The 288,358-nt window shown below is 49.3% G+C and overlaps 1 protein-coding gene and 1 pseudogene across 2 annotated transcripts; both read right to left on the bottom strand.

The window, feature by feature from the left end:
* Nucleotides 1-85,757: 85,757 nt before the first annotated feature.
* LRFN5 (leucine rich repeat and fibronectin type III domain containing 5) lies at nt 85,758-253,035 on the bottom strand. Of its 2 annotated transcripts, XM_074998502.1 has the most exons (5): nt 252,361-253,035; nt 97,849-99,256; nt 96,368-97,080; nt 89,095-89,148; nt 85,758-86,155 (listed from the first exon to the last, which is right to left on the bottom strand). In XM_074998502.1, the coding sequence occupies exons 2-4, from the start codon at nt 99,234-99,236 to the stop codon at nt 89,135-89,137; spliced, it is 2,115 nt and encodes a 704-aa protein (XP_074854603.1). In that variant the 5' UTR covers nt 99,237-99,256; nt 252,361-253,035; the 3' UTR covers nt 85,758-86,155; nt 89,095-89,134. The 2 variants fall into 2 exon arrangements, with proteins under 2 accessions (XP_074854603.1, XP_074854602.1); XM_074998501.1 differs by lacking the exons at nt 85,758-86,155; nt 89,095-89,148 and having other exon boundaries at nt 95,517-97,080.
* On the bottom strand, nt 184,701-185,345 carry LOC142014532 (ras-related protein Rab-10 pseudogene; annotated as a pseudogene).
* Nucleotides 253,036-288,358: the final 35,323 nt, after the last annotated feature.

The following is a 288,358-nucleotide window of genomic DNA, read 5'->3' as shown; positions in this document are numbered from 1 at the left end:
GGGCTACACGTTACATTGGGGTTACAAGCACCCTATTGACCTTTTGGAGTCTGTGAAATGGCATCTAGCAATCAGTTGCCAACCTAGCTTAGCCATTGGGTGCTCTGGTCCCATAATGGGAGCAGGTTACAATACACCCCAGGAAGATGTGATTGATGGCAGATCACCGGGCTGGGGGATGGATAGATGGTGTGTAGCAGATCACTGCCAGCACAAGGCCCAATACACTTGCTGGACTCTGAGTCAAGGTGGTGGGGGGAGGGGGGCCCAGGTGTGGGGTACACTGCATACCCTCAGAGGCACACATGTCCCCTTCCCGCAGGTGGTGCGTGCGCTCAATGCCCCGCTGCTGCAGAGGGTCATCCAAGTTGGGGACCTGGAAGCGGCTGTCACGGGATTTGCCACCATGGTGTTCCCTAACTGCTTCAGGGCCCTCGATGGGACCCACATCCCCATCCATTCCCCAGACCTCAGTGGTGGGCGCTATGTCAACAGGAAGGGATACCACTCCATGGTCCTGCAGGCCGTGGTGCACAGCCATGTCTGCTTCCAGGGTGCATGTGTGGGCTGGCCCAGCTGTACCCATGGCACTTGCATGTTCCGCAATTCGGGACTATGCCGCCAGCTGGAAGCAGGGACCTACATGCCTCAGAGGGAGATCCCTTCGGGGGACACCACCGTACCCCTCTGCCTCGTGGAAGATGTGGCCTACCCCCTCCAGCCCTGGCTTATGTGCCCCTACTCAGGCCACCTCAATGCCAGCCAGGAGCGCTACAACACCTGACTGAACCACGCTCGCCAAGTGGTCGAGCGGGCCTTCGGGTGCCTGAAGGGCCAGTGGTGTTGCCTCCTGGCCCACCGGGACATGGGCCTCCCAAACTTCCCCCAGGTTGTGGGTGCCGGCTGCACGCTCCACAACCTGGTGGAAAGCAAGGGGGAGGCCTTCGTGTAGGGCTGGGTGCTGGAGGCTGGAACAGCCTACCCCCAGCTGGCTGCTGCCCCGAGCCGCCAGGCCCACCAGGACAGGGTCGGGGTCTGGGTCCAGGAGACCCTGCAGGAGTACTTTGCCCAGGGGGCCTAGTAAACACCACCCAGGACATCCCTGTTGAGTCCCCTGCACACTGCTCCTAGCACCTGCACTGAAAGCACATGGGACACAGGGTTTTTGAAAAATAAAACTGCTTCATTTTTTAAATAACCAAAAGCCTCGCCTCTGTGCATATAAAACTAATAACAAACAGCATCATGGAAAATAACGATATATGGAGGGGACAACTATAATAACTATATACAGTGGGGGATAACTATAACTATATGCAGTGGGGGACAAGTATAATACACTCATCCCTCGTTAAACAAGTACTTAACTTACGAGTACTCGCTTAAATGAGGGACACATTTACTTACCGTAGTTCACTCTAAGAGTTAACCTCCCCGCAGATATGAGGCTAATCCCCTCCCCCTGGTTCCAACCTGCACTGGTTCCAACACCTCCAACCGCCAGCCCCGCAGCCCCTATCTGCAGAAGCCTGACCCCCAACTTCCAACTGCCTGCAGCAACCTGACCCCCCACCCCCGTGTCAGCCTGACTCCCTGTTGCCCTGCAGTGCCTACCCACGGCAGCCTCACCTGCCCCCCGGCCCCGCAGCAGCCTGACTCCCATCCTCTGGAAGCCCCATGGCAGCCTGACCCCCATCCCCAGCCGCCGGCTCTGAAGACCGGCCCTGCAACATTCTTAATGCCCCCGATCCCCACCATCCCCACAGACTGACCACACAGCAGCCTGAGCCCCGCCTCCCCCCGCTGGACCACACACCCAGCCTTCAGCAACCTGAACCCCCACCCACCCACCTCACAGACCCAACCAGCCACTTGGCTTTAACCCTCCTTCCCACTCATGGCCCTAAACTGCCCCCAGCCTTTAAACTCCCTCCTCCCCCAACCCCAGGTTCAGTCACCTTCCAAAAGCAGCGCCACCTGCTGCCCCTCCTTCACAGGATCTAGGAACCAATCAGAGACTTTTACAGGTATTCTAATGAGAATTGTGTGTCCTCCTTACGGGTTTTCACCTAAGAGCACAAATTAGGGAATCAATTGTGCTCGTAGAGTGAGGGAGGAGTGTAACTATATACAAGGGGACAACTATATACACGGGGGAGATATGGACAGGCCAGACACTGGCCCATATTTCTGGGGTGGGGGTGGACGGGCAAACCCCTGCCATGTCCAGGTGGCCGGTCCCCCCCTCAGCCGAGGTTCCCAGCAAGGCCATCTGGGGGCAGGGAGGACAGGGAGGTACAGCCAGGCCAGGTCCTCAACCTGGTCCTCAGCCCCAGTGAGCTCCTGCCCTGCGGAGCTGGTGGGTGGGGCAGCAGATGGGGTGTCAGGCGGGGCAGTGGGTGGGCAGCAGGAGGACATCACGTGGGTGGCAGGTGGGGCATCAGGTGAGGCAGCAGGCGGGACATCAGTCAGGGCGGCAGGGAGAGCAGCACGGAGGACAATGGGGGGTGGGGGCAGCCAGGCCACCAGCTCCTCGAAGGTGGAGACCACCCAGTTAAAGGTGGCCATAAAATCCCACCAGACCCCCAGGCGCCAGGCGGCCTCCCACTCCTCAAAGTGGAACCTCCGCTCCATGATGTCCCCCTGGTGCTGGAGGGCAGTGGCCACCTCGGGGTCGTGAGTGGTGCGCCTCTGGCCCCAGCAGGGGTGGGCCCATCCCAGCGCTGGTGATGCCCCCAGGTGGTGATGGTGTGGGGGTCTCCGAGGGCTGTCCGGGACCATGGATGGTGCGGCTGAGGAAACAGGGAAAGGGGGGAGGGAGGCCGTGAGTACCGAGCCCTGACCCGTGGCCCACACCCCCATGGGTATCTGCTCCCCATCCCTGTCCCCCATCGGTGCGTGCAGTGTCCCTGTGGGTGGCCCCTTCCAGTGGTCTGCCCCCTCCCACCTCCCACTGGGGATGGGGCACGGCACTGTCCATGGCTGGAGGTGCTGAGGGGCACTGGTGGCCATGGCACCATCCCTGGGCCATAGTCTGCCCAGGCCCTGGCAGGCTGGGGACTTCTGGGGATGTGGGGGGCTCCCGGTCATGTGGTGCCCCCGCCCCATGCCCTGGGAGTGTGTGCCCTGTGGGGTACGTACCCGACAGTCCACTGCCATGGTCAGGGGAGGCCTCTCTGGCAGATGCCCAGCCGGAGCTTCAGGAGAAGATGTCCAGAGCGAGCTCCCCCTCCTCACTGGACCACTCTGTGTCTGGGGTGGAGGGTCCCATCTCTGTCTCTGGGGGTGCAGGGCTGGGCTCCGGACCTCACTCTGGCTCCGAGGCCGGCTGGGGCTCCTCAGCCGTGGTGTCAAGGGTGGCTGGGGGTGGGGGAGGTGTCCCAAGGGCCCAGGATAGCCCTGAGCTCCCAGTAATAGGGGCAAGTGGTGTGGGCAGCCGCAGACCGGCTGGCTGAGTCCCAGGCCCGGGTGTAACCCTGCCACAACTCCTTGACCTTACTTCTGACGTGGTCAGGAGTGCAGACAGGGTGACCCCAGGCAGCCAGGCCCTGGGCCAGCCAGGTGAATGCTTCTGCGTTCCGCTGCTTGCTCCCCATGATATGCAGCACCTCCTCCTCCCCCCAGAGCATCAGCAGGTCACGAAGCTCAGAGTCAGTCCAGGAGGGGCCCCACTTCCTGCCCTGCTGGCTGGAGGCCTGGGAGCCCTGGGATGGCCCAGGGTGGATCTGTGGGGGCGCTCGGGGGGGCTGGCTTGGTGCCATGATGTCCTGATGGGCCATGCAGCGGTGCCTCGTGGCACGGCTGCTGCCTTCACGGTCTCAGCTTCCTGCTACGGGGTTTCCGGGTCCGTGCGGCTTTAAGAATTGCTGGGTGCAGAGATCACGGATCCCCGCAGGGGCTGGACAGCACTTCTCCACCTAACATCTGATTGCCGCCACGGAGGACCCCACTATTTCAAAGTAGCAGGACACGGAACGTCTGCACTCGTCCTACGTCGATGTTAGACGTCAATGCTGGGTGCTGTTCCCATCTTCTGATAGGAACAGCGATTTCAACGTCTCGCAGTCTAACTTCAATTTCAACCTCAAAGTAGCATGTGCCGTGTGTAGATGCAGTGCGCGCTATTTCGAAGTTGGGCTTGCCACTTCGACATTGCATTCTAGTGTAGACACGCCTGGTATGTAAAAGAGTCCATATAATGACCCAGGTAATTGGCGTCCTGGTTCAAACCACGTGTTAATGTGTCAAATTTGAATATAAAAGAAAGCTCGGCACTCTCTCTTTGCAGCTGATTCTTAAAGTGCCTTAAATATTGAGTCTGTTCTGGTGTGGCTCTGATCTGAAGAAGTGGGTCCGTCCCACGAAAGCTCATCACCGAATAGATTATTTTGTTAGTTTTTAAAGTGTTACTGGACTGTTTTTTTGTTTTGCCAGTACATAGACTAACACAGCTATCTGTCTGTTACTGCCCTGGTGACTGTACCCCAGGAAAGCGTCTGCGGTCAGAGTGCCTCACTGCTGAATGGGAATCACAGGCCTTGACTGCAATCCCGTACAGCTACGCACATGCCACCAGCACACTCCTTCCTTTGGGTGTCATAGAATCGTAGACTCAGAGGACTGAAACATCCTCTCTAGTTCTTCTAGTCCAGTCTGCTGCACTGAAGCAGGACTAGGTGTCCTCTGGGTCATACCTGACCAGTGTTTGTCTAACCCGTTCTTGAAAACCTCCGGTGATGGAGCTCTCAGCAGGACCCAGTGTCATTTTTCCAGTGAGTATATACTCAGATAGTCACAGGGTTTTTTGGGGTTTGTTTTTTTTTTCCTAATGTCTAACCTAAACCTCCCTTGCTGCAATTTATGCCCTTGCTTCTTGCCCTATCCTCAGTGGATGAGGAGCTCAATGTGTTACTGTCCTTGTTATAAGACATTTTCATGTAGGTGAAGACTATGTTGTCCCTGGGACCAAGAAACCCATATTTTCATTTCCTCACAGCTCATGGTTTTGGAAATTTTATGCATTTGTGCTGCTTTCCCCTGGGCTTTCAGCAATTTCTTCACCACTTCCCCAAAGTCCTGTGACCGGAACTGGACATATTACTTCAGCTAAGGTTTCATTTATGCTGAGTGGAGTGGAAGAAATACTTGTGACTTGTTTACAACACCCTTGCTAATACATCTGTGTTTGATGTTCACTCTTCTGCAACAGGATTCCCTTGCTGACTAATACTTAATTTGTGATCTTCTATAACCCCTCAGGCGTCTTTGCAATACTCTTTCTGGGGCAGTCATTTCCCATTTTGTTTTGTGCAACTGATGGTTGTTCTTAAGAATAGTGCTTTACATTTGCCCTTGTTGAATTTAGCCAATTTCAGACCATTTCTCAGTTTTTCAAGATCATTTTGAATTCTAACCCTGCCTTCCAAAGCTCCTGCAAACTTCCCCAGCCTGGTGTCATCCACAAGCTTTGAGAGTGTCCTCTCTGTGCTATTTCACATGCCGTTTATGAAAACATGGATGTGAGTAAACAGTGTGCCCTTGTAGCCAAGAAGGTTAACTGTACATTGGGATGCATTAGGAGGAGCATTTCAAGCAGATCTAGAGAAGTGGTTGTTCCCCTCTATTCGGCACTGGTGAGGCCATATCTGGAATATTGTCTCCAGTTTTGGGTCCACTGGTATAAAAAGGAGGTGGGTGTACTGGAGCAGGTTCAGTGGAGGGCAACAAAAATGATTTAGGGACTGGAATACATAGCCTATGAGAAGAGGCTGAGGGATTTGGGCTCATTTAGTTTACAGAAGAGAAGACTGAGGGGTGATTTAATAGCAGTCTTCAACTTCCTGAATGGGAGCTTCAAAGAGGATGGAGAGAAACTGTTCTCAGTGGTGACAGATGGCAGAACAAGGAGCAATGGTCTGAAGCTACAGAAGGAGAGGTGTAGGTTGGATATTAGGAAAAACTACTTCACCAGGCGGGTGGTGAAGCACTGGAATGCGTTGCCTAGAGAGGTGGTGGATTCTCCATCCCTCGAGGTTTTTAAGTCTTGGCTTGACAAGGTCCTGGCTGGGATGACTTAGTTGGGGTTGATCCTGCTTGAAGCAGGGGGCTGGACTAGATGACCTCCTGAGGGTACCTTCCAGTCCTGGGATTCTATGAATCTATGACACTGAATAGGATTGGCCCCAGGACAGAGCTCTGCAGGCCCCTGCTAGATTTACCCTTCCAGCTGGACTGTGAGCCATCGACAGGTAGTGTCTAACTACAATGGCCAGGGTTCCACTGCAAGGTAGAAGAGGCTGTGACGCTCTCACTGCCAATGCACGACTCCAGCTCTTTGAAGTGGGGGAAGAGCTGCAGCAGAGCAGGAAGTGATGCTCGGGTGAGTGACGCATGGGGCTGCTCACTCCTCAGGTGTCCGTTCCAAATCCAGGCTGACACTGGAAAGCTGCCTCCTGCTCTCTCCCAGCTGGTCTGTGGCTTGTGCGAGAAGGGGCAAGATCAGAGCTCTTCGCAGGTTACCAGCTACCTTAGGGGAGCTCCCGTCGAGGACACCCACCTTCTCTTAGCATTTTTCCCACCAAAGCTCATGACTGAATACATTTGTTAGTCTCTAAGGTGCCAGAGGCCTGATCGTTATTTGTGAAGCTGCGGAATAACATGGCTCCCGTCTGAGACATGATTAAGACTAGAGAGCCTGGCCTCGGTAAAAGGGATATAAGTCTCTTTCCCTAGAGAGGGGGATGCAACTTTCTCTCAAGTAACATATCAGCAGTTTAAAAAGCCCATGAAGCTAAACTAACAGGGATTTCTTCATCCTGAACTGAACCATTCAGCCATGAACATGGCCCAGAGGACACAGAAGACGGCGTCCCCTGGAGCACTGACCTATTGGACAAAGCCATTGGGGACCTAACAAACAGAGAGTCTCCATTTGTGCCCTTCATCTTATTGGAGCAAGGACCCAAGTGAGCTGCTCTCTTTGGTGGGTTCTGGACAGGCCAGCTAATAAAGGAGACTGGACTTGAGCAAATCAGGCGGCAGAAAGGTGGTCTCCTGCTAGAGTAGGTGCAGGTTTCCACCCTGGTTGGCTTTTAACTCGCTCTGCTCTTAGCCCTGTTGTTTGATGGCAGTTGCTCAAGGCTCTTGTTGATATATGATAAAATCAGGCCTCGTGTGGAGAAAGGGATCAGGGAAGCACCATTTACTCCATCGTACAAATCGTCAGTGCTGGATTAGCGGGGTGAATTAAAGGCCAGCTCAGCCCCAAGAAACAGACGGGAGTCAGGAGCTCCTAGGTGAGGCTGTCTGGAGGCTGTAATGAAGGTCACACCAACTAATTCCTCAGGCCTGAGAAAGCTGGAAGAGGTGAGAGCATGGCTGGGCCCACGTTACAGGGCCTGTGTGGGTGTAAGTGGGTGGAGTCAGTGGGGGGCTCAGCTCACCTGTGGGCTCACCTTCCAACCACTGAAGCCACTGCTGGTGCTCAGAGACAGGGAGATCCTGCAGGGGCTCTCGTGGGCACTGCTCAGACACGCGGGACGTGTGAGGTGTTTTCTTCATGGAGGCATCTCCCCGGAGAGCTCTCCCCCACGGGGCATTTCCTGGAGTCACAGGAGCAGGTGATCTCTGCTGATGTGGTTAAAGAGCTCTCCTCCATGCCTGTGAATTGTCTAGCATGGGACTTGTGAGACAAGCACAGGCTGGTCAGAGCTCTGCAACCACTCTGCCCCACCAGTCTCCTGCCCATCCTGAGCCCCTGGGCCAGGAGAGGGAGGACACGGTGCCAGTCCCATGGGGAGAGAGGTGCTATGCCACCACTGCCCAGGCCATGCAGAAGTGCTTCTCTCCTGCTGCGGTGGGCCCCCAACCAGGGCTAGGATGTGAAGCCATCCGGCCACATAGCCTCACCCAGCTGCCTCAGGACTTCTGAGTGGAGCTTTCCAGGCAGCACTGCAGCCAGTACTACGGCGTAGCGACGGGGCAGGGATGGGGCTTGCGGGCTGCTGAGGGTGGCTGTTGCTGTGATGAAACCAGCTGATCCCCTGAGTGCTGTGTGTCATGGCACGCTGCTGGGCACGGCGGCATGGCAGAGCTGAGCTGGAGGGGAGGTTCTCTGGCCAGGCGCTGTGAGTCATTAGCCGCACGCAGTCATCAGGGAGCAAGGCCACACCTGTGCTTTCGTCTGGCCATCTCTAACTCACTGGGTCTAATTTAACCTTTCTATACCTCAGTTTACCCCTTATAAAACAGATACAGTGCTGGCTCAGCGCAGCCTTCTGGTGGAAGGCAGCAGAGGAGAGCTCAGTCCTGCCGTGCTGGTGAATTCATTTCCTGTACGCAAACTTCCTCAGAAGACTTCTTTGCATTAGTCATCAGGTAATAAATACATTGTCTTTCATACTCAGCCCTAAAGCTTTCCAAAGTAGGTTGGCTTGTTTTATTGTGTAAGGTTTTCTATTGTAGCACCTAACTTAATATGCTGTAGTTCACTGCCAAAATTCAAATATATTTAAATGGCAATGCTGTTATTTTTAGCCCCTGCAAGACAGAAAATGACTGCAGCATTTTGTTGACACTCTTAGTTAAATATATTATTGTTTAATGGACTCAAGCCTGAAATAATTCACACAGTGTAATAATGCAAGTGTTTTAATCAAAGACCATAAATCTTTTTATGTAAGCAGCTCATTCATAGTACACATTTCAGCGGAGCGCTCCATGCTGAAATAAATCTGACCCCACCCCTGACCTAGCAGCATCTCATCCGGTCTTGCCTAAGGCCCTGGCGATTGGACAATCAGCGACGGCCCGCTGCTCAGACGCACGGACAGAATGATCTCATAGCCATGGATCCAGGAAGTTTAGGGCTACCGTGAACTCCCTCCTCCTCTTCCTCCTCCTCTGTGAAGCTCAGGACTCTATCACAGGACACCGTCTGTGCAAAGTGACCTGGATGAAAGGGGGAGGGATGAATGTAAGAATTGTTTTTATTTGAGTCTAAGCATAAATAAAACCAAAAATAATTTGCATTTGAATTAATAATGCATTAAAATATTGGATTGGGTGTCCTTCCCCTGGCTATGTCATTAGTCATCCAAAGTTCTTCTGGGATGGTGAAAACACACGAGGGTATCAGGGTTCACAGTTCTGTGGCTGGCTGCCAGTCAGGGACCGAGTCGCAGCAAAGTAGCAGCAGAGTCATGATTTTTTTTGTCTTATTGCAGTACCAAGTGGGTGGACCCTATGGTGCTGGGTGCTGTACAGCTCCACGGAAGAAGAGTTGTCTCCTCACCTGCAAAGCTTGCATCACAAAGGGAGAAAGGAAGCACAGTTATCTGCATTCCCAGGGAGATGCTAAACAACTCCCAAAGGTGCAGCCAAGCCCTGTGCTCAAACCATACAGACTTAGCACCTCCCTGCCACTTCAGGCATTCACCTCCAACGTTCAGGCTTTTCTGGCCTTGCCCAGCCCCTGCTCAGTGCCTGTAGGTGCCTAAATTCTCTATGTGTCCACCAGTGCAGCCCCACGCTGCCCATGTGCACATAGCTGCCTGTTCTCACTCCACCTGTGCTGGGTGCGCCAGGACAAGCTCACCGCCAGGGCCCAGTCGGAGTCCATCCAAGCCCAGTCACTCTTCCTTCCTCACTGGCCCTTGAGCTGGAGAGCAGGTGCTGGGCCCCAGCTGAGACGTGCTTCCTTTGTGCGCCGCGGGACACTATGGGTGAGGCTAAATGCTCATACTGCTGCTGCTACCCTCAGCTGGCCCGTCCTCATTCAGCTCATGCAGGGGGCTCCAGCACATAGATGGCTGCTTGACCAGTGACTCACCATGTCTTTGAGGAGGTCCAGCTGTGGACACAGCCCTCCAGGCCTAGAGAGTAGAAGGGCCATAAACCTCCAGTGTGGAGGATGAGAGATATGTACAAAGCAGGCAGGCAGGCAGGCTGCAGCGAGTGGCAAGGTATGGAAACACCCGACGGAGCTGAGCAGGGAAGGGGTTTGTACCATCACAAAGCCCAAGCAGCAGCAACAGCCAATAGGGTGTTGAGACGTGCACAGCAAGGTGCATTGAAGAGGAGGTGGGGGCCTGTAGCCCCCTTAAAGTTTGAGCCCCTCTGGATTTCCTACTTGAGACCTTCTTGAGATGCATGTCCTGGCTCTGTGCTGCTCCCAGCTTTGCTTTGGGGCACGTACATTTATAGTTATGTTCAAAACCCACATGTCTACAGGTCAGGACCCAAGCAGCACCAGGTACATAGGCTGGTATCTGGCCTAATTTCAGTGACATAATTTATGATATTCTGGATTCATTTCTTCTAACGACTGGGAGGACTCGACCTTTGCCATTTTAAGGTTAGTGGTAATTAGAGATGTGTGAAATGCTTGACAAATGTCCACATGAGAAGTGCTCACTTTCAGGTTCAGTGAGTTTGTGAGACGAAATCTCATGGACACATACTATGGAGGTAAAATAAAGTGAAGAGAATGACACAGGCATTCCCACATGTATATTGTCTGCGGAATAGCCTTTTGTGCCTTCAGTGATAAGGAAGTGGATGAAGATAAAATAGAGCTGGCCTTGCTCAGGCTAGACTTTGCACTAGGAGCAATGAATTACAGAGGCTAGAGCTGAGCATGACAGACAGGTACTCTAGCACATGACGCTTCTGGGAGCAAGCTACTTTGTCTTCTAAACAAGCGTCCCTGCAGAAATAACCTGCCAGAGTCGTGTTCTGTGTCACTGCCATTCTGCTGGGTTCACCGTCCCCTCGGATCAGCACTGGCTTAGCCGACTACTGGCTGCCGTAGCCCAGGTGTCACGCCACGCGACGTAGCTATTTGCACTTTGTATATGCACAGGGCTATCCCCTACACAGCTGCAGAGAACTGCCCCAGCGGTCGGTTAACTTGACTTTTGAATAGCCTGTGTTCCAGCATCCAGCCAGTCTGTGATATGGAAGTGCTCGCTGACATCAGTCGTGGGGAAACCTGCTGCATTCTGACATACAGTGGGGGCTAACAGCTGGTCAATGCTGACTTTTTAGTACAAGCTGCTGTCTGTCTCACAGGAGGGTCAGCTTTAGCTGAGTTAATGATTTCTAGGGTGTCATTCTCCTTCCCTGATTGCCCTGAGACAGGGTCTGTGTTCCCCTCAGAAGTCACCTTTTCTCTTGTACCTACAGCTTTCCCATTACTCTTTTTGTTCTCTTTTCTGCTGTGCCAACTGTCTCCGGTGATGACATGATGGTCACTCAGCATGTCCCAGACCTGCAATGCTCATCTGTTTTCTTTCTTCCCTGGCCTTGCATGTGAGAAGGGAGAGGAGATGCCCAGATGCTGTGAGTTTACCAGAGAATGCCTCACACCAATGCCCCATTGGAATCAGCCCTCTTCCTGCTCGGCACCTCAGTCCTGCTCTCATCAGCAGAGGGGTGGGCCTGGCTTAGCGCTGAGCTGCCGAGCCTACTTGGGCAACGTAGTGCCAGCTGTGTTGCCCGCTCTCCCCTCCTTCTCTCCAGGCTATGGCGTGTTCAAGGGCCATGCCAGGCAATCTTGGTACCACCGAGACAAGCCCTGAGACCCCTGACTTCACCAGCCCAGAGCTAAGCCCATGCTCAAGGGGTGGGCCAGACATTCCTGTCTGCTCTGGCATGCCCAAGGGAGAAAGAGCCCAGAACTGGGGCAAATAAAAGTGTTTTAGCCAAACATGGTGGCTGCCATTCTGGCCAGCCTGGGTATAGAACTGAAGTGTGCAGCCTGGGCTACACAAGCAGCCTGTGCCCTTGGTCTGTGGAGCAGATTCACTTCTCTCTCCTGGGCCCCAAGAGAGGCACATAATGCCCTGCGCAGGGCGTCGGGAAAGGCACTTTCGCAATACACCTTCCTGCTCCTCGGTGCAGTGCAGTCTGCAGTATCGTTAAAGCAGTCGTCATTTCACTCACTGCTGGACACAGTCCGTTGTCTCGGCCGTGATTAGTTATTTGGGGGCTCATTGAAGCTTAGCATTGCCTGATGTGTCCCATTGCTCCAAGAAGCTATATCAGCGCCAAACCTGACACTAAAAAGCCTAAATGCACTGCTCCTAAACACGCTCTGACCTGCAAACAAATGTGTTCTGCCATTGTGTGACAGGACTGGGCTTCTGGGCACAGCTAGAGAAATCGATCCAGGGAGACTTTGCTTAAATCTGGGCCACTTGCAGCCCTGGGCTGGGATTTCCTTCTCCATAAGGCAAAACCAACCAGCTACAACAGCACCTCTGCCAGCCCCACTGCCCAGCCTGAAGCCACACAAGCAAACCCACAGACTTCTCAGCTGCTCTACCAGCCCAGACCAGCAACCCCCAACTTAAGGTGAGAGACTTAAGCCTATTTTGCCAAACACCACCCAGATTCTTCTGGACCCCAAAGGGCCCAGCTCCAGACCCCGATGTATATATATACTTGAATCTTATCCAAACAACATTCTCACCAGTTCTTTAGATCTAAATGGCTAAGGAGTTATTAATAAAAAGAAAGAAAAGGGGAGAGGAATTGTTAAAACAGTACTTTACTGATGCAGCCAGAGATTTTATTTGCTGATTCTTGAAAGTCTCTGAAAGTCCATTTCAGTTTAAATAGATTCAGTTATCAAAGCATTGTAGATCTGGCCCACTGGGGTCCACATGCTGGGGCATGGACCCTTGGAGGCCAAAAGACAAAGGACTCGAGACGGACACTGCTAAGCCCACACTGTTGTTCTCCTGTGGGGTTGTGTCCTGTGCTCTTTTTTGTTCAGGGACAAAGCCCTTTCTTCTTCCCGTAGTCCCTTGAGGTCTGCCTTCATTGGACTCAGGTGGGCTGTGGTGGCAACCTGCCATTAGCTGAATCCCAGGAGACAGTCTCACATTGCTGAGATGCACCGGTTCCTTTGTTTCAGTTCAGGTCAATTGACCATTGGGCTCCACCCCACTGACACATCCCGAGCATCTGGAATGTGGGTTTGGTGTTTGAGCACTTGGGTTCCTCCCATTGTTTAGCCCAGTGCCCTGGCTGGGGCTGAGTTCACACCTCCTGTTGTGAAGCTTAGCACTGAAACATTTTCTAACACAGCTACAGAGCTAAACTCCGTAACTACCTACATACATGACACCGACATGTGAGTAGCACACACAGATTCAGGGCATTATCCACTTTCCTTGGACTCCTCACACAGCACCTCTAGCACATTACATGGGGCTGATAGCCACAATGGGCATTAAAATGGCTTCCAGACACAATGTAAAAATCCAGTCATGTGACACACTGTCCTGTCATGATATTCAGGAATTTCTGAAACCAGTCTTTTTTAAGACTTTTCTAGGGATCTATTTTAAATGCATGCTGCATCCTGAAAGCCAGGGCCTTGGGCATCCTTTACTGAAGCGCTTCTGTACAAGACAACCCAACACTGTCTGATGACAGCATCCTATGAAAAACCGCATCACTGAAATTTCTGTGAAAATGTATTCACCAAGGAGAGCACTTCATTTAGCATCACAATAACAGAAGTAAATTCCTCAATATTGGTAAACTTGGTTGAGAGGCTAGTTCCATTTAATCACTTCATTCAGAGTAATGAAACTGTAATGCACAAACACATACACACACACACACTCACACACACACACACACCAATTCAGCTTTTTATTGCTTGCTAGCTTATTTGGGAATGAAAGAAAGTTCTTCACATCTGCAGGCACAGGAAAAAAAAGGTAGTATTCTAACCAATATTATTCTGACAGGAATGCATCAAAGGGGCCGAGCTCCAAGGCACATTGCCAGCCTTGCCAGGTGTGCAGCATGGAGCTGACAGGCATGGAATGCTGATGGGCTCTTTCTTACCAGCATGATCTGCTGCAGCTCAGTTTTAGCTAAAACTTGTCAAAAATTACGCAAGATGCTCCCAACAGTAGCAGCAAATTACTTCCATCTAGGTGTGTGTTCAGCACAGCTACCAGCCAGACAAAGAGCAACACAGTGCCTCAAACATTTCTCTTTTTACGCAGCATTGTTATAACCTTCCCTTTTCATAAAAAAAAAAAAAAGGAAAGCAAACCCAATACTTTAGTACATGCCGAATTTCTGATCCCTCAGTTGATGAGTCACAGCCACTGCCACAGTGTATGAAAGGACAGTCTTTATGCCTTCAGAGCCAATCATTTGCAGGAGGAGTCTTTGGGAAGCTAATATCAGCTGTCAGAGTTCACTGCTTGTTCCCCTGGGTTGGACTCTGCTGGCCTGTGTCATTCACACGGAGATGAAAGTGAGTCACGTGCATATTCCCTGGGTTGCAGGCATAGCACACTCATCATTCATCAGTGGCTGGGCAAGGTTGTGGGCCCATGCAGCAAAGTGTGCTGTCTCACTTGGCCTGTCTTGCTTAGAACTGCATAGTGCCAGCAAAACTCTGCCGGCTCCAACAGGGCAGATGTTTTCAGAGAGCTACACTCAATGACTCTAAGACCTCTTGCACAGTAACCGCTCCTTTAGTCTCCATCATTGTTATGTGTATTTGGGACAACCTACAGACATCACTTGCATGCCCTTGAGAAGCACCACCAATGCTGGCTCTGCAGGATCTTGAGGATCAAATGGGAAGACAGATGCATCAGCATGAGTGTTCTGGAAGAGGAAAGACCACCAGTATCGACGCAATGATCATGCAGACGCAACTCCACCAGACTGGTCACATTATCTGGATGCCAGACCATCACCTCCCAGAGCAGGCCCTGTTCTCTCAGCTGAAAGAAGGGAACAATAACCAGGGAAGACAATGGAAGTGATATAAGGACTTGCTGAGAATTTAAAGAATTTAAAGAGAATTTAAAGAAATGAAATATTGAAATTGACACTTGGGAGACACTTGCCCAGGATCACTCAAAATGGAGAGAAGTATTATTCAGTGGTCCCCTGCATTTTGAACTTGTCCACTGACAAGCTGAGGACAAGAGGCTCAGGAGGAAGGCGAGACTGGCTTCCAGTAATGTCCAGCAGCCTCCTGCTATACCTGGTAGCATCTGTCCTCCCTGTAATAGAATCTGTGGTTCATGAATAGGCCTTATCAGCCACATGAGGATCCAAAACTCCCACAGATGATCATACTCAGCATCAATTGATTGCCAACATATTTGAGATTATGTTATCCACTGTGGATTACTTTGCATTTGTCAACATTGAAATTGATCTGTCATTTTGTTGTCCTTTCACCTAGTTTTGTGAGATCTTTTTGAAGCTCTTCACCATCTGCTTTGGACTTCAGTATCTTGAGCAATTTATTACCATCTTCAGATTTTGCCAGCACTGTCTACCACTCTCTCCAGATCATTTATGAATGTGTTGAATAGGATTGGCTCCAGTACAGACTCTTTTTTTCCTATATTTTAATTAGTTACAGATCCATAAGAGGATCTTCCCTCTGGTCCCATCACAGCTAATTTTCCTTAATATTCTTTGGTGAGAGACACTATCAAAACTTTCTGGAAATCTAAGTAAACTATATCCACTGTACGCCCCCTTGTTCACATGCTTGTTGACTCCTTCAAAGAAGTCCAGTAGATTGGTGAGGTGTGATTCCTTTTACAGGAGTGTTACCTTTTCACCAACAAATTATGTTCATCTATGTGTCTGACAATTCTGTTCTTTGCTATAGTTTGAACAAATGTGTCCAGTACTGAAGTTAAAATTACTGAACTGTAATTGCCAGAATCATTTTTAAAATTTGGTATCACATTAGCCGTCCTCTAGTCATTTGGTAAAAAAGGATGATTTAAGGATAGATTACAAATCAAATTTCGTAGTTTGTCAATTTCACATTTGCGTTCTTTCAGAACTCTTGGGTGAATGCCATCTGGTCCTGTTAAGCTATTAATGTTTACTTTATCAATTTGTTCCAAAGCCTTTTCTAATGATACCTCAGTCTGGGACAGTTCCTCAGATTTGTAACTTAAAAAGAATGGGTCAGGTTTGGGAATCTCCCTTAGATCTTCAGCTGTGAAGGTGGATGCAAAGAATTCAGTTCGTTTCTCTTCAATGACCTCATCATCCATAATTATGTAGCAGGCTTTCTGCTTCTGATATACTTCAAATTTGCTATTACATTTTTAGTTTTTGCCTAGCTTTTCTTTATATTCATTTTTGCTGTCCTAGTAATACTTTCACACTTCATTTGAAAGTGTTTATGCTATTTTCATTTGTCTCACTTTGATTGAAATTCCATTTTATAAATGATACCTTTTTATCTCTCACTGCTTCTTTTAATACAATAAAGCAGTCCAGTAGCACTTTAAAGACTAACAAAATAATTTATTAGGTGATGAGTGCCTTAAATATTGACAAATGCACCTTAAATATTGAGTCTTTTCTGGTGTGGCTCTGATCTGAAGAAGCGGATCTGTCCCATGAAAGCTCATCACCTAATAAAGTACTTTGTTAGTCTTTAAAGTGCTCCTGGACTGCATTTTTGTATTGATAGTATATAGACTAGCACGGCTTTCTCTCTGCTTCTTTTAATGGTTGTTAAGCCATGGTGGCACCTTTTCATTGTCCTGCTGTGATTTTTTTTTTTTTTATTTAGGGTGTACGTTCAACTTGAGCTGCTATTATGGTGTCTTTCAAAAGTTTCCGTGCACCTTGCTGTGCTTTTACTTTTGTCACTGTACCTTTTAATTTCTGTTTAACTAATGCCATTTTTGTGTTGCTCCCCTTTCTGAAATTCTGATATATTTTGTACCCTGGTACCACTGTGTCCCATTCATTATCCTCATTCCACCAAGTTTCTGTGATGCCTATTATGTCACTATCCTCATTCAATATGAAGCAGTGTAGCTCACCCATCTTATTATTTAGACTTCTAGCATTTGTATATATGCACTTTAAGGACTTGTCTCTATTTATCTGTCTGCCATTCCACGATGTGATTGAATGGGACTCCATTTCATTTGACTATTTCTTGTCTGACCTTCCCCATGTTTTATCGTCTTCCATCTGCGCCTCTTTACTAGGACATAAAGAATTTCTGTTAGTAAACCTTCCCCCAAGAGATGTCTCTGTCTAATGAATGTCTTCCTCCACACCCATTGGCTTTTCCGCAGCCCTTACTTTAAAAACTGCTCAATGACCTTTTTTCACATGAAGGGCCAACAATTTGTTTCCATGTTGGTTTAGGTGGAGTCCATCCTTTCTGTATAGTCTCCTCCTTCCCCAAAAGTTTCCCCAGTCCTTAATAAATCTAAACCCCTCTGCCTTACACTATCATCTCATCCACACATTTGGACTGTGCAGTACTGCCTGCCTATCTGGCCCTTCACGTGGACGGGTTCCTAATATTGTAGTTTGGTCATCAGTTAGTGTGAGAGAAACTCAGAAAGTGGGTGGAAGAAAATCACAAGGGAAGGAGGTTCTGAATTATAAAATGGTTCAGTAAGACAACATCATGCTGAGCTCTGAGGGATGTGTTCCTAACATATTTTTCCTTCCCGTTGTCCTGATGATTCTTACTACTCTTTTTATTTATCCTTTGACAATTTCTATTGGCAAATTTTCAGTTACTTTCTAGCTCTATTTTTAAACTATGTGCATATACGTCTGTTCTGTGTGTGTACGCCCACCAACGTGGTCAATATAGTCTGGGTTGCTTTCATTGTTCATAGATCTGTACATTTTTAGGGAAGCAGAAACCTCTGCAATGATCAGATCTGGTCCACTGTATAACACAGGCCATAGGACTTCCCTGAATTAATTCTTGTTTGAACTATTGCAGATCTTTTGGACAAATATTCTGTCATCACTTAAAATTTGCAAGAGATGGGAAAATCTACCACACTCCACAGCAAATTATTCCAATAGTTAATTATCCTCACAGTTAACATTTTCTGCCTTATTGCTAGATTGGATTTCTCTAGTTTCAGCTTTCAGCTACTGGGTCTTGTTATGCCTTTCTCTGCTAGATTAAAGAACCATCTTCCACCAGAAATCACTTTCCCATTTAGATGCTTGTAGCCTGCAATCAAGTCACCACTTAACCTTCTCTTGAATGAAGAGCGAGTTTCTTATGCCTCTCACTTTAAGATCATTTTTTTCAGACCTCCACTTACCCTTGCAGTTTTTTTCTGACCCCTCTCCAATCTGCCAACATCCTTCCTGACTTGAGGACATGACACCTGGGCAAAGTGCCAGGAAGGGGTGAAACAGCTCTCTGCTCCTCCTTGCGATTCCTCCTTTGTGCGAGATCTCAGGGCAACATTTGTTTTTTTGGATGCTGGCGTCTTCTTCCTCTGCTGCAGTATCCCCCATGCAGCTTGGCCATCTGGGCCCTGTCTGCTCTCGCCTACATCACACCCTAGTGCACAGCAGTATTTCAGAGCAGTCAGCCAAGGGCTCCAGGCCAAACCATCCCTGAGATGGGGGCTTTTTGCTGCCTCACTCTTCTCCGTGTTCTGACTCCCCTGGCCTGTGACCTGGCCCTTGTGGCTGATGCTGAAGCCATAAATAGCCAGTACTGGCCCCAGCCTCTCCTCCCCTACCATGGCCTGTCTTCCCCCCCTGGGCGGTTCTGTGAGCATTGTGACGGCCTGGCTATGCTGAGGGTCTCTGTGCTAGGGTTGGTGGGAATTCCTGGGGTACACAGCTGGCATTCAGCCTGCTGACGACAATGCCAATGCCATGCATCTGTAACCCTTCCCCTTTACTGATAAAGCAGAAAGATGCTGGCGCACCGTGAATTTCTGGGCTTGCACAATGTGGCATCAATTCCTCTGGAAATGTTTCCTTCTCTTCATAAGTGTGTGTGTGTGTGTGTGTGTGCGCGTGTGCGTGTGAACATGCATGCACGTCTGTGTGTGTGTGTGTGTGTGTGTGCACGCTGGGCTGTATGTCACATGGATGAAATAGCATCTTGGAAGTCAGCATCTCTCAGTTCTTGCTGTTGGGTGCTGGTTTGACGTGTGAGGTTATGCTACCTGACTCGCCAGGGCTCAGCATGGACTCAGCCTGAGTGTTTCAGGAGCTTCTCTGCATGTACAGCCCCACCGGAGCATGCGGTGAAGCCATGCCCAATGCCGACAGGCTAGCTTCTCTCGTTAGGGTAGGTACTCTGCCTCCCCGAGTGGCGGTCACTGAGTCAACAGGAGACGCTTTTATGTTGACGTAAAACTTTCTACACCAGGCACTAGGCCAGTGCACTTGTGTCTCTCAGTCTGTGTCTGCACTAGCGATCTGTCAACAGAAGCTGCTGTTGGAAGAGATCTTCCGACAAAACTTCTGTCATGAGCCTGCAGCCAGACGGCAAAGTACATCTGCTCTGTCAACGTGCTCCATCAACAGAGACTGGCCGGACTGCATGGCTGGTCTCTCGACAGTGGCCGACTGGAAGCACAGAAGACAGGGCTGCCCAGTGACCCAGAAGCCCTGTCTGTTGACAGAGGGGCCCCTGGAGTGTCCACACATTATTTTTGTCGACTGATTCTGTCAAGAAAGGCATCCTGCCTCGTGAGGGCGGGGCAGAAGGCTTATGGCAAAAGTGCCGCATTCTATCGATACGCTGTCAACAACACATTTTTAGTGTAGATGCTCTGTGGGTTTTGTCGACAAAATGGAGGTTTTGTCCAAAATACCCTCTAGTGTAGACATAGCCTCAGAGCCTGGGTTTTTCACCTATCTGACCAGTGTCATTATACAGATGTACGCCTGTTGTGCAGACCAAGCCTAGGGAAGCAGCAAGCATTTCAGAAAGGGTACTGCAGTCTGATGGGAAATTTTTAACTAGTTATTACAGAAAACACTCCAAAAGAACCCAATCTAGCCATCATGGGGCAGGAAATGTACCCCGAGAAGTCCGAGGGAGCAGAAAGTGGCAAGCGCTGCTCAGATGGACGTGCAGGTGTCATGTGAATGTGAAGTTTTAGAGCATTGGCAGCATGTCAGTTTAGAGAACATGTCTGTTCCGTGCATGCTTTGGCCGGGCATCTGGCCTCCTAGCAAAGAAAACTGACTTGCTGAGAAGCCAATTCCTTTCTGGGTAAGATAAAGGGGATCAAATACTAGTGAAGGGGATGAATCTGAAAAAGTGAGTCTTACCCATAGAAACTCACCATCCAATAAATTTAAATGTTAATCTTTAAAGTGCTACAGGACTGCTTGTTTCATTTTTGTAAGTGAAGATGAGTTAGCAACTCAAAATATCCAGTTTAAATCTTTCCCTCACTGAAATGCCAAAAGGAACAAATGTCTGATTCTATTGCACAGCCTGTCCCCTTTGAAGGCTGTAGCTAAGACACTGAAGTCTGAGTCCTTGCACTTTGCTGTACTTATCTACTGTACACCTGCCTTGTGGACCTGATCATGTTCCTGTTTCCACCAAGGATTTGCAGGAGAGGTGGTTGTAAAATAGGAGTCCCTGCTGAGTAACTGCAGGGAACTGGTGGTGTTGGTCCCTCTTGGCAACACAGAGTGGGAGCAGGGGCTGTTCTGTAGCTATTGCATTGTGCCTGATCTCTGAATGAATCACTCTCTTTTGCTGCCACTGTTTAATTTTGCAAGATCAAATCATTAATCCAGCTATTCGGAAGAAAGGAGCTGCTCTACTGTAAGGATACATGCAGGAGAGAAGTTGTGTTCTAGGCCGGTAACACAGGGAACAATAATTATTGCCCTAAAGGAGCAGACGCACAGCAGGAAGCCAAGCAGGACTTTCCTTTCAGAAAGTCAGGCATGCTGCCTCCACACTTCTGAAAGACTAAGACTTGACAGTCTCCATGTCCAAAAACATGCAACCAAGTCCAGGGAGCAGCAGGGAGTGTTCTGCATTGCCAGCTTCGGGATAATTGGCTCTGTGTTTTCAATATTTACTCGGGATCATCCAGTGAAAGATAAAATACCTCAGGAGAACGTTCCCCTTGGCTCTACAGAACCCTAAGTCCTATAGGGAGTCCCAGGAAGCAAATCTACAAGAGAGAGACTTCCCTATGTGTGCAGTTTATTCAGCATTCTGTGTAACAGGAAACCAACAGGTCTGTATTACTAGAAATTACCTTGATGCAGGTAGATCAGACCCCTGGTTCCAGTCTCCACAGTGCATGGATGATGTTAATTGGCGGGCTTGCAGGACGGGGAGGAGAGGAACATGATACTGTTGGTTAGTGCTTTTGAAGTTCTTACAAGGAAAAAGAAACATTCGGATTAGCAATCGACCCAGTGAAAGAAAAGATAAAAATCCATCTGAAGAATATTTTTGGAGGGCATAAATTATTACTCTGCCTGCTAGAATTGTATCATTAGTAATGAGGTAGCAACTTTTTAAAACAATAAGCCAGGTGTGGAGTGAGTGAGCATGAGAACACAAAGCTCCTTACAGTCGGCTTTTCACACGCCAGGGCTGAGTTTTCTTGTATCTATAACTAATTGTTGGACTAATTACATATTTTGTCTGGGCTTTAAATCGTTTCAACATAATGCATGAATAGTCTTGACAAACCCCCTTTTGTCTCCACTCATTCAAAGACAATATTTTCTGCAAACCAGCTTATTTGTTATGAAGTTAAGCTACACAGGTGCATGCATGAAGGAAGGAGGTTCCCATTAGGCTTTGGTTTATAACCTAGGTTTGGCATTAGCTTTTCTTTATACATTCACCCTTGTTTTACAGCTACAATCCTGGTAAGAAACCAGCATAGGCTATTAGTGTTATCCAAACAATCAGCTGTAAATTGTACTGTATTGCTCAATGTGTCCTCGAAGTGATGATAAACAGAGTTATAAACACAGAGTTTATGAGCAATGAAATAGCTTTAATCAAAAATACCGCAGGAGTCTCTCTAGTTACCTTTAATTTTTTCCAGAGAGCAGATGGATCAAAGACCAGTGGTCAGCTACCTGACAGGGACCATTTTAGGTTTATAAACCAAGATGTCAGCTCTGAATTGTCCTTGGACATTTCTTGCAATGAAAAACAAGCAATGTCCAAAATAATCAGTAATCACCAGCTTCTCAGTTCAAAAGAACCCTCCTTTCCCAGACCATGACGTACGTGTCTGTGCCCGATATCATAATTTAAGGAAAGGAGCAGCTGGTCTGACTGTGCTCACCTGTATCGGAGTTGTGAGCATATGGCACCTCATACAGCAAAATTTATTTCTTACATTGGTACACGGCAGAGAAACAAAGCCTATCGAGAACAGCGAGTTCAACAGTGTGATGATCTTGCCTCATTAACTTAATTGGAAATCGGTCTGTGCCCCCAGTGGCATGCTGTCTGTCTGTGCAATGTATACATTGCATGTCCAACCCAATGCATATTGTCTAACTGGATCCAGCCCATGGAAGGGTGCTGGCTGGCCCCTGGAGACCAAAGCACCATCCGCCACACATTGCACTCTCACAGGCATTGTATGCGCAAGGTCGCACCGCACGGAGGATGCCATTTTGTAGGATACACTTCTTGCAAGCCAGAAAGTTATTGAATGATTACTAAAAATGTCACGACCGGGCCACTGGTGCCTTCTCGGCCATAAAATGTCACATCACTTTATGGTATAGATAAGCTTCAGTGGAGAAGAATGGGCTGGTGCTGATAAGAATGCATTGGTGTATTAAAATAAACTGATAATCCCTTTGCAGGGATCATATAATTAAATAAACTGATAATCCCTTTGCAGGGATCATATAATTTTAAAGTGCCTAATGTAGATTATATGGTGTAATTGCGTCTTTGTTCAAGAAGCTCAATAATTTAATAGCTGTCTAGAAAATGCTCAGGGGACCCACAGATGGGTTCTAATATGAAAGGATAGGCAGGACAGACTGATAACTGGGAGCATGGCTGTACAACCTGTGTGTTGTCAGTTACACAAACTATGTAGTACAAAATTAAATCCCACGCCACTCTGAACCTTTTTAGAACCAAAATGGGTTTGAAAGGTGGGACACAGGGGTTTGTGACTTTCACCCCAGCTCCAGGGAAAGATTATATTAAATAAAAGCTTTGTTTTCAGTTACTCTGCAGTCAAGAAGATGGCACTGAGAACATTCACAGAATCCAACTCACATGTCCAGTCGGAAGGAGTGAGAGAGAAAAGGTTGTTTCTGCTACAGGGGATGAGTACTAGCTAGCCATCAGCCCTCTGAAATAGTGCTGCCAGGTGTCTCACCTGAACACGTGCAAACTGCTTTTCCTTTTGCCTATAACCAATACTCTTTTTGTGCCTGTACTTGCTGGTACTGACTACTGACGCCTCCGCAGCCCCAGCGCTGAGATTGCCTCTTGGGGTGGGGGAGCAGACAGGAAAGACGGCAAGCCAGCTAAGGAGCGGCTCCTCTTTCTCCACAAAAAATGCACTGCCTGTAACTCTTCCTTTTCTCTTTCACCCAGAGATTTTGTACTAGATGTAAAGTTGAAATAAAATGGTGGTTACTGTGAGACCAAATAATGTGAAGAGCGACAAGAAGGCTTTCTAGAGGCACGTTAATAAAAAGAGGGGTATCAGGGAGGGTGTGGGGCCATTACTGGATGAAGGAGGTAACCTGGTGACAGATGATGTGGGAAAGGCTGCAGTACTCAATGTTTTTTTTTTGTCTCATTCTTCACGGACAAGTTCAGCTCCCAGACTACAGCACTAGGCAATGCACTGTGGGAAGGAGGTGGGCAGCCCTCGTTGGGGAAAGAACAGGTTAAGGGCTATTTGGAAAAGCTAGGTGCACATAAATCCATGGATCCAGATTTAATGCATCCAAGGATGCTGAGGGAATTGGCAGATGTCATTGCAGAGACATCTGTTACTATCTCTGAAAACTCTTGGACATATGAGCTGCGTCTACACGTGCACGCTACTTCGAAGTAGCGGCACCAACTTCGAAATAGTGCCCGTCGCGTCTACACGCGTCGGGCGCTATTTCAAAGTTAACTTCGACGTTAGGCGGCGAGACATCGAAGTCGCTAACCTCATGAGGAGATAGGAATAGCGCCCTACTTCGACGTTCAACGTCGAAGTAGGGACCGTGTAGACGATCCGCGTCCCGCAACGTCGAAATTACTGGGTCCTCCATGGCGGCCATCAGCTGGGGGGTTGAGAGATGCTCTCTTTCCAGCCCCTGCGGGGTTCTATGGTCACCGTGGGCAGCAGCCCTTAGCCCAGGGCTTCTGGCTGCTTCTGCAGCAGCTGGGGATCTATGCTGCAGGCATGGGGTCTGCAACCAGTTGTCGGCTCTGTGGATCTTGTGTTGTTTAGTGCAACTGTGTCTGGGAGGGGCCCTTTAAGGGAGCGGCTGGCTGTTGAGTCCGCCCTGTGACCCTGTCTGCAGCTGTGCCTGGCATCCCTATTTCGATGTGTGCTACTTTGACGTGTAGACGTTCCCTTGCTGCGCCTATTTCGATGTTGGGCTGAGCAACGTCGAAGTTGAACATCGACGTTGCCGGCCCTGGAGGATGTGTAGACGTTATTCATCGAAATAGACTATTTCGATGTTGGCTGCATGTGTAGACGTAGCCATGGAGAGATCCCAGATGACTGGAAAAAAGGCAGATGTAGTGCCCACCTGTTTTTAAACAGGAAAGAAGGACAATCCAGGGAACTATACACTGGTCAGCCTCACCTCGGTCCCTGGCAAAATCATGAAGGGGATCCTCAAGGAATCCATTTTGAAACAGTTGGAAGAGTGAAAAGTGATCAAGAGGAGTCAACATGGATTTACCAAGGTCCTGGCTGGGATGACTTGGTTGGGGTTGGTCCTGCTTGAAGCCGGGGGCTGGACTAGATGACCCCCTGAGGTCCCTTCCAGCCCTAGGATTCTATGATTCTAAGTCGTACCTGACCAATCTGATCAGCTTCTCTGATGACATAACTGGCTCTGTGGACATGGAGATGTCAGTGGGTGTGATGTGCCTTGACTTTAGCAAAGCTTTTGATAAAGTCTCCTACAACATTCTTGCCCATAAGTTAAGGAAGTACGGATTGGATACATGGACTGTAAGATGGATGGAAAACTGGTTTGATCATAGAATCATAGAACACTAGGACTGGAAGGGACCTCGAGAGGCCATTGAGTCCAGCCCCCTGCCCCAATGGCAGGACCAAGTACTGTCTAAACCATCCCTGACAGACATCTATCTAACCTGTTCTTAAATATCTCCAGAGATGGAGATTCCACAATCTCCCTTGGCAATTTATTCCACTGTTTGACCACCCTGACAGTTAGGAGCTTTTTCCTAATGTCCAACCTAAACTTCCCTTGCTACAGTTTAAGCCCATTGCTTCTTGTTCTATCTTCAGAGGCCAAGAACAAGTTTTCTCCTTCCTCCTTATGACACCGTTTTAGATACCTGAACACCACTATCATGCCATCCCTCAATCTTCTTTTTAACAAACTAAACAAGCCCAATTCTTTCAGCCTTTCTTCATAGGTCACATTCTCTAGACCTTTAATCATTCTTGTTGCTCTTTTCTGGACCCTCTCTAATTTCTCCACATCTTTCTTGAACTGCAGTGCCCAGAACTAGACACAATACTCCAGCTGAGGCCTAACCAGCGCAGAGTAGAACAGAAGAATGACTTCTCATGTCTGGTTCACAACACAGATGTTCACGTTCACAATGTTAATGCATCCCAGAATCATGTTTGCTTTTTTTGCAACGGCATACACTTTTGACTCATATTTAGCTTGTGGTGCACTGTAACCCCTAGATCCCTTTCTGCTGTAGTCATTCCTAGTCATTCCTGGATGGTCAGGCTCAATGGGTAGCGGTCAATGGTTCAGTGTCTAGTTGGCAGTTGGTTTCAAGTGGAGTGCCCCAAGGATCAGTTCTAGGGCCAGTACTGTTCAATATCTTTATTAACGACCTGGATGAGAGGATGGATTGCACCCTCAGCAAATTTATGAATGACACTAAGCTAGGGGGACAGATAGATATGCTGAAGTGTAGATATAGGGCCCAGAGTGACCTAGACAAATTGGAGGATTGGGCCAAAAGAAATCTGATGAGGTTCAACAAGGAGAAGTTCAGAGTCCTGCACTTGGGACAGGAGGATCCCAGCATTGTCACAGGCTGGGGCCGACTGGTTAAGTAGCAGTGCAACAGAAAAACACCTGGGTATTACAGTAGATGAGAGGCTATATATGAGTCAACAGTGTGCCCTTGGAGCCAAGAAGGCTGACGGGTGCATTAGGAGAAACATTTCCAGTAGATCTAGAACAGTTATTACTCCCATCCATTCAGCACTGGTGAGGCCACATCTGGAGTACTACATCCAGTTCCGGGTCCCCCAGTATAGACGGTATGTGGATGTCTTGGAACAGGTTCAGCAGAGGGGAATTAAAATGATTAAGGGGCTGGAGTACATGGCCAACAAGGAGAGGATGAGGAATGTGGGGTTATTAGTTTGCAGAAGAGAAGACTGAGGGGCAATTTAATAGCAACCTTCAACTTCCTGAAAGGGGTTTGTAAAGACGATGGAGAGAGACAGTTCTCAGTGGTGACAAATGGCAGAACAAGGAGCAATGGTATGAAATTACAGAGGGAGAGGTGTAGGTCGGATGTTAGGAAAACTATTCCACCAGGAGGGTGGTGAAGCACTTGTTAGCCGGGGGCCGGGTAATGTGAGGTGAGGTACTCCCCTGGGTCCTAAACAACCCAGTTTTTTACTGTTAGAGCAGGGACCTGCTAGCACTCTTTCCTATGGCCAGGCTGTAGTAACCAAACGGTTAAAGTTCTTTTTGTTGTGCCAGCTGTGTTGCAGTGACAAAAGGGTTAACAGCAGTCAGTCTCAGATCTTAACTAGTTACAAGTTTATTTAAGCTACAGTTATAAGCGTGCGGTTACAAAAGGCTATTGTTTACTTCTTATATGCTAGCAAAGTACAGGTGTTAACAAGTTACGTTACAATCCAATACAAAGATGTCTGTTACCATCTAACACAATGATATCTTGATACAACGACGTCTAGTTACAGAGCTCTAATTCTTTAGCTGTGCACAAAAAAAACGGAGACCTAGCATGGGTATATCTTACCCTCTCTGCGTCTCTCGATACCAGCGTAGCCAAGCCGGATCGGTCACTCAAATCCGCGGAAAGACAAATACGAGGTTGGGCGTCCCCAGTTGTGGACCTCGGGAGGCAATCACCTGACCCGACCAGCAGGTAGTTGGTGGAATGCACTCAAAGTTAGAGTTCTGCTGGGCCCACCTTTTATACCCCTTTTTGGGTTACGTATTCTCTTTCTTATCTAAGGTGCCAGATCACACTGGTCTGTCTTTTGTGACGCCAGTTTGTTACAAGGGCATTTCTTACTTAATTTGCACTTGTAAGACAGGAGATAAGCAATTTGGGAGTACAGGACATTCTTTTTGTGTGGGCGGAGATTTCCACATCTGGGATAGCTGTGCGGTCATCAAATTCATCAATGCCAGCTGGGGTGATTTCTGAGGGTCCCCCCGCTCTCTTTTGTTGACAGTTTGGCCTGTTAGCCTTCTAGCTGTACTTTCTGCTTCTCAGGGTCACGATGAGCTAGCACGTCTGGGCCTCAATGAGGGCATCAAAGACTGTGCTGTCAGCAGCCGTTTCCGTGCCCTGTGTGCTCCTTAGTCGTGGGGGGGGCAGCGAGCAAGCTGGCTTGTAAGGGGGAGACTTTGTCTGGCTACAGCACTGGAATGCGTTATCGAGAGAGGTGGTGGAATCTCCATCCCTAGAGGGTTTTATGTCCCGGCTTGATATGGTTCTGGCTGGGATGATTTAGTTGGGGTTGATCCTGCTTTATGCAGGGTGCTGGACTAGATGACCTCCTAATGTCCCTTCCAGACCTAGGATACTATGGATACCTTCATATTCCATAAAGTGCAGAAAATCAAATGGGCTTTGGGGTAAAGGAAGAGTTAGAAAAACAAACAAACCATTTTTCTATCTCACAGTGATAACTCCCCAAAAGCTTGGGGATGGGGGAGAGCGGAGAAGTGCTCATTCCTCCTGCTTTCTCCCAAACTTCTACATTCTCCCTGTTTCTTTTGCTTCAAGCAAATGTTTTTCCTTTGTTTCTTGCCTGTAGCAGACACTTTGGGGCATCACTCTGTGATCAGTAGTGGCTGGGTTAGCACCTAGGGACTCCAACCATTTTGATAGGCATTGTCCTCACACAACATAGTCTATTTTCCAGAAAACTCATGGTCTAGGACTGTGAGCCAGATGGACGAGGTGAGTAAGATAAGGGAAGAGGAGGGGCAGGAGGCTGAACTCTGTGTAAACTAGGTATACCCCACCCAAAACACGTTCTTCTGGTAAAGAAAGAGTCATCAGGATAGCACCCTACTGAGGTATTGTGTCTGATTCTACAGAGGCATGGCTCTCTCCACAGCAGCAGCAATGGGAGAAGGCTGGGTTTGTTTTCATACCTGGGCTTGCACCTGCTTCCTGCTCTGCCTCATTCACACACCTGGAACCAAGCGAGCCCGTCTGTGTTTCTCAATTTGAACTTTAACCAAGGAACTTGAGGGGGCTGAGAATCGTCCTTCTTCCCCACCCTGCTTTCAGCTGCAGAAATTTCTTTATCTCTTCCACTCTTCAGCAGGGGACACATCTTTACCCAATCCTTAGGGCTCAAGGTGTGACCCTGCTAATTTAAACTCCGCCCCCCTTACCCAATTCCTAGGGCTCACGTGTAATTCCCTGTAGCCATGCAGGATCTGTGCCACTGAAAAAGCCTTACACAGTAACATTCTTGTTTACAACTACCAAGAAAGCAGAATCCATGCTACGCACACAGCATCATTCTCACCAGTCCTGATAAGCAGGCAGACTTCCCCTCTTGCGACAGGCAAAGTCAATCTCTGGATGCTGATTGCTGCACCTCAGGGTCTTGGGAGTCCTGTGGGAGGTGGTGAGTCCTCCTAAAGGTGTTCCTTCTTCCATCCTTCCTCCCTTCCTTTCCTGCTTGACATTCTTTCATTGCCTTTCTGCTTTTTTCCTTCTTGGACCCCAGTGTAAGTAGTGAAACTTGAGTCTTACTTAGCTATAACCTGACCAACTATTTTAGTATAATTTTACTATCCAACCATAACATACTGTAACAGAATTACCTAATCAGTCATAACCCACCATCTTAACTGACTTACACCTAGAAAAATTAATTATACAGCAGACAGGAGCAATTACAAACCAGACAGAGATAATACAGAAAACAGTAGCAAAATGAAGACAATTATCATAGAATGGCAATTCCGCAACCTCAACTATTGATAAGTATAACAGGACGGGGTTTCTGGGCACAGCTAATTAAATCAGTCCAGGGTATCTTTGCTAAAACTGTGCCACTTACAGCCCCAGGCTGGGATTTCCTTCTCACTAAGGCAAATCCAACCAGCCACAACAGCACCTCTGCCTGTCCCACTGGCCAGCCAGAAGCCACACAAGCAAATCCATAGACTTCTTAGCTGCTCTACCAGCCCAGACCAACAACCTCCAAATGCAGGTGAGAGGCTCTTAAGCCTATTTCACCAAACACCACAAACACCAAACACCACACAGATTCTTCCAGACTCCAAAGGGCCCAGCCACAGACCCCGGTCAATATATACCTGGATCTTACCCAAACAACATGCTCACAAATTCATTAAATCTAGTATCTAAAGATGTATTAGTAAAAAAGAAAGAACAGGGTTGGTGAGAAGGATGGTTAGAGCAATACTTGACATGCATCAGTCAGAACTACTGGTGCAGCCAGCAATATCATTTGCTGATTCTCGAGAATCTCTGAAAGTCCACTTCAGGTTACATCGATTCAGTCATTGGAGTGTTGTAGCTCTGGCTCACTGGGGTCCACATGCTGGACATGGACCCGTTGAGACCACAAGACAAAAGATTCAAGATGGACACTGCTAAGTCCACATCATCCCTCTCAGGGATGGGCCCCCAGTCCAGACAGGCTTAACTCCTGAGGACTGAAGAACAAAAGAAAGTACCTGCCAGGGCCCATCTTACAGCTTTTCATATACAGAGGGAAAATTCCATTCTTCTCCATAGGCCTTGGCTTAGTGCCTGGCCAGGTGGGTCTCTCTGCTGAGTTCCTATTCACTGCAGTCCCAGTAGGTGGGTGGGTCACAAAATGGGTGTTGGCTGTCTGGGCCTTTGCTCAGTCTATTGTCCTGGCTGGGGTGGAGCCCCACCTCCCATTGTGAACCTCAGCACAGAAACATTTCTCACACAGCTGCAGAGCTAAAATCTATAACTTTACCTACATACCAGGCACAGACACACAAGTAGTATATGTAGATTCAGGGCATCATTAGCTTTCATTTGACACCGCACGTGGCACCCCAGCACAATATTTGTGGCCAGTAGCCACACTGGGCATACAGAGTGGAGAATTTTACTAATGTAAAGTCTCAGAACTCCCCTGAAATGCAATAAATGGGCCTAGCTAGGCCTTAGCAGGTGGCAGCGTGGAGCTGGGTAAGTACTGAGCAAAGATCTGGGGATCATTTGTTTTGGCTTGCATGTCTCTGGGGTAATCATGTTGCAAGTTGACTCAAGGTAACAGAAATGGTGCGGGTATTCCATAATAGAACACAAATGGAGACAATTCAATCCAAACTGTGCTATGCACAGTGCAATGATTCAAATCAAAAGCGTGTGACAGACTGTCCAATCTTTTATCAGACAGGGAGCCGTGTTAGTCTGTAGCTTTGAGACCAACAAGAAGTCCTGTGGCATCTTTTCGACTAACTGATATTTTGGAGCATAAACTTTTGTGGGCAAAGACCCAGTTCATCAGAGGCGTGAGTGGGGGGGTGGTTTCAGAGGGGTATTTAAAGAGTGGGGTCCTAGTAAGAGGGAGGGCCAGAGCTGACAAGGTCTATTCAGCAAGGTGGAAAAGGCCCAGTATCCACAGTACTTATCAAAAGAGGAAAAAAACAAGTCAGATCAGACAGGGGGATATGACCCATTGTCAGAGTCTAATGGGGAGCTATTAACACCCAGGGCAAAGAAGCTGCTTTTGTAAGGTGCGAACCACTGCCAGTCTCTGTTTAATACATGGATAATGGAGTTAAATTTGCAAAAAAATTGAAGCTCAGAGATTTCTCTCTCCATTTGATTTCTGAAATTCCTTTGCTTCAGGACTGCCACCCTTAAATCTGCTATTGAGTGTCCAGGGAGATTGAAGTGTTCCCCCAAGGGCTTCTGTACATTACCGTTCCTGATGTCTGATTTATGTCCATTTATTCTTTTATGTAGAGACTTTCCAGTTTGGCCAATGTAAATTGCAGTGGGGCACTGCTGGCACATGATAGCATATATTATATTAGTAGATGTGCAGGTAAAGGAGAGAGATGGGAATGGCTCACTTCTCTGCCATGGGTGTTAATATCCCCCCATTAGACTCTGACAAAGTCTCACATCCCCCTGTCTGATCTGACTTGTTTTTTCCTCTTTTGATAAGTACTGTTGATACTGGGCCATTTCCACCTTGCTGAATAGACCTTGTCGGCTCTGGCCCTCCTTCTTACTGGGACCCCACTCTTTAAATACCCCTCTGAAACCACCACCCCACACTCATGCATCTGATGAAGTGGGTCTTTGCCCACAAAAGCTTATGCTCCAAAAATATCTGTTAGTCTATAAGGTGCCACAGGACTTCTTGTTGTTCAATCTTTTGTTTGCTTTCACCCTGTGTTGTACCGATTTCATGGAGGAGACCTGCATTTCTCACACTGGCTAGAGGGGAGGTGCAGTGGGGTACACGGTTTTTCTAGGACAGGTCACAAAACTTCCATCCTTACTTCTGTGATGCCTTCAGAGCTGGGTGGCTGGAGAGTGACAGCTCTGAAGGCAACTCCCCACCTGCAGTAGAACAGGAGTAAGGGAGGCAATACCATACCTTGCCTTCCTTACTCCTTCACTTCTGCCTGCAGGGCTGGGTGGCCAGAGAGTGGCAGCTGCTGACTGAGGGTTAACTTCTTCAGGCAGCAGCAGACACGTAAGGGGTGGTAACACCATACTATGATATCCTGTGCTGCTGCTGCCAGGGGCTCTGCCATCAAAGCTGGGCTCCAGCCCCTGCTCTCCAGCTTCTGAGCTCTGAAGGCAGCACTGTTACCAGCAGCAATGCAGATGTTAGGGGTCCTGTACTGCAACCCCCCAACAACAGAGGTCAGCAACCAAAAGAACAAGAAGAGCCTTTTTTTTTCAAATTTAGTAAAAAACTCAATAATTCAAGAGCCCCAATTCACGTGAATACGAGATGGTCCTTAATAAATAGCATCAAACCATACAGTTGTGACCCCTATTTTAAGAACAACACACACATATGTCCCACAATAAACTGCACATATTAAAAGGGGAGATAAGTTACTTATTGTTGAGATTTTAGATATTCACTGAAATATTTTTTCTAACTTTGTAATTATCGTGTCGGGAGCCACAAAGAAGTTCTTAAAGAGCCACATGTGGCTCCAGAGCTGCAGGTTGAAGACTCCTGTCCTACAATAACCTCATGAGCTTCTCACAACTCCGTTTTGCATCAGCACTCTTGCAGGTACAACACCATGACATTTCAGGCTTAAATAGCTGACATCATGGCATTTATTATTTTTACAATCCTGTGACTATGAAATTGACCCAAATGGACCTTGAACTTGGTAGGCCCTAGTAACAAGCTAATAAACAGGCTACTTTTAAAGTACTGATGGTTGTCTCCTCTATTGTGGTACTACTTCGGAATTCATTGTGAACACAATTGCTTTCCATACAACAAACTACACGTTCCATCAGAAGCAGAGATGATTTTCCTGCAGCACGTCACAGGGTATTTTTACTGTGCTTTAATGGACCCTTCTCTGAGCTCAGCAGCACAGAAACTTTGTAGGCACAGCTAGAATAGAGATGTTATTCCACTGGACTAGCTTATATTTTACCTGCTGCACAAAAAAACAGTTCCCTCAAGTGCTGCAGGAACCAGTACAATGTGCTCATTAAAGGAAAAAGAAATGAGAAGACTCCTCAGTGCTTTTACCAGCCACTGCAAACTGAGCCCTACTTTGGGAATGTTCTATTTTCAGGCAACTATTTTTTTTAACTTGAATTTTCCCTTTGCGGCAGCACATCTAACTCTTGCATATTTCACCTGTTCCAATTATTGCTGTTCCAGAGACATTATCAGCAAGAATATCAGCCTATGCACATTTTTCTCTGCCAACAGTCGTGCCCTGGGTTACTGCTGCATGTGTATGTGACTAGATCATAACATGTCCATCCTCACGTGTTTTTAGATATATAAATTGCTTTCTAGCTCCCATGTCATATGCCTCATGGCAAGAATGTCTGACACTTCCTTGACAGCAACTCCTCTTTTCCACAGTTCTGACTGAATTGTGGGAACAGCACCGCCAGCGACAACACTCGGGACAGACACCCTGGTGAAAACACACGTGTGGAACCAGCACAATGGCCGAGCAGGCCTGTGAAGGCGACAGTTAACCCTCGCACTGGTTGACCCCTCCTTCCCCCCAAACAAACAAGATAACAACGTCTTCTAATTGCAGCCTCTCGTGAACCTGAGTGAGGCACACTGAGTCCCAGGAAAGGGTCCATAGGACACGGAGACTGGGGCCAAGGAACTCCAGGGTGTTCATTACATGGGGTTTCCTGCATGGCCTCCTTTCAGGTTTAAGGGACAGGACCCATCAATTGCATGGTGAGGACGGGGAATAACTCTGCAGCTTTGCTTTAGTACAGGAGTACCTTCGCCGGCCTGCCCTGCTGTGCCCTCTACCTCCGGCTTCCAGCTCATGTGAGAGAAGCAGCCCTGCAGCGCTCAGCAGGCAAGGTGTGAAGGAGGTAGCAATGAGCTGGGGAGGGACAAGGCCACAGGAACAGACATGAACTTGTCGACAGCTGTGCTGGCAAAGTGATGGGTGTTGGCTGGTGTTGGTTTATAGATCACATTAGAAGAGTTGTTTGGGACAGGTCACCACAATGGCCGTACCGGGAGAGGTGAGCTGGAGAGCCATTCAGAGGCACAGCTGGGCATGCAACTGAAATGCTTCTCAGATGGGCTGTATCTACTGAGGGACAACCTATCCTAAGGGCTCAATTCACGAGGAGCAATTGAGTCTGAGGCTGGGCCTAGACTGCAGGGAACTTTCAGCAAAAGACACACAAATTGTGCACCACAATGTTGCACACGGTTCATCAGGAGAGGATTTTCTGACATTTGGCCCATCCACACAGGGTGAAATGTTGGGAAAACCCCGCTGTCGAGACATCCCTTCTCTCGCGGAACGAGGTGTGCAGGGCTGTTGACAGAACTCTCCTGACTGGCCGATCTCTTCCAAGAGATCTGCAGTCTGGCTGAGGGCTCTGTCAACAAACCTGCTGTCAACAGCTCGTTGTACTTGCTCTCCACAAGTCACTCTTAGTGCTGCTTTGTAGCAGTGATGCACCAGGATATCTGGAAGCTAATATTTTAACTGTATTTTTACATTTCCTACCCTTGGCTTGTGCTATGTGTATATTACAACTTTTCTCCCAAATGCTGTATTTTGAACAATTTTAAGCATTTCACCAGGTGTACAGAAACTCTTTCCTTAAGCTCTCTATGAGATAAGTTAAGATTACTTTTAATATTTTAAAATTCGAGTTCAGTGTAAGGAAACGTGTTACCCTTACTGCATGAGTAAAGGACAGTACAGCAGGTGGTCGCCGTGCCGGAGGACAAAGGGTTATACCCAGCGCTGGGAGAGTGGGGAGTCTGCAGGAAGGCACTTGGCTAGGGAGGGCGCAACTGGGGCTGTATAACTCGCGGCTGGAGCAGAGGACACTTGCTGCAGCTGTGAGGCAGGAGGGACCCGGGGCAGGGAAGTGACAGAGCAGAGCTGGTGAAAGGCAGGCAGAGCGCTGGGCCCCCTGGCCTCACCCCAGCTCCAGCTGCAGAGCAAGACAAGGCCGAAGGCGGCAGCCAGGAGAGCAGAAGGCAGCACGGTCCACAGCCCTTGCCAGTGACGAGTGGCCACTTTGGACGCAGTGTGTCCTTGGCACAAGGGGCTAAATTAATGCTTGCCACAGCCCCCACCCTGGCAACTCCCGCTCCCGCCAGGCACCTGTCCAGGGTCAGGCACACGCGACAGGCACTCGCCCCCTGGCCAGGCAACCGAACCCCCATCCCCATCCCCATCCCCACCCGCACCCCCACCCCATAGTGCGGGGGACTCACCAGGGCTCCCACTGGAAGTGTGCTTCACGAACTGCCCACGACACCCAGCCGAGCCCCCAGCCGCCCCGAGCCAACTTCACCCCCCCGCTGTGTCCCTGAGTCGTGTTCCCCACCCTCCCCGAGCTGACCTCAACCTCCTCCCGTGTCCCCCAGCCGCCCCGAGCCGACCTCACCCCCCCAGCCGTGTTCCCTACCCTCCCCGAGCTGACCTCAACCCCCTCTCGTGTCCCCCAGCCGCCCCGAGCCGACCTCACCCCCCAGCCGTGTTCCCTACCCTCCCCGAGCTGACCTCAACCCCCTCCCGTGTCCCCCAGCTGCCCTGAGCTGACCTCACCCCCCCAGCCATGTTCCCCAGTCGTATCCCCCACCCTCCCCGAGCTGACCTCAACCTCCTCCCGTGTCCCCCACCCTCCCCGAGCTGACCTCAACCTCCTCTCGTGTCCCCCAGCCGCCCCGAGCCGACCTCACCCCCCCAGCCATGTTCCCCTCCCGTGTCCCCCACCCTCCCCGAGCTGACCTCATCCCCCAGTCGTGTCCCCCACCCTCCCCGAGCTGACCTCAACCTCCTCCCGTGTCCCCCAGCCGCCCCGAGCCGACCTCACCCCCCCAGCCGTGTTCCCTACCCTCCCCAAGCTGACCTCAACCCCCTCTCGTGTCCCCCAGCCGCCCCGAGCCGACCTCACCCCCCAGCCATGTTCCCCAGTCGTGTCCCCCACCCTCCCCAAGCTGACCTCAACCTCCTCCCGTGTCCCCCAGCCGCCCCGAGCCGACCTCACCCCCCCAGCCGTGTTCCCTACCCTCCCCGAGCTGACCTCAACCCCCTCTCGTGTCCCCCAGCCGCCCCGAGCCGACCTCACCCCCCAGCCATGTCCCCCACCCACCCTGAGCCGACCTCACCCCCAGCCGTGTCCCCCACCCACCCCAAGCCAACCTCACCCCCCAGCCGTGTCCCCCACCCTCCCAGAGCTGATCTCACCCCCAGCCGTGTCTCCCACCCACCCAGAGCCAACCTCAACCCCCAGCCACGTCCCCCAGCTGTCCCAAGCCAACCTCACCCCCCAGCCATGTTACCCACCCACCCCGAACTGCCCTCACCCCCCAGCCATGTCCCCCAGCCACCCTGAGCCAACCTCACCCCCCAGCCGTGTCCCCCACCCTCCCAGAGCTGATCTCACCCCCAGCCATGCCCCCCAGCCACCCAGAGCTGATCTCACCCCCAGCCATGCCCCCCAGCCACCCAGAGCCAATCTCAGCCCCAGCCATGTCCCCAGCTGCCCTGAGCCAACCTCAGCCCCCAGCTGTGTCCCCCACCCACCCAGAGCCAATCTCAGCCCCCAGCCGTGTCACCCACCTGCCCAGAGCCGACCTCAGCCCCCAGCCATGTCACCCACCCGCCCAGAGCCAGCTGCGCTGCCCAGCTGACCCATGTGAGTTGTCCTGGCCCCAAGCCAGGTGCAGGAGAAGCTGCTGCCACGCGCTTTTCCTGTCAATTGGCAGGGTGCATGTGCGGAGCAGGAGGAGGGGTGCCCCACACGTGTGGCTCTTTGGGACACACACCACTGGACACTGCTGGGCTAGGTGATGACTGAGGCAAGGGGGTGTCGGGATTGGGGTTCCCTAGGAGGGCAGGGCCCAGAAGGAGGGAGCACAGCCATGGGACAGTACCCTGAGGGAAGGGCACCGCCATCTGGGAAGGACGCAGGTCCTGACCGAAGCTGGTGGCGAAAAGAAGGCAGGTACCAGTGGGTGAGACACGGGCCAGGAGGCGCGTGAGCCTGGACTGCGCTAATTCCCGAGTGACCAGGAGGAGGCACTGCAGTGGTGAGCCGTGCCCGTTACAGGCAGCAGTTCTGTACGTAGCTGGCCCTGACTGAGAGGTCACTGTCCGTCCACCCGTCCGAATTCGCTAAGGGGGCCTCAGATTCCAGACCCCGAGAAGGGGACGAGGAGGTGGGGCCATGTGCCCTTTCTGCAAGTGAGGGGCCTGGTTTAAGTTCCCCTTCTCAGCGTTCAGGGCCACGTGAGACTCCCTTTAGAGCTGGTTGGGTGATGCTGGAGCTGAAGTGAGGTGCTAAGGGACAGCACCTCTGCCCAGCAACGTCAGCAGTGCTGTTCCTTCACAAAGATCTGGCAGCTGGGTGCATCCTCCGGAGACCAAGTGGCACGAGCCCCAGCGCAGCAGCCGGTAGTCGTAGAAGGCGGCAGTGGCCTGGGAGGGTGGAGGAAGAATGGCCCAGCAAAGCTCAGCAGTGGAGTGAACAACCGCGCATCAGAGGCAGCCGCCGTGACACCGAGTGAGTGTGAGCACCGGGAGCCCGCACTGGGAGCAGCAGCGAGGACGTTGCTCACCATTTCTTTCATTCCCCGCTCTGCGAGGGGGAAACTCACGCGAATGTACTTGTCGCCTGAGTCTCTGCAGGTAGAGGACAGCAGTGGGGAGCGGGGGCAGAGCAGGGACGGGGAGTGGCGTGTTAGAGGGACATTTGGCCAACTTTCTCACCACAGGGGGAGAGCAGAGGCCAAGGGCACAGACTGGGGGCTCGGGGGCAGGAGCTGTGTTCGGGGATATGCGCTGTCCCCAGATTACGCAAGGTTCAGTTCCCCAGGTGAAAACGTTTTCTGTGCTGTGCGCAGACTCAGCTGAGTGCGTGCGGCAGGGGCAAGGAAGCTCTGCCTCTCCGAGGCTCGCCAGGCCGTGGGGGAGGGTGCTTCATTTTCCCAGGTTGCTGGGCTGGTTCCATGTTACATGGTTAGGATGGATGTGTACCAGGACTGGGAGGGAGCACGTTGCGGAGAGTGGCTGCTGCTCCCGGAATTCAGGCTGCAGGGCTTTCCAAGGGGCCAGGAGGGAGATGCATGGTGTGCTACTGCACTGGCCTTCCCTCCTTTGGAGGTGGCAGACGGGTCTGGCCTGCGGCAGCTCAGCAAACATGGTTCTGTGTTAGAGCAGCACTTGGCCCAGTGAGGTTCTGGTTCATGACAACAGCTCCTGGGTGGGATGGTAACAAATCACCTTCATCTTCATCTCCAGGCACGTAACTGAGGCAGCAGCACCTGCCTGTGTGTGCGGAGAGCCTGACAGGGCAGCTGGGTAATGCTTCCCGGCCCATCTCAAGGGGGTGTAAGACTGACCGCTAGTGGTGCCTATGTAAGAGCTCCATGGTGGGAGAGGGATGTGGGGTGGGCCCTGGGGTATCACTCCCTGCAGCCGAAGTCTAGCAGTACTAGCATAAACCAAGCTGTACATTGCCTGTTATCCCTGCCCCAGCACGCACTGGTTTGTTGCAATGCCAAATGATGTTCCCACTGGAAAAGGTGGGGCTGGAGGTACCTCTGGAGGAAGCCCAGTTCATCTCGCTGCACCGAGGAAGGAACCAATAAAAGCAGACCATCCCTGACAAGTGCTTGTCCAAGTCTGGAAGGACCAAGGTCTGCAGGCCCGTGACACTTGATGTTGTCACAGCACCACCAGGAGGCCACAAAGAATCCCAGATAAGGTACACTGTGGAGATAAGCAGCTGCAGGAAGTACTGATCACAGCATCTAAAGAGACAGCACCCTGCCACTCTCTGACTGGTCCATGCGCGCTGTTTAACCCTGCCAGAGGCCCAGGAAGTTGTCTGCTCAACCACACAAACTTCTGGCTTGCAGCGACACCAGCAGTCACCCAGCTTGCAGATATCCAGCCCAGCCTGTCTCCTATCAACTCCTGTTTATTGTCCTGACTCTAGCAATTGTTCCAATCCTTGCTTGCTGCCTGGTGACTCTCCTCTTGCCCGCCCAGCTGTGACTACTAGGCAAGGCTACCTATGCCCTGGTAAGTTACAAGCCTGTTCTTAAACGCCTCCCAGGATGGAGATTCCACAAGCTCCCTTGGAAGTCTGTTCCCGAGTTCAGCTGCTCTGAGGGTTAGAAGCTTTCGCTAAGGGTAAGACAGGATGCTTCTGGGAAACCCAAGAGGGTCAATTCAGGGTGAATTTCTTAGAAGTAGAAGTAGAAATAAATAGAAATAGAAATAAGCCTTTGTTTTGTTGGAGTACAGACTAACACGGCTACCTCTCTGTTACTGTTCTTAGAAATAGGGCTATGCACAGTCCAAGACTATAGGTCCTCTCCTTGAAGGCACCAAACCAGTCACAAAGCGCACTTTTCACCACACTGGTTAGCAAGAAGTCACACAAGTCATTCCCTCAGATAGTCCATCTCCCTGTGCCCCAACCAGCACCACGCCTTGTACAAATGAAAGGTTATGAAAACTGATCTCACTAAATCAAAACAGGTTCTTCTGATCCCAAAGGACCATCCACTTTCCCAGATTAATTTGTAGCTCAGATTTTACCCAAAGGAGCATACTGTCAGCCAGTCTTTGAGAAGCTAAAGTCTACGCGGTTATTAATGAAAGATAGAAAGGGTGAGAGTTAAAGCTGTCAAAGCAATTCATACACACAAGTGCACAGTCCTTGGTGCAGGTTTATGGCAGAGGTAGCATGATCGTCTGCCTTAAATCAAGTCTGTGGAATACATCCTCTTTTAAGATGGGCTGTCCCTCAGTCCTTTCAGACTTCAGTTCATAGCAGAGATTTTTCAGAGGTGAGAAGCTGGACTGAAGACAAATGGAGGAATTGCTGGGGCCCTTTCTATAACATCAGCCATGTGGAGGGATTCCCATTGTTCTTGCTGTGTGACCGTATATCCCTAGATGGATTCCGTCACATGAGCAGTGACCTGTCCATGCCTGGCTCAGTGCATTGTAGGTAGGAGACATCACTCCCATGCTGATCTGAACATTCACAGAAAAACTCATCAGATGTGGATTGGCACCACCTGAGGTGCATTATCGGCTAAGTACTGCTACACTCTTGACTAACAGTCTTCTCACAATACAGCGGCCAAGCCTCATGTTGCTGCCTTCCAGAAGCCAGCATCTGACATACAAGTACGCAGCCAAAATCCATCATTTCAAATGCAACGATGGTACGTGCATATGAACAGTATAAAGAGAATGAGCAAATCATCAGATTTTCCTGGACACCTTACTTGGCCCCCCTTGTGCAAGATTTGGTGCACACATAGAACAGTAGTTGCAGCAATGGTTTGTGTGTTCATATCAGAATCCAATAATGTTCCACTAATATTTAACCAAAATTCTTTGCAGATAATGCAACCCTGGTCCCCTTTTCCTCGGCTTTTCCTTCCTGGGCGAGCTGTGCCCCTCTGCTTCACGATTCTGGACACCAGGTTCACCCCACTGTGTACTGCCAGTGAAGTCACAGTTCAGCTGATGTATTAGTACTGCTGCCAGTTTTCTGACTATTCTCCATGCTTCTTGCATTGGTGCATGGTGCAAGCAGATTCTCCTACCGTTCTCCTTTTGCTACCCACCCCCTCTGAAGACAGTCTCACTCAGATGCTCTTCCCCTTCTTGCTCAGGCAGACCCTCCCTCTTCCCAGCAACCTTCCCTTCCCAAGCAATGGTACACTCCACTGGGGGGCAGACCCAGGGGCTACTGCTGAGCCCAGCATTGGCCATGCAGCATGGGAGAGACCAGGGCTTGCTAGGTCTGCACATGGGCTTTGTCTGCCCAGAAACACAGTGTCCCGGCCCTTGAGTACCACATGCTACCCTGAGGGGCCCAGCTGTCCTCTCCAGCTCAGCCCATGGCACCGCTTCATGGCCTCTGAGGGATTTGTGGTGCGGTCCCTTGGCAAGTGCCCTGCAGTGATCCTGCCTGGAGGGGGGACAGACTCAGTCACAGCTGCAGGTCTACACACCCACACTTGGTCTATGAGAAACCTTGTAGTGCCCTCCCCTGCTGGGGTGCTCTGGGGACATCGAGCTGCTGAGGAGACTTCAGCGCCATCCAGTAATGACCAGTGCACACTCCCTTCAAAGGATGGGAGCCACCACCACAACACCTGGGTGCTCCCTTCCTGACCAGTAGCTGCAGCAGCTGGCTCCCACCCCGCTCAGCCTGTGGCAGCCTGACCAGAGCCAATACAATACAACACAACACGAAGCTTGTGGCTGTCATGCAGTGGAAGGTTCAGTCCCTGCAAAGCTGTCACACGGTGACCAAAGCCCTCCTGCTAACAGCTGCCTGGCCCACGAAGCCCAGGTCACTGTCAGTTGCACAGGAGCTCAGGTGTGTGCTGAGCAGGGGGTTCTGTACATCAGAGCCTTCAGGAGGGCCCCTAACTCACTTCATCATACACACCTTTGTGGTGGGTGACTGTGAATGGTCCCATTCCAGCCCGCAGCCACTCCACAATGAATGCAGATCCCATGTTTCCGGGCAGCTCGCTGTCTCTCTGCAGACTGCAGGAGCCAGTGCCTGACGAGGGCTTTGGACGTGTGCTACACAGGGGTTGAGCAGCTGATTAGGCATTGCAGGCAGAGGGAATCGGCAGTGCTACAGACTACTTTGTGCAGAATCACACCCTTATCCATCTGAATCGCTGCAGAAGGTGAGTTTTTGGTGAGGCAGAGAGAACATGGAGCACAGCGGGTAACACTTAGCTATGTTATATACAATCACAGACTGACAGAATTATAGGGCTGGAAGGGACCTCAGGAGGTCATCTAATGTATGCACAGGATAGGGCCGTGGTCTTAGAGGTGACATCATTTCCATCTGTTTTGAGAGGCAATAACCTCAAACGCCTCCTTCCTGTGTGCTGCTTTGCTCTGTGTCTGCACAGGACTACAGACAATGCCCATGTAAGTGCATGTACTTCAAGACCAGGAGGAACCATTCTGATCAGATCCCCAGCCTGACATGGGCCCCAGAATTTCCACCTGCACATTCTTCATCAAAGCCATAATGTCTCAGCTACTGATGAGAGGAGAATAGCGCCGGTGACTGGGGAGCTAGCCTGGTCAAACTCAATCTGCAGCTCAAATTTCAGATTGTACAACTCACTCTGCTGCTCCGTGTCTCAGTTTCCTGCCTGTGGAAGGATGATGTGTGTAAGTGCAAGATTCTGAGGTGGTGGGGACCATGGAGTAGATCATGAGATGCTGAACTACATGCCCAGACTAGCCAAAGCTTGGGTGGGTTTCTCATGCTGGAGTAACGCCACATTTCCAGCTGGAGCCAGTGACCTGAGAGGTGGCCCCTGACCCGGGGGAAGCAGAAAGCAGGATGGGGAGCTGTGATAGGAACCAGACTGTTTCTCCGTCTACAAATATATTAGAAGCCAGAGGAAGACCAAGGATTCAATGTGGGGGTGGAAATAATAGCAGAAAATGAGGAAATGGCAGAGGTGCTTAATGACTTCTTTGTTCTAGTTTTCACCAAGAAGGTTGTTGGTGACTGGGCATCTGAGATAGTGAATGTCAGTGAAAATAGGGTAGAATTATAGGCTAAAATAAGAGAAGTACAAGTTAAAGTTACTTGGACAAATTAGATGTCGTTAACTCACCAGGGCCTGATGAAATGCGTCCTAGAGTACTCAAGGCGCTGACTGAGGAGATATCTGAGACATTAGCATTGTCTTGGAAAAGTCATGGAAGACAGGAGAGATTCCACAAGACTGGTAAAGGTCAAATGTGTAGATATGATACAGTATCTGTGTTTTGATTGTGTTGCTAATGAAGTCTTGATTTTGAAAAGGAACCTTGTGGCATTTCTGCTGTGATGGGCAACGCACATATTAAGAAAGAAAACTGAAATTGAACATGAAGTAAAATTGGCATAATTAAGGAGGTTCAGGAGTTAACCTGTGGTTTCCTGGACCACTGCTTTGGGATCAAACATCTCAACTCCTAACGACTCTAAAGTGTACAAGGTGTTATGTCTTTTCCCCACCCTACCAGCTAGTTTAAAGTCTAATCAGATTTTCACATTGGATCTTGCCTAGAGAATTATATGGAGAATTTTCTACTTCTGTAGCCATGAAAGAATAACTTCTCTGGGGTAGGAATATGAAGACCACTGGTCAGAACTGGGGACCAGGGAAGGTTAGAGTGCTACTATAATAATTCCTCACTTTGTTTTGATATAGTCAAGGCCTCTGACTGCCAGATGCTTGGACTGAAGGATAGTGGATGAGTCATTCAGTAATTTCCCTGCTTCATTCATTCCCTCAAAACAGCTGACAGTTTTCACTGTCAGAAGACCAGGTGGTGAGCTAAATGGGCCCTTGATCTCAGCTAGCATGGCCATCCTTGTGTTCTTAACACCTCTATGACAACAAGTATTATACCTATGCTTGGCAATACCAAATACCAAGGGAACACCATATAGATTGAGTTACCAAAGAATCATACTTTGCTGCTCCTTGTCATGGGTCTTGTAATAGTGTTGAGATGCCTAAAACATTAGGGGAGAAATCACCATTAGAAGCTGCACAGTGGGAAGTGTCAAAAGGATGAACTCAAAGAAGAATGTGATTAAACAGTCACACGTGACAAAAGGGACTTCAATTGTGCAAAGTGCACCCTAGTCTGGCTGTGCTATGTAAGTTGCAAAAAACTGAATGCTCCACACCTATCTCAGTGCCTGACACCCCACTGGCTAATCTAGGCATCTATGTGTGTGGATCTAGCAGGGAGGATGGGAAAGAAGGTTTCAGATCAAATTGCAGACTTAAGGCAAAAGGAGCTGAATGTCCCCTTTTGCCTACAGAGAGTGGGTGTTTTATGTAACATTGAGGTATTCCTGAGCTAAGTACTGAATCCTGAGTTTACAAAACAGGCTTTTCAGACCCCTCGTACTGTGTGCATTACTGCTGGAAACTAGCAGGTAAACTGTCAGGATGTTAAGAGATGAAGTCATTTCCAATCTGCAAGCTGATGATTGCATAGGAATCAGCAATCATGATCTGCTTACATTCAATCCTGGCAAACAGAGGCCAATCCCAACTCGTAGAATACCTATCTGGGGCTTCAACAGCACCAGTGTCCCACAGCTTAGGAGCATTATGGCAAAACTTACTGGGAGTGAAAATGTAGACAAATATAAACGAAAATAGGAAATGTTCAAAAGGCCATGATTCTCCCATAAGGAAGAGAGAGGGTAACTGTAGCTAAAAGCCCATTCTGCTGTGGTGATGAAGTGAAGGATCAACTAAAAAGAATACTAAGTGGTATATAACAAACTGGAGAAGGGAACTAGGTTAAATATACATTAAAAAGATGTTAAATGTACATTTAACTAGGTTAAATATACAATTACAAGCATAAACCATCTGCCTGCATTCAGATCAAGGCTGTATGCCTTGCTTGAAGCTATGTTTTAGTCAAACAAATTATTGGACTCAATGTGGCGGCAAGCGGGTTTTTTTGACCTGGTGTAACAGGTGGTCAGACTAAGTGGTCTGATGGTCCCTTCTGGATTTAAGAATACAGTATAAACCTGAAGGTCTCTAACATGTGTTTTGAATGGACCCTTAAAGTCCGTGGGAATTCTACTATTTCTGCAGTGGGAGAAATGTCTGCAGCTTGGAGTGGTTTTCAGATGGTGGCGCAAAGCCAAAAGCTATTCAGCGAATCAGCCAGTGCTATCAAGTCTGGTTTAAGAGACGTTTTCTGTGGATCCTTGCACTTTCACTGGCAGTTACTGGTGTCAGCGCTCTGGGGGAATTCGAGAACTTTAAAGGTGCCGTGTGACTTCTGCAGTCTCTAACGTGTTCGACTCTTTGATAATCTGCAAGAAGCAGTTTCTAGCATCTAAGGGAGTAGGAAGCCACTTTACTGTTTTAGGGGCTGGTGGAGAGATACTGATTTGTGTAATTTACAAGTAGACAGGGTACCGGTCTTGCTGCTCTGGTGCTAAATTCAGACAGTGCTTCAGGAGCGTGCAGGTGACATGGAACATGTTGCTCTTTAATATCTGCAGTTCATATCTCATAAAGCTCAAGTCTGACAATGCTGCAGGTCTTAGTGTTACTTCCCCACATCCCCACCCCCACGAATAATTCTGAATTACAGATGGTAGCAGTCTCAAGATGTACTGGCTCCCATATAAAAGGCCTCAGAACAGGTAAGTGGAGTTTGAAGCTGGCACATAAAATCCATGCATATATGCATCTGTTTTCTGATCAAAAGTTAGTGCATATTCATGGACAGTCCCACAGCATCTACTCTGAGCACTTTAATTTCTCTAGTGAAAATACTTCTAGGACAGCCACCGCTAGACAGTAGAACCTTTATTATGAATATGTCAGAGGTGGACATTGTTCACAATTCTGAGATATTTGTAACTTTAGCCACGTCTACACTAGGGGAAAGCTCTGAAATGGCCATGCTAATGACCAAATAGAAGAATATTAATATGAATACTCAGTGCCTCATTAGCATGCTGCCAGCCACAGCAAAAGTGCCATGTTTCACTCATGTGAGGCTTGTCTACACTGGGTCCTTTTCGAAAGGACCCGGTAAACGATGAAATCCCCTTATTCCTATCAGCTGATAAGAATAAGGAGATATCGACATTGTCAGGGTCCTTTAGAAAAGGACCCCCATGTAGACGAGCCATGCATGAGCAAAATGCGGCACTTTTGAAGTGCCATGGCCAGCAGCATGCTAATGAGGTGCTGAATATTCATTTCAGCTCCTCGTTAGTATTCTCCAATTTGGCCATTAGGATGGCCATTTCAAAGTTTTCCCCTAGTGTAGACATAGCCTCTGAAAACACATTAGTGTCTGAAAAGTTTACAACTCAACATTGACTCATTGCAGCTTTTGAAGTTTTCCTATGAAGAAGGAAAATGCTGTTTTCTCTTTTGTTAGGAATATAACACACAACTGCAGTTTCTTTGCAAGGGAGGGTGGTGGTGGTGTTTGGTTTTGGTTAGTCTGCACGCTGGTTGCACACTCCCAAATGAGATGTGGTTGACTGGTCAGTTTACAACTCTCACATTTGTTCATAACTGAAATTCTACTAGTAACAGAGAGGAAGCTGTGCTGGTCTATACACTATCAAAACAAAAAGCAGTCAAGTAGCACTTTAAAGACTAGCAAAATGGCTTATTAGGTGAGCTTTCGTGGAACAGACCCACTTCTTCAGACCATAGCCAGACCAGAACAGACTCAATATTTAAGGCACAGAGAACCAAAAACAGTAAGCAAGGAGGACAAATCAGAAAAAGATAATCAAGGTGAGCAAATCAGAGAGTGGAGGGGTGGGGGGGAAGGTCAAGAATTCGACTGAGCCAAGTATGCAGACAAGTCCCTATAGTGACTCAGAAAGTTCCCATCACGATTTAAACCATGTGTTAATGTGCCGAATTTGAATATAAAAGCCAGCTCGGCTGTTTCCCTTTCCAAAAAGGTGAGATAATTCCTTTTCAGTAACACACATACCTTTAGATCATTGACAGAATGCCCCATTCCATTAAAATGTTGACTAACTGGTTTGTGGATTTGGAGTGTTTTGATGTCTGTTTTGTGCCCATTAACCCTTTGTCTAAGGGAGTTAGAAGTCTGTCCAATATACAAAGCATCTGGGCATTGTCGGCACATGATGGCATATATGATCTAAAGGTATCTGTCAATGATCTAAAGATATGTGTGTTACTGAAAAGGAATTATCTCACCTTTTTGGAAAGGGAAACAGCCGAGCTGGCTTTTATATTCAAATTCGGCACATTAACACATGGTTTAAATCGTGATGAGAACTTTCTGAGTCACTATAGGGACTTGTCTGCATACTTGGCTCAGTCGAATTCTTGACCTTCCCCCCCACCCCTCCACTCTCTGATTTGCTCACCTTGATTATCTTTTTCTGATTTGTCCTCCTTGCTTACTGTTTTTGGTTCTCTGTGCCTTAAATATTGAGTCTGTTCTGGTCTGGCTATGGTCTGAAGAAGTGGGTCTGTCCCACGAAAGCTCACCTAATAAACTATTTTGCTAGTCTTTAAAGTGCTACTTGACTGCTTTTTGTTTTGAAATTCTACTGTGCTCTCTAAGCACTAACACAGAAATAGCAAATATCAAAATGAAATCTCACACAGGGCCTGGGCCAGGGAACGGTTTAGTCACTTTCCTCATCTATGGTTTTACTGTTTTATTCAGTGAATAGTCCTTCAAATGGCCCTTCCACATTCACAGTCCGTCTTAGCCATTTCATAGTTTTGACATTTTAAAAATCAGGTCTTCCATGACTTCAGCTTTTTAACCTTGAACTTTCAGTGTTGTAGTTGTACAGGTCCTGACCCAAAAAGAAGTTGGTGGGGGGAGGCAAAGATTATGGGAGGAGGGGTTGTGATACTGCTGCTTTTACTTCTGTGCTGCATCCTGCAGAATGAACGGTGAACAAAAAATCAAGACTCTGGTATTCAAATAGGAGAGGCAGACCCCACAGGGAATGGGTAGATGGTGTAGTAGATTGGTGGGAGCTAATCTACAGAAACTAAGCCACTCCACACTGGACAGCGAAAGATGGAAGGAAATAGTGAGAGAGGCATCAGACACCAACAGGCGCTGAGCCCACGGTTATTGATGATGATGATGATGATGATGCATCCTGCAGAGCTGGGCCCTCAGTCACCAGCCGCCAGTCCTTAGCCTCCCAGATCTGAAGGCAGCAGCACAGAAGTAGGGGTGGCAATATTGCCCTCTCCCTAAATAACATAGTGACCCCTCTACAAGTCCCTTTTGGGTTAGGACCACACATTTGCAAAAAGCTGGCCTCCCCAGGGAAACCCTTACAGCACAAGGTGTTACGTTTTCTGATTGAAATCTTATCCAAGGACGTACACCAGAGATTTTTAAGAGAGCACCCTACTCCTCCTGTGGAGCAAGCTGGCATCAAGAACCTTGTGACATATGTGGTTTGATTATTTTAACAATTTTACTCCAACCTTTTCTTTCTTTTCTTAAAAATCCTTTAGATTTTAGCTTCTAAAGGATTGGCCCAGCAAGCTCCTTTGGGTAAGATTTGAAGGATACATTGACCTGGGGATGTGGCTGCTCCTTTGGGACTGGAAGAACCTGTTCAGATTTGGTGAGATTGTTTTTCATAACCTCTCATCTGTGTAAGGAAGGGGCTGGTTGTGGCATAATGGAAGCTGGAGTGTGCAAGCAAATTGCTTGTGTGAGCTCTTGCTGTTCAGTGGCAACAGAAGTGCTCTGTGTCACTGGTTTGATGCCTTATAGTAGAACACCCTCAGTCTTGGGCTGTCAGTAGCCCTGTTTTAAGCAATTTGTCCTGGTTTGGCCCTCTCAGCTGTGCCCAGAAAAAACCTCCTATATTACAGTTTGCTCTAACCTTTACATAATGCAGAACCAATTTCATATCATTTAAATAATGAATGGCCTCGTACAAGGAAGGGGGAGAGATCAAAGCCAGGGTGCTGGCAAGTTAATGCTTCTGGGCAGAAAGCCATAAGATTCATCTCTGTGTCTGTCCATTCTGATGCTGCCCCACCTGGAGAGGTTGTTTTAAAAACAGTAGTGATGACTGGCCCTGTGCAAGACTATTACAGCATTGCACTGTTTGAATGCCGAATAGAATTCATGCTTCCATAATGTCTGCAGAGCTAAACAGGCACAGCTCTGCAAAGCTGTCAGCTTTCTGAATTTGCTAGACAAGCAGCCAAGATTTAATGGGCCAGATTCATGAGTAGATGTGCTATGTTTTCCATGAGAAATACTCGGCTTCACTCACCCCGGCCTCATGAGGAGCCCCGGGTGCAGGACTGGTCACCCATTAAAGGGAGAAAATACAGAACTGGAAAGGAGTCAGAGAGGAACAATGAGCAAAGTCTATAACCTGGACAAACTCCCCTGGGCAGAGATTGAACAGAGTGGGATCATTTCCTTTAGAAAGGAGATGAATGGAAGAGAACATGCTAAAAGTATATGAAATCATGGACGATAAAGAGGAGCACTAAGGGAGTTGATTCTTTCTGTCTGATAAGGAAAACTGGTCACTTTTTCATTCAGAGCAGGTTCCCCATCAGAAAACTCTGTTTCAAAAAATAAACAAACAATTTGTTATGTAACTGAGACAACTTTGCAAATGTTTTTGAAGGAAGAATTGGAGAACACATTTCAAACAGTCCCCAAATATCCCATTTTTTTCAATTTTTATGACCAAAAGTTGGATGGTATTTTTTGAAATTTGCCTTTATTAAGGTCACAACCAAAATGTCCAGAAATATTTGAAAAAAATTCAATATTTTGGTTTTTCTTCCCGACTTTGTATGAATCCTCCCTCCCACCCAGAAAACAAAAAACAAAAAAAAAATCTCCGTTTCCCCTGCTGGCAGTACTCAGAGGAACACAAGGGGCAAAGGCATTTGATGATATTACATGGTGGAAAATTCAGAAGCAATGAGCAGATTTTTTCCCCACATAATGCATAATTAGGCTGCTCCACAGGCTGCTGCAAGGTGTCTGTACAGGCCGTGGACGGGCATTGTCCAAGCTACCATTAACTAGCACAGGTTTTGAGAAAGGACATCTCAGTCCCTTAGCCAGGCCCTGCCCATTAGCAGCCCGGATGGAAGTCTGCGGGCAGCTTACCCCTCTCCTGCTGCTGGAGGATTTCACATCTCCCTTTGCAGCAACGGGAACTAGTTACTGTCGGACTAGTCTAGCAGGATCTCGGCTCTGATCCCTCCACTGCGACAGTCCCCATGTTCCGACCTGGCCACTGAGCCTGGGGCGGCGTCTGCTTTGCATGAGGCTCATTTCTGCTTCCTGTCTCAGGAGGGACACAACACCTGCAGGTTGCCCCGACTCCGCTAGCCCGGGACTCCCCCAGCTGGGCTGGTGGCCGCGTGCTCATTGGAGCAGGAGGTTGCGCTGCTGGACCGCTTACATTTTCAGCTACTCCTCCACCCAGTGCTGGGACGCAGGTAACCCAGCACCGACTGCCTGCCTCTGTGGCCCCTCTCCTGCAGAGATGAGTGACCTGCTCCTGCACGGCCAGCCATGATACATGAGGGGTCACTCATGCAGACTCCTGCCAGGCTCTGGGCCTCAGCTGTCACTGGGCTCGTGTTCTCTCACGAGAACTTAGTGCACAAATAATACTGATGCAGCTGGCCTGGACCAAAGCTCAGCTCATCCAGCTCATCCAACTACCTCTGGCTGCAGAGGGCATTTCCCTGGGCTGCAGGAGAGCAGGGCTCAAGTCCTTCTTCAAGACACAGTAACAGAGAGGAAGCCGTACTAGTCTACATACTATCAAAACAAAAAACAGTCAAGTAGCGCTTTAAAGACTAGCAAAATAGGTTACTAGGTGAGCTTTCGTGGGACAGACCCACTTCTTCAGACCATAGCCAGACCAGAACAGACTCAATATTTAAGGCACAGAGAACCAAAAACAGTAATCAAGGACGACAAATCAGAAAAAAAAAATTAAAAAAAATTCTGATTTGTCCTCCTTGATTACTGTGGATAAGTGTAAGGGAATGCACATTGGAAAAAATAACCCCAACTATACTTACAATATGATGGGGGCTAATTTAGATATAACAAATCAGGAAAGAGATCTTGGAGTTATCATGGATAGTTCCTTGAAAACACCCATGCAGTGTGCAGAGGCAGTCAAAAAGGCAAATAGGTGTTAGGCATTATTAAAAAGGGATAGAAAATAAGACAAGGAATATCTTACTGCCCCTATATAAATCTATGGTACGCCCACATCTTGAATACTGTGTACAGATGTGGTCACCTCACCTAGAAAAAAAGATATCCTGGAGCTGGAAAAGGTTCAGAAAAGGGCAACTAAAATGATTAGGGGCTTGGAACAGGTCCCGTATGAGGAGAGGCTAAAAAGATTGGGACTTTTCAGTTTAGAAAAGAGGAGACCAAGGGGGGATGTAATAAAGGTATATAAAATTATGACAAGTGTGGAGAGGGTGAATAAGAAGTTATTTACTTGTGCCCATAATACAAGAACTAGACACCAAATGAAATTTATGGATATCACATTTAAAACTAATAAAAGAAAGTTCTTCTTCACTCAGTGCATAGTTAACCAGTGGAACTCCTTGCCAGAGGAGACTGTGAAGACTAGGACTATAACAGAATTTAAGAAAGAGCTGGATAAATTTGTGGAGGTTAGGTCCATAAAAGGGTATTAGCCAAGGGTAGGAATGGTGTCCCTGGCCTCAGATTGTCAGAGGATGGAGATGGATGGCAGGAGACAAATTGCTTGATCATTGTCTTTGGTCCACCCCCTCTGGGGCACCTGGCAGTGGCCACTGTCGGCAGACAGGCTACTGGGCTGGAAGAACCTTTGGTCTGATCCAGCATGGCCGTTCTTAACATGGATTCACCAAGGGCAAGTCGTGCTTGACCAATCTGATTAGCTTCTATGATGAGGTAACTGGCTCTGTGGACATGGGGAAGCCAATGGATGTGTTATACCTTGAATTCAACAAAACTTTTGAGACAGTCCCCCACAACAGTCTTGCCCATAACTTAAGGAAGTATGGATTGGATACATGGACTGTAATGTGGATAGAAAGCTGGCTTGATGGTTGGGTCCAACAGGTAGCAGTCAATGGCTCGATGCCTGGCTGTCAGTTGATTTCAAGTGGAGTACCCCAAGGATGAGTTCTAGGGATGGTGTTGTTCAACATCTTTATTAATGACCTGGATGAAGGGATGGATTGCACCCTCAGCAAATTTCTGGATGACGCTAAACTAGGTGGAACAGGAAGATATATTGGAGTGCAGGGATAGGGTCCAGAGTGATCTAAATAAATTGAAGGATTGGGCCAAAAGACATCTGATGAGATCCAACAAGGACAAGTGCAGGACTCTGCACTTGGAACAGAAGAATCCCAAGCACAGTTACAGGCTGGGGACCAACTGGGTAAGTAGCAGTGCAGCAGAACAGGACCTGGGGATTACAGTGGACGAGAGAATGGATATGAGTCAACAGTGTGCCCTTGTAGCCAAGAAGGCTAATGGCATACTGGGGTGCATTAGGAGGAGCATGTTAGCAGCTCTAGAGAAAGCCTTCCTTGCCACCATGGATGTAGAGGCTCTGTACACTAATATTCCACACAAAGACGGACTACAAGCGATCAGGAACACCATCCCTGACGTCAACACAGCCAGTCTGGTGTCTGACCTCTGTAACTTTGTTCTCACCCACGACTATTTCTGATTTGGGGACAATTTATACCTCCAGATTAGTGGAACTGCTATGGGCACCCACATGGCCCCACCATATGCTAATGTATTTATGGCTTACCTGGAACAATGACTCCTCAGCTCTCGTCCCCTATTACCCCTCCTCTACTTACGATACATTGATGACATCTTTATGATTTGGACCCATCGTACAGAGGCTCTAGAGGAATTCCACAGAGACTTTAAAAATCTGCACCCCACTATCAACTTATGCCTCTACTACTCCAAGCAAGAGATACATTTCCTGGACACTACAGTACAAATCAAGGATGGCCTGATCAGTACCACACTGTATTGGAAACCCACTGATCACTATTCTTGCCTACACCCTTCTAGCTTCCATCCTGCACACACAACTAGATCCATTGTTTACAGTCAAGCCCTTAGGTACAACTGCATTTCCTCTGACCCTATTGACAGAGACCAAGCACTACAAGATCTTTACCAAATATTCATAAACCTGAATTACCCACCAGGAGAAATACAAAAAACAATCGACAGGGCCAGAAAAATACCCAGAGACCAGCTACTCCAAGATCGGCCCAAAAAGCCAAGAACAAAACACCACTGGTCATCACCTACAGCCCCCAACTCAAACCGCTGCAATGCATTATTAAAGACCTGCAACCTATCCTCAATCAGGATGTCACACTCCAGAAGGCCCTAGGTGACATGCCTGTTCTCTCCTACAGGCAACCTCCCAACCTTATGAGGATTCTTACCAACAGCCACAGTCTGTACCTCAGAAACACCAGTCCTGGAACTTTTCCTTGCAACAAAGCCCTCTGCCAGCTTTGTCCACATATCTTTTCTGGAGATACCATCACTGGACCTAACCAGCTTATTCACAGAATCATGGGCACATTCTCATGTTCCTCATCTAACGTCATATATGCCATCATGTGGCAACAATGCCCACATGCTTTGTATATTGGACAAACTTCAAACTCTCTTGAACAAAGAGTTAATGTGCACAAAACTGACATAAAAACACTCCTGATCCACAAATTTGTTAGCTGGCATTTTAATGGAGTGGGCCATTTTGTTAATGACTTAAGAGTTTGCGTGTTACTGAAGATGAATTTTCACAACTCTCTTGAAAGAAAGGCTGCTGAACTTTCTTTTATATTCAATTTTGACACATTAACACGTGGTTTGAACTGGGATGGGAATTTTCTGGGTCACTATCGGGGCTCGTTTGCATACTTGGCTTAATCTAATTCTTACCTCCCCCGACGCCCTTCTGCCCCTCTACTCTCTGGTTTGCTCACCTTGATAATTTTTTTTCTGATTTGTCCTCCTTGATTACTGTTTTTGGTTCTCTGTGCCTTAAATATTGAGTCTGTTCTGGTCTGGCTATGGTCTGAAGAAGTGGGTCTGTCCCACGAAAGCTCACCTAATAAATTATTTTGTTAGATTTTGAAGTGCTACTTGACTGCTTTTTTGTTTTGATCTAGAGAAGTTATTATTCCCCTATGCTCAGCTCTGTTGAGGCCACATCTGGATTATTGCACTCAGATCTGCCTCCCCTCCACCACCACTACAGAAGAGCCGTGGATGCACTGGAGTGGGTCCAGTGGAGGGCAATGAAAATGATTTTGCGGCTGGAGCACATGACCTATGAGGAGAAGCTGAGGGATTTGGACTTATTAAGTTTGCAGAAGAGAAGAGTGAGGGGCAATTTGAGAGCAGCCTTCAACTTCCTGAAAGGGGGCTCTAAAGAAGCTGTTCTTTAAATCCTGGCTTGACAAAGTCCTGGCTGGGATGATTTAGCTGGGGTTGATCCTGCTTTAGGATGGGGTCTGGTCTCAAGGACCTCCTGAGGTACCTTCCAACCTTTGGCTTCTATGACAGGTGCTCAGGGAAGTGTTAGAAAAGCTGCTTGCTGGTGGCACTTTCGAACACAGGAAGGGGCAGCACTGGGTTTTCAGGTAGCAAGTAGCAGCCATGGAGAGCGATAATCACTCGAGGTTGAAGATGACTCCAGGGAAGTAGAATCCTGAGTCCAAGGGGCTGAAGTGTTGTTTGGAAGAAGAACTGGCATGGAATACACCCTTTGTTGCTTGCGAACAAGTTATACAGAAAACTTTTAGACATTTTTTTTTTAAATTTCTAGGTTTAGTGACATAAAAATCTCTCTCCCGTCCCCACCACCATTCAGTGTTGTTTGCCAGTGAATGCAACAGAGTGAACTAGAGAGGATGTTTTTTGCACTTTCAGTTTTTTATATTTTTCTCATCATGTTTCCTTTTCCAGCTTAGTAATTTGTCAAAAGTTGTGGAAATTTAAAAAACGAAAAACAAAAAAAACAAAAAACAAAACAAACAAAAAGAAATCCCTAGAGTAACAGGAAGAAAAATGGAGAGAGAAAAATAGCTTAAAGTAGGTGTGCTGGAAGCTGAATTTAGAGAAATTCAGACTGGAAATAAGGAATAGTTTTTAACCAGGAGAGTCATTTACCACTGGAACAATTTTCCCAGGGTTTCGGTGGATTCTCCATCACTGATGACTTTTAAATCAAGACCGGCAGTTGTTTGTAAAAAGTTACTCTCAGAGCAATTTGAGGGTAGTTCTCTGCTGTAGGTGATACAGCAGGGCCAACTGTATGAGCATTCAGTCCCATCAGGCCTTGGGATCTGAGAATCTGTATTTCAGACCCTTCAACAGGTAAATGACTTTTTTTTTTTTGACCAGTCCTAGTAGTGACAGTTCTAGTAGTGACCGTGGTTGGAGGCTGTTTCTCTGCAGAGGGGTTGATTACAAGCCAGGACTGGGCTCTCCCAGGCCTCAGCTCAAGCCCAGCAGCTACACAGTGTAAATCTCTGGAACCAGCAGAATGAGAGGAGGTGTGGAGTTTGCACTCTTGTTGTGTCTTGCAATGGGACAAGCCTTTTGTGTCAGGAAGGCTCAGGGCACTAAACACACACTGCAGGAAGCTAGTGACTGCTCCCAAAGGACTCTGTAAACCAGCTGCATAAAGAGCCCCCGGGGCATTACAAGTACCATTACTGGCCACCTGTATGAAAGGATCACCTGGCCTATCCACTTGTTCCTCCTGAGCATTCAGCTGCCAGCGGTTTCACTGCATAGCTGTGTCTCGCATCTTGGAGGGCATGGTTAGAATTCAGAGCAAAACCAACAAGTTGGAGAGTCGGTTTGAAATCAACAAGGTAAAGTTCAGTGAAGACGAATGCAAACTACTTCAGTACGGGAGGGAAAAACAATTGCCCGATCCCTTCTCACCTGATATTGCTAAGATTCTGCTCAGTGTGCATTTCGGTCAGCTTGGAGCAGTTGGTTTTGTCATTTTTGTTTCTAGATTTCAAGCTCTTCAGGGGAAAGCTAGTCTGCACATGAGCACAAAACACGGATTCCCTCTAGCAGGAGCGTTCTCACTACCAGGCAGCAGTGAATTCTGTTGGTGTTAAGTGTGGGAGAAAGTTCATTTATTTGTGGTTCAGCCCAAGCCGGTCAGGATCCCTTTTGCAGGTCATGAATTGCAACTGGCTGACTAGGGAAGAGACAGTATTTTCTTGCTCCATCAGCTCTTCAATCAGTAACAGCCCTTATATGCTTTCATCTGAGTAAGCTGACACCCAGCCTAGAGCACCTCCTATCAATATGAAGAGAGGGGAATAAGCCTTGTAATGCTGAATATTCCCCACCCGTCACAATTACTGCATCATCTCTGCTAAATGTCTATGTGCTAAAAAGCAGAATTGTAAAGATTCCTCTTTTAGTCACCATCGTATTATTAATTATTTGCATCTGATAATCTTTTGCAGTGAACTGCAGCACTATAAATATGTTGTATTTTAACAAGGCTGATGTGTATTATTAGTCTTTTCCAGTATAGAAGGTAAATAGAGTACACAATTATCCCTTTCTCTCCAATCTCCAGACAGCATTAAATGAACAACTAGAATACAAGCTAGACTAGCCACTTGAGACATGAGGTATATTTCACAGAGTACGGCAAGCTGTTAATTGCAAATAAAATAGCTTTGTTAACGTTTTCAGTGAGCTGAATTTAAAAATCCCTGTGACACAGGAAGTAAAGGAGGATGAGTAACAGAGTTTATCAGTAACAGAGAGTAAGCTGTGCTAGTCTATACACTATCAAATCAAAAAGCAGTCAAGTAGCACTTTAAAGACTAGCAAAATAATTTATTAGGTGAGCTTTCGTGGGACAGACCCACTTCTTCAGACGATATCCAGACCAGAACGCTCTGGTCTGGATATGGTCTGAAGAAGTGGGTCTGTCCCACGAAAGCTCACCTAATAAATTTCATTTGCCCTTTTGTTGCCCAATCACTCATTTTGCTGAGATCTTTTTGAAGTTCTTCACAGTTTTGACTACCTTGAAAAGTTTAGTGTCATCTGCAAACTTTGCCACCTCACTGCTTACCCCTTTCTCCAGATCATTGACGAATAAGTTGAACAAGATTGGTTCCAGGACTGACCCTTGGGGAACGCCACTAGTCACCCCCTTCCATTGTGAAAATTTAGCATTTATTCCTACCCTTTGTTTCCTGTCTTTTAACGAGTTCCCAATCCATGAAAGGATCTTTCCTCCTATCCCATGACCACCTGATTTACATAAGAGCCTTTGGTGAGGGACCGTGTCAAAGGCTTTCTGGAAATCTAAGTATACTATGTCTACTGGATCCCCCCATCTGCATGCTTGTTAACCCCTTCAAAGAACTCTAATAGATTAGTAAGACACGACTTCCCTTTACAGAAACCATGTTGACTTTTGCTCAACAAATCATGTTCTTCTACGTGTCTGACAATTTTATTCTTTACTATTGTTTCTACTAATTTGCCCGGTACTGACGTTAGACTTACTGGTCTATAATTGCCAGGGTCTCCTTTAGAGCCCTTTTTAAATATAGGTGTTATATTAGCTGTCTTCCAATCATTGGGTACCAAAGCTGATTTAAAGGATAGGTTACAAACCACCGTTAATACTTCCACAATTTCACATTTGAGTTCTTTCAGAACTCTTGGGTGAATACCGTCCAGTCCCGGAGACTTGTGCCTGTTTAGCTTATCAGTTAGTTCCAAAAGCTCCTCTAATTATACTTCAATCTGGGACAGTTCCTCAGATTTGTCACCCATAAAGGACGGCTCAGCTGTGGGAATCTCTCTAACTTCCTGAGCCGTGAAGACTGAAGCAAAGAAATCATTTAGTTTTTCCGCAATGGCATTATCTTCCTTGATTGCGCATTTCATGTCTCTATCATCCAGGGGCCCCACTGCTTTTTTAGCAGGCTTTCTGATTCTAATGTACTTAAAAAACATTTTACTATTGTTTTTTGAATTTACGGCTAACTGTTCCTCAAAATGTTTTTTGGCTTTTCTTATTACATTTTTACATTTAAATTGGCAGTGTTTATGTTCCTTTCTATTTTGATCACTGGGATTTGACTTCCACTTTTTAAAAGATGCCTTTTTATCTCTCACTGCCTCTTTTATAAAACAAAAAGCAGTCAAGTAGCACTTTAAAGACTAGCAAAATAGTTTATTAGGTGAGCTTTCGTGGGACAGACCCACTTCTTCAACCTCTTTTACATGGTTGTTAAGCCATGGTGGCTCTTTTTTAGGTCTCTTACTGTGTTTTTTAATGTGGGGTATACGCTTAAGTTGGGCCTCTAATATGGTATCTTTTAATAGTTTCCATGCAGCTTGCAGGGATTTCACTCTAGTTACTTTACCTTTTAATTTCTGCTTAACTAACCTCCTCATTTTTGTGTAATTCCCCTTTTTGAAAGTGAGAGAGAAGACAGAGTGGTGATAAAAGCCAAGCTACTTGTAAGACACTAGTAAGGCTGAACTATAGACCAGTACCCAGAAAAATCGTGGAGGGGATCCTCAAGAAGTCCATTTAGAAGCACTTGAAAGAGGGGAAAGTGATCAGGAGTAGTCAATATGTGACTACTAGTGACTGGAACAAAAACCCTGCAAGCTGCATGGAAGCTTCTCAAAGACACTGTAATATAGGCCCAACTTAAATGTATACCCCAAATTCAAAAACATACTAAGAGACTGAAAAAAGAGCCACCATGGGTTAACACCCGTGTAAAATGATCAGTGAGAGATAAAAAAGCATCTTTCAAAAAGTGGAAGGCAAATCCTAGTGAGGTAAATAGACAGGAATATAAACACTACCAATTAGTAGGCATCCTTCAGTCTGCATAGACTATGGAACGCGCCCTTTATAGTTTCAAATGAGGACTTCATTTACAGTGTCTACTGTGACTATGAAGACCCACATGACAGTGACAGTCCTTGCTGCATCTCTTGCAGATGTGGTGGGTGTCTGGCAAGTCCTTATTGTGCTTTCTGTGCACTCGCTTCTCCTCTGCTAGCTGTCTGATCCTCATCTCGCCCTTCTGAAGGCCCTTGTGTAACCCCTGCCTCTATCTGCTGTGGTCATCTGCTAGTTCTTCCCGGTTGTCCAGCTCAATGTCTACTTCTCTGAGGTCTCTCTTGCAGACATCTTTGTAGCGCAACTGGGGGTGTTCTGGGAGGTCTTTTGCCAGAGGCTAGCTCACCATACAGGATGTCTTTTGGAATCCTTCCATCATTCATCCTGTGGACGTGGCCAAGCCAGCAGAGTCGACGCTGCCTGAGGAGGGTGTGCATGGTTGGGATTCCAGCTTTCTTGAGAACGGCGGTGTTGGTCACTCTGTCCTTCCATGATATTCCAAGGATGCGCCTGAGGCAGCGCAAATGGAAGACGTTCAGCCTCTTTTCCTGGTGGGCATACAGGATCCAAGTCTCGCTGCCATCAAGGAGGGTGCTGAGGATGCAGGCTGTGTAGATTTGCATTTTGGTGTGAGTGTACAGCTTGTTGTTATTCCACACTCTCTTGCTGAGTCTGGACAGAGTTGTGGCTGCTTTTCCGATCCTCCTGTTTAGCTCAATGTCCAATGACAGGGTGTCAGTGATGGTGGACCCGAGGTAAACGAACTCGTGGATGACCTCTAACATATAGTTGTCAGTGCTGATTGATGGGGATTCAGCAACATCCTGACTGAGTACGTTTGTCTTCTTTAGGCTAATGGTAAGCCCAAAGTCCTTGCACACTTTGGAGAACTGATCCAGCAGTTTTTGAAGTTGGTCTTTTGTGTGAGACACTACAGCAGCATCGTCTGTGAACAGCATGTCTCTGATGAGGACTTCCCGCACCTTAGACTTAGCTTTCAGCCTTGCAAGATTAAACACTTTCCCATCAGATCTTGTGTGCAGCAAGATGCCCTCTGTTGAAGATCCAAAGGCATGCTTCAGGAGGAGTGCAAAGAAGATCCCGAGCAATGTCGGAGCAAGCACACATCCTTGTTTGACACCGCTCCTGATTCTGAAAGCATCCTATAATGTGCCGTCATATTGGATGGTTCCTGTCATGTCTTCGTGGAATGACTGGATCATCTTGAGTAACCGTGGAGGACAGCCTATCTTGTGGAGCAGTTTGAACAGACCATCCCTGCTGACCAAGTCAAAGGCCTTGGTCAGGTCAATGAAGGCTATGTAGAGTGGCTTCCTCTGCTCCCTGCACTTCTCCTGCAGCTGCCTTAGAGAGAAGACCAAGTCAACGGTAGACCTCTCTGCGCAGAATCCACAGTGCATTTCAGGTGTGTCTGAGTTTGTGTTGTGCAGAGAGGAGCAGTTTGCAAGGTGTGAACTGGGGGAGTTCCCTGCCAGGTGAGCCTTCAAGGGCTGATTAGCCTGGAGGCAAGGCTTTGAGCCAGGCCTAACCAGCTAGCAGCTCTCTCTATAAGAAGGGAGCTTTCAGCGAACACTGTGAGCAGCGAACAGGGGCAGCAGCTAACAGGGAAGGGAGTTTGCGTCTGGGAGTTCGCCGAGGGAGGAGCCCCATGTTTGTTGTCCTTTTCAGGTATGGTGTTCCACCTGTGCCCTGCAAGGCAGCACTATCAAGAAAAGGAGTCTCTGAAGAGAAGAGCCTGAAGAGCGATGGGGAAAGGTGGACCTGGGGGCACTGAGAGCAGCTGGGGGGAGAGGGGCCAGTGCAGTGAGGAGGGCAGACATGGGAGCAGATGGGGGTAGTGGGTTGGGGAGGGTCCTATGGTGATGGTAGCTGGGGGGGGTGCAAAAGGTGGGGAGGAGGGTCCCAGGGATATGAGGTCATTGCTCCACAGGGAGCTATGGTGACTCATGGTGACAGGGAGGTATGAAGTAGTGGGATCCTTAACCACATTCTCCACACCCCACTGCCTTGTGGGTTATCCTGGGAAGGAGCAAGGCTAAGGGAGTAAACCCTGACAGAAAATCCGGAGTGGAGTCCGAAGGCGGTTCGGTGTCAACTTCTGGCACTGTCCCGGCAACTCCTGCAGCTGAGCTGGTACCAGATGTGGAGGTTACCCTCTCCTTTGGACTATATCAGTAAAGCCGAGAGGGGGACACTGGTGTCTGGGCAGCCCAGAGTCTCCATAATAAGTGCCCAGGCTCACACCCAGAGAGGTACTGTGGCATCGCTGAACAGCGTTGCATCAACACGGGAGGCAACAGATACCGGTTATAAGCTCTTGCTCGATTGGCATTGAGAATGAGCGCCAGGGGTTGCCTTTGATGGTGGGAGAGATCCTTGCATCTCACTGGACAGTCACCACCCACCTCAAGCTGAGCAGCCTCCAGCCAATAGGGTATTGTCCCACCACAGTTCACCTGCCTCGCTGGGTACGTGAGGCTTAAGGTTCCTGAACCTGACAAGTGACTGAAATTTGGGCACCAGGCAAACCAATAAGAAAATTAACAAGAAATGAGAAACATCAACAATTTAAGCTTGCTTGCTGGAATGTGCGGACCATGCTGACTGGCTTGACTGAAGATCTTCAGGCCATCAGTGACACCCAAAAGACCGCTGTCATCAACGAGGAACTGAAGAGGCTCCGAGTTGATATCGCTGCACTTCAAGGGACGCGACTCGCAGATTTGGGATCTCTAAAGGAAAAGGACTACACCTTTTTCTGGCAGGGTAAAGCCCAAGAAGAACCCAGCGAGCATGGTGTTGGCTTTGCTGTCAGAAACACTCCTCTACAAATGGTGGAATTAGTCATGGGCGGATCAGAAAGACTTCTTCGGATCACGCTTCAAACTAGCGCCGGTCCCGTCCACCTGATCAGCGCTTATGCTCCAACCCTGTACACCACACCAGAAGTAGAAGACAAGTTCTATTATGTGCTCAGTGCTGCTGTAGCGCAAATACTTGCTCGTGAACAACCGTACATCTTGGGTGACTTCAGTGCAAGAGTTGGAGCTGATTGGGCCTCATGGCCTTCCTGCTTAGGACACTTCGGTGTGGGAAAAATGAATGACAACGGACAGCGTCTCCTTGAACTGTGCACGTACCACAATCTGTGCATCACAAACACATTCTTCCAAATGAAGCCACAGCACAGAGTGTCATGGAGACACCCACGCTCAAAGCACTGGCATCAACTAGACGTGGTCATCACTAGGCGTAATAACCTCAAAAACGTCCTTCTGACATGCAGCTATCATAAACTCTACCAAATTAAGTGTAAAACTATAATAAGGAAAGCCAAAAAAGATTTTGAGGAACAGCAAGCCAAAAGCTCAAAAAGTAATACCAAAATGTTTTTTAAATACATTAGAAAAAGGCAGCCCGCTAAAAAACAATGGGTCCCCTAGATGGTACAAATACAAAAGGAGCAATCAAGGACGATAAAGCCATTGCAGAGAGACTAAATGATTTCTTTGCTTCAGTCTTCATGGCTGAGGATGTTGGGGAGATTCCGAGACCTGCACTGGTTTTTGTGGGAAATGCAACTGAGGAACTGTCCTGAACTGAATTGTCATTGGAGAAGGTTTTGGACCAAATAGACAAAGTTAACAAATCACCGGGACTGGCTGGCATTCATTCAACGGTTCTGCAAGAACTCAAATGGGAAATTGAAGAGCTATTAACACTAGTTTGTAACCTGTCCTTTGGATCAGCTTCCGTACCAAATGACTGGAAGAGCTGATGTGACACCAATATTTAAAAAGGGATCTAGAGGTGACCCTGGCAATTGCAGACCGGTAAGTCTAATGTCAATTCTTGGCAAATTAGTTGAAACAATAGTAAAGAATAAAGTTGTCAGGCACGTCGAAGAACATGATTCGATGGGCCAGAGTCAGCGTGGTTGCTGCAGGGGGAAATCACGTCTCACCGATCTGTTAGAGTTCTCTGAAGGGGTTAACAAACATGCAGACGGGGGAGATCCAGTGGATATGCATAAATGGCAAATTTTACGAGTGGAGAGGGGAAACTAGTGGTGTCCCCCAGGGGTCAGTTCTAGGACCAGCCCTGCTCAATGTGTTCATTCATTTGCTCATTTGTTCACCAATCCTAGGGGAGACGCCTAGGCTGTACCTCTACAGCATACCAGACAGTGAGTAGCAGTCTCCTTCCAGACACTCACCTCTGACTCTAGGTCTCGCTGTAGTATCTCTTTGGGGTGCAGGGAGGTCTTCCAGCGGCAGGTCTTAGGGAGGCAGCTCCCTTGTCTGGACATGCCACAGACTCACATGAAAACCAGTGTGAGGATGGCTCCTGCACCTCTCAAAAGCTCCATCAGCCCAGGCTCTTCAGCGGCTTTGTGGGTGAGCAGCCCTTGCTGTGTGCAGCCGGGGAGCTCAATGGCTAGTCTGAATTCCCTGCCTGCACCTAAGTGGGGTCCTGCAGCAAGTGGCAGGCCTCACAGGTGCACCAGCATGGAGCTAATTGCTCCAGAGGAGCTGAGTGGGAACCTCTCCCTCCACAGAGAAGGTGGGACCCTAAGAACACGCATCACCAGTAACTCCTGACAGATTCCCTTCCCCAGCACGCTCCTTTCACACATGTATCCCCAAAGGCAGTCATGTGAACGAAAGCCAGAAGGGCTCCAGCCTTTGGTAGGCAGCGGTGAGCGATGGGCATACGCACCACCCCTGAAGTCATAGAATCATAGAACACGAGGACTGGAAGGGACCTCGAGAGGCCATCGAGTCCAGCCCTCTGCCCCAATGGCAGGACCAAGTACTGTCTAGACCATCCCTGACAGACATCTATCTAACCTGCTCTTAAATATCTCCAGCGATGGAGATTCCACAACCTCCCTAGGCAATTTATTCCACTGTTTGACCACCCTGACAGCTAGGAACTTTTTCCTAATGTCCAACCTCAACCTCCCTTGCTGCAGTGTAAGCCCCTTGCTTCCTGTTCTATCCTCAGAGGCCAAAGTCACAGACTCGTGTGCTGGAAAATACCTGTGAATGTCTGAACTGAGAGAGACGGACAAACGGGTTATGCTGGACCAATTGAACATCACGTTTACACTCTAGGAAGCCTGTCAGATGTCTTGTTTCCCAAGTAACCACTTCTATGCCTCATTACCCCCACTACCGTGCAAGTCTCAGCCGTTGGCAATGTGCAACTGTCGTCAGCCTCCAACCTGTGCCCTGTGGTGCTTAGCTCAGGATCTGAAGCTCCATGAGTTAAAAGCCAGCTGGCTGTCAGCTAAGGGTGCAGAGGAGACTCGTTCATTCTCTGCGAAAGTGGTCTAGGTAGCACTCTATGAGTGAGTGAACCTCACCCCTACAGGGATGGGTCACAGCATTGCTGGTTTTTTCATTATCCTTTGATCTCAGTGCTGGGATGTTACAGATGAGCTGAGCTTGGCTGTATCAGTGATGCAAAACCCTGATGGTTTTGGTGAGTGCCATGTGGTGAAGGGCTGGACCTAGCAAAGAGCAGACCAGCACCCGGGTGTGACATGGGACTGTAGGAGGCTGTGGAGACAGAGCAGGGCAGAGGAGGCCTAGCAGGTTTGGCTGGTGTTGCTGGACGCTGTGGGATTCAGGAAGCTGAGAGACAACAGGCACACATAAGGTGCTTCTTGCTCAGGGCCAGTGGTAGCCAGGCTCCTCCTGACCCTGGGTAGACTGGGAGTGGCCTGCAGGGGTGTCGCATGGCCTCCTGTGGCTGAATACATGGTGGAAGGTGATGAGAGGCTCTTTTAGCTTCTCTGCCAATTAGCAGGAACTGCACTTCGTTACATGCCAAGCTGAGGCTAGGCACACAGTTGAAAGTAGGGTCCCTGCACCTGAGCAGGCCAGGCACCAGAGCTGGCAGGGTTCTCCTGCATCCGAGAGAACAAGGGTTGCAGGACCCACAGGAGTGCCCTCCGACAGCACGGGAACATCTGCACTGCCCCACAAACGGGACCAAGGTACAGTTCTTGGTGGGCTTGTTACCATCCAGTTCTGCCTTTTGGTGCTGCCTGGCTTCTGAGCATCAGAGCGTCAGGTGGCACTGGCCTGAGTGAGGAGCCCTGGCTCTGGTGGCCTGGGCTAATCGAGCTGATGCACCAGGTCACTGGAGGAAGACCACAGCCACCATGGAGACAGGTGCCATGGATGTACAGGCTCTCTATACCAACATCCCACACAAAGATGGGATAAATGCTGTCCGGAACAGTATCCCTGATGATGCTACAGCACGTCTGGTGGCTGAGCTCTGTAACTTTATCCTAATACACAACTACTTCAGATTTGGCGATGATATATACCTTCAAATCAGCAGCACAGCTATGGGTACGCGCATGGCCCCTCAATATGCCAATATTTTCATGGCTAACCTGGAACAGCGCTTCCTTAGCTCTCATCCACTAACACCCCGTCTCTACTTATGCTACATCTTCCTCATCTGGACCCATGGGAAGGAGACTCTGGAGCAATTCCACCGGGACTTCAACAACTTTCACCTCAACATCAAACTCAGCCTGGAACAGTCCACACAGGAGATCCACTTCCTGGACACCACGGTGCTCATACACGATGGCCACATCAATACCACCCTGTACCATAAACCCACTGACCGCTACGCCTACCTTCATGCCTCCAGCTTCCATCCCAGACACACCACACGATCTATTGTCTACAGCCAAGCACTAAGATATAACCGCATTTGCTCCAACCCCTCCGACAGAGATAAACACCTACAGGATCCTACCAAGCGTTCCTGAAACTGCAATACCCACCTGAGGAAGTGAAAAAACAGATCAACAGAGCCAGACGTGTGCCGCGAAGCCTCTTACTACAGGACAAGCCCAAAAGAGAAATCAACAGAACACCACTAGCCATCACCTACAGTCCTCAGCTAAAACCTCTACAGCGCATCATCAGGGATTTACAACCCATCCTGAACAATGATCCCCCACTTTCACAGGCCTTGGGAGGCAGACCAGTCCTTGCCCACAGACAACCTGCCAACCTGAAGCAAATCCTAACCAGCGACTATACACTGCACCACAGTCACTCTAACTCAGGGACCCATCCATGCAGCAAACCTCGTTGCCAGCTCTGCCCACATATCTGCACCAGCAGCACCATTACAGGACCTAACCAGATCAGCCACACCATCGTGGGCTCATTCAGCTGCACATCTACCAATATAATTTATGCCATCATAGAATCATAGAATCATAGAATGCTAGGACTGGAAGGGACCTCAAGAGGCCATCGAGTCCAGCCCTCTGCCCTCATGGCAGGACCAAGCACTTTCTAGACCATCCCTGAAAGCCATCTGTCTAACCTCTTCTTAAATATCTCCAGTGATGGAGATTCTACCACCTTCCTTGGCAATTCGTTCCAGTGTTTGATCACCCTGACAGTTAGGAACTTTTTCCTAATGTCCAACCTGAACCTCCCCTGCTGCAATTTAAGTCCATTGCCTCTTGTTCTATCCTCAGAGGCAAGGAAGAACAAGTTCCCTCCCTCTGCCTTATGATACCCTTTTAGATACCTGAAAACTGCTATCATGTCACCTGTCAATCTTCTCTTTTCCAAACTAAACAAGCCCAATTCTTTCAGCCTTTCTTTATAGGTCATGTTCTCTAGACCTTTGATCATTCTCGTTGCTCTCCTCTGGACCCTCTCCAATTTCTCCACATCCTTCCTGAACTGTGGTGCCCAGAACTGGACACAATACTCCAGCTGAGGCCTAACCAGCGCAGAGTAGAGCGGGAGAATGACGTCTCATGTCTTGTTCACAACACACCTGTTAATGCATCCTAGAGTCATGTTTGCTTTTTTTGCAACAGCATCACACTGTTGACTCATATTTAGCTTGTGGTCCACTATAACCCCCAGATCCCTTTCTGCTGTACTCATTCCTAGGCAGTCCTTTCCCATTGTGTATGTGTGACACTGATTGTTCCTTCCTAAGTGGAGCACTTTGCATTTGTCTTTATTAAACTTCATCCTGTTTACCTCAGCCCATTTCCCCAGTTTATCCAGATCCTTTTGAATTATGACCCTATCCTCCAAAGCAGTTGCAACCCCTCCCAGCTTGGTATCATCTGCAAACTTAATAAGTGTACTTTCTATGTCAATATCTAAATCGTTAATGAAGATATTGAACAGAACCAGTCCTAAAACAGACCCCTGCAGAACCCCACTAGTTATACTTTTGCAGCAGGATTGAAAACCATTAATAACTACTCTCTGGGTACGGTTATCCAGCCAGTTGTTCACCCACCTTATAGTAGCCCCGTCTAAGTTGCATTTGTGTAGTTCATTGATAAGTTTTTTATGTGAGACCATGTCAAATGCTTTACTGAAGTTTAGGTATATCACATCCACCGCTTCTCCCTTATCCACAAGGCTCGTTATTCTATCAAAGAAAGCTATTAGATTGGTTTGACATGATCTGTTTTTAACAAACCCAGGCTGGCTGTTCCCTATCACCTTACCACCTTCCAAATGCTTGCAGATGATTTCTTTAATTATCTCCTCCATTATCTTTCCTGGCACAGAAGTTAAGCTGACTGGCCTGTAGTTTCCCGGGTTATGCTTGTTCCCCTTTTTATAAATGGGTACTATATTTGCCCTTTTCCAGTCTTCTGGAATCTCTCCCGTCTCCCACGATTTTCCAAAAATGATTGCCAAAGGCTCAGATACCTCTTCTATCAGCTCCTTGAGGATTCTAGGATGCATTTCATCAGGCCCTGGTGATTTGCAGACATCATGTGCCAGCAATGCCCCTTTCCTATATACATCAGACAAACTGGACAGTCTCTACGTAAAAGAATAAACACACACAAATCAGATATCAGAAACGGCAATATACAAAAACCCATAGGAGAGCACTTCAATCTGCCAGGCCACACAGTAGCAGACTTAAAAGTATCTATCCTACAGCAAAGAAATTTCAGGGCCAGACTCCAAAGACAAATTTCTGAGCTACAATTCATGTGCAAATTCGACGCCCTCAGCTCAGGCTTAAAGAAAGATTGCTAACGGCTGGCTAAATACAAAAGCAGCTTCCCCTCCCTTGGTGTTCACACCTCCAGATCAACTGCTGGTAGTAAGCCTCACCCTTGCTGACTGAGCTAACCTTGTTATCCCCATCCTTGCTCTGGCTTATTTACACCTGGCCCTGCAGATTTCCAAGACCAGCATCTGATGAAGTGAGTCTGTGGTCACGAAAGCTCATGCTCAAAACTTTTCTGTTAGTCTATAAGGTGCCACAGGACCCTTCGTTGCTGTTACATGGTCATCTTTATAACCTTTCTATGTGGAGGGCAACTCCCTCCTTTACAGCACGTACTCAATGGATGACCAACGGATCAGGTTACCAGGTGTGGCATTCTGTCATTGTCCACATGGTTAGACAGCACTTCTCAGTCAATTTGGATTAGAAATCTGAGTCTCTGTTCCTTTCTTCAGCCCATATCCCCTGACTGGGAGGTGACCACACCTTCCATTGTGTATCCCAGCACTGAAACCTTTCTAATACAGCTATAGAGCCAATATCTTTAACTTCACATGCAAACATGGCACAGGCATACAAGCAGCATAAACAGACTCAGTGAATCACCAGCTTTCATTACACATCTCACCTGGCTCGCTTTGCATGAGATTTGGTGGTACAGTGGCTTTCATGTTCAATTTAAAAATCCAGTAACGTCACACCTGTGTTCCAACAACGGCCAATGCCAGGTGCCCCAGAGGGAGTGAACAGAACAGGTTACTACTGAGTGATCGCAAACAGCACTTAGGGACACCATGCCTGCCCATCCTGGCTAACAGGCATTGGTGGACCTGTTCTCGTTAATTTATCTAACTCTTTTCTGAACCCTGCTAAAATCTTGGTTTTCCCAACATCCTGTGGCAAGGAGTGCCACAGATTGGCTGTACATTTTGTGAAGAAATACCTCCTTTGGTGTCTTTTAAACCTGCTGCCTACTAAATTCATTTGATGACCCCTGCTTATTATGTAATGGAAATGAGTAAATAGCTATTCTGTATTCACTTTTTCTACACCAGTCATGATTTTATAGACCTCTACCATATCTCCCCGTAGCTGTCTCTTTTCCAGTTCAAAAGCCCCAGTCTTCTTAATCTTAATGGCAGCCATTCCAAATGCCTAATTCTTTTTGTTGCCCTTCTCTGAACTTTTTTTTTTAAGGTGAAGCAGCAACATCTGCACACAGTATTCAACATATGGACATACCATAGGTATATAGAGAGGCAATATGATCTTTTTTGTCTTAGGCTGCATCTACACTAGCAAGATCTTTTGAAATATTCTTTGAAAGAAGGGACTTTTTCGAAATACCCAGCGGAGCGACGACACACAAAAAGCGTTCTTTTGAAATTAAATCAAAGAATCCGGCATTCCTTTCGAAAGCGCACTTCTGCTCCCATTTCAGGAACAGCACCTTTTTTTGAAAGCTTTTTTCAAAAGAAAATGCGCATAGACACTCGGAAGGTCCTTTTTTTCGAAAGATCAGTCCTCACGGCACTGGTTTTTTGATCCCTGGTCTGTTCTTTGGAAAGAGCGGGGGAAGTGGGATGCTGTCTTTTGGGAGCACTTTTCTGAGTGTGGACACTCTCTTTCAGAAGAAGTTCTTTTGGAAGAGCAACTCCAGAAGGACTTCCTTTGAAAGATCACTGCAGTGTAGATGTAGCCTTATTCTCCATCCCTTCTTTGATGACTCCAACATTCTGTTGGCTGTTTTGACTGCTCCTGCAGATTGAGTGGCTGTTTTCCGAGAACTATCCACAATGATACCGAGAGCTCTCTCTAATGGTAACAGCTAACTTAGTCCCCAGCATTTTATGTCTGTGGTTGGATTTGTGGTTCCCCATAAGCATGACTTTGTGTTTATCAACAGGAAATATCCTGCTCTCCTCCCTTTGGCTGGAAATACCCCCTCCTGTGATTCCTGTCGCCCCAGGGGTTAGTTACCTTTGATATGCAAAGTGCTTTCAGCTCCAGTCACCCACTTCTGTCCCCTGTAGCACCTGTGCTCACAGCTGCATCCCTGACATACTCAGCACCAGTACTGTGCAGTCCTCTTGCATACCCTCCTCAGAGTCACTGACTTCCCAGCAAACTGGCTTTGCCCACAAGGAAGCCACCCTGGCATCTTTTAATAAAATTAATTACAAAGGCACAAACTCTTTGTCATGTTACCTTGGGCCATCATCCCTTCTGACCCTGTTCCATGTGAATGTCTGCATGCCCTACCTGCCTGGAGCTATGCTAATCCTGTGTCTCCCTTGGCTTTCACATGAAGAGGCATGGAGACCTTGCTCCAGCACCCACAACCCAGTACTGGTACCCTGGTCTGGTGGCAGTAGGGTAACCAGGCCCCTGGTCTGGGTGCCAACAGCCTAGCACAAAAACGGAACCTTTGCATATTAACATATCAGCTAAGAAAATGTTTTATCAGCTAAGAAAATTTTCTGCCACATTATAGGGGCTCTTTTCACACTTGTCTTAATCTAATCCTTGACTCCCCCGCTCCCTGCCCCTCTACTCTCTGCTTTGCTCCCCTTGATAATTTTTTTCTGATTTGGTAACCTTGATTACTGTTTTTGGTTCTCTGTGCCTTAAATATTGAGTCTGTTCTGGTCTGGCTATGGTCTGAAGAAGTGGGTCTGTCCCACGAAAGCTCATCACCTAATAAACTATTTTGTTAGTCTTTAAAGTGCTACTTGACTGCTTTTTTGTTTTGATAGTGTATAGACTAGCACAGCTATCTCTCTGTTACATATCAGCTAAGGTGTTAATACCCAGCAGTGGTTTAAGCTGCTGACCTTTGGGAAAGGTACATGCCAGGAGACAATATCCTTTCTGATGGTATTTGTCCTTCCAGGCTGCTACAGATCAGGCAGGAGAGACAGATTCAATTCAATTTATTTGAAAATTCAATTGGGTTTTCTGGCTATAAAGGTCAGACAATTTTTAGGGATGAGTACTCCTAAATAATGAAGACAAATATAAGACCACTTAATGGGGAACAGGCATGTAAGAGCTGTATAATTACTGTCGTTGCAAGACAGTGTCAAAGATGTAGCACCATACCTTGTGTTACCTGAAATAGCTCCGGAAGATGACACCATTTCTCATACAATTGGTACCGAAGCGGCAGAGTCATTAATGTACAATAAACTCTCTGTGCCAGGGAGGTGGAACGAACGTGCTGATTCTTTCTTATCAGATAAATCTTGAATTCTCTTGTTTGTGGACACCAGCACCTGTGTATTTAATAAGGTCGGATCTACAGGAGCTTCCTTCTCTGAACCTGATTTTGACATTCATCACGCAGTCGTATGGGACAAAGCAGGGCTGACCCCAATTAATTAAACTTATGGAATAAATGTTCTGGAGAGTTTAGGGCAAATCAGGAAGGGTGTTTGGAGGATAGAGAGGTTAAAAAACGGAGGTAAAGAGCACTCAGAGGTACTTTCCTTTCTGCTGTCTCTGGAAACTCAACATGTCTGTCCATGTGGAGGCTGGTATCTGACTCAGTAGAGTTCCGGCAGCTGTGAGACATGCCAAGCCCTGGCCCCACACGCTGCAGAAAGCACACCTGGGTAATGCAGAATGTGCTAAAGCCATCGCAGCACCATTTAAATGATTAAAGGTCTTGAAAACGTGACCTGCCAGGAAACATTAAAAATTGGGTTTGTTTAATCTGGAGAAGAGGAGCCTGTGAGGGACATGATCATAATCCATAATTACATGAAAGGCTGTTATGAAGAGAAGGTGTGATAAATTGTTTTCCTTATTCACTAAGGACAAGACAGAAAGTGATGAACTTAAGTTACAGCAAGAACTATTTAGGTTCAACATTAGGAAAATCTTGCTAACTGTCCGGATAGTTAAACACAGGAGCAAATTACCTCTTCATGGGTTGTGGGTTCTCCATCACTGGAGGTTTTCAAGAGCAGGTTAGACAGGGATGAGCTACAGAACATTTAGTTCTGCCTCAGTGCAGGCGAGTGCACTAGATGACCTGCCAAGGTCCCTCCCAGTCCGACACTCTATGAGTCTCTCCCAGTGCAGAGACTGTGCAGGAAAGTCATGTCCCAAGGCGTGTGAGCACTTGATGTGCAGCTTGGAAAGTAGCATCCACCTTCTCCAAACAGGCTGCCCATGGCCTAGAGGAACCAGCACAACTTGGAGGCCATAGGTCCTGTGAGGCCTGTTCCCAGGTCTCCTTCTGAAAGGGGTTCACCCTTTGCAGTCATTATATAGTCATGCCTCTCTGTGAGGCAAAGGTTCATTATGAGTGCAGTGGGCCATAGCACTAGAGTCTCTGGCACTCCCCTCTCCAGCAGAGCAAAAGTGAGTGAGAAAATCCTGCAAGCCCTGGCTGTGGGGACGTCTCTGTGAGAACAGCCAGCTCCTAGACTACCTGCCCGGCACCAAGGCAGAGTGTCAAGGGCCAGGAGAGGAGCAGGTCAGGGTCAGGGTCAGGGTCAGGGTCAGGGTTAGCACAGTGCAGGTGGCCTGTGTTTGCTGGGAATGAAGGCTCGCTTTCCCCTGTCTGTGAGGGCACCATTCAATACACCTGCCTCTAGTGCCAAAGGAAATTGGCCAGAACATCATGTGGCTCCAGCCCACGGACCATACGAACCATGACGATTGCTGCAGCTGAGTACTGTGATCCAGTGTGATCCCTCAGCATTCACACTAAACTGCCTGAGGCTCGGCTCCAGCACACCATGCACATAGTGTCTGATCAGCTTTAATCGCCTCCACCCAGATGGCTCCTGGTCCTGTCACACAGCCCCCTCCTCAGGTTTGAAGAGCTCCCCAGACATCTCGCTTTCAAAATCATGTCCATGCAAATGCAGGGACGCTGCTGCATGAAGACCTGCAGAACCTGCCCAAGAGAGAACCCCACCGCCCTCTCTGGAACCACTCCATACACTCACCTTCAAGGCAGAGGCCACAGGAACCATTTCAGCTACTCCAAACAAGTAGCCCCTCACTGACCCTTCTGGAGAACCACCAGGTGGTGACCGATGTGGGAGAGACAAGTGCACACTGCATCTCATCAGGGCAGCTCCCAGGAGATGTGGACAAACCTTCTCTTAGCTGTCAAATCTAGGTACAAATGTGTCATCATTGCTACCTCCCTAGGTCATCCAAAAGAAGAAATGCTGCACCAGGACATCGGGGAGGCCTCCCGGGAAGTGGCTGCAATTACACTGTTGGAAATGTGATTTGAAAGGCAGCCCTAGGGATGTTCCCTCCCTGAGACAGGCAGTGGTCACTTTAGATCAGGAGTAGAAGGGTAGTAATCTGAGCTCCCAGTCCCCTCCTGGTGAAGTGAGAGCCTCTGGAGGTGGATTGTAAGCTGTGTAATACTTTGTGTCTCTGCTGGGGAATGTGCCATTCCCTGAGCACAATAACTTTGAAAAGAATGCCAAGAGCACTGTGCTGGATGCAGATAGACTTTTGATAACTTGTCCATCAGAATCTTTTTGTCCCGGATGTAACTCTGACCACAGCTTCTTCAGGCTGCTGTTGCATAGGCTGCATCTCCCTGTTTTCACCTGTGATATTACTGGATTTTTACAATAAATATGAAACCATTTCTGTAGGCACTGTATTGAGTTTGCATCAAATCTCATGCCAAGTAGGCCAAGTGAGGTGTCTAAAGAAAGCTGGTGATTCACTGAATCTGTTCATGCTACTTGTATATTTGTGCCGTGTGTGTATGTAAAGTTATAGCTATTGGCTCTATGGCTAACAAAACAAAGCAGCAGTGATGTAGAACTTTAAGGACTAACAGAATGATTTATTAGGTGGTGAGCTTTCGTGGGACAGACCCACTTCTTCAAATCAATAGTATTTCCAGTCCAGACCCAAATATATAGCACAGAGGTCCAAAACAGTTGCAATAAAAACTGACAAATCAAATACATGAATTGAAGGAGCAGGGTGAGGTGTGGGGCATATTAAGTGTCTTGCCTGTGATTATTATGAACATGAGAGGAAGGGAAGCAAGCCTTGTAATGCATGAGATAATTGTTGTCTTTGTTCATACCAAGTGTTAATGTATCAAATTTGAATATGAAGCCCAGTTCACAAATCTCCATATGTAATCTGTTTTTAAGGTCTCTTTGCTGTAGGACACATATTCTCAGGTCTTTAACAGAATGGCCCACTCCATTGAAGTGTTCACTGACCATCTTATGTGTACTGAGATTCCTAATGTGTGCTCTGTGTCCATTCACTCTTGCCCATTGTGTCCAATGTACACTGCAGAGGGGCATTGCTGGCACATAATGTCATATATAATGTTGATCGAGGTACATGAGTATGAGCTCCTGATCTAGTAATTAACGTGGTTAGGTCCAGTGTAAACATGTGAACGAAGTTGGCAATGGGGTTTGTTGCAAGGAAAAGTTCCAGGATTAGTATTATTCTGGTGTAGCCTGTGGGTGATAGAGAGAATCTTCATTAGGTTAGGAGGTTGTCTATAGCAGAGAACAGGCCTGTCACCTTGGGCCTTCTGCAATGTAACATAATGATCTAGAATAGGTTGTAGGTTTTTAATTATTAGAAATGTTTCAGTGCTGGGATACACAATGGAAGGTGTGGTCACCTCCCATTCAGGGGACATGGGCTGAACAAAGGAACAGAGACGCAGACTTTGAATCCACATCTCATGAGAATAGACCGGGACGTGTTGTCTAACCATGTGGCCAATGGCAGAATGCTCCAACAGGTAACCTGATCAGGTGGTCCTCCATTGAGTAGGTGCTGAGGAAGAGAGAGCTTCCCTCCACACGGCAAGCCTATAAGGATGACCCTGGAACTGGCCATCTTTGTCTTTCAGTCCTCATGTTCTAAGCCTGCCTGGGCTGGGGATCCATCCCTCAGAGGATGGATTTTCAGATACTCTGAAGAATAGTAGCTTGTACCATAGGTTGAAGCCTGCATCAGTAGCTTTGACTGACAGAGATAATTTAACCACTTTAACAATTTTTCTCTCTCACCATCTTCTTTCTTTCTTAAGAAGCCTCTAGAGTGTAGCACGTAAAGGATTGGCACACTGTGGTTTTGGGTAAGGTCTAAGTATACATTGACCTGGGAATGTGGCTGGTCCCTCTGGGAGCTGAAAGCATCTATGTGGATGTAGTGAAATAGCGTTTCATAACCTCTCACCTGCATAGGAGGGGTTGCTGATCTGGACATTAGGCGCAGCGGGAGGATCTGTGAATTTGCTTGTGTAACTTCTGGATGGCCAGAGGGGCTGGCAGAAGAACTTTTGTGGATGGTTTGGTTTGCTTTATTGAGAAGGAAAGTCCAGTCTGGGGTATAAGTGTCCTGGTTTTAAGCAATTTGCCAAGCGTGAGTTCTCTCAGTTGTGACCCCTGCCACAAACATCACATCCCCATACTTTGGTTTACCACCCCATGTTCCATTCCTTGTCACAGTAAGGCGGCTCGTGTGTCTCAATGACCCAGAAAGCAATGCCAGCTGGATCTACAGCTACTGGAAGGGTCGCCCAAACTGGACATGTCAAAAGGTAGAGACCAGAAAAATTTGGATCACCTCTTCCTGAGGTGAAAGAGGTTGGCTAAGGGTTAACAACCCTATCCTTAAAAAAACAAAAGATACAGAAACGTCTACAAGGAAACCTAGAACTACACAACTCTTGGAAGGAGCTGGCAATACCCATGGATGTATGAAGTGTGGTAGGGAAAGCCAGAAGGAAGTAGCCCATCAGATGACTCTTCTGTCACCCAGGACAACCTCCTGGTTTGGTACATGGAATATTGGGAACCTGTATCGAGCATGGAAGACAGCACAGAGTGCCCTGGAGATGAAACAGCACAAGTTTGCAGTTTTGGGCTAGTGTGAGACAAGATGGACATAATCTGGGGAGCTACAGCTGGAAACCCTCGTCTGCTTAGGACATGACTCCCCTTCCACCTTTTCAGCCATGACGGAGCTGTAGCCTGCCCCCCGCCCCCACCCCACACACGTCTTTGGATGCCAGTCTCTGTGACGGTATTCCCATACTTCCCCTGGCACTGGCTGTCCCGCTCCTGCCTGCAGTCTGGGTGCTGGGAGCGAGCTGCTCTGTGATCAGTGAGCGATGGGTCTGCGCAGTACTCGGATCATCTTCCCGGGGCACTGGCGTGTCATGCTGAGCGTGTGCGCACATGGGCTGTGGCGAGAGGCCTGGCCTCCAGACAGGCGGGCGAGGGCCATGGGAGACAGGGAGGCCAGGGGACTGCACATTTGCAGCCAGACCAACAGCCGTACAAACAAGGGTCCAGCGCACCAGCGGGTGGCCCCGACAATCCTTTAAAGTCCCACAGAGGCAGATGTTGTGCCTGTCAGGACCCACAAAATGAGCCTGCATCCATCAAGGCAGGGGACTGTGCTTGGCTCAAGGCCATGGTGCACAGGAGAGAGTGGAGGCCTCGCTCTGCCCCCTCGGGACTCGCCTGGGCCAGGATGAATGGAAGGCTGACTTGGCTGCCCCCCAGAACCCTTCCCCACAGGCAGAAGGGTCAACTCCCCCAGTGCCAGGCCACCCACGACTCGCCCTGCCTGTCATTAATTACGCCTGGCCTAGCGTGAGCATCACAGCTCCTTCCCTGCCTCAAATCCAAACACACAGCCCAATACTGGGCCTCCCCTGGGGAGCTCGCTGCTCAGGCTCACGCAGGAAATGTCCCGGGCAGGTGCCCAGCAGGGGCCCAGCAGGAAGTCAGAGCGCCAGCCACGCTGGGTGTGAGTAGTGCAGTGACCAAAATCTGCACACACGCAAACATGGAGGCCCCCTCGACCTTCTGGCACATGTGTGTGCACGCACACATGCACACGTGCACACACACACACTCACACACAGCCCCCTTCCCACAGGTTCTCCTCCTGCATCCCCTACGCGCGCACACACACACACACACACACACACAGAGCCCCCTTCCCACAGGTTCTCCTCCTGCATCCCCTATGCACACACACACACACACACACACACACAGAGCCCCCTTCCCACAGGTTCTCCTGCTGCATCCCCTATGCACATGCACACACACAGCCCACCCAGTCCCTCAGGTGCACTCTCACCCACACCTGTTTCATTGCAAGGGGGAGGATGAGCAGCCTGTGGCACTTGTGCCTCTAGAGGGATCCCTCACACCCAGGGCCTGACCTTTGGCTCCTGCTTCCCCAGACGGTGCTGCCTGGGAGCCATGAGCTACTGACAGCTCAGCCCCTCCACCCTCCAACCCTCCCACTTCTCCTGCAGGGCTGGATTTGTATAAAATGGTCTGTCCTCCCTTTCCCTTCCTCACACCCCCAACCCCTCCCCTTTGCTCAGTGCCCAGAACCCCCTTGAATCCACCAAGCTACTCCCAACCTCAGCTAAGACCCTGCTTTTCCCAGGCCACCCTCGCTCCTTTCCTGGCAGCAGGAATCAGCTTGGAACCTGCAGGCCTTGCAGACTTCAGGCTGGCCTCGGCTACTGAGTCCAGGCAGCTTCCCAGCACACAGGGCTCCTCCTTTGGCTGTGCGTGATGTGCACCCACGTTGCAGAGCCTGACACGCTGAGCTGTATGTGCCCTGAGGCGGCAAGGGGCACCGGTGCTATGGAGCACCGGGGAGGGGAGGCTGAGCTGAGGAGAGAGTGGCTGGCTTGAGGGGCAGCCCAGTGTCTAGGTTACTCCATTCTCTGGCAACCCAGTCAGAGAGCTGTGAGGCGGGGTGGATGGGGAGCATGCATGGGGAGGGGATTGCAGGAGGAAGGTGCCCACTGTTCCCCTGGGGGATCCTGGGGTGTGTAACCTCAGTAATAATTCACCAGAACCAGGTGGTATTCACCCAAGAGTTGTGAAGGAATTCCAGTGTGACATTGCGCATCACTCAGTGTGGGTTGTAGCCTATCATTTAAATCAGCTTCTGTACCAAATGACTGGAGGGTAGCTAATATGACACCAGTTTTTAAAAGGGACTCCAGAGGTGATCCTGGCAATCACAGGCTGGTAACCCTGACTTCAGTACTGGGTAAACTGGTTGAAACTATAGTAAAGAGCCATATTGTTGGACACACAGATGAACATTATTTGTTGTGGAAGAGTAACCAGTGTTTGTGTAAAAGAAAACCTTGTTTTCCTCATCTACTTGAATTCTCTGAGGGGATCCACAAGCTTGTGAGCAAGGAAAGGGAAAGTCCAGTGCATGTAGTGTACTTAAATTTCCACAAAGCCTGTGTCACTGTCTTTCATCAAAGGCTCTTAGGCAAAATAAGTGGTCATGGGAAATGATGGAAGGTCCTCTCAGTGCTTGATAACTGGTTAAAAGATATAAACAAAGAGTAGGAATATTGGTCAGTTGTCAGAATGGAGAGAGGTAACTAGTGGTGTGCCCCAGGAAGTCTGTTCATGGACCATTCCTACTGAACATATTCATAAATTATCTGGAAAAAGGGGTAATCAGTGAAGTGGCAAAAAGGGTGGATGATATATAATTGTCCCAGATAGTTAAGGTCCAGGCAGACTTCAAAGAATTATGAAGGATCTCTTAAAACTTAGTAACTTGGCAACAAAATGGCCGATGAAATGCAAAGATGAAAAATACAAAGTAAAGCACATTTGGAAACGTAATCCCAAACATGCCTATAAAATTATGGGGTCTAATTTAACTTTTGCCACTAAAGAAAGAGACTTTGGTGTCATTGAAGATTGCTCTCTGAAAACATCCACTCACTGTGCACCACCATGCAAAAGAGCAAAAGGAATGTTGGGAGTCATTAATAAAGAAGTAGACAATAAAATAGGAAATATGTATTATCTCTATATGAATCCATGGTAGGCCCACATCCTAAATAGCATACACAAATGTGGACACCTCATCTAAAAAGAGCTGTATTAGGACTGGAAAAAAATCAGAACTGGGCTTGTCACAACACTGGGTGTTCTCTGCTGTACCTGGTCCTTAGGGCAGCTGCTTTGGCCCGGGCTGAGACAGGTTTCCTGTGCACTGCCCCTAAATTCTGGGCATCACTGCTCTTTGGGTGCCACACGCTGGGTCTGCTCCCCAGTGTGAATGCTCATTGGGGCAGGGGCTGCTCTTTGGGTGCCACACGCTGGGTCTGCTCCCCAGTGTGAATGCTCATTGGGGCAGGGGCTGCTCTTTGGGTGCCACACGCTGGGTCTGCTCCCCAGTGTGAATGCTCATTGGGGCAGGGGCTGCTCTTTGGGTGCCACATGCTGGGTCTGCTCCCCAGTGTGAATGCTCATTGGGACAGGGGCTGCTCTTTGGGTACCACACGCTGGGTCTGCTCCCCAGTGTGAATGCTCATTGGGGCAGGGGCTGCTCTTTGGGTGCCACACGCTGGGTCTGCTCCCCAGTGTGAATGCTCATTGGGGCAGGGGCTGCTCTTTGGGTGCCACACGCTGGGTCTGCTCCCCAGTGTGAATGCTCATTGGGGCAGGGGCTGCTCTTTGGGTGCCACACGCTGGGTCTGCTCCCCAGTGTGAATGCTCATTGGGGCAGGGGCTGCTCTTTGGGTGCCACACGCTGGGTCTGCTCCCCAGTGTGAATGCTCATTGGGGCAGGGGCTGCTCTTTGGGTACCACATGCTGGGTCTGCTCCCCAGTGTGAATGCTCATTGGGGCAGGGGCTGCTCTTTGGGTGCCACATGCTGGGTCTGCTCCCCAGTGTGAATGCTCATTGGGGCACGGGCTGCTCTTTGGGTGCCACACGCTGGGTCTGCTCCCCAGTGTGAATGCTCATTGGGGCAGGGGCTGCTCTTTGGGTGCCACACGCTGGGTCTGCTCCCCAGTGTGAATGCTCATTGGGGCAGGGGCTGCTCTTTGGGTACCACATGTTGGGTCTGCTCCCCAGTGTGAATGCTCATTGGGACAGGGGCTGCTCTTTACATGTCTTTTGTAGGTTGTCGAGGTCGCCACTGCCTTCTGCTGCGCATGACAACTGCACTATGCTGACTTGTCACAGAGCAGCCAAAAAGGGAAGGGCTGGGTCCTGGTGTGTGATCACTAACTCCCCTTCGTGTCCCCCTGCTGTCTTACCAATGATCTCCACTTGTCTTCTGGCCTCCTGGCAGCTCTCAGTGGACGTGCCTTCATTTTTCCTTGCTGAGGAAAGATTTGTGAGTTTCTGGCCTCAGTAAGTTTTGCTGGCTTTGCAAGCATAATGACCAGGTCCATGGAATGGAACTGGTTTCACCCTGCCACTCACCACAGAACCCAGCCAAGCATGCAATCAGCCAAGGACACAACTGAAGCCTGGCTCTGTGCCTGGGCAAAGTGCCCAGGGTGTGAGATCAGGGGCTGGTATTGAAAGTTGGTGACTGCTTGTGGGTCGGTAGCCTGACCAGAGCGGGTGGGTGAATTCACCATTGGTAGTAAGCTCAGCCCCAGGGAAGGATCATCATCTCCTGCTGAATGCAGGCCTGGTTCTTTGCTCCCAACAAGTGATCGGATGCACTATGTTTGCCAACAAATATGGCACTTAACTATTAAAATCATCAGACCTGTGGTTATTCCCCCTGCCTACTTCTTCACGTAGGAACCAACGACACAGCAAAGAATGACCTTGAGCAGATCACTGCAGATTATGTAACTCTGAGAAGGAAGATCAAAGAATATGGAGTACAAGCGGTATTCTCATCCATCCTCCCTGTTGCAGGAAGGGGTCCAGGTACAGATCGTTGAATCATGGAAGTAAATGCATTGGTGCACAGGTGGTGTTGGAGAAAGGGATTTGGTTTCTTTGACCACGGGATTCTGTTTTGAGAACAAGGATTGCTAGGAAGTGATGGGATCCACCTAATGAAGAGAGGAAAGAGCACCTTTGCAGGCAGACTTGCAAACCTTGTGAGGAGGGCTTTAAACTAGGTTTGTTGCGGGAGGGTGACACAAGCCCTGAGGTGAGTAAGGAAGGGAGAAGGTACAAAAAAGTACCACTCATTCAAAAGGAGAAAGTAGGCCAATCAGCTTGTTATCTGAGGTGTTTGTACATGAATGCAAGATGCCTGGGAAACAAAGAGGAGGCATTAGAGGCCCTGGCACAGTCAAAGAACTGTGAGGTGATTGGAATAATGGAGATGAGGTGGGATGACTCACATATTTGGAGCACAGCATGGAAGGGTATAAACTGTTCAGGAAGGACAGGCAGGGGAGAAAAGGAGGAGGAGTTGTGATTTATGTGAGAGAGCCGTGTGATAGTTCAGAGCTCCAGTTTAGGGAGGGAAAAGAGACAGTTGAGTGTCTTTGGGTTAAGCTTAGAAGCGGAAGCAACAGAGGCGACATCGTGTTTGGTGTCTGCTATAGGCCACCAGATCAGGGAGATGAGGTAGATGAGAATTTCTTCAGACAACTAAGAGAGGCTTCCAAATTACAGGTGCTGGTTCTCAGGGGAGACTTTAACCACCCGGACATCTGTTGGGAGACCAATACAGCAGCCACAGACAATCCAGAAAGTTTTTGGAGAATGTTGGGGATAACTTCCTGATACAAGTGCTGAAGGAACCAACCAGGGGCTGTGCACGGTTTGGTCTGCTGCTCACAAACAGGGAAGAACTAGTAGGAGAAATAAAAGTGGGTGGCAACCTGGGCTGCAGTGACCACGAGATGGTAGATTTCAGGATTCTCGCAAAAGGAAGAAAGGTGAACAGTAAAATACAGACCCTTGATTTCAGAAGAGCAGACGTCGACTCCCTGACAGAACTGATGGGCAGGATACCCTGGGAAGCTAGTATGAAGGGAAAAGGAATTCAGGAGAATTGGCAGCATTTTAAAGAAGTCCTATGGAGGGTACAGGAACAAACCATTCCAATGAACAGTAAGAAAAGCAAATATGGTAGGCAACCAGCTTGGCTTACAAGGGAAATCGTTGGCAAGCTTAAACTGAAAAAGGATGCATATAAGAAGTGGAAGCTTAGCCAGATGACTAAGGAGAAGTATAAATATATGGATGGAGAATGCTGGAGGGAGTGGGGACATAATCAGGAAAGTGAAAGAACAATTGGAACTGCAGCTGGCAAGGAATGTGAAGCGTAACAAGAAGGGTTACTACAGGTATGCTAGCAACAAGAGGGTTATCAGGGAGGGTGTAGGGCCATTACTGGATGAGGGAGGTAACCTGGTGACAGATGATATGAGAAAGGCTGAAGTACTCCATGATTTTTTTTGCCTCAGTCTTCACGGAGAAGGTCAGCTCCATGACTACAGCACTAGGCAATGCACTATGGGAAGAAGGTGGGCAGCCCTTGGTGGGAAAAGAATGAATTAAGAGCTATTTAGAAAAACTAGATGCACACAAATCCATGGGTCTGGATTTAATGCATCCAAGGATACCGAGGGAACTGGCTGATGTCATTGCAGAGACTTCCATTATTATCTTTGAAAACTCGTGGAGATATGGAGAGGTCCCAGATGATTGGATAAAAGGCAAATGTAATGCCCATCTTTAAAGAAGGAAAGACTGGTCAGCCTCACCTCTGTCCCCGGAAAAATCATGGAGGGGATCCTCAAGGAATCCATTTTGGGGGACTTAGAAGCGGGGAAAGTGATCAAGAGTAGTCAGCATGAATTTATCAAGGGCAAGTTGTGCCTGACCAATCTGATTAGCTTCTGTGATGAGGTAGCTGGCTCTGTGGACATGGGGAAGTCAATGGATGTGATGTGCCTTGACTTCTGAAGAGCTTTTGATACAGTCTCCCACAACATTATTGTCCATAAGTTAAGGAAGTATGGACTGGGTACATGCACTGGAAGAGGGATAGAAAACTGGCTTGACAGATGGGCCCAACAGGCAGTGCTAAATGGCTCAGTGTCTGGCTCGTAGTCAGTTTCAAATGGAGTGCCCCAAGGATCAGTTTTAGGGCCAGTACTGTTCAGTAGCTTTATTAATGACCTAGGTGAAGGGATGGATTGCACCCTCAGCAAATTTGCAGAGGACATTAAGCTAGGCGGTCAGGTAGGTACATTGGAGGGTAGGGATGGGGTCCAGAGTGACTTAAACAAATTGGAGGATTGGGCCAAAAGAAATTTGATGTGGTTCAACAAGGAGCAGTTCAGAATCCGGCACTTGGGATGGAAGACTCCCAAGTACTGCTACAGGCTGGGGACCAACTGGCTAAGTAGAAGTGCAGCAGAAAAGGACCTGGGGATTACAATGAATGAGAGGCTGGATACGAGTCAACAGGGTGCCCTTGTAGCCAAGCTGGGTAATGGCATATTGGGGTGCATTAGGAGGAATATTTCCAACAAATCTAGAGAAGTTATAATACCTCTCTACTCGGCTCTGGTGAGTCCTCATCTGAAGTATTTCATCCAGTTCTGGGTGCCCCCCGTATAGAAAGGATGTAGATGCATCGGAGAGGGTTCAGCGGAGGGCAACCAAAATGATTAGGGGTCTGGAGCACATGACTTATGAGGAGAGGCTGAGAGACATGGACTTCTTTAGTTTTCAGCAGAGAAGACTGAGGGGCAATTTGATAGCACTCTTCAACTTTCTGAAAGGGGGCTTTAAAGGGGACAGAGAGAGATTGTTCTCAGTGGTGACAGATGGCAGAACAAGGAGCAATGGTCTGAAATTATGGAGGGAGAGGTGTAGGTTGGATATTAGGAAAAACTATTTCCCCAGGAGGGTGGTGAAGCACTGGAATGTGTTACCTAGAGAGGGGATGGATTCTCCATCCCTAATGGTTTTTAAGCCCCGGCTTGACACAGTCCTGTCTAGGATGATTCAGTTGGGGCTGATCCTGCTTGAAGCAGGGGGCTGGACTAGATGACCGCCTGAGATCCCTTCTAACCCCGGAATTCTATGCTTCTATGATTCCATGAAAATCCACGATTGTGCAGTTGTTCTGCGGTGATAGGAGGAGGCAGTCCTAAATCTGAATCAAGGTCCCAGTGTGTGGTTGTGCTTTGAGCCCATTTTAACCAGCAGCTGCCCCTAGCCACCAGCACACCAGCCAAATTGCTCTGTAGTATTTGCCCTCAGAATGAATCTCCAAGAAGTGCTGTAAGTTTCTCCTTGCAAATCCTGATTCCTGATTCCTGCAAAGCCTCTGCTGCGGAAGAAAGACTGCTAACTAACGTGAAGATTGCAAGTGAGACGTACCTTGACAATTAATTAAACGGCTGTGAAAAAGAATCAGCAAGTGAAAAGAACTGCTTCTGTGTGCACAGCAGCTTGAAATTGGAGCCCTGGAACAAGATAGTACCATGATATTACTGTGAAATGAAACACTGAGTAGGCCTGTGCCTTCCGGTCTGGGAGTTAGGGTTCTGGCTGAGCAGAGCTTTCAGCAGCAGCATGGGCTTGGAGGTTGACACAGAATTTCAGAGGGAGGAAATCCACATCTGAGCCACTGTCTAGAGATTGTGGGGTTTGGCTCAGAGAGTCACTTCTTATTTAGTGATGCATTGTCTTGGAGGTCTGATGGCACATGTCTCTTTGGAGAAAGGCCCTGTGCCTTGCAGCTCATGTATCAATGCTTCAGGCCTCCAGTAAGGAAGGCAGTGACATGTAGGTGCCAGTTTCTATGTTACACAGGCAAAATACTTTTGTTGGAAAAATTCCCCATATCCCTTCCCGAGACTATGGGGATATTCCCGGGCTGAGCGGTGTCAGGCCCTCCCTGGGACTCCCAAGGAATGGGGATGTGCCCACATGCCAATCCAGGTACCTCACAGCATGGGCCATTCACTGGCCACACACCTGAAAAGCGCGGGCTTAGTTCCTGACCCGAACTGTGATCATCCTTGGCTTCTCTAAATTCCTCTTAAAGTGTGTCTTGGAAGTGGTATTTTCTGCTGCTGTGTCTGAGAGGCCAGCTCTTTACCCACTTGCTCCTTGGGGCAGGGGCTGCACTGTTGATATGTAACCAGGCCTGACCTGCACATGCCCCCGAGGCACCAGTGCAACCCAAAGAGAAACAATACTAGTTACTCTGAGCTGTGAACTAGCTGCATTCACGAGCTGTCAGCTTTCCCGTGACTTGTGCAAACATCGGCAGGGTGTTGTCTGTCAGGCGGCTTGAGAGTCAGGCAGAGAAAGACACGCACCAAACTGAAACCCACTGTGGGCCCAGCAGTCTGCACCACCAGAGGTTCAGTGTCTCAGAAAGCTGCAACAAAGCTGCCGGCCTCCCAGGGGGGAACACAGGAATCCTGCGCTCTCGCCCAGCTCCCTCCGTGCTGCTGTGGCTCCTTGCGGGAGGTTCTGGAGCTGGCTGTAGAATGGGACTCACAAACCACAAGCGCACTGGGGGGGTCGTTAGTTAAGCCTTTGTCTGGCATGACCAACATGTCATAGGCACAGCATGGGCATAAGCGCGGCGGCCAGAGGTCTCCATTGGCTGAGCAGTAACCCACAGGACAGACCAGGCCAAGACAGTGGTCTGACTCCCGGTGCCCAGGCTGCCGCTCTTCCCACATTGCTCCTGCACTGTCGAGGGGATGCAGCCCATGTCCTGAAGCGTGTGCCAAGGCAGGGGAGCCAGACTCCAGGAGCCCCCTGGGCTGGGACAACAGCTGGAAAACGCCTGACACCCAGAGCACAACAAACATGCTCTTGTACAGCGTCTGCCTGAGCCCAGAAGTGGGGGGCGGGTAGTTCCGTGGTCTGAGCATTGCCGCTAAATCCAGGGGTGCGAGGTCAGCCCTGGGGGGGCCATTTAGGGATCTCAGGCATCTAGATAACTACATACAAGGGGAGGGTGCTTGGCCCTGCCAAGAGTGCAGGCGACTGGGCTCGATGACCTCCCGAGGTCTCTCCCAGCTCTGTGAGGCGTGTCTGTGTAGAAGCAGGGTTGCTGTGGGCCCAGGTGGGGAGCAGGGGAAGGAGTCCCCCTCAGTGAAGTGATTCCATGGGCATGAGCACAGTGTAAAGGTGGGCAGCTGCTGTGGGGAGAGGGCGATGCCCTCCGGAGCTGGGCCCAGCCCTGCCAGTGCCTCTGTGAGTGCTGGCTGCTCCGCTGTCGTGCTGCGCAGCTGCCCCGGCCAGCCCCACAGACAGGACCCTAAGGGGGGAGCGAATGACTCGGTGCTCGTGAAGTGCTCCCGGGGCAGGAATGGCCTCACAGCCCTGTGCTATGCTCTGAGCGCCTGCCCTGCCTGTATAAATCAGCCAGCGTGCCAACTGCCATAGTAAAGTGTTTATTTGTCACGGTGAGATAAGTACTGAGTGTTTTACAGTCTGTGACGTCACCACGGGCACCATTTAACATGAGTTCACATGGGAGCTGCTGCCACCACATGGTTTATTATTTATGTTAAAAACCTCTGGAAGGCCAGAAAAGAGATCTCTAGCGCCCGCTGCCGTGCGGGGTGGGGAACTGGGAAAGCAGGTTATCTGGTGGAGCCAGATTCCATGGCCGGCGGTGGAGGCTGTCCATGTCGAATGAGTTTCTGCTGGGGTGAGAGCTGGTTCCACGTTGCTCTTCAGTGAGTGGAAAACATGTTGGGTTTGGTTGTGTGAGAACATCAATGGCAGCAGTTTCTGGAGGTGGCAGAGGGCAGGTGTTCGCCAGCTCAGTCCCCCCAGCTGTGAAAAGAACCAGAGCAAAGACAGTAAGAAAACAGGGCATATGCCTTAGCCAGCTAGTTAATCACATGCCCTATAAATGCAGGGCCAACAAGCCATTACCACAGAGCTTTCGGAACAAGCAGAGTCTAAACAGCATCACAAGCTGGCCCCATGCACGCAACGTCCTGGAACTGCAGTGCAAAGGGAAGACAGCTCTGCACATCAGATCTGAAAAGCCAAGTCACAGTGAGCCTGCTTGCCATCAGCCAGCCTTAGCTGGGCAGTGCCTCCCAGCACAAGGAGGGCTTGGAAAGAATCACACCTGTACTATAAGAGGGTGTCTGTTTGCAAACTCAGCTGCCAACACAAAGCAAGGGGATCCGCGAGACTAACAAAGAAAAGCCAATTCTTGGAAAAAAAATATCCCCCAAACTGCCGAGCAACTTGAATAAGTTATTTAACTAACCGCTCGTATTCAACAAGGGAGAACTGAAAGGCGGAAGCCGCAGCGTGGTGGAACCAACTGCAGTGCAACTAAGAGCATAAAGTGCATTGCTCTGCAATCTGTCCTTTGTCTGCAAATTCCAGGGCTGTTCCTTGTCTCACTCGTGCCTGTCACAGACTAGAGTCTGTGGTGGTAAGTTCACCTTTCATGCACCTTACCGGGGTTGTACAGAACCACCCTCGTCCCCTCTCGCACACGCACACGCACACGCACACACAAACGCACACTGCCACTAGCGAGCCTGTTGCGGCCCCTTCCCTCATGAGGGCTGCCTGAGTGACAAAGGATGGCTGTACAGTTGTGTGCAGTTGGAAGTTTACTCCCCTGACCAGCACATACCCTCCCTGGCTCCTCCTTGGCCTGCTGCCCCACACGCTCTGCAGCATGCTCGGAACAGCCGCTGTTTTCCGGAGAGCTTCTGGCTCACTCAGCCAGCGCCCCGTTGGGTGGGGACGGGTGGAACTCTTCAGGCACTACTCTAATGTCTGCCATTTGCAAATCCCCTGCTGCGTGTGGGGCAGTTTAATGGGGCCTAAGGTGTGCAATCCTAGCTAGCGAGGTCCTCACGGCTTTTGCGCCCTCGGGCACACCACTCCAGGCCTGGCTCTCCCGGTGGGGGGACTGGTGGCATCAGGCTGACGTGCAGCTGTGCTGCCGAGGCCAGTGGAGATAAGACACAGAGACAAGATGCCCCAGAAACAGCTCTCCGTTGTCTCCCCCCAGAGCTGCACCTGCGCGAGCTGGTGAGGGGGGCCCTACAGGAGGCAATGGGTGTGAATAGGTGAGGGGGGCCCTGGGTAGGTGATGGGTGTTAATGGGTGAGGAGGGGCCCTGGGGAGGCAATGGGTGTGAATGGGTGAGGGGGGTCCTAGGGAGGTAATGGGTGTGAATGGGTGAGGGGGGCCCTGGGTAGGTGATGGGTGTGAATGGGTGAGGAGGGGCCCTGGGGAGGCAATGGGTGTGAATGGGTGAGGGGGGTCCTAGGGAGGTAATGGATGTGAATGGGTGAGGGGGGCCCTGGGTAGGTGATGGGTGTGAATGGGTGAGGGGGGTCCTAGGGAGGTAATGGATGTGAATGGGTGAGGGGGGCCCTGGGTAGGTGATGGGTGTGAATGGGTGAGGGGGGTCCTAGGGAGGTAATGGGTGTGAATGGGTGAGGAGGGGCCCTGGGGGAGGCAATGGGTTTGAATGGGTGAAGGGGGCCCTGGGGAGGCAATGGGTATGAATGGGTGAGGGGGCCCTGGGGGAGGTAATGGGGGAGAACCCCAGGCCGTTTAGATCTTGGTGGACATGTCCTGGAGTGTGCTGGGGACAGAAGGGCCAGGGACAATGCCTCGCCTCCGATAAGAACTTGGAGGTGGGGATTTGCCAATCCCTCCTGTTTGCAGCACGTCACAGGTGACATTTCCATGGCGGTATCATTATAGCCACTGTTCATGTGCCTCACCCGGGATCTTGTGATCCCAAAGGACAGGCCCGTTGGGTCAGCCCTCATCACACACATGAAAGGGAAAGGTGGCCCAGCCCTTGGGCAACCAACCCGCCAGTGTGACCCATAGGGATGAGTGTGCAGGGGGCGGGGGTGGGGACAGGAGCCCATACAAGACAATCCCTGACTGTCAGGACTGCCCCTATCACACTAGGACAGCTTGTCATCCCCTCCTGCCCTGAGAGGTCAGTCTCAGGCCCACAACCATGGTGCACGTGAGAAAGGCACCAGCTCCCAAAAAGGGAGCTCTCTATGGGCAGGGAAGACAAGCGGCTGTTGTGAGTGACAAGGGGGTGTGTCCCCCGTAACTCCCAGGCGCCGCTGCTGCTCCGGCGCTGGCGGGGGCTTGTGCAGGTGCAGTCTGGCTCCGTGCGCCTGTGAGCAAGTGAATGGACACATGGAGATTAAGTGGTATTTTCCAGGCAGCTGGACTCTGAAAGCACACGAGGGCACAGCCAGGCAGCTGTGATATCTGGGCCCTAAGTGCTGGGGGCTTTATCAGGAACCAGGCTGTCCTGAGAGTGAAAACATCAGACAGGGAGCTCTTAAAACTCTCCTAATGCCGCGTGGCCGGTCGCTGTGCACCCTGCCAGCAGGCTTTTCTTGGTTCAAGTAGAGAGGCCGTGCTCCTGGCTGGAGTCAGTGCGTGTGCAGGGTAGTCTCTGCAGAAAAAGTCTTCTTGTCCTTATGACAGTGTCCTTGGCACCTGAGTGTTGGCAGCTGGCCAGCATCATCATCCAGTGTCAGAGTGTCAGGTGAGCAGGGTTTGGATTTGGACTGTGTCCGCTGAGGTAGTGTCACTCAGGACTATTCCTTATCAGGGACACACGTGTGTGTGCATAGGTCCTTCTGTAACCAGAAAGTCTGGCATGGCCCTTCCACACTGGGAGCAATGGCGGATTTGGATCCCCCGTGCTGTACTGTAAAATAATAAATAGGCAGCCAATCCAAATGGGTACTTACCACGTTGCTTTACTCTGACAGCCGAAATCTAATGGCTGATTTATCTTCCCACCCCTGTATGGAAAAAAAAAGAAGAGGGGTTTCACTCAGATGGTGTCCCAGGGTGCCAGGCTTCAGAAAACAAAGCCAAGCTAGACTGCAGTGAGCACGAGACATGGTAGTTTGTTGTGCCTGCAGGATCTGAAGTGGCACTTACATTGTGACCGACTGGATGGAGATGGGTAAGAGCTCACCAGGCTGGGCAAGAAAGGGGAACAATATTTTGTCTCTTTAAAGCAGGGCAATGTGAGGCCTTCTGCAGGAGAAACGACTTCCCCACAGCATATGCCAGCACTGGTCTGGAACGCAAGCAAGTACCATGTGACAGGGAGTGCACCGGAGCAGACCCCAGGCATTTGTTAACACAGGAAATGGAATGGGTTTTGTGGTGGTTTCATTCTTACACTAATAACCACTCTTTGTAGAGCCCACAGCTGGGTTCTACCTGTCAGTGTGCCTGGCACAAAGGAAGAAAATTGTCCCTGGAGAAAGTTTCCTAAACAGTTTGATGATACACAGCAAAGCCTGACACAACTCAGAAAAGACAACAGATTCCTTTACGTCAATACAGGCAACCGGACAACGATGCAACCGGCAGCTCATCACAGAGCTGGCATATGGGGCTGCCTGACTCATCCACAGTTTCTGTAGCAAACTCTTTAGTATAAAAGATACTGCACTGGTCACACCTAGTGGTACCTCAGAAGGCCTGGAGGCACCTATTTACCAATGGAGAGAGAGTTGTAGTAAGTAGGACAGTTCCAACTGGTTGGTTTGCTTTGTAACCAAAAGCTTGTCCTGCCTTAACTCAGCCACAAATAATTAACCCGTCTGTTGCACTGCCTGGGGCAAGTAATTTTTTGGACAAAGGGGTTCAAATAATTTATATCATGTTCACCATGGTAACCGTAGAGGAGGAGAGTCCACAACAGAGCCAGTAAATCTGAGACAGATTGAGTGAGGCTGCAAACAGTTGTAATTCTACTGAGCAGCCACTTCTAGAGTCGACATTTGCTTTTAATAAAGATGAGGCAATGAGAAATAATAACAGTGACAGGCACTAATACTGTATTATGGGAACGCCCTGGCTATAAACTCTCCATCTGCTGCTTTGTGCATTAATTAATTAGGGGAAAGGAAAACAGTTTCTTGCTCCTCTCCATTACGCATGTTGCTGCAATTGCACCAGTGCTGCTGGTGAAACAGACAGGGAGTTCCACTTTGATTTTGCAATGCTAGGAGCACCAGTAAAATGCAGCACAGTGTTTGCTATAGGCAAAAGCAAGCATAAGCACAATATTCTGGGTCAGATCCTCAGCTTGTGTAAACAGGAGTAGTTCCACTGAGATGCGATTTACACCATTTGAGGAGCTGATCTGTAACATAGTTTTCCAGCTTTGGAAACGTTATTGCCTAAATAATGGATAATCTGAACATATATATATATATATTTGCTGGTTCTTGAAACACTTCCTTGGGAAATAAAGCCACGTTTCCTTTGGCAGCACAGCAAAACCTCCTTATGGCATTGCAAACCCAGAATACGTCCAAAGGCCTTGCACTTCCCAGCTGGTTCAGCAGATTGTTACAGATCTTCACTTCTGGAAACATGCATTCTTCACCAATCAAAAGACAAGACCCCAGTTTTGTTTTCTAGCCTCATACACAATAACACAAAGAAGTGTAGAGGAGCACTCTGTGAGCTGGGCTACCCGGGGCTCCATTTTCTGCTCAGTTTAGAGGGGTCTATGGCCCCTGTGTGCCTGGCGCTCTACAGGGCGGTATAATGCAGCCTCAAATAAGCTGCTTGGAGTTAACGGGCTGGCGCAGTGTCTATGATTTTTGTAGTATGTGTTTCTAAGACACACTCTCCTGGCAGGGGTGGACAATGGTCAATTTACTGGAAAATCTAGATTTGGCTGATTTTTATGAGTTAGCCTAAATTACGTGAGGTTGGCAATAATCGCAGTCAGTAACTGAGATCCCACTTTGACTGCCCATCTAGGCAGCCCCTTGTGAAAGTGGATTTCTCCCTAAAAGGGTGCATGACACTCATCAGGCGCCTGGCCACAGTCAGAGAGGTGTTTCTGAACTCTAAAAACAATCTCACCTGGGCACTGGGGACAGACTAGGCAGCACAACATCAGGGAACAGAATCCGCCATGATCCCGACAAGGCGGGCTGCCTTAGGACCAGTACTTAATTATGGGATGCTTCTAGGAACCATCGAGATGCTGAATTTTCTCTGGCCCCCCTTGATACTAAACACCTAGTGGCTTCTGGCCTCTGTTGTCCCCTCTGTACAGTTCTGCACATGGACTCTGCTGTGCTGGTGGGCTCATGTTTCTATTTTGGGCGGTCCCTGAGAGGTGTGGCAGAGAGACGGAATTTGGACTCAAAGACAACGTGGAACTGAGCAGCAGGACAACCTGCTGATAGGTGGGACTCGGTCTTTCCCCAGAGGACCTGAAGCTGGGACTGTTGTTCTGGATGACTGTTCTATTGTTGCTCTTTTGCACAGTACTCTGAAAGAAATGGCACATTTTTAAGCATATAAAATCACAATGGTACAGAGCTGAACTGTTCCGTCTTCGGTACAGAGCAGGGAACGCCCCAAAGCACAGTCAGAATGGTGTACACAGAGCGGCTAACATTGCAAATGCTCCCCATGCAGCCCTGTTTCTGCATCCATCCCATTATGGCAAATCTTTTGTGTTACTTTCAGAAGGGTTGGGAGAGAGGAAGCCCATGGCAGCAATTTTTTGCTCCATCAGCCCACTTGGGAATCCTTTTCCCCCTCTGGTGATCATAAGAGAAGATTCCCCCTCTCTGAGATGAGTAATCAGCTTGCATGGCCCCTTTTGAGCAGGATCTTTATTCTACAGGACACACCTACCTGCTGCAATTTGGTGCAGAAAGTCACCTGAACAATCACTCACATGGTCTTGGTGGGTGAAAACCACGCAGACAGCCAGCACGGGAGTTCAGTGCCACTGACTTCCACTTTCTGCCCCAGCAGTTAGTGGTGCCTGTTTTGTACGTTGGCCTCACTACACGGGTGGATTTCACTAGCCCTTTCTCACCATCTCTGCTGTGCTTCAGGGTGGGAAAAAATCCCGTGGCTCTTACTGAATATGTGTCAGTAAGTTTTGTTCTTCTGGATAGTTAATACATTTGTCCTCCCACACTCTGCTCCCAGGCAATTGGCCCATCTGCCTTTGCCAAATAGGAAGAACACAGGTTCCCCTCTGCTTGGCGCGTGGCACACTTTGGAGGCGTCAAGCCCACAGGAAACCTGAATACAGTGTGTAGGATAGAAATTTTTGAGGCAGGCTATGGTATTCTGCTAAAGATTCCCCTATTTGAATCCTGCAGTCTGGAGTAGACCTATAACCCTGTAGTTCAGAAACCCAGTTAGCATGGGTGTAAGGTTACCCCTTCTTGGCCCCCCTTCATCTCACTAACAAGACTCAAGGAATGTCATACCAGCTCAGACAGGGCCTTGGAGTTTGGAGGGAGGGATAATTGTCCCAGCAACCATGTTCCAAGGAGAGGTTGGAGAACCAAGATATAGCACCATCCAATTTGCTGTCCCAGGCTGGTACTCAAAACAAATGTGTTATTGCTCTATGCTGTTACTGTCTCTTTTGCTTCAATCTTCTAGATAACGCACCCCTGGATATGCCCATGTGAAGGCATCATTACACCTGTAGACACATCATTAATCCAATTAGATACACAGATGTCATTAAATGTCTGCTTTTTTAAGTAACTTGTTAAGGAAAACCACTTGTACTAGAGATAAGGTGTTCTGTAAGCTATGGGTGGGGACACCATGTAACCTCTTTAGATTAGTGGCTTATTGTGCTCTTTTCATCTTGCTGCTAGACCCTAGCCTGGCTTGCATAAAACCCATCCCATAGTTTCCCCCGTCCCCCGCCCATCAGCATCCTATATAATCAATTGTATTCTATTGTCTGGCAGCGTTCACGGAGTCTTGATGGGTGAAGTGACACTCCACCAGCGCTGTGTGTAATAAACCCCCCTGCTTGCCTCACACACGGTGCCCAGACTTTGTTCCAAGACAGCAGAAAGCCCTGCTGCACATTTATTACCATGGAGAGGTGCACATGTTCTGCCCCATGCATGCACACTGCACATGTTGCTGATGAAGGGAGAAAGAGCCCTGTTAATAACCTTCTCTGAAAGCCAGTCTAAGTGCTCCAGTGCTACCAGTGTAGAATTAAATCAAACAGTGCCAGCTGGTCCCTGTAAGCCTCTTATGTAAATGCACAGTGGCTGGAGTTCACAGAGCTGACTCTTTAGTGTTGTAAAAAGCACCCCACACGAAGCTGTGACTATCTTGGCACTTCACAACACATTAGACACACATTAGTTCCAATTTCAGACAACACAGTAGTTTGTTACTTTACAACTGCACCCGATTACAATGGTCAGCTTGGAAGCAAACCCTGCAAAGCTAGCCTCTTACCCAGGCGCTGGGCCAGCACCCTGCCTCCACTGCTTCTCATGCCCTCAGCACAGACCACACAGTTGTCTTCTTACCCACATCTGACAACATCGTCCCTTGCAGATTGTGGGAAACTAGACAAATGTGTGTCCACCCTTCGTGACACAGCACCTGAGCAGCTACAGATGTGTGCCCCCACCAAAACAGACCAGAGTGCAGGGGTAATGAACACTGTCATTTTGGGCTTAACTTTCCCTGTGAGTCTCCACGAGCGGCATGGGGGAAAATGGGCCTTCAAATCAGGCTTTTCTCTTCCAGCACAGACTGAAAACCTGGTCTATCTTCTATTAGGCTCTGATGGGGCCCCTCTGAGCCCCCCTCGCCAGCCATCTCCAGCAATGGCAGGAAGGAAGCTGCAGGGGGAGCCTGACCACAGTGATGCAGAACAAGGCTGGCTCGTGACAGGCAACTGGGAGTTATTTGGATTCAAGCCTCAAATACCGTTACTGGAGCCCTCAGAGACCTACTCCCACTCAGGAAAATGGCCTGCAAACTTCACTCCCATACAGTGTGTGACTGGCTGTGCCAAAGTGAGGCTAAAATTATTGATTTGCATTGCACAGCTTGCCACAAATGTTGTGCATTAGATGATTTCTCATTTAGACGTGGAGAGCAGACAAGCTGAGGTGAAGTGACGTGAGGAACCTCGGGGTTAATGGACATGAGCCAGCAACAGCAATACTTGTTTTGCTCACGAAAATGACTATTTCACCAGCTATTCATCCATTGCTGTGTGTTTCTGTATTTGCGCAATGGGCTGGAATGGCTCTGTCAGGAGATCTATCCCACCGCTCCTTCACAGCAGCGGTCTTCTCCCTAAGTGCATCAGTGAAAAAAGGGATCCAAATCCCAAGGCACTAGAATCTGGTAACAGGTGCACCTATGGCTGGGACTGACTTCCATGCCCCTTACTGTGCCCAGGCACTGGAGAAATCTCCAAACAGTACATGAACTTCCAGAAATCACTATGAAAAAAGAAGCACCAGGGCTGGGAAAGGATTGTCATAAAATAAAATAAAATAAAATAAAATACATTTCCCGGAAGACGCTCCACCTGTTTACTCCCTGTTCACAGCCTCAGAGATTTACCTCATCATGAAACCGGAAGTGCTTTCCTTGTAGCCACCACTCACGTTCATGCTGTGTACTCACATCCGCTCTGAGACACGGGGCCGGTTCTGGGGACTGTCCCGCCAGAGCTACGACTGCCCTTGCATGAGATGCAGCAGGTTTGTTGCAACACACAGCCATGGAGGACTCCAGCACCGGGGCCAGGACGGAGCGCTGCTGTTCTGCAGCGTAGCAGGGTTTGGCTGGGGTACTAAGGCAAAGCGCCATCCTGAGAGGCCCTTGCTGCTAAGGGGAAAAAGACTGGGCAGGTCTCCTGCTAGCGAGGGCAGCTGCAAATGTCTAAGACCGAGGCACCCGCCCTTGCACCCATAACTCCCCACTGCAAGTACCATCTGGTTTTCCTGATTAGGGACAGCTGCTCTGGGCCTGGGGTTGTTGTTTAGTCTGAAATTAACACACCAGGCCTCAAACTCTCCTATCACATGTGACACAGCTACACTCAGAGGTACAGCCCAGTCATAGGTTGAGCCTCTGTTGCCCTCCCCTACAACAAGCATCAAAACCCTGAATGCAAAGACACTGCATGGGATTCCAGCTCTGATCCAGGTCACCTGCTGGCGAACTGGCAGAGTCACTGGCTGTGGTGGAGCAACTCCCATCTCCATCAGCTGAGGGTCTGGCTTGTATCTTCATTCCCACACACTAACATGGACACTAATCACACCAGCCTGCTTAAGTGCTCTGAGGCCTCTCTGCTTTCCCCAGCCCTCCAAGAGCCAGCTGCAGGACCTGTCAGCGTCAGTGAATACCTCGGGCACCTACACTGGGAGTGCTGCTTAAAAGGGCACTTATTTTAACACTGGCTGGGTAACTTACTGAGTATTTTATTTTACACAACATAACAACACAGAGTTGTTGCTTCTGTACAGCATTTGCCTAAGAACAAAGGCAACACCATTGTCACTGAAAAGACACATACAGTCTGATCCTTTTAGAAACAGTATTTTACTGATTGAGCCATAAGTTCTCTTTTGTTAGCTTGGAGGAAACAGCATTTCCTTGAGAAAAGGCTTTTTCCATGAAACTCTCTTTTGCTTTCTGCTACGGCAGAACCAGGAAGCCAGTCCTAGAGCAGGGGAAGGCACTGGTGCTGTTTCATGCTTTTCCCTTTAATCGTTTACCTTTGAATGTTGCCTTCGGTTGTTATATTAAATAAAATAAAATAAACGTAACAAAACCTGTGTTCCCTGGGCCGCTCACACACAACCCTGAATGGACAAGCCGGACCTCAGTGAGCCAGGCATAGAACTCCAAACCCCATCTCCCAGGAGGGAGTTCTCAGACACGGCTTGCTGTGCTGTGTCTCAGGGCAATCAGCTGGACTACGTTTTAAAAAGCAGGGTCACACAGTGCTTTCCAATATCCACTCAGAACTTGAGAAAGTTGCTTTTCCACTATCCACACCAGAATTGTCTGACTGAGTTAGCATCCCATTCATAGACATGCTCCTTTTAGACCATAATCCACCCGTGTTCTGGGAGGAACCATAACAATGGTATTCCATCAGTGCTCCGTTCAGGGAGTACCTGCGCTTTGCTCTGGATGTGTCAGCTGGCAAAGTGAGAAACTTACTTGGCTTTGATTGTGCTCGTTTGTAGGTGAGGGGACCTTTGAGGGAGACAGGGGCACGACTGTCTAACTGCAGCGCAGTCGAGTTATTTCGGTTAGTGTTCTGGGACTCGAGATTTGTGACAGCTTCACTCTGTGCCTCGCTGCCTGGCTTTGGCCCAGGCTTTCTCTTCTGCTTTTGGGAGGCAGAAGTGCTGGAAGTCCACGTGGGAGGCAGAGCAGAGGTAGTGGTAGTGGAGTCCTGGCTCGAGCAAGTGTCTGATGACTGTGTCACACTGTCACTGGGAAGTCTGGAGCACTGGACACTTTCCTCGTGCCCAACAGCCTGTTTGGACATGGACTGGGGCACTGCCCCACTGCAGCCTTGCATCTGGGCCCCGTTTGTCTGGGAATAAACATTGCTGACCTTGGTGGCCTTGTGCTGCCCGTTGTTGTTGCACACCTTGTAGCGAATCATGAGGATGATGATGAAAACTAGCACGGAGGCCACTATGATCCCACCAATAATGATAATCATGGTGCCACCCAGGAACTGGGACTGCATGAAATGGCAACGGACATAATCCTGCTCGGTAGTGAACTGGATGCACCCAACAACCCTGGTGGCAGTGAGGGAGGTGATGCCATCGTCATAGATTGCCAAGACGCACAGGTCGTAGACAGTCCCGGCGGCCAGGTTGTTGACCAAGAAGGTTTTGCTCGTGGGAGGTATCATTCTAGGAGACAAGGGAGCCAGGGTTATTAGATGACACTCACAATCCTCTCCCCTCCCCATGTGCTCAGATCGCCAGCCAAGGCCATCGCCCCCGAGAACAGTGCTGGTGGTGCTAGCACACCACACCTGTGCAGCTTCAAGTGACTCAGGCCAATTCTAATGGCTCTGAGCCAGTGCTGAACGTGGCCCTGCAGTAGCAGTGCCTGCACTTCCCACTGGCAAGCCTGCTAATTGCATTGCTCAGCAGCGCAGAGATGCCTGGCAGAGCCGCTGTAAAGACAAAGAAATAGTTTATGACAAATTGGTCTTGAAAGGTGTGACTGTTACATTGCCTGGTTTCAAAGCAAACCCACTTAGCACGTAGAGCACCTCAGCGTGTGTGGCACCAGGCTGAGGGCAGCCTTCGCAGAACAATTATGGACATCTCTCTCCCATGTGTTCCAAAACCCAGGTGGGTGTCGGAGCCATTTAACTCATCTAACTCTACAATCCTCCTTCTAATCATCTTACCCCAGGGGATAAAGGTCAGATTAGATTATCCAAAAATAACACCATTCCAAGTAGTTTTCCTATTTGTTAGATGAAAATTGCTTTAGTCTTTCACAAGCCCTGCACCATATGCTTCCAAGGGCAGTATTCTGATAAGGCTAAGTGACATTGTAACCACTCCTCAGTAATGGACGACAATGAAACAGTGCATTAATAAATCAATAGGAAAAACTTGATGGAGAGCTAAGTGCAGGTACAGATGTGGTTGCCTCTGTCTTACCTGTAAACAAGTGAGTCATCATAAGTACCATTGTACTGGATTTGGAACATACGTATCCCAGGGATATTTCTTTGAAAATTAAATTTGAGTAGTGCAGTGGATGATGTTGTTTCTGCTACTACAACTTTCTTATCTTGGCTGACTTTCGTATCCCCATTGTTACTACTTGCATTTGACCCGGACTTGGTGGATGTTGAGATGTCCGAGGAGCCAGGGTCAGGCTCATGAATGTGGTTTGTACTGTTGAGCAAATGGGGAAGTTTGATTATGTGAAGATCCACCGTTTGTGTGGCTTCTCCTGCAGGGTTCGATGCAATACAGGTGAAGGAGCCAGTATCCTTCACAGTTGTTATAAGTATGTCTAGTGTTCCATTGTCATATACCAGCGACCTTGTTGCATTTGAAATAAGCTTGCCCTCTGGTGAAATCCAATGAATGGCTGGCTCTGGATCACCCCGGGCTTTACATCTCAGAGTGGCCCGTTGACCCTCCAGGACTCTCAACTCATGGGTATGTCTAGTAATGAGAGGGGGTTCACACAGGAACTCTTCCTCTGGAATTGACCAAAAATACCGACCAGATAACAATGGAGGAGAAGCACAAGTCTCTAGGTCATCTTCTCTGGAGAGACGCCGCAGCCACAGGAGCTCGCAGTTGCAATGCAAAGGGTTTCCACCAAAGCTCAAGGCGAAAGTAGAGGGGCTGATGATTCCTGAGGTTGCTAGTACCTGAGCTCGCTGGAAGAGAGGGTCAGGTGGCAGCTTCTGCAATTTATTTGATGTGACATCCAGCCTGGTCATCTTGTGGAGATGGGAGAAAGTCCCCTTCGGGATGTGGTCAATCATATTGTGATCTAAGCTGAGTGTGTGCAAGCTCACCATCTTCTCCACGGCATCCCAAGGGATAGTTTCTAGATTGTTATAGGACAAATCTAGTTCCTCCAGAGCTAAAACATCGTCAAATGCTGTGGAAGAAATTAAGGTAAGCTGGTTGTTATTAAGTATCAAATGGTGCAGGTTGGAAAGCCCACTGAACATGTCATTGGTGATCTTAGTCAATCTGTTGCTGTTCAAATGCAAAGCTCGCAAATTGCGCAAATCAGCAAATGCATGAGGGGTAATAAAACTGATTGTATTCCTGGAGAGTGTCAGGTCTACAAGACTGCTCATATTGGCAAAATCTTTCCTTTTGATGTTGGTAACAAAATTGTCCGCCAGTCGCAGTTCTACAGTCCTCCTGTCAATGTTTGGGGGAACAAATAAAAGCCCTTTCTTGGCACAAAGGGTTGCAAGATTTGGAGACAAAATCTGACAGACACAGCGCTTAGGGCAGATCTGGGCTCTCACTGCTAAGGCAATGAACAGCAGATACAAAAGCAGTTTTTCCATTGTAGATCAGGTGTCAGAGCCTGCAAGAAAGTGCAAAGTACATTGTTAATATTCGCCACGTGAACACAACTCATGCAATCAAGAGTCAAGAAATGAAGGCTGATCTTGATGCTGTTCTTGTATAGTTAGTGTTTGTGCTTTGGAATAGCGGCTGTCTATCAACACAGGACTGACCACTGGCTAGCGCAACAAGGCCCCAGTCTCAGGAGGGACCTTTGATGCTACCACAGGGAAGATGATGACAGAAAGAAGAGAAGGTCACACTGGGCTGCAAAGAACCCCAGTAGAATACAGTGAATGCATTATAAGAGCAATGGGCATTTGTAATCCCTGAATGCACTTTCTAATGGTGGCGGGTGTCATGTTTACCCATCAGCAGACTGATACAGTGTTATTCTATGGCTTATGTGCCACAGTTCAATCTTTTTGATTGAATAACAGAGGCAAAGAATTATGCGTAAAACCAGATCCTCTCAGCACAACTCATTCTTGGACCCGCACCAGAACTAATGCCACTGAGTGACCTGTCCAGAGTAGATGCTGTCAACCCATCATTACTACATGTCTTTGTGACACTGCTAAGTAGTCTTCTGGTGGAAATGGAGTCCTGCACCTGCTTGTGCAGGCCCTGCAGCTGTTTGGCCACTCTCCCTAAAAAGCACAAAATAAACACAGAGGTCTCCCTGGCACCTGAGCTCTCAGTGTTATTACAGAGTAAACTCAAAGGAGTTCATTTACCTTTCATAAGCTGTAACCCATTGTGCTGGTGGAGTGGTAGATAAATAGGGATCCCAATCATAGAATCATAGAACACTAGGACTGGAAGGGACCTCAAGAGGTCATTGAGTCCAGCCCCCTGCCCCAATGGCAGGACCAAGTACTGTCTAGACCATCCCAGATAGACATTTATCTAATCTGTTCTTAAATATCTCCAGAGATGGAGATTCCACAACCTCCCTTGGCAATTTATTCCACTGTTTGACCACCCTGACAGTTAGGAACTTTTTCCTAATGTCCAACCTAAACCTCCCTTGCTGCAGTTTAAACCCATAGCTTCTTGTTCTATCCTCAGAGGGCAAGAAGAACAAGTTTTCTCCCTCCTCCTTATGACACCCTTTTAGATACTTGAAAACCGCTATCATGTCCCCCCTTAATCTTCTTTATTCCAACCTAAACAAGCCCAGTTCTTTCAGCCTTTCTTTATAGGTCATGTTCTCTAGACCTTTGATCATTCTTGGTGCTCTTTTCTGGACCCTTTCCAATTTCTCCACATCTTTCTTGAAATGCGGTACCCAGAACTGGAAACAATACTCCAGCTGAGGCCTAACCAGCGCAGAGTAGAGTGGAAGAATGACTTCTAAAGTCTTGTTCACAACACACCTGTTAATGCATACCAGAATTGTGTTTCCTTTTTTTTTCCAGCAGCATCACACTGTTGACTCATATTTAACTTGTTGTCCACTATAACCCCTAGATCCCTTTCTGCCATAGTCCTTCCTAGACTGTTGCTTCCCATTCTGTATATGTGAAAATGATTGTTCCTTCCTAAGTGGAGCACTTTGTACTTGTCTTTATTAAGCTTCATCCTGTCTACTTCAGACCATTTCTCCAATTTGTCCAGATCCTTTTGAATTTTGACCCTATCTTCCAAAGCAGTTGCAACCCCTCCTAGCTTGGTATCATCTGCAAACTTAATAAGTGTACTGTCTATGCCAATATCTAAATCGTTGATGAAGATATTGAACAGAACTGGTCCCAATACAGACCCCTGCGGAACCCCACCTGTTATACCTTTCCAGCAGGATTGAGAACCATTAATAACTACTCTCTGAGTACGGTTATCCAGCCAGTTTTGCACCCACCTTATAGTAGCCCCATCTAAGTTGTATTTGCCTAGTTTATTGATAAGAATATCATGTGAGACTGTATCAAATGCCTTACTAAAATGTAGGTATACCATATCCACTGCTTTTCCCTCATCCACAAGGCTCATTATCCTATCAAAGAAAGCTATTAGATTGGTTTGGCATGATTTGTTCTTTGCAAATTTATGCTGGCTGTTCCCTGTCACCTTACCACCTTCCAAGTGTTTGCAGATGATTTCCTTAATTACTCGCTACATTATCTTTCCTGGCACAGAAGTTAAACTGACTGGTCTGTAGCGTCCTGCGTTGTTTTTATTCCCCTTTTTATAGATGGGCATTATATTTGCCCTTTTACGGTCTTCTGGAATCTCTCCTGTCTCCCATGATTTTCCAAAGGTGATAACTAATGGATCGGATACCTCCTCCACCAGCTCCTTCAGCATTCTAGGATGCATTTTATCAGGCCCTGGTGACTTGCAGACATCTAACTTTCCTAAATGATTTTTAACTTGCTCTTTTTTTATTTTGTCTTCTAAACCTACCCCTTTCCCACTAGGATTCACTATGTTGGGCATTCCTTCTTCAGACTTCTCAGTGAAGACCGAAACAAAGAAGTCATTGAGCATCTCTGCCATTTCCAAGTTTCCCATTACTGTTTCTCCCTCCTCACTGACCAATGGGCGTACCCTATCCTTGGTCTTCCTCTTGCTTCTAATGTGTTTATAAAAAGTCTTCTTGTTTCCCGTTATGCCTGTAGCTAGTTTGAGTTCATTTTGTGTCTTTGCCTTTCTAATCTTGCCCCTGCATTCCTGTGTTGCTTGCCTATATTCAGCCTTTGTAATTTGTCCTAGTTTCCATTTTTTATATGATTCCTTTTTTATTCTGAGATCATGCAAGATCTCCTGGTTAAGCCAAGGCAGTCTTTTGCCATATTTTCTACCTTTCCTATGCAGAGGAATAGCTTGCTTTTGGGCCCTTAATAATGTCCCTTTGAAAAGCTGCCAACTCTCCTCCATTGTTTTTCCCCTCAGTCTTGCTTTCCATGGGATCTTACCTACCAGCAATCTGAGTTTATCAAAATATGCCTTCCTGAAATCCATTATCTCTATTTTGCTCTTCTCCCTCCTACCCTTCCTTAAAATTGTAAACTGTGTGATTTCATGATCACTCTCACCCAAGCTGCCTTCCACTTTCAGATTGTCAATCATTTCTTCCCTATTGTTAAAATCAGATCTAGGACAGCTTCCCCCCAGTAGGTTTTTCAACCTTCTGAAGTAAAGAGTTGTCTCCAATTCAGTCCAAAAACTTGTTGGATAGTCTGTGTGTCGCTGTGTTAGTTTCCCAACATATATCTGGATAGCTGAAGTCCCCCATCACCACCAAATCCTGGGCCCTGGATAATTTTGTTGTTTAAAAAAATCCTCTTCAACCTCTTCCATCTGGGTAGGTGTCCTGTAGTAGACTCCTAGCAGGACATCACCCTTGTTTTTTACCCCTTTTAGCTTAATCCAGAGGCTCTCAACACATCCATTTCCTATGTCCATCTCCACCTCAATCCATGTGTGCACATTTTTAATATACAAGGCAACACCTCCTCCCTTTTTTCCGTCTGTCCTTGCTGAGCAAACTGTACCCATCCATACCAACATTCCAATCATGTGTATTATACCACCAAGTTTCCGTGATGCCTACAATGTCATAGCTATATTTACTTATTAGCACTTCCAATTCTTCCTGCTTATTACCTATACTTCTTGCATTTGTATATACAAATCTAAGATATTGATTTGATCTTGCCTCCCAGTTTTGCCCTGACCCTCCTTTTTCTCTGCCATTATAGCCCGTGCTCCCTCCAATTTCTGACCCATCTCCCAGGTTTCCATTTTCTCTACTTACCTGTGGCTTTGTTCCCCTGTCCCTGTCGAACCTAGTTCAAAGCCCTCCTAACTAGGTTAGCCAGTCTGTGTTAATCATATTTTGGATTATCACTTTCTCCAGCTACCTGGGAAGCAACACTGTCTCTCTGCCCTCCCACTGGACAATTCTGCCATTATATTTACACTCTGAATCTTATCTTACAAGTGGCAGGAGATGAGCTCTTCTATGTTTGCAAATGAAGAGCATAACAATGCCTGCACCAGCCAGACAAGTTGACTAGTGGTGACATGCCTGAAAACTCCACCTGCAACTGGTGGCCAAGTTCTAAACGGGCACTTGAAATAAAAGTCACAGTTACAGAGCAGCAAACTCAACCTGGTGACAAACAATAGCAGAGCTATGTGTATGCATCTCATTCCACCAGCAAGTGACACTGTAAGAAGTAGAGCAACGAAGGGTCCTGTGGCACCTTATAGACTAACAGAAAAGTTTAGAGCATGAGTTTTCGTGAGTTAACTCACTTCTTCAGATGCTGGTCCTGGAAATCTGCAAGGCCAGGTATAAATAGGCCAGAGTAAGGCTGGGGATAACGAGGTTAGCTGTTACACTGTAAGAAGTGTGAGTTCTACACAATTAGGCTGTGGTCCTCCCAAGACATACCTCCACATTTTGGATGCAGAAAGGTGCTGAGCAGTTGATAGTAATGAGAGCTCCAGGTGCTCAGGATGCATAAGCCTCCCCCTCTCATGAAATGCTGTGACATCTGCACACATCAGAGTTACACAACCACTTCACCAGTCCCATAAATGCATGAAACATAAAAACAGTATGTGCTGAATTGCCATAAACACACAAAGACTTGGGGGCGGGGGGGCAAGCAATTTCATTGGACTGTCTTCTACTGGGGAAAGAGGTAAAATCTGATCCAGTAACAGGTAGCACCAAACCCACTTTGTCTGGTTAATATCCTGTAACTGATACAGACCCAAAACAACTGTGTACACAAACATAACTTGATGTTTCTCAGCTGTCCCAGGCTCAGAGTTTGTTAGTGATTTTAGGCAAGTCCTGGGAACCTTGCATTGGGAACAGTGTCTATGCTGCTATCTTCTGGTCTGCCGACCAATTGGGAAATGAACTGAAGTAAGAGTCTGGAAGATGTCAAGACAATTTGTGACAATATCAAGACCCTAAGTACTTTTGCACAGAAGCACTGAAAACCTGCAATTCCTGCTGAAGCTAATGGAAGCTGGAACTGTCCCCAGTCTCTGCCTCAGGCCACCAAGTGCCTTGGACAAACTAAAGCTTAAAAAATTAACTTGCCCCTGAGGGGGTGGGAGGAGATTCTTAGTGCTGATGACCATCTCCAACACATGACTTCCAGCAGAGTATTTGTTTTACCAGAAGCTGGGAATGGGTGATAGGGGAGGGATGACTTGATTGTCTGTTCTGTTCACTCCCTCTGGGGCACATGGCATTGGCCCTTGTCAGACAGCAGGAAACAGAGCTAGATGGACTTTTGGTCTGACCCAGAATGGCCATTCTTACCGTTCTTATTTCTAACAAATAGTCCATGCACCAAACTACAGGCAGAACCTCTCTAATATGGAACTCTGTCACCCAGAAAACTCCATAATCTGGCATGATTTTAGTTAGCCAGACACCCACGTATCATGGGTTTGGCCAAGTTTCCTGAGATCCAATAAAGTTTAACAGACTCCAGTCCCGGATCTCAGTGTTATTTAGCTGTAAATTACCCCAAATGTCTTCTAAGATCCCAGCGAGCAGTGGAAGTGCTGGCACTGTGCTAGACAATATTGACCTTCAGTCATCCATTAAATTCTCCTGTCTGGCACCGGCAGGTCCAGTTGGTGCTGGACAAGAGAAGTTCAACCTGTATTCCTTTATGAGCTTGAATTAAAAAAATAGTTCTTAGTTAACACAAGCTGTTGTTATATCACTCCTTAGCCAGATAGTATCTACGTATCTAGTCAGTGCCAAGGCTTCTCCCTCTAGCAAATTCCTTTCAGACAGGATATAGTTTTAAACAGAGAAGACATATCACCTGGGACTAGAAAATGGCCCTTCATCACCAAATCAAATGCTCAGCTGATGGCTCTCCTGTAATATATGCTCAGGAGAATCTGAATTTATTTGGCAAGTGGAATGGGACATAAAAACAAATTTATTTTTTACAGCCAGCACAGTGTATAATTTTTTTTCTCCATAGAATCCAATGCCGTACCAATTTATACTGGGCTCCTTCAAAGACAACAGGCCATTCTTGGACTATAAATGCGCCAATTCAATTACTTCCCTTTTCTGTTACCCTTAAACTCATGGGAACTATACTGTTCCTGTCAGAAATTATAAAAATTTAGAATAAAACCCTTTCTAGCTCCACAGAGAACCGGTTTTTTCATTAATTTTGACAGCAAGCTAACTTCCTGGGTGATGTTTAAATACATTCATAGGATTAAGTTTCAGGCTTTTTGTGTCAGTAATATATGTTGGAAAGAATGTACCCCTGCAAATGGAATCAGTGCAATGGGATTTCAGATACTGAATGGGGAATAAATGAGCACCACAGAAATGACCTTTCTACACAACAATTTGGAAGTTTAATTCATGGTGATGCTTGTTTGCACCTCTTCAGTACATAGCATATTATTTACTATGCTGCTTGATTTAGTGTCTGTAAATCTTGATCAGTGTTCTCCTCTGATCCTGTTTTGTTGAGGCCTATAGACATTACAACACATACATTTTTCCAACTAACATGCACTAGGGAGCTTTTTTTCCAGACTGTCTCCTAAATATTCTCCTAATGGTTCATGCAGCTAAGCTTGCTATTATTTATAAAATACTGCAATGACTACAATGTGCTGAGCATGAAGAGATACCCAGCACACACTGCAAAGGCACATGCAGCAGGGGCTCACTGCACAGACACACCCAGCAGGGGCTCACTGCACAGACACACCCAGCAGGGGCACTCTGCACAAACACACCCAGCAGGGGCTCACTGCACAGACACACCCAGGAGGGGCGCTCTGCACAGACACACCCAGCAGGTGCGCTCTGCACAGACACACCCAGGAGGGGCGCTCTGCACAGACACACCCAGCAGGTGCGCTCTGCACAGACACACCCAGCAGGTGCGCTCTGCACAGACACACCCAGCAGGGGCACTCTGCACAGACACACCCAGCAGGGGCTCACTGCACAGACACACCCAGCAGGTGCGCTCTGCACAGACACATCCAGGAGGGGCTCACTGCACAGACACACCCAGCAGGGGCACTCTGCACAAACACACCCAGCAGGGGCTCACTGCACAGACACACCCAGGAGGGGCGCTCTGCACAGACACACCCAGCAGGTGCGCTCTGCACAGACACACCCAGGAGGGGCGCTCTGCACAGACACACCCAGCAGGTGCGCTCTGCACAGACACACCCAGCAGGGGCACTCTGCACAGACACACCCAGCAGGGGCTCACTGCACAGACACACCCAGCAGGTGCGCTCTGCACAGACACATCCAGGAGGGGCTCACTGCACAGACACACCCAGCAGGGGCACTCTGCACAAACACACCCAGCAGGTGCGCTCTGCACAGACACACCCAGGAGGGGCTCACTGCGCAAACACACCCAGCAGGTGCGCTCTGCACAGACACATCCAGGAGGGGCACATTGCAGAGACACACCCAGGGTCACACTGAACTGACACTTCCAGGGTCACCTTTTCTCTGCTTCAAAGGCTCAACGCTAAAGTGGTTCTCAAAAGAAGGAGGAGCGCCAGGTGCTGGTGGGCTGCCGGTCCCAGGCCCAGAGCAGCATGCTGAAGAAGAGCTGCATTGGCGGACTGCAGTAGAATGGAGTTACATCCTGATACGGGGCCTGAAGCCCACAGGTGGGTTTTATGCAGCACAGTGGTCAGCCCATGCCTGCAACTGCCACTAGCCCTAGTCACAGCCATTTCCATTTGGCAGGAAATTCAGTGTAGGTGCCAAACAAAGCAAGTGAAACAAAGTGTCTATGCTGTGGAATTCCCAGGGATCAGAGAACCCCTTTCCTGGCAAGCTCCTGCTGTCCCCACACAGGCGAAGGCTACATGGGAGCTGCAGCTGGCAGCTGGGATGTATCTGCACTCGCTCTGACCACACTAGCATGCTCAAGCAGAACCTCACCTCAGCAGAACGTGGGGTTAGCTGCCCACCTCCTCATACCCAGATGGATCATTCGGGCGAAGGGGTTATCCCCTCCCATTACTCACGCTGCTGTGCTGGGCTGCTAGATTTAATACAGCACCCAGAGCAACACCTGTGCAGGTGAGTAGCCTGGAGCTGCTTCCAGTGGGGTGTGGAGACACAGTCTTGGGCTAGACTGGAGGGACAATCTGTATCGCATCCATTGGGGCTGCTGTTCCATACAGGGAATGGGCTGTGCTAAATCGTTCTGACGCTTTTGGGTAACACTTCCCACTGACAAGCTGTGAAGCTAAGAGACCCTCTGTCTCCTTATACCTTCAGATATGCCCCCGCTTGCCCCCAGCCATGGCCAAGCAGCCCAAAGGCCAGCAGAGGGGAGGGGAACACAAACCCCACCCTGGAGGTGACAGCACTACCCATCAGCACCCACAAGCCGGGGTCTCAGGCCTTCTCTCATCAGCTGTGACTTGCGGGCCAATGTCAAAGATGGCTGCCTCGTTCTCGGCAGTGGTTTGCCAATGGGCTATTTCGTCAGGCTCTAATGTATTCTGTCATTTCTCTTCCTTTCCCAGCCCGTTCCCATGACCCTTCTGTCCTCCTGCATTCAGAGTGTGACCTGTGCTCCTCAGGAGTCAGCACACCCCCTTTTCCTGTGCTACCTGCAAATTTTCTTGCTGATGATTTCACATGTTTTCTGGGTCATTAATTAATCTGTTAAATGCCTTAGGGCTGAAAGCCAGGCTCTGTGGACTCTCACTGGAAACACATCCACTCAGTGCTGGTTACTTGGTTACAACTGCATATTGAAACCTGTCTGTTAGCCAGACTTCACAATTACCTTTAACAACCCGACTTGTAACATCATAAAAATGTCAAGTTAATTTAACAGGATCTATTTGTCACAATCATTTGTTAATTACCTTCATTAGTTTATGACTGAGTCCTATATCAACTGCTGCCATATTTTGCCCAAGATCCATGTCAGGCACAACATTGGCTCCCTTCCCTACTACTCCAAGTCTTACTGAAAATTAACACTATTGGCCCAGCAAAACCATCAAAGATTTTCATAATTTTTGCATGCAAATAATCTGGAATGCTGCTTTAAAAAGGCATAACATTAGTAAATTCTTTTGACCATGCTCCTGTGCTACCAGTGGAATGGAAATAATGTTATCACCATACAATGAGATTGCATCACTTTTTCCCCCACAAAATGCAGACCAGTAATATTTATTAGATACAATTTTTCTGCACTGATAATTCTACTGTTTCTGTCTTATCATGATTCAGTGCCAGTGCTAGGAGTTCTTTGGTTTCAAATATATTTTTCAAACTTCCTTATTAACACTTCTGGCAGTAGATTTCTCCTTGTATCCCTTTGCTTCCCTCATCAAACTTCTACCGTCTAGCTGCTGATTTATAATCATTATCATAACTATCTTCCCTTTCCCTCTGAGGCTAAATCTATACTATAGTTTCTATTTTGGGATATTGTGTGGAGTTTTGTTACCGATACAATAAGAATTAGGGAGAAGCTCAAAATAAGCACTTATTTGAAACTCCAGGCTAGTGTAGCTTGCAACAGGTTCAAATTAAGATGCCTCAGAATTACGTAACTTATTTTGAGCTAGGGCTCAAGTGTAGCCTTAGCCCGAAAGAAGGGTTCTTAGTCTTCTTCCTTACTTGTGGGGCTGTGGCTTTTGAGGCATCTAATAACTTGTTCTTAAATTATTCCTAAATACCATTCCTATTTTGCTGATTAAATTCTTGCTCACAACTGATGTGGTTCATGATTGTCTTCAGCTTTGTGAAATTGGCCCAAATAAAGCACCACATACATGTATCACTGATCTGTACGTTATTGTTTTTACATACTCCAAATGTGACCCCGTCATGAATATTTTTACCTAAGTTACAATTAATTTTCAGTTCTGTCACTAGTTCCTCTTTACAAATGAAGACAAGGTCTAACATAGAACTTCTCCATAGTGATTCCAACACCTTCGGAGTCAGGAAATACTCAGCTATATTGTTTAGACATACCAGGCGTATTTTGCCCTGGCAGCATGAGAGTGCCGGTATACGTCACTGAAACAGAAGTCCCCGTTGACCACACCAGGTTCCACCCATATATTTTAGAGAGGCATGTAAGGAGCCAGCCACCCTGGTCCTGAGTCTGGCTTGGGGGTCTGTAGAAGATACCAATTAATACCCCTGTGACGGATCCCCCATGCTTGATGGAAAACTCTTTATGAATATAAATACACATACCTTAGAGCTGCTTTGTACAAAATGTGTCCTGTAACCTTTTGTTTTTAATAGCTGATTCTGCTAATTCCACTTTTGGGGATGTTTCATTTTTGCAGTTGAAATTATAAGTATTGTCTCCATATTTGTGTTCCAAATGTTTGTCTTTGAGGAGACCTACAGGGTGACCATATCCATACTTTCCAGCATATCAACCTCTCCCCCAGTTTAGTGTCATCCACAAATTTGCTGTGGTTGCAATCCATCTCCTCATGCAGGTCATTAATAAAGAAGTTGAATAAAACCATACCCAGAAACGACCCTCGGGTTACTCTGTTTGTTACTAGACACAGGCACAGAACCATGATCACTACCTATCGAGCCTGACAATTTAGCCAGATTTCTATCCACCTACCAGTTCATTTATCTGATCCACACTTCTTTAACTTGATAGCAAGTATACTGTGGAAAACTGTATCAAAAGTTTTGCTAAAGTGGAGGTATATCACACCCACTGCCTTCCCCTCATCCACAGAGACCATTACCTCTTCACAGAAGGTAGACAGGTCACCGTGTTGACTATTCCTGATCACTTTCATCTCCTATGAGTGCTTCAAAATGGAAAGTTGCAATGAAACCTCTAGTACTGCACAAAACAGCCACGTAGTAACTTACTCCCCTCCCTATAAAGATGGATTAAGTCTCCTCTCTGCTCCAGGAATGGTCCAGCCATGTACCACTGCATCCCCTGGATACACCACAGCAGCAGGGTCTAGCCCCCCAGTGTCCACTGGGAAACAACACAGAAGGAGTTTCAGTTTCTTAGTGCAGTACAAGGACCACACATAGCCAGTGCCTGGCCTTTTGCCTGTGATATAACCCTGATGTCTAACACCTGAGCTCTCCAGAACTGGGCCAGGGTCAGGTTCTGGAGCTGGGGCTGAAACAGAATCACATCTCTTAGGACTGAGCCCACAGGGAGCGGCACCACAAGCACTGAGCAGTTTGCAGTACCTTCACTTGTCCATCAAAGGACCAGCATGAGAAGTCAGATGTCTGGGCTCTGACACTGGACTCTCTTCACACTGAAAGGGCTGCTGAAGAACTCAGACTCCCATGGGCTCCCCCCGGCAGCTCTGAGCTTGGTGAGTTACTGTACCAGTAGGATTCAGAGTGACTGCCTTAGAACTAGTCTATGCTGTGATATAAATGTGAGCAAAGCTTGAAAGAAACTGAGGGCTTATAACCAGTCCATGCTAGTGTTTTACCAACTGCAGGTCTTGCAAAGATTTACAGACATGAACAGCTGATGAATAATAGAAGATATTTTATTAACAGAAACATCAAAGCCATTTATAACTAAGGCTCTTTTGCTCTGTCCAACTAAAATGCATCTCTCTGCCAGTCAACCTCACAGTCAGAAACCTGTGACTTGCTTGCTCTGGCTACGTCATCATCCCTTGGCTGGAGGCAGGGAAGGCAAAGCCCCCAGCTTGTTGAAAGAAAGCTGAGGCTTTTCTAATAGGAATGTCTTGTACTGATGGTGCACAGGAGGCATTTCAAACAGTGTCTGAAACCACAGATCGAATGAGCAATGGGGGAGTAAAGGCGTGATCACGATTCAGAGTCGAATCTTCTGTACCAAAAACGAAATGAGGTGGCCCAGCTCCCCAGCTGAGGCAGCTGCAAACTGTGACACATGCTCTCCAGTTTGTTTCTCTCCTCATTGCTTCCGAGCCGCCCCATGCCCTCATTCTGACAGATAACTCATGGACGCGGGATCACTGCCAAAGCACAGGAACCATTTCAGAAAACAGCTCATCGGTCAAAGCAACTCATAGCATTACCCTGTCATAAAGAGGTATCGGTAAACAGCTTTTGCTAAGGGAAGGAGACACATTGCTCGTATTTACCCTCATGTTGGAAGTCACACAAACGTCTTGAGAGACTCAATTTCATGAACTGACATTGGTGATTCCACCAAGTGGCCTTGCAAATACAATGGATTTCTTTTTTTTTTTTTTCAAATCAGCTTCACTGAGACATCTGATATTTTAAGCCATTCAGTCAGTGCATTGAAAACTGAACTATGGACACATTTGCACCACCTCCTAAAATGATCCTCCTCAGACAGGAATGATCACAAGAAACCAGCAATCACTGGTTCATTTTTTCAGTAGCTGGATGTAGGCGTTTCAAGCATCCAGGCAGCGATGGGGGCTCTCTCTCCTGCCATGTTTGCAGCATATTAATGAAGGTTGTCAAATGATTAAAAGCCAAATGCAATTAACCACAAGATTAATCACACTTGTAATCACACTGTTAAACAACAATAGAATGCCAATATCATTTATCATACATATTTTGGATGGTTTGCTATATTTTAAAACATACTGATTTCAATTACAGCATAGAACACAATGCGTACAGAGCATCTTTTAAAAATATTGCGCAGTGACAAATCATATAACAAAAATCATATCGAGTGAGCACTGTATGCCTTGTCTTCTGGGTTGGAACAAAAATCAATATATTTCAACATGCAGAATTGATGTATGTACAGGCTGCAAACTTGTTAGAAGTTTGCAGCCTGTACGTGCACCCATCACTGAGAGTGTCTGGTAATGTTGTCATTATGTGAGGACAGCTGGGATTCCTTTTAACCTTGCACTTATTAACACTGAATTTCATCTGCCTTTCTGTTGTCCAGACATCCCATTTTGCGGGTTCCCTTTGGGACTCTTCACGCTCAGTTTTGGACTGAGCTATGTCAAGACATGCGCATAGTGTAAAAAAAAAGGGCCTCCCATCCTTCACCTCCTGTTCCAGATCATCTGTGAATATTGTCAGCCCCAGGTCAGACCCTGAGGGCTTCTGCTATTCACCCCATTTGACTGTGAAAACTGAACACTGATTCCAATATTTTGTATCCAATCATTTAATGAGTTACTGATCCACGAAAGGACCTTCTCTCTTATACCACAGCAGCTTGCTTTGTCTAAGTGCCTTCGGGAAGGATCTTGTCAGAGGCTTTCTGAAAGCCCAACTACACTATAGTCACTGAACTCCCCTTGGCCACATGATTTTTGACACCCTCAAACCATTCCAATAGATTGGTAAGGCATAAGTTCCCTTTAAAGATGTGTATTGATTCTTCCCCAACATACTGTGTTTAGCGATGCATCTGATAATTCTGTTCTTTACTGTTGTTTCAGTGAACTCGCCAGGTACTGAAGTTAGGCTTACCAGCCCATGATTGCTCAACCACCTCTTGAGCTTTAACAAAATGGCTATATGTTACCTATCCTCCAGTCATCTGGTACAGAAGCTGATTTAAAGGCTAGGCTACATATCACAGCTAATAGCTCTGCAATCTCATACTGGCGTTCCTTCAGAACTCTTGGGCGAATGCCATCTGGTCCTGGTGTCTTGTTGTCCTTCAGTTTATCAGTGTGTTCTACAACCTCCCCTAATAACACCTCCATCTGCAGCAGTTGCTCGGATTTGTAACCTACAAGGAATGGCTGAGGTTTGGGAATGTCCCTCCCATGATCTGCAGTGAACCTTTAAGCAAACAGTGCAGTGAGCTTCTCTGCAATGCTGTTGTCTTCCTGGGTTCTCTTTCAGCATCTCCAGAGTCCAGTGACCCCACTGACAGTTTGCCAGGCTTCCTGCTTCTGATGGGCATTTGTTATTTCATTTTATGTTATTTTATTTGCTGTTAGTTGTTGTATTTTTCCCTAGCTAGCTGCCCCTCAATTCCCTCATGGCCTGCCCAATTATACTTTTGCATCCATCATTTCAGTGCCTACGCTCCTTCCTATTTTCCTCATTTTTCAGCTGATTGTCCACCACAACCCCCTGATCCTTTTCACAGTTAATGCTCCCTAGGGTAGACGCCCTCGTTATCTAAGTAGGACCCATATTCTTTGTACTAAGTGCATACATTGCAATCTACCCATATTTAAAAATATATTGTTTCTGGTGCCCAGTTTACCACATAATGATCCAGATTGCCAATGACCTGCCCTCTTCATTATTTACCACTGCTTCAATGTTCTTGTTGGCTGCGAATTTCGTCAGGGGCGATTTCATGTTTTCTTTGAGGTCACTGATAAATGGCACAGGGAAAAAGCCTGGGACCTGTCAGCGAAGAACCTGCACCATGACACACCTCTTACTTTTGGGCTATGTTTTGAGATGGTCCAGTTAACCAGTTTTTATCCATTTAATGTGCACCATGTTATATAGTATTTTAGGGCATTTTGAATACAAATCCCTTGCAGTACCAAGCCCAGTGCCTAGCAGATAACTACATCTGTTACAGGCACACTATAACTTTTGTCAACCAAACTGTAATCTCATCAGAAAGAGATATCAGGTTAGTTGCACAGGATCCATTTTCCCGAAAGCTATCGATTGATACTGGATATATTATCCTCTGCTCATTTTTGTTCAGGCCTATAGAGACACACAGGTTTGTAGGATTGGATGAGACCTGAAGAGTTCCAGTCCTTGTACTCGTGGCAGGGCTAAATACAGTTTGGAGACTCATGAAAGGTGCATGTCTAGCTTGCTCTTAAAAGTATACAGTAATGGACATTCCACAGCTCCTTAATCAGCTCACGCCAGTGCTTCACTCCACTGACTGTTAGGATTTTTTTCCTAATATCTACCTTAAACTGTCTTTGCTGCAATTTAAGTACATTGCTTCCTGTCCTATTCTGACAAGCTAAGGGAAAGATTTTTCCTTCCTCTGTGTAACAACTTTTTATGTACTTGGAAAGTGTTATCATGCCTCCTCTCAGTCTTCTCTCCAGATTAAACAAACCCAGTTCTTTCAATCTTCCCTCATAGGTCACATTTCCTAGACCTAGAAACACCTTTGCTGCTCTTCTCTGGACTTTCTGTAGTTTGTCCACTTTTTTTTCCCTGAAATGTGGCACCCAGCACTGGACACAATACGCCAGTTGAGGCCTGATCAGCGCAGAGTGGAAGAATGACTTCTCATGTCGTGTTTACAACACTTCTGTTAATGCACCCCAGAATCAGGTGTGCTTTTGTGCAATGCCAGCACACTGCTCGCACATGTTTAGCTTGTGGTCCACTAGATACTGATCTACACTTCTCCTTCCTAGGCAGTCATTTCCCATTTTGTGTGCAACTGATTGTTCCTTCCTAACTGGAATATTTTGCATTTACTTTGCTGAATTTTATCCAATTTACCTCAGACCATTTCTCCAGTTTGCCCAGATCATTTTGAATTATAACCCCATCACCCAAAGCACTTGCAACCCCTCCCAGCTTGGTATCACCCACAAACTTTATAAGCTTCCTCTCTATGTCATTATCTAAATTGTTGTGTTGAGCAAAACCCAACCCAGAACCGATCCCCTTGAGGCCCCACTCAATACAATCTTTCAGTTTGAGTGTGAACCTCTGATAACTACTCTCTGGGAATCATTTTACAACCTGTTATGCAACAATCTTATATTAGCTCCATCCAGGCAGTGCTTCCCTAATTTGTTTATGAGGTTGTAACAGAGGTGCTAGAACGATTTGTATAGTGGAGGTGCTGAAAGCAAACACTAAACCCCACATAAAATGGAAACCACTACAAGTTACAGAACCCTCCCCCACATCATGCTTAGTTCCAGCACCTATGGGTGGACATGACAGACAGTACCAATGGTCTTACTAAAAATGAGAAGTCCTCTGGCACCTTACAGACTAACAGATTTATTGGAGCATAAGCTTTTGTGGGTAAAGACCCACTTCCTCACATGCATCTGATGAGGTGGGTCTTTGCCCACATAAGTGTATACTCCAATAAGTCTGTTAGTCTGTAAGGTGCCGTGGGAGTTTTCATTGTTATTGTGGATACAGACTAACACAGATAACCCTCTGATAAAAGTCTTACTAAAATCAAGATATACTGAATCTACTGCTTCCCCATAATCAGCAAGATTTATTATGCTTTGAAAGAAGCCTTTCAGGTTGGTCTGACCCAATTTGTTCCTAACAAATTCATGTGAATGGTACTTGCCCCCATATTACCTTGTAGATGATGTATGCAAACTGATTGCTTAATTATTTGCTCCATTATCTTTCTGGGCAGTGAAGCTGATTGGTCTGTATGCAGTTCCTCGGGTTGTCCTCCTTTCCCTTTTTATGGATTGGTACTATATTTGCCCTTTTCCAGTCCTCTGATAGCTCTCTCATCTTCCATAGCTTTTTGAAGATAATCACTTTCTCAGTCTGTTCTTTTATTCTAGAACATATTTCACCACACCCTGGTGACTTGAAGACACCTACCTTTTCTAAGTATTTTTAATTGTTCTGCCTCTGTCTTAGCCTCTGAGCCTACCATAGTTTTACTGTGATTCTCTATGTTAGACATCCTGTTGCTTTTAGGTGAAAACTAAAACAAAACAAAAAAATCATTTAGCACTTGCCATTTCCACATTTTCTGATAATGTTTTTCTCCCCCCACTAATTAATCCTGGACTATCAGCAGCTCATCATTCTTGATCAGGATAGATATGAGGCTTCTGGTTCTGTGCCGCTGATGTGCATCCCATTCTTTAAAACGCTAGGGTGAAAGTTAGATGGATCTGCTAATGGAAGAAAGGGCACTAGGATATGTCCTTATAGGAAACAGCCCCAAGCCCAATGAAGGAAATCTTCATTGTGAGAGTAAACATTCATCTTCCAAGTCCAGCATGGCAGAATATCCAGATTCTTAAGAGAAGAACAGCCCTTCATATTCTTCCTTCTTAGTATCAGAGAGGTAGCCGTGTTAGTCTGTATCTTCAAGAACAACAAGAAGTCCTGTGGCACCTTATAGACTAACAGATATTTTGGAGGATAAGCTTTCATGGGCAAAGACCTGCTTCATCTGTTGTATCTGACGAAGCGGTCTTTGCCCATGAAAGCTTATGCTCCAAAATATCTGTTAGTCTATAAGGTGCCACAGGACTTCTTGTGCTTCCCTCTTAGTGTTCACTGAAGGTGCTTGCTTCACTGATAGCAATGGGAAATGGGCTGGGCCATCATTCTGTACCTGACCCCATCAACAGACCATCATCATGTCCCTAAACCACCAGCACGTTTCAAACTCCATTCATTTGCTGATTTGTCTGGTAACACTGGTACAAAGTAGTTTACTCAGTCCAGCAGGAATAACGCATTTCATGCTGTGGACATATTTCATAATAATTGTCCTGAGATGAGCTCTTCATTTGTCTTACTGGCTAGCAACAAGAGAGGTCTCTACTAGCAAGATTACATGTAGAAGAGAGTAGGGATGGTTGAAAAATGTCACTCATAGCACCACAAAAAAGGGGTGTTTTTTTCACATTTTCCAGTGCAAATGTTTTAATTGTGCACAGAAAAAATGAAAGTGCAATCTGGTTGTGTTTTCAAAATTCTGTTTCTAAAAGAGGGGAAAAGGTAAGGGGACCTGAAAAATGGAACATTTCAAATGAAATCAAAATTTTGTTTAAATAAATAAAAGATAATTTCAGCTGGAAACAACTTTCTGACAGAGTTGCTCTTTTCCCCTCCGATTTACCATATTCTTGTTATCCATGGAAATGTCCTTGTCTTAAACCTGCTAATTTTGTGGCCAAAACAATTGCTTGTGGCAGTGAGTTCCACAGATTGATCTCTGCTGGGGTTCTCCAGCTGGACAGCAGGAGGACATTTGGGGAGGTGGAATATACATATACAAGCTGGAACTTGGCCATGGCATCAGGCTTAGCAGCCTACTCTTGTGGGACATGACACAGGGCTCCTGTGACTTTTAGTGATCTGTTCCTCAGTTTTGTCTTCGCTGAAGGGTGATGCCCCCCGTGGCACCGTGAGTCGACTGTCACTCAGACAGACAAGTCCCACCCCGGCAGAGTCCAGGGGTCCTTGGCGATCTCCTGCCCTGGCTGTGACTCTGCATTCCCACGTGTAGGTGACCACACACCAAAGAATCTGGCGGGGAGGACAGCTGCCTGCAGTCAGAAAGTCTGCTCTTTCACTGTACTTTGCTGCTGTTCTGGTTCGATGTGCTCTGGCTCGGTCTTACCATTAAATGCTGGGCTTGTTATCAGGTTTTTATCACTAAAAAGAAGCAGCGAGGTGTTAGAGACTGAGTGAATGCCATCAACTCAGCTAGCTCTGTCACACACGTGTACACCACAGGTCGAGGGGTTGGTGCATGCTCACAGCCACACAGTGGAGACCGAGGGGATCTGCCGCCTCTATACTGCTCTAATGAAAATTCCTGCCAAATTCCCTCTCCAATGTAATGGTGGCTGAGAAAGAAGTCAGAGCGTCAGATGTCTTTGGCACTGATGAGGATAAGCCATGGCTCTGCTGCGGCTCAGACCAAAGGGCTCCCTAAAAGCAGTGTGCTATCAACAGGAATGACGAGTGGCTGCCCTAATAACAGACTGAGGGGATAGGAGCAGATAATGAAATTGAAATTATGGTCTGGAGTTAATGTAGTGAGCAGGGGACTGAAATATCACACCGCACAGCGAAGTAATGCACTTCTCTGCTGCAGGTACCTCACCTGCAGGCTGAGTCTCTCTCCCCTCCCTGTGCTTCTCTGCTGCAGGTACCTCACCTGCAGGCTGCATCTTTCTCCCCTCCCTCTTCCCCCCGCAAATCTTTTATTACAACAAACCCATTTCCTGGCACTTGATGCAGCAGCAGCTGATGAGTCTGGGTTGGGAACTTTAAACACACTCATGTTGTGCATTGCCACAAAGAGAACCAATGGGAAAGAAGTTAGAAGCCATTCTGGAGAATTAATTGCCTTCCTGACAGTGGACATTTCAGGTAGCTTGTGGGATTCCACTGGAGGCCCACTGCACAACCCAGTGTTCAGTGCCAGTGAAACACAACCACCTCAGGCAGCTGCTGCTCTCCCGCCCAGTTCAGATAGTCTGTGAGCTCAAAGGGTCAGTCAGAAAGCTGCTGGCCACATGGCCAGCTCCCCAGTCCTCCAGCACAGTCATGAGGTTCAAGCTCTTTACAAACAGGTTGAAGTGAATAAAAGGCCAAACTGGGTGGTGGGCAGGGGAGGGACTTTCTCTCAGGTTCTTGGAGGAGGAGTCTGCAGAAGCAGGAGGGTTTCCAGCTGCAGAACTGATGAACCACATTCTGCTGTAGGCTGGCGTGTCCATGTGACTGCTGTGAATCTGTGCACTGGCCCTGCTTCCCTGGAAGGGGCCCTGGTGGCCCTGGTTCCCTGGCCCTGGTGGGGATGAATCTGTACGTCCAGGTGCTCCTACACTGTTAGCTGCCTCAGGATTTCCCCATGCCCACCCCTTAGAGAGAACCCCCATGGCATGGGGGCTGTGAAGAGTTAATTCAGGCTGACAGCTGGGGGTGGAGGGTGTATGTTTCAATAAGCCCAGCCCAGGACTCAATCCACACTCTGCATGTCTGGCCCCACACAGGTTCCTCAGCAGGGTGAGGGGAAAGGGAAAGGGAATGGTGCCAGAGAGGCAGGAGACACGCCCCACTTCCCCAACCCAGCCCAAGCTGTGGTAAGATCAGTGTGTGTTGGGCAACCTGGGGAACACAGTGTAGCTTGAAGGGCCACATCTACTGGTGTACTTCTGTAGCCAGACAAAGTCTCCCCCTTACAAGCCAGCTTGCTCGCTGCCCCCTCCCCCCACTGAGGATCCTCACAAGCACACAGGGCACGGAAATGGCTGCTGACAGCACAGTCTTTGATGCCTGTCATTGAGGCCCAGACGTGCTAGCTCATCGTGACCCTGAGAAACAGAAAACACAGACAAAAGGCTAGCAGGCCAAACTGTCAACAAGGGGGGGGAACCTCAGGAAATTACCCCAGCTGGCATTGATGGATTTGATGACCACACAGCCATCCCAGAAGAGGAAGTCCCCGCCCACACAAAAGAATGTCCTGTACTCCCAAATTGCTTATCTCCTGTCTTACAAGTGCAAATTAAGTAAGAAATGCCCTTGTAACAAACTGGCGTCACAAAAGACAGAGCAGTACGATCTGGCACCTTAGATAAGAAAGAGAATACGAAACCAAAAGGTGTATAAAAGGTGGGCCCAGCAGAACTCTAACTTTGAGTGCATTCCCACCAACTACCTGCTGGTCGGGTCAGGTGATTGCCTCCCGAGGTCCGCAACTGGGGACGCCCAACCTCGTATTCGTCTTTCCGTGGAATTGAGTGACTGATCCGGCTTGGCTACACTGGTATTGAGAGATGCAGAGAGGGTAAGATATAGCCATGCAAGGTTTCCTTTCTTTTTGTCCACAGTTAAAGAATTAGAGCTCTGTAACTAGATGTCGTTGTATCAAGATATCATTGTGTTAGATGGTAACAGATATCTTTGTATTGGATTGTAACGTAACCTGTTAACACCTGTACTTTGCTAGCATATAAGAAGTAGACAATAGCCTTTTGTAACCACATGCTTATAACTGTAGCTTAATAAACTTGTAACCAGTTAAGATCTAAGCCTGACTGCTGTTACTCTTTGTCACTGTAACACAGCCGGCACAATAAAAAGAACTTTAACCGTTTGGTTACCACAGCCTGGCCATAGGTGAGAGTGCTAGGAGCTCCCTGCTCTAACAGTAAAAAACTGGGTTGTTTAGGACCCAGGGGAATACCTCACCGCACATTACCCGGCCACCGGCTAACAACTTCATATGCTTTGTGCAGCTCCACAGATGGAAAGTGACAGCACTTGCTGCTCAAGTGGTCAGTGAAAGCGGGTGCAGGTGCTGCTAGGACAGGGCAGTCAGGTCACCTTGGGGAGTCTGTTCCAAAGTCCGTCCCTGACGCCTTGACAGGCATGTCCCTTGTAAACCCACACAAGGTGTGCTCCTTCTGTAGCTGCTAGAATGCTCTGGAGATCAGTGGCCTTTGGAGACTTCACGGCGATAGCTCTGCTGCACAGCCTGGCCATGAAATACAGCTCTGCAACAAGAGGGACAGAGCTTGGATAACTCATTCCAGCTGCACAGGACAAAGACCAATAGGGGCCACAGTACAGGGGCATGTTGCAGGCAGCTCTGCAGTTCTGATCCCATCTGAGCCAGGAGAACACGAGAGTGCAAGGAGGTGGAACACCTTGCAGAAATCCACCGCAAATGGCAAAGGTGGCTCCTGCAGCCCACTCACCCAATAGGGTATAAATTCTACTGACCAGGGAGGTGCACCTTCAAAGCCTGCTTGGGACTATGCAGTTATGATGGTGACAGACCTTGCACTTCGTTAGCACTGTTGACAAGCAGATCAGAAAGTGGTGCTGTGGCACTAATTGAATTAACTTGCACAGCACACTCATGGAGTTACTTTAGGTGAAGTATTATTACCATCTTACAGATGTGCAATGGAAACAAATAGATTCAGCAACTAGCCGAGGTCACCCAGGTCACCAGCAGAGCTGGGGACAGAATTCAGTCCTGGGCCTGCTGACCCCATGCTTCCTATTCCTTAGACAAAGTTGACTCCCACCTGTCGTGGCCCATTCTGCGCTGACCGGGAACGAGATCCTCAAACCATGTTTAAGCTGGTTCCCTAAACAAGGGTCTTTTGCAAGGGACCTTTAATGTTACCATTACTTCACTTGGGCAACCTAAAGCTTCAGTTCAGCACCCCACTAACCAGGACTGAATTTCATGAAAGTCAGTGTTATTTAAGCACGTGGGTTTTTGTGCTGGGCCAAGCTGATTTTTGACAGGCAGGATATTTGGGGGAGGAACTATGGCTTGATACATTTCCAAACAACAACAACAACGACGACTTTCAGCAGTTAAAACTGGAACCAGGACATAAGCTGACAGAGCTCCACTGGTATCTGCAGCACCATGCTGATTCACACCACACCAGAATCTGGCCTGAGCTGTACAAAGGGATTTGAGAGACATAACTAGAACTTTCAAATCAGTACCAGGTCCTCAGCATGGAAGCTATGGAAGATATCTCCATATTCAAGGGCCTATGAGAATGGAGAGGTGTAGGGAACAAGTGTGGATGGCACTTTGGTGCAACTTGTAAAAAAAAACAAAACAAAATCTTACCCACAAGAGTTCTCCAACCATGCAAGGAAGATATGAGAGTCTTGTTTGAGATTCAATACTCAGAAGAAGAAAAGGAATAAACTCTCAGTAACCGGTGAACAACAGGAAAGCATTTTGACTTCCCAGAGGCAAGACATGAAACATCACTCTAAGATAGGATTGCCCTTTGAAGTCCAGGGGAACAGATAAATTAGTGATGGTTTGCATTGGCACTATTGACACTGCATTGTGGGGTATCTTGCAGATAGCAGATGACGTCAGGGAACTCAGAAACATACTGAAGAGGAAGAATGTCCAAACAGTCTTCTCTGAGGTCCTATCTGTCCCATGAGCAAAGGGAGGCCGAAGGCAGAAGATGTTGAATGTGAACTTTTGGCTCAGAAACTGGTGGAGGGTGGGGCTTTTGATTTTGTGGTACTTTGGTCCACTTTATGTAGGCAGAGGGAGATGGATAGTTTGGATGGCCTCCACCTCAATAAGAAAGGGACTAATCACCAAAGGGACAGGGTAGTTATGGTAGTCAGGAGTGCGTTAAACTAACAGCAAAAGGGAATGTAAAAAGAGGACAAATATAAGCACTGGGGAAATTTGAGATATTGAGAAAAAAACTAATCTAGAAACAAAAGGAGATGAACAGAACAAATTTGTGAATTGTCCCCACACCTCTGGTAGGAACTCAGGTGGCAAAACAATCTGAAGTGTAATTGTTGATTAATTAGCATAAATTCAGTCCAGTTCCTAGGACTGGAACCTGGTGGCATGAGTCACAATATTGGAATGTTGAACTCAAGAGTTGTGTTCCAGCTAGGAAACACTGAATGGGCAAAGGGGGAGGAACGGCACCCTATGCAAAAAAGGCAATTTCTGTTTTTGAGCCACTGATAACTCAAAAGAAAATGATCCTGCAAGCAGCTTATGAGCATTGTCCTGACAGATGCAGCCTGAGATAGGTGTTACTCAGTGTCTGCTACAGACACCCAGCTCACACTAGAGAGAAGTGGGAGTGCCTGATAATGTACTATTTGTATGTGAGCTTTTGGACTTAAATCTGCATGACATCTCCTGAGGTCTCAGGCTGCCCATACTTAAGCAACACTGCCATTTCTAAACATGCCAGATGACAAATTCCTAACTCAGGGTGGGTTGCTGGCAACATGGAGAAGTTCAATAGTAAACTTCCTTCTACCAGCTGAAGAGGAACTGATTACAGAACTAACAGATCATGTTAGTTTGGCTCCACGGGATCATACCCTGATTACATTTATACTGGGCAAGCAAAATAAAGGCCAGACCAGTCGCATACATCTGGGCTGGGTCCACATGGAATGGTACTGCCAGCAGCTTCATGCTAATGATTAGCCTTGCAATTGCAAGTGGCCACTCATTAGCATAATTTTATGGTTAATTAGCATAGCTGTGCGAGATCTCGCTTCCGGCAGAAGCTGCTACTGGCAGTATACAGACTGTGCAGATGTACCATTGCCAGCAAAAAAGCCCTCTGTCGGCAGGCATGAGGGGCTGATGACAGAGGGGGCTTTTGCCAGCAGAGGCACATCTACACGGCCTGTTTGCTGCAAGATCTCACGCAGCTATGCTAATTAGTAGTGCAATTATGCTAATGAACGGCGATGTGCACTTGGGAGACTGCTTATTAGCATGAAGCTGCAGGCAATACCCCTCCATGCAGACCCAGCCCTGGTGTCTTAGCAGTGTCAGTTTCATAATGATGAAAACTAGCAGAAGACAAATCAGCAGAGGGGAAGAATTTAAAGTGAACTATCATTGGGAATAACATAGGAATATCTAACTAGATGTCTACAGAGCCCCACCTTCATAACCGAGGAAGAAGGCTGTGCTGGTTTAGAAAGCAAAATATTTAAGATGGGAAGCGAAGGCAGCCTTGGGGGGAAAAATACATCAACTTATTTTGTATGACAAACAGAAGAACGGGAAGTTGATAATAATAATAATATAAATCAGAAGTTAAGGATTGTAGAAGATTGATAAGAGAGGCCGAGGGACACAAAGAGAAATTTATGGCCAGAAGTCTTAAGGTTAATATACAAAATATTTTTAAACTGATTATGGAGAAAACGCTGACAGTAATATTGGCATGTTATGAGGTGGAGAAGGTGAAACAGTTGGCAGTAGCGCAGTAACACAGACACGTTCAATACATAGGGCTGCTGGGCGGTTGGGGATAAAACAGGTGACATGGTCTCATCACATGTTGATGCTGGATGACTCGAGGTCCCGTATTTTAAGGGACAGTCCTGCATTTCAGGCCTTCCCGCATGTGTCCCATTATTTTTAAATGAGCCAATTGTCCCATGGTTCCTGTCTCTCCCTTCTCATCAGTACGGGTGGATCCTGCTGCTGGCTGGATCCTTGCTCACTAGCTGCCCAGCCAGCTGCTGGCAGGACAAGGGGGACTGGTGGCTGACAAGGACGAGTGCACCAGGCTAGTGGTTGGTCAAAGCTTCTGGTCCATCAGTGCAGTCCCCGGTGTATTCACAGGCTCCCTGGTGCTCTGGCTGCAGGCTGAGGTGGCTGGTTGTTGCAGGCAGGTCACGGCTGGGTACATGTCCCTTTACATGCTTCCCTCTCTCTGTCCTCTCCCCACTGTGCCTGTTCATTCCCTCATTACCCCTGGCTGGGAGTGTCCAGTTCCCTGCGCTGTGCAGAGAACCAGCTCCTTGTTGCATCATTCACCCCACCCGTAGCCTGGCTGGGAGCTTCTTCCTTCCCCACTGTCTCTGGCCAGGCTGGCACCCAGGGAACTCTCCAGGCTCTCTGGCCTGGTGTGCTGGCCTGGGGGAGCCAGGCCGTGCATGTGCCAAAGCCCTGCACAGCGTTGGCCTGGGGAAGCACCTCTGCCCTACAGCTCAGCTCTGGAATGGTGGGGAGGAAGCTATTTCCATCCTGTTTGTCCCCAGGCAGGGGTGCTTAGCACCCTCTTCCACACCGCCCCCACTCAAGGTCCTGATCCCCGGGAGTGAAGGGCTGCCCTGTCTCCTTAGCCTCCTCCTGTCCTGAAACACCTCTCTGACTGGGCTCGCTGAGTCCCCTGCAGTCAGGGTCCCTGGGCCCGGTGCTAAATGTATCCATAGGACTTAACCCCTTCCTGCCTGAACTGTAGGCTGGGGCCCAGGAGGTGGCTGGGTTATGTCAGAGGCCAGCAGTGGCCTGGGAAAGTTAGCTGCCTTTCTACAGTGTGTAGGCAGTAGGGGCCAGCTGCATCCAGACACAGGAGAGTAAAGGGAGAGAAGAGATGACTTCTGTAACAACACAGGTCAGGTCATCTCTGCCCCCACTACCATCCCCCTGCACCTGGAAGCAGCACCCATCACTTCCCTCCTGCACAGTACTGATAGGCTGCTGCTTGCCACCTTCTGGTGTGAACCCCAACAGAAACCGGGGGGGTCTGTGTCTCTGCATGCCCTCACTTGTTGCCTTGAGACTACTCGGCACCAGTACCTTGACCACTCCCTGGGCAATACTTAAAGACGAGAAGTAAACAGAAAGAGTCCAGCTACGCAGGATTTCTTTTTAGCACTGGCTCCTTCAACTTGATGTTAATTTGAACATTTGTACTGCATAATTCTCATTGATTCCAACTGAGCTTGCTTGAATACAAGTAATTTTACCAGGTGTTCCATATTCAGTATCGGGAAATGTGGTCACCCTGGGATGGTAATAGTCTTTTTCTTCCATTCCACTGGTATCTCTGGGGGGTGTGTGTTATACAGATGTTACTACAACCCAACATTTTAAAATAAGAAGGTAATTTGCTTCCGAGAGTTTTAGTAGAGTTTGCAGAGAAGCTTATTAGACTGTTCATGTTGATAGTAAGTTTGAACACTTGCGTAATTCCAAAAGACCTAATGTTAGATCAATATTTAAAAACAGTAAATGCGATAACAAAAGTAATTTATAGGCTGTCAACCTGACATAGATCATGGACAAGATAAGGGAATGGTGATAAGGGACTCAATTAATAATGGACAAAAGGAAGATAATCTAATTACAACAAATCAAACTCAATATCTTCCTTTATGAGACTTAAAGTTTGGGTGAGAATGTTAATGATGTTGATATATCACTTAGATATCTGTCAGGCATTTCACATGGTGCCACATGTTGATTAAAAAGATAGAACAACATAAAATGACTAGGGCACACATTTAATAGACAAAAACTGACAAACTCAAAGGTCTCAAAGCTTAGCTGTAAATGAGGAGTCTGCAGGGAACAGGCTGATTTCTGGTGGGTTCCATGGAGTTCAGTTCTTGGCCCTATGCTATTTCACCTCTTTGTCAATGACTTGGAAGAAGGCATAAAATAGTCAGTGATCAAATTTACAGATTGTCTTAAAACCCAGAGGCAGTGCTAAATAATGAAAAGGGCAGATTGTTAATACAAAGTGATCTGACCCTCTTAATGAATGGGATATAAGCAAACAATTTCTCTTTTAATATAAACAAAGAATATGGGCCATGGTATTAAAGATTATTGTACATATCTATTTGGCACGGGTGCAACTGCTGCCAGCAGAATACTGCATCCTGTTCTGCTGCCTACAGTTCAAGAAGGACATTGATAAATTGGAAAGGGTTCAGAAAAGAAGAAAGAGAATGATCAAGGATTAGAAAAAATGCTTCGTAAGACTGAAAGAGAATAATGTATTAAGCTTAACAAGAGAAGGTTAAGGGGTTACTTGATTACATGCTATAATTGCATACATAGAGAACAATCCATCTGAAGAATATCAACAGTTCAAAGGCTGGAAGTTGAAGCTAGTAAATTCAAATTGAAAATAAGGCACGTTTTTTAATGGAGAGAGTAATTGAGCAATAGAACTATTCAGCAAAGTTTGTGGAGGACTCTCCATCACAAACAATTTTATGCCGAGATAAGATGTCCTTCTGGAAGCTCTGCTCTAGGGATTAATTTGGAGAATTTCTCTGGCCTGGTATGATATTGAATTCTGATGTGAACATACAAAATTTTGTTGTAATATGTTCATGTAAGTGTCCACACAAACCCAGGACCTCAGTGTAGGTGCCTCTACAGCTTGAGCTAAAGGCCAGCTCACTTGACAGGCTCCATCTCCAACATGCTTCCACTCAAGGAGAACAGTGGAATTTCCTCCATGTGGGCAAGGGTTTAAGAGGACCTTGAGAGCTCCTCCGTCTTTGACTTCAGTCCAGCTCATCACTTCAGGAGCAACTCTGCCATGAACTGAGCCTGGAAGGGTTTCTGGTCTGTCCAAACCCAGGATATACTCCAGAGACTTTTAAGAGAGCACCCCAGTCCACCACTTCTGCACACCTGCACCAAGACCTTTATGACTGATGTATGTAATTTGATTGCTTTAACAATTTCTCTTTCGTTTCTTCCTTCCTTCCTTCCTTTCTTTCTTATTAAAAAACGTTTAAGCTGTTCCTGCACTTGCATTCCCCTTTCGAAATAGGCATGCAAATGAAGGAACTCAAAATGCAAATGAGCTGCTGATTTACATACCTGGTGCCTCATTTGCACAATCACTTTTTCAAAATAGCTTCTTTTGAAAGAAAGCAGTCTACATGCACACTCCTTTGAAAGTAAACCTCATGTTCAAAAGAACCCTTCTTCCTGAAACAAAATAGGAAGAAGGGTTCTTTTGAAGATGGGGTTTGCTTTTGAAAGAGCCCTGTTTATAGTTCCTTCTTTCTTTCTTTCTTTCGAAAAAAGCTCTTTCAAAAAGAGATTATGCGAATGAGGTGCCAGATATGTAAATCTGGGCCTCATTTGCATTTTTGATTTCCTTCATTTGCATGCCTCTTTCAAAAGAGGAATGCAAGTGTAGACACAGCTTTAGATGTTAGATTCTAAAGGATTGACACAGCTGCTCTTTTGGGTAAAATCTGAGGTACACATTGACCTGGGAATGTGGCTGGTCCTTTGGGATGGCAATAATCTGTGTGGATTTGGTGAGACTGGTTTACATAACTGCTCATCTGTGGAAGGAGGGGACTGGTTGTGGCACAAGAGGAGCTGGAGTGTCTGAGGGAATTACTGGTGTGACTTCTTCCTCACCAGTGTGGCAACAGAAGTACTCTGTGTGACTGGTTTGGGGTTTGGTGCCTTACAGTGGAGGAACCCCACTCTTGGGCTGTCAGTAGCTCTGTTTTAAGCAACTTGCCCTGCTTTGGCCCTCTCAGCAGTGCCCAAGAAAAACCTCACAAATTACTCACAGTTATAAAAAGAGCCCTAAAGGTTCCCCCATTTGTCTTTGTTCCAGCTCATCACTTCTGTAGACTCTTTGATATGAATTGAGCCTGGACAAACTGATGACCCATCCTGATAAAAGATGATTTCCAGTGACTTATAAAACAGCAGATTATTTGATTGCTGCTACAAGCCCACACCAAGAACTTTGCACTGGTGTATGTAATGTAATGTCTTTAATGATTTTACTCTCAATCTTCTTTCTTTCTTTCTTTCTTTCTTTCTTTCTTTCTTTCTCTTCTATTCATAATCCTTTAGATTTTAGCTTCTAAAGAATTGGCACGGCTGCTCTCTGTAGTAAGATCTGAGGTAGAAGTTGACCTGGGGATGTGGCAGATCCTTTGGGACTGGAAGACCTGTGTGGATTTGGTGAGACTGGTTTACAAAACTCTCATCGGTGTAAGGAGGGGACTGGTTGTGGCACAAGGGAAGTTTGAGTGCGCAAGGATATCACCCACAAAAGCTTATGCTCCAAAATATCTGTTAGTCTATAAAGTGTCCCAGGACTTCTTGTTTTTGAGGCTATTACTTGTGTGACTTCTCGCTGACCAGTTTGGCAACATAAATGCTCTGTGTGATGGGTTTGGTGCCTTATAGTCTTGGGCTATAAGTAGCCCTGTCTCTAAGCAATTCACCCTGAGTTGACCCCCCCCCCCCGCCACCTGCAATGTCCCCAGAAAACCTCTCACATACACCTGGGCTTTGCAGATCAGACTAGTTGATCACAACAGTTCCTTGTGACCTTGGGATCCCTGAATCAGTGAGACCCAGCTGATTCTCATATTTTATTAGCAGTACAGTAACACATATTAATATTAATATCTACTAATCTCAAACAGATTGACAGAACCAGATGTGTACCCAGAGCCATCTGCTACAAGACAGACCAACAAAGAAAACAACAGAACTCCACTGGCCATCACATACAGCCCTCAGCTAAATCGTCTCCAGAGCATCATCAGTGATCTACAACCCATCCTGGACAATGATCCTTCACTCTCACAGACCTTGGGAGGCAAGTCTGTCCTCGCTTACAGACCGCCACATTGAAACAAATTCTCACCAGCAACTATACACCACAGCACAGTAACTCTAACTCAGGAACCAATCCCTGCAACAACCTTCGGTGCCAACTCTGCCTACACGTCTACAGTGACACCATCACAGGACGTAACCACATCAACCATACCATCAGGGGCTCATTCACCTGCACATTTACTTACATAAGTTATGCCAGCACGTGCCAGCAATGCCCCTTTGACATATTCATTGGCCAGACCAGACATTCTCTACATAAAAGAATAAATGGCCACAAATCAAGTATCAAGATAACATACAAAAATCTGTAGGAGAACACTTCAGTCTCCCTGGACACTCAGTGACAGATTTAAAAATACATATCCTGCAACAACAACAGCAACAACAACAACAAAACAGACTCCAAAGAGAAACTGTAGAGCTACAATTTATTTTTAAGTTTGACACTACCCATTTTGGACTGAACAAAGACTGGGAATGGCTGGCCAACTATGAAAGCAGTTTCTCCTCTCTTGGTGTTCACACTTCCACAACAGCTGCTGGAAGTGTGCCAGATCCTCACTGACTGAATTGACCTCGTCTCCTCTGGCCTTCCTCTTGACTGGTACTCCCTTCTTGTCATGTGCCTGTATATTTATACCTGCCTCTGGAATTTCCACTCCATGCATCTGATGAAGTGGTTCTTTACCCATGACACCTTATCCTCCAATAAATATGTTAGTTTATAAGGTGCCACAGGACTTCTCGCTGTTGTTACTAATATATGTGAAGACAATATATCTGTGGGTCTTTAACACTAATGTGAAGAGTGTGCTCTTCTATGTTTGCAAGATCTGGAATACTAAAGGGTCTTCAAATCACAAGCTGTAGACATTCATAACCAGATGCCTGAGGTACATCCTTCATATCAAATGGCAAGACTTTGTCACAAATGAGGAGCTTTAGAACAGAGCATGACAAGAACCTCTTGACATTCAAAGCAAGAGAAGAAAGCACATTATGCCAGTGTTCCAGCAGCTGAACTGGCTTCCAGTATGTTTCCAGGCACAATTTAAGGTATTGGTCATGACTTACAAAGCCCTAAATGGGTTGGGTCCATGGTATTTAAAGAACTGTCTTTTCCCATATGAACCTGCCCGGGGACTGAGGTCAGCTGGGGATGCTCTGCTCACCGTTCCCCCACTGATGGAGATTAACGTCAACATGGAGCGGGACCTTCTCTGCCTTTGCTCCCAGGCTGTGGAATTCTCATCCCTGGGATATTCGCCTCGTGCCAACATTAACGTTGCTTCAGAGCCAGATTACAGACACCCTTTTTATTCAGGCTTTTATTGGTGTTAGAGTTTGTGTGTATGATCCTTCTTTTGAGATGTTTTATTTCCTTTTGGAGTTTTGCATTTTAATTTTTTTATATGCTTATATTTTTTAAAAAAATTGTAAGACACCTCAAATATTTTAAATAGAGAGGAGGGGTAAGAATATTTTAAATAAAATAAATACATAAATAAATAATAAAAAGAAAACAGGGATGGCTAGGCCATCCTCAGAACAGCCATCATCCAGCATAGTCCATCAAGCTCTCACATGGAACCCACAAGGAAAACACGAAATAGGAACACCTCGGACAATGTGGAGAAAATCTACTGATATTGTAGCCATAGCAACTGGGGTATTCCTGGAGTCAGCTAGAAGTTTTGTCTCAAGACAGAGTGGAGTGGAAGAGACTTGTAGATGACCGATGCTCCACACAGAGAACAAGGGTTTAAAGTCAAGTTCAGTCAACATGTATTAGTACGCACCCCTGAGTGGCCATAAGAAGCTCAAGGACTGACGTTTGAAAAGTGATACATATTAATCTCATTCTCATGGACATTTGGTATGATGAGGCTTGTCCATTGTTTTTGCAGTACACATCTTTGGCACAGGTATGGTTATCTTGATGTTTTATTTATACCCACTTCTGAACTCACAGCATTCCATACTGGACTATGAGCCTGTGTATTGGTATTACGTACGCTTTGTGCATGAAAGGGCGGATCTTCCAATAGTGTCTGTCAGGTTCTTTGTGCCCACTATACTGCAGAGTTTACTAAATGCTTCATTTGAATTGGAAATAATTATACCTATGATTTGAGTACGCATAAGAACTGGTGTTCAGCTGCAGTAAGACATTCTTTTTTTTTTAAATCCATGCAAAATATGATGTGTGCTTTCATCACTACAATGTATGCTGTTGAGATCAACTATTTCTCTGGATTTTTAACACAGAGATATGAACAGAACAAAGCTCAAGCCAACCTTAACAGAATTAAAATGTTACAAAAGATAAAATTCTCATGCTGCAGGGCATCCCTGTTTGTGCATGCCCTGTATCAGAGCTGCAGATTGCACAGCTGATCAGGTGCATTGTGGGGGGTGAGATCCTGTGGTAAATAATGACGTATAAGCCATTGCTGGAGGCAGGATAATGAGGCAGTCTGTCTAATGGGCTGTTCCAATGCAGCAATTCTCATATAACTACAACGTTACTGCCACAAATGATACACTTTCAAAACAAAACTAAAACAAGTGCATATGAATGCAGCCTGTAAGACAGAAATTTCTGCCCATATCTAGATCTCAACATGCTAACGATTCATTAAACACTAGCTAGAAACAGAAGAGTAAACATCAACGAGGCTTGCAACAAAGTATATGCACTGCTGCAGACTGACAATGGACTGTTAGCTGCTTCCTGGCACCGAATGGTACATTACCCACCTCAGAAAGATACACCACAAAGCAATTCCAGTCCCAGAGATCTCACAGTCTGTCAACTGCACGAGGGAGACTGTAAAAGCCATCCAGAGAGAAGCCGCTTACAGCGGTTCGTATGACGGCCTGTTACATCAGGCTAGAACATTACAGAATGGCACACAGTGAGGGCTGAAACCCGTATGGACAAAGCACTGGGGCACAGCTGGAAATTTGAGTGGGTGCTCAATTCTCACTGAAGGAATGAGATTTCCCCACAGTTAAGTGCTTTGCTGACCTGGGCTCTGAGGCCTGCACTGAGCACCAGGCATGGCCCAGCAGACAGCGTACCAGCCGGGATAGCAGCTGTGCAGAGAGACAGGTCTGACATGTTTGTTCAGCAGGGAACCCCTCTGTGCATGGGCAGATACACAGCAGACCATTCAGACCTTGGCCTCTGCAGGGACTGCCAGCCACACAGCCCTCTAGTGCCATGTGAAATGGGTCTGTGGCATGGAAACAGACCGAAGCCACTGATGGACTCCACACAGACAGACACACCCACACCCTTCGCTGGTAATAGCTGGCTTGTCAGGGCAGACCGGTGACCTGGGAGTCATCTGCCTCCCAGGAGCAATGCTTCCAGGCACCCCTCCGAAGGCTGGTGTTCAGTGGGAGCTTGTGCCTAGCTGATACCAAGGTGTGTGGGGTACTGCAGGGCACAGGGCCCTAACCCCACCCCTGGGCATGGGGCCCCTGGTACAGCAAGGCATAACTGTGGCTCCTGAGCTGAGAGACCAGGTCCTGACCCTGTCTATTTAGGTGATCCCAAACTCGATATGATGCCCAAAGGCTGAAGCAGAGTCACTGCCTGTACCGCCTCGGGCAGGGCAGTACCTAATGGCAGCATTCATGTCCCAGAGTCCCTGGGCACCACTCCACGCCAGCCCAAGGCTCAAGGGCAGGACTTTCCAGCTGGGGGCGGGGGGCACTTTCTCCCCATCCAGCCAGGCCAGGAGCTGGGTAAGCACTACCCAGGGATCCCCGGCCGCCAGTCCTGGACTGCCATGCTGCCCTGGCCAGCGCACACTGGTGCGAGGGGCAGTGGGACGAGAAGCTGAGCAACATGTGGGGGCTCATGGGAGGCGTGGGAGTGTGGGGAGCTGGGGGGGGTGCAGCCCTGGAGGGGGCCTGGCTTAAGCATGTGAGAATATGGCCAGTCAAAGGGGCTGGACTAGCTGACCTCGTGAGGTCCCTTCCAGTACTGGGACTCTCTGAGGTCCTCTCTGCTCCCCCGGCAGTGCAGTGCTCACAGGGGTGGGACACAGGCCGTACCTGTTAGCCGCCATGACACACAGCCAGGCACACACACACAGGGGGTGAGGGCGGGCCTCTTAGCTCTCACACACACACACACACACAACACTGGGGTGAGGGCAGGCCTCTTATCTCTCACACACACATGCACACAACACTGGGGTGAGGGCAGGCCTCTTATCTCACACACACACCCACACAACACTGGGGTGAGGGAGGGCCTCTTATCTCTCTCTCTCTCTCACACACACACACACACACACACAACACTGGGGTGAGGGCAGACCTCTTATCTCACACACACACACAACACGGGGGTGAGGGCGGGCCTCTTATCTCACACACACACACAACACGGGGGTGAGGGCGGGCCTCTTATCTCACACACAGACGCACACAGACACACACACACACACCACTGGGGTGAGGGCGGGCTTCTTATCTCTCTCTCTCTCACACACACGCACACACACACTGGGACAGAGGCAGGGCCTGTTACTTCACACAGACACAGACAAACACACACACACACACACACACACACACACACTGGGGTAGAGGAAGGGCCTGTTACCTCACACAGAAGCTGCGTCTACATGTGCACGCTACTTCGAAGTAGTGGCACCAACTTCGAAATAGCGCCCGTCACGGCTACACGTGTTCAGCGCTATTTCGATGTTAACATCGATGTTAGGCAGCGAGACGTTGAAGTCGCTAACCCCATGAGAGGATGGGAATAGCGCCCTACTTCGACATTCAACGTTGAAGTAGGGAACGTGTAGTCGTTGCACGTCCCGTAACATCGAAATTGCGGGGTCCTCCGTGGCGGCCATCAGCTGAGGGGTTGAGAGACGCTCTCTCCAGCCCCTGAGCTCAATGGTGGCCACGTGGAGCAGCCCCTTAAAGCTCCCCGCCCCCTGCCTTCCTGTGCAGGAAGCTGAGAGAGCATGCAGGCAGCAGCAGTAACACACGGCTACCCTGCACGCTCCTCCGCAGCCAAACACACTCCCACCCGACGCGATGGCCGCCCGGCAGCCCCCCCAGCGCCCACAGCGCACCCCCCCCAAGGGGAGCCAGGGCTCACAGCCCAGCAGCCAGGTGGGGAAGCGGTGGCAGGGCCCCTCCTGGACGGAGGCCGAGCTTTGGGACCTGCTGGGGCTCTGGAGCGAGGAGGAGGTGCTCCAGGTAATGGGGAGCAAGAGGCGGAACGCGGATGCATTCGCTTGGCTGGCCGAGGACCTGGCTGCCCGGGGTCACCCTGCCCGCACTCCGGATCATGTACGCAGTAAAGTGAAGGAGCTGCGGTAGGGTTACGCCCGGGCCCGGGATGCGGCCGGCCAATCTGGGGCCGCCCCCATCACTTGCCCCTTTTACAGGGAGCTCAGGGCCATCCTGGGCCCCCGGCACACCTCCTCCCCTCCAGCCACCCTTGATACCTCAGCCGAGGAGCCCCAGCAGGCTCCTCCTCCAGTGATGCCGGCCTGCACATCATTCTCCCATCCAGGAGCTCCAGCTGGGCGTCCGCCCCCTGGTGTCCCCCGACCGTGGGAGTGGGCCATCAGGTATGTACCCCCCCGGTGCACACCCTCGGGGTTGAGGGGCGGGGGTAATAGATATGACCAGGGCCCCCCACATGCCCAGACGACCATGGCCCCAAGGACAGCAGTGCCAATCTGGGGCCGCCCCCATCACTTGCCCCTTTTACAGGGAGCTCAGGGCCATCCTGGGCCCCCGGCACACCTCCTCCCCTCCAGCCACCCTTGATACCTCAGCCGAGGAGCCCCAGCAGGCTCCTTCTCCAGTGACGCCGGCCTGCACATCATTCTCCCATCCAGGAGCTCCAGCTGGGCGTCCGCCCCCTGGTGTCCCCCGACCGTGGGAGTGGGCCATCAGGTATGTACCCCCCCGGTGCACACCCTCGGGGTTGAGGGGCGGGGGTAATAGATGTGACCAGGGCCCCCCACATGCCCAGATGGCCATGGCCCCAAGGACAGCAGTGCCATGTCCCTCACAGGAGTGCATCAGCCCCTGCCCCGCCCCCAGCACGACAGTGCCAAGTCCCATCCCCGGGGCTGGGGGGAGCGGAACCTCTAGGGTCCCCCGGGGGGAGGGGGTGGGACACCCAGCAGCAGCAGCAGCAGCAGCATGTGATGGAGTGGGGGGAGGGCAAATGCGAGACTCAGGCTAGATATGAGAAACAAGCAGAATAGCTCCCAGTGGCTAAGGATGATCCTGGGGCTACAACTGGCAGGTTACACCTCTGCCCTGAACAAAGAGGAGGGAGGAGCTGAGCTGGGTTTGAATCGGGGGTGGCAGTTAGAGGCTGGGGGAAGGGAGAGCTGGAAGGCAGCCAGCTTGAGGAGGGGGAAAGCTACACCCCAGAGGGGCATCCCTCGGGGTCTTCTCCCTAGGACGGGTTGGAAGTACCGTCTCTGACTGCTGTACTGTCGCTTCTGGGAAAAACTGGGCATCTGTTGCCTAATAAACCTCCTGTTGTACCTGCTGAGTTGAGAGTCGCTCCTGTCAACGGACAGGGTGCAGTGCAGGGGGACCCCGAACCCCATCACAGCAGCATCTCCCGGGGACGGGGATGGGGAACCTGCAGCAGAGGGGTGGGGGGACAAGGGCCACGGCTCGGAGCCCACACTAACGCCTGTCTCCACTCTTCTTCCCCCCTCCTGTGTTCCGCAGCTGCACCATCGGAAGGACCAGAGAGCGCCGGCGAGGTGTCAGTGGTCCCGGAAAGCCCTCCGGGGCCATCATTCCAGGCCAGCCCCTCGGCGGAGCAACGACCGGCCCCACGGCGGGGAAGACGGTGGACGCAGCACCATCAGCCGCCGGCGATGGACCCCCAGTTGCTGGCCCTGCACCGTCGGCAGCTGGAGGTCGCCGAGCAGCAGCTGCGGGTGGAGGAACGCTGCCTCCACCTGCAGGAGCGGGCACTGGCCTGGCACCAGGAGGCATGGGGGGCCTACATGCGGACCCTCAACCGCATCATGGACTCCCTGGCCCCCCAGGCCGCGCCGGCCACCGCAGCACCCGCCCTGCCTACTCCACCCGCTGCTCCAGCCGCTGCGCCATCTGCCATCGCACCGCCACCCGCCACCGAGGGCCATTCTGCTGAGGGGGACCTGGGGCCAGCTGACACTCGCCGGCCGTATCTCCCGGTCCACCCGGCCCCCAGCCAGCCCCGGCCAGGGCTGCGGCCGAGGCAGGGATCCCGGCCACCCACCCCCAGCACTGGACTGTAGGGGCGTGGGGCCCAGGACGTGCCCCCCGCCCCTTTGTATATATTCCCCCCAGTTTATTGTTCTTTTCTTGTAAATAGTTTGTATTTGTGACCCATTACTTTGCTGATCCTTACCCCCCCCATGTAAATAGTTCTCCCCTTCCTTGTCGTCCCCTTTCATGTTATCCCGATTTTTATAATGTATATATATTTATCAGTTTGATTTCCCCTGTACATAGTTTGTCTTGTTCAGAATATTTATAATAATAATAATAATAGTAAGAGTTGTAGTAAAGAAAATGTTTGAGTTGACAAACAACTGTCTGCTTTTATTTTTACAACAAAAGTTGGGGGGTGCTCTTGGGTGCTCTGTGGTGTGGGCGTAGGGGCAGGGAGTGTTGTGGAGGATGGGGGGGTGCAGTGGGGGGCCTGCCAGCGTTCACCCCGCGGCCTCATCGAACTGGGCCCGCAGGGCCTCCCTGACCCGGGTCCCTTCGGGGTCCACCTGGCGACTGGGGGCAGCGGGTGGCTGCACATTGGCCCTGCCGGCCTCCACAGCCCAGCCTTTAAAGAAGGCCTCCCCCTTGCTCTCCACAAGGTTATGTAGGGCGCTGCATGCGCCCACAATCTGGGGGATGTTGGTGGGGCCCGCATCAATGCGGGTGAGGATACACCTCCAGCGCCCTTTGAGGAAGCCAAATGTGCGCTCCACCACCTGGCACGCGTGGTTCAGGTGCTGGTTGAAGCGCTCCTGGCTGGCAGACAGATGGCCCGTGTACGGATGCATGAGCCAGGGCCAGAGGGGGTATGCCGCATCTGCGATGACGCAGAGGGGCATGGAGGTGTCCCCCACAGGGATCTCCCACTGGGGGATGTAGGTCCCCACCTCCAGCCGGGGGCACAGGCCTGAGTTCTGGAATACCCGGGCATTGTGGGTGCTGCCAGGCCAGCCCACATAAATGTCCAGGAAACGGCCCCGGCTGTCCACCAAGGCCTGGAGGACCACTGAGTGGTAGCCCTTCCTGTTTAAGTAGCATCCTCCACTGTGCTCTGGGGCGTGGATGGGGATGTGAGTCCCATCCAGAGCCCCAAAGCAATTGGGGAAGCCCAGGGTGGCAAAGCCTGCGATGGTGGCATCCGGGTCCCCAAGCCTCACAAGCCTGAGGAGGAGCAGGGCGTTGATGGCGCGCACGACCTGCAGGGGAAGCACATGGGAGAGCACCAATGAGGGGTGTGCAGGGTGTGTGTGGCCCTCCCCTGCCAGGGCCCCCCTCCCCTCCCCTCCCCTGCCCCCCCCGCCAGGGCCCCCCTCCCCTGCCAGGGCTGCCTCCCCCTCCCCCCGTGGGTCCTCTTACCTCCATGAGGACAGCCCCGACGGTGGCCTTGCCGACACCAAACTGCTGGCCCACGGATCGGTAGCTGTCTGGAGTGGCCAGCATCCAGACAGCGATGCCGACCTGTTTCTCCACAGGAAGGGCACATCGCATGGCGGTGTCCTGGTGCCTCAGTGCGGGGGTGAGCCACTGGCAGAGCTCCAGAAATGTCTGCCGGCTCATGTGAAAATTCTGGAGCCAGCGGTCGTCATCCCACTCACCGAGCACCAGCCCTATTTCGATGTGGTGCTGCCCAACATCAACGTTGAACGTCAACGTTGCCAGCCCTGGAGGACGTGTAGACATTATTCATCGAAATAGCGTATTTCGATGTCGCTACATGGAAATAAGCTACTTCGATGTAGCGTTCACGTGTAGACGTAGCTAGACACAGACAAACACACACACACATACGCACTGGGGTGGAGGAAGGGCCTATTACCTCACACAGACACAGACAAACACACACACACGCACTGGGGTGGAGGAAGGGCCTGTCACCTCACATACACAGACACACACACACAGTGGGGGTAGAGGCAGGGCCTATTACCTCACACACACAGACACACACACACACAGTGGGGGTAGAGGCAGGGCCTGTTACCTCACACAGACACACACACACTGGGGCAGAGGCAGGGCCTATTACCTCACACACACAGACACACACACACAGTGGGGGTAGAGGCAGGGCCTATTACCTCACACACACAGACACACACACACACAGTGGGGGTAGAGGAAGGGCCTGTCACCTCACACACACAGACACACACACACACACAGTGGGGGTAGAGGCAGGGCCTATTACCTCACACACACAGACACACACACACACACAGTGGGGGTAGAGGCAGGGCCTGTTACCTCACACAGACACACACACACTGGGGCAGAGGCAGGGCCTATTACCTCACACACACAGACACAGACACACACACACACATTGCAGCAGAAGCAGGGCCTGTTACCTCACACAGACACACACTGATGGGGAGGAGACAGGGCCTGTTACCTCTCTCTCTCTCTCTCTCACACACACACACGCACGTGCACGTGCACACGCCCTTCCAGAGCTGGGCCAGTGGTGCAGGGGGCTAGGTTTCACCCCAGGCCAGGTCACAACAGAGCAGAAAGGAGTGGGCTTAGGGCTTGCGCTGGCCCTGATGCTTTGCGGACCGGCCAGCTGCCTCGCAGAGGGAGAGGAGCAGCAGCCTGACAGCCCTGGCCGAAAAGTGACAATCCAGTGGAGAAAAACAAGCCCACCCTGATGTTTGAATGCCAGAGCCAGACCACTCAGGGCTCAGGACCCCGCTGTGTGCTCCGGGAGCCAGGCTCAGGCTGCATGCTAAGGGTGCTTGTGACCAGGATGCCAGGATTTACAGGAGCCAGGTGGTCACTGAGGTTCTCTGGGCGCAGCCCCTGCTGCATGTCCCCTCCACAAAGGAGTGAGGACCCTTTGCTGAGGTGCCTGCATCCACAGGCAGATGCAGCAAGAGCATTCACCCGGCCCCTGGGCATTGCTTCTCGACCAAACCTGGGTTGTCGTTTCCATCCCCAGTGTTCCTGGGCACGGCAGGAGCAGTTTGGATGGCTCATGGGAGCCACAGCAGCTCAGTGTGAATAATTTCTGACACAGATAATCTGGATTGAGAGCCCTGAGCTCAGGGACCCTGTGGTGCCATCATGGAGGCTCTGTACGGCCAGGCTGCTGCAGCATAGAGGGGCGTTCAGCTCCTGGGAACATAGCTACTAAGACCTCCTAGGGACAGGCAGAGAACCTCAAAGAACAAATCCAATTTTTTTCAGGGCAGCTTTCCTCCTTCACGCTCACAGCTCCCACCAAGGCAGCCAATTAGCTGGCATTTGCAGAGAAGGAAGAAGGAAAACAGCACCAGAAGGGACATGAAATGCTAAGCAGTGTCCCTGAGCTGTGTGTAGTCGGCACAGAGCTCTGTACCAGTAAAGAAACACAAGCCAGGAGAGCTAAGCTGCAGTGTGAAGGAGAAGAGATTCAGCTGAGTAAAGAAGAGCAATACAGGAGAGTTCACATCAGTTGGCCTGCTGGGCTTGTAAGGGATGATTCCCGCCTTAGTGGTAGCTGCAGGCCTGTCTACAAGAGCAGGATGTACCTGCTTTGTGCTGTCTGGACGGAAGGGTGGTGTACGCACCTTCTGTCACGTGACTGGATTTTTATATGGATACGGAAGCCATTTTATGTGTCCAGTGTATCTATTGGCACCAAATACTGTGCCAGGGGCTAAGTGAGGTGTCTAATGAAAGCTGATGATGCCCTGAATCTATGTATGCTACTTATATGTTTGTGCCATGTTTGTATGTAAAGCTACAGATTTTAGCTCTGTAGCTCCATTAGAAATGTTTTGGTGCTAAGATTGTCAATGGGAGGTGGATCTCCACCCCAGCCAGGATAATGGACTGAGCAAAGGCCCAGATGGCCAATACACATAATGGGAAGGTGGAGCTTTCTTGCTGGGTGGAAATGAATGGCAAAACAGCACGGTAACCCACTGGGTCAGGTAGTGAACAAGACGTATGGGAGAAGAAATTTTCCCTCTGCATAGAAAAAACTGAAAGATGGACCATGGCAGGAACCATCTTTGGTCTTCAGTCCTCATGAATTAAGACTGTCTGGATTAGGGGCCCATGCTTCAAAAGGACGCTTGCAAAGACTTTCAAGAATCAGCATAGAACATGGCTGGCTGCTTCGATAGCTCTAATTGATGTATGTAAAGTATCGCTTTAACAATTTTTTTCTCTAACCCTGTTCTTTCTTCCGTTGTTAATAAACCTTTAGATGCTTAGCTCTGAAGGATTTGAGCATTTGCGTGTTGTTTTGGGTAAGATCCAAGTATATAGAGACGGGGGACTGTGGCTGGACCCTTTGGGGCCTGGAATAATCTGTGTGGATAAGGTGAAATGAGTCTAATAACCTCTCACCTGAGTTTAGAATTACTGGTCTGGGTTGGTACAGGAGCTGGGAAGTCTGTGGGTTTGCGCTTGTGGCTTCTGGGTGGCCAGTGGGGCTGGCAGAGGTACTTCTGTGGCTGATTGGATTTGCCTTCGTGAGAAGGAAATCCCAGCCTGGGCTCTAAGTGGCACAGTTTTAGGCAAAGATACCCTGGATTGGTTTCTGTAGCTGTGCCCACAAACCCCGTCCTATTACACCTTCCCAGCCACACAGCCTGCCTCTGCCTCAGGCTGGCCAACTGTCAGGCCCGGCCCTCCCCCGGGAAGGGGAAGATGGCAATGGGGACTCTAGGGACCCCAGCCAGAAAGGTGGCTAAGCGGGGTGTATGCCCAGGTGACAGAGCAGTCCTTCACTCCCTGGGAGCAGGACTTAGGGAGGGAGCTGAGTACCCCTGCCTGGGGACCTGAAGGGTCAGGGCACAAACAGGCTGGAAATAGCTTCCACCCTGCCACTCCAGAGCTCAGCTGAGGGGCGAAGAAGCATCCCCAGTCCATCTTCCCCTCCTGGGGGCTGACCCAGCTTGATGGCTGGCCGGCCTGAGGCAGAGGCAGGCTGTGTGGCTGGGAAGGTGCTTACACCGCCCTTCTGTCCAGGCATATCCTGCTCTTGGAGACAGGTCTGCAGCTACCTCAGGGCCCGGGGCCCTGAGTGCAGGGGCTTTGGCAAGCCCAGTAAGAGAGGTGTTTCCAGACAGGAGGGAGCCAAGGGGACAGGGCAGCCCTTCACTCCTGGAAAGCAGGACCTTGAGTGGGGGCAGTGTGGAAGAGGGTGCTAAGCACCCCTGCCTGGGGACCTGTCAGGTTAGGCCACAAACAGGATGGAAATAGCTTCCTCCCCACCACTCCAGAGCCAAGCTGTGGGGCAGAGGTGCTTCCCCAGGCCAACTCTGTGCAGCCTGGAGCGTTCCCTGGGTGCCAGCCTGGCCAGAGGCAGTGGGGAAGGAAGGAGCTCCTGGCCAGGCTGAAGGTGAGCTGAGACCTCCGACCAGGGTCTGGTTCTCTGCACAGCACCAGGAGCAGGGAGAGGACAGGGCATAGCAGGGAGAGGACAGGGAGAGGGAAGTACGTAAATGGCTACTGGGTTAGCAGCAGAACTGACGTACCCAGCCACAGCAGCCTGCACTAACCCAGCCACAGCAGCCTGCATTAACGAGCCACAGCAAACTGCATTAACGAGCCACAGCAGCCCGCACTTACCTGCCACAGCAGCCTGCATTAACGAGCCACAGCAAACTGCATTAACCAGCCACAGCAGCCCGCACTTACCTACCACAGCAGCCTGCATTAACGAGCCACAGCAAACTGCATTAACCAGCCACAGCAGCCTGCACTAACCCAGCCACAGCAAACTGCATTAACCAGCCACAGCAGCCTGCACTTACCTGCCACAGCAGCCTGCATTAACGAGCCACAGCAAACTGCACTAACCCAGCCACAGCAAACTGCATTAACCAGCCACAGCAGCCTGCACTAACCCAGCCACAGCAAACTGCATTAACCAGCCACAGCAGCCTGCACTAACCCAGCCACAGCAAACTGCATTAACCAGCCACAGCAGCCCGCACTTACCTGCCACAGCCCGCCTGCGATTACCAGCCACAGCAGCCTGCAGCCAGTGCTGTAAGGAAAGGGGGCAGGGGTGTGGGGCGTGGGGAGAGACTGAGGGGAGCTAGGGAGAACCTCCTGGCCCAAGAGCTGGCACAGAGCAGGGTCTGCACCGATGGAGCAGAGGGGGTGCAGCTGGTCACCAGTGCTGGTGGATCAACCACACTCCCTGCTGGAGCTGGGTGGCTGGTGGGTAGGGATCCAGCCAGCAGTGTGGCCCCCAGAACTGAGGAGAGGACAGACAGAAAACACAGGACAATCGCCCCTCCCAAAAAAAAAAAAAAAGCACGAACACCTGCAGGAGGGCTTAACTGCGGGCCTTGAAAACCAGGACATCTGATCACCTGCCCAGAGCCTGGTCCCTCCCCTGCCTATCGGCTCTCCCCAGGCATAAGCAATTCTGAGTGCTCCTGCTGCAGTCCCTGGCCTGTGTCCTGCGTCCAAAAAGGCTGGGGTGTGAGTTCCAGGTATCCTCCCACTCCTCACGGAGAGGCTAAGCACAGACATCCAGGAGGGAGCAGCGCAGGCTGGGAGAGCCTCCTCTGACAGAAGACACAGATCCTCACACAGCTGGCTGCAGGGCTACTGAATTGCAATTTAGCTCTTCACGTGGCGACTCAAGATGCTAGAAAGAAACAGCAGGAGCTGGAGAGATGGTTCATGCATGAGCAGCAGCCCTGGCGGATTTCTTTTGCTCTACATCTCAGCACTCTTTGGATTTGATTTATTCCAGCTGATCTGCTCTGAGGGGGCAAGTTACTCAGCAGTATCTCTGGGGGGATGGCAGCAGCTGAACACAAGGGACTCACAGACTTGAGAACGCAATGCCCTGAATGCGAAGGCACAGAGGTGGGGGATATTCCAGAGGGCGACTGCAGTATTTTTGGGTTTACAGCCTGGGGCTGGATAAGAAATGTTCCAGTGGCAAGACACAGAAAGCTGGTCACTGAGCGCGGGCTTCTCCCAGGAAGATTAAAACAGAGGCAATTGTGTGTCCCTGTGCAGCCTTGAGGGGGCCTGGTCCCCGGTCACTGTACCAGTTTCCAACTGGCAGCTCCTCTGAGTGCTGCTGGGAGTGTATCTTGCAATTCCCCCTTGCAGACTCTGGTAGTTAATTACTGCAGGCTAATGGCAGCAGCGGCGCTAGTTCTGAATGAATACATCCGAGGAGCGAACATCTGTGTTCCCACAGGACGCTCTAAATGAGTCAGTGGCGTCCCACTCCACATCTTTCTGTGAGTGCCCTGCTCCCACCTCTTCTCTTGCAGGGTACCTGGCTCTAGCAGCTGTTCTCAGCTGGGGTTCTACCACACAGACGGTTCTTGTGAAACAGCAGCCAAGTTGGTCAGGCTAGAAACTGGAGATGGCACCAATGCCCCATAAGCCGTGTCTACACGTACACGCTACTTCGAAGTAGCGGCACTAACTTCGAAATAGCACCCGTCGCGGCTACACGCGTCAGGCGCTATTTCGAAGTTAACTTCGACGTTAGGCAGTGAGACGTCAAAGTCGCTAACCTCATGAGGGGATCGGAATAGCGCCCTACTTCGACGTTGAACGTCGAAGTAGGGACCGTGTAGACGATCCGCGTCCCGCAACGTCGAAATTGTGGGGTCCTCCATGGCAGCCATCAGCTGGGGGGTTGAGAGACACTCTCTCTCCAGCCCGTGCGGGGCTCTATGGTCACCGTGTGCAGCAGCCCTTAGCCCAGGGCTTCTGGCTGCTGCTGCTGCAGTGGGGGATTCATGCTGCATGCACAGGGTCTGCAACTCGTTGTCGGCTCTGTGTATCTTGTGCTGTTTAGTGCAAGTGTGTCTGGGAGGGGCCCTTTAAGGGAGCGGCTGGCTGTTGAGTCCACCCTGTGACCCTGTCTGCAACTGTGCCTGGCACCCTTATTTCGATGCGTGCTACTGTGGCGTGTAGACGTTCCCTCGCTGCGCCTATTTCAATGTGGTGCTGCGCAACGTCGATGTTCAACATCGACGTTGCCAGCCCTGGAGGACGTGTAGACGTTATTCATCGAAATAGCCTATTTCGATGTCGCCACATCGAAATAGGCTACTTCGATGTAGGCTTCACGTGTAGACGTAGCCATACAGTGCTGTAGGGGGGACAGAGAAGCTCAGAATGAATTCACATGCTCCCACACTAGCGCTCTGGGTGTGGTCCTGGCTGGAGGAGGAGGGGTTCCCCCTTCTCCCTCTGGTCTGTTCTGGTCTCTTCTGGCACAGCCCTCAGCCTCTGCAGATCTCTGTTTGCAAAGCACAGCTGAGGGAGCTGTCATGCGTAGATTGTTCCCGAAAGAAGCTGCCCCATGAGGTAAAAGGCCCAGCAGTGGAGCAGATGGGGAAAAAGAAACTGGGGCTCTAGCGCTGCCACTCCTGCTGTTGGATCTGCCTTCTCCAACCCTCTCCACCAGCTCCAGAAGTCAGATCTAATAGTCGGTTTTCGGTTATTTTTTCTCAGGTTTGACGCTTAAAATTTCTTGTGGTACGTGACTCCTCAGATGCCTCTCTCAGGCATGGACTTGGACCCTCTTCCTAATGTCAGCCCCAGAGGTCCTGTTACAGCTCACGTCCCAAACTGGCCTCCTCCTGTTCTCCAGGTGAAACGTGAGTGTGAATAACAGAGTGGAGCTGAGTCTCTAAGCAGCTTGGTGCAGTCGCTCATCTCCCGCCAGCCTGGTGACCGCGAGCGGCTTTGCTGGCCCCGCAGGAGAATGCAGATGGATCCTGTCCTTGCTTTTGGGCTTGTCCACGGGGTACAGCAGCGTAGACAACAGGATGCTGAGTGCTGGGTGCTGTGAAGTGCTGCGCACCAACGGACAGGTGCAGACCTACTGATGCCCTCTGAAGGGTGCCTTGCGCCAGCTGGTGCAGCCCCCATATCACATCACTGCACCCAAAGCACCTTTCAGAGCCCATGGGCAGGATCATCAGAGCACAGAGTGACATGCTGTCCAATGCTCTGTACCTGGCACACCCCCCAGCATGACTCTTGCTCAGCATAAACCTGCCGGAGGCTTTGTGTTGGGAAACAACGTCTGAGAGCCTTCACATTCACTGCCCATCCACACACACCCACCTGACACCCTTATCTTCTCCGCCTTGAGGGCTTGACCTGGACGCTCTTTGGAGCAGGGCCATGCCCATCCCTGGTGCTAATCGCTATTAAGAAGAACGGAGACATGCACTGGTCCAGATGTGCAGCTTCACTGTGCTGACATTGAACACATCTCTTTGGCAATAAGATAAATGGTCTTTGCTCTGAATCCCTGATGAACTTTTTCATAACAGTTTAAAGTACAGAATTAAATTCAAGTATTTAAAATCACACGATCAAACATTCACCTTAAAGTAACAATCTGGAACCACAAGGTGGGGTTAATTAATGCTTTGATTCCCAAATACAGCACATTACAGTCCAACCCTATTGTCACGGGCATCAGCCTTTCGCTGCAGCACACTGCCATTTTGGGAGGCATCTGGGGTTCTCTTTCCTGGCTGCTGACTGATTTTCTAAACTACCCTTTGCAATGAAACCCCACTTTTAAAAGGGGCCTTCCTGCACACAATGAAAAAGCCTCACTCCTTGTTTGCCAAAGCATGTGTGATGGGTCACTAGCATTAGACTTGCTAAAGAGCAGGCAACCTTGCATGTGAGTACTTTCGGACAATTCGCCTGGCATTGGCATTTTTGCACAGTTTGTCTTCATTGCAGTTCTGAAAGGAATGTGCATTTAGTGGGAGCAGGAAGACCCAGAGCAGAGCAGGAAAGCTTTAAAAAAACAAATAAAAATCACACACATTTGTAATGGCTGCAAACCTGCCTGCATCAGTGCCTGAGGGTGACCTGGGGACTTCCTGTGGGGCATGTTAACCCATAAAAGCAGCTGAGGGGGTCCCGGCGCCTTTCTTTTAGGTGTCTGATACTGGCCACTGTCAGAAACAAGATCCTGGGCCAGACTGGCCATGGGTCTGAGCCAGTCTGGGAACCCCTATGGTTCTGTATGCAGCACTTGCAATGCAATAGGTCATAGAGATGGTGCTAGAGTATTCTTCTGAACAACAGAAATTCAGCATGTAAGGCCATGACCTTTATATTACTGCTGGTGAATATCAGCCCAGCACGTGTGATGGAGTGAGAGATGTGTGCGTGTGAGATAGGCTGAGCTGTTAACACAGGCTGGGGATGACCCCCTGGGGCTGTAACCTAAGCTGTCCAGTAACACCTCTGTCCCTGGAGCCCAGCTGGGTTCGAGTCAGAGACGGCAGTTAGAAGGTGAGGGGAGAGTGGGAGGCAGCCAGCCTGTGTGGAGCGGAGGCTAGACCCCAGATGGGGGCACCCCATGGTCCTCCTCTCCCCAGGAGGGGCTGGAATGACTGTCTCTGCTGGCTGTACTGACACCTCTGCACTGCGCTGTGCCTCTGCCGACTAATAAACACCCTGTTCTACCTGCTGAGAGACACTTCTGGCTGTGCTTGGGGTGCAGAGCTTGGGGACCTCGAACCCCATTACAACATGTAAATGCCATCCCATCCTGTGGCACTGGAGCATGGACTTTTCCCCCTTGCCCTTAACTCAGCTGAAATTAGCAATCCACTGCATTGATGTGTGAGACAAGGAGCTGGCTTACGTGGTCCTTTCTACTTGCTGTAGCTCTATGGCTGGACTAGGTTTCTCTTTCTTGTGTTGGACTTGGCCGTGACCTCACAATGACATGGATGACTTAGACCTTAAAATACACCCATACATTCAGCTGCCATTCACAGGTGCTGCACGTGTAGTACCCAGAGGTGCTGAGACCTGGTACTAGGGTGTGTGAAGTCCCTGCTCTACAGCCTTGGCTGAGAGCCAGCTGGTCTTTAGCTTAAGAGGGCTTTAGCCCCTATAATCACAGGTTCAATCCTTAGTGCTAGCAACCTGCATCTGTTGGTGGAAGAGGTGAGCAATCAGCAATATCCTGCCTACCCTGTGGTGAAAATAGGGCTGCCTCTGAATCAAAACATCTTATTTCATTCTTTTCAGGATCCTAATTAAATGAGATACATGGAGTCTGATGGCTGCTAGGAAATTCCAGGCCATAGAAACACATCACACAGTTTTTACACTGATCTGCTCAAGCAATGCATGCATTTTCATTTACAAATGTGCAGATGATATTACAGTTATGCACTTGCTCTCCCTAAATGAGCCTTTCAGTTTATTTTGTTATTATTTTAATGGAACAGTGAGTTTTGCTCACTTTGAGGCTTTATTGTTTCACCTCCTGCAGTCCATCTAAAACTAATTTAGATGTTTTACTTAACCATCAGTGTTTGTCACGTTTCAAGGCAATCATCAGGCAATTGCTTACGAGTGTACATGATCACGGAAATGCCATTTCACAGAACCAAGATAAAGCTTCCCAAGGAAAATGGACCTACACAAAGGACTGGGAGGAGAAGGTGAAAGTGCACATTCTACCACCTGCATCTAGCCAGGGGCTCACTCCTGGTCCTACTGGGCACCGATCTGCCCACAGAGGTCCATGCGTTTACCCACCACAGCATACAGTCCTGCACACCCTATGCTGGGGAAGGAAGCCCAGTGGCATTAAGGAGGCACCAGATCCCCCGTTCCCCATTTAGCACTCTCTGAGCTAGCTGACGACAGAGTTCACCTCAAGGCCCCTGTACAGACCCTGAAAGCCATCCCCTCCCTCTTCAGCAATGAGCTTCTGCACCAGCTTCTTTCCGGAGCGGGGGAGTTGCGTATCTAGGAGACACAGATGCACTCCCACAGGTGGCAGATGTACAGAACCTGTGGCTGGCTCACATCAGGGCACTCACTGGCCTGACTGGTCAAACAACTGAACAAAAAATCACAGATCTCCTGCATAACACACTGTCACAGATCAGCCCTCAGACGGTGTCTGGGTGACCAGACGTCCCTCAGCAGAGGCTTTGTATTACATAGTCAATTGTTAGCTCTGTATGGTGCTGATTTTCACACTTGCTATCTGGTCTCTCTCTCTCTCTCTCTCACACACACACACGCACACGCACGCACGCACGCACGCTCCAGTGCAACACTCTCTCAGTCACACACACACACACTCCAGTGCAACACTCTCTGTCACTCACACACCCACACCCACACCCACATACACACGCCAGTGCAACACTCTCTCTCTCTCTCTCTCTCTCTCTCTCTCCAGTACAACAAATCCCACCAATAATTTTAAGCTCGGCCACACCATCAGGATATTGCCTCCATACAGGGGGCACTAGTGAGATGTTACCAAACACTGTGTGTGGTTCTGGGGTCAACACTTCACCAGGCACTGACAGACTGGAAGAGAGTCATAAAAGACCTATAAGAATGACCTGAGAACAGGAACCAGGCTTCAGCCTGAGAAGCTGACAGCTCAGTCTAGTTAGTGTTCAAGAGAAGGCTGAAGGAGAGGTGCCTGGGGTTAATAAGACCTTAGGAGGTGAAGGGATTTCTGATACCGGACGGCCTGTGACTCTAGGAGAAAAAGGCAGACAAAGGAGCTGACGTTCAAAGCTCAGAACGGAAATAAGATACAAACTGGTGACAGTGAAGCTAATTATGCATTGGCAAAGCTCCCGAGGGACGTGGTGGACTCACCACCACTCGAAGGGTCCTGTGGCACCTTATAGACTAACAGAAAAGTTTAGAGCATGAGCTTTCGTGAGTTAACTCACTTCTTCAGATGCTGGTCCTGGAAATCTGCAAGGCCAGGTATAAATAGGCCAGAGTAAGGCTGGGGATAACGAGGTTAGCTCAGTCAGGCAGGCTGAGTTGTATTGTCATCAGTAGATCTGGAGGTGTGAACTGCAAGAGAGGGGAAGCTGCTTTTGTATTTAGCCAGCCATTCACAGTCTTTGTTTAATCCTGAGCTGAGGGTATTGAATTTGCAGATGAATTGTAGCTCAGCAATTTCTCTTTGGAGTCTGTTCTTGAAATTTCTTTGCTGCAGGATAGCTACTTTTAAATCTGCTACTGTGTGTCCTGGGAGATTGAAGTGCTCTCCTGTGGGTTTTTGTATATTGCCATTTCTGATGTCTGATTTGTGTGCGTTTATTCTTTTACGTAGAGACTGTCCAGTTTGTCCGATGCATATGGCAGAGGGGCATTGCTGGCACATGATGGCATAAATTACATTGGTAGATGTGCAGCTGAATGAGCCCACGATGGTGTGGCTGATCCGGGTAGGTCCTGTAATGATGTTGCTGGTGTGTATATGTGGGCAGAGCTGGCAACGAGGTTTGTTGCATGGATGGGTCCCTGAGATAGAGTGACTGTGGTGCGGTGTATAGTTGCTTGTTAGGATTTGTTTTAGGTTGGCAGGTTGTCTGTGAGCAATGATAGGTCTGCCTCCCAAGGCCTGTGAAAGTGGGGGATCATTGTCCAGGATGGGTTGCAGATCCCTGATGATGCGCTGTAGAGGTTTTAGCTGAGGACTGTAGGTGATGGCTAGTGGTGTTCCGTTGGTTTCTCTCTTGGGCTTGTCCTGTAGTAGGAGGCTTCGTGGCACACGTCTGGCTCTGTTGATTTGTTTTCTCACTTCCTCAGGTGGGTATTGCAGTCTCAGGAATGCTTGGTGCAAATCCTGTAGGTGTTTGTCTCTGTCGGAGGGGTTGGAACAGACTCCAAAGAGAAATTGCTGAGCTACAATTCATCTGCAAATTCAATACCCTCAGCTCAGGATTAAACAAAGACTGTGAATGGCTGGCTAAATACAAAAGCAGCTTCCCCTCTCTTGGAGTTCACACCTCCAGATCTACTGATGACAATACAACTCAGCCTGCCTGACTGAGCTAAGCTCGTTATCCCCATAAGAACATAAGAACATAAGAATGGCCATACTGGGTCAGACCAAAGGTCCATCCAGCCCAGCATCCCATCTGCCGACGGTGGCCAATGCCAGGTGCCCCAGAGAAGGAGAACAGAAGACAATGATCAAGTGATTTATCTCCTGCCATCCATCTCCTGCCCTTGTTATGAAGGCTAGGGCACCATACTTTACCCCTGGCTAATAGCCATTTATGGACCTAACCTGCAAAAATTTATCAAGCTCTTTTTTAAACCCTAATAAAGTCCTGGCCTTCACAGCCTCCTCGGGCAAGGAGTTCCACAGGTTGACTGTGCGCTGTGTGAAGAAAAATTGCCTTTTATTAGTTTTGAACCTACTACCCATCAATTTCATTTGGTGTCCCCTAGTTCTTGTATTATGGGAAAAGGTAAATAATTTTTCTATATTCACTTTCTCCACACCATTCATGATTTTATATACCTCTATCATATCGCCCCTCAATCGCCTTTTTTCCAAACTGAAAAGTCCCAGTCTCTCTAGCCTCTCCCCATATGGGACCCTTTCCAAGCCCCTAATCATCTTAGTCGCCCTTTTCTGAACCTTTTCTAATGCCAATATATCTTTTTTGAGGTGAGGAGACCACATCTGCACGCAGTACTCGAGATGTGGGCGTACCATAGTTTTATATAGGGGAAGTATGATATCTTTTGTCTTATTATCGATCCCTTTTTTAATAATTCCTAACATCCTATTTGCCTTACTAACTGCCGCTGCACACTGCGTGGATGTCTTCAGAGAACTATCCACTATAACTCCAAGATCCCTTTCCTGATCTGTCGTAGCTAAATTTGACCCCATCATGTAGTACGTGTAATTTGGGTTATTTTTTCCAACATGCATTACCTTGCACTTACCCACATTAAATTTCATTTGCCATTTTGCTGCCCAATCACTCAGTTTGCTGAGATCTTTTTGTAGTTCTTCACAATCCCTTTTGCTTTTGACTGTCCTGAACAACTTGGTGTCATCTGCAAACTTTGCCACCTCACTGCTTACCTCATTTTCTAGATCATTGATGAACAAGTTGAACAGGATCGGTCCCAGGACTGACCCCTGGGGAACACCACTAGTTACCCTCCTCCATTGTGAAAATTTACCATTTATTCCCACCCTTTGTTTTCTGTCTTTTAACCAATTCCCGATCCATGAAAGGACCTTTCCTCCTAACCCATGACCACCTAATTTACATAAAAGCCTTTGGTGTGGGACCGTGTCAAAGGCTTTCTGGAAATCTAGGTATATTATGTCCACTGGGTGCCCCTTGTCCGCATGTTTAACCACCCCTCAAAGAATTCTAATAGATTAGTTAGACACGACTTCCCTCTGCAGAAACCATGCTGACTTTTGCCCAACAATTCGTGCTCTTCTATGTGCCTTGCAATTTTACTCTTTACTAGTGATTCTACTAATTTGCCTGGTACTGATGTTAAACTTATCGGTCTATAATTGCCAGGATCTCCTCTAGAGCCTTTTTTAAATATTGGTGTTATATTGGCCGTCTTCCAGTCATTTGGTACCAAAGTGGATTTAAAGGATAGGTTACAAACCACTGTTAATAACGCCGCAATTTCACATTTGAGTTCTTTCAGAACCCTTGGGTGAATGCCGTCTGGTCCTGGAGACTTGTTACTACTCAGCTTATCAATTAACTCCAAAACCTCCTCTAATGTCACTTCAATCTGCGTGAGTTCCTCAGATTTGTCACCTAAAAAGGCTGGCTCAGATTTAGGAACCTCTGTAACATCCTCAGCCATGAAGACTGAAGCAAAGAAATCATTTAATCGCTCCGCAATGGCACTGTCTTCCTTGATCGCTCCTTTTATATCTTTATCATCCAAGGGCCCCACTGCTTTTTTAGTGGGCTTCCTGCTTCTAATGTATTTAAAAAACATTTTACTATCGTTTTTTGAATTTTTGGCTAGCTGTTCCTCAAACTCTTTTTTGGCTTTTCTTACTACATTATGACACTTAATTTGGGAGTGTTTATGTTCCTTTCTATTTTCCTCACTAGGATTTGACTTCCACTTTTTAAAAGCTGCCCTTTTCTCTCTCACTGCCTTTTTAACATGGCTGTTTAGCCATGGTGGTTCTTTGTTAGCTCTCTTACTGTGTTTTTTTATTTGGGGTATACATTTAAGTTGGGCCTCAAGTATGGTGTCTTTAAACAGTTTCCATGCAGCTTCCAGGGATTTTAGTTTAATTACTCTACCTTTTAGTTTCTGTTTAACTAGCTTCCTCATTTTAGTGTAATTCCCCTTTTTGAAATTAAATGCCAGAGTGTTTGACCACTGCGGTGTTCTTCCCAACACAGGAATATTAAAAGTTATTATATTGTGGTCACTATTTCCAAGCGGTCCAGTAACAGTTACCTCTTGGACCAGATCCTGCGTTCCAGTCAAGACTAGATCGAGAATTGACTCTCCCCTTGTGGGTTCCTGTACTAGCTGCTCCAAGAAGCAGTCATTTAAGGCATCAAGAAATTTAATCTCTGAATCCCGTCCTGAGGTGACATGCACCCAATCAATATGGGGATAATTGAAATCTCCTATTATTACTGTGTTTTTTATTTTGATAGCCTCTCTAATCTCACTTAACATTTCAGCATCACTATCACTGTCCTGGTTAGGTGGTCGGTAATATATTCCTAATGCCATATTCATATTAGAGGAATGAATTAGAGGAATGAATCCCCAGCCTTACTCTGGCCTATTTATACCTGGCCTTGCAGATTTCCAGGACCAGCATCTGAAGAAGTGAGTTAACTCACGAAAGCTCATGCTCTAAACTTTTCTGTTAGTCTATAAGGTGCCACAGGACCCTTCGTTGCTCTACAGATCCAGACTAACACGGCCACCCCTCTGATACTTGACACCACTCCAAGTGTCACTGCAGACTGCCAGCCATAGTACAAGATCTTGTCAGCCTCAAGCTCAAGTTCTGGGCTGGAAATCAGAGTCACCATGTGGAACGTGCTGGTTGGTGCTATGCAGGAGGACAAACATAATACCCAAATGGTCCCTTTGATCTGTGCGTCTATGGACAGTTTCAGACCGGGGGCTGGTTCTGCTCCCATTTATTAATGCGAATCAAACTGACTCCACCAAAATGCAGCAAGATTTACCCTTGTGTCAGACTAGTGGGGGGAAAGGAGACTTGTCCTCACCATGGGGAGCCCAGTTCATATGGCTCTTTGCTTTCGTCATGAAACACAATCCACATACCTCTCCCACACCTGTCGTGGCTGCAAGCTCATTCTCTGTCACATCCAGCAAACTGAAACGGCAGCCACCTTGTCAGACCATAGCAGTTTTCTCCCCTGTCACCTCAGGCTGCCCCCAGGGCAGCTCCAGGCCAGGCCCTTCCTCAGGGGAGCTGGCTGGCTCAGTTCCCAATTGCTGCTTCTGGATGCGGAGTGACTCTGGTGTTTGCTGGGGTACATGGCCATCCTGTCTGCCAACCCATCGCACCTGTGGGACTGGGCCTATGCTAATGGCATTTTCCTGTCATCAGTCCCAGTTGCTTACAGACCCACCCACCCCATTGCTGCATTGCCACAGATTTTCTCCATGAACCCAGCCTGAGAGTTCCTAAGGCAGATCTCGGGTGTCTATTCAGGACACCTTTGGCAATGGATTAAAAAAGGGGTATTATATCTAAGCACCACTTCCCCACATCGCTCAGCTGCCCCTCTGTCTGGGAGAAGATGCACCATAGCAAGAGTTTGTGCTGTTGGAGTAGCAGAGTTTCCTTTACACAGTTCAGCTGCTTCACGAGAAACTTCAACTTTATTTATAATCTTCAGGGTCATTTGAAGATTAACCCCCTGCTATTTGTGCATCTTTTGTCTGCTGTTTGCCGTAGCCCAAAATATGAGAGTGCAACACACACACACACATGCGTGCACACACACACCTACCCAATGTGCAGTGAACCTCACATTGCTGATACTGTCCAAGGCAGACACAGTGGGTTTTTTATTGACAGGCACACAGATCTGTGCAGCCTAAGGGAAGCTGAGCCATCAGGAAAGAGAACTCACTACTTCCCCCGCCTCCCTGGGCAATGAGCTCTAAAAGCAGTGCTAGCACTACTGTGGCACTCACCCACTCCCTTATCACTCCCTCAGCTGACTGGCAAAGCACCTTGTTGGGGAATTTGCCTCCCACGCAAGACAGGCACGTTGGCTCATAGGGCGAGTGTCCAGATGCCTTAGCATGAAAAGCAGAAGCAGAGTGGGTGTGGTGTTCATGACCCTGAGCTGTCTGTAGTACTAAGAGGCAAGTTAGCTCAGCACGACCAGCAGCTTCTTCGTCTCTCACTCAGTGCAAAGTGGGAAGAATGCCCTTTTTGCTCCTCTCCCCATGCCTGAGACAGCTGAGTTTGGGTCTGGTTTGGACAAGCTGGTCAGGACAGAAGCAGGTCCCATTCCCTGCCCAGATACTCAAGATATTTCTGATTGTAGCTGTTATGCTCCTGCCTTATGTAGACAAGTGCTGGCCAATGCCTCTTTCTGGCCCCAACCCTTTGTCCTCCTCCCGCTTCCCTCTGGGGCAGAGCATTCCCCATAAACTGCCTCTCTCCAAAGGAGCCAGCCAACACCAGTGTATCAGATTCATGTCTCAGAGCACTGACACCAGACGTCTTGGCCATTGTGCTGGCTGCACGGGGCGCAAAAGAAGGAGAAGAAGGGGAAGGTTCACAGTCAAGATGCTACGGACATGGAGAGGTGTCTCCTGTGTGATCACCCCAAGCACACATTTGGTTCTGCTACCACAGATGACACGGGGTCCCCTCTTTGTCTGCTGGAGGCCAGAGCTTGCTCTGGAAGAACAGAGCCTTCGGGAAGGGAGAAAAACATCCTGGCAGCATCTGCTCACTCCTCGGACTGCAGGGATGGTGACTGATGCTCACTGGTATCAATAACCCAGGAAAACAGTTTGCTTTACAGAATCACGGCTGGAAGGGACCGCAGGAGGTCATCTAGTCCAGCCCCCTGCTTCAGGCAGGATCAACCCCCACTAAGTTATCCCAGCCAGGACCTTGTCCAGCTGGGACTTAAAAACCTCAAGGGATGGAGAATCCACCACCTCTCTAGGCAACGTATTCCAGTTCTTCACCACCCGCCTGGTGAAGTAGTTTTTTCTAATATCTAACCTACACCTCTCCCTCTTCAACTTCTGACCATTACTCCTTGTTCGGCCATCTGACGCCACTGTGAACAGTTTCTCACCCTCCTTTTTAGCGCTCCCTTTCAGGAAGTTGAAGGCTTCTATTAAATCACCTCTTAGTCTTCTGTAAACTAAATAAGCCCAAATCCCTCAGCCTATCCTCATAGGTCTTGTGCTCCAGACCCTTAATCATTTTTGTTGCCCTTTGCTGAACCTGCTCCAGCAAATCCACATCCTTTTAAAACTGGGGGGCTCAAAACTGGACACAATATTCCAGATGTGGCCTCACCAGTGCCGAATAAAGAGGAATAACTACTTCTCTAGATCTGCTCAAAATGCTCCTCCTAATGCACCCTAGTATGCCATTAGCCTTCTTGGTTACAAGGACACACTGTTTACTCATATCCAGCCTTTCATCCACCATAACCCTAGGTCCCTTTCCATCGTACTGCTGCTGAGCCAGTCGGTCCCCAGCCTGTAACAATGTTTGGGATTCTTCTGCCCCAGGTGCAGGACTCTACACGTCTCCTTATTGAACCGCATCAGATTTCTTTTGGCCCAGATTTCTTTTGCTCTTCCAGGTCAGATCACTGGGCCATCTAATTCAGTAACCCCTGACTAACGATAGCCACTCTGTGATGACTGAGTAGAAAGGACTGCAGCACAGATAACACAAACACGCATATAGCCCTTTCTCCTGGGGAAGGGACTACACCTTCCAGGCCCCCTAACTCCTCAGCAGATGCCCTGGAACATGGGATATGATCCCTCCACCTCAGCTGGAGCTACTAGTAATGGCGATAAATGTATCCATCCCTTTCAGAAGCCCCAGCCTCTGTTTGGCCGTTCAGCCTCCCTGCAGCAGTGAATTCCACAGCATGACTAGACAGCATGAGGAGAAACCTTTGTACGTGTCTTAAACTTTAGCAGCTGTTCCATTCCTGAGACATTTTCTTGGCACCCCTCATGGTTCCGAACACCACAGTCAACCCCCTCTGCATGCGCGTATCTCCCAGGCCTCTTCTGCCTCATTCAATACTCACTGATGTTATCGACCCACAACACTCCCCAACCCCAATGGCACCCTTCTGCCCCCACTCACCCAACCACTGCCCTCTGCATCCCCACGGCACGTCCACTCCCATGGGACCAGAGAGGTTAGTAAGCCCAGGGCTGCTTCCTAGGCAGAAAGCTCACGTCCCTGACTGCTCTTCCTCAGAGCCAAGAGGGAATATCGGAGTAAGGCATGCTAAGGAGATACCCCTTGGTTGTACGGTGGGGGACATCTCTGCTCTGGCACCCTCAGGACCTGACCAGTTCTGAAGCACGGAGTTTGCTGGACCAGAGCAGGTCAACAGTAGCCCCTCTGCTGCCCACCTCCAGGCTCTCCCCCCACAGCGAGGCTCCTCTGCTAGCCCTGGCCCTGCTCCCAAGCTCCCTTCCCAGCCACCAGCCCCACTGCCCCCACACCTCTGCTGCTGGTCCTGGAGAGCTCCTGGCCATCAGCCCCCTGCCACCAGCCTGGCTGTGCTCTCACCCAGACTGGCTCCTGGCTGCCAGCCCAGCCAGGCTCCAGCCACAGCCACTGGTCTCCTGACATCAGCCCCACTACCACTGGCCCAGCTGGAGCCCCAGTTACCGTCCTTCTGCCACTGACTTGGCAGGGCTCTCCTCCTTGCGGCCAGCAGCTCCCTCCCTCCACCTCACCTGCTGGACCGTCCAGCCTCCCAGCCACCAGCCTTCCTACCACTGGTCTGGCTGCACTCGCACCCAGGTTGGGTCCTGGACACCTGCCCCCTGCCCCCCTGCCCCTGGCCTGGCAGGGTTCCCAGCCCTGCTGTTGCCAGGCCCCTGCTGCTGGCCCGACATTGTACCAAAGCTGGGGGCCTGGCGACAGTAGGGCTGGGAGTCCCCCCGCACCCTTTTTTTTTTGAATCCAAATAAGTTAAAGGCCTTTTACTTCTGCAGCTCACATGCAAATCATGTGACCTTCCCCTTGCATAGCACAAGTCATGTGATTACATGAAAAAAACAGCATTTGTTTGAAATAATATTTCTAGTCCTCGTGTTTGTAACCTGTGTCCCCCCCTGTAGCCACAGAACTGGAAGATAAATACAAAGGACCTGCAAACTTATTCATTTGTTAAATCTCATTATTTTGTAAGCCTAGATATGATTTTTCAGTGCATGAGGCCAACAACAAGAGGTAAGAATCACTCCAGCAGGAAAATTAACATGCTGTACGATACCTTCCATTTGTGCAACTAACTCTCAGCTTCATGCTTATGTCTCATGTAAATAATTTTCACTAGTAAAATTGAACAGGTATAAATTTTGGGTAGACTGAAGTTACCATGGGGATTAGAATGGTTGATGTCCCTCCAAATGAAGCCAGAGAAGAAACAGGCAGCATGTCAAGCAGCTTGGAAGGGCTTTGCTTTTTTCTATTCAGCTGTTTGGACATCTTCACATTTTCCCTTTTGTCCCAAAACAAATCAATAGTGAGACACCACCATTAGGGGAATACGTACAGATAGCAGATTTCTCTCTTTGTCCATTGATCAATAGTGAGACACCACCATTAGGGGAACACATACAGATAGCAAATTTATCTCTTTGTCCATTGATGAAAACCTGATAGTCATATCAGAAAAAGGCCAAAAAGGATATGTTTAACCATAAAGAGACTAGTTACTTCTTTTGACTTTTGTTCTCAGAAGAAATACTCTTGTGACATGACAGACACAGGTTATGTGTCCGGACAGTTCTGAGGCTGGTTTAAACTTTATTTTATTCATAGATTTGTAGATTTCAAGGAGAGAATAACCTCTGTGGTCATCTAGTCTGACCTCTTATAGAACCCAGGCCACAGATATTCCCCAAAATAATTCCTAGACTGGATCTTTAAAAGAGAAGACAAGAAATGGAGGATATATAAACATAGACCTTTACACATCACCGTCAAAAGTGCGAGGTTCTTACCTGCAGTGTTAGGGAGAGGGATAGCTCAGTGGTTTGAGCATGGGCCTGCTAAACTGAGGCTTGTAAACTCAATCCTTGAGGAGGCCATTTAGGGATTGGGGCAAATATATGTCAGGGATGGTACTTGGTCCTGACAAGAGGGCAGGGGACTGGACTAAATGATCTCCCAAGGTCCCTTCCAGTTCTAGAAGATGTGTGTAAACTGAGAAAGAGAAGGTCCTTGCAACCTATTTCTGGCATAATGGGGGGGGGTGTTTGGGGTGGGAATTATACAATTTTCAGGCCAGTTCTGTTTCCTTCCTTTACTCCTGACTTCATTGGAACTTGAGCTAGGCTAATGCTGAGTGCTTTTGAAAGCCCCCATTTACTCCCTCATTCCCCACTGCAATCTTGACAATGGGACAGATTGGTGACAACATGAACAGCCAGCTGAAGAAGTGGAGATGAGGTATTTTCAATTATTTCAATTAGTTTTGTTTGTTTAAAACAACAAGAAATCCTATGGCACCTTACAGACCAACAGATATTTTGGAGCATAAGATTTCATGGGAAAAAACCTGCTTCATCAGATGTAGTGGAGTTTGTTTGTTTTTGATCTTCTTCCTACTTGGCCTTTACCAGCTGGGGACGTGGAATAGCGAATACCATGACCGTTCATCCTCACCAGGAAACAAAGCCTCTTGGCATGCCTGGAACATGCCTCAGGTGGTCATTGCCAGAACACCCCCCACTTTGGGACCAAGTTAACAGACATCAGAGGAACAGTGCACATTATTTTACAACTTCCCTGCTAATAACAAGCTATTTAATACATTCAACATTTAACAAACCACACATGATCAATGAACAGGGGAAGGAATATTCAGATGCACAAATCTAAAAGGAAGGCAACTTAATCGGCCGTAGCATCACAGAAAATGAGCTCTGAGATATACATCAAATGAGTCAAGGCAACAGTGAAGGAACAAGACAAAAGCTATGTTGGTCTGCAGTTTATTAATAGTTGTACCACAAGAAAACCAAATAAGGCAATCACTCCTCTCTCCTTCTTCACAATGCACCTAACTGGTAGGGACACCGCTGAGATGCTGCACTCTGTTTTGGGAAATGCAGTAAGAAACAAAGCAAACTGGAACTGGTTCAGAGACGAACAAAAATGGCAAATGGCTGCAAAGTGAGATTTACACAAGGATGAAAAGTAAAGCAAACCAGTGGCCACGCTCCTTCCAGACAGAAAGGTTGCATGACAGCCATGTGACACAAAGAGATGTCCCAAAAGGGATCAGAAGTGGTTTGTTTCATTGGCTCTTCAGGACTGAATAAGTAATGATGGAGTCAATGCTGCCAGGGTAGTGCTGTCTGAACATAATGAAGAGTGGGATCCATGCAAGAACAGTGCAGGGATGGAGCACACTGCCAAGAGGGGTTCTCAAACAGCTTTAACATGAGAAAATCACAGACTGGGAGGGTTTATGGCTAATGAACCCCCTTGCCACAATGAGGCTTTGTTTGGGGATATATGGCCCATAGGACAGGTATCCAATCTAACCCTAATATGTTAGAGTGGACAGGGATGCAGAAGTTAACATTGGCCTAAATGGCCTCAGTCTTACAGTCTTTCCAAAGAAAACAGATTTAGCCAGCCTTTATCACTCTGGACCAGGAGTATCTCAGCTCCCTTTTTTTCATGTCTCTTCTCCAGGGTGAGTGGCCAATGACAAAGAAACAAGGCTAACAGCTGACGTGGCAGAACACGGAGTTTGCCCATTCTGCCTGGCAGTCCATATGGGATCAGTCGCAGAGAAGAGAGGTCTGCCACCTTTGCCTTTCTCCACAGTTTGCAGAGAAGCTGGCAGCTTTTCTTCATTTCTCTCGTGAAGGTTCTGACTGAAATAATCATTTCAAAATATGTGTGATACTAGACCTCATCAGGCCCAAAGGGCTTGGCTGTACAGCTGGACTTCCCATGGCTTATCCAAACCAACCCCTTCTTAGTGCTAGCCAGGTGCTAGTGCTCAAAAACTTTCATCAAAACTAGCCATAAACTGTCAAACTGTTACTGACACCTCCACTGGTCATTACTTCACAGCAGCGCTACACCTGCTCCGATGTCCCCATCTGACCCCCAGATTTATAAATAAGCAGGTCAATTATCATTTGGAATATTTTGTTATTCTTCTACATTAAAATACATTTGGTTTTGTGAATTATGTGTTCTCCCAAGTGGGCCTGTGCCCTGAGGCCTACTATCTGAGCACCAAGACTCAGTGTTTCTAGGCATGCTCAATGCAGAGGAAATCGCCTATTTTATCTTTCATATGACAAAGAAGAGGGGAGTCAAATTCTAATTTCAGCTGCCCCACTGCAAAGGCAGATTAATTGCACAGACCTTCATTGTATGGATTCAGATGCTGGCAGAATCTGACCCCTGGTGGTGTGTCTCATTTTTCTCATCTCATGAAATTGTGTGTCCCAGGGGTTCTTCTGTGCTGATAGAGAGGCAGTTGTCTCAACCACCAACAATTTTCTAGAACAAATCTAAGAAATTTAATAACAATTACCCACAAAGGTATGTGCATATGAATTAATTATCCAGTCCCAGTACATGTTCTTGTATAGGCATGGACAAAAATTAAAGTGCCTGTCTGGAGAACACAGGGACCTGAACACCGTTGTGTCAGGGAATGATGATGAGCCTGGCCCAACTTGTTTTTGTACAGCATTGAGGACTAATTGAGCAAATTAGTCAAGTGGACTACCAGCATGCAGAAGACTATGACCAAGGGTATTTATGGAATGCCCTTGGCATAGAACCAACGCAGCAAGTGCCAGGTTGTGAGTATAAAAGTGCCTGTGGCACTTGTTTCTATTTCTTCTGGGTTTAATCATTGTGTAAGGGAGACCATTGTTCAAGACTGTGAGGGCTGTCTTAGAGCTGTGCCAGGCCAGCAGCATCAGGACTGTGTGAGTTCATGTCAGGGGATACAAATGGCAGGTTCCAATCCTATGTGCTGATCTGTGTCTACAAAGCTTACTAAATGCAGCTATTGCCACAGGTTACGCAATGCAGAATCAGGGCTCAGTCCAAGAAAACTGGTCATATGGTAAATGCCATGCAAAGCGCTCATGACTCTAGCTGTTTTGGAACAAAACTACCCAATTGAAGGATACCAACTTAACATATTATATTGACCACCAATTGTCACAAACAGTAACAGAACCCAGAACAACTCTATTGATATGAAATTTAAAAGGATTAAGTTAGAACCTGGGTGGGGACAAACGGCAGATAAATCTTACAACTTGTGATCAGTTACTGACAATATCTATTGAAAAGGCGTTTGTGAATATCTGTTTCTGTAACTTACAAGGTCCATGTGGTCCTTAAATACCGTGAAGGGTCACGTCATTGCATCTAACAAAGCGGGTCTTTGCCCACGAAATTTTATGCTCTAAAATATCTGTTAGTCTATAAGGTGTCACAGGACTCTTTGGTTTTTCATGAAGAGTTTGTTGTGACATCTTGCTGTGCTGTCCAGAGCTGTATGTTATTTAAATAAAATAGTTTGTGTGGCTCCTGGAATTGAGAATAATGGACAAATCTTACAGTAAGAACCTGAAATGCAGCTGTAGAAAATTAAAAAATAACATGTTTCAATAAATCAAAAGATTTATTGTCATTTTTCCAAACCACCTCTAAGACTCCTGGGAGAGAACCATAGAGCTGAATTGACCCCCCTTAACTCAGCTGGGTTAACTACAACATACTGGAAAAGAGGTGTCTCCAAATGCAATCACCCACCTGGGGTCCCCTGAATAGCTCACCAGTGCCTCATGAAGGCTGCAAATTTGTCACCAAACAGGATTGATGAATGTTCAGACTGAGCAATTTAAAGAACACCCACAGACGGGGGGCGTGCACCAACTGGCATTAAAATTGTAGGATTTTGTAAAAGGTTGTTCTTTCCAGGAACTTAAAAATACATTGAAAGTTTTGAAATAATAGATTTTCCCCAAAAATATGAATACAGGTCAAAGCTATAACAGGCAGAGAGAACCCAAGCTAAAGGGAATAGAATTCTGGGCACTGTTTAAAGCAGTGGGGTACATACGACAAGCATAAAAAAGGCACTGAGCAGAGCTGGAAATAAAAAGATGTGGGGTGACTGCGACATTTTGGGGGAGGGCGGGCCAGGGCCTTAGTTAAAAAAAGGTTGTTGCTAGGGATCAGCCACAAGCCGCTGTGACTAGTTAGCTATATTTCTGCTACAAGGCCTTTTTGGGGCTCTAGCTCAAAAGGGGCATTTGTGGGATTTTCAAGGGCTTTATGCCTCTTAAAGAAATGTTGTTTGTGAGAATCCTGCTGTTGTGACTGGAGATCTAATCACAACAAAAAGCTACATCTTTGCAGTAGAATCCGGAGGGAAGAACAAAGCAATGACTTTGCAAGAAAGCAAAGATGCTGCACGCCCTGGCTATAAAGCACGGTGTGCTTGGAGACAGCTGTGGACTCAGCACCAGGGAACCACGGGGGGCAGTGTGATGCACTGAAGCCCTACTGAACCCGGGAGTGACTGTGCTGCTGGTGGTCTCTGGGCCACGTTGGCCTCTCTGTGATTTTTCCATCCCCGTTTCCTACCAGCCCTGACAGGGTTAAACATACAATGTCTTGCTGGCAGCTGGACAAATGGTCAGTAAATAGCCTGATGAGTACCCACCCCAGAGGGGGCTGGCTGTTTGAGGGGCAGTGCCTTGGGCTGAAGGGGCAGGACTGAGCTACCCAGCATGCACCATGCTACCCCATCAGGCAGCCTTCAGAGCCAGCCAGAGCACACAGCGTGGCACTCTCGTAGCCATTCAAAGGGCTTCCATGGCAGCAGCAGCCAGGCGCCCTTTGAATCCCCAGGGCCCTTTGCCTCCCCCCGCCATTGGTCAGCCTGAGCCATCCACAGAACCGGAAGCCAATGGGTCTGATAGTACACAGACTAGCACGGCTTTCTCTCTGTTATGCTCGACATGCAAGTAGCCAATGGGCTTGGTGAGTGTCTGCCCAAAGGAAAGGGGGTGGTGAGTGCCGACAAACGGCGCATTGAATTGAAACACAGGAGCTGGACAGCCTCATCAGCAACTCCACGAAATCACACGGAGTTTACAGAGAATTTATTCTCGAAGTAACTCCTGGCCTAACCCCAAACTGAAAAGCTGCAGGGAGCCACAGCTGTCACTGGAGCCCGAAACACAGGCCTTTTAAGGGCAATGCTACAGATCAAGAATAAAGAAGCAGAGAGTCTTTGGGCTCTGTTTGCTGCTTAACTCTGCTTGTATAGCGCGGGCTGCCCATTTGTACACACGAGACAAAAGCTTTCCAGACATAAGAAACCTGATTAAAATTGAAAAACAAAAAGCAAGTGAGGTGAGGAAATGAGCCACTGGCTGTCAGCTGCAAGGTGAGCAGCCAGAGCACATAATCACTGCATTGCTGGGGTGGTGATCTGCTGCTTCATAGTGGCTGAAGGCTCAGTGGTGCTCTGGTTTCCATTGAAACAAAAGACACATTTTCACTAAAAATTAACCAGGAGCAGATCTGTTGTTTAGACAAATTAATTTTCACACGGAGCTCCTAAAAGGGCATGTTGGGGTAGGTCACATAAAATCCTAACTATTACGAGTGCCAGTCAAAATCAATCTGCTAACAGCAGCCAGTCACGTTTATATGAAACGAAGAAGTAGGCTAGTGTACAGACCTGGTGTGATGGGGTTCAGGAGTCCCCAAGCTCTGCACCCCATCTGCAGGCAGGAGTGACTCTCACTCAGCAGGAGAACTGCAGGTTTATTAGCTAACAGGGCACAGCCTTGTAGAGAGGAGTCAGTACAGCACGCAGAGACAGCCAGTCCAATCCATGTTGGGGAGAGGAGGCCCCCGGAGGGGCCCCGCCCCCTCCTTTGTCTCTCTCTCTCTTCCAGACTAACTGCTTTCCAACTCCCACTTCCAATTCAAAATCCTCAGGCTCCACCTCCCCCTTTACCTGCAGTACAGAGGTGCCACCTGGTTGCCTAGGTTACCCTCAGCAGGAGCCCTACACACTTGGTGAGCCCCCCCCCACTACATCACACCCGGCTTCCTGAAGACTCTCATCTTGCAACTCAAATGGAAGGCCCACCCCTGGACTGCAAGAGGTTGCTTGTGGCAGAACTGCGAATACATGTGTAATGCCAACAGACCCAGGTTACCAGCACCAGGGATAGACCCTGTGAGCATAGGGGGCTAAAGCTCTGTGCTCTACCACATGAGCTAAAGGCCAGCTGGTTCTCAAGCAGAGATTTCACTCACCCTAGTATGAGGTCTCAGTACATCATGCTTCCCACAGCTGAGGGAGCACATCTGGAGCTTCTGAGACCTTCCAGCAGATCATCACAGCCAATGCACAAATTGTAATGCTGACAGACCCAGGTTGCCAGCACCAGGGATTGAACCTAGAATCACCGGGGCTAAAGCCCTGTGCTCTACCACAGGAGCAAAAGGCCAGCTAGCACTCAGGTAAGGCTGGAGGGCAGAGACATGACTCACCCTCATATGAGGTCTGAGTGCCTCTGGCTACTACACAGGTGTGAGATGTTACTTTTTGTACACCCTGCCCTTTACTGCACGTGTTCTGTGTCAGCAGCAGCAAGCTGAAATTCCCCAGAACAACTTGCTTTCACTGTGGTTAAAATGAGTTATTAAAAAACGCACCTCACTTTGTTCAGAAAACTGATGGCTAGGGTACCTCCGGGGCTCTAAAAGCACGGGTAGCTGAAAACTGTGTCCCAACTACATGTGCTTCTATGGCTGACTTTGAGAAATGTCTCAGCTTTCTTCGTGGTGACTCTGGTCCTGAGCATGTCTGACTAGTGACGGGAAGGGGCACAGGGAAAGGGGGTATCCTTCAGGGGCCACACCAGCTGTTGGGAGACAAATTGGCATTGTGCTTTCAGGGTATAGGGGGATAAATGGCCAGCTGCCAAGCAGTGCTGAGCCAAGGTCACTGTACAACATTTACAAAGGTTAGCCAGCGAGCCGGAGGGGAGCACAAAAGAGGCCCTCCAGCTCAGACTTGCCAGCTGCCAGGCCACAGAATGAGGAACAGACAATCATTGTGTCAAGAGGTCAGGGTTTCCGGCCTGCACCTACTCTGACTGGTACATGGTTCCCTTCAGGGAGGTGCTGGGGGCTACACCCACCTCTGATAGCTTGGAGGCTCTGAGAGGAGTTCTTAGAAGGGTCACACAGTCTTCTCTGGGCTGGGTCAACCCTACAGGTGCCAGGGGTCTGCTTTCCATCAGAACGTCTAGTCAAAATGGACCCTGGCTGCTCAATTTAGCTCTGCCAGCCGAGCCATTGGAAGTGTGGTCAGCGCTGCAGCTGGGGTTAAGGCCATGTTCTCACCTGTCCAGGCTGCATGTCACTCCTGACAGGAGCTCAGACCCTCTCCGGCACCCCAACACCTGCTCCAGCTCGTAGTCCCATCCTGCACACAGACTGCTTCCCAGAGCCGCAGCCCGTACTCCCCACACCCCAACTCCTCCTTCTCCCCAAAGTTCTCATCCCCACCCCACCCCATATGCCAGACCCCCAGCACGGAGCCTTCTCTCACTCTCCAAACCCCTTATCCCCGGCCCAGCCCCACCCAGAGCCCGCACCCCCGCTGCATCCCTCACACCCCCACCCCACCCTACCACCCCTGGTCCAGTCTGGAGCCCTTTCCTGCAAACTGAACCCCTCATTTTTGGTCCCATTTGGAGCCAGTGCCCCCATCTAGATCCCTCATGCCCCCAGCTCCCCAACCCACTAACCCAGCCCAGTGCAAAACAGTGAGGGTTGGGACAAACAAACAATGGGGGGGGACAGAACGAGCGGGAACAGAGCCTCAGGGAAGGATTAGGAGCATGGCTGTGGCCTTGGAGAAGGATTAGAGGCATGGTTGTGGCCTCAGAGGAGGATTAGGAGCGTTGGCATGGCCTCAGAAAATGCGCAGGACGTGGGAAAGGGGAGTTTCGTTTTGTGCTATTAGGCAGTTGGCAACACTAGCCACCCCATCCCAGAACTTGCCTTGACTGTCAAATCCACTTCTGGGGGCAGGTGTCCTGTGGGGCTGAAATCCTCCCCACCTGGCATGGGGACACAGGGGGAAGTTCTCAGAGGGGTCATATGGTACCCTTGCTTCCAGACCTGTGCCCTGCAAGTGACTCCTGTGGGGAGGCCCTATGAGAGTAGGGGTAGGGCACAAAGGGGTCAGGAGGCCAGGGTCAGCATATGACAGGTGCTGACCATTTAACCACTCAGAAGTTCCAGGCTGTTTGCTAACTCTACCAGGGGAGGTTGCTGAGCTCTGTAAACACATGCAAGCGTGACAGGACAGAACGACAGACTGATTCCCGCCTGATGTGTATAACCTGTGTGAACTACAAAGTATCCCCTCCCCCACAACCCCCCGTCTTCAAACAGCTGCATCTGAGAAATACAATATGGCATAATTTTCTTAGTTATAGGCTGCTAATTGAATGCCAGCGCTCAGAAAGCAAGATCCCATCCAGCAATGAAGGGGCCTATTTTCCTCCTCATAAATCAGAGTTGAGCTGCGTAACTCACCATGTGTTGAGATGAGACTACAACCCAGGGCCTCCTCCAAGACAGCTGTTACACTCTGACTGTCGCACGACGCTTACGGTTTGAGTGTGGCTCTTGCAGACTCACCTCTTGCACAGTAAACAGGGTTTCTCTGACGGAGGCATCAGCACCAACACCCAGCCCCAAAGACACATTTGCTCTCAATGCGGACTGCCAGCTGTAAGCACTACTGGACTCTTCTCTTTCTGGATGAAGCTATGACACTCACTCAGACATGAGAAGTGTTCAAGAAGAGCACTGGCAGAGTGACACCATCTGTGGAAGGGAGAGGCACTGATACAAGGATGCTGCCCAAGGGAAAGCTGTCCCCACTGAGGGCAAAGCATGGCTGTCAGAAGCAGGAGCACCTGGAACGTGTAATTCCACACGTAAGCTTTGGACTCACATAACATTGTATAACATCAGGACAAGGGGAGGGGGCCTGAGGACAACACCAGAACTCTGCTAACATCTGGAGAACATAATCCAATTACAATATGCCACTAGCCACCCAGTGTAAATACTGCTCACTGAGACAGCGGGGGCTGTGCTGGAATGGTCCTGCCAGCTGGAGGAGACCGGAAAGCAGGACTTCTAGCTGTTACTTTGACAGGTGGTGCAGACAGCAAGCACACCATAGCTGTGTCTACACGTGCACGCTACTTCGAAGTAGCGGCACTAACTTCGAAATAGTGCCCGTCGCGGCTACATGCGTCGGGCGCTATTTCGAAGTTAACTTCGACGTTAGGCGGTGAGACGTCGAAGTCGCTAACCTCATGAAGGGATCGGAATAGCGCCCTACTTCGACGTTCAACGTCGAAGTAGGGACCGTGTAGATGATCCGCGTCGCGCAACGTCGAAATTGCCAGGTCCTCCATGGCGGCCATCAGCTGGGGGGTTGAGAGATGCTCTCTCTCCAGCCCCTGCGGGGCTCTATGATCACCGTGGGCAGCAGCCCTTAGCCCAGGGCTTCTGGCTGCTTCTGGGAGGGGCCCTTTAAGGGAGCGGCTTGCTGTTGAGTCTGCCCTGTGACCCTGGCTGCAGCTGTGCCTGGCACCCTTATTTCGATGTGTGCTACTGTGGCGTGTAGACGTACCCTCGCAGCGCCTATTTCGATGTGGTGCCGCGCAACGTTGAAGTTGAACATCGACGTTGCCAGCCCTGGAGGACGTGTAGACGTTATTCATCGAAATAGCCTATTTCGATGTTGGCTTCACGTGTAGACGTAGCCCATGTGGGCCACAGAAGAATCAAAGATTTGTCCTTCCCTCAGTAAGTGCCTAGTTGTTATTTGGCCTTGGAGAGAAGATTCCAAGAAGATACCGATGGAGCTAGTGGAACTACCAGCATCCAGGCAATATGCCAGCTGCTCTAAGGCCAGCTCTGCCCAAAGCATCGGGGGCACACTGCAGCACGGAGTTTTTCTAGCCTACAGAAAGTGGCAGCATATGGAGCCCCACCAGACACCAGGAGCATCCTCTCAGCTGGAACCCCTTTGTTATAAAACCTGGCACTGTGCGGAGCATGGAGCTGACTGCCCTGCCCACTGCCCCACAACCACTGCAGAAGTTGCCCCATTGAAACACACAGAGGCTGGTGCAGATGGTACATAGATACCAACCAGCTCTATCAGGGCAATTCCTCTCTCTCTCTTCCATAGCCCACTATGGCGGGAATTAAGGTCAATGGCACCAATGCTGGGGAAGCACACAAGCAAGGCTCATTCACTGGGACTCTCCCGGAAGGACACCAATCACCTGAAGAGGCCCTGTTCCTTCCCCCATTTTCTAAACAGACTTTCAAAGCTACAGGCACCAGCACCCTGAACGTAGATACTCAGCCACTGACAATCTGCAAACACAGGCCACCATGTGCCATTGGAGCCATGGCCTTAGTCACTAGACCCTGGTTCCAATGTTTCTTCTTCCCTCGGATTTCAGACTATCCCTGCTCTAGAAGAAACAAGGAACCTTCTTCATCCTTTTCCTTCCACTCCAAGTCATGTTAATCACACATTTTTCCTTCTTTCCTTGCAGTTGCTTTGGTCTGTAGACCTCAGCCCCACTTGCTTCTTCACTTCTACAGTGTGTGAGACAGATCAGAGGGGCAACTAAAACCAAAAGTGTTATGTCTCTGAGCTACCATATTTTCTGTGCTTTTTCGTTTTTGTTCTTTTCAAGTCAGATTTTTATATCAGATGGAAGCCCCAGGTCCATGGGCAACTCACCGGCTATCTTTACATATCAGCTTCCCACAGATGTACCTCCAACATACAGAACAGAGTGACCATCTGTCACTACAGTTGATCAGACCATGCAGTTCTGGATTATGAAATTTCTGATACTTTATTCATTGGTTTCATTCCAAACCAGAACAAGCAAAATGTCTCAGAGAAGAGAAAATGAAAAATGTTGATTTGAAAACATTAACATGTTAAATGTAGATAATGTAGAACCATCATAACATAAGAATATATATCAGATTGTGTCTGTCTGTCCATGAGCCCACCTGTGTGTCTGTGAATCTGTTTGTTCAAGAATTCCTCCTAAACCGTAGCACCACCAAATGTGGTGCGCAGCTTCTGCTTACCCGAACTTACAGCCAGGCCAGGGAAAGAGGAAGTATCTGGAATGGAACCACTTTCCGGAACGTGGACAGGGAGGGGCACAGAGAGGAGGGATGCTACAGCCTGGGAGTGAGAAGCAGCTGTAGGTCAGAGCTGCCTCCAAAGCCTCACCCCCAACCACTCCATATAGGTTGTAGGAGGGGGGAGCAGCTGGACCTTGGAGCCAACCTGTGGAACCTAGAGCCCATGGATAGGCTGGGGCCCAGGGGAGCAGGGAACATCCCACCGAGCTCTGACCTCACCAACAAGCTGGAGGCTGGGGATGGCCTGTGCAGCCCCGGCCTGTCAGGATGAGCTGCCATGTGAGGCCCCACCCTATACCCTGGGACCCCCCACACCATCCACCCTTCTGCCCTGATTCCTGCACCCCTCCAGCCCCTGTCCTGAGTGCCCACAAGGACCTGAACAGCCCCAGGTACATCTGCTAGTGTCATAAACACATCAAAACCATCAGGAATGCACTGTATGTCTGAGATGAAGTGTTACATTTTAGCAGAACAAATCCTTTCAATGGGGGAAAAAAAACCTAAATATTTCCACGTCATCAAAATGGAGCAAGAACCTTGAAGTGATTCGTTTTGACACTTTTCCAATTTTTGTTTTCAGACCTCATCATGTTTCCTTGAAATGTTCTGATTTTGACAAAACTTTCCAATGGAAAACTGCTCCACTGCAGACTTTGTGCCTGCCTGTCCCTGGGCTGAATGTGCAGGTGTGCCATGGGGTTCTGGATATCGAATCCGGTCTGCCTGCCCATATGGGGTGGGTATTTCTCACAGGTGGGGGATATGGGGAAGAACACACAAGCTGCGTCTACACGTGCACGCTACTTCGAAGTAGCGGCACCAACTTCGAAATAGCGCCCGTCGCGTCTACACGCGTCAGGCGCTATTTCGAAGTTAACTTCGACGTTAGGCGGCGAGACGTCGAAGTCGCTAACCTCATGAGGAGATAGGAATAGCGCCCTACTTCAACGTTCAACGTCGAATTAGGGACCGTGTAGACGATCCGCGTCCCGCAACGTCGAAATTGCTGGGTCCTCCATGGCGGCCATCAGCTGGGGGGTTGAGAGATGCTCTCTCTCCAGCCCCTGCGGGGCTCTATGGTCACCGTGGGCAGCAGCCCTTAGCCCAGGGCTTCTGGCTGCTGCTGCCGCAGCTGGGGATCTATGCTGCAGGCACAGGGTCTGCAACCAGTTGTCAGCTCTGTGTATCTTGTGTTGTTTAGTGCAACTGTGTCTGGGAGGGGCCCTTTAAGGGAGCGGCTGGCTGTTGAGTCCGCCCTGTGACCCTGTCTGCAGCTGTGCCTGGCATCCCTATTTTGACGTGTGCTACTTTGACGTGTAGACGTTCCCTCGCTGAGCCTATTTCGATGTTGGGCTGAGCAACGTCGAAGTTGAACATCGACGTTGCCGGCCCTGGAGGACGTGTAGACGTTATTCATCGAAATAGACTATTTCGATGTCGCAACATCGAAATAAGCTATTTCGATGTTGGCTGCACATGTAGACGTAGCCACACAGTCTGAGGAAGAGAAAGGTGTTGCTAATGGTCACAAAGGAGCTTACATGCCTTGCTTGTTAAGAGCTCACTGCCAGATCCAGTCGCTCCAGAGGGTTCCCACGCCCCCTCTTTGGGCTGCACCTACCCAGTCTGAGAAGGGTTTCTCAAGTAGAGAACCAATGCACAAGTCACCCTGAGTCCCTGGGGGAGCTGGGCTGTGGAGCAGAAGGTACTCTCAGTTCAGAAGAAGCCTGGTCTCACCTAGTGGGAGGGAGCCCATCGGAGTAGATGAAATGTGCATGGAGGCTCTACATCAGTCTAAAGTGCTGTATTCCCGGATGCTTTTTCCAGCTGCTAAGTCAAGACTGGCTGTTTTAAGGAGCCTGAGGGTCACAGGTTCCCAAGGTGCGCAAAGCAGGTCCTGAACCCAGCCAGACCTGCGGGCTGCTGCATGGTTGGTTCACAAGGCAGCTCACTCTACAGGCCCAAGAGTGGAAGAATCATAAGATTCCAGCCCCACTGGCCCTCCGAGGCAGGAACCAGCAAGACACCAGGAAGAGGGCAGAGATGCAGCTAGCACTGTGCGCACGACTTACTGAAAGCCCCATTACGCAGCTGGCTGCCCCGTCTGGGTGTCCCAGTGCAGTAATGTGCACGTGCACTTTTGCAAAAGCACTTGGGGTCCCGGTTCTCTAGAAATGTCACCTGCTGTCTGGACAATCTGAGCCGAAAATGTCAGAGGGAAGCAGATCAAAGAGCACGTTTAACGGCTGGAGCAGCAGCCCTCAGCCTGTGGGTGGGACCACACAGGGCGTTGCAGCCCTATTTTAAAGGGGTACCCAGGAGTGGCACACACTAGCTGGGGCCTGGAAACACAGCCCAAGCCCCAGGGTTTCAGCAGCCCTGCATGGTGCGGCTCAGGTTGCAGCCCCCCACAGAGCCAGACCATGTAGGCTTTGGCTTTTGCCCCACCCAAGGCGGTAGGGCCAGGCTTTGGATTTGCACCCCCCGTCTCCAGGTGGCAGGACTTGGGTGGGCTCCAGCTGGCGTCTGGTGGGAGTTGTGTTGTCAGCAGGTAGTCACGGTGCACTAATGTCTGAGAACCGCTGACCTAGAGCAGTGTTGAATGGCAGGGCTTGGAGAGCACAGGCCAGACATGACCAGAAATTCGGGCTCCTGTGGCTGCTGCTTTCTAACAAACATTGAGACTTGCAGAGGAGAACCCCTCCAAGCAGTACGGCTGGCAGGAGTGAGACGCAGGCACCCTTGCCCCACGCCTGGAGTCAGGTGCCCTCTGCAGAATGGGAACTTGAACTCATTACTGTTTGTGAGCCTTTCTAGCCGGGAAAAGCTGGAAGATGCGAACCCAGCCTAAGGGATGGGATAATTCCTGCTGGAGTCTGCAGAGAGCCTGAAACAGCTCTGCACGACCAGCCCTTCCCCACACCCACAGCTGTGCGTTGACCAGTCTTGGCTCCAGCCTAGGCTGTGACACACCCAGCTAGAGTGAGCGGGAGGCCACCAACGCCAGTCATTGCTTCTTCGGGCAGAACAGAGCGTCCTACTCCCAAGGAAGGGGCCTGGGCTGCCATCCTGGAGGGGGAGAAGGCTGCTCCACAGCTCACCCCCTCCTCAGCTAATGTGGGGAAGGGGCACAAGGCCACGGAACAAGCCTGGGACCAGAGCAGCTGAGCCACCAGGGCACCACGGTGTGCAGTGCCTGGGGCCCCATTGCCCAAGCCACTGGCCTGTTGCAACTTCCGATGCTACAGCGTCTCATGTTCCCTGGGCTTAGTCCAGCCCATCAGAGCAAGGCCTAAAACACCAAATGGGCTCCTCCCCTTCGACATCCACTGGCCTCTGGGGACATCAGCCATTCCCACCAGCTGAACCACGTTCTGCACTGCCGCTGGCCCATTGCCTCTTTTCCAGGACATCCCTCCGCTCCCAGCTCCATAGGGTCAGTACCACTTGCTACGGCCTTCCCATCAATGTCCTGCTCGTGGAACACCCTTCATAGCACGTCTGCAGCCCCCAGAAATCAGCTACCACGAAACCACCAGCGCTGTGAAAAAGCTGCAGTGTAGATAGAACTTTTTTAGCTGTGCCTTGTGGGGAGAGAGAACTCTGGCTGCAATGGGCACCTTACCCTATCTCCAGGGAGCACACGTAGGGAACGTCCTGGCGGCCAACTGCAGGTTAAAACTGAGGCCCAGCTAAATACTCCATTGACTCTGACAAGCAAATTGGGGTAACACGAATGGGGGAGGGCAGCGAGGCAGACTGGGCCACAGGTAGGAGCCTGAGCAAGTGAGCTTTGAAAGCCATAGTGCTTTGGAAAGAAACCGAAGTGCAGACCGTCAGACGGAGGAATCTGCTCAGGCAGGTGAACACCTCAAAGGATGGGGGCAGCTCTGCCTGAACCGGCTGCACCTTCTATCGAAGAGGAAGGGCAGCTGCTGCAGTCAAAGCATTACAGTGATGTAAGCTTAAGAAAACAGGCTCTGCCAGTGGCTCTGTAGCTGCTGTGCTGACCTCTGTCTCACAGAAGGCTAAGCAGAGCTAGCAGCGAACGACAGCTGCATGTCCCTGACGAGGCCTGGGCGCGTGCAGGTGGAGTCGGTACTAGGTTACTGAGCAGCATTGCCAGGGAGGGAGCAGCACTCGGTCACTGCTCAGCGCCGACACACAGGGGCTTCGAAAGCCAGTGCTGCATATCCCTAAAGCCAATCCTGGGGGCAGGGACTGCATTGCAGGACTCTCAGCATCGCTTCCCTGCTGTGCTGTGACCAGTGACACCTTGCGGGTGGAACAGGCTGGGAGAATGGAAGCAGCAGGGAGAAGTGGCCCAAGCAAGGACCCCCCCGGCACCTGCCCTTTAGATACAGCGAGAGAAGGAGGCAGAGCCGCAGTTACACTGACCTACCTCCAAGCAAGTGAAACCATTCCAGAGATACACCAGATGGGCTCCAAAGAACGGCACCTGTGTGACCAGCACACATGCACCACCCTGCTGCCCCCAGAGAGTGCCAGCGGAGACCGGGCTCCAGCTGCCAAGCCAGTGGTGTCACTGCATCCCCTAGTGTGCTCTCCCCAGGCTCTGCCAGGCTCCAGGCTGGTCTCTGAGTGTTTCTAATGGAGCAATAATGTTGTTTACGACTGTCTGGCCTGGCTCAGATGCGCAGAGCAAGGACACCATCAGACACGACTTCTGGCTGCCTGTGGGCAGGGCAGTGTTCTTCAGAGCAGCAGGAGCTCTGCATCCGCACCACAACCGGCCCCTACAATGCACTTCTCCCTGGCTTGTTCTGTGTGCAGTCAGGATGGGTTCCTTGCTGTGGGCTCTGCACTGGTTCCCGGGGGCGTTAGGGTGCCGTGGCAGGCCCATCACAGGCCCGTTAGCTCAAATCACTCTGTGCTCTTAGCAGGTGGGAGGGCTGGGTTCACCCCACTGGTGTCACGGGGCTGCCTCCACCTGGCCATCTCCCCTTCCAGGGGTTGTGGCTGTTAGTTCCAGCCACGCTTTGATTTGCAATGGGGGCAACAAGAACCATGGCCCATGATACCCTTGCAGCTACTGTCCACAGCAGAGTCACTGCAGCAGGCTGGGCTCAGCCAGAAGAGAACCTGCAAATGGATCCTTGTGACCCTGCCAGGCCCACTGTGACTGACGTCACTCCTGTCTGGCTGTCACACAGTTCTGGCAATCCCACAGCAAGTGGGAACCATCCACAGAATGACTTGTGAGGGAAAAGGCCAGTTCCACCAAATGGAAGTGCCCCACAGCGGAGAAGCTCCATTTTGCAAACCTGTTCTGCTTTTCTAGTACTTTATTTTCAGCCAGTTTGAGCCAGTTAGAGCCATTGTTTCAAACTAGATTGAACTGTTTTGCTTTGATCAGCTCAGAAAAATGTGAAGTTGCAGTTCCCTGCCAGTTCATTGTCATTCAGAGCTGTCGTTTGGGTCCCCGTTCTTCCCAGGAGGCCCACACCAACCACAACGTAATGCGGACTTCCCTCTAAACAAGCTCTAAGCAGTTCATCACAGGAGTGGTAACACTCTTGGAGGATGCTGAGGGATGCAGGCTGGCCAGGGAGCCTAGGGCGTCCAGCTTCTGCACAATAACCCCCAGGTTCCTGCTACACTGATACTTACTCACTGGTGACTCGCCTAGTCTGTGTCAGCAGCTCTTGTCAGGACTGATGTACTCATTGCACCTAACAGACCATTCCCATAAGCTGTGTCCTTATAAACTGGTAACATGCTGGTCCTAGAAACCACTGCCTGGACCCCCAGGGCATTTACAAAGAGCTACACAGATGTGTGAAAGCACCTGTCAGGCAGTACACAAGCCCAGCCTGCCTGAGATAAAGGGATGTGCATTGGCTTGTCTCTCTGCTCTGCTCATCAGGCAGAGACAACAAGGCCCATTTACATGGCAGGTAACCAAAGCCATCAAACATCTAAGGGTTACAGTAAGTCACCAACTGATTCTGAGTTACCAGCGTGATGCAGCTGTAGCATCATCTGGGGCTGTATTGATAGGCATGTCATAAGTTAGACATGCAGATAACTCTCATGCTCTGCTAGGCACTGGGAGGCCCCAGCTGCCGCAGTTTGTCCCATTCTGGGTGCCGCTCTGTAGGAATGAGATGGACAAATGGAGAGAGTGCAGAGGAGAGCACCTCACATGATCAAAGGTTTAGGAAACCTGACCTGTGAGGAAAGGTTAATGAAATGGCGCGTATCTAAACGCAGATAAAGAAGACTCGGGGAGACCCTGATAAAGGCCTTGCAATATGTTAATGCTGCTACAGAGAAAACTGTGATGATTTGTTCTCTGTGGCTGCTGAAAGTAGGACGAGCAGTGAAAGGATTAATGTGCAACCAAACAGAGAGAATGGGGTTAGACAGAAGGGAAAACTTTTCAACGCCAAATGTAGGCCTTGGAATAGGCTTCCATGGGCTGGGTGGGATGCCTGTGCTTGGGGGCTTTAAGAATGGTTTGGAGAGGCTTATCAGGGTGTGTCCAGGGTTACTTGGTCTTGCCTCAGTGCTGGGTGCTTGACTTGATGACACCTGGAGGTCCTATGACAAGGGCTGTCCCTTTGCAGATTTAATGACCAGCTCTCAGGTTCAAGTTTTGGGTTCTCACATGCTCCAGGAAGGTCTCTGCTTACAAATACTCCTACATAAAGGGCTAGAAAATTGTGTCACACCACTTGCAGCATGGGAACAGATCAGCAGGCACACAGCAGGGGTTATTTGTCTTCCAAATAGCTCTGGCCATTTATGGGAGCAATCCTGATCCATAAACCCATGTCGCCCTAGGCGGGTGTAACATAATGGAGAATGCAGCAATGTGTCCCATAAACAGGCACTTCAGAATGCCCGTTCCTCGAGATGCAGAAAGCTCTTCATAGTTGTGTTCTGCGTATGACTGGCATCTCACTAATTTCTGGCAAGGAGCTAGAGTCTCTGCAGATCTGCACCTGAAACCCTGCCATCTCTCAGCTTGTCAGAGAAAGTGGACAGATGAAGAAGCCCATGGGACCAGCAAAGCGCAGACAACAGCTGGCAGACAATATACTCCAGGATGGCAGGGGTACAGTGCGCAAAGCGAATGCCAGACTTCCGTATCTGAGTGCAACCCCAAAGGGTCCCAAAGGCACCCTTTGGAGTCCTGCCAGAATAGCCCTGACTGGGGAACAGGTGGCTTGCACCTCTCTCAGTTCAACTCACTCCTGCGCAGAGTGGCCTGGCCACCACTCACAGCTAGTTTTGAAGGGCTAAATGTGTAGAGCTGGGGGTAGCCTCTGGACAGGGGTGAATTTTGGCCTCTCAGAACTTCAGTTCCCTTTCCTTGGGCTCAGTCCTGGGCCGGCTGCACTCAGGACTGGGCTCTCGATAAGCAGTTAAACATTTCCAGCTCTCCATGGTGTTATTCTGGACAATGCCCAGAGCTGTCACATAGAGACACATCTGAACCGCAGACAATCCTGACCCTTGCTTGGGATTGTGTCTGGGAGCCCTTGGCCCAGCTGTGACAGGAGGGGACTGTACCAGGTGGCCTCTAGAGGCTCTCCCCCACCCACGATTCTGGGAGTCTGTCTCCCTCCCTGGGCACGGCTCTGGGGGTCAGCTTGGGCAGTGGTCCGGCAGCAGAGCTTGCTCAGCCAGCGTGGGGCCTTTGCACGGGCCTTTCCCACCAGGGTCCAGCAGCCCCCATCTCACCAACGCCTGCACTCAGCGAGAAGTCTGAAAGCCAGGCTGCTGATGCACACAGAGCAGCGGTTGCCGTGACCCCTGGAGCCAGAGGTGGGTCGCGGCCCATTTCCCACAGATGACATCTGCAGCATCATGCTCCCACCTCACGGACCCATTTCATGCAGAGAACAGCAGGGCAGGCCACTGCAACTGCAGAAAGGCATCTTCACCTCCCCCGCCGCCGAGCTGAGTGCGGTGCCACTGCCCCAGCTGCCGTGTCCCTCACTGCAAGGTCTCTGGCAGGCCACTCAAGGAGAAGCCAAACTCTCAGCTGCAGTGCAGCTCCCTTTACTGTGCACTTGGAAAGAGCAATTCTGGAGTGGGTGAGAGGCTCCCACCTCAGAGCCAGGCAAGCGGAAAGGTCCCAAAACCACAGTGCCAGAATCGGGGCGCACAGGGAGTGAGGCTGGGAACACTCCCTCTTGTCAGGTGTACCATGGCCTCAGCGATTGTCCATGCTTCCTCAGCAGCATAGCCCAGGCTTCCCTGCTCTCTGCTCCCTGCATGGCGAGGGCACTCTCTTTGCTCCTGGCCTCAGGTCCCTTCTCTTCCCCACCCTGACACCAGGGCAGAGAGGACGTACGACTCAGCTTCCAGAATGGGGCAGACCCTCCATGACGGTATCTGGGCTGCAGGCTTTGGCCTGTTCCAGGAAGGGGCAGTACCCTTCCTCGGGCACTGGCTTGTTCACAGCAACCAACCCATCACAACATAAGGCAGCACAGGGCCCTCAGATCCTTCTACAGTTGCACACAGGCTGATGTGGCCCATCTTTTCCTGCACCTTGCTGAGTTCACAGGGCGCACATCTCTCCTCTCACACAGCCCCACTAGCAAACAGGCTGTGGAGAGTGGGAACCAGAAAGTGACCCAGAGGCTGATCAGAGAAGCAAATTAGATATGAACTCAAAAGGCTCAGGCACAGTAGAAGAGGTTACAGTAATCTTCAGCTGCATCAGGGAGTGGACTGACATCCCTGAGAAGGGGTGCAATCTCTCTTCTCAAGGCAGCACTGGCCACAGACTTAGGAATACTGGGTTTTGGTAGATTCACAGATGTGAATGGCCAGATGGCTAGTGTATTACGGAGCAATCTGACCTCGCTCATTGCACCAGACAGAGCATTGCATCCAGCCAGTCTGGGCTGAGCTGGAGCAGATCTTTTAAAAAGAGATATTGAGTCATGATCTAAAGCCTTCCAGGAACTGAGAAGCCACCACACCCCAAGATAATTTGCGCCTGTGGCTAATTACCCTCCCTGTTAACAAGTCTCATGTCATTTCTACTCTGAGTTTGTCTAGCCCCAGGTGCTAGGCACGGAATCGTGGCACGCCTTTTTCTGCAAGATTAAAGAGACGCCTAGCGTCAAAAATTTTCCCTCCCTGAGGATGCTCCCAGCAGAGGCGCCTCTTACCTGGTCTTGGAAAAACAGAATTAGCCTGAGCTTTGGTTGTCTCCTGCTCTAGGAGAGGTTTTCAGATCCTTCGGGCTGCTCATTTCTGAACCCTTCCCAGCTTGTCCACAGCCTGTTGAAGCTGCAGACACGAGCACTGGTCTCACCTTTACTGCCTGAGATGCTGGTACAACATTTGTGGGGAGGGGTGCTGAGTTACAGCCCCCATTGTACCTATTTTATGCCCCTCCAACAGTTGCCAGCTCTCCTGGACTGAACCAGCTGGACACCATTGGCAGCAATGGTGTCCAGTCCACATGGTCTGGGGGAGTTGGCAATCCCAGCCCCTCGCCAATCCCAGGCTGGAGCCACAGAAGGGGGGAGCTGCTTACCCCTGGGCCAAGCTAGGAGCAGAGCCCAGGCTAGCAGCAGGACCCCAGGCAGCAGCAGAGCCACGAGGGCCAGAGGCCTGAAACCCCAGGGTGGCAGGGCCACTGAGCTCCAGAGCCCGTGGGCAGGGCCAGCGGATGATGGGGTCTTGAGGGCCAGCAGAGACTGTGAGCTCAGCAGTGCTGGAGGACCACGAATGCCTGGCAGGATGCTGTGGGGGCTGCCTGGAGGCCGGGACCCAGGGCTGGTGAAGCCAGCGGCAGGTCAGCAGTGGGGCTGGCCCCAGGCAGAGTGAAGTGGGATGCAAAACCTGGGGCCCTGCACCCCAAGGAGGTTTACTTCCTGCCCCCCTGTGTCAGAGGTGGTATTGCTTCCTGGCTCCCAGTCACTGCTTCTTCCCCTGCTTGCAGAGCTCGACAAGCAAGTGCTCTTTGTGCTTCCAGCCCCAAGCACCGTGTCTTAGCTTCCAAGGTCCATTGTGGACTTCAGAGAGTTTCAGATCAGCTCTGGCTGCAGCTGTCATGGAGAGAGACTCTGTCAGCTAGAATCTCACGCTGCGCTGGAGAAGGAGACTTTTCATCTGCCCTCCCACACACCCAGGGCTGAGAAGAAATAAGCAGGTCATCCTTGTTTTATTTATGGTTTGTATTATGTTGGGGTGGCACCTCAGAGTCCCAGCCGTGGACCATGAGCCCACTGGAGGAGGAGGTGCTGGACCAATGCAGAACAAACTTGGTGGCGGCACCTCAAAGAGCCGCTGCATTCAGTGTAGGTGAAAAGTGTGGACCCAAGGGGATAGAGGGGTTAACACGACTGTGGCACTGTGCAGCACTAGGCCCTGTCCTGCACTGCTTGGGACTTTGTATACCAAGGCAACAGCCCACAGAGTGCAATGCCCACACCCTTTTAGCCCTTTGTTACAGCAATGGAAAACCCAGCTGATCAGTTCTGCCCTGCTCCAGAGCTCTGCAGATGGGGATGCTGCCTGGGCAGGGGACATGCACAGCTGTATGCCAGACACACACTCACCAGCAGCCCGGGGTGAGCACCTCTGGTCAGGATTACGCCTTTCTCTCCCTTATGTGAGAACACTGGATGGCAAACATGGAGCCACCTGGCAATGACCAGGGGATGCCCTAAGCCCATCGCTGCTAACAGCAAAATGCTGTGCTCCAGAGAGGTGCAGGCCCTGCACACACACAGCAGCAAGGCAAGAGGTGGGTGGGGGGCATCTGCTCTCGGGGGTGGGAGAAACAGGAGATGAGTTTGCAGTTAGTAACAGAATATTAGCAGCTGGCCGGGCACAGTGGCCCCAGCCGGGACTGCTGCTGGCCGGGCACGGTGGCCCCAGCCGGGACTGCTGCTGGTCAGGCACGGTGGTCCCAGGCAGGGCTGCTGCTGGCCGGGCACGGTGGTCCCAGGCAGGGCTGCTGCTGGCCAGGCACGGTGGTCCCAGGCAGGGCTGCAGCTGGCAGGGCACAGTGGCCCCAGCCGGGACTGCTGCTGGCCAGACACGGTGGTCCCAGGCAGGGCTGCTGCTGGCCAGGCACGGTGGTCCCAGGCAGGGCTGCTGCTGGCCGGGCACAGTGGTCCCAGGCAGGGCTGCTGCTGGCCAGGCACGGTGGTCCCAGGCAGGGCTACTGCTGGCCGGGCACAGTGGCCCCAGCCGGGACTGCTGCTGGCCAGGCACGGTGGTCCCTGGCAGGGCTGCTGCTGGCCGGGCACAGTGGTCCCAGACTGGCTGCTGCTGGCCGGGCACAGTGGTTTGTTCCAAAATAGCCTTTAGTGGCAACTGAATCTGTGACAGTTCCTCAGATTTGTCACTTAAAAGGAATGGGTCAGGCTGGGCAGTGCCCTAATATGCTCTGCAGTAAACCCCCATGAAAAGAATTAATTTTGCTTCCTCTCAGTGGCCTTGTCTCCTGTGAGTGCTCCTTAAGCACCACAGGTGTTCAGTGGCCCCTCTGGTTGTTTGACAACGTCCTCTGTCTTATGTATTTTTTTCTGTTAGTTTCATGTCTTTGGCTGGACAACAAACGCTGTGGGAGAGGTGCCTGCAGAATGCTGAACTTCCCTGATCGCTGTGAGCTGGGAGAGGTGCTTGGAGCTTGAAAGGAAACCAAGTTTCTGGGATTCCAGCCTGCCGCAGGCCAGATTAATCTCAGCCGGGAGCCAGAGCCAGCCCATCGGATGGACATTCCCCACCCTAACATAGAGAATTTCCGTTACTCAGTCTCCCCCATGGGATGTCTGTGTCCAAGCCACATGCTTCTCTGCACCTCTCAGATGTATTCCAGCCCTTAACTTAAAGACTTCTCTTTGGCCTTTTGAATTATGTATGCCAGCAATCTGGCTCTGCTTTGGCTTGAGTGAAGCCCATCCTCCCTGTTCATCCCCCCAGTTGCTAATAAACCCAGGTCCATCCTCACTGCGCTATTGTTTCGCCCATGCTTTGAAACCCTGCAGCTCTGGCTGTCTAACTAGCTCTGTGCATGGAACTGCAAGCATTTCAGAGAAGGCTGCTTGGGAGGTCCTGGACTTCAGTCTCTTCCCTAGCAGTCTAAACGTGGCCTCTGCTCCAGTTTGTTGTCCTCCTTCCAGACCTTCTGCCTTCTCCAAGCTCAGAAGCTGTGGGACGGAGGGTGGTCTGCTGCGTGCTGGGGAATCTCACCTGGGTACAGCTCTGTCTCCCTTAGCTACTCCAGTGCAGTCACTCTGGTCTCAGAGCCTGTGTTCAGTCTCTGAGGGCTATGCATGGCTTGCATGAAGGGCACACACATGCCCCCTGCGCACAAGGAAGATGATCAGAAGACTTGCAGTCCGTGCTATAAATTGGACATCCCCCACTCTGGAACTGGACGCCTGCCTTCGTGCTCGTTATGGCAGAAGTTTTTTCTCTTGATTGTTATTGCTGTGGGTTGTTTTTTGTTTGTTTGTTTGTATTTTGGGGGGAGTGTTTGGCAGAAGGATAATAATAACGCTAAGTTTAAAACATGCTAATCCAGTGGCTCCAGCTCTTCCATTCCCTCTCTAAACTCCCTCTTCTCACTCTCCTGCTGGCTGCTCCTGTTGCTAACCTCTGGCTTGCCCTCAGCCCTTTTAGAACTCAAGGCTCCTCAGGAAGCCTGATGCAAATCCCACAGCTCAGTGGAAAAAGAGACCAGCTCCCAGTGACTTCAGTATGTTTTGCATCAGCTCTGGACATCATCTCTCACCAACGGAGAATCTACAGAGAAATATCTTCTCTATCCAAGTCTCTCAAATGCCCTCTCTCTCTCTCACACACACAATGTAGGCCAACATTTTCCATTACCAAATCCTCTGTTCATTCATTCATCCTCTCCCCAACCCTGAGCAAATTAAAGCTAGTCACTGCTCTTATGCTTTCTGCCCACAAACAAAGCTAACCAAACAATGCTGAGAAGTTAAAAGCCAGGGTAGCACCACTTACTCTGGTTGCCTCATATTCCTATAACAGGATGCAGTTTTCAGATGCTTACAGCTTTGCTTAAACTTCTGAGAATTAAACTAGGGGAAAGTATGTTGGTTGGCCCATGTTAAAAAGGGCGAGTGGCCTTTTAGTTGAAGAACTCTAGAGCCCTCATGCTTTGGAGCCGGGACTTGGAATTTTCATGGCACTAACGTCCGCAACCTCGATTCTGTCCTCTTGAGTGTATGGCTCCTGGTGCAATATGTGAGTCTACAGTTACACTCATTCTAACACAGGAGTATGCCTTTATAACAAGGTTGAATGCACCTTCTCTGGAGCTGAATCAGGACTGTGTAGTAAAGACTTGCCTAAAGGAACTCTGGTTCATTTGTTCCACAAGATGGAAGACATGTAGCAACTGTGGATGGGGAATATGGAAAGAGGCAGGACAGTGTCATGGTTAACACAAGCAGTCCTGTAGTATGTTAAAGACTAACAATTTTATTTATTAGGTAATGAGCTTTTGTGGGTAAAACCCACCTCAGATTTTGGAGCAAAAGTGAGAATACATGGGAGGGACAGATAGATAGATAAATAGATAGATAGACAGAAGAAGAAGAAGGGCCGTGTCTACACTAGCCCCAAACTTTGAAATGGCCACGCAAATGGCCATTTCGAAGTTTACTAATGAAGCGCTGAAATGCATATTCAGAGATTCATTAGCATGTGGGTGGCCGCCGCACTTCGAAATTGACGTGGCTCGCCGCCATGCGGCTCGTCCCGACAGGGCTCCTTTTCGAAAGGACCCCACCTACTTCGAAGTCCCCTTATTCCCATGGCCATTTTGAAGTTTGGGGCTAGTGTAGACGTAGCCAAGAAGAAGAAACAGGGAGAGGAGGGGAGGAGAGAAGAGAAGGTCATCTGTCATTAATAGGACCTGTGGAAGAAGTGAATTCATAGAATCATAGAGCTGGAAGAGACCTAAAAAAGCCATCAAGTCCACCCCTGCCCTAGGCAGGACCAAACCCATCAGATCAGATCAGCCAGGGCTTTGTCGAGCCGAGACTTAAACACCTCCAGGGATGGAGACTCCACTACTTCCCTGGGTAGACCATTCCAATGCTTCACCACCCGCCTAGTGAAAAAGTTTTTCCTAATGTTCAACCTGGACCTTCCCAGATGCAACTTGAGACCATTGTTCTGTGTTCTGCCATCCATGACCACTGTGAACAGCCTCTCTCCAGCCTGTTTGCAACCTCCCTTCAGTAAGTTGAAGGCTTTTATCAAATCCCCCCTCAGTCTTCTCTTCTGCAGACTAAACAGACCCAATTCCCTCAACCTTTCTTCATAGGTCATATGCTCCAGCCCCCTAATTATTTTGATCACCCTCCGCTGGACTGTCCAGTGTATCCACATCCTTCCTATAATTGGGTGCCCAGAACTGGACACAGTACTCCAGATGTGGCCTCACCAAAGCCAGATAAAGAGGAATAATCACTCCTCTGGATCTACTGGCAACGCTCCTCTTGATGCAACCTAATATGCTGTTAGCCTTCTTGGCTACAACGGCACAATGTTGACTCATGTTCAGCTTCTCATCCATGACAACTCCCTGGTCCTTTTCTTCAGAACTACTACTAAGCCAGTCAGAGCCCAGCCTGTAACAATGCTCGGGATTCTTCCGGCCCAACTTGTCCCTATTGAACCTCATCAGATTTCTTGCAGCCCAGTCTTCCAATTTGTCGAAGTCACTCTGGACCCTATCCCTACACTCCAGCGTATCTACCTCTCCCCCCTTAGCTTAGTGTCATACGCAAAGCAACCACAAGAGTTTAATATTTTAAAATGATCAAGTGTGGATGGTATGTCTCCTGCACATGTTTCCGCCAGAACAAAGGAAAACAAAAGTTCCTTTCCACAGAAGGCACAGGACAAAATAAACCCCATTTACATACTCAAGGCAAAAACGAGTTTTGTTTTTTTTTTCCTGGCTTTTTTGCTGATGCATGTCTATAGACTATGGTGACTCAAGCACATTATCCATAACAGAAAATTCCACTGTTGTACAAAATAAATTGTTAATTCTAACTTTTATTCTTATACAATTTAGAGAAAAGTTGAAATGATTGCTATAAGTTTTAATGTCAAGAATGGGACTATAATACAACCAAAATGTAGTGGTGAGTTGAGCAGACATTAAAAAAAATAAAGTCACAGACATGATTTTTCTATACATTTTGTTGAGAAAATTATAGTCAGCAAGCTGTCCTAAATAGAAGAACAAAGGAGGCTGGAGCTTTGTTAAGATGGAGGAACAAAACATTCATTTAAGGTTAAAAGTGGACAGAGTGGTTTATTTCACAGTGAAAAAAAAAAGGTGGTGGGTGGTGATTGGTGATCTAGGAGAACATTCAGCAACATTTGCTCTTCCAGTCTGTCACCCCTCCTCCGCTGCTGATATCTACGTTTTCACTGTTGGGTTCTTTTACTGGAGTCTTTTGAAGAATATCTTCTGCTAATGTGAGGAATGCCTTCTCAATGTTTATATTTGCTTTTGCACTAGTTTCGAAAAACCTAATACCACGCTCCCTTGCAATCTGTTCTCCTTTTGCTTTAGGTACAACCCTCTTATCTTCCATGTCACACTTGTTTCCTACCAACATCCTTTCCACATCTTCATTGGTATGCTCATCTATGTTTCTCAGCCATTTGCTGATGTTTTCAAAGCTTTTGACATCAGTGATGTCATACACTAGCATAATTCCCATGGCGTCTCTGCAGTAGGAGGTGGTGATGGTGTGAAATCTCTCCCGTCCCACCGTGTCCCAAATCTGAAGCTTGATCTTCTTTCCTTGAAATTCCACTGTTTTGATCTTGAAGTCCTCCCCGATGGTGGAGATGAAAGTCATGTTGAAGGCATTGTCAGAGAAGCAGAATAGCACACAGGTCTTGCTGACCGCAGAGTCCCTGATGAGCAGCAGCTTGAAGAGCAGTTAAGTTAAGTGGGACAGGTGCCATTCCTGATAATATCAAAGGTGGGGAAATTGCCCTTGCAATGTGTAAGATAAATGAGATCTCTGTTAACCCCCAAGTTAAATGCGTCAAACTTGCAAATGAATTCCAGTTCCGATGTCTCCCTCTGTAATCTAGTGGTAACATCCCTTTCGTAACAATATTGTTACTTTAAGGTCCATTATTGTATGTCCTGGGAGATTGAAGCAAATGAAGAATTACCCTGATCAACTGGATTCTGTCCCTGTATCCGCTATCGAGTTCCTGTGGGAGGCCAGGCCAGTAATTTAAATCAAACATTTGAAATGTGGTCACTAATATTGTGTTCCATGTTTTTTGGAAACCTGATATGAAACCCTCTTGTGCAAAAAAACACTACTACCTATCAGCAATCCATAGAAGGTACAAAAGTCACTGAGTGCTCTCCATTTTCATTCATTTTGTCTGGGCTGTCAAGTCCCATGGTCTGTTCTCTGCCTGTATTTATTCTTCCACTTTTTGCATGGAAGTTGCCCATCAAAATCAAGATACCCTTCTTTGCTTTCTGGTTCACAATACTTTGCCTGAGGTACATCCTTCACACCAAATGGCAAGACTTTGTCACAAATGAGGAGCTTTGGAACAGAGCAGGACAAGAGCAACTTCATGGCCAAATGAAGAGAAGAAAGTGGGGTGGCTAGTGCACACTCTCAGAAATCCATCATCCAGCATAGACCCTCAAGCTCTCACATGGAACCTGCAAGGAAAATACAAAAGAGAAGGACCTTGGCCAATGTGGAGAAGAGCTACTGAGATTGAAGGACAACAACTGGGGTACTCTTGCCGATAGCTGGAAGCTTTGTCCTGAGAAAGAGTGAAGTGGAGGAGACTTGTAGACCACCTATGCTCCACTCAGGGTACAAGGATTTAAGAAGAAAAAGATGTGAAACTCTTGTAGAAGAGCTGAACACTTACTGTCACCACTGAAGTCCATGGAAACTCTGTTATGAACTACCAAGTGCTCTAAAATACTAACTTCTCTGAAACATTTCTGAACTGTGATACCCAAAATTAATGGATGTTTTTGCTTTAATTTCTCTGTACCTCAGTTCCCCATCTGTGAAATGGGAATAAGAACATTAGAATATAACAATATCCAAACTGGGTCAGAATAAAGGTCAGTCTAGCTTAGTATCCTGTCTTCCAGTAGTAGCCAATGTCGGGTGCTCCAGAGGTAATGAACAAAACAGGTAATCATCATCAAGTGACCCTGCCCTGTCACCCATTCCCATCCTCCAGTAAATAACCAAGGACATGATCCTACCCTTCCTGGATAACAGCCGTTGATGAACCTATCCTTGTATTCATCTAGTTATTTTTTAAAACTTGTAATAGTCTGGGCCTTCACAACAGCCTCTAGCAAAAAAGTTTCATGGGCTGACTGAATTGTGTGAAAAAATATATCATTTTGTTAGTTTTAAAACTGCTGCCTATTAATTCCATGGGGTGGCCCCTGATTCTAGTGCAATGAGAAGGCCTAAATAACAACACTTCCTTATCTACTATCACTACATGAGCCATGATTGTATCGACCTCAACTGTGTCCCCTCTTGATTGTCTCTTTTCCAAGCTAAAAATTCCCAGTCTTACTAATCTCTTCTCATACTGAAGCTGTTCTATATCTCCAACCATATTTCCTGCCCTTTCATGGAACTTTTCCACTTCCAGTACTTGTTTTTTGAGATGAAGCAGCCACACAGTTCTACAGTATTCAAGAAGTGGCTGTAATTTGGGTTTTTTTAGAGGCAATATGATGTTTTCTGTCTTCCTATCTATTCCGTTCTCAATGATTAGTCAATTATAGCACCCTGTGGACTGTGCTCTGAAAGATCAGCTGCCCCCCAAAATACCTTAGCATATTGAGGCTGCTTCACAACAACATGACTGCCACAGTATTGCACAACAACAGATCCCAAAGCCACCCCTTTGAGGTCAAAATGGGAGTCAAAGAAGAATGCATCATTGCCCCATCACTGGTCTGAATCTTCATCGCCATAACCTTTCCTCACCTCATTGATAGCGAGCGTCCAGCTGGCATGAAGATTGCCTGAAGAATGAATGTGAAGCTTTCCAATCTCAAGAGATTGAAGGCTAAGAATAAGACCACCATGACCTTGATCATGGAGTTCTGGTATGCAGATGACAGCACGTCTGCTGCTCTTTCTCCTGCAGCCCTTCACATCATTTTAAGGGACTTCACAGAAGCATATGAGAATCTGGGCCTCACAGTGAACATCAAAAAGACCAATGTGCTCTACCAACCCTCGCCAATGGGACAATCTCATGCATCTTCTATTGAAGTCAATCAAAAATGTGGAGCACTTCCCATACCTTGGAAGTCATCTTTCCTCTAAAGTTGACTTTGAGGTGGAAATCCAGCATAATCTGAGAGTGAAAGTTCTGCTTTTGTGCACCTGAGATAAAGAGTCTTTGAAAACAGGGTCATCTATCCCAAGACAAAGCTCCTTGAATATCGTGCAGTGGTTGTTCCAACGCTACTGCATGTATGAGAAACCTGGACAACATACAAGTATCACTTGAAGGCTGTTGAACAATATCATCAACACTGCATCAGGATAATCCTAAATATCTCTTGGGAGGATAGGCTCATGAACACTAGCAAAATGGAAAAGTCGAACATGACCAACATTGAAGTCATTATCATTCTTTAACAACTTTGTTGGACAGGTCACGTGGTTCAGATGTCTGATCAGCACCTCCCAAAACAGCTTCTGTTTTCTGAGTTGAGTTGGAGGAAGGACAGAGGAGTGTTGGGAATCAGCAGAAGCGATATAAGTACATGCGGAAGGCACACATGAAAAAGTGCAGCATCAGTGTCAACCCTGGAGAGAACCTTGCCCAAGACTGTCCTCAGTGGAGGACAGTGCTCCGTGAAGGCAGGGCACAGTTTGAGAGGTCCTACCGAAGTGCAGACAAGAAGAGGCAGAGAAGAAAAGAGTGTCAAAAACTTCCCTGTGCCCCTTCAACAGCTACCAATATGTGCCCCTTCTGTGATAAGACCTGTGGCTCCAGGATCAGGCTGATCAGCCATCATCGGACTCACAAATAGGAAGGTGACATGAAGACTTCCTACTCATTATGGAGTGACCACTAAGAGATATTAAGGGGACATTTTCACTGAACTATCCAAAATAACTACAAGGTCTCTTTCTTGAATGGTAACCAGTAATTTCACAGAATCATAGAATCCTAGGGCTGGAAGGGGCCTCAGGAAGTCATCATTTTACATGTACACTTGGGATTATGTTATCTAATGTGCATTATTTTGCATTTATCTGCATTAAATTTCACTCACTATTTTGTTGTCCATTAACCCAGTTTTACAAGATCCTTTTCTAGCTCTTTCTGGTCTGCTTGAAACTTTTGGAGCTATTATGTATCATCTGCAAATTTTGCCACTTCACTCTTAACCCCATTTTCTAAATTATTTATGGGTATGTTGAATAAGACTGGTCCCAGTGAAGTTGCCAGAGCGAGGGTGGCAGGAGAGAATACCACTGTTTACCTCCCTCCATTCTGAAAACTGGCCATTTATACCTACCCTTTGTTCCCTAACTTTTAACCAGTTACCGCTCCAAGAGAGGATCTTCCCTCTTATCACATGACAGCTTACTTTGCTAAGAACCTTTGATGAGGGACCTTGAAAGAGACTTTCTGAAAATATAGGTATACTATATCCACTGTGTTTCCCTTGTTCACATGGTTATTTACCCCCTCACAGATTCTAGTGAATCAGTGAGGAATGATTTCCCTTTACAAAAAACATGCTGACACCTTCCTGGCCAGGTGTGGTCATCTCTGTGTTTATACTGTTATTCTTTGCTATCACTTCAGCAGGCTTGTCTGATATGTAATCAAGCTCACCAGCCCATAATCACTGGGATCACCAATAGAGCCTTTAAAAAAAAAAGTCACCGTCTTACCTATCCACCAGTCATTTGGCACAGAAGCTGATTTAAATGGCAGGTTACACATGACAGTTAGTAGTTCTGCAATTTCACCTTCAGAACCCTTGGGTGAATGCCATTTGCTCCTGGTGACTAACTGCCATCTAGTTTATTCCAAAACTTCTCTAATAACACTTTACTCTGGAAAAGTTTTTCAAATTTGTCACCTTAAAAAGAGTGGCTCAGGTTTGGGAATTTCCCTCACATCCTCAGCCATGAAGACAAGTGCAAAGCAATAATTTAGTTTCTCCAAAAGGGCCTTAAGTGACCCTTTAGCATTTCAATCATCCAAAAGCCCCACTGGTCATTTAGCCAGCTTCCTGCTTCTAATGTATTTAAAAAAAATGCTGTTACTTTTTGAGTTTATGATTAGCTATTTTTCACATTCTTTTTTGGCCTGCCTCATTATAATATATATATACATATATAACATCTACATTCTGCCTGACTGAACTGACTTGATTTTTCCTCTCAGTATTCACAACTCCACATTAATTGCTGATTATGGGCTACATCCTCTGTGACTGAACAGACCTTATCAACTCTGGCCCTCCCCTGACTGAGACACCCTCTTTAAACCATCGTCTGAAAAGCCCCCAATCAAGCAACTGATGAAGTGGGTCTTTGCCCACAAAAACTTATGCTCCAAAATATCTGTTAGGCTATAAGGTGCCACAGGACTTCTTGTTGTTTTTGAAGATACAGACTAACTCGGCTACCCCTTTGATACTTGCCAACATGCAAGGCATTGCATTTACCGTATTGAATGGAAATCTGTCAACCTCATGAAAAGCTTGCATAGATACAGACAGATATCATCATCCTCTCCAAATGCAAACAGATGGACATCATACCAAAAGGCCTGAAGGTGAAAAACTCAATGAAATCAACATACTACTCAGATTATGGTGAGAGATTGTGCCACATGCTCTCTAAGAAAGCGAGAAACCACTTGATCAGCATCCTGTACAGCAAACAGGAAAACATCAGAAAAGAGCTCTAAAATATGAAGACTCATAAAAAACCAAACTTCTACACAAACCTCCACATGGCTGGACTTTACTAGAACAAAACAGGAGATTTACAATGCACATTTCTGTTCTCTACAGAAGAAAAGGACTGTAAACTATCTAACCTCCTACTTTCTACGTGGTGCTACAGTAATGGTGCCCTTAACTCACCCAACAATATTGTCAATCAATCCAACTACACACTCAGCCCAGCAGAAGAATCTGCCCTTTCTTGGGGACTCTCTTTCTGCTCCACCACCCCCACAAACTTGACACATTTCTGCGGGGATCTGGAAGCCGACTTTCGCTGTCTCTGACTCAAGGAATACTTCCAACACGACACTGAACAGCGCACTGACCCACAGGTATCCTCCCACCTATGGTACAAGAAAAAGTATTCTTCATGGATGCCGGCTGGTGGTCAAAATGACAGACAGGACCTATGCATAGAGTGCTTCCGCTAACATGCACAGGCAGAAATGGTAGAAAAGTGGCATGGCTTACCCCATAACCTCAGCCCTACAGAACGCAACGCCATCAACAGCCTCAGAAACAACTCTGACATTATCGTCCAAGAGGCTGAAAAAGGAGCTGCTGTTGTCATCATGAATAGGACAGACTACCAAAAGGAGGCTGCCAGGCAACTCTCCAATACCACATTCTACAAGCCAAGGTTCCCATGGAGGAGTACACAAAGAAACTACAGCATCTGCTCAAGACCCTCCCTACAAAAACACAGAAATAAATCTATACAGACACACCCCTAGAACCCCAACCAGGTTCATTCTATCTGCTACAAAAGATCCATAAACCTGGAAATCCCAGACTCCCCATCATCTCAGGCATTGGCACTCCCACTACAGGATTGTCTGGATATGTGGACTCTCTACTCAGACCCTACGCTACGCTACCAGCACTCCCAGCTTTCTTTGAGATACCATTGGCTTCTTCAGGAAAGTAAAATCCATTGGTGACCTTCCTGAAAACACCATCGTAGCCACCATGGTTGCAGAGGCCCTTTACACCAATATGCCACATGAAGATGGACTTCAAGCTGTTAGGAACATTATCCCCGATGAGACCGAGGCACAGATGGTGGTGGAGCTTTGTGACTTTGTCCTCACCCACAACTATTTCAGATTTGAGGACAATTTATACCTCGAAATCAGTGGCACTGCTATGCCAACATTTTTATGGCTGACTGGAACAACGCTTACTCAGCTCTTGTACCCTAGCGCCCCTCCTCTACCTGCACTACATTGATGACATCTTCATCGTCCAGACCCATGGGAAGGAGGCTTTTGAAGCGTTCCACTGCGATTTCAACAGTTTCCTCCCCACCATCAACCTTAGCCTGGAACAGTCCACACAAGAGATCCACTTCCTGGACACTACTGTGCAGATAAGTGATGGTCACATAACTACCACCCCACACCGAAAGCCACGGACCGCTGTGTTTACCTACATGCCTCCTGCTTCCATCCAGGGCACACTATACGATCCACTATATACAGCCAGGCACTGAGGTACAACTGCATTTGCGCCAATTCCTCAGACACAGACAAACATCTACAAGACCTTTACGAAGCTCTCCTCAAACTACAGTACCCACCTAAGGAAGTGAAGAAACAGATTGACATAGCCAGATGTCTACCCAGAAGCCACCTGCTACAAGACAGGCCCAAGGAAAACAAGAGAACACCACTGGACATCACATACAGCCCCCAGCCAAAGCCTCTCCAGCGCATCATCAGTGATCTACAACCCACCCTGAACAACAAATCTTCGCTCTCACAGACCTTGGGAGGCAGGCCTGTCCTCACGTACAGACAGCCTGCCAACCTTAGACAAATCCCCACCAACCACTACAGACCACACCGCAGTAACTCTAAACTTGGAACCAATCCCTGCAACAAACATTGCTGGCAACTCTGCTCACATATCTACACCAGTGATATCATCGCAGGATGTAACATCAACCACACCATCGGGCTCTTTCCCCTGCACATCTACTAATATAATAGATGCCATCATGTGCCAGCAATGCCCCTCTGCAATTTACATTGGCCAAACTGGACAGTCTCTACATAACAGAATAAATGGATATAAATCAGACATTAGGAACAGTAACAAAAAAACCTGTAGGAGAGCACTTCAGTCTCCCTGGCCACCCAGTAGCACATTTAAAAGTAGCAGCCCTACAACACAAATCTTCAAAAATGAACTCCAGAGAGAAATTTCAGAGCTGCAATTCATTTGTAAATTTGACACCAACAAGGATTGAACAGAGACTGGGAGTGGATGGCTCATTACAAAAGCAGTTTCACTGCTCTTGATGTTCACACCTCCATGTTAGCTGTTGATAATGGGCCACATCCTCTGTGACTGAACAGACCTTATCAACTATGGCACTCCCCTTGACTGAGACTCCCTTTTTAAATACCCCTCTGAAACCCTCCCCCACTCACGCATCTGATGAAGCGGGTCTTTGCCCACAAAAGCTTATGATCCAAAATATCTGTTAGTTTACAAGGTGCCAGAGGACTTCTTGTTGTTTAGCCATGGGAACAGCTTTGGTACAGTGGGGTCTCAACATTTGCAAGGGCTCTGTGCTCAAAACCCTCACGTATGTTGATTTTCGTGAATGTGGGGGTGCAGGGGGGCTCAGAGCACCAGGAAGCAGCAGTGTGGGATCTCCCTGCCCCAGGGCAGCAGTGGATGCTGGTCCTCCTGCCCCGGAGCCCTAGGGGAAGTGATGGCTGCCAGTACGCCTGCCCCAGAGCCCTGGGAAAGTGCCAGATGCTGGTGTTCCTGCCCTGGGGCCCCGGGTAAGCGCTGGCTACAGATGCTCTGGCCCTGGAGCCCCAGGAAAGCCGTGACAGCCACTGGCACTCCCAGCCCCAGAGCCCCGGGGAAGTGAGGCCACTCGCAAACAATTGAATTCGCAAATGTGGCGCTTGAGAATGGCGAGACCCTACTGTGCTTTAAAACATACTGGGATATACATTTAAGCTGAGCCTGCTGTGGTGTCTTTAAAAGGTTTCCATGCAGCTTGCAGTGATTTCCCTGTTGGCTGTGTACCTTATAATTTCTACGAGAGCAAGAAGTACCACGGCACCTTATACACTAACAGATATCTGTCAGTCTATAAGGTGCCACGAGACTTCTTGTTGTTTTTGAAGATACAGACTCACAAGGATACCTCTCTGATACTTATAATTTCTAATTTTTTTAGAACAATCCTAATTTAATTTTTAACTATGCCCCTCATTATTGTGTTTCCCCTTTCTAAAATTAAATGCTACAGATTTGGGCTCCTGTAGTGTTTTGTCCCCATAAAATGACCAATTAAATTATCTCATGCACTATTTCCTAGTAGTCCAGCTATATTCACCACTTGTACCAGGTCCTGTGCTTCCCCTAGGACTACATTAAGAATTGCCTTTCCTCTTGTGGGTTCCAGAACCACCTGTTCCAAGAAATCAGCATTTAAGATGTAACAAAGCTCGATCTCTGCATGCAGTGTGAGGTGAAGTGCATCCTGCCAGTGTGGGGATAGTTGAAATTCCCCATTATTATTGATTTTTTATTTATTTTGATAGCCTTTCTATTCTCCCTGAGATTGTCACACTCACCATCACCATCCCTGGTCAGGTGGTCGGTAATATCTCCCAGCTGCTATAGTCATATCATTAAAGCATGGAATTAGAATCCAAAGAGAATCCACGGTATTGTTTGGTTCATTTCAGACTTTTACTCCATTTGAGTGTATGCTTTCTTTCAGATTTACTGCCACTGTCCCACCAACATGTTACGTTCTGTGCTCCTGATAGATTTTGGACCCTGGTATTACAGTGCCCCATCGATTATCCTCATTCCACCAAGCTTCTGTGACTCCTGTTACATCCATATCCTCCTTCAATATGAGGCACAATAGTTAATCCATCTTAATATTTAGACTTCTAGGCTAAGTCTACACTAGCCCCCTGCTTTCGAAAGGGGGATGCTAATGAGACACTTTGGGATAGGCTAATGAGTTGCTGAAATGAATATGCAATACCTCATTAGCACAATGGTGACCACAGCACTTCGAAAGTGCCACTTTCAATTGCGCATGGCTATTCTCCCATGGATTCCTTTTCTAAAGGACCCCTCACACTTCGAAATCCTCTTATTCCTATAACAAAATGGAAATAAGGGGATTTTGAAGTGTGCAGGTCCTTTCAAAAAGGACGCTGTGTGGACAAACCACGCATGATGAAAAGTGGCACTTTCAAAGTGCTGCAGCTGCGATTATGCTAATGAGGTGCTGCATATTCATTGAATTGCCCCATTAACATATCCCAAAGTGTCTCATTAGCACCACCTTTTGAAAGGGAGGAGCTGGTGTATACACAGCCCTAGTGTTTGTGTATCAGCACTTCAAAAGCTTGATACTTTTTTGCTCTCTGACTCTATATGATGGAATTGCCTGGGATTCCATTTTGTGTGATTGTTTCTCATCACATCCTACCCATATTTTATCATCTTCTATCCATCATCTCCTTGTTACCAGGAAATACAGAATCTCTACTAACATACCCTCCCGTAAAGCATGTCTCTGTCTAAACAATGTGCTCCTCTGCTCTCGTCGGCTTTCCCTCAGCTCTTAGGTCCTAGAGCAGTTTTTAATCTTGTGCAGTGCATGCAGTCTGGGTCTGGTTGGGTTTAGATGGAGCCTATCAGTGCTGTACAGGCTCCTACTTTTCTCCAAGTTTTCCAGGTTGCTCATAGATCTAATTGCTTCCTCCCTACACCATCATTTCATCAACATATTGAGACCCTGCTGTTCTGCATGCCTAAGTGCCCTGTGCATGGAACTAGAAACATTCCACAGAATGCTACCATGCTGGTTCTAGAATTCTGTCTCTTCCCTAGCAGCCCAAATGTGGCCTCCAGGACCCCTCTCCTCTCTTTGCCCTACGTCATTGGTACCTACATGTATCACAACCACTGGCTCCTCCTTAGCACTACACATAAGTTTCTCTAGATGTCTCAAGAGATCCACAACCTTCATGCCAGGCAGGCAACTCCCCATACAGTTGTCCCAGACATTGCAAACCCAACTCTCTGTCTCTGTTGGTTCAACCTGTCAAATTTATTTCTGTCTTTCTAATCACTGAGGTTCCTTCCCCTGGAGAGGAACCCTCAGAGTGAGAGATACCATGGCATGATCGGAAAGAGGGTCCCAACTATGGCATCATTTTCCTCAGCTCCAGTTGGATATTCTCCTGCCCTGAGACTTTCACTCTCCTTGCAGCACAGACGCAGTCAGACCAGCACTGAGACTGCTCTGCCATGATCATGAAAGTCTCCTAACTGTACCTGTCTGTCTAAATACCTGTTAAAGCTCTGATTGTTCTTGTCTTTGGGCCTCAGTTCCACTGATTGGTTTGAGGTCAATCCCCATCTTCCAGGGGCTGTGAGAATAAGGACAATAATGATAGTGTGATGCGCAGATATGCTGGGAATGGGGGACAGATCAGTTTCCAAACCACACACTTCATTTATCAGGAAGAGCTTTTTATACACGTCTGCTCCTAAAGAAAAAGAAACAGAATAAAAGACAGCAGGTTATCCCTTGTCTTCTGCAAGTTACACTCTGGTCCTGATCAGGACTTATCACCTTTCTAACCTGAATGCCATGACAACAAATGTAGCACAGTAATATGGGGTTCTTGCGTCTCTACATACCACAGCTGTTTGTGACTCTGCAGCAATCTTTACTTGCATCATTTTACACTGCCATCAAACCACCATTATTGGTCTCTCCAGAGTGACTTCAGAATCACACACTGCAGGGAAGACACTTTGCTGTTAGACAAGCAAAGCTGAGCTGAAGGCACAATGCTGTTTGTTGATTTCAAACAATACTCCTGTCCTTTCGCTATGCATAAACATGACACTTGTCAGTAATGTTCACAGTTGCGGTAATTCCAGAGTCTTCACGAAAATGAGAAACAATCGGAGAAAGTACAATATCCACTTAAGCAGCCTTTTTATAATGAGGCAGCAAATACTAGAATGTGGTTGGCAGAGGCATCAGGGTGAGGTAGAGATTGGCACAGATGTACCACCATACAAATGCATGAGAACTGCTACAAAGTGATAAGTCTTGTAGGCATCCAAGCCCTCAAGTCAGGGAGAAGTGGGGAGCCTGAAAAGATACAAAATTAGTCAGTTGTCACTGTGTGTCTGGTGACTGAGCCTTTGTTCCTTTGACCATCCTTGATCAGCTTCAGTCAGCATGGGTGTGTAAAGACCAAATCATGTCACTGTAACCAGATCGATAGTTTTCCAAGAGAGGATAAGAAGCTTCGTAGATAAGAGACAAGCAGTAGATGCTGTATATCTCGACTGTAGTAAGGCATTTGATACAGTCTTACATGACCTTCTTCGAGGTAAACCAGGGAAATACAATCTACATGGGGCTACTATCAGATGGGTGCATAACTGGCTAGATAACCATTCCCAGAGAGTAGTTACCAAGGGTTTGCAGTCAGGCTGGAAGAGTATAACAAGGGGGTTCCACAGGGGTCAGTTTTGGGATGGAACCAGTTCTGTTCAGTATCTTCATAAACTATTTAGATAAGGGCATAGAGAATACAGTAAAAAAATGAGAAGCATAACATGCTGGGAGGGGTTGCAAGTGCTTTGGAAGATAGGATTACAATGCAAAATGATCTGGGTAAACTGGAGAAATGGTGTGAGGTAAACAGAATGAAGTTTAATAAAGAGAAATGCAAAGTGCTCCACTTCGGAAGGAGCATTCAGTTTCACGTGTACAAAGTGCGAAATGACTTTCTAGGAAAGAGTACTGCAGCAAGAGATGTAGGGGTCATAGCGGACCACATGCAATTATGAGTCACAAGTGTGACACTACTTTCCCATAATAACTCACTGTAAGCAGTTGTTAAGTAAGGAAATGGCTAGAGTCCAGTCCTGCCACCCTCCCTCCTGCCAGACTTCGGTAACAATACAGGACTGAAGACGTTACTAAGATCATTACTGATTCAGGCCTGACCTGAATTCTATGCTATGGCCCCAGAGACAGAGCTCAGAAACACTTCTGCTTGTACTTAGCTTTAGACAGCTGAATAATCCTATTTAAATATGTGCATAATTTATTCACAAGATTGGGGCCATAATTTATATACGAGTTGCTAAGAACACAGCAGAGCCAGCACTTTCCCAGAACAGTATGTTCCACAATTAAAAAAAAGAGAGGTGTGAAGAAAAGTACAAAAAAGTCACAATTTTCTTACATATACAAGTGAAACTTGCATCCAACCTACCTTATGCTATGTATTCAATTGAAATTAAATCTCTAGTTATCACTTTTAAAACATGTAATTTGACTGGGATGTTCTGATAATAGGAGAAAGTGCACAAAACTACCAAAGAGATTTTGAATATTATATAGCAGAAAAACTAAAGCTTTTTTTGGCTATAATTAAACTTCCAAATGTAAATATCTATACGGCTTTGTCTAAACATTGTAAAACTAGATTGCTATCCCACTGCCTTGTGTATACACAATTTGCAAAATTGAATCAGAAAACTAACACTGATTTAGTTAAGTTATTTATTATCTTAATAAAATGTCTTGCAATAAATATAGAATTAACAGAGGTCTAGTCTCCTGGTGGTTCTAGTCAGTCATAAACATAATAAATTAAACGATCCAAGAACAGATGAACATTCATTATGGCTCTCTGCATAACTTCTGGTGGCATCATTTCTGTCTGTGTCTCATTAAACGCTCTGGGGTTTTCTTCGTCACCTTCTTTCAGGTTTAATTAAACCTTGGGTAATACAGGAATCTCCACACAGCTTTTTCTTCAGGACCAGTGGATGTTTGCTATCTAGGCCAAAGCATTTCATTGATAAATCAGGCGATGTGCTGGAGGTTAATACAGCCATAGACAATACTTGGGAATGGTCTGAAGATACTAAGGCTGGGTCTACATGTTAATGAGCGGGTTCGAAAGATGCTAATGAGGCACCAGATAGGAAGAAGGGCTTTTGAAAACTGGGGGGTCCTTTTGGAAGGTCTCTGTCTCCACCTGCAGTGCACGATTTGAAAAGCTGCACTTTCGAATCACCGTGGCCACCATTTTGCTAATGAGGTGCTGCATAGCGCCTCATTAGCATCTTTCGAACCTGCTCATTAACATGGCCCTTCCAAAAGGAAGGGGCTTGTGTAGACACAGGGCAAATGTCCAGGAAGACAAAGAGAACAATAAGAAGTCCTGTGGCACTTTATAGACTAACAGATATTTTGGAGCATAAGCTTTTGTGGGCAAAGAACCACTTCATCAGATGCATGAGTGAAGGGGGCGTGTTTCAGAGGGGTATTTAAAGAGTGGGGTCCCAGTAAAAGGGAGGGTCAGAGCTGACAAGGTCTATTCAGCAAGGTGGAAATGGCCCATTATCAGTAGTATGCACCAAAAGAGGAAAAAACAAGTCAGATCAGATGGGGGGCGGGGGGGTGGCCCATTGTCAGAGTCTAATGTGGAGATGTTAACACACAGGGCAGAGCACCCGACTAATATAATATATGCCATCATGTGCCAGCAGTGCCCCACTGCAATTTACATTGGCCAAACTGGACAGTCTCTACGTTACAGAATAAATGGACATAAAACAGACACCAGGAAGGGTAATGTACAGAAACCTGTAGGAGAGCACTTCAGTCTCCCCGGACACTCAGTAGCAGATTTAAAAGTAGCAGCCCTACAACAAAGAAATGTCAAAAATCAGATGGAGAGAGAAATGTCTGAGCTGCAATTTATTTGCAAATTTGACTCCATCAACCAAGGATTAAACAGAGACTGGGAGTGGCTGGCCCCTTACAAAAGCAGCTTCTCTGCTCTGGGTGTTAACATCTCCACATTAGACTCTGACAATGGGCCACCCCCCCGCCCCCCATCTGATCTGATTTGTTTTTTCCACTTTTGATATATACTATTGATAATGGGTCATTTCCACCTTGACTGAATAGACCTTGTCGGCTCTGGCCCTCCCTTTGACTGGGACCCCACTCCTTAAATACCCCTCTGAAACCACCCCCCCACACTCATGCATCTGATGAAGTGGTTCTTTGCCCACAAAAGCTTATGCTCCAAAATATCTGTTAGTCTATAAAGTGTCACAGGACTTCTTTTTGTTCTGTAAGATACAGACTAACACAGCTACCTCTTTGATACAGAAAGACAAAATGTTTTTATGTCAATCAAGAATTTGAGCCCAGGTAAAATACATGTAAGAAAACAAAGGCTGGAGCTGAAATGGAAATTTATTTTGCAGAAGCCAAGAATGGTACATGATTTATAAGCACTTATTCTATTCTTGGGCTGAGTGCAATTTATCTTCAGTCATCAAAAATCAATAAGCTACAAAGGAGTTTTAATAAAATGAAACTTAGGGGCATATAACGAGCACAGCTCCCCTCAGTGGATACTAGCATTTTAGTGTCTAATTTATCTGTTGTATTGTCTCATCTGTCCTGAAAATACCGTCTTTCTCCCACCCCCCGACTCCCATCAATGACGGACCATTGCCTGCTGCTCAGAAGGATGACACAGAAGAACTCTGTATGTTGACGACCGTGAAGCCAGCCAGCCCAGGACAGGTGGGGCCCTTCACACTACACACATTTGTAGCAGCAAGAGGCATTCTGAACGAATGAATCTCTGGATAACACTGCTAGTCCCTCCTAGCCAACGACCTTCACACATTTAGCAGCTCCATCTCCCTTCCAGAGATTGCCACAGGCCCCTCCCTTGAGTATTTTGCTGTTTTCAGGCAAGCACAAAGCCACACATAAGCTGCCCCCAACCCTGCCCCAACATGAAGACCGTGGGGGGAGGCACTGGGGGCAGGGGCATGCTGTGTAACCCTCTCATGAGTGTACTCGATGGGTCTTGCTGTGCTGAGCCACAAGAGATATGAGCTGTCGCTGCTCCCAAATCCAGGGACTTGATTCTCCAGACCAAACTACAGCAGCTGAAGGTCCCTGCTTCAGTCCCTGGGGCACTGGCCAAAACAGAAGCCCTGCGGCAAGTAGCCGTGCAGCCTCCTGAGCAGTGTCACCTCTCAGGCTTTCTGTCTATGGGCAGAATAAATATTGTCATGTGCACCAAGACACATGCACCACCGATAGAACACAGGCAGCCCACTGTGGGTGGCTGTGCATACTCTGCTAGTCAGCTGTGTGCCTCCTGAATCGATCCTGGATGCCTGCCCAAGGGCTCAGCTTGCAGGGAACCCTGTTCATGAGCAACGTGTAAGGCTCCAGGCTGCAGCAGAGCTGATCTGCCCCTCCATGGCATATGCTTCCTGGGACAACCTGGGCAGCTGCTGGCAGAATCCCCCCCGAGGGAGCAGCTGGCCTGGCTCACAGCTCAGTGCCAAGAGAGAGCAGGAGGTATCAACCTGCCACAGACCAGGGAACCATCAGCTGTACAGACCTCATTCTGTGAGGCTGGGCACAGAAGGATGGCAGAGTCGAGCAGAGCTGGCCCCTGAGATTCAGGCAGCTTGGTCCCTAATCCTGCCTGGGCTGTCCCACAGCACGACCCCTTCATGGCACCCCTGCAGGACATCCACCTGCACTGCTCAGCTGCCGCCACGGAGGATGAACGCCCCCCCCGCCTGGGCTGTCCCACGGCACGACCCCTTCATGGCACCCCCGCAGGACGTCCACCTGCACTGCTCAGCTGGCGCCACGGAGGATGAACGCCCCCCCGCCCCCCGCATGGGCTGTCCCACGGCACGACCCCTTCATGGCACCCCCGCAGGACGTCCACCTGCACTGCTCAGCTGGCGTCACTGAGGATGAACGCCCCTCCCCCCTGCCTGGGCTGTCCCACGGCACGACCCCTTCATGGCACCCCCGCAGGACGTCCACCTGCACTGCTCAGCTGGCGTCACTGAGGATGAACGCCCCTCCCCCCTGGGCTGTCCCACAGCACGGCCCCTTCATGGCACCCCCGCAGGACATCCACCTGCGCTGCTCAGCTGGCGCCACGGAGGATGAACGCCCCTCCCCCCTGGGCTGTCCCCAGAGCAGCAGATTGTTTGGCCCCACTGACACAACAGTGCCCCAACTGGGCCTTCGACACGAGGCCAAGATGGCGGCAGCTGTCCATTGTCAGGCCTTGACAGCCAGGTCCTCTCTTCCTGGGGGGACTTCTGACATCCTGACACCACTGGTTACAGCTCCTCTCCCCAGGTGAACACACTGCTGAGCACAAATGGGAGTATGACCGGGCAAGGGAGCAGGGAATAACCATTTTGCTTGTTTATAACAAATGGCACAATACAGAGTATTGAAAGTGACACCTTTTTTTTTTTTTTTTTAATTTTCTTGATCTGGCTGGACAATCCAAAAAGCATCACCCTTGCCTGAGTTACCCCAGATCTAGGTCATCTTTATCGCAGGTATCTCTAAGCTGATTGGTCCCTGCACTGTTCTTTACAAATAACTGTGACATTATTGGAATTTTAAATTAAATATGAAAACCATTTCTGTAATCACCACGTTAAATTTGCACCAAATCTCATGCCAGGTGGGCCAGGTGAGGTGTCTAACGAAAGCTGGTAATTCACTGCTTGTGAATTTATGCTGCTTGTGTATCTGTGCCATGCTTATATATGAAGTTATAGATATTGGCTGTATACCTATATCAGAAATGTTTCAGTGCTGAGATATACAGTGGAAGGTGTGGTCACCTCCTCAGTCAGCTGACATGGGCTGAACAAAGGAACAGAGGCGCAGACATTGAACCACATTGAGTGAGACATGCTGTGTAAGCCCCATGGCCAATGGCAGAATGCCACACCAGGCAGCCTGATCAGGTGACCCTCCATTGCCTACGTGGAGAAGAAAGAGTTTTTCCCTACACAGAGCAAGTTTATAAAGATGACTCTGGCAGTGACCATTTTGTTCTTCAGTTCTCATGAACTAAGCCTGTGTGGACTGAGGGCCCATCCCTCAGAGGATGTATTTTCAGAGACTCTGAAGAATAGCAGTTACACCATCAGCTGTGGCCTGCAAAAATAGCTGTAACTGATGTATGCAATGTACCACTTTAATGATTCTTCTCTCTCTCACCGTTTGTTCTTTCTTTCTTTCTTTCTTTCTTTTTCTTAATAAACCTTTAGATCTTGTATTCCACAAGATTGGCCCAGCATGCTGTTTTGGTTAAAATCTAAGTATACATTGACCCGGGCATGTGGCTAACCCCTTGGGGCTCAGAAAAATCTGTGTGCATTTGGTGAAATGGGTTTTCTTAACCTCTCACCTGAGTAAGGAGGGTTATTGGTTTGGGCAGTAGGATTAGCTGGTCCATCTGTGGGTTTTTGCTTACATAGCTTCTGGCTGGCCAGTGGGGCTAACAGAAGTACTTTTGTAAAAGTCTGGCTTGGTTTGTCTTACTGTGGTGGACATTCCCGTGTGGGCTGTAAGTGGCGCAGTTTTAAGGAATTTGCCTGGGTTAGGTTCTCCCAGCTTTGGCTCAGAACCCCTTGTAATATTACAGTAACCCCAAAGGAAGACTCATGCATCTGACAAAGTGGGTCTTTGTCCATGAAAGCTTATGCTGCAAAATATGGATTAGTCTATAGGTGCCACAGGACATGTTGCTTTTGAAGATACAGACTCACATGGCTACCCCTGTGATACTGATACTGTTTCTGAAGTATCAAAACAAAAAGCAGTCAAGTAGCACTTTAAAGTGCCTTAAATTAAGTGCCTTAAATATTGAGTCTGTTCTGGTCTGGCTATGGTCTGAAGAAGTGGGTCTGTCCCACAAAAGCTCACCTAATAAACTATTTTGCTAGTCTTTAAAGTGCTACTTGACTGCTTTTTGTTTTGATAGTGTATAGACTAGCACGGCTTCCTCTCTCTTTCTGAAGTGTGAGCTATCTTGAAATTCAGCCCATCTTAAACTTAAATCTCTCCAACTCGGAAGTGACTGAACATTCAGATTAGTCTGCAATAAGATCTGTTCAACCTGTAGTTCAGAGGTCATACTGCTTCAGGGTTTATATCAACCCAAACAGAAAGTGTTTCATAGCACCACTAATGCTGTGAGCCAGATTAGATGGAGCTCTAAACGTAAGGTCAATGTCCAGCATTTCAACGTGACTGAACCCCATTTCCCTCAAACTCACCTTGCTCCTCGGCTCAGAATGAGACTCACAGAACAGACTGAAAAAAATGACTCAGGGGCTCCTGAGACACACGTGTACAACCCCTCTGAGCAGGGCAAGTGAGAGGAATGGGAAGTCCTCCTATTATGGCTAGAGGGCAGCACTGTGATCACCCTGCCGGGCCTGCCTCATTGGTTAGGCTGTTGGCTCTCACTGAGTAACTTCTGCAGAAAGCCAACAACTCGTGATTAAGTTACGGCCTCGCTGTTAGAAAGCATCAGCTGACAGAAAACACGGCACACTCCTGCATGTGCTAGAACCTTAAGTAAACATTTGCACCCGACGGCTAGTACGACGCTGTCTAGTTTCACTGTCCAGCCTCTGGAACGTATGCCTGCTCCTGCCGCTGGCATGCACATAGCATGGTCACATCGTCTCTCAACCTTCCCCAGCATAAACTGAGAAAACTGAGCCTCCTCAGTCTCTCAATGGAAGTTCAGTTTTTCATCCTCAAATCCTTCTTGTTTTCTACAACCTTCTGAAGTGTGGCTACCAGAATTAGGCTTACTCTCCCAGGAGATGCAAGTAATAGTGGCATGCCATATACAGAAGAAACACCAACCTACAATACACACTTGATATTCCCTTGCTTACACATCCAGCAATCATGTTTGCCCTCTTAGCTTCAGCATCACAACGGGAATTGGTTACGTACCGTGAGCCTTAGTTCTTTTCTGTGTCACTTCTTCCCTGGGTACAGTTGTCGACCTTATAAAGGAATGTATTTACATTGATTTTGTACAGTGCTAGAATGTTATTTTTCCTCTCCTAACAGAATGTCACAAAAGACAATGTTGAATGTCTTAGAGTAGAAATGTATGATCTTAACAGAGCTACCTTTGTCAAGCAAATTTATAATCATATAAAAAATAATATAATTTCTCAAGACCAATTCTCACCAGAACCATGTTGATTGGCATTCGGGTCATCACCCTTTAATTTTGTTACAGATATTCTAACAGCTTCTCCATCACTTTGCCTGCTACCTCTCCTAGCTGGGTCATCCTATTTACCCATTTTTGTATATTTGCACAACATTAGGTTATTTTTTCCATTCCACTGGACCTTCCCCAAAGTTCCAAGATGCATTAAAAAACAGTAATAATGGTTCAGAGAGTGGCAGGAATGGCAACTGCCTCAGTTACCTGGACAAAATGTATGGAATTAAGTTAAACTTTACTGAATTTATTAGAGGGGTGGTCGTGTGAGTCTGTACCTGCAGAAACAACAAGAAGTCCTGTGGCACCTTATAGACTGACAGATATTTTGGAGCACAAGCTTTCATAGGCAAAGACCCACTTCACATTGCATCAGATGAAGTGGGTCTTTGCCCACAAAAGCTTATGCTCCAAAAATATCTGCTAGTCTATAAGGTGCCACAGGACTTCACATTGTTGTTACTGTATTTAGCTTAAGTCACTTAGCAATCATCATCATCATCATCATCATCATCATCATCAACCATGAGCTCAGCACCTGTTGGTGTCTGATGCCTCTCTTAATATTTCCTTCCATCTTTCCCTGTCCAGTACAGAGTGGCTTAGTTTCTGCAGACTAGTTCCACACCACTCAACTATATTTTATTCCCAGTCTGTGTGGGGTCTGCCTCTTCTATTCAAATCATCCATTATACCGAATACCATGGTCTTGATTTTTCATTTGTTGTTCTTTCTACAAATATGCCTGAATAGATGTAACTTGTGTTGTATAATCTTCTGCAGTAGGTTCTCTTTTGGCTGTTATCTTCCTATATAATTCCTCATTGGTGACTTTCTACATCCATCGTATTCTCAGTTTCTTTCTATAACACCTTCTCTCAAATGCCAATATTCTTCTCTTTGAATCTTTCATTATCACCCATGTCTCACATCCGTATAACATGCGGCTGAACACGCACATTTTCAAGATGCTCAGCTTCACTCCTAAGCTAATCACTTTGCTTTTCCAGATCTTATCCGTCACCTTCAAACTCGCTCTTCCTTTTGCTATTCTAGTTGCTATTTCCTTCTTTCACTCTACATCATACATTATGTTGCTCCCCAGATACGTGAACTTGTCTACTTTCTCTAGCTCAAACCCATCTATGATGAACTTCTTTCCTATTTCCTTATCTCCAAATACCATTGTTTTTGTGTTATCAATGTTCATAATCAGTCAGTACCGCTTCCTTTCCTCGTTTAGCACCTGCACTGTTTTTGCTAGCTTCTCCTCATCTTCTTGAAAGATAACTATGTCACCCGCCAACCTCAAGTTGTTAATTCTTATCCCATTCACAGCTATCCCTTCTATCTCTTCCTTGATCTTGTCTTTCACTCTGTCTAGACATGTGATGAAGATACTCGGTGATATCAGATCTCCTTGTCTTGTACCTCTACCCATTCTAAACCAACTTCCCAACTCTCCACATGTTCTCACCACTGCCTCTGCATTGCTGCTGATATCCTTCAACAACCGTATCAGTCTGCTATCCACACCGTACAACTCCAACACTCTCAAGTCACTTTCTGATCTATACTGTCAAATGCCTCCTGAAAATCGACAAAGCAAGTGTAGATGTTCTTGCTCTTTCATGGAGCTTTCTCTGCCTTCAATCTTAGTGCCAATATCTGCTGTATGGTACTTCTATCTTCCCTGAACTCCGCTTGCTCATCCACTAGATGTTCTTCTTTCTGCAGTCTTAGTTTCTCTGTCGGTATCATAATCAGCACCTTACCTAGATGACTCGTTAGGGCAATCGTTCTGTAGTTGTTGAATTCCAATGAACTTCCTTTCTTGTGTATTGTCACTTAGCAATGCATTGTATTAAAAAGGCAAATGTTTATTTACCATTGTAGGACTCTGAGGTACTTGTCCAGGGGCATGAATAATGGAAAGCCTGGGAAGTGTTAAGAGCTTCAAAGGAGACTTTTAAACAATGGGCTTAGACAGAAACATACTGTTAGTGGAATGGGTTTCCTCTGAAATACTTGAGAGGACGATAATGCCAATTACCCATTCTTTTGAGGCTTCACTCAGTGGATACCGTCAACCTGCTAGCTCCTGTTGGATCTGGGACAGTATGTTTTCCTTTATTTTTTTTTGCGTCAAGAATAAATGTATAGTAGCTTAACTATGGTAAGTATGCTATTTATGGTCTCTGAGGAGGAAGTCTGACTTTGCTGAGAGATTCATAGCATAGGCAGGGAGCCATGTAGCTTGGAAAAATCACTGTCTGAAACAAGAAAGTTGTGTCTCTGTTCAAGAAAGATGATGGCTGGGGAGCCTAGGAGCAGATGCCATTGCTGGACAATAGAAAGGGAATACAGGTTCAGTTGCCCTGAACACTGACAAAGGGCTGCTCGGCCACTTCTTTTAATACTCCTGGGTGAAAGTTAAGCAGTGCTGCCAATTTAAAAATGTTTTAGTTTAATTGGAGCTATTTAATACCCTTCTTAGAATTAAAATTATTTCAATGACATTGTAAGACTTCATCATCTTATTTGTCCCAACATACAGAAGATCGTCAGCTATAGGATACTTCTACTTTTTCTGCGTGAAGATTGACAACTTTTCTGGCATTGCCTAATATTTAACCTAGCCCATTGTTAGGTTGTTATTTGTATGCCCATACAGCCTGAAATTTAACTAAAAGAGTTATAATGACTTCTGATCGGACCTACAGAATGTAAAACTCAGTGAGAAGCTATAAAGATGGTCTCCTCAGGACTCCATCCAAGTGTGACAAAAAGGCAGCCAGAAAAGAAAATCTGCTTTGGAAAATTATGTGCAACAGTGAAAAAAGGAGGTTCAGCAAAGGAGGGTTTGGGCATTCACCCAGAAATGCAATGTTCTACCCACACCATTATGATCAAAGGAGACAGAGAAGACCCTCATTACAACTGTGATTCATTGAAGTACTGATGCAGGAGAAGCTTGTTTGTTCGGACAGTTTAAAATAGGTATTTGACTAAGTAACTGAATGATGAGTTCATTTGTTAATTAGCTATTCCTCCACCCTGTGTTACATCACACAAATAAACCTTCTTGTTATTCTTGGCAGGATGAGAATCTACATAAGTGTTTATTGGTCACTAAGCTCTGAACTTCAGCTAATTAATAAACTATCCAGCTCTAATTATAGTCAGTTCTTTTAACAGAACATCAGCCCAGTCCTTCAAAAAGGCATGGCTGATTAATAACTTAACTGAACCATGCATAGAATCTAGAGTAATTATTATTAGAGGCCATAACCTAATCACTGTATTACAGTTTGGAACTGCCTCTGACATTAATTATTACAAATCATTTTAATTTATCCAGAAATGGCTCGCAAACAAGTTCTCAATCCTTCTCTGTCTCTTCAAAAAGGCAGCTCTCTTTTAACTAGAAAGAATCAAAATCTGCATGAAACTTTTTGGAAATTATAAACATCTCAAATCCTTCATTTCAAGGCACCTTTTTTTGCAAGTATAGTTATCCTAGAAAATGTTCCCGCTTCCCCCAACTCTGGAACGTATGAAGGCTTATCAGATCTGCACCAAGAGATTGAGCAAGTTGACAGGTTTTATAGCTATCTTTTCTACACCAGAGAATTTTATTGGTCTCTTGGTCCCCATGTTCTTAACCCAGCTGAGTGTCTGAGCATCATAGATAAGAGACATACTTAAAGCTTTAGCAAAGAACCAAAAAACAGATTTTAATTGCTCCATCAAAAATTGATCAAGGGTGTTTCTGGTGCAAGGTCTTAATACATGAACTGAGTAAATAACAGTTTTATCTGGTACACCCATCATGCCCCAGACGCTCTGATTATACTCCTTTTAAGTACAAAGATGAGCAAAGCAAAGCCTTTATTGTACGGTATCCACGTCCGATAGCTTGGCAGACTCTAGTTTGGCTTTCACACCTGTAATTATTTCACCAGTTTAGTCCCACCAGGATCGGTGCCCCCTTTTGTAGGGACAGATACAGGTGAAGACGGTCCCTGTCTCTGACTACTTGCAGCGCAAGACCCTGGTTCCACAGTCCCACTGATGTCAGTGGCACCCACGTGCACACAGGTCTGCTCGCTCAGGCCATGAGACCTGTCTCCTGTGGCCTTGGGATGGGTTCCTACAGCCGACCTGTCACCACCCTGTTGGCTACAGGGCAGAGGAAATGGCCCCTCTGCGCAGACCAGGGCTGTGTGGAGTGACTCTCTGAGGAGAGTTGCCCCCCACTTCAGGCTCTACCGCGGGCTGTGGGAGGCTGATAGCTTGTTCTTACACCTCCAGTGCTGAACTCGGGTGTTAGTGCGCCCAGACACAGGCACCATCACGTGAGCATTCCTGCAGGCCAAGACCTGACCAGCCACTCCCAGGCAAGCTACCAGGCGCCATCCACACAGCATCTGAGGGCGGGAGGCAACAGCTGTCTGTGCCGCGAGTCAGAGAGCACAGCCCTGCTCCTGAAAGCCTCTTGCCCGGCACAGGTCACAGAGGGCTGTGCCCAGGGCCTGGGTAACCTTTCAGTGTGGGATGGGCCTGCTGGGGAACATGGGGTCTGGGCAGGAGTTGGCACTCAGGAGAGAACTGGGGGGCAAGATCTGGGTGGAAGTTAGGGTGTGGGAGGGGGCTGGGGTGGGGGATCTGGGTGGGAGGAGATTGTGGAGGGGTGCAGGTGGGAGGAGGAAGGGATGGGTTAGAGGCTGGGAGCAGTTATCCAATGCAGCTTTTGGGGTGTTGGGGAGCATCCTGGCTCCGCATAGCCCTGCGCTTGCAGGCACTGCCCCCCACTGCTCCCACTGGCTGCAATTCCCAGCCCATGGGAGCAGCAGAATGGAGCCTGCAGGCGAGTGCAGCTAGCGGTGGCACCAGCGGCTCCAGATGGTGGAGAAGAGGGGAACCACAGTGTGCAGAGCTGCTTCCCCCACATACCAGGCAGAGCTGCAGCATGCAGGGGTCTCAGTGGCTGCATCCCAGGGCCCTGGGCTAAGAGGGTCCCGCTCCTCCTGAGGGCCAAGGCTCCAGCCCCTAAAGCCCCTTTGAGAGCCCGTCTCAGCTCTGTGGTAGGTGGCTGCCCTGTGTCAGAGAGGCTACGTCTACACTAGCTCAAAACTTCAAAATGGCCATGCAAATGGCCATTTCAAAGTTTACTAATGAAGTGCTGAAATACATATTCAGCATCTCATTAGGATGCTGGCAGCCGTGGCACTTCAAAATTGCTGCAGCTCGCTGCCATGCGGCTCGTCCAGACGGTCTTCTTTTCGAAAGGACCCCGGCTACTTCAAAAGCCCCTTATTCCTATCTGCTGTTGAGCTAGTGTAGACAGGGCCAGAAGGTGAGAATGAGGCACAACATTTTTGCCCTTTGTTTACTCCTTATGGACATCGCTTTCATTTCAGAATGGCCTCAGCCCCAAACAATCGTATTTCTCTCAGATTTAAAAAAAAAAAAGGGGGGATCTCACAAACTATCAGGGGAGAATCTCCTGGGCAACAAACCCCAGTGCTAACCCAATGGCAGCTGATGGCAAAACCTTCCCCGACTGCTGAGAACCACCGTAGTCCATCTGAATAGCCATTTTCCAAAGGCTCTGTAGAGTCAGGCCATTTCCCAGACATGAATGGCTTCCACCACCAAAGCCTGTTCCTTGAGGGTCAGACTGGAGGGCTTTCCCAAAGGCCTTTGTAAACAGCAACTTCCTGACCAGGTACCACAGAGCCCTCACAGGTCCTCCTGTGAATCCAGCTGCATGATGGTTTTACGTCACTCTGCTCATGAAACAAATGGGGCTGGGAGACACCCTAGGCCAGTCTGCCACTGAGTTCAGCAGAAACAGGGCAGGGCCCCGCCCATGCAGAGCTGCCTAGAGCCCACCACCCACTGAAGTCCGCTAGGGACATAGATCCCTGACCACACCAAGGCAGCAGCTCAACCCCTCCTGCCGAGGGGAGGCGCACAAAGGTGACCCCCACTGAAATCATGTGCTTTCTTTCCACTCCCCAAGTGTTTTGCCTTCCTTGGGGCACCCCCCGCCCACACTGGGAACCAGAAGTGCCAGCCAAAGGAGAGACTCACAGGTCACAGATGTGTCACAAACAACCAAAAAGTGAAAACCCATTTGGTAATATTAGCAGCCCCTCCTCCTGGCGCCTTTCTCTTCCCCACGCCAGTCCCCTCTGGGGCTACAACCAGGCCCCTTCTCTGTTTCTGGCCACGTAGGGACAGCAGCACCTGGGACCCCACACAGGCTGCTCCTTCCCTGCCGCACGTGTCTCTAGCAGAACAACTCTTCCCTGCCCTCACACAGGCCTGGTGGTGTCAAAAGACCATGGCAGCTCCTTTTGTTATAAGGCTAGAAAGGGCTCTGTGTTGATTGTGCCCTCTTTATACAGGCCACGCTGCTGCTGGCCTTGTGTGGCTTTCTGCCTTTGCAGGAGCATAGGATTGAGCTTTGATTCAATAATGCTATATTTTATTTCCCCTGGGTGGGAATCTACTTCAGTCTAACAGAAAAGTTTAGAGCATGAGCTTTCGTGAGTTAACTCACTGCTTCAGATGCTGGACTCCAGCATCTGAAGAAGTGAGTTAACTCACAAAAGCTCATGCTCTAAACTTTTCTGTTAGTCTATAAGGTGCCACAGGACCCTTTGTTGCTGCTACAGATCCAGACTAACACGGCTACCCCTCTGATACTTCAGTCTAATTCATTTATTTTAAACATCCATCCCTGTTATAAACAGACTGGTCAGCTACACTTCAGGACAACAATATGGACAATTAACTATGTAATTGACCACAGGCATATTGTAAAAACCATGTCCGATCTGTTATTTACACTGTATATTATTAAACATACTTCATGCATATACTTGTAGTTTTAACTCTTTCTCATGAGAAGATGGCCAGATATGTTTATTGCAGAAGCCAATAGATCACCTCTGCACATATCTTTGTTAACTAAAACAATAATATCAGGACAGTCCCAATAATAGTACTTCTGGTCAGCCTGCACATCCATGACCAAAGAGCTGGGCAAAATACTAATACATGGTTTGGCAACTTTCAAATAAGAGACTCCAAAATCTAAATGAAATTACTGGACACATTTCAAAACTACCTCAATCTGGAAGAGCCCTTTAGAACCAGAGTAATAGGCACACATATATGTAGCTATGTAACATCAGATTAACTAGTGCAGCTGGAGAAACAGGCTAAGGCAGGCCTGCGATGCATCTGGTGAGGTGGCTCCAGCATTGAGAGGGAGGTGTTAGTACCACTGCATAAGGAACTGTGAGACCTCCTATGGATTGACATGGGTAGTTCCGGTCTCCCATGTTTGTCACGATGAATCAAATGAGCTCAGGTGCAGAGAAGGACGGCCAGGAAGTTTCAGAGGAATGAAAAGCCTGCCCTTGGAGGGGAGACGCAAGGATCCTGGCTTGCTCAGCCTGACCCAGAGGAGGCTGAGGGCAGCTGTAATTGCCTTCTATACCCACATCAAAGAGATGATGTAAGGGAGGGAGAGGCATTGGTCAGTTACATGCCAATCTGAACACAAGAACAACAGAGATAGATTGGTCATCAACAAGATAAGGCTCAAAATTGGAGGAAGGTTCCAGACTTAAAATTTTAGAATAGCTGCCCAAAGCTAATGAGCTTCAAGACTGAGCATGATAGAGCTTCAGCACAGATGAATGAAGGGCCTGCCCACAATGGCCAGTAGCTGATCTGTGACTGCGAGCAGCCGATACCTCCAGCAGCCAGAGACAGGACACGAGGTAGGAGGGCTCTAAGTTACTCCAGATAATTCCTTCTCAGGTATCTGCCTGAAGAGTCTTGCCCACATGTTCAGGGTCTGATTGTCATATTTGGGACTGGGAACCAATTTGCCCCCAGGTCAGATTGTCCGTGACCCTGTGTGGGCGGTTGCCTTCTTTTGATGTATGATCCACAGGTTATTTGCAGGTTTGAGCTAGTTTAAGTGGTGAATTCTCTGTAACTTGAATTCGTTAAGCCAGGATTTGAGAACTTCAGTAGCAAAACCAGAAGTTAGGGGTCTGTTAAAGGAGTGGGTGGATGGGTTCTGTAGCTTGTAACATGCAAGAAGGAGGCCTAGATAATCATGATAGGCCCTTCTGACCTCAAAATCAATAAGTCCATGAGACTCCAGGCAGTGGAAACTGTCCCTAACCCTATAATTCATAGTATTGAGGGTTACTGAGAAACAGAACCCCACTTCCAACGGTGCATGGCTCTGCTAAACTGTCTAATCAAACACAAGTACAAATTAACAAACTAGTGGCTGCAGACAAAATTGTTTGCCCTGCTTATGGGAGTTACATGGAGACTACCATAACCCATTCACTAGGGCACACAGACAAGGGAAATGTTTGAGGATATTTGTGGTGAACAGTCAGGGTGATACAAGTTAGCTGAGCAGTATATAAAAATACAGTTCACTGTCAATATGTTGCAGCAACGAAGGGTCCTGTGGCACCTTATAGACTAACAGAAAAGTTTAGAGCACGAGCTTTCGTGAGTCAACTCACTTCTTCAGATGCTCAATATGTTGATTCTTTGAAAGAAACTCCCTTTCAGCACAAGTTATAATTTGAGGCTAGTGGCCCTGCATGCTAATCAAGGAATATATTGTTCAAAATAATCCTGCTCAGTATCAGGCTCCAAGTCCCTTTCTTTCATGGTGTCATCACCAATGTCAGATAGTGACACAACATGTGAGCAGTTGGTGACTGCCCACTTAGTAGGTTATCTGGACTGCAGCATTTAAAAGAAACAACTGGATTTATGTCAATTACTCATGTATCACCCAGAATGAAGACAGAAAGAGCACCACAGATAGCTTGTTATCCCAGGGATCTTTTCAACATTACAACTCCAGTGTGAGGCTCAATGGCCCAGCCTAGCACAATGAGACAAAACAGGTAGCTGCTCCAGGCCCCTGCGTGAGCAACCTTTCCAAATGCTGACAACAAGCTCTCGGGTTGGACTGTGTTGTGTAGTAACCAACAAATTGCAAGTAGTTTGAACAGAGAAAGAGAGGCCTCACTTGTAATGCAATTACTTCAAATTTCCATTTACCTTCTTGTGTATGGAGCACTACAGGACACACTTCAATAAAGCCAATCTCAGTTTTCCAAAATTAATCTACTAACCAATGTGAGCCCCAGGATCAGGATGAAGCTGTGTTACCTACCAGTTTTAACATCTATAATAATCTGGTTATATTAAAAAACATTACTAGACAAAGCAGTGATTAACATTATTCAGACTAACAAGGACAAGGACAAGGCAGAAGGAGCCCTGAATGCATTTATCCCTGAAAAGTATCTTGAAATACTAATTTATTTTCCCCCGAGATAAAAATGTCATGTAAGGTTTTGGTTGTGTTACAAGGTGTACTGGTTCTGGCTGTGTTCATTAGGTATTGCCACTTATGCAGTTTGTTAAAACATTTTAGCTGTGTCTACACGTGCACGCTACTTCGAAGTAGCGGCACTAACTTCGAAATAGCGCCCGTCGCGGCTACATGCGTCAGGCGCTATTTCGAAGTTAACTTCGACGTTAGGCGGCGAGACGTCGAAGTCGCTAACCTCATGAGGGGATCGGAATAGTGCCCTACTTCGACATTCAACGTCGAAGTAGGGACCGTGTAGACGATCCGCGTCCCGCAACGTCGAAATTGCCGGGTCCTCCATGGCGGCCATCAGCTGGGGGGTTGAGAGATGCTCTCTCTCCAGCCCCTGTGGAGCTCTATGGTCACCGTGGGCAGCAGCCCTTAGCCCAGGGCTGCTGGCTGCTTCTGCGGCAGCTGGGGATCCATGCTGCAGGCACAGGGTCTGCAACCAGTTGTCAGCTCTGTGTATCTTGTGTTGTTTAGTGCAACTGTGTCTGGGAGGGGCCCTTTAAGGGAGCGGCTTGCTGTTGAGTCCGCCCTGTGACCCTGTCTGCAGCTGTGCCTGGCACCCTTATTTCGATGTGTGCTACTGTGGCGTGTAGACGTACCCTCGCAGCGCCTATTTCGATGTGGTGCCGCACAACGTCGAAGTTGAACATCGACGTTGCCAGCCCTGGAGGACGTGTAGACGTTATTCATCGAAATAGCCTATTTCGATGTTGCTACATAAAGTTAGTTTGCATTAAGCACCAAGAACCTTAAAGACAAATATTCTAACAATGAAATAGCCTAACCTGGCGTATACCATCAATCTGTTCTGTTATCTTATGCTAACAACCCAGAATCATGAAGTTACCATCGAGTAAAAGCAGAAAGAAAATTTACTAAAATCTAGATATATTTGTTCTAGGTGTTATACATACCTGCACTAACCAGTACCTGACATTCTAGTTTCCAAACCTATGATAAGGGAGAATCAAAAGGACAAGTTGGGGAACAAACTGATGGGTTGGAGTTCAGTACCATGCCAGTAAAGAAAGGTTTAAGTGGTAAAATCATCAGATAAGTAACCCCAGCTGAAACGTGTGACCTGGGGAGACCAGTACCTTTTGCATAAGGTGAATGTAACACTGCCACAGAGGATGGCTCTACAGAGAAGAGCATCATATAAAATCTTGTCCCTGTACCATATTAATAACCTGACTAACATTGGTTATTTAGAATCTTGAAGTTCATAATGAACCAACGTATAGTCAGATAATTGACTGTACAATGTGTCAACACTGGATCCTCAGATATGTGTGCTCTTCCAGTTTTGGTGCTAAACTCACACACATTTCACATCACATTTGAGCCATATGTACCCTTAAAAGAGACTGTCACAGTCAAAAGGAAAGAGGACCATGTGGCCATGGCTACACTAGCCCCCGCCTTGCGAAAGGGCGATGCTAATAAGCCGCTCTTGCAGATGCTGACAAGTCGCTGCCGTGCATATGCAGCACCTCTTTAGCATAATGGCGGCTGCGTGCATTTCTAAAGTGCCGCTTTTGAAATGCACGCCGCTTGTGTAGACAGGGATCTTTCGAAAGGATCCCCTGGATTTTGAAAGCCCCTTCTTCCCAAGAGCAAATAGGAAGAAGGGGCTTTCATGTCAGGGGTCTACATGAGCAGCATGCGTTTCAAAAGTGGTACTTTTGAAATGCGTGTGGCCACCATTTTGCTAATGAGGTGCTGCATATTCATGGCATCACCTCATTAGCATCTGCCAAAGTGGCTCATTAGCATCCCTCTTTACAAAAGCAAAGGTTAGTGTAGCCACAGCCTATGATTCATGTAATGATGTGTACCTGCAGTATAATATTCAGCCATTCAATATCTATATAAGCCATACATAATTACAAAAATATTATGGTCTCTGGTAATCAACAGAGATGAAGCTGGAACTCAAGCTGTGTGGAAACATGCTTCTAAACTTGTAACAAACCTAATTTTTGTGTTTTGTTGTGTAATAGGAGTATAACAGTAATTTTGCCAATGACTCAGTCATTGTTTTAAGACACAACGGATCTTTAGGAGTCCACCTAATAAAAACGCATGCAATTTTTACGGATGGTATCATTTGAAACTCATTGGTCTTAATAGGATCAATCTTTGTTAAGCTATACACAAACTTTTTCCAACTTCAAAATTCTTTATAAAATGCCTGTCTTCAGCATCTGTTGACCTATCTGTTGAAGGAAAGGGATCAGGTAGAGATTGTCAAACTTTGTACATAAATGCATGGTTGTGCAGGTGGTGTTGGTGGGAGGGTTTTTGATTCTTTGACCATGCAATGATGTTCTGGGCAGAATAATTGCTAGGAAGAGATGGCATCCACCTAACCAAGAACATGTTTGCCAGCAGACTTGCAAACCTAATGAGAAGTGCTTTAAACGATCTTCACTGGGGGCAGTTACCTAAGCCCTGAGGAAGTGGGGAAGTGGAATACCGGGAAGAAGCACAAGAAGAAAGGTGCAACTGAAGAGGACCCCTGATTTATACTGTAAAAGTTGGGCAATCAGCTAGTTGTCTAAGGTGTCTGTACACAAGTGCAAGAAGCCTGGGAAACAACCAGAAAGAACTGGAAACCCTGGCACAGCCAAGGAACTATGATGTGATTGGAACAACAGAGACTAGGTAGAAGTCTCACATGAATGGAGCACTGTCATGGACAGATATAAATCAAGGGTGTCCAACACATGGTCCATGGGCCAGAATACAGTCCACAGAGCCTTTTTACCTGGCCCACAGAGCCAACAGCAGCACCATTTTTAAAAGATGGATGGATGGCTCTGAGCCACATGTGGTTCTTTAAGGAGCCATTTGTGGCTCCTGCATCTGCTGCCTCAGTCCTACTCCAGCTCCTGTACAGTGCAGCAGGGACAGAGAGAAGTGGCAGGAGTTATGTGTGGTGGAGCCACATGCAGCTCTTTGAGCAACAAAATGCTCAGAGTTATGGGAGCACTGAGCGCCACTCTGTGCATGCATCCCTCCCAAGCACTTGGTGAGAGATGTGCATGGGAGCAGTGACGGTGGCAACGGCGGCTCCGGGAAGCCACTGGAATTGGTGGGGGGACTGGCCCTGGAGGAGGGAATGGGGGTTGGGTTAAAGCAGGGACCTGGGGGTGCCTGGCTCTAGGAGGGAGGATTCGGTTAAAGTGAGGAGCTGGGGGTGCTTGGCTCTGGGGGAAGGAAGGTCCTTTCATGGATCGGGAATTGGTTAAAAGACAGAAAACAAAGGGTTGGAATAAATGGTAAATTTTCACAATGGAGGGGGGTAACTAGTGGTGTTCCCCAGGGCTCAGTCCTGGGACCGATCCTGTTCAACTTGTTCATCAATGATCTAGAAAATGAGGTAAGCAGTGAGGTGGCAAAGTTTGCAGATGACACCAAGTTGTTCAGGACAGTCAAAAGCAAAAGGGATTGTGAAGAACTACAAAAAGATCTCGGCAACCTGAGTGATTGGGCAGCAAAATGGCAAATGAAATTTAATGTGGGTAAGTGTAAGGTAATGCATGTTGGAAAAAATAACCCAAATTACACGTACTACATGATGGGGTCAAATTTAGCTACGACAGATCAGGAAAGGGATCTTGGAGTTATAGTGGATAGTTCTCTGAAGACATCCACGCAGTGTGCAGCGGCAGTTAGTAAGGCAAATAGGATGTTAGGAATTATTAAAAAAGGGATCGATAATAAGACAAAAGATATCATACTTCCCCTATATAAAACTATGGTACGCCCACATCTCGAGTACTGCGTGCAGATGTGGTCTCCTCACCTCAAAAAAGATATATTGGCATTAGAAAAGGTTCAGAAAAGGGCGACTAAGATGATTAGGGGCTTGGAAAGGGTCCCATATGGGGAGAGGCTAGAGAGACTGGGACTTTTCAGTTTGGAAAAAAGGCGATTGAGGGGCGATATGATAGAGGTATATAAAATCATGAATGGTGTGGAGAAAGTGAATATAGAAAAATTATTTACCTTTTCCCATAATACAAGAACTAGGGGACACCAAATGAAATTGATGGGTAGTAGGTTCAAAACTAATAAAAGGAAATTTTTCTTCACACAGCGCACAGTCAACCTGTGGAACTCCTTGCCCGAGGAGGCTGTGAAGGCCAGGACTCTATTAGGGTTTAAAAAAGAGCTTGATAAATTTTTGCAGGTCAGGTCCATAAATGGCTATTAGCCAGGGATAAAGTATGGTGCCCTAGCCTTCATAACAAGGGCAGGAGATGGATGGCAGGAGGTAAATCACTTGTCTTCTGTTCTCCTTCTCTGGGGCACCTGGCATTGGCCACCGTCGGCAGATGGGATGCTGGGCTTGATGGACCTTTGGTCTGACCCAGTATGGCCATTCTTATGTTCTTATGTTCTTATGTTCTAAGGGAGATTGGGGATTTTGCATGTCTGAAAATTATGAGTACTGGGGGTACTTACAATTTTTTTATAAGAAAAGGTTGAGAAACACTGGAGAAGAACTCCATTTTAACTGGTTGGACAGCTGGCAAGAGGGATTCAGCCAGTAAACCAATTAAATTGAGCCCTTTTCTTTCAGCATGGAAGGGTGCAGGGAGCTGCCCCTGCCATGATGCTCACGGGGGGAGTAGGAGAGCTGGGGAGAGCTGTGCGGCCACGGTGAAGAGGAAACAGCCTGGCAAAGGCACAGTGGGGGGTGGCAGCATGCAGCGCTCCTGGGTAAATTAATCCTGGGTTTGTGGAGGGGTGGTTTGGGGCTATTTTGTGTTCAGCCCCCGGAACATGTAAAAAATTGCCATCTGGCCCTGTTGAAAAAAGGTTGGACAACCCCGTATAAACAGTTCAGGAAAGACAGACACGGGAAAGGTGATGGAGCTGTGCTGTATGTTACAGAGCAGTCTGACTGCTCAGAGCTGCAGCATGAAACAGGAGAAACGCCTGCTGAGACTCTCTGGGTTAAGTTTGGTGATGGAAGCAGCAAGGGTGAAGTTGTGGTGAGCACCTACTATAGCCCACCCCATCAAGATGATGAGGTAGATTGAGGCTTTCTTCAAACAAGTAACAGAAGCTTCCAGATTACAGGCCCTGGTTCTCATAGGGGACTTCAATCACTTTGACATCTGCTGGGAGACCAATACAGCAGCACCAAGACAACCCAGGAAGTTTTTGAGAATGTTGGGAACAACTTCCTGATACAAGTACTGAAGGAACTGACCAGGGGCTGTGCTCAGCTCAATCTGCTGCTCACAAAGAGGGAGAAATTGTAGGGGAAGTAGATGTGGGTGACAACCTGGGCAGCAGTGATCATGAGTTCAGGATCCTGACCAAAGGAAGAAAGAAAAGCAGCAAATATCCATTGGCAATTGTCCTTGAAAACTTGTGGTGATTGGAGGAGATCCCAGATGACTGAAAAAAGGCAAATGTAGTGCCCATCTTTAAAAAAGAGAAGAAGGACAATTCAGGGAACTACAGATCTGTCAGCCTCACCTCTGTCCCTGGAGAAATCATGGAGAGGATCCTCAAGGAATTCATTTTGAAGCACTTGGATGAGAGGAAATTGATCAGGAATAGTCAACATGGATTAACCAAGGGCAAATCATACCAGCACAACTTGATTGCTTTCTATGGCGAAGTAACTGGCTCTGCGGATATGGGGAAGGTAGGGGAAATAATATATCTTGACTTCATAAAAGGTTTTGATAGGGTCTCCCACGGTAACCTTGCCAGCAAGTTAAAGAAGTGTGGATTGGATAAGTGGACTGTAAGGTGAATAGAAAGTTGGCTAGAGCATCAGGATCAATAGGCAGTGATAAAACAGCTGTGTCTGCTTGATGGCTAGCATCAAGTGGGTCTGTTATTGAGGAACTTTTGTTCAACATCTTTGTTAATGACCTGGGTGTTGGGATGGATTGCACCCTCAACAGATTTGCAGATAACAGTAAACTAGGGTGAAAGGAAGATATGCTGGAGGGTAGGAATAGGGTCCATGGAGACCTAGACAAATTGGACAATTGGGCCAAAAGAAATCTGATGAGGCTGAACAAGGAGAAGTGCAGAGTTCTAAGTCATGATGGAGGAATCCCAAGCATCTCTACAAGCTAGGGACTCACTGGCTAAGTAGAGGTTCTGCAGAGAAAGACCTGGGGATTACAGTGATTGAGGGGCTGGATATGAGTCAACAGTGCACCCTTGTAGCCAAGAAGGCTAATGTCATATTGGGGTAGATTAGGAGAAGCATTTCCAGAAGATCTAGGGTAGGTCTACACTAACTGGCTACTTCGAAGTAGACGGCACAACGTCAAAATAGCATGCATTGTGTCTACACGCACCGTGTGCTATTTCAACGTTGAAATTGACGTTAGGCATCAAGATGTGGAAATCGCTATTCCTATCCGAAGATGGGACAAGTGCCCTACTTCGACGTTCAGCGTTGAAGTAGGGCATGTGTAGACGATCCGCATCCCGCTACACTGAAATAGGGGGGTCCTCCATGGCAGCCATCAGCTGAGGAGTTGAGAGACGCTCTGTCCAGCCCCTGTCAGGCTCTATGGTCACTGTGTGCAGCACCCCTTAGCCCAGGGCTTCTGGTTGCTGCTGTTGCTGCTGCTGCAGCTGGGGGTCCATGCTGCATGCATGGGGTCTGCAACCGGTTGTTGGCTCTGCGGACCTCGTGCTGTGCAGGCCAAGTACGTCTGGGAGGGGCCCTTTAAGGGAGCGGCTTGCTGTTGCCCCAGAAGGGTTAGTCTGCCCTGTGACCCTGTTGGCAGGCTTTCTTAGCCCCTTTATTCCTATTGGGGCTGCTTTTGTGTGTAGACACTCCCCTGCAGGGCCCATTTCGATGTAGCGCTTTCCTACGTTGATATTGAATGTCAATGGCACCAGCCCTGGAGGATGTGTTGACACTACGTGTCGAATAGGTTATTTTGATTTTGCTATGTTGAAATAAGCTATTTCGATGTAGCATCCCAGTGTGGACGTAGCCCTAGTGAAGTTAATATTCCCCTCTACTTGGCACTGGTGAAGCCACATCTGGAGTATTGTGTCCAGTTCTGGGTCCACCCCCCAGAGTAGAAAGGATGTGGATGAGTTGGAGAGAGTTCAGCGGAGGGCAATGAAAATGCTTGGGGCTGGAGCACATGACTTATGAGGACAGGCTGAGGCATTTGGGCTTGTTTAGTCTGCAGAAAAGAAGAGTGAGGGGAGATTTGATATCAGCCTTCGACTTCTTGAAGGGGGATTACAAAGAGGACGGAGAGAGGCTGTTCTCAGTGGTAACAGATGACAGAACGAGGAGCAATGGTCTCAAGTTAGGATGGGAAAGCCATAGGCTGGGTATTAGGAAAAACTCTTTCTCTCAGGCTACAGCTACACTCGTGAGTTTTGCCAACAAAAACCACGCTTTTGTTGACAAAACTGATGGAACGTCCACACACAAAATAAGCTTTGTCAAGTCTGTTGACAGAAGTCAGCACTTCTGCCGACAACCTTCTGCCTCTCCCAGATGAGGAAGAATGCCTTTTTTCGACAGGTTCTGTCAATAAAAAAAGCTCTGTGGACACTCTGGGGGGTCCTTCTCTCGACAGACAGGGCATCCAGGACAATGGGCAGTCCAGATGCTCTTTGACAGAGCAGAGCGCTCTTCTGATTGGCTCTTGTCTGTGGCCACACTCTGTCGACAGAAGTTGTGTCAGGAAATCTCTTCTGACAGTGACTTCTGTTGACAGAGCACTGTAGTGTAACCATAGCCTATGACAACGGTGAAGCACTGGACTGCGTTATCCAGGGAGGTGGTGGAATCACCATCCCTGGGGTTTTTAAGTCCAAGCCTGACAAAACCCTGGCTCGGATGATTTATCTAGGATTGTTTCTGCTTTGAGCAGGGGGCTGGTCTTGATGACCTCCCAAGGTCTCTTCCAACCTGGTGGTTCTATGACACCAGCCAATCACTGCAATGCCAGTTACTTGGGATTCCTGCTGTAAAACTTTGAGCAGAGCACTGGTTTAGCTGAACCTTTTGGGATTTCTTTATACTCTTTTTCCATTGAGTACATTTTGTCTCATTTGTACTAACTTTAATTCATTTCAGCACAGTAAAATAGACCATTTTTCATAAAGGCAAAGGAATAATGTAATACGTGGCAACGCTGGTAGAAACAAGAGACCAGCTCCTCAGCTGATACAAATCAACATTGCTCCACTGAGGCTTGTGTAGCTACACCAAATTACACTGCCTGTAGAGTTTGGAACCCAAAGGGTCTATTTTAGGCCCCTGCGTGCCTTGTATTTAGATATTTATGGCCTTCTTCCATAACCAGGCTCATGCACATCAAAAGGCTCAGGGATGGGCACAGATGAGCAGCTCATGCCCTGTCTGCATAACAGAGCAGCTTGAAGAAAAGACTCTGGGACCGGGAGGAGGCCAGGGCAGGTGGAGCTGCTCTCATGTTCCCCTTTGAGGAGTCCGGAAACGGACATGACACGCCAGGAACACGCAGAGCAGCACAGACCCAGGGTCTGGATTTGCTCAGGGGTTTCTCATTCCCTATCCTGTGGCTCAGGCATCACTCAGACTTGCGTGAGCAAGAGAGAGAAAGAGCAGGCCAGCAGAACCAGGCTCTGTCTCCTCGTGTGATGTGCACAGCTTCCTGCGCACGAATTACAGAGCCAGGATTAACTGCACCGTGTGCACGGCTGGAGAGGGCAGGTGAAAAGGGAGTTGCTGCCGTTGTGCTGGTTTCCAGCTTTGTGGAGGTTAGCTGGGAACATGGGCAACAGCAGGTGCCTCCTCTAGTTACATATGCACAAGATCAACTGAGTATTAGTGTAGAGGCTTGTTCACAAGGACACTCTCTATGGTTAACTCACATCCACATCATACCTGCCACCCCCTCCATTATCGCCATCTCTCCCCAGACTGCCGCCAGACGGGCTTCGGGAAGGAGAGGCTGTGTAGGGAAGGACTGCCTAGTGGCAAGGGCCCACAGCTTAGACGTTGGAGATCTAGGGTCAGTTCTCTCCCCTTCCTTCGTGGCCTCTTGCCTCCGTCACAGGCTCCCTCTTAGGCTTTATTTTGGGGGTCCGAAGGCTGAACCTCGTCTCCTACTACAGAACTCCAGCGTGACCCTAGGCAAGTCCTTAGCTCCTTGGCTAAGCACCGCTGCCAGCTGGGAACTGACTGCAAATAACAGCCCTGCCCCAAGGCCATGAGAGAGGATAGACTCCTCACGATGAGGTGGCCAGTGCTATGGTGAAAGCAGGTGTGCAAGTAAGAGAAAAGAAACATGCTGCCCAGGCTGCCTCGTCTGCCTTGTGCTTTGCTAAACCTTTGCGTAGGTAGAAGAGGCGCTAAGAGGCTTCCCCTGAATCAAGCCAGGCACCCCAGTGACCTCAGGCAGCTCAGCCAAAGTGACTGCGGGCTCGTATCAGAGGGCGACCTTTTGGCTGAGGCGTGAAGCTAAGCAGAGACAGGCTGGTATCTGGCATGCGCAGGGGCTTGTCTGTGTCTTTGTTGAATGCTTCCAGACTGAATGATGTCACTGCAGCACCTCATTGGCTGGCACCTGATAATCAACTTCAAGGGACAGCACCCAAGGACACGGGAGAATGGGCCTGGTTTCCAGACATCCGCTGCTCTCTTCGTGGTGAGCAGAACCTCCCCAGCTCCAGGCCAGGCCCTGCTGCGAGCGCTCCCCTTCTGTGCATGGCTTCTCTGGCATGAGGGGAGGGGCTGTGCAGAGGGAAAGATCCACCACACGCTTTGCTCTGGGAAAATGCAGCCTTTACTGCCACCTGGGCAGACGTAAGGGCTGGAGCCACGAGAGCAGCTCAGCACTGGCTGGGAAGTCAGGGTCGTGCAGCTCTGCCAATGGCCAGTGAGAGAGCAAAGCGCAGACCCCTCGGGGTGCTCTGACTGCTGGGGGCGTGCACCCAGTGGGCTGAACGCTGCCAGGGGCTTCACCGTGAAACTCCTCTGAAAAGCCACAGAATGCCAAGCACATGCAGGCCGGAGGCCCTTCCCTCTGGAGTCCAAGCAGGCAGCACTTCTCTCCCGCTCACAGGCTGCAGCAGAGAGGCAGATTCCCACCGCTGGAGTACGGCACTTCAGGAGATTCCGACGGGCTCAGGGCGAGGGTTCCGCCTGAAACACTGCAGTGGGCAGAGCTTTTCTGTCACCCTACAGAAGGTGGCAGGAAACACAGAATCCAGATGGTTGTCCCCCTTCCTTAATGGCCTCTCGCCTCCGGCACGGGCTCCCTCTTAGGCTTTATTTTGGGGGTCCGAAGGCTGAACCTAGTCACTGTTTAGTCATTTGTCACTTTCTTCCAAATGAAACAACTGCCATTTTTCAGAAACAAAAGGGTAATTTTTTTCTCAAAGTAACCGAGGGCTGTTTAGTTACTTACTTACTTAGTTATCATTTTTTCAATTTGGGGCTTGGGTTTGTCCCTTTTTCTCTCCCTTTTCTCCTTTTGTGCCCCATTCCCATGCCCCCTTCCTCAGTAGGAAGGAAAACACGTTTTTCATTTCTAATATTTTTCATCAAAAACGACCAAAAATGCAAAAACCTACCTATAGGAATCACCGACCCTGACTCCTGAAGTGGGGCTGCCAGTTCTGTGCTGCACTGTGCAGGCTGAGGCCAAGCACCTACACTGCACCTCTCCTCGCACCCTCTCAAAAGGGGAGTGCTCTTTGCCTCCTGGTGCAGAGTGGGGGAACGTGACTGCCCACAGGGCAAAGAAAGTCAGCCCAGGGAATATCTTTGGCTGGATCCCTGAACATGAGTCCAGTGGGACTGTGTCTGCACTGCAGAGCAACAGGGTTTGGACCCTGGTGCCTGGCTTAACTCAGGCTCAGCCCCTGCACACCTGTGCTACCCAGGAGTCTTGAGCTTGAGCCTAGGGTTAGCAAGATGTGTGTACATGAGAAGGGGTTAGCTGGAGCCTGGCCCCAAGCCCTGGGCTTACACTATGGTATGGACAAACCCAAATGCTGTGCCACTTCTACCCATGGAGCCAGGGTTCTTCTAGCAATTCCTCTCCCACCTCTAGTACACCAGAGACTGGCTTTACAATCACTATATTCTTTTGCAATAACTGCACCTTTTATTCGCATAGGAGATTCTTCCTCGGGAAAGCCACTGAGCTCCCATCAGTCATTATAATAAGCATTACAAAAGCAAAGGTGGCCTTCAGGCCAGGCATAGACTGTGGACTCAGGAGACCTAGGCTCAACCACCATTCTCTGGCCAGGTCAGTTAATTGCTCTGTGCCTCAGTTCCCCACCTGTACGATGAGACTCTGTTCAGGACAGGGGGCGTCTCTCAGTTGGTGTTTGTGGGGCCTCCACCTCAATGTGGTCTCTCAGTGTTACTGCTATAACTAACAATAAAGGAAACAATTGCTAGATCTTTATAACTCTGTGCCGCCCACTCAGAAAATAAGCATCCTGGAGAGGCTTCTCCTCTGACAGCTCCTTTCCCAGTGACATTATTACTGAGTTTGTAGCACTCCTTTATTATACAAATGTTTCTACTGCAGAAGATGGATTCTCCTTCGAGGAAAATCCCTGACAAGAGGATTTTTTCTGTGTAGGCAGCGGTTTGTGAAGAAGAAGAGCTGAATATTTCACCAGCATCAGAACAAAATCCCTCTCAGGGTCTCTGACTTCGCCCGACCTATGAGATGGGGAAAAACTGCAGCACTCTCATAACATTTCTGTATGGCAGCATCTCCCGGGGAGCGGGGCCTGTTACAGCCCCATCGCATTAGCACAATAAAGCCCTAAGGTGCTTACATGAGCAACCTGCACATTCACATTGGAGCTGGCTGGAAGCAGCCATTGGCGTCATCCTTGATCCTGTAGACATGAGACCACTTTCCACTCATTAGAAACAAGCTTAAAACTAAGGCGTTAGTGGGCAGAGACCAGAAGGTCAATTGCTACTGCAGGGTCTGTCTGCATTTCTGTGCAGCAGCTGGGAGACCAGATGGCCTGTACAGCACTAAAGCACCTCTGCTCCCGAGCCCCCAGCACATCCAGCCCCTCTATGCATCCTGCCCCCCCAGCTGGGTGGAGAAGACGGTCCAAAAACCAGTGTCTGAGGGGAATCCAGATGTTCTTGGATGCCACTGGGAAGTGGCTCAGGGATGCTGACTCCTCAGTCTGGTCTGACATTCGTGCACCCCAAGCTCACTGCTTATGGAGTTCCAATTCAAGTCGTGCTGAAAGAGACTTTCCCACGGACAACTGGCTCTTCCAGCTCCAGTCCTGGCTCATTATTCGATGTCAGCTGAGTGTGTTGCTCTGGTGTAACACAGACTTGATGCTGCCCAGTGGCAGGAGGGGGCTGGAACCAGGGGGGGCAGTATCCTCAGAGCGAGCTAGGTTGCAGTAACACAGACTTGATGCTGCCCAGTGGCAGGAGAGGGCTGGAACCGGGGGGGGGGGGCAGTATCCCCAGAGCGAGCTAGGTTGCAGTAACACAGACGTGATGCTGCCCAGTGGCAGGAGGGGGCTGGAACCGGGGGTGGGGCAGTATCCCCAGAGCGAGCTAGGTTGCAGTAACACAGACTTGATGCTGCCCAGTGGCAGGAGGGGGCTGGAACCAGCGGGGGGGCAGTATCCCCAGAGCGAGCTAGGTTGCAGTAACACAGACTTGATGCTGCCCAGTGGCAGGAGGGGGCTGGAACCGGGGGGGCAGTATCCCCAGAGCGAGCTAGGTTGCAGTAACACAGACTCAATGCTGCCCAGTGGCAGGAGAGGGCTGGAACCGGGGGGGGGCAGTATCCCCAGAGCGAGCTAGGTTGCAGTAACACAGACTTGATGCTGCCCAGTGGCAGGAGGGGGCTGGAACCAGGGGTGGGGGCAGTATCCCCAGAGCGAGCTAGGTTGCAGTAACACAGACTTGATGCTGCCCAGTGGCAGGAGGGGGCTGGAACCAGGGGTGGGGGGGCAGTATCCCCAGAGCGAGCTAGGTTGCAGTAACACAGACTGGATGCTGCCCAGTGGCAGGAGGGGGCTGGAACCGGGGGGGGGGCAGTATCCCCAGGTTGCAGAGGTACCCGGAACAGGTACACCAAAACACATCCAGAGGGGCCCTTGGACAGAACCCAGCTACTGGAGCAACACAGCTTCCCTCCACATCAGCTCGCATGTCTTGGAGGCTGAAAAATAGCAGCTGGCCATTCTTTGGCCCCAGTCTTACATACCTGCAGAAATCAATAACCCAAACCACCAGGGAAACATTCAGGCTCACCAGGGCTCACCTTACATCTCAGAGGGGTCTGAACACACATCACAGCCCGGCACAGCTTTGGCCTGACTGGCACTGAAGTGTAACCACTAACACAGACAGAATCTGATCATCTGTGCTCAGCACACCTCAGTGAGGACAAGGTGTCACATACCATACTCCAGCTACTCACAACATATCGCCCGGGGACCTGCACAGCTGTCCAGCCCCATTGCACAGCAGCACCCAATCTGCAGCTTGCTAATATAGCAGGGAGGCCACCTCCATTCTCACCTTATGGCCATTTTGAAGTTTTGCCGTGACCTCTGTGTGTAGCCTACAGTTCTGTACCAAGTGACTGGAGAATACAAAATTAAAAAATAAATAAAGGTTCTGGTAGCAATCCCACAATTTACAATCTGGTAAGCTTAATTTCAGTACCAGAGGAAGTGATTGAAACTGTAGCAAACAACGGAATTGTCAGACACAGAGAAGAACGTGACTTCTTGGGAAAGAATCAATATGGTTTGTGTGAAGGGAAATCACGCTTCACCAATCTACTAAAATTCTTGAGGGGGTCAACAAGCCTATAGACCAGGGGTTATAGCGGCTATAGTGTGCTCATACATTTAGAAAGCCTCTGACATGGAAGTTTTTGAACAAAATAAGCTGTTAATGGGTTATGAGGGAAGCCCAAGAAAAACCTTTTGTTTACACCATGACAGGCTCACTTCTATGGTAGTGCAAGTGTGCTGTCATCACTGAAATGGGTTTTCTAGCCTGCCCAAACTCCAAATGTTGCATTTCATTCCTAGACAGTTGGCCTGGGTTTCTTCTCAAAGCCTGGACAGCCCAGAATTTGTTGTACTAGAATTAACACAGCACCTCCTTAGGGCAGCTCCTGTCTGCCTTAACCAAGGCAACTCAGCATACCTCAGCCCAACAACTGAAATATCACCCGGCAGGAGCACCCCTAAGCAAGTAGGGTAGAATGTCATTTGCGTGCCTGAGAAGCCAAGTGATGAGCCATCACCCCCAAGCCAGACCCTAGGTACGCACAGGACAAGACAGCACACAGACACTCACAGAGCAGAAAAGGCGAAGTGCCACCAGCAAGCATGGCCATGCTCACTCGTGCTGGACTCATGGACTCCTGAGGCATCCCAGGGGAAATGTCTCCTATGCAAGACGGCAAAGTCACAGACACACTGCTGTGGGTAGCTGAGCATTTTAATGGCTCCCACAGCTGAATGTGTGAAAGGAGCTTCTTTGCTCTTTGGACTCCCAGTCCTCTACTGAATCTCCAAGTTGCCCCCCCTCTTGGCATGCAGCTACTCTCAGCACAGGTACCCCATCCCTCCCGCGCCCTGGGGGAAATCTGTTGGAGAAAACAGGTTTTAAGCACCAAGTGATTTCCCTGCTTGGTCTGGTGCCTCTTGGGGACCACACCCAAGGAAATGACACGCAGGGACACATGGATCATAGGAGGCACCAGCTGTCAGGTTTGCCCTGCACATCATCGTGGATCGATGCAAGGTGCACAGTGGGCATTACCAGGGAAATAAACATAATAGCTCAGGCAAAAGCAATGTGAAATCTCTCCCTGACAAGTGACAGTGTGGCTGGCCAGGGAGAAGTTGCTGAGCCGCTGCCTGAGCTGTCACATGCAGACATTGGCGTGAACTTGGGCACTTGACAATTGTGCTGACAATGCGATTGCTGACATCAGGCACAACCAAGGTCCTTGAAGTGCGCTCTTTACTGGCTGCCTGGTTTGGAGGAGAGGCGGCTTTCTCCACACCTCCAGGGGAAGTGCAAAGGTACCAGATGTGAGGCACACTAGCCGGAGACTGAGGCAAGTGCAATGGAGCTAGTGGTCAGCCTTCCACCAAGACAGCAGGGCAGAAACCAGAAGCATTGCTCCTCTGGCAGCAGGCCAAGAGCGTGTGGGAGGTGTGATGGAGGAAGTGGAGCCCAGTGGGCAACGCCAAGAGGGCAACCAGGTGTCAGGCAAAGAGCCAGCATTGTGTAGCTGGGGAAAACGTGCAGCAGTCAGGCTGGAGAGGAAGGAACTGCGGCAGGAAGGAGTGAAATAGGCCTGAACCACTGATGAGGGCAGAAAGGAAAAGCTGAACCCTGGGGACACTTCTGCACCAGGGAGCAGAAAGAAGTAGACGTGTCCCAGCTGGGCAAGCTTGCGGGAGGGCTGACATAAAGAGAACACCGATGGGGAGATAAAGATCTGTTTTAAACTGAAACAGCAACAGCCACTGCAGAATTCATGTTATTTTGACCTCCCCCATCCATAAGAGGACATAAGAATGGCTACACTGGGTCAGGCCCTCGGTCCACCTAGCCCAGGATCCTGCCCGCTGACAGTGCCCTGTGCCCTGTGCCCTGGAGGGAATGAGCAGGGTGGATTCACCCACTCATTACTGGGCTGACTTTCCCGCCCACATTTCTTCCTTGCTGTATTTATAAAAGGTTCTCTTGTTCCCCTGGGCCCAACTGGAACCCACTAGCTCACTTGTGGCGCCTTCGTCTGTTCCAGGCAAGCATTCTGTGCACGCTTTACAGAGGCAAGTGTTCCCGGGTGCCCAGAAGGGCCCTACTTGCAATTAATCTCATGCTCGAACAGCTCTCAAGCAGAAACAGGGACTGACATTTTAGGGACCATCCTGTTGTGATGTGATTTTGTTGCATTGTTGCCCAAGCGTTCTACTGGCGTTGCTGGGATCCCACGGTTAGGTACAGAATTAACTACCTCTGGACACTGAGAGCAGTTACAGGGTGCAGACAAGCAGAAAACCCAGAGATGACTTTGAGCCACCAAAAGAGAGGAGAGAAGAGCCCATGGAAAGGTCTGTCACCTTTTGCTGTAGGTCTTTGATACTCCACAGTCTGCGTTTGAGCCGAGCTGGGCTGCTTAGTTGTGATTGGTCACACAAGTCACATGCTGTTGTTTCTATTCCCTGACAGGGTAAATATACTCCTACGCTCATAACTAGGGCTGAAGGAAGCGATTGGACACGATGCATCTTGACGTGAATGAGCAGAGGAGGAGCACTGGTGAGGGTTACAATATTTTAAACCTTCCAAGCCCCACAGGCTTAGTCCCAGACAGAAGCGCCGGGAGATCGAGCTGCTGTGGTGTGTCCCAGCTGGGCACTGAGGTGCAGCCGACTCTCAGCTGGTGTAAACTGGAGCAGATCCATCACACGCAGGGCTCAGGAGCTGGCTGCAGCCAGCCCGGTCACAGCTCTGCTCCTGCCGAAGGCTACAGGAGTTTTGCCATTGACTTGAATGGAGACGTCCCAGAGTGTTCTTCTCTCTCACCAGCACCGTGCAAGGCAAAGCAAAGGCTCCTGGGGCCACTGGCGTCCTCCTCCGCCCCTTCATTTAATTGTCCTGGGGATGATTCTCCCCTCTTCGAATCAGGGATGCCACTTGCTACCCTCCACCCTCTGAACAAGCCTGCTTTCTGCAAGCTCCTTATCCTGAAAGACTCTGCTGGCTGCACACCACAGCAACCCAACCGTGGCTGCTGCTGCCTGCCGCACTGATGCCCCAGGGAGGGCTCTCTGCAGAGACTGCCTGCCTGTCTAAGACAGGGAGGTCCCGGTGCACTGCAGCAGCTGGCTGAACCCCAGCGTGTGCTTTGTGATTGCTTTCCCCAGGTGCAGAGGAAAGTCATCACTTGCACTTTGCCACCCGCCTGGGGCAGCCCTGCCACACAACCTGCTGGCCCCAGGCTGTGCTATGCAGCCCTCGCTGGCGCATGCTGGCAGTGCCAACCCTCCTGGGGGGAAGCATGGCCAGCACCTCAAACAGGCACTACGAGCAGCCCCCTCAGAGCACAGCCTGTCCTGCTCATGCCTTGCACTTCAAACCTAAAAGCCCTTTTAGAAAAGGTTCAGGTTCAAAAGAACGATGCTTTGTAACACTTTGCCTTTAACGCTGGGTTGCCTTTGCTACTGCAGAAAGGCCTCAAAGTGACTGAAGAATTACAACTAACAAAATTTTTAAAAAAATCACACGTTTTCTGTCCAAGGCACTCCTAGAACTCAATTTAAGATCCAATATTGCCCTGCCTGGCGGGGCTTCCTGGAAACGGTTCCAAGCATCAGAAACCCTGGCGTCCCAGTTCTCAGGCGGCAGGCAGCCATCACTTCCAGCTACAATATCTTGTAAACTGCACACTTCAAAACCAACTCTGGTCCAGGAACAAATGCACCAGTGTTCACCTGGGACAGCAAACAACCTGTGTTGTGCTATGGGCAACTGCGAGCATTGCTCTCAAGAGCCGTGTCTACACGTGCACGCTACTTCGAAGTAGCGGCACTAACTTCGAAATAGCGCCCGTCATGGCTACACGTGTTGGGCGCTATTTTGATGTTAACATCGACGTTAGGCGGCGAGACGTTAAAGCCGCTAACCCCATGAGGGGATGGGAATAGCGCCCTACTTCGAAGTTGAACGTCAAAGTAGGGCACGTGTAGACGATCCGCGTCCTGCAACAATGAAATTGCGGGGTCCGCCATGGTGGCCATCAGCTGAGGGGTTGAGAGACACGCTTTCTCCAGCCCCTGCGGGGCTCTATGGTCACCGTGGGCAGCAGCCCTTAGCCCAGGGCTTCTGGCTGCTGCTGCCGCAGCTGGGGATCCATGCTGCATGCACAGGGTCTGCAACCAGTTGTCGGCTCTGTGGATCTTGTGTTGTTTAGTGCAACTGTGTCTGGGAGGGGCCCTTTAAGGGAGCGGCTTGCTGTTGAGTCCGCCCTGTGACCCTGGCTGCAGCTGTGCCTGGCACCCTTATTTCGATGTGTGCTACTTTGGCATGTAGACGTTCCCCCGCAGTGCCTATTTCGATGTGGTGCTGCGCAACGTCAATGTTGAACATCGACGTTGCCAGCCCTGGAGGACGTGTAGACGTTATTCATCGAAATAGCCTATTTCAATGTTGCTACATCGAAATAAGCTACTTCGATGTAGGCTTCACATGTAGACGTAGCTAAGGAGCACAGTCTACAGGAAGTACCTAAGGGAAACGGGCTGCTTTCTGGGAAGCTGTGACTCTGATAAAGCTCTGGGCTCATGCTGGATAATAGTTAACCACTGAGTCTAGGGCCAGTCAAGAAAAGTACAGCACAGTTCAGCAGATAGAAGCTGAGGCTAGACAAATTCACACTGCAAATAAGGCTTAAACTTCTGCAAATGAGGGTAATTAATAACGGAACAATTTACCAAGGGACAGAACAGATTCTTCATCACTGAAAATTTGTAACTCAGGACTGGATTTTTTTTTCTCAACAGTATGTGTTAGGAAATATTTGCAGGCAGTTCTTAGAGCTCTATTGTACAGGAGCTCAAATTTGGTGTCTATAATGTTCCTTTCTGGTTCTGGGAGCTAAGAAAAAGGTGTGATTTACTGTTTCTTGTTTCATCTGCTCCATGTGCACAGAATCTGGAAGGGGTAGGAAACTCTTTACCTTCCAGTAACAGAGGGGTAGCCACAAAAACGAGAAGAAGTCCTGTGGCACCTTATAGACTGACAGATATTTTGGAACATAAGCTTTCGTGGGCAAAGACCTGCTCCAATATATCTATTAGTCTAAAAGGTGCCACAGGACTGCTCATTGTCTTTATCTTCAATTCCTTTTTGCTTGTTTAAGAAAATGAGAATGGCCACACTGGATCAGGACGAAGGCCATCAATGCCCAGTGTCTCCAATGCCGTGTACCACAGAGGAAATCAACAGCACTGGGAATCATCAAGTGATTCGTCTCCTGTTGCCCATTCCCAGCTTCCCACAAACAGAGGCTAGGCCCCTCATCCTTGCTCATCCTTTTCTAACAGCCACTTAGAACTTATCTGACTCCTTTCTGAACTGTGTTATAGTCTTGGCCTTTACAACACCATCTGGCAGGGAAATCCACAGGGTCACTATGGACTGTGAGAAAAAATATCGCCTTGCTTATTTCCTCTATACATCATTATTTTATAGACCTCTATCACACCACCCCTGCAATCCCCAGACATCTCTTTTCCATGCTGAAAAGTCCCAGTCACATTAATCTCTCCTAATACGGAAGATGCTCCAAACCCCCAATCATTTTGCTGGCCTCTTCTGTACCTTTGCCAATTCCAGGATATCTCTTAGGAGATGAGAAGACCATATCTGCAGGCAGTAGTTAAGATGTCAGTTTACCACAGACTTATATAAAGACAACATAGATTAGATATTGAAAAGATACAGAATAGAGATTACATTAGAATATAGATTTATATAGAGATTTTTTCTGGTTTTCTATTTTGTTCTGTTTTATTCTCCACCCATTTCTTAATGATTCCCAACACTCTGTTTCCTTTTTCAACTGCAGCTGCACATTGAGTGGATGTTGTCAGACAACCATGAACAATGAGTTCAAAACCTCTCCCTTGAGTGGTTAACAGCTAAATTAGGCTGCATAATTTTATATGGATAATTCGGATTATGTTTTCCAAAACACATTATTTTGCATTTATTAATAATCAATTTAATCTACTATTTTGTTTCCCAGTCACCCAGCTTTCTAAGCACCGTTCATAATTTTTCACAGTTTGCTTCAGACTTCACTATCTTGACTAGCTTTGTATTATCGGCAAACTTTGCAACCTCACTTGTTACCCACTCTTCCTGATCATTCATAAATGCATTGAATAGGACTGGTCCCAGAACAGACCTATGGGGGACACTACTATTTTCCTCTCTCCATTCTGAAAACCGACCATTTATTTCCACTTTTTGTTTCCTATATTTTAAGCAGTTACCCATCCATGAGAGAATCTTCCATCTGATCCCCTTACATCTTACTTTAATTAAAAGCCTTTGTTGAGGGTTCTTGTCAGTGCCTTTCCAAAAATCTGAGCCCATTACATCCCCCTTGTTCATACTTTCAAGAATTGTAGTAGACGGGTGAGGCAGGATTTCCCTTTCCAAAAAAACATGTTGACACTTCCCCAACAAATTATATTCATCTACATGACTAACAATTCTGTTCTTTACTGTAGCTTCAACCAGTTTACTCCATACTGAAGTTAGGCTTACTGGCCTGTAATTGCCAGGATCAACTCCAGAGCTCTTTTTTTTTTCTTTAAACAAAACAAAACAAAACAAACAAAAAAAACTGGTGTCACATTAGCTATCTTCCAGTTATTTTGTACAGAAACTGAGTTAGATGATAAGTTACAAACCCACAGTTAGCAGTTCTGTAATTTCACATTAGAGTCCCTTCAGAACCCTTTGGTGAATGCTATCTGGTCCTGGTGATTTATTACTGTTTAGTTTATCAATAGGTCCAAAACCTCCTTTAATGATACCTCAAGTTGAGACAGTTCCTCAGATTTGTCACATAAAAAGAATGGCTCAGGTTTGGGAATCTCCCTCACATTCTCGTCCATGAAGATTAATGCATAGAATGTGTTTAGTTTCTCCATGGTGGCCTTATCATCCTTAAGAGCTCCCTCAGCATCTCAATCCTCCAGTGGCCCCCCTGGTTGTTTAGGAGGCTTCCTGCTTCTGATGTATGTACAGTGTTGCTATTATTAGTTGAGGTTTTGGCTTGCTGTCCTTCACATTCTTGTTTGGCTTTCCCACTCAGATTTTTACACTTCCTTTCACAGACTTTATGATTCTTTCTATTTTCCTTGCTTGGTTTTAACTTCCATTTTTTAAAGGAAGCCTTTTTTGCTGCTTACTGTTCTTTAGGCACTCTGACATTAGTGGATTGTAATATGAACAAACAGAACATTGGTGCAACCCCATTTCATGTGTGTGCAACAACTCTTGTACAAAGTTGGCCAAGTGAGGTGTCTATCCGAAGCTGGTGATTGGCTGTTTATGATTACATCAGTCATATGCATGTATCATTTTTTGTATTTGAAGCTATGAATATTGGCTCTGTACCTGTACTGCAGATGTTTCCTGCTTGGAGACATGAACATGAGGCTGGGCCAGCCTACTGTGAAAGGACAACTAGTCAAGTGACTAGAGGACTTGACTGAAAATGAGCCTTGAGTGGTGCCAGTCCACATCTGATAAGCTTTTCTGTGAATGTTCAGACCAGCATGGGAGCGCAGGATTCTACCTGAAAAGAACTGAGTCAGGCATGGACAGGTGACCTGCTCATGTGACAAACTCCATTTTGTTGCTGCACTTTTCCACAGAGAACAACAGGAGTCCTTCCATGTGGCCTACAACACATAAATGGCCCTGGAAGTTCCTTCATTTTGTCTGTAATGCAGCTCATCACCTCTGGAGGATCTTTGCTATGAACTGAGGTTTGAAAGGACCAATGACCCCTCTTAACAGCAGATGTATTCCAGAAACTTAAGACAGCAGATGATTCCACCTGTGCTACAAGCCTGCACAAAGAACTGTGCAATTGGTGTGTGCATTGGACTTTTTAACAATTTTAACGTTCACCCTTTGTGTCTGGCTGGCTGGCTTTCTCTTTATAAATAAACCCTGTATTTTAGAGTCTAAAGGACTGGTTAGCAGCCTGCTCTTTTGGGCAAGCTGTAAGTTATAAATTGAGCTGGGAATGTGGCTGGTTCTTTGGGATCTGAAGAACTTTGTTTTGGTTTGGTGAGATTTGTTTTATAACCTCTCATCTGTGTGAGGAGTGGAACTGGTGATGATGCAGGAGAAGCTGGAGTGTCTAAGTGGATGGCTCATGTACCTTCTTCTTAGCCAGTGTGGCTAACAGGAGTGTTCTGTGTGATGGGTTTGGTGCCTGATTGAGGAGAACCCTCAGTCTGGGGCTGTAAGTAGCCCTGTCTCTAAGCAATAGGCCCTGATTTGACCCTCACAGCAGTGCCCCCAGAACCCTCCTGTATTACTAGAAAACAAGCAGTAGTCACTCCCTAAAGCACCTCACAAGAGGGTGGAGCCCTGTGGTCTCTCCTTCCAAAAGACAGCAGCCACTGAGCTAGAGTGCTGGGGCGGTACATGGGGGGGCCCTCTCTGAACAAGCTGTTCTCTGGAGATTTCTGCCATTTGCTGAGAACACCTGGAGAAAGCTTGGATCTGGCCAGCTGGCAGGGGCGCAGGATGTGATCTGGCCCAGTTCGGCATCCTGACACCACCAGGCCTCGACAGCCTGTTACTAATTGAATTATACTGGGATTATTTAGTGAATGGCGTATGTTCTCCGGGCTCTGTTGGTGTAATCTGTTAATGGGTTTAGCAGCGCAAAGGCCCTCAAGGAGTGTCCACCAGGATGCCCTGACCACTGGATTTGTGAGCTGGAAAGAGGAGTAAAGGTGAATGAAAACAGTCATTGCTGAAGCGATCAGGCATCTGGGCAGACTCATCTGCACTAATTATCTCACAATGAAGTAAAGGTTTACTTGGGAAGGACGCCAATGATAAGATAGCTTGAGCCTCAGACTGGAATAGGCACAGGTCTGGGGCCTCAGCATTACCTAAGAACAAAAATCAGCTTTCCACTTTGGGTCAAACCTTAGTCAGTGTGGAGGGTTCACTTGGCTGCCAGGCTCTAGCAGAAACATCAGAGGGGAGTAACTGCTTTAAGAGCGACTCATGCTATGCAGGACAGAAGTGTCTAGTTTTGGACAGAGGCAGCAGATGGCAAAGACACATGGGTGACTCCACTTTTCCACACTCTGCATGTATGGCTTTGAGACTACAACAAAACCACTGATTCTCACTTCGCTTCTCCACCTGGCTGTCCAAGTGCTATGCTACCCTGCACCACAGATTAAAAACAAGTGTGAGACCGTAGGGAAAGGCAAGGGAGCAGTCCAGGTTCATGCACCTCTCCGTATACAAAATGCGCTGTTCCTATAGGACAGCATATGGGTGTAATCTGCTCCCAAGATGATACATGTGCTGAGCTATTTTTGTTTAGTTCCACTGATGTCCAATCACACAGGAGAAATACACTGAAGACTTCTAAGGTATGATGCATCTCATGACTACAGTGCTTCTACCGTTTACTCCTATCTTTCACCCTTCACCTTTCTGCATGTTTGACATAAATCTAGGACACATTATTGAACATCAGGGAACTATTTGAATATTTGCCTCTGAGGCTACTTTATACATTGTACTTTGGGAGTTGATGTCATTCAACTGGCCAGAATTTCACTTCTGCTTCTTTTCTAGTGGTTATCTTATGGACCAGAGCCATTTACAATACAGTAGCACTATATGTACATCGGGTGTTTCATAGCTGCCTGCAAGGACTTTTGTTTACGTAATTCAGCTGTTTGTCTCCATCAACAGAAACTTAATGGATAGTAAAAAAAACAGAGTAGTATGTTAAATAACATGAAGGTTGTGACACGAAGGAGCAGAGCTAATGCTGACAAGGCAGCTTGACAGACAGCTCTGAAACATAAACAGTACTGTGCCATATACTTAAGCTGTCTATTTTTGGTTGCTTCAGGTGCTGCTTTAATAGAAACACTATTTCAAAATATTGGTTTAATGATTTTTTTTAGTAATTGTTAACGACTTATGGATATTTACAATATGACTCCCAGGACAGCCACGTTAGTCTGTACCTCCAAAACTAACCAGGAGTCTTGTGGCACTGTGCAGACTAACAGATTTATTTGGGCATAAACTTGGCTGGGTAAAAACCACCTTCTCAGATGCAGATCCAAACGTCTTATTTTTAAATGTGACCTGAACTTCAGCCTAGCAAACAGAACCAACAGCAAGCTCAGCGTGCAGGGCTAGTAATTAGCAGCCCTATCGGAGAAGGAAATTCATTTAAAGAAAATGAATAAATTAATAAAGCTTGTTCTCTGAAGCTGCTTCAGCAGACTGGGTTGATTGTCCTAACTCCCTGCATACCGCAGTTCCGGCCATTGCGGCATCACATTGACGGTTATGAACCGCTGGCAAACAAAGCTTTGTGCGATGTCTCACTTGTTGCTTTTAAAAGGTTCTCAGGACAGCAGCTCTGGGAAATAAGCTGTGAGGTCTTGCCTCCATTCTGGGTCAACCCCTTCAGAGCACACCAGTCCTCTGATACACGGAGTCCTCTAACACCTGCCTCCACACTTCTCAGTTGGGTTCATTGTAACCACAAGTCTTTCACCCAAGCTCTGACCCTGCAAACACTTCAGAATCCTACTGCTTTGAAGCCCACAGCACGAGGAGGGCAGGTAAAGCCAAGCTCACAGGCACACCTATGCCAGATCAAGGCATTGTCGTGCCAACACAATATGGCTTCCATCCAAACAACACTTAACCCTGGGATCCCTTTCCACATGGGCACAGTCCCACGGACTCAAGAAGGTTATTGATGTGTTTAATGTTAAGTACTTGCTTAAGTGTTTGGCTGGATCAGGGCCTAAGCCATCAGTGAAGCCAAGAATTCAAGGAAGATTCAGTCCCAGGAATGCAAGAAGACAAAAGGCCGCATTCAGCTACAAATTAGAGAAATGTAATTTTTTTACATACTTTCAGTGGAATTACTGCAGCTCTACACTGAGGAAATTGAGTGAAGCACACTGAGGTCCTGAGCTACTGCTGGGAGATAAAAAGATGTAGCTCACAAAGAACTGCCTTTGTATTTTGCACACACGTGCCCCTAAGTTTTAAATCAGGAAAATAACCACAGCTGCATCTGGTTCTAACTACACCTACCTGCTCCAGAGCTGTGCACTGAAGAACAGGAAAATATCACACATTTTGCCAACAACTACCTGTTTTCTACACCTGAAACCACCTGTGAATATACTTCTGATTCAAACAGGAGCAATCCTCTCTGGCCCTGTAAAACCACAGTCAGGGCACATGTTGGCAGATCGCTGGTCCACTAAAACTAGACCCCCAGCACAGGGTTCCTTGGGCCTAGGCTGGGCAGCCCATGTGGATAAGGGTGCACAGGGGTGGGGAAGGGTCAGAACCCACACAGAATCTAAGTCAAATTCACTCCCAGGTGAAATCCATCCCACTCTGCAAGGTGAGTTGAAGCCTGACAAATGGCACATATTGGGAATTGTGAAAGGATTGGCCACTGGGACAATATACCCAGAAACATGGCAGCGTCTCTGTCGGTGACCATTTCAAAACCAAGGCTGGGTGTTTATCTCAACGGATCTGCTGTAGCAGTTTCCTAGGGGTCATTCCCTGGCCTGTGTGAGACAATCACATTGGATTCTCCCCGCCTTGGACACTAGGAACCTATAAAAACCTGCAACAAGCCAGAGCCAGCTTGCCAGGCTGCAATGGTAGCTCCACAGCATGTTGGGAACCAAGGCTGCTGCATCATACCCTGCGTACACAGGCCTATCCCCAGCTGCCTATGCACAGCGAGTGCAGAGACGCCTGGGCAGCCGGATGCCCAGTGCTGCCCTGTCCCAGGCTAGAGCAGTGCAAAGGACCATGTCAGCACCACAACTGACCAGAAGCAAACCAAGGGCCCGATCTGGTGCCAGGATGAGCCGGCAGAGCCCCCTGTACCAGGACAGCCTGTGCTAACACGCAGGAAGGCAGGTTGGGCCCAGACTGGCATCTCTGTTCTCAGATGCTGTTCTCCTGACATGCAGCATGAAAGTCCACTTCCCTGCTTTGCTCTGGCCAGTTTGGGAGTGCTCCTTTGGGGCTGGGCAGTCAGAGTTCACTCACTCCTCTACCCTGCAACACTGCTCGTGCTCTCAGCACGTCTGCAAACCAGAAGAACTGGTTCAGAAAGGAGCTAGCACAGCGCTGAGCTGCTGCTTTGGGAGTACTTAAATCGCCCACTCTCCTGCTCCACAAGCACAGTGCAGCCAGGTGCTGGATGTACACAGTCCAGCTCAGAGGCCCAGCAACCACAACACAAACCTTCAGATGCTGTGAGCAACTCAGAGGCCCCTGTGCCCGGTGCGGAACGGACAATGAAATTAAACCACCATTTTACAGGCACTTCTGTGCCAGTGACTCTGTCCATGGGGCACCAGTGACTGCTTTGTGTAACACTGACAGACTCTGAGACAATGGTCCTGAATCACTTCAGGACAAAATTAGCTTGCGATGCTATCTGACAAATCCAGGGGGGCTGGAACAAGTCTTCTAGTTGGGTTGCTGAGAACCACTGAAGCAAACTGCAAACCCTGTATAGAATGTAAACTACTCCAAGTCAAGGGGTGCTGGCACCCCACCCCACACCCCAATATCCAGCACCCACAGCCAAATCCTACACTGCCCTCTGAGTCAAAACTAACCAGGGTAAAATGCACCTTTTGTATCTCAGGGAAAATTCACCCAAAAGTGCCCAAATCAAAAATCTCTGGGAAATCTCAGGTGACCTGTGCTCAGCAGACACTTCTCAGTGGGGTCGTTATGTTCAGCTGCAGCTGCAAAACCAACGAGGCATCGGGTGGCACCTGAAATAGAAACACATTTATCTGAGCATCAGCTTTCATGGGTGCCAGCTTCTTCATCAATGCCTCTGGCAAAGTGCGTTTACTAAGCAAAGCCTGGGCCCAAATCAATCTGTTCATCGTTCAGGTGCTGCAGGACAAACCTCTGTTTCAGCAGACACTTGTTAGAGTTCAGCAACTAAATTCTCTAATGATTCCGTCTGCAATGAGCATTTTCCAGCCCCTCCACACTGACTACTCCACACAGGCCACATCCCACAGAGTGACTCAGCACGTCCCCGCCCGAAGCTAGACAGAATGGCAGCTCCTTGCCGCTCAGGGCCATTGTGGAGCCATGCTCCAGCACTGAGACCAGGAAAGCTGTCTTGCCTGGGTTCTAAAGCTCCCTCCTTTGCAGGCAGCAATGAAGCAACTGAAGTGGAAGATGCTTTACTAGGCTTCAGTAAGGCATTTGATGCAGTCTTGCAAGACCTTCTCAATGACAAACTAGGGAAATTCAACCTCCCTCCTGTCTGGCGGGTGCATAACTGGCTGGAGAACCATTCTTAGAGACTAGTTGTCAATGTTTTGCAGTCATGCAGGAAGGATACAACAAGTGGGGTGCAGCAGGAACAAGGGCTGGGTCTGGACTGGGGGGGGGAAGGACGTGGTGGAGAGAGGTGGATTGGGACAAGGAGCCTGTGGAGGTGGGGTGCTAGGGTGGTGGTAAGGCAGACATACTGGATGAGTGGAGAGTTAGGGCCAGGAGAACTGACAGTGGCTGGCATAAGAGCTCAGACTTGGGGACCAAAGGGTCTATGCCCACCAGAGTCTGTTCCCTTTACAATCTGGAGTCTCACTATGCCTCCACTGCCAGCAAATACTCAGGTGACCTAGCCCCCTCTTGTTCAAAAGAGGATGACAACCTACCACTGCTACCAACCACTCTGCAAGCTCTAGTGGCAGATAGCTGTGCCATGGAGATAAATGTTCCAACCTGCTGGAGAACGCCATGGGCATCGGTATGGTACCACATGACAGAACTGCTTCAGTGCTTTGCTTGTTTAACTACCCCCACACTTTCACACCAGCCATTTGTGTGCTCGCATTGCTACATCAGCGAAGGCGGCCCTCGCATGGCTTGCAGCACCAGAGCTCAGATAGGAGTTGTCACATGACTGGATTTTTATATTGGATATGGAAGCCATTTTATGTACCCAGTGTATCTATTGGCCCCGAACATTTTGTCGGGGGGTGGGGGAAGTGGGGGCATGTCAGGTGTCTAATGAAAGCTCAGGATGTCCTGAATTCATGTAAGCTACTTATATGTCTGTGTCAGATTTGTAGGTAGAGTTGTGCTCTCTAGTTGTATTAGAAATGTTTTAGTGCTAACCTTCACAGCAGGTGTGAACTCAGCCACAGCCAGGATACTGGGCTAAACAGTGGGATGGAAACCAGATGCCCAGATGTCGAATCCACATCTCAGAAACTTGGGAATTGTCAGTGGAACGCAGCCACTGGTCAGGCGACCTGGGCTGAGCAAAGGAATTGAAATCAGATGCCCAGACATGCATGTCACCTGCCATGAAAATGACTGGAGTGTACTGGCAAAACTAGTGATCAATGGTGTTTTGCCACAGTGGCTCACCTGAGTCAGGTGACTTTGACCCTCAAGTGCCTGCAAGAGAGACCTCAAAGAGGTAGAAATAGAGCTGGACAACTGGGAAGAACTAGCAGACGACCGCGGCAGATGGAGGCAGGGGTTACACAAGGGCCTTCAGAAGGGCGAGGTGAGGATCAGACAGCTAGCAGAGGAGAAGCGAGCGCACAGAAAGCACACTAAGGACTTGCCAGACCCTTACCACATCTGCAAGCGATGCAGCAAGGACTGTCACTCTCGTGTGGGTCTTCATAGTCACAGTAGATGCTGTAAATGAAGCCCTCAATTGAAACTATAAAGGGCGCGATCCATAGTCTATGTAGACTGAAGGATGCCTACTACTACTACTACTGCCTGAGGAGCACGAAAAAGGCTTTGTGCCTAGACAAGAGAGAACCATCTTGGACTCGATTTTGTTCTTTGTTCTGGTTCCTGTCCAAAGGATCCATGTTCCAGTGTGCTGATTCCAGCGTGATAAATCTCCAATTCTCCATTAACTAAAGATATGGACCTGGAATTATATCCCTTATTGGAAGAACTTTCAGAGATCTTCAAGAATCAGCATATGATAACATAGCTGGCCCACGTCAATAGCTGTAACTGATGTATGTAAAGTATCACTTTAACAATTTTTCTCTCTAACTCTGTTCTTTCTTTTTTGTTAATAAACCTTTAGGTGTTTAGATCTGAAGGATTTGGGCACAAGCGTATTGTTTTTGGGTAAGATCCAAGTGTATATTGACTGGGAACTGTGGCTGGACCCTTTGGGGCTCAGAAGAATCTGTGTGGTGTTGGTGAAACACGTTTAAGAACCACTCTCAGCTTGATTATCTTTTTCTGATTTGTCCTCCTTGCTTACTGTTTTTGGTTCTCTGTGCCTTAAATATTGAGTCTGTTCCGGTCTGGCTATGGTCTGAAGAAGTGGGTCTGTCCCACGAAAGCTCATCTAATAAACTATTTTGCTAGTCTTTAAAGTGCTACTTGACTGCTTTTTGTTTTGTTTGGGGTTGTTGGTCTGGGCTGGTCCGGGAGCTGGGAAGTCTGTGGATTTGCATGTGTGGCTTCTGGCAGGCCAGTGGGGCTGGCAGAGGTACTTCTGTGTTGTTTGGATTTGCCTTAGTGAGAAGGAAATCCCAGCCTGGGCTATAAGTGGCCCTGGATCGATTTCCCTAGCTGTGCACAGAAACCCCATCATATTACAGGAGTGCAGGGCATGGAGCAGAAGGGCCCTCAAGTCCCATCTCTGGTAGTGCCGACAACCCCTTCAGAGTACCCACTCCACAGATGTGCCGTGCTGTGCTCTCATGTCATGGTTGGTGTTCTAGAACAATTTAATCAAAGGAGTCACATATTGCCAAGACCTCCCTCCACTGCTGGAGCTTGTTTTCACTGCAGTTTTAGAGCTGCCCTGCTCGGAGGGTAGAAACCATCTAATTTCCCAATCACACTTATTTCTTCAGAGGCTAAACCAGCCAAGTGTGTCCCGTCTCCTCTCCTGAGCACAGCTCCCTGCCCCGAGCAGCCCAACTTTGCCCCAGGCTGCCCAGGCAGCAGCAATCTGCCCAGGCAGCAGCAATCTGCCCCAGTGCAGGAAGATGCAGCCTCTAATGACACTATAACAACTGTCCCATGTAGTGCATGGGATGGGCTAGTGCGGAGGGTGCATCATGAAGGAGTCCACTGTGGGCCCACCCCCTCATGTGTTGCAGTGACTGAGGATGGAACTGCAAGAAGAGAAACCATCTCAGACTTCCTCTGCCACACCAGATGGGCAATTCACTCACATTACAGGTGCCAAACTGCCCTGGAGTCTGATTGGCAGAAGAGCTGAGCACTCACACCTGCAACTGCAGCCACAGAAAACTGCTCTTCCCTCATCCGGAGTGCTCCACAATGCAATGCACTATGGAAACTCAGGGTGTCGCCATGGGCGCCCACAACAAGCTGACATTTCTGACTTCCATGGTGCTGACCCTGGGATTCTTGTCTGCACAATGGAGAGAATAGCTCCCTCCTATCCCATGGTCCCCAGGAAGAGGAACCCAGTCGTGGCTGTGAAGTACTGTGGCACTAGAATGATGAGTGCTGCACAAAAGCCATTGAATAAATTAATATTTTTGTCTTCAGCACAGGGTGTGATTAAGGGCCTTAAAGACAGAAGGACACCACATAGGAACGAGAAGCAGAAAACAAGCTCAGTCACATTCCTTAGCATAGTCCTGCATGTGGCTAATACACAGGTGTACAGAGTGGGAAGTGCCATAGGGCAGTTTGCGGTGGTGGTCCCTGGGAAGAGCTGGGGGGTGCTTTCCCCAAAGATTCTGCATTTGCTGGAAGAGGCAGCTGCCGAGGAGTGAGATCACTTTTGAGCGGCAGTCCTGCATTAAATCCGTGCAGCTGCTGCCAGGGCAGTCACGATCATCACCCTGGCTGCATGGTCACACCTCCACTGAAATCTGACCCAGCCACTGCTGTCCAGATGGAGGAGCAGCCAGGTCAAAGATGCTTTGACCTGGCATATCGGGAGTTTCCTTCTGTACTGCACAGCCTCTGGGCAGGGGCTCTGCTAGGAATCTGACTCTGCTCAGGTGCTGTGTGGGTAAGAACCATGGGGCATTCCTGGGCTAAAGAGGACACGCGGGGGTACCACAATAGGGGACGAGCAAGTGTAATCCACACACCTATGTGTGGTTCACTGTCCCGCGTAGTGGCACCTCGGCCACCTCACAGAGAACGAGTGAGGAGCCTGTGCAAGGGATGCTGATGGGTAGCTGGCTTTTAGCTCAAACCGTAGCGGGCCTGCACGAAGCTCCAGCAGTCCCAGGTTCCAATCTGCCTGTGGGCAGCTATGCAGGGACCAGAGTGTGACGCCTCCCTCCACACCTGCCTTGGAATATAGCCCACTCGTGCCTTCAGAGTATTGCAGGGACAGGATTTCAGCCTGCAAACAGCTGCAGTTCTGCCTGAGCCTTCAATGCAGCTGCCATTGCCAAGCAAGGCTGGTAAATGTACAAAAGGCCTTTTCACCCTGGATTACTTATCGTCCTGACTGGTTAGCAGCTCCAGCGTCCTACTGCATCTCCCGCTAAGTCCAGTGTAGAGGCATCATCCTGCCTTCCAGTAAGTCGTTGTGACAGGCTCCCTTTGAGGTCTCCTACCTGCTGACTTATCTCAGCATTTCTATTACAATGATAATGAGCACCTTAACTGCATGGAGGTTTCCATCTAAGGTCAGCTGGCTTGAAAGTAGAAAGAAATAGCAAAGATCATCAGCTGAGTGGTCACAAAACAGAGCTGAAGCAAAGGGGAAAAACATGAAGAGAGTTTTATCTGTCCCTGATTCAAATATATATTTTATATATAATTTAGACAGAGGACATAGAACAGTCCTTTCAAAAAGAAAAAATCAAGTTTAAAATTACCTAATTTTCCACTGAAAATTATTTGCTGTTAAATACTGCCATCTGAGTAACACTCGGACTCACCAAACAGCTTTACAAAACACGGCATTGGGCATTGATTTCACTGTGGCAGGAGCTGATTTCTATGGCTTGGTGTCACAGCGGGGTACCAACTACTCAATCCATGAGATGTTCACTCAGTTTTGCCACCACCTGACTCTCTGCTCTGCCATTAGATACTGTGCAACCTGGGCAGATCAGTAGCCTACTGATTTGGGTGGTGCTCAAATTGGGCCTAATCATCAGAGATGCCGAGCATCCAGAAGTTCCACTAATTTCCAGCACAGCTGAGAGCATGCAGACACCAGGCCCATGCAGACACCAGAGCCTCACTCACTAGAGTCTTTTGATAACAAAAGCCACTTACCTTCCCCTCCTTTATCTGTAACTATTCATTCTGACACGTTTCTGACAATGCCATGTGGCTTGTTCAGTGCTCGCACATCCTCCAGGCAACGCTGCCTTAGTCAAAGCTCAAATCACTATTAGAATGATTCTGATACAGACCACAAAGCCAATGAGGCACATGTTGCTAGTCCGCATGCACCTCTGCTGGGGCCAGCTGAGCCTGTCCGAAGGTTGGTGAACACTTCTGGGCCCTCTGATGTTCTGAAAAGTCCCATGGGCTCCATATCTGTGCCCAGAGAGGAGTGCCTGCCCACCGAGATAACAATTACGGACTCTTTTTGAAGAGTGGATGTACTGAGACTGTGAATGCATTGGTATCATGACCCCGTCTTTCACACCTGGGACAGGCAAGGCCTGCTTTTCAAGAAAAACACTTGAAAGTCAGCATTGTTACTTTTCTCTTGATAAGTGATCAGATTGCTTCTCAGAACTACATCCTTTGAGAGCAATAACTGCAGCAGTTACTTTAACAATCCCATGCAGCAGCCACAAAGGACTGCCAGGCAGTACAGGCAACAGACTGGAGCCTGAGCACTAAGATGGGTGTTTAACCCCTCACTCCATAGCTGAAAAGCAGAAGTGCAACTAACTCCCTGTTTATCCAGGAAACAAGCCCTGGTTTCTTTTAGTGCCTACTCCCAGACCCAGAGAGAGTCTGGTCTTGTCTCGGTGCTCTAATAGCATCAGCCTTCAGGGGACTCTCCGGACCCAGAAGACTCTGTGTTTGTAAACAGCACAGGATTGGCTGATTGTTCTTGTTTAGTGTAGTATACAGATGAGAAGAAACAAAATCCCTAGAGCCTCTGGAGAAGTTCAAGTGCTCAGATCTGGATTTTCAGACTTGTACCAATCTCCAGTTCTGTTTCTGATCAACAACCCTTCTCCTCTGCTCTCCATTTGATGACAAAGACAGTAACAATGTGTTTTCACTTTCTACGCACTTTGGAGAATTAAACCTACATTAATTTGATGTAAAGCCACACTTACATCCCTTAGTCTAAAAATCATCCAATGGTGTCATCAGCACATTTCACCTGTTAAGGGGATGGTGCATAGCAGCAGTCTTAACCCCAGCTCATAACATGTCTCCAAGGACCACGCAGAATGCATTTAGACATGGATAAGTGAAGAGATTCAGTGATGTCCGCTCGACACAGCACCAATTTTCTGTAATGCATAGATCATGGTTTCCCAAAAATGCTACAGCAGCATTTTGCAGACCTTTCCTCGTTGGCTCCAATTCTGCCTGGCCTGTTAATGACAAAGCTCTTGTAATGATTTTCTGGTCTGGATGTTTGTTCAGATAGTAGTCCAAATGTTGTTCTCAAAAGCAGAGCCTGTTACCAAGCCTTAAAGCACAGGAAGTCCTGATCTTCTGCAGAAGGCCATGAGCTCTCACTGTTCTACAGACCTGTCTAAACCTGAGCTGATGGAGGTGGGTGTGGCGGGGTGCATGACTTTTTGGGAACATCTTCTCCAGCCAGCATGCTATTGTCATGCTAGCAGAGGACCCATTCTGCTTCCTTGGAGCTCACTGGCTGAATATTTTCACTGCTATCGTGCTGCAGCCAACACACCCGCTGTGGCTCTAGAGCCCGGGGAGGCTGCTTAGAGGAATCCCTAGTCTCCCAGCCCTTCTTTGGTCAGGCGCTGCTCCTTCTGATGCTCTCCTCTCTTGTAGTTTCTGTTACTAAAAGGAAACCTGCTCAGCCAAAGTGCTCAGGCTACACTTCATGTGACACTCAATAGCTCTTCTCCTCACCAAAGGCCTTATCATCTAGTGATTGTGCATGTGCTGTAAATTGTACCAAAGCTCATTAAAACCAACACAGAAGTTCACAAACTTGGGGGGGCCTCTGCAAATCTACAATAAGCCAAACACTCCAGTTCATCACCAATGGAACACCAGGAATCTGCCTTGCTATGTTGCCACTCACAAATCTTTGAGCTCTGTCTGATTTGATTATGACTGAGCCAAGTGGTAGAACTTTTGCCTCCTCCTCTACAGTAACAGCTTGCTTTTTCAGGCAACCAAGCAATATGTAGAATACACTAGCCATATCCATTTATTCCAACTGGGAAGTAGTGCACTTGGCAGATGAGTGAGCCAAGATCTACTTAGCATTACATGTGCTGCCCTAAAACAATTGGTAACACTTATGTATGTTCCACACAAAAGGATTGTGGCTGTAGCGAGGCTACTCTTTAAGTACAGGAGTATGGGAGCTGGGTGGCTCTCCCTCGCCCCCCCATGCTGCTGATGGAGCACTGATTGGCCTGCAAAATGTGTGATTCCTTACTGAGTGCAACATTTCAAATGGTGTGACTTGGGTTCCAAACTTACACCACCAAAGGGCCAGCCTCCAACACCATTACCCTTGCCGGACAGAACCATGGACAGTTCCCCTGAGGGCACTCACAGGCCTTGTGCAGGAAGGTGGGCCAGCTGCAATATCCAAGGGTATCACAATCCCACCCAAACGTATTAACAGTCTTAATATGACCTATGTATATGGACCCTTGTGTGGCCCTATCCAGGTAGAAGCTGAGCATTTTAGTGCAACTAAACACATGTTCACACACTAATACCATACACCTCTGCTCCTCCCTTGGGAGCAAGCCCCAAGCCTGCCCCCCTGATCCTGGCAAGCGACATGTTCCCACAGGAATGGCTCAGGTGGTGGCAATGGGAGTGGGTGGGTGCTACTCTGTGGTCTAACTTGTAGAACTGGGCTTGGACTGTGGTTCATCAACGCAGTTGGCCACCCTCAGCTTTCGTCTCCTGCAGGAGGAATGCCTCAGGCCTTCTCCCTCCTCCTGGGCCTTGGAACACCAACGGACCGTTCCCTGCCCTGGAGTAAACCTAGTTGCAAGATTCCTAGGCTGAGCCCCAGCTGGAACACATGAATAACAAGGCCTGACTTTCTTCTGGGCTTTTCCCGCTGCAGAGCAGGAGGTGGGCTGTGTGCTTGTGGGAAGGTGCCAGAGTAGAGCCTGGCCCAGGGACAGCAGGAGGTGGGCATGTGGTGAGCGGTGCCAGAGTAGAGCCTGGCCCAGGAACACCTGATGCATGTGGGAGGGACCTGGCGGGGGGGGGATTTCTGCCCCAGGGAAGGGTCTGGCTGAAGCCCACATGGCAGAAACAGGTGGGAGAGGAGACTCCCCCATGCAACATGTCAGGGGTTCCAGCTAGCATAGGCCATGAACACACACACACACACACACACACACACACACACACACACACACTACAAACACTCCACATACACATACTCACACACTCCACATGCACAAACTCACACAATCCACACTCACAGACACTACAAACACTCCACTCACACACACAGAGGCACACCCACACAATCCACACTCACACACATTGCTAACATTCCATTCACACACACACACACACACACACTTTCTCTCTCTCTCTCTCACACACACACACTTCATACAGGCATACCCACACAATCCACACTCACACACACTGCTAACACTCCATTCACACACACTCACACTCTCTCTCTCTCTCTCTCACACACACACACACTTCATACAGGCATACCCACACAATCCACACTCACACACACTGCTAACACTCCATTCACACACACTCACACTCTCTCTCTCTCTCTCACACACACACACACTTCATACAGGCATACCCACACAATCCACACTCACACACACTGCTAACACTCCATTCACACACACACACACACACTCTATCTCTCTCTCTCACACACACACACACACACTTCATACAGGCATACCCACACAATCCACACTCACACACACTGCTAACACTCCATTCACACACACTCACACTCTCTCTCTCACACACACACACTTCATACAGGCATACCCACACAATCCACACTCACACACACTGCTAACACTCCATTCACACACACTCACACTCTCTCTCTCTCTCTCACACACACACACACTTCATACAGGCATACCCACACAATCCACACTCACACACACTACAAACACTCCACTCACACTCCACACACAATCCGCACACACACTCACACACTCCACTCACACTGCACAAAATCTGCACATACACACTCCACACACACACTCGCACCCGGGCCCGGTTGTGCTTGACTCCCCGCTCCCCGGTCGCGATCCGGCCCCCGCCTCACAGCCGGGCCGGCAGCAGAGCTGGGGTCCCGCAGCCCGGCTCCGGGCCAAGGCCGTGCGGCCCCTCCCTGCCCCGGCCTGGGCCCCGGCGCACGCGGCTCTCAGCCTCCAGCGCCAGCCGGCGCACAGCGCAGTCCGCTCAGCTCCCAGCCCAGAGCGGCTCTCGGGGAGCCGCCAGGGGCGCCCAGCGCCAGCCACCCTCCGGCCCGGTTCCCCGCTTGGCCAAGGGCGAGCCCAGCGCTCCGCGCCCAGCCCGGCCCCGGGCAGCCAAAGCCGCAGCCTCACGCCCGCTCCTGCCGCAGGGGCCGCAGCCGGGTACCCCGGCCCCAGGGCCGGCGCCGAGCGCGGCTTGACATCCCCCCTGGTCCAGCGCACCCCGGCTCCGCCTGTCCCCCGCCCCCCCCGTCCAGCGCACCCCGGCTCCGCCTGTCCCCTGCCCCCCCCGGTCCAGCGCAACCAGCTCGGCCTGTCCCCCGCCCCCCCCGGTCCAGCGCAACCAGCTCGGCCTGTCCCCCGCCCCCCCCCGTCCAGCGCACCCCGGCTCCGCCTGTCCCCCGCCCCCCCGTCCAGCGCACCCCGGCTCCGCCTGTCCCCTGCCCCCCCCCGGTCCAGCGCAACCCGGCTCGGTCTGTCCCCCGCCCCCCCCGTCCAGCGCACCCCGGCTCGGCCTGTCTCCCCCCGCCACGCCCCAAGTCCAGCGCACCCCGGCTCGGTCTGTCCCCCGCCCCCCTCCCCGGTCCAGCGCACCCCGGCTCGGCCTGTCCCCTGCCCCCCCCCAGTCCAGCGCACCCCGGCTCGGCCTGTCCCCCGCCCCCCTCCCCGGTCCAGCGCACCCCGGCTCGGCCTGTCCCCTGCCCCCCCCCAGTCCAGCGCACCCCGGCTCGGCCTGTCCCCCGCCCCCGCCCCCCAGTCCAGCACACCCCGGCTCGGCCTGTCTCCCCCGCCCCCACGCCCCAGCACAGCCCGGCTCGGCCTGTCCATCACTCTCCGGCAGCCGCGCACAGCCGGCCTGGAGCCCCCCCAGCCTGCGAGCGGCGGAGCGCGGGCAGCACCTGCCCTCGCCTGGAGAGCAGCAGAAGCGCAGCTGCCGGGCGCTAGGAAAATCCCGGTGCGGCCGGGGACGCGGCGGGGATGGCGGGGGGGAGCGCAGCAGCCGGTTCTCCCCACAAGCCTCCAGCCGGGCAGGGGGAGAAGGAGGCGCAGCGCGGCGGACCCATTAGCCCGGCCGGTGTCGCCGACGTGAAGCCTGGACCGGCTCCGCGGGCAGCGCTGTACCCCGGCAGGAACCAGGGCAGCGCCCTCCCCTCCCTTCCCGCCCGCTCGGCCCCGGGACAGCCGCGCCCGGCGGCAGCACAGCTCGGATCCCACTGCCTCCGCCAGGCCAGCGGCTGTGCGCGCCTGCTGCGCTCCCGGGACTCCGTGCGCCCCGGCACCCCGCGCTGCGCGCCCCGGCTCCGCCGCCAGCCGCGCGCGAGGAGCCCAGCCCCGGGGGGACGGGGGCTCTGGCAGCGGCTGGGGGAGCCGAGTCGGCCCCGCTCCGCTCCAGGAGCTGAGCCTCCCCGTCGCCCCGCAGCAGGGGCCGCAGCTCCCGCAGCCCGGCGGTGCCAGCCTGCAGCCCGCAATGCAGCGCAGAGCCCGGCGCGGAGGGACGCGGTACCTGGCGCCGCTAGGGAAAGACGGGACCGGAACGCTCTCCCGGCAGGTGCAGCTGTGGCGCAGGGCCCCCGGGCTGGCCGCTCCCTGCTCCGCCCGCAAGCCGCGCTCCGCTCACGCATCCTCCGGCGGGCGGCGGGCGGCGGGCGGCCCCGCGGGTCCTGCTGGGGGTCGCCCGCGCAGCTCGGCCGGTGCGGTGCGGAGCGGAGCGGAGCGGAGCGGCGGCTCAGCTCCCGGGTTCGCGGGCAGAGGCAGGGCGGCTGCACAGGCGCGCGCGGCGCCAGGCGGGGGGAGGAGGGAGGGCGCGAGCCGCACGGCCCCCCCAGCGCACACCCGGCAGGGGCGCAGCCCGGGGCCCGCCGCCGCCGCCGCCCGCCGACCTCGCAGCCTACCTGCGCAGGTTAATCCTCGCCCCGCGCCGGGCGCCGGACAATCCTCTGGCCAGCCCCGATCAGTCCGCGGCTGCAGCGCCGCGGGCCGGGCACTCGCTGCCCATGGCCCCGGCAGGCGGGCGCGCTTCCTGCGCTCGGCGCGCTACAGCTCCGTGCTCGGGCTCCTGGGGCCAGCGGACCGCTGCGTAGCCATGCACGCCGCCGGGGGCACCGGCCCGGCCCGGCCCGCTCTAGGCGGAGCGCTCGGCGCGCCGGCCGCTGCGGAGAGGCGCCGCCGGCTGCAGTGGGTCCTCTACGGCGGGGGCGGGCTCCATCCTCCGCGCGGCGCGCCCCGGCGGCTGCAGCCCGGCCCCCGGGACCAGCCGGCCCCCGCCGCCGCCCGCTCGGCAGCCAGAAAAGCGAGGGCGCGGCGGAGCCGGGCGCGGCAGCTCCAGCCGCAGCAGCGGGGAGGGGGCGGGCGGGCGCCGCGCGAAGCCGGGCGCCCCAGCGCCACTAGTCCGGGGCCGCGCTTGCGAGCCCCGCCGGGGCAGGGGCAGGGCTGGCGGCGAGCCGAGGGCCAGCAGCCGGCCGAGGTGTGAGCGCGGCTGCGCCGGGCGCGGGGAGGCGCTGCGGGCGCAGGAGTGGGCAGGGAGGGGCGTGTCGCTGCGCCTGTCCCTGCGCGGCCGGAGAAGCCGGCAGCCCGGGCAGAGCTAGACCCGCTTCCGCGGGCGCCAGGCCACGCCCCGGCCCCGGCCCCCACCCCGGCCCCGGCCCCGGCCCCGGCCCCGGCTGCGGCGCCTCCCGCACTGGGCCCGGGGATCCCCGCCCTGGGGGCGGCGCTGGCTGGGAAGGAGGCGCACCGCGGCTGCTCCCCGCCCTCCCTGCAGCGCGCCCTGGGGCCGGCCCGGGCGGGCAGCGGAGGTACCTGCGCCTGCGGCGGGTCCCCTCCCGTCCCCGCCCAGCCCCGCTGCGCGCCGCCGGAGCCAATCAGTTACCGGGCCGCTGCTCAAAACCGGGCGGGGCGGAGCGGGGCGGAGCCGCTGGCTGCCAGGGGCTGTGCGCGCTGCGCGGGTCCCGGCGGAGCGCACCTCGCCGGCCGGGCTCTCTCCGCTCCCGAGGCAGCCCGAGCCCGAGCCCCAGCCCCAGCCCGCTCCTGGGAGCGGAGCGGGGCCTCCCCTGCCCGAGGACACGCGGCGGATTCGGCGGGAAAGCGGCCAGAGCTGCGCGGAGCCGGGCGGACGCAGCGATCCTGGCAGGGCGTCCCGGGAGCCCCCGCTGCGCCGCGCGACAGGGACAGACCAGCCGCCCAGAAGAGCCCCGCCGTGGGTCCCTCCCGAGAGCGGGCCGGGCCGGGCTAGACTCCGGCTCCAGGGAGCCCTCGGCACAGCCTTGCCCTTGTCCCCTGGCTGGCCCGCGCCCGCGGACAGCGCGGTGGCTGGGCTGTTCTCTGGCGGTGCTGCAGCCCCGTGTCCTGGGGCTCCCGGCCCTTGTGGGGAACCACAGAGACCAACCCTGGGCGGCAGGCGGGGGGGCCAGGATTCCCCCCTTCGCTCTGTGGCCCGGTAGTCAGGGCTGCGGCACATCCCCCCTCCCCGCGCGGCCTGGGATCTCCGCCTGAGGGCGCGTCCTGTGAACCACGTCTGGAGGGGAGAGGGTCGCGGAGATCCCGGCTGCAGCCTGGAGAAGATAATGCACTAAGCAGCTGGTCAAGCTCAGAAGAAACCGCAGCCCCCCTCTGCAACGGCTCTCCCCGGATAAGCTCCCTAACAGCCTGCAGCTGCTGTCCTTAGCAGGTAAGGCGGCCCTGGTGCCAGAGGCAGGCCTGCTTTCCCAGAGCCTTGGACGTTTGCTGGTGCCTTATTTGCACAACACCCACAGACCTGGTTTTTGGCACGAGGGATTAAACCTCCGACCAGCAGGGCTGGAGCCCTGTACTCTGGCACGTGAGCTGACTGCCAGCTGGCTCACAGCAAGGGCTGTGGAGCAGAGACTTCACCCACCCTGGTCGTGGTCTCTTTGCCTCTGGGGATTACAGGTGGATCCAGAACCAGAGATACCTTAAGGTGGCTTTTCTTTTCTTCTCCTTTTCTTTCCAGCCCATGCTGAGCCCTGCCCTCTGGCAATACTGCCTCTCAAGGGACCAAGAAGCAGACTCCAAATTGCAAATTATGCTTGAGAAGCTGGGCCTGTTAGCTGATAACGGAATACTGCTCCCAGGAAAGGGGAGTGCTACTGTCCTCTAGGTCCAGAGGAACTCCTGCTAAATGGCCAGACTGTACTGGGAACATTCTCAGCTTAGTGGCATTCTGGGGAAAAGAAAAAGTAAACACAATTTACTGGAGGGCAAAGCAGGAAAGCAAGCTCCATTGAGCACCAGCAGTATTTAGGGTGCTGTCCTGCAGTCTCTGCTAACCAGGCTAGGTTGGGTTCATCTTTAGCTAGTGGACAAGTAAATAGGTAACGGACTGACAGCAGTAGCTTATGTCTCTCTATACTGACCTCATTATTTATCTGACAAATGTACCTGCAAAATTAGTTTACCAAGAGACAGGCATGAAAGGAATGAGAAGGGGATCTGAAGTGACAACTGTGTAAACACTTCCAGAAACCATCTCTGACCTGCAAGACTGATTAACATCTGTGCATGTAGTTTGCATAACCCTGCTGTCTTCAAGGGTCACTAATTCTCCATAACTGACAAGTCAGCTCCTCCTCAAGTTAGTGGAGTGATCCTAGCAGAGACCTAAAGCTGCACTTCACTAACCAGAGGAGCATTTTCCATTCCTCTCTGCATCAAGATGAATGGCTTGGGGCAGGCACTTGGTTTGGTGCACCCATGGGCTCCTTCAGTGACAGTTTCTGCATCTCTAACAGTTGTGTGGCTAGGTGCGTGTGCGGCTATATAGATGTACTTAATCTTGGCAAATGGATGTCTGGTGTAGCAGTAGTCCAGGCTGTGTGGTTGTACCCATCTTGATGTCTAGCGTGTTGTTGCACTTAATGGAGGGCAGAACTGACCACTGCTGTTAGACCGCCACTGTGACACTCTAAGCAAAGTGAGACTTGTGTAAGAGATACCTTTCATGGCAATGGCTAAATGCCGTCAGCACATCTGTGCTGTGCTGCCTGCCAGCACTCGAAGGATGCATACTTCACTGCTGTGAGAATTAAACAGAGCACACACATGACACCCATTGTCTCCTGAAACCATCAATAGATTTTCTTCCCCCACCCTTCACTAGACTCACTCCTCCAGGAACGTAAGCAAATCCTCCGAAGTGTGGCTGAAGAGAACCAAAGATCTTCAGTTTTCTTGTGATTTGGGTTTTAACTAGGTGTCTTCTGGCCCCAGTTTTCTCTTCTCAAAAGCACCATTTCCCCTCTGAGGTGCGTAGATTTTTCACCAGCCAAGCACTCACGTGGTGTCCTGAGAGCATGGATGTCACTGCTGCTCCCAGTGGGATGGCAGCATCGGGGACAATTGCTACTGTGGAGGCAGGGAGCGGCAGCTCTCCCCAGTGTCAGAGTGCTCTGGGGGTAAGGAGGAGATGCCGCCAGACAGGCAGGCCCTGGGATATGCCATTGTTCTGACTGGCTTCTTTCCCCAGCATGAGAGCGGTAGTGTGGGGGAGCAGGACAGCCTAGCCTGGAGAAGGAGGTGGCAGGAAAAGATGGAGGTGCTGAGCCCTGCATTGGCACAAATGCAGGCAGACTGTGGCCCCAATGTCACCGTTCTACATGGCCACAGGCGTGATTTTTCTCAGAGCTGGACAATGCCCAGGTCACAGCACTGCGGCACTGGTGACCTGACCCACAGCAACACCCAGCCCTGCACCGGCACACAGCATGGGCTTGGGGCAGCCTGGTGCTGGCAGGCGCTGGCATCTCGTCTCTCATGGGTAGGCACCGGCAGGGCTCTGCTGCAGCTTGTGCCAGCCTCACTCCTTCCCCAGTGCCTGCAGTCTGTTGGGCAGTAATTGCAAAGTGCCTTGCCCCCTGGGGAGCAGGAGGAACTGGAGCATGGAGGTGCCTTGTAGCTACTGAGTTCTGAGCCAGTCAGGGGCTCTCCTGGTGACAGGCAGTTTGGGTTAACTTGTAAGGTTCCGGGTGACAGCCGGTGGGCTGTGTGGCACCCTTCAGCAGGCTGTGACTCAGCAGGCCTGTCTGACAGCGACAGGCAGCATCCCTGTCTCCACTCAGCCTCAGTTCTCCTCCTTGCCCTGTGCCCCCCCGTCCCAACACCCCTGCAAAACACATTGCCATGGCACAGGCTGCCAGCCCACTCTCCACTGTCAGCATGCTGCCCCATCCCTGTCCTGCATCTCTCCAGCCTTGTGACACTGGCAGTGCCTGGCTGCGGGGACCTTGGCAGCTGTACAGCACCTAGCAGAAAGGGGCCCTGCTGAGCTGGTGCTCTGGCACTATCCTAACCAGCATGGTAAGTAATAACTCATGCTGGGAGCTGCTTCCCACCCCTGCACCCAGCCTCCTTTCTTCCAACACTGCCTCCTGGAACACTGGCACCGGTGTGGCTCTGCTCCTACAGGGAGGTTTGAGGTGCGCTGGGTTTCTCAAATTGAACGTTCCCAGCAAAATGTCACCGTCTGCTGCGTAGGGGGGTTGGTGCCAGGCGCACGGCTGTGCTGGCTCTCTGTGGTCACTCGGCCACCAGCGGGTCAGCGTTTGCGTCTAGCCTGCTTCCACTGCTGGTGCCTGTGGGAGGGGGAAGCAGGGATACGGCTGGCTGAGGTAGGGGAGTGTATGTGACGGGGTGGGGGGTGGCAGGGAACTGAAACGCTGGAGAAGCCGGTCCAGACGGCAAAGCCCTTTAGCAGGCTGGCTCCCCGGAGAGTAGTTGGTCCCTCAGAATCCTGTTGTTACCTGGCAGCAAAGAAAATGCTTCTCTTCCAGTGCCAGTGAGTGGGTCCGACCTGCTGGGCTGAGTTCATGCTCCCTGAGCCTGCCTAAGGCAGTACTCTGACCTCCCACCAGGGCTCCTGTAAAAGCAAATACCCTAGTCCCTGAATTGCTAGAGAAGTGGCACCAAGGCTGTGGCACCAGGAAGGCTGTGGGGCAGGAAGATCAGACACTCCCCTCAGGCCCAGTCCTGGGATGGCTACCCACGCCAATGACCCACAAATGACTGCCACCCCACCCCTGCCGTGGGTGTTGAGGACAGAATGGCCCAGTGGGTCAGCCTTCCTTCGTTGTTCCCTGGAATAAGGGCCCTGACCCAGGTGTGCTCCCTCCCGGCCTCCTTCAGCCTAGTGGCTAACATCCTGGGGCTGGAGCCTTAATACCACAGTGCAGCTATCAGTGGGCACTATACCCCCTGTGCAGCACTGCATCCACCCTGTTGTGGGCAAGTCCTCTGTGCTGGAGTCTTCTGTGGTTCTGAATTGCCTGGTGGGCTCACCAGAAGGCCAGCTCTTGGGCACCATGCCCCGGGAAATGAGACCAGCCACCCCACTGCAGCTGCCTCACAGGTTCTGCACACATGCTTTGCCCCATGCCAGGAGTTGTCTGGTAGCCCACAGCCTGAGCCTTCCCTCCACAACCCCTCTCACTTAGCCAGCTGGGCACACTGGGCAGGTGAGCCCTGGGAGGTCACTAGGGCATCTTCCTCAAACCTCCATGGCCAGTCAGGCCCATCCTGGGAGCAGGGGTTGGGTATTAGCTTACTAAGCACACATCCGGTTCCTGGTGGCTCCTCTGAGAATCCAGGGTTCCCAGCCCACGGCCATGGCCCCTGTCCACCCGGGGCGCGAAGGCCAGACTGTCTGTCTTTCCACAGAGACAGCATGGCCTCCTCCCGCCATCGCCACAGACCCTCCCACTTGGCCACACACCCTCTCTGCTTCTAGCCAGGCCCAGGCCCCGGCCCAGGCCCAGGCCAAGGCCACCTCCCACACACACACATGTGCATTGTGTAAGCCACCAGCTCATGCAATGCAAAAGGATGGGGAGGGTGGATGGAAAACATGACCCTGGCTCAGAGCAAGGGAAGATGAGAACAGCTGCAAGGACCTCAGTGCCCATACCCAGCCAGTGGAGCCAGCAGCCTCTGTGCCTGCAGCAAGCCCTTTCCATGCATCTGTGACACCTCCCGCCCACCAGCTGCCATCCTGAGTTTGTCTGGATCCCAGGGGATCCTTGAACAGAGTTCACCTGTACTTCCTATCCTGTGCCAGCCTGTTCGGCTGAGCAGCAGCACCACAGGCAGCTCCACACTCATCTGCCAGCTGCAGAGAGCTGGCCCAGGTGGGGACCAAGCAGAACACTGCTGCAAGTGGCTGTCAGTCACCCTGTGGTCCATTCCCGAGTGCACAGAAGAGTGCCCTGAGCAGAGACAGCCCCTTGGATTAAACTCCACTCAGCAGGTCACAGCAAGGAGTGCAATTTGGTGCCTCAGATGCTGGCTCCCCTGCCAGGGTGGGCAGTGTAGCACACCCCTAGAGAGAGTGAGGGTCTGTCGGACTAAACAGGCTTTACATAAATACAAGTGCACAGTTGGGACATTTCCCCGCCACATCTTTAAACAAGTTGTTCCTGTAGTTAGTCACCCCCTGTTACAATAACAGCATCCCCTTGGCAGCCTCTACTCGTCTAGTTCCAGCTTTGAAAGGTGGGAGCCTGGCCTACCTTTCATCATTAGACTAAGCAAAAACAACAAGGAGTCTTGTCACATCTGACAGGTTTTTACCCACAAAACTTTATACTCAAATAAACCTGTTAATCCTGAAGGTGCCTCAGAAGTCCTCATTGTTTTTGCTGACACACTAACTCAGCTACCCTGGAGACCTGTTATAGTAAGGAGACCCTGTATATCAGAAACCCCTTTCCCAGCTAGCTATTTATTGACCATGCTCAAGCTACCTCTTCCTTTTCCCTTGGATTGACTGAATAGCTTTTGCATCAAACATCTTTCACTGTACGACTTTTCTGCCAAACATCGTATCATTCTTTTGCTACTTTTCTGAGCCCTCACCAGTTTTAACCTCCTGTCTGAACTGGCAATAGGAGTCTCACTAAGACAAAGAGGCTGTCACTCACTGCTGCTGCTGCAACTTCCCCTTCTTATGCAGCAGATTCATGTTTGCCCCTAGCTGCAGGGTCACGTGGGCATCTGGCACCTGCCCAGTTGTCTGTTTTTGCCCCTAAGGTCTTTTCAGTGACTTTCCATTTCAGGATTAACTCCCATGTTGGAAGTGTGACCTGTTTTTTTTCTCCCTTGACATGTGACTACGCATCACTGAGAGACAGCTTGCTCCAGATTACACAGCCCTGATCAAGAGATGGAGCAGAATTTGTCTCATCTTTTCTTACTTATTGTCCCCATGAATAGCAAACTGTTATTATTGACTATGGACATGGCATTAGCACCTGGAGGCCCAAACCTTGAAGGAGTGTCCCAAGGGGGCTGACAGCCTGGCCAGGCCCCTGGGCAAAGGGGTGGGGGTGGCTCCGTGTTCCAGGAAGAGGTGGGGGCCTCAGGTGGAAGGGTGGAGCTGGGGACAGTCAGCCCTCAGCACTTCCTGGAGTGTGTTGTGTGTCTCCCCACACCCCAGCCAGCTCTTAGTGCTGTCCTGCCCATGCTGCGTGGGGCTCTGGTGGCCACTGAAAGGGCCTGGAGCTCCAGTCACTGCTGCAGTGTTGGTGGTGATGGTCGCAGCCAGGAGCCCTTTTTAATCACTGGACCCTGGGGCAGCTGCCCCTTTGTGCCTCACCCCATCAGCGGGCCTAAGTCCCCTTTGCACTCAGCACAGCAAATGACAAGAAATGTGTGTGCATTAAAAGCATTATGAAAACTCCTCATTCCCCCCCTACCCCATCTCCCATTGCCTTCTCCAGGGGGAGGTTGGAGAGGGTTTCATTTCCTGTCCCAGGCTCTTGGTCTGCCTCGTCTGTTGTGAGTGCACGGCAGGACAGAGGCGGCTCTTTGGGCTTGTCTGCACAGCACCGGGGAGGTGTTCTGGAGGGGGTGTCCTGTGTAAATGCCACCCCCTCACTGCAGCGGGCACCCCACTGCCATGCTCGCAGAGAGGCCAACGGTGCCTCTGCTAGGGCCTGTGAGGGCACCTCAGTGGGGCGGGGGCACAGAGCACAGCACACTCCTGCGCTTCACAAACCCCACCCTGCCAGTACACATGGCTGCGCCACGCAGACAAGCCTGCCTCTAGACTAGTCAGTGCCTGGCCCCATGTGGCCTGTGTCTGAGTCCTTAGTGCCAGATGCGAAGCTACAAGCTTACTCACGCCTGGCCGGAGTGCACTCTGAGGGGAGGGTTCGGGGGTTTGTTTGTTTCTTTTTTCTTTTCCTTGTTTCTGAGAGCGGTAAGCTGGGAATTGTAAAATGCTTCTGGCACAGACAGTCTCATGATTCTCCCTTTCTCTAAATCAGGAGCCATTACACATGGTGAATTCTCCATTCCTTTCCCATGGAAGTTGTTTCCTCCCTTTAAATTCTTCCTTCTGTAAGATGGGGGAGCTGTTGCATTGTACAAAAATGAAAACTGTGGCTGGATGGTCCTAGTTACTATGTACAGTATTTTCATTAAACCTGTTTGCAGTACGTACCTATTGGGTGCCGGGGGAGTGGGCAGGCTACGCCTGCCCACGGCTACAAGGCCCCTCTCACGATGAGAGGGGACCCATTAAAAACAGCCCAGTTCCAAGTAAATACGGGGGACAACGAAAGAAAAACCAGGAGCAGGAGTGAGGGTCAAAGGTTTAAAATGAGGGAGCCAGAGGGGGACACCGAGCAGAGGACCCCAGACAGCGCCCACCGTTCCTCAAAGGCATCCAGGGAGTTGGTGGAAGCCGCCCAGAGGAACTCTGCTCGGATTCGTGAGCGGAGGGAGGAACGGAAGTAGGCCCCACAGTCACAGGTCACCCCCCCCTGCCAGCCTCCTCTCCCTGGTTTTGTAAATGGCCACTTTGGCCGTGGCCAGGAGGAGGCTAACGAGAAGGTCCCGCGACTATGTGGGGCCACGGATAGGGTGTGAGAGGATGAGAAGGTGTGGGGAGAAGTGCAGCCAGAACCTCAAGAGGAGGTTCTGGAGGAGCCGGAAGAGGGGCTGCAGCCTGGCGCACTCGATGTAGATGTGCGCCAGGTTCTCCCTCGTGCCGCAAAAGGTACAGGTGTCCGGGATGGGGGTGAACCGCGCCAGGTACACGCCCGTGCTCACCGCTCCGTGGAGGATTCTCAAGCTGATGTCCCCAGCGGGCCGCGGGACCAAGGTGGAGTAGAGGCTGGCCCACCGGGGCTCCCCACCCTCCGATGACGGCAAGAGGTCCCGCCATTTGTGATCGGGGCGGGACACGAGGGTGGGGAAGTGGAGCGTGTGAAGCACGAGCGCGTACAGAAGGTGTCGAGGCGCGGTTCGGAAGGGGACCGGCTGGAAAGTGTGCAGCCGGCTGAGGTGATGGGGGGGAGGGGAGCGGGCAGGATGGCGAAGCCGGGGGCCCACGAAGAGGTCCGAAGGGCTAGGAGTGGGAGGGGGGCGGGGTGCACCCTCTCGCAGGACCCGGCCGAGGTAACTGTGAGCGGTGGAGGGCAGGGCAGCCTTCACCTCCCGAAGTACGAGACGGGGGGAGCGTAAGTTGGAGAGCCCCATGCGCCGGGCAAGCGCCGGGGCCTCCATCCAGTCCCCCGGCTCATAGTCCAGGAGGTCTCTGACCCTGGTGATTCCACCTAGGACCAGCCTCCGGCGCACTGTGCGAGACTCCGCCGCCTGCACACGAAGGTGGGGGTTGTGTAGCAGGGGCTCCGTGAGGAGGTCTTCTCCCACGGTGGCCTCTAAGGACCTGGAGGCTGCGAGCAGCCGCCAAGTGCGGAGGAGGTCCTGGTAGAAGGCCGACAGCTCTGAAAGGCCTTGCGGACGGTCTCTGCAGGATAAATAGAGGAGCTGCCGGTCGCATTGGAGCCCTCGGTAACGGCGGAGGAAAGCGTGCGCCAGCGTGCTCCACGCCGGACTATCTGCACTGTTGGTGTTGAGAAGCCTCTGCAGGGCCCGGAGGCGGAACACATGGACCTGAGTGCACGTGCAGGTCAGGCCCTGTCCCCCCTCCTCCGGGGGGAGATGGAGTACCCCTGCAGGGACCCAGTGCAGTCCTGGCCAGAAGAACTCCAGGATTAACCTCTGGAGCTGGTCCAGGAACCTGGGGGGTGGGACCAGGGTGCTGAGGCGGTGCCAGAGCATGGACAGGACTAGTTGGTTCAACACCAGCGCTCTCCCTCGGAGGGAGAGACACTGGAGTAGCCCTGTCCACCTCCGCAACCGCTCAGCGACCCTGCTCTCTAGGCCTTGCCAGTTTTCCAGCGGAGAGGGATGCGTGGCGGAGAGAAAGACGCCTAGATAGAGCAGCGGACCCGCGCTCCACCGGATGGCCTGAAGCGCGGGTGGGAGGCGGCTCGTCTGCCATCCGGTCCCGACCACCAGGCCAGAGCTCTTGACCCAGTTGACCCGGGCGGAGGAGGCTGCCGAGCAGATAGCTTGGCAGGCCTCCAGACGCGCCAGGTCTCCCGGGTCCTGGACCACGAGGAGCACGTCGTCGGCGTACGCCGACAGGACTAGCCGCAGCCCTGCCTCTGGAAGCGCCAACCCCGTCAACCTTCGCCGAAGGAGGCAGAGGAAGGGCTCGATGGCCAGAGCGTACAGCTGTCCTGAGAGCGGGCAGCCTTGTCGTACTCCCCGTCCGAAGCTGACCGGAGCGGTCAGGGTCCAGTTGAGCTTGACCATGCACTCCGAGGCAGCGTACAGCACCCGGAGAAACCCGACGAAGCGGGGTCCGAAGCCGAAGGCCTGCAGGGTGCCCAGGAGATACCCGTGGTCCACCCTGTCGAACGCCTTCTCCTGGTCCAGGGACAGGAGGGCGAACGACAGGCCGTCCCTACACCCAAGCTCTAAGAGATCCCGGACCAGGGACAAATTCTGCAAGATGGTGCGGCCTGGGACGGTGTAGGTCTGGTCGGGGTGGACCACGTCCTGCAGCACGGACCCCAAGTGACGGGAGATGGCTTTGGCAATGATCTTGTAGTCCGTGCTGGGGAGCGAGATGGGACGCCAGTTCTTGAGGTCGCGGGGGTCCCCCTTCTTGGGCAGCAGGCTGAGGACTGCATGCCTGCATGAGAGGGGGAGCACCCCGCTTTGCAGGGCCTCGGCCCAGACGCCGAGCAGGTCTGGGCCGAGGACGTCCCAAAACACGCGGTAAAACTCCACGGTCAGCCCGTCCATGCCCGGAGATTTATTGGTGGGCATGAGACGGAGGGCTTCCGAGAGCTCAGCCAGAGTGAGAGGAAGCTCCAGCCGGTCCCGGTCGCCCGTGCTGACCGACGGGAGTTGGTCCCAGAGCGCCCTGCGGGCGTCGGCGTCGGTCAGATCCGGGGAGAAAAGGGCAGCGTAGAAGGCGCGAGCCCTCTCGCGCATCTCCACTGGATCCATAAGAGGGGTGCCATCCTCCGCCAGAAGGCAGAGGATATGTTTTTGGGCGCCCCTCTTTTTCTCCAGGGCGTAGAAGAAGCGGGAGCAGCGGTCCATCTCCCGGAGGAGTTGGATTCGCGACCTCACCAAGGCCCCCTGTTCCCGATGGGCGTCGAGGGTCCTGAGCTCGTCCCGCTTCTCCTGGTACGTGCCGCAGAGGGATGGATCTCCAGGGCTGGCGGCTAGACGCCTCTCCAGCTCAAGGACCTCCCGTTCCAGCTGCCCTATCAACGCATCCTGCCGCCGGCTGGCCCCCCGAGTATAGTTGCGGCAGAAGAGACGCGCGTGCACCTTTCCCAGGTCCCACCACCGCCGTGCCGAGGGAAAGGCATGCCGCTGCTCGCGCCAGGCCAGCCAGAACTCCCGGAAGGACGCCACGAAGCCCACGTCCTCCAGCAGGCTGTTGTTAAAATGCCAGTAGGCCGACCCCCGCTTCCCCGGCGAGAGGGAAGCCTTCACGGCCACCAGATGGTGGTCCGAGAAGGGGGCCGGCCATACGCTGGAGGCGTGGGCCTGGGAGAGATGGTGCCGCGAGATGTAAATGCGGTCCAACCGGAAGTGTGCAGATTTATGGCCCACCACCCGGATGTAGGTGAAACCGGCGTCCTTGTCCAGGTGGTGGCTGCGCCAGACGTCCACCAGGGAGCGACGGTTAATGAGCTCCCTGAGGATGTCCGCAGTGGCCTGGCACTTCTCGGTCCCCATGCAGTCCCGCTCCTCGAGGGTGCAGTTGAAATCCCCGCCGAGGACCAGGCACTCGCGAGGATCGATGGTGTCGAGGAAGGCCGCCACCTGCTGGAAGAAGGGGGTTCTCTCCGGGCCGAGTGTCGGGGCGTAGATGTTGACAAGGTGAAGAGGCAGCCCCTCCACCCGCACCCAGAGATACAGCAGGCGGCCCGGCACGACCTCGACGCTCCCCAGCACCTCGGGCTGCAGGTCTGGGGAGAACAGGGTCGCTACCCCGGCCCGCTGGGCCGAGAGATGACTAAAGTGGACCTCGTCTCCCCACTCCAGCCGCCACTTGGCTTCAGCGGCCGGAGTAGTGTGGGTCTCCTGTAGAAAGGTGACCGAGTACCCGCCCTCTCGGAGGAAGGAGAGCACTTGGCACCTGCGGAGACCCGACCCGCAGCCCCTGACGTTTAGTGTGGCAAGGATGAATGGCGCCATTTGGAGGGCTGGGGAGGATCCTCGCCAGAGGGAGCGCCGGCGGTTCCCGTGGGGCCACGCAGCAAGCCGTGAGCCACGCCAAAGGTGACGAGGGCGTCACGGAAGCCACGGGCCCGTTGGTAGACCGCGGCATCCCTCTTCCCGGTCCCCTTGCCCTCCCTCAGAAGGGCCCTCGCGGACTCCAGGGCAGAGTGAAAGTCTCCCCAGCGCTGGAGGGCGAGAGTAACCTTGTTCTTGGAGCCGCGAACGTCCTCCAAGAACTGGCGCATCTCGCCCGCCAGCGCGTGGGGTGCTGAGGTCTTGCAGTCTTGAGAACCCATCGGCCTCGCGTTCTTTTGGGCCCCCCGGCCAGAGAAGAGGTTGGGGTAGGGACTGGGGCCTGAGTTTGGGAGGGATGAGGGCGGCGGGGGGGAGAGCAGCCCCGGAAGTGCTGGGAGAGGGCAGTGCAAGAGGGGCCTCCTGAGGGGTTATGACCTTGGGGGCAGGTATGAGTGGGCAGGGGTAAAAAGGAGGGGGAGGGATGGGGGCAGGGGAGGTAGAGATCAGTGGGGGAAGAGAGGGGTCATGGGGGGAGGGAAAGGAGGGAGTGGGGGGGAGGAGGAAGGGGAGGGTTTAGAGTGGGGGGGATTGTGGGTTCTGGAGCGGGGCATTGGCCGGGAAGGGGTATGGCGGGGGTGGCAAGCAGTGAGGCCAAGGTGGGAGCAAGGGCGGAAACACAGGCCAAGGAGGTCTCCAGGAGGGGGGCTTCCTCAGGCAATGGCAGGGTAGAGGTTGAGGTGCCGGCACTCTCAGCGGGAGGCGCCGGCAGGTCGGGGGAGAGGGTATCGGGGTTTTCAGTTGCGGGGACGAAGGGGGGGGGGCAAGGGGAGCCCTAATTCCCCTGGGGCGTCCGGGGGCTGGCCGACCTCCACCGGGGGGTCGTCCCTAGTTGAGGGAGGGGTTGCCCCTTGGGACAGCTCAGGGCAGAAGGAGGTGGCAATTGAGGGATCGCTGGTGGGAGGGGTGGGGGAAAGTGGGAGGGGTGAGGGAGAGTCCATAGGCGGCCCACAGGCCTCTAATAGCAGGCCTTCCATGTCCAGGGCTACCGGGGTGAGGCCCAGGGCCTCGACCTCCTGCGAGAGGAGGGCGAGGCCGGGAGCCACCTCCTCCGGGTGCTCCATTACAGCCGCCTGGGTAGCGGCCGGAGGGGTGTCAGAGGAGGGCGCGGGCACAGGGAGGGCCGTCTCGGCCTCTTTTGGCTCTGGCTCCGGGGCCGAGGGGGTGTTAATCTCCTCGGCCGCTGCGGCGGCAACCTCCGTCACCCCCGGCAGATGGTTGGTGCCGGGGGTTCGGCGGGTGGAGCGGGGCTGGCGGATCTCTTGGGTGCCTTGCACGGCACCTCCACCCCGTCCTCCGGCAGGGTGGGGTGCCGGACGCACGCACCCCCTTTTTTCCTTTTCCCCCCCACCAATACCCAGCCCTCCGAGGAGGCGGGCTGGGCAGTAGAGGAGGAGGGGCCAGGGGATAGGGCCGACAAGGAGGGAGGGAGGGAGGAGGGGGGGTGGGGCGGCGAGGGAGAGGGGCGACCCGCCCTGGGGTGGGCCCTCTTTTGGTCCTGCTGCCGGCCCTGCCTCCCTCTCCTCCACGGGCCCAGCTTTTGTGCCCGCTCGGGTGCCAGCGCCCGCTTCTTCTCTCCCGGCACCATGCTGCCGGGCGCCCTCCGACGCCCGAGCGGCGATGGATCCATCCGGGCCTAAAAGAGGAGGGGCGGTCCCAGGGCCTGTTGCGGTCAGGGTGCCGCCAGTCTCGTGGCTGACGCCCCCCAGGTCGGAGGAGGTCCCGGGCTCCTCTTCTTCGTGCCGGGCCAGGGGACAATCCCTCTGGACATGCCCTGCCGCCCGGCACCCAAAGCACTGGGCCTCCCCCAGGGTGTAGAAGACCCGGTACTGGGCCCCTTGATAGGGCACCAGTATAGTCCCCTCCTGGGCCACCCCGCCCTGTGCTGCCGCCGGCGGCAGTTGGACTCAGGCCTGCCGGCGGAATGAGAGCACGTGCCGGAGGGCGGGGTCTTTGCAGCCTAGCGGGAGGGGACTCAGGACCATCAAAGGCTGGCCCAGGGCGGTGAGGAAAGGCAGAAGGGTGGCGTTGGGAAGGAAGGGCGGGACGGATGAGAACACCACCCGCATGCCCAGGTCTTCCAGCGGCTCCAGGGGCACGTGCACGCCCCCAACCGCCAGGCCCCTCTCCACCGTCTCCTGGGCGGCAGCCTCCGAAGCCAGGAAGAAGACGATCTTCCCGAACATCCGGGAGGCCGCCACCACGGCCGCGGACCCCACCACCCGTGCCAACGCCCGCACATAGGTTTCCACGTGGGGCGAGGCAGCCACCAGGAGGCAGCGGACCCCTTGCCTCCTGGTGAGCGCGGGGAAGGGGCCGCGACCGTCGGGGATGGTAGTCCTGGCGGAGGCGGAAGGAGCAGGGTGTGGGGCAGCGGCCGCCGCCTGGGCGTATAACCTGGGGGCCGAGATGTCGGGGCCCCCAGGGGTGGTGGAGGGAGCAGGGGGAGGGGGAGAAGGGGAGGCTGCGGCAAATGCTTTTGCAGCCGGGGGGAGAGTCCCCGCCACGGTGGGTTTAGCCTTCCGGGCGGGGCTCTTGCCCTTCCTTTTCCCCTGGCCCTTCCTGCCCTTTTGGGGGGGTGGGTTTGGGGCCGGGTTGCTGGAGGACGCCGCGGCGGAGGTGGTGGGAGCCCCGGAGCCTGCGCCCGCGCCCTCAGCCGACATGGCGGCAGAGTCTTGGGCGGCCCTGGATGAGTGGGCCGCCGTTTCAGGGGTGGGAGGGGTGACAGTGGAAGACGGGGGGAGGAGGGGGTCACCAGATGACCCTCCGGCGGGTGTGGGGGTCATGGTGGTGGGTTTGTAAGATGGTTGAAGTTTGTAGGGCGTGGGGGCCTTTAAGAGAGAGCGGGGGAGGGGAGGAGAGTGGAGTGGAAGGAAGGGTGGAGGCGTGGCTGCCCCTCCCCCACCGACCGGGCTGAGGACCTGGTCAGATGGGGGAAGGGCAGAGCAAGGGCAGTGAGGTCAGGGGAAGGTGAAATCTAAGATGGCCGCTACTCCCAGCACAAGATGGTCAGATGGCTCCTTTTCTGCACTGGGATGTGAGGGATTAAAGTTTATGCGTGTGTGGTGGGGGGGGGGGGCTCAGGCGCTTAGGTGAAGTGAAAATAAAAGGCGGGGCGTGGGCACAGCCAACCTGGGGGAAATGGGGGGGGATGGGGGTGCCCACGTGCGCCTGAGGGGGGCGGCCCACAGCAGCTGCTGCAGAGCCTTCAAGAAACCAGGGGGAGAAGGAAGGGGCAGCTGGTTAGAAGGGGGCCTAGGTGGAGGAGGGGCCCCCAGCGGCGGCTGGGTGTGGGTGGGGGGCAGTAAGGGAGGGGGTGGCTGCAGGGGTGGGGCAGGGGCACACCCTAACACCCCACTTCTGGCTATGCAGCCACCCCTCTGGAGCCCCGGTGGAAAGGAAGGGCTCTGCCCAAACTCACCCCTCCCAGGCCACTCCACAGGAGGAGGCCTGTGGAGGGGGCCCAACCGCCACTTTAAGAATCCCCTTACCTTTCCTGGGGGGTGAGGATGCAGCAGCTGCTGGATGAGGAGGTGGGCTGCTCAAGTAGGGGGGCAGCAGCAGTTCCCCCGCCCCAGAAGATGGAAGGAAGAGGGGACAGGGAGCTGCTTCCAGAGGCTGGAGAGCAAATGAGCCTGCTCTCGTCTTTGCTTCTGTGGGGAATGGGGCAGAAGGAAGGCAGTGCTGCTAAAGGCTGGGACGAATGTGTCTCCCAGAGGTCAGCTGCATGAGAATGCAAAAGGTGTGCATGTGTGATACGTTTTCAGGCAAAGCCTAATGGGTAGCAAGTAAGCCATGAGATTTGGTCTATTGTAAACATGTAGTTGTAAAATCACAATTTAAGCTGACACTTAATGCGGGAGTTGTGAGATCTCACCAATGCTCTGGGTTGTTGTGGGGGGACAGGGCAGTCGCCTTAGCTGTGTAAGACATTGATTACACAGGGCTCCCTGGTTTAAAGCATTGTGAGAGAGAAGGGGAGGGGTATGGGTTGAGCCAGCTTGCTGAGTGCCTTGGCCATATAGCTATAAGCCTGGCTTGACTAACCCTCCCCACCTGTTAAAAGATAGAGCTGGCTACTAGGGTGTTTGTGAAACCCCACACTAGAGATACCAAGAGCTGAAATCACAGAGTGGCAGCTGAGGCCACACAGAGCTGAAATCACTGGGTTCTGCCTTAGAGCAGTCCCAAGCAGTGGGGTTAGGACTGGCGGGCAACAGCAGGACCAGCGGGCGGCCGGTAGGAGCGGCGGCGGTAGACGACGGCGGCCGGTAGGAGCGGTGGCGGCAGACGACGGCGACCGGCGGGTGGCCGGTAGGGGCGGTGGCGGCGGTAGACGATGGCGACCGGCGGGCGGCTGGTGACAGCAAGGGGAGGCTACAGACAAGTGGACAGCTAGTATTGCACTGGTGATGTATCTGTGGGCTTTGAGTTTGGGACTGCACCGCAGAGGGTACACCCTGTAACTCTGTGTGTGTGGAAAAGGGCCAAGAGCCCCAGCAAGAGACTGGGTTCTACTGCATATGGGGATGGGATCTGGGTAAAAGGGGTTTTGTCTCTTCTGTGCTGAGATACACTGCATCTGTCGCTGTAACCTTGGGGTAGGTTACGGTCATTAAACAAGCCATTTCTATCTCAGACTCTGTGCTTGCGAGGGGGGGGAGAACCGCCTTACAGGCACCCAGCACGGGGGTGAAATTGTCCCAGGCCACTGGGTGGGGGCTCGAGCCGGTTGATTGTATCCTTGATAGGAAAACCCCACAAGAGTTGGACCCGGCCCTTCTGGCAGGCATGTGGCATTAACAGAAGGGTTACAAGTATAATTAGGCATATCACATGACAGGGTAACCAGTGTCTGGGCCCCTAGGAAATGAAGTTTATCCACATCTGGGCCTCCATCCACTGCAGTTATCAGTTAAGAAGGAATCGCTAGAGGTAGAGATCTAATATTCCAGCTCTGACAGACCGGTTCTCAAATAAGAAACCCCTTCAACAGTGTTACTCTGCTGACTTTACTTTAGGCAGCCTTCTGACAAATTTCTCACCTGGGCTCGGTTTGTCTAATGTTAATCCTTCCCCATCACAGCTTGATTTCACTCTCCTATCCAGGGGGAGTCACCTAATACCACTATTTACAACTGCTCGATGATGTTAATGTACCCGTATATCGAACGGGGGATGGATTTGGGCTTACACACATTTGCTTTTCACTGCAATTGAAACTGGGGACTGATAATGTTTTGAAGGAAGATGCTTTCCACCTGAAGTGCACCTCTGTGCTTGTCAGAGCTACTGTCCTTTTTAAATGAAATCTGATTTGTTTAATCTTCATTTGAATGACATGTATTACAAATTCATGACTGGAAAAATTTGTACCCTCTCCTCTTGGAAATGATGATATGCCAGACCTGTGTGTCTGAGAAACTGTCCTTTCAGTGAAGTAAAATACCTGTGTGTCCTTGTTTCTTGTTTCTAGACACCAGAATTGCGCAGACAGACTTGCAGAACAAATATTTTAAAATTTCTGTATCTTTTCTTAGCCCTCAGCAGAACACTTTTCTTGGCTCTCAAGCTTTCTTAATTTTTAGCCATAAATTTAGAAACTAATCTAATAAATTATTTTGTTAGTCTTTAAAGTGGTACTGGACTGCTTTTTTGTTTCGATAGTACATAAACTAGCATGGCTATCTCTCTTTTACTACTGCAGAAAAGAATTTTCTCAGCCTCTCTTTCAAACACAACCCCCCGTCCCCAGCCCAGCTGCCATATGGTGTGGTTGGGCAGGAGCTGGCACCAGCGCTGAAAAAAAACAATTCAAGTGCTCAGCTTGCAGAGGAGGAGACAGAGCCACAAGCTCCATGTTGGGGCTATTTTGAATGTGTAGATGTGCCCACAGAGCAGATAGCAAAGAAAGACCACAAGCATGACCCCCAGCATGGGCTTCCTGGTGCCAAATTCAAAACAGTGAGCTTCCTGTTACCTAATTCCTGTGCACCTGGACAGCCGTGGAGATGGAAGCAGCTAGAGCAGAGCACTGAGGAGCATTGTGGGATCCATAAGGGAGGCTAACAAATTCAATTTTAAGATGTGGTGTTTCCACACTGGCTTTCATTTGGACTTTTAAATTTGAACTTGACACTACATCCAGCCAATTTTGGTGATGTTATGATATCGATATTAATGCTCCCTGAAGTGAGCTAATGGTGTTTACAGTGAAGACAGTGACATTGTAATATTGCGCTTACTGCCATAAATTCAAATTTGTGTTGTATTGTAGACATAGCCTTCGAGTAACACTTTTTTGGACGAGTATCAGAAGGTTAGCTGTGTTAGTCTGTATCCACAAAAACAATAAACAGTCGTGTGGCACCTTATGAACCAGCAGATATATTGGAGGATAAGCTTTCACAAATGCATCTGATGAATACTAACAGAGAGGGAGCCGTGCTAGTTTATGAACTATCAAAACAAAAAAAGCAGTCAAGTAGCACTTTAACAAATAATTTATTAGGTGAGCTTTCATGGGACAGACCCACTTCTTCAGATCATAGCCAGACCAGAACAGCCACAGTCTATACCCCAGGAATACCAGTCCTGGAACCTTTCCTTGCAACAAAGCCCGCTTCCAGCTCTGTCCACATATCTTTTCTGGAAATACCATCACTGGACCTAACCAGGTTATTCACAGAATCATGGGCATGTGCTCATGTTCCTGAACTAACATCATATATGCCATCATGTGCCAACAATGCCCACATGCTTTGTACATTGGACAGACTTCTAACTCCCTGAGACAAAGAGTTAATGGGCACAAAACAGACATAAAAACACTCCAGATCCACAAACCAGTTAGTCAACATTTTAATGGAATGGGCCATTCTGTTAATGACTTAAGAGTTTGCGTGTTACTGAGGAAAATTTTTTGCACCACTATTGAAAGGGAGACAGCCAATCTGTCTTTTATATTCAAATTCGGCACATTAATATGTGGTTTGAGCCAGGATGGGAATTTTCTGAGTCACTATAGGGGCTCGTTTGCATACTTAAGGGAGTCTTTGCCCACGCAAGCTTCTGCTCCAATATATCTGTTAGTCTATAAGGTACCACAGGACTTCCCTTTTTTGGACACTCAGTCATCAATTTTCGTAAGTGAGACGTGTCAGGTAAAAATGACAAGAGTTCTTGTTTAAAATAAATTTCAAGATAATGACTCACCCAAAAGGATTTTGAAGAGGGATCAATATTGACTTGGAAACCTGGTAAAAGTGTCTTAGACTCAAATGTACTAAAGACCCAAGTCCAGTCCTAGGGGGAGCCAGGACTCACTAATTCTGAATGTCAGCATGTGCTGTCATTGGCTGACACATGCTTTTACTGTGGTGACTTTCTTTTCACTTCGAACAGAAGTACCAAACTTGTCCACCTCCTCCCCCACGATTCCCCCAGCAGCTCCCTGTTGCTTGTGATGCACTCCCAGCCTGAAGGAGAGATGACCCAGTGATTTGGCTATGAAGAAGTGGATCTGTCTCATGAAAGCTCATCACTGAATAAATCATTTTGTTAGGTTTTAGGGTGCTACATTTCTGCTGCTTTCAGTGATTTGGGGTTGGTCCAAGACTCAGTACAACTCTTTCACCTTCCTGGGTGCCACATGGAAAATGCACAAGACCGCCTGACCAAATCTCAATCTCCCAAAAAAGTGACAGCTCTGAAGTTAGCTTAGTGTTGTGTTCCCTATCAACTGTGCATTTCGGCAGCTGCCAGGAGCAATCAGGTGCCACCCAGATGATTAGCAGAATGCCCACAGCCACCCACAGCTGGCAGCTTGTGTTTCAATGGGTGGTGCACATCCACACATGCCATGGTGCACAGAACAAAATTTATTCTGCCCATGGATCAAAAAAAAAAAAAGAACCCTGGTTACGATGAGCTGGCATTTCAATTCGCCCCATCATTGCCGCTGCTCCTTGGGTGCCTGGCTGGGGTTCCAGGCTGGGACGTGCTGTTTGACACAACTGGTTTGCTGGCTCCTCCATCCATGCAGTTTGGTTCCCAGCTGCTATGGTAATTAGACTGTTCATAGAATCATAGGCTATGTCTACACTAGCCCCAAAACTTCGAAATGGCCATGCAAATGGCCATTTCAAAGTTTGCTAATGAAGCACCAAAATACATATTCAGCGCCTCATTAGAAAGTGGGTGGCCACGGCACTTCGAAATTGCTGCTGCTCACCGCCATGTGGCTCGTCCAGACGGAGCTCCTTTTCAAAAGGAGCCCGGCAACTTCAAAATCCCCTTATTCCTATCAGCAGATTCTAAATTCGAAGCAATTTTGAAGTGCCGCGGCTGCTTGCATTCTAATGAGGTGCTGAATATGTATTTCAGCGCTTCATTAGCAAACTTTGAAATGGTTATTTGCATGGCCATTTCGAAGTTTTGGGCTAGTGTAGACATGGCCATAGAGTCAAAGGGCTAGAAGGGACCTCAGGAGGTCATTGAGTCCAGCCCCCTGCCAAAGCAGAATCAACCCCCACTAAGTCATCCCAGCCAGGACCTTGTCAAGATGGGACTTAAAAACCTCTACGGATGGAGATTCCACCACCTCTCTAGGCAGCACATTCCAGTGCTTCACCACCCTCCTGGTGAAGTAGTTTTCCCTGATATCCAACCTACACCTCCCTCTCTGTAACTTCAGACCATTGCTCCTTGTTCTGCCATCTGCCATCACTGAGGCCAGTCTCCCCCATCCTTTTTAGAGCCCCCCTTCAGAAGTTGAAGGCTGCTATCACATTGCCCCTCAGTCTTCTCTTCTGTAAACTAAATAATCCCAAATCCTTCAGATTCTCCTCATAGGTCTTGTGCTCCAGCCCCTTAGTCATTTTTGTTGCACTCAATACCCACAGTGCCAGCAGACTGAGACCAGCGTCAGAGGGTTGGAGAAAAGACAGAGCCAGAAGAAGGAAACCATGCAGCTGAGCTATGAAGCAAGAAACTCACCTGCACAAAGTGAGACTTGCAGTAGCAGTGTGTTTCTTCATTTATGGCATGTTTGTGCATTGGCTGAGCCAAGCAATAATGTTCCTAGCAGCCGCGGGGCACTCTCAGCTGCCCACCACTGACTTTGGGAAGAAGGCGTCCCTTTAAGACGTGTGTTGCTGCAGTTGCAGCTCAGCTTGTCTCGAGGCCAACAGTGGTGCTGGTTGGCCCCACAGAGGCCTGGCCCAGCCTGGAATTGGTGACGAGGGTCAAAGCCAGGTGGGGGAGCAGCAGGCTCGGTGATGAGGAACTGATTGGCGGTTGGTGCTATGCACCAGTCTTCCGGCCACAAAGACTCCACTGTCGTGTCCTGGCACAGCTGCCTCGACCACACAGAGTGCTGTGGTGAGAGGTGTGTAGCAGGTGGAGAAACCTGTGGCTGAACAAGGGCAGGCGTTGGCATCCCGCTTCCCAATCAGCTTGCCAGCAGCAGTTCTCCTTCTGCTGTAAGGGCAGCGAAGTGACTCACAGCTCGGATGTGGGTCCGACCGAGAGTTCCTGCAGTGAGGCACATCAAGAAGTTTGGTGTGTTCCATCTGACTCCATACAGCTGCACACATCTCTGCCGAGGCGGGTGAGATGTTAAAGGCTTTGGGCCTTAGGTCTGGAGCAGCTGCTCCCCATATAGATGACGAAACCTAGTGATAATTGCAGGAATTTCCTGCCCACCTAGCAACTTCCTACACCCCCATTCCATTGCTGCCTTCAAACCAGAGATAAAGGTGCCACCAGTACCGAAGAGGGGAGACAGAAAACACAGGACAATTGGCCCATTTTTAATAAAAAGTCAGGACAACCACAGGAGGGCTTAAATATAGAATGCTCCTTTAAAAACAAGTATCAGAGAGGTATCTTTGAGAACAACAAGAAGTCCTGTGGCACCTTGTAGACTAACAGATATTTTGGAGCATGAGCTTTTGTGGGCAAAGACCCCCGGCATCATAGCTTATGCTCCAAAATATCTATAAAGTGCCTTTAAAAACAGAACATTCGGTCTCTGATGGGCACATAAGCTAAGCCTCTCGCTCCGGATGCCATGCTCATCACAGACACAGGCTGGTGCAGTGGATCAATGAGTGCCAACATGTCTGTCTCAGAGGGGCAGCTGTGTGAGTCTGTATCCTCAAAAGCAATGAGAAGTCCTGTGGCACCTTAGAGACTAGCAGATTTATTGAAGCATAAGCTTTGGTGGGCAAAGACCCACTGCATCAGATGCATTCATGTCTGTCTGGAACTAGCTCTCATGACCCCGGCGGGAAGTGGAGAGGAGACAAATCCAGTAATCTCTGCTTTGAACCTAAAACTGCAGCTTGAGCTACAGAATATCTTTAGAATAGGAGACCCTGCCTTGGGTTAGAGACTGTGGGGGCTGGGGAATCCAGCACACCTCTTGTCAGTTCTTTCAGTACTTAATTAAGTACTTAATTACCCACACTCTTAAAAAGCTGTGTCTTATTTCTAATCTGAAGCTGCTCAGCTTCGCTTCCCAAACATTAGGTTTTGTTCCATCTTTGGTAGAGGAAAGAGCCAGCTGCCCCTGGACATCTTTTTCCACATAGATGCCTGCAGACAGCAATCAGATTGCCTTTTAAGCGTCTTTTGGTTAAAACAAATGCCTCTCACATGGAGTCGGAGTTGCTAGCTCTCAGGTCATACTGGTAGCTCTTTTCTGAACACTTTCCCATTTTTCAAAATCCTTTTCAAAGAATAGACACCAGAATTGGTGTCCATGCTTTGAATACCCACTGAATGATTTCTCAAGAGCTATTGACACAGGTAACGACAACATCTCCCTTGTGCTTGAAATTCCTGTGCTTATGCAGTCAAAGGTAGTATTTGCCCTAATAGCTACAGCCTCACATTAGGAGCTTGTGTTCTTTGGGCAATGCTATTATGATGCTGATCGCTCCCAGATGTGACTGTACACATTTTCAGTAAAAGTCTCTCTGTACTGCTAAAGAGTTTGCAGTCTATGCAATTTCCCCTAAGAGAGAAATCTTATGGGGCTGTGGGGCAAAGATAGTGAGAGAGATTGGAGGAGTAGAACTGGGAAACTGTGGGACCTCATAGAAAACTTGCAGTTAATGTCCTTTGAGCAATGCTTCGATACAGTGAGTCAAATTCACCCTCACATAACTCCATCACAAGCAATGGATTACAAAGGACTGAATCTGACCTAATATTCCCACAGCAAAATTGTGCTTTTATCTGCAGTCAAGATCTGGTTTTTGGCAAGTATCGTGTTTGGCAAATACGGACTGCAGCCATCCATTGGATGGGGCAATGACTAGGAGAGCAGCTTCATAACCACACATACAACTGTCTGAAAAAATGAGGGAAGGTTCTAGCTTGGAAGGGGAGAGGACAGGGAATGGAAAAAGAGGCTGGTAACAGCAGCCCAGCCAAAGAGCAACTGGGAGAAAAGCTGGTGAGGTCTCCCTCCATTGCTGAACAGCAACAGTTCAAGACAACAAGCTCTCAATGTCCTGTGACTTCTGGTGATTGTGCAGCTTTCCCCAAGGCAGGGTAATAAGTGACCGATGTGCACGCGGAAGTGGTGCGCCAGGTGAAATTACAGCGTGACACAGCATTTTCCACAGATCTTTTTGAGGCAAAACACTTCAGCAAGACCAGACTCAGGTATCCTTCAAGTGGCAGAGAGAACAGCTGGAGAAAACAGAGTTTTATTAAGAAGGACAAATAATTTCTGATACTTACTGAATTACTCACTATAGCAGTGGCGAGCTGGTTTCCTTATGTCTGTGAGTGGTCTTGGTGTGCAAGATATTTGGCTATACACCCTTCAAAGGCTGTAGCTGTGCAAGTTGTAGTCCTTGTCCACTTACATCCGTGCTCCCATCAATTCAATGCTAATGTTCAGTGTTTGGTTCTTTGGTCAGTTGTGCCTACACACGCCTAAGTGAGGAGATGACTCATTCACAACAGCTGTGTCTACATGTCCACAAAACATCAACATAAGTGGCTGTTTTTCGAAAGAGCGGGAGGAGAATCCACACACGTAATGCTGTCTTTGGAAAGGAAATAGGAAGAACGGGGTGCAGACATCGAAATCCAAACCCCAATCCCCGATCAGGAAGATCGGCCCCTTTCGAGATACTAAATCAAAAAGTTCACGTGTAGATGCTCCACAGGCCACTTTTTTGAAATGTAGGTCCACCATGGCCCCAGTCAGCTGGAGCACAGGGCCGCTCCAGCTGGCAGCAGTGGGGCTCTGTGGTCCCTGCATCTGGCTGCCTTAAAGCTGCACACACGCAGGAAACCCGTGGCAGGAAGCTGAGAGTCTGCTAGGAGCAGCCTCTGCATGTGCTCCAGCCCCACGCTCCAGGGCCACAGCATGGCCAGCAGCAGCGCCCCCCGCGAGGCCCACACCCCCCCTCTGAGCCCCTGCTGGGCTCCCAGAGGGAGAAAAAAAGGGCCCCCTCCTGGCTGGAGCGGGAGCTGTGGGACCTCCTCAGCCTGTGGAAGGAGGAGGAGGTCCTACATGAGATGGGGGTCAAGCGGCGCAATGCCGTTGCCTTTGGCCGCCTGGCTCAGGGCCTCCTCAGGGAGATGGGGGGTGGTGGATGTGTGGGTATGGTGCTGGTGGGGTGGGAAGGGCGAGGCCAATGGGTGGCAGATGTGCCTGGGATGTGGGTGTGCATGTGGGTCAGAGGTGGCTGTTGGCAAAGGGCTGCCTGAGGGCCTCCCTGATGCGGTGGCCGTCCCGGTGGGCCCGGCGGATGGGAGCAGTGAGTGGCTGCTCATAGACAGCGCCAGCTGGAGGGCCCCCCACCCCGGGGACATAGGCATCCCCCTTTCCCTCCACAACATCGTGGAGGACTCAACAGGTGCCTACCACCTGGGGCATGTTGAGGACCCCGACCTCCAGCCATGTGTGGATGCACCTCCGCCACCCCTTTAGGCACACAAAGGCCTGCTCCACAACATTGCAGGCATGGTTGAGGCGCTGATTGAATGCCTCCCGGGTGGGGTCCAGGTGTCCCTTGTACGGCATCATGAGCCACGGCTGCAGGGGATACGCCGCATCTGCCACCATGCAGAGCGGCATGGTGACATCCTCCGCCAGCGGGATGTCCTGCTGGGGGACGAAGGTGTTGGCCCCCATGCAATGGTGGCCTTGCCCACCCCGAGCTGTTGTCCCACAGAGCGATAGGAGTCCGGGGTGGCCACCTTCCAGATGGCAATTGCAACCCGTTTCTCCAGGGTGAGGGCTGGCCGCATGCAGGTGTCCTGGTGCTGGAGTGCGGGGGCGAGCCAGTGCCAGATCTCCTCAGAGGTCTGCCTCAACATGAGGAAGTTCTGCTGCTGCCTTTCCTCGCCCCATTCCCCCAGCACCATGTGCTCCCACCAGTCAGTGTTGCTAGGGTGGGTCCAGAGGTGTCAGGGCACCCAGGGGAGTTCCCAGCAGTGCCCTTGGTGGGGGAACCCGACAGCTCCTGGGGGACTGCTCAGCCACCCGATGAGATTTGGTGCGGCTGCGGCGATGGTGCATAGCACTGCCAGGAGGGTGTTCATAATGACGGTGTCTTCCTGAAGGAGCTCTTGCTGTGCCTCCATCGTGGGCATGGGTGAGCTCTGCCAGGCTGGGAAAGGCTGGGCACTACTCAGCTCGTGCGGAGCGGAGGATGGAGGGAGGGACCCTTCAAAGGGGGTGGCTGGCTGTGGCCCCAGAAGGTCTTGTCGGCCAGGGGACCCTGTCTACAGTGTCTCCTGCCTCCCTTCTTTCGAAAGAGGGCTTGGAGCCATGTGGGCGCTCTCTTCCGAAAGACCTGCGGTGGCACTTCAAGACAGCAGATCGAAATGCTGATCCAGTAATGGTGGCGGGTGCTCCCTTTTGACAGCCGCTATTTTGACCACCGAACTTCGATTTTTGCCCTTTCAAAAGGGCGCTCACGTGTAAACTCAGCTAATTTGTCTTCAGACAACGAGGAGAAGAAAATCAATTTTGATGCCCCACAGACACAATTACTGACACAGCAGGTGACTTGCCAGAGCCAACTACTGTGCAAAGGCTTTCTCCTGATGAAGGACCCTACACAAATGCAGCTTTGGCTCACAATTCCACACTCTCCAGGTAACTTGTCACACAGTGAGAAGCAGCCAAGGGAACTGAGATGTCCAGTAACCAGGCTTTCCTCTTGCTTTGGACACAGCTTTATGTTGTTCAAGCCACCAAGGAGAACCAGCTAGGGACTACCTGCCGCTCTTTACAGGGATGCATCTTTGCCAGTAACATTCAACACAGACCTATGAAATGTTTACATCACCTCAGGTGTGCATTTCAGTGCTGAATTTGTGACAGGGTTTACGAGGGCCTTGCTTCAGTACCTCTGGGCTTGGCAGTTCAGAGCCCTGGCAGCTCTGAGATTACTGTGTCAATTATAAAAGTTAAAAAAAATGTCACCTGTCACCTTGTAACAAGGGAGAACAACAAGAAGTCTTGTTGCACCTTATAAACTAACAGATATTTTGGAGCATAAGCTTTCATGGGCAAAGACCCACTTCATCAGATGCATGAGTGGGGAGGTGGTTTCAGAGGGGTATTTAAAGAGTGGGGTCCCAGTAAGAGGGAGGGCCGGAACTGACAAGGTCTATTCAGCAAGGTGGAAATGGCCCAGTATCAACAGTACTTATGAAAAGAGGAAAAAACAAGTCAGATTAGACAGGGAGATGTGAGCCTTTGTCAGAGTCTAATGGGAAGCTATCAACACCCAGAGCAGAGAAACTTCCTTTGTAAACTGTGAGCCACTCCCAGTCTCTGTTTAATCTATAGTTAATGGAGTCAAATTTGCAAATACATTGCAGCTCAGAGATTTCTCTCTCCATTAGATTTTTAATTTTTTTTTTTTTGTTTCAGAACTGTCACCCTTAAATCTGTCACTGAGTGTCCAGGGAGATTGAAGTGTTCCCCCACATGCTTCTGTACATTACCATTCCTGATGTCTGATTTATGTCCATTTATTATTTTATGTAGAGACTGCCCAGTTTGGTCAATGTAAATTGCAGTGGGGCATTGCTGGCACATGATGGCATATATTATATTAGTAGATGTGCAGGTAAAGGAGCCCCTGATCGTATGGTTGATGTTAGGTCCTGTGATGATGTCACTGGTGTAGATATGTGAGCAGAGTTGGCAGCAAGGACAGTTGCAGGGGCTGGCACCTGCACGTCTACTAATATAATATATGCCAAATAGGAAATGGCAACCGAAGCAGATGGCAATCAAAGATGAGAATGAAGAAGTGCTCATGAACTGGGAGAAGATTGTGCAGTGATGGATGAGATATTGCACCGACCTATACAAAGCACAGTTGGACTCGAGCGTCTCAGAGAGACTGATTGAAGAACTGAAAGAGATATCTCCACTGAGCATTGAGATTGAGACTGATATTTCAACGGAGGAAGTAGAAAAAGCAGTGCAATGACTAAAGAACAAGAGCCCTGGAAATAATAAGATCATGGGAGAGATGATCAAATACAGCAGAGAAAGCATGATTCAGGAAATACACCAGCTGTGTAACATGGAAAGAAGGAAAGATGCCTAAGGAATGGACAAGATCTGTGCTAGTGACAATACCCAAGGAACGGAGTACATTGATGTGCAAGAACTACAGAATGATTGCCCTAACGAGTCATCTAGGTAAGGTGCTGCTGATGATACCGACTGAGAGATCGCAAATAGAAGAATATATAGCAGATGAGCAAGCAAGGTTCAGAAAACATAGAAGTACCATACAGCAGACACTGGCTCTAAGACTGATAGCGGAGAAAGCTCGATGAAAGAACAAGAGCATATACGCTTGCTTTGTCGATTTTCAAGATTGATCAGAAAGTGACTGGGGTCATATGGAGTGGCAAGCAGGCTGATACAGTTGTTGAAGGATATCAGTGACAATGCGGAGGCAGTGGTGAGAACATGCGGGGAGCTGGGAAGTTGGTTTAAAACAAGTAGAGGTACAAGACAAAGAGATTCAATATCGCCAAGTATCTTCATCGCACATCTGGAGCAAGCAATGGACAAGATCAAGGAAGAGGAAGAAGGGATATCTGTGCACTGGAAAAGAATTAACTTGAGATTCACGGATGATATAGTTATCATTGAGGAAGATGAGGAGAAGCTAGTGAAAATGATGCAGGTGCTAAACAAAGAAGGGAAGTAGTACAGACTGATTATGAACATCGATACAAAAAAGTGGTATTTGGAGTTAAAGAAATAGGAAGGAAGATCCGTGTCAATGGTATTGGAGTTAGAAAATGTAGAGAAGTTCACACATCTGGGGAGCAACATAACATATGACCTATATTGTAAGAAGGAAATAGCGACTAGAATAATGAAAGGAAGAGCAAGTTTGAAGGCGATGGATAGGATCTGGAAAAGCAAAGCAATTAGCTTAAGAACGAAGCTGAGTATCTTGAAAACGTGTATTCAGCAGCATGTTGTACGGATGTGAGACATGGGTGATAACAAAAGTTTCAAAAGGAAGAATATTGGCGTTCAAAAGGAGTTGTTATAGAAAGATTCTGCAAATAGGATGGATGCAGAAGGTCACCAATGAGAAATTAAATAGAAAGATACAGCCAAAAGAAAACCTGCTGCAGAAGATTATAAATTGGAAGCTACAACTATTTGGGAATATTTGCAGAATGAACGATGAACGAAAAATCAAGACCCTGGTATTTGGCATAACAGACAGTTCAAATAGGAGAGGCAGACCCCACAGAGAATGGATAGATGATGTAGTTGAGTGGTGCAGAGCTAGTCTACAGAAACTAAGCCACTCTGCGCTGGACAGGGAAAGATGGAAGGAAATATTGAGAGAGGCATCAGACGCCAACAGGCACTGAGCCCATGGTTATTGATGATGATTCTACGAACAGAGCTGATTCCTACAGATGTTTACTCATTCTGTCCTTTCAGCATGGCCGTGAACCATTGATAACTACTCTCTGCGGCTACTTATCCAAACAGTTACACACAAACCTGAGAGTAGTTCCATCTTGATTTTATTTCCCTAGTTTGTTTATGAGAAGGTTTTGTGAGACAGTATCAAAAGCTGTATTAAAGTTGAGCTATTCCACATCTATCACTTCCCCCCATCTGCAAGCTCTGTCTGTCAAGGAAAGCTACTAGGTTGGTTTGCCATAATTTGTTTTTGACCAGTGGATTCTGACTATTACTTATCACCTAATTATCTTCTAGGCATTTGCAAATTAATTACTTAATTATTTGCTCCATTATCTTTCTGAGCAGTGAAAGTAAGCTGGCTACTTTGATGAAAATTATACACTGTGGAAAAGTTTTGCCCTGCTCTAGTTCTAATATACCTTTTTTTATTTTTTTTCCAGCTAGATTTGCCATGTTAGACCCCAGACAAGTCTATTCGTCTAGAAATTCTAAAGCAACGACAATACATGTGTGAATAGCAGCCAGTTATTTCGTGAGAAATGATTGCTTCTAAAAATAGACATTTGCATAGACTCAGAACACAGGAGATTAGGAAAATACAATCCCTTAATAAAGTCAGACCATATCTTGTAACTATTCATTCAATACACTGGAAAAACAAACATGAAAAAGAAAAGGGAAATGATGGCTTTGGAAAAGGTGAGACTGTTTTAAACTGAAATGTGTTCACAGTTCAGAAGAAAAATCATTGTTCATATACAGTCAATGAAAGAAAATGCTAGCTGTCTCCCTTGGGCGAGCTTCTTTGCAGAAAGGTGTTAATGATAATATCATTATTTAAAAACCTTTCCTGCTCCAGATGGAGGACACACTGCCACAGTTTCAGAATCGCAGGCTCAGCCTTGCCAAGTGTAGCTGTCTGTGTTTGCTACTGAGATTGAGGATGAATTTTGCATAGCCCAGGGCAGGAGATTTTAATGAAAATCATCTCCCAGGCAGCAGCAGCTTTCTTTTCAGTTTTAGTCACAGCAGTTATCCTGATGAGCGCTGGCAGGAGCTGTCAGTTGGTGCTGACCAAAAACGCACTCTCATGATTTCTGGAGAGGATAGGGCTGCAGATTACTGAACTTTGCACACACAACATGAGAACCTCATTGGGTTGGTTTAATCACCTGTTTCCCTTTGAATGGCCATAGAGGATGCATGATCTGCATTCTTGCTGTGCATCCACTGCAAGTTTAGAAGTTTATTATGTGTTTTAGCTCACTAATGCTAAGCAGAGCATAAGTTACAGGCCAGGCAACTGACGACAGCAGCAGCAAGTACCTGCAGGGTTCCACTCTCGTCTTTGATACTTAATTACAAGCAACCTTTGATTTTCCAGGAAATTATTTTTTAGGCAGACTGGCAGGTTCTCGTTCTGCATTATCCATACAGAAAATGCACAGCAGTGCTTGAGGCAGGCCCTGCTTTACCAGGTTTACAGCTTGTTTTCACTTACTGACAAGAGGAACCAAGGCCAAGCCACAGACCCTGATAGAGCAAAGCAGTGCAGTCTGGGTGGACTGTCAGTTTGAGGTTCATTCAGTTAATATTGATTATTAGTGTGAGGGGAGTATACAGAGATTCTAAGTTAGACTGCAGCTCCTTTGCACTAGGCCCTGAACAGACCTAGAGAATAAAGACTGTTCCCCAAAGACATGCCAGTGGACATGTCAAAGAGTGAGGAATAGGCAGGACTATTATCTCCTTATTCCAGTTTGGGACTGGTTCAATTATCACAGAGGAGTCTGCAGCACAGCCAGTGGCTGAATAGTTGATAGAGTGCCTTGAGCGTAAGAAACAACAAGAAGTCTTACAGCACCTTCAAGACTAACAGATGGTTTGGATAGTAACAGAGAGGTGGCTGTGTTTGCCTCTACTCCAACAAAGCAAAGCAGCAGAAATGTAGCACTTTAAAGACTAACAAAATGATTTATTCAGTCATGAGCTGTTGTGGGACAGCCCCACTTCTTCAGATCAATTTCATTTCCAATACAGATTGATGCATATAAGTACAGAGGACCAAAAAGAAAAAAAATTGCAATAAAAACTGCCAAATCAAATAGGATAGAAGGAAGGGAGTGGGAGGTGGGGGAATGTTAACTGTAAACAATCCATTGTTTACAGTCAAGCAGTTAGATACAATAGCATCTGCTTCAATCCCACTGACAGAGACCAAAAACTACAAGATCTCTACCAAGCATTTATAAAACTGAATTACCCACTGGGAGAAGTGAAAAAACAAATTGACAGGGACAGATGAATACCCAGAAACCAGCTACTTCAAGATAGGCCCAAGAAGATCTATAACAGAACATCACTTGTCATCACTTACAGCCCCCAAGTCAACCCCCTGCAATGCATCATTAAAAACCTCCAACCTCTTCTGGATCAGGATGCTACACTCCAGAAGGCTCTAGGTGACAGGCCTGTCCTTTCCTATAGACAACCGCCTAACCTGAGGAAGATTCTCACCAGCAATCACAGCCTACACCATAACAATACGAATCCTGGAACTTTTCCTTGCAACCAACCCCGCTGTCCACTTTGTCCACATATTTATTCTGGGGCTACCATCACTGGATCTAACCATGTTAGTTACAAGATCAAAAGCACATTCTTGTGCACTTCCAGGAATATTATATATGCCATTATGTGCAAACAATGCCCTGACACAATGTACCTTGGACAGACTGGGCAAAACCTTTGCCAAAGAATAAATGGATGCAGAGCAAACATCAAGAAACACAATACACGTAAGCCGACCAGTGAATGCTTCAATGGAGTGGGCCATTCAGTTAAAGACCTGAGAATTTGTGTTCTGCATCACAAAGAATTTAACAACAGATTAGAGCGTGAGACTTCTGAGTTAGAGTTCATATTCAAATTTGACACACTAACATGTGGTATGAACAGACACATCAACTACCTCACACATTACAAAGACTGGTTCCCTTTCTTTGATGCTCATCATTATCTCAGGCAGGACAATTAACATCCCCCCACCACTCATTCCCTTCATTCTATCCTATTTGATTTGGCAGTTTTTTTACTTTTATTATTTTCTTTTTGGTCCTCTGTATTTATATATGTCAGTCTGTATTGGAAATGAAATTGATCGGAAGAAGTGGGGCTGTCCCACAAAAGCTTATCACTGAATAAGTAATTTTGTTAGTCTTTAAAGTGCTACATTTCAGATATTTTGGAATATAAGCTTTCCAGGGCAAATTGCCCACGAAAGCTTATGCTCCAAAATATCTGTTAGTCTATAAGGTACCACAGGACTTCTTGTTGTTTTTGAAGATACAGACTAACTTGGCTACCTCTCTGATATTAAGCGTAACAATAGCTTTCCACTTGCAGACTTGATCCATGACCCTTTGCAATCAGTAGGAGTTTCCCGTTCCCTGGCCTTATGAGCAGTGCCTAAATCACCCAACCAACCAATCAATGTTAACCACCTGTGCCAGGATGGGTGTTGGTTATGTCTCAGTAGCTGAGGATCTGTTCAGAAAAGGCACACACATTTATTTTCCTCTCTACAAGATGGAGGCCTTTGGGGTGAATTTTTACATCACATTAGTTTTCACGCACTTTGAATTTTCTTTAGTAATTTTCTTTAATGTTGTCCCATCTACTGCAGTACACAGCATTAGTGACTGGTCTCGGGGGTATGGGAAGGTAGTCAGACTGGGCTGTCAAACTGACATTTAAGCTTTTCAGCAATAAAACCATGGCCACATTCTGAGGCTGGCAAGTCCCCTTCTCACTTCTCGGGCAGTGCAAAGGGGCCAGTAAGTGGCTACCAATGACATTTACACCTTCTTGGGTGTCCTGTAACACTGTCTGAATAGTAAGAAGGGTCTTCGCTGTCAAAGAGGCTCAGCCCCATGGCCTATCTACATAAACATAGAGTACCATACAAACTGACTAGCTGATAGGTCTCAAAAGGTGACTAAATGGGGAATCATCATAACCTCATTTGCACATAGATTAATGCACAAAATGAGACAGTTGAGTGTAACACTGCTAGTTATCCTGGTGCTTGCCTGATGGAAGCTTGAGTCTGTGTGTGAGACCAGACAATCACTTTCCTAGCTCTGAGGGCAGACATGGCCTGGGGAGGATATTACAGAGGTTCCCAAATCTGAGTTGTCCTTTGTAGCTGACAAATCTGAAGAACTGTTGCAGATTGAAGTGTCACTAGAAGAGGTTTTGGAACTAATTGATAAGCTAAACAGTAACAAGTCTCCAGGACCAGATGGCATTCACCCAAGGGTTCTGAAAGAACTCAAATGTGAAATTGCAGAGCTATTAATGGCGGTTTGTAACCTATCCTTTAAATCAGCTTCGGTACGCAGTGACTGGAAGACAGCTAATATAATGCCAATGTTTAAAAAGGGCTCTAGAGGAGACCCTGGCAATTACAGACCGGTAAGTCTAACGTCAGTACCAGGCAAATTAGTAGAAACAATAGTAAAGAATAAAATTGTTAGACACGTAGAAGAACATCATTTCTTGGGCAAAAGTCAGCATGGTTTCTGTAGAGGGAAGTCATGTCTTACTAATCTATTAGAGTTCTTTGAAGCGGTTAATAAACATGCAGACAGGGGGGATCCAGTGGACATAATATACTTAGATTTCCAGAAAGCCTTTGACAAGGTCCCTCACCAAAGGCTCTTATGTAAATTAGGTGGTCATGGGATAGGAGGAAAGAGCCTTTCATGGATTGGAAACTGGTTAAAAGACAGGAGACAAAGGGTTGGAATAAATGGTACATTTTCACAATGGAGGAGGGTAACTAGTGGTGTTCCTCAAGGGTCAGTCCTGGGACCAATCCTGTTGAACTTGTTGACCAATGATCTAGAGAAAGGGGTAAGCAGTGAGGTGGCAAAGTTTGCAGATGATACCAAGCTGTTCAGGATAGTCAAAACCAAAGTAGATTGTGAAGAACTTCAAAAAGATCTCAGCAAACTGAGTGATTGGGCAGCAAAATGGCAAATGAAATTTAATGTGGGGAAGTGTAAGGTAATGCACATTGGGAAAAATAACCCCAATTATACATACAATGTGTTGAGGGCAAATTTAGATTCAACAGATCAGGAAAAGGATCTTGGAATTATAGTGGATAGTTCTCTGAAAACATCCACGCAGTGTGCAGCAGCAGTCAGTAAAGCAAAGAGGATGTTAGGAATTATTAAAAAAGGGATAGAGAATAAGATGAAGAATATCATACTTCCCCTATATAAAACTATAGTACGCCCACATCTTGAGTACTGCGTGCAGATGTGGTCTCCTCACCTCAAAAAAGATATACTGGCATTAGAAAAAGTTCAGAAAAGGGCAACTAAAATGATTAAGGGTTTGGAAAGGGTCCCATATGAGGAGAGGCTAGAGAGACTGGGACTTTTCAGTCTAGAAAAGAGGAGATTGAGGGGTGATATGGTAGAGGTGTATAAAATCATGAATGGTGTAGAGAAAGTGAATATTGGAAAGTTATTTACTTGTTCCCATAATATAAGAACTAGAGGACACCAAATGAAATTAATGGGTAGTAGGTTCAAAACTAATAAAAGAAAATTTTTCTTCACACAGCGCACAGTCAACCTGTGGAACTCCTTGCCAGAGGAGGCTGTGAAGGCCAGCAGTCTAAAGCCGTGTCTACACGTGCACGCTACTTCGAAGTAGCGGCACTAACTTCGAAATAGCGCCCGTCACGGCTACACGCGCCGGGCGCTATTTCGAAGTTAACTTCAACGTTAGGCGGCGAGACATCGAAGTCGCTAACCCCATGAGGGGATAGGAATAGTGCCCTACTTCGACGTTCAACGTCGAAGTAGGGACCGTGTAGTCGTTGCGCGTCCCGCAACTTCGAAATAGCGGGGTCCGCCATGGCGACCATCAGCTGAGGGGTTGAGAGACGCTCTCTCTCCAGCCCCTGCGGGGCTCTATGGCCACCGTGGGCAGCAGCCCTTAGCCCAGGGCTTCTGGCTGCTGCTGCGGCAGCTGGGGATCCATGCTGCAGGCACAGGGTCTGCAACCAGTTGTCAGCTCTGTGGATCTTGTGTTGTTTAGTGCAACTGTGTCTGGGAGGGGCCCTTTAAGGGAGCGGCTTGCTGTTGAGTTCGCCCTGTGACCTTGTCTGCAGCTGTGCCTGGCACCCTTATTTCGATGTGTGCTACTTTGGCATGTAGACGTTCCCTCGCAGCGCCTATTTCGATGTGGTGCCACGCAACGTCGAAGTTGAACATCGACGTTGCCAGCCCTGG

This window comes from Carettochelys insculpta, chromosome 6 (assembly GCF_033958435.1).
Source record: "Carettochelys insculpta isolate YL-2023 chromosome 6, ASM3395843v1, whole genome shotgun sequence".
In the NCBI taxonomy this organism is placed as follows: Eukaryota; Metazoa; Chordata; order Testudines; family Carettochelyidae; genus Carettochelys; species Carettochelys insculpta.
Note: the sequence above shows the minus strand (reverse complement) of the source record. Positions and strands in the feature narration are given on the sequence as shown.

Coding starts and splice junctions, on each gene's coding strand:
- LRFN5 (XM_074998501.1), bottom strand. CDS start 99,236: ATGGAAAAACTGCTTTTGTATCTGCTGTTCATTGCCTTAGCAGTGAGA. Junction 97,081..97,848: donor GATGACTCACTTGTTTACAG/GTAAGACAGAGG, acceptor CTTGTCTCCTAG/AATGATACCTCCCACGAGCA.